The 267,408-nt window shown below is 42.4% G+C and overlaps 2 protein-coding genes and 2 long non-coding RNA genes across 11 annotated transcripts; 3 read left to right on the top strand and 1 right to left on the bottom strand.

The window, feature by feature from the left end:
* Positions 1-15,250: 15,250 nt before the first annotated feature.
* Positions 15,251-39,085, top strand: SLC39A8 (solute carrier family 39 member 8). The gene is made up of 8 exons (XM_068136827.1): positions 15,251-15,479; positions 21,716-21,884; positions 26,325-26,494; positions 27,084-27,206; positions 28,396-28,563; positions 34,802-35,009; positions 35,496-35,680; positions 38,354-39,085. Exons 1-8 carry the CDS (start codon positions 15,312-15,314, stop codon positions 38,498-38,500), a joined length of 1,338 nt encoding a protein of 445 aa, XP_067992928.1. The 5' UTR covers positions 15,251-15,311; the 3' UTR covers positions 38,501-39,085.
* Positions 39,086-86,502: 47,417 nt separating this feature from the next.
* LOC137440576 (uncharacterized) lies at positions 86,503-89,835 on the top strand. Its single transcript, XR_010987186.1, has 3 exons — positions 86,503-86,687; positions 88,448-88,599; positions 89,702-89,835. It is a non-coding gene; the product is annotated as an uncharacterized lncRNA (long non-coding RNA).
* On the bottom strand, positions 88,546-266,432 carry BANK1 (B cell scaffold protein with ankyrin repeats 1). 5 transcript variants are annotated; one of them, XR_010987181.1, is made up of 18 exons: positions 266,355-266,432; positions 243,801-244,199; positions 213,565-213,713; positions 212,297-212,435; positions 210,073-210,215; positions 202,488-202,608; positions 185,418-185,614; positions 137,696-137,779; positions 117,556-117,652; positions 115,770-116,063; positions 112,702-112,944; positions 101,550-101,618; positions 100,165-100,331; positions 97,629-97,692; positions 96,044-96,114; positions 93,143-93,180; positions 90,269-90,320; positions 89,819-89,853 (listed from the first exon to the last, which is right to left on the bottom strand). XR_010987181.1 is itself a non-coding variant. In XM_068136825.1 (16 exons), the coding sequence occupies exons 1-15, from the start codon at positions 266,365-266,367 to the stop codon at positions 96,077-96,079; spliced, it is 2,217 nt and encodes a 738-aa protein (XP_067992926.1). In that variant the 5' UTR covers positions 266,368-266,432; the 3' UTR covers positions 90,269-90,320; positions 96,044-96,076. The 5 variants fall into 5 exon arrangements, 4 of the variants coding, with proteins under 4 accessions (XP_067992923.1, XP_067992925.1, XP_067992927.1 ...); XM_068136825.1 differs by lacking the exons at positions 89,819-89,853; positions 93,143-93,180; XM_068136822.1 differs by lacking the exons at positions 93,143-93,180; positions 96,044-96,114; positions 97,629-97,692 and having other exon boundaries at positions 88,546-89,853.
* LOC137440575 (uncharacterized) lies at positions 90,037-104,651 on the top strand. 4 transcript variants are annotated; one of them, XR_010987183.1, is made up of 6 exons: positions 90,037-90,391; positions 90,483-90,860; positions 91,619-91,822; positions 92,310-92,413; positions 93,905-94,268; positions 104,354-104,651. It is a non-coding gene; the product is annotated as an uncharacterized lncRNA (long non-coding RNA). The 4 variants fall into 4 exon arrangements; XR_010987184.1 differs by having other exon boundaries at positions 90,037-90,860; positions 93,940-94,268; XR_010987182.1 differs by having other exon boundaries at positions 90,037-90,860.
* Positions 266,433-267,408: the final 976 nt, after the last annotated feature.

Below are 267,408 nucleotides of genomic sequence, written 5' to 3'. Positions count from 1 at the left end.
CTTTTAGATGTAATAATTTATTGAAAATGGTTTTGTGAGGAGGACCTGAACTATTCCACTTTCAGAAAGAAGAAGAAATTAAAGACCCATGGTTGGTTAGATTTCCTTATACTGTGCTTCCAAAGTTCCCATAAGCAGTACCAGAAATAGCATTGCTGATAGCAAAGATATTTTCAGAGTATATTGCATGGACTTGGATTTGCTCCAAATTGTTTGTAAACATTGACAAAAGTTCACAGATCGCTAAACAGAAGTGTGCTGATGCCTCTTCAGAGCAAAGCTACTACACTCCAGTGGCTCTTATCAAATGCATGTTTTATTATGCTGAAATGACAAACACATCCAAATAATCTTATGAATTAACCAATTGCATTTACTAATTACTGATGTTGTGCATCCACTCATAGTCCTTTATTAGGTTCAAGGTAATCAAGGAAGTCTTGCAAGTCGGTGAACAACAGAGACCTTTGCTTGCCAAGAACTGTCTCCCCACTCTACATATCAGAAAACTTTTATTGTATGTCCTGTTGAAGGCTGGCAACTACTACAGTCCTTGAACAGGCTCACATTTGAACAGGCTGAGGAGTTATAGTGGAGGAAGTTGTTTCTCTGACATCTTTCTTGACAAACCTTCTCTCCCGAGCAGTATAAATTAGTGCTACTTGAACCTTTGGAGGCATTCCAGAAGAAAAAGGGAATGCCAAGGCACTGGGGCACTCAGATCTATGTCTAGGTGAAAACAGTATGATGCTGTAACACAAAATCTTTCCCCATGACTTCATGTGTTCTTGTCTTTGCCAATTGATTGAGTAGGGAGGGCTGACTGTTCTTAAGGGTTGTGTCCTAAACCTGTTCTTAATGTTTGTCTGTCAATTAATGAATGCTGAATACTTAGGGATTCTCAGTCTCAACTTCCTTACCTAATTGCTATCTGACTGTATTTCCCACTCAGAACATACAAAGGGTTAATCCCATTTCCTTGAGAAAAGACTTTGCTGTTCACTACTCAGGCTGTTAGACTAGGTGAACCATCTCCATGCCTTGCAGGAGTTTGGGTGGCTTAGTCGTATTTTCTGTTTATTTCCAAACTCAGATCAGGTTAGATGTATCTGAAATGTGAAGAAGTAAAAGGATTGAAGGAGAGTATTGATGGTAGCAGAATAAGAGAAAAATAAAGACATCTCTCCCTTCTGTTGCTACTTCAGTGATGCTGCCTTTGAGGTTTAAGTAAGTGCATCTCTCTCCTTCCCCAGGGTGAAGGCAGTATGAAACTGGAAAGCTGTCTGGTAATGGAGACTCGAAGTAAACCATTAAAATAGTTTGGAAAGTCCCTTCCCAGAAATTGCAGCTGTTCTGTTGACTGCACAAATGAACTGGTTCATTCTGTCTGTCCCTTTAAGTTCTTTACTGCTATCTACCAGTTAATCTGATAACTTTCATTTTCAAATAGCCATTCTTTAGTTAAGGACAATATTGTTTGCAATATTTATATAGGGAAAGGGGGGAACAATGAGTTTTATTGTGTTTGCAAACAAGTCCATTGTGACCCTGTAGTATAAAATCAGGAGCACAACTTGACCTTTCAGTGTAGGAAGATAGTGCTGAGTTATCACAGTATCACAGTATCACCAAGGTTGGAAGAGACCTCAAAGATCATCAAGTCCAACCTGTCACTACAGACCTCATGACTTGACCATGGCACCAAGTGCCACATCCAATCCCCTCTTGAACACCTCCAGGGATGGTGACTCCACCACCTCCCTGGGCAGCCCATTCCAATGACAAATGACTCTCTCAGTGAAGAACTTTCTCCTCACCTCCAGCCTAAACTTCCCCTGGTGCAGCTTGAGACTGTGTCCTCTTGTTCTGGTACTGGTTGCTAGAGAGAAGGGACCAACCCCTTCCTAGCTACAACCACCTTTCAGGTAGTTGTAGAGAGAAATGTTTTATGAAGTGTTTGCAGTTCTCTCTCCTGCTGTCAGTGTAGAGAAAAAGAAAGCTCTAAAATCCAACTAGCTCATTTAGTCCCCGCTGCTTACTTTCCCATGTGTTTTGTAGTTGTCTGCTTTGCCAACAATATAACATACAGAAAAGTTCTGTTTCCTGGAGGCAGTATATCTAACATATAAATCTAGAATTATCATCATCACTTACATAAAACCTTGAAAACCCCTCAAAATGGTACCACTCTGAAGTGAAATTTTCACCAAGGCTTAGTCTGAGAGCAGTTTTACTGACAGAATGGCTGATGGGAGCATAAGTATGAACTGCTGCAGTATTAATTAAGCTAAGGAAGCTGTGTACCACTGTATCTCTGCTTGAAAATCCAGAAGCAAAATGTCAGGTTCATTTAGCTTATCCTGGGAGGAATGCTTTCTGAATGTAGGCATCTATAAAATGTGTCTGAAAGTTATGCTTATGCAAGCTGTAAAGTATGTCCCAATGGCTGAGACATAACTGTGGCACAGGAGAGGCAGTCATGGCTTGGAGTCCACATGCACAAGTCCTGGCATGCCTTTACTGGCATAGCTTAAGGACACCTGAGAAACTATAGACTGAGTTAGCCTGGGTTGTCAGTTTTGTTTCAGTGACCAAGTTGGAGCTGGAGGACTGAAACAGCAGCGAAGAGAGGAGTTAGTGACGGTGTGAGGTAGAAAACCCTGTTTGGGTAGGGAAAGGATATGAAAGAAGAGTTTGAAAGGGAAAGGAGGTGGGGCTGAAGAAAAGGGCTGGACCAGAGGAAGCACAGCACACTGTCTAATTTGTCAGGTAAATCTTCTCAACAAAACCAAAGTGCTGAATTCATAGTGTAAAAATACATTTTTTTCCTCTCTCAGAGTTGCTGTGTTTGTGTAGAGAAGGCCACAACTGAGACAGCCAAGTTTTCAGTTGTCCAAACAAATCAGAAAGTTTCAAATTGTCCTTTTAACAGCATGTTTCTTACAAAACATCCAGCACGGTCAGATTGCATCACTAAACCCAAATATACAGTCGGGCATAAAGCCAGAAGATTAGTTACAGTTCTGGTTTATCAAGAACAACAATACTTGTGTCAGAGCAGAGGGAGCTGAAATGCTCTAGTGCTCGGATACATGGCAATTAATGGCTCCTTAATAATTAGCTGGTGAAAGGCTGCTGTACTGGGTGTTCCCAGAGAGTGCCTGAAAGCTACTTTGTTGGTGTGGCAGAAACTCAGATCTGGGTTCCTAACTGAATTCATTAGGTCCTTAGTTCCTTAGCAGATGTAGTTGCCTCTGTACCTGTAATGGCAGTACTTGGGTGCATTCTTAACCATGTCTAATATGGGGACAAAATAGTAATGCAAAAGCCTTGTCTACCCTATCTGCCCCTCTGAATTTGTTTTACAAGTTATAACTTGTTAGTTGTGTGCTGTAGGTGTGCTTTTAGAGCCTAGACTGGGATTAACTTCTTAAAGTCAGCCTTATAAGCTACACTAAAAATAAACCAATGCTCTGGTCATGTTTGGAGGCCTTCAGATCCTGAATTCTGATCTAACTTTACTTTAACTCTCTAAATTAAGTCTAGACTAGAAACTGTGCTGTGTCTAACCCCTATGTAAATAAGGTATGTTAGCTCTGTGCCCAGCAACTGTTAAAGAACTGTTTAAGTGTATTAAACAACCCAAACAGATGAACTAGCATTTGGTGTCTGTACTGTAAAAAAGAACAGCTTTGCCAGGTTGCACTTTATCTTTTCACTGTAATGACAGACTTTCTTCATTTACTTCCAGGAGAAATTTTACATGTTATGAATGAGCCCATAAATAGCATGAAGCAGGGGAAGGTGATGGGCTAAATGCAGACAAAAAAAAAAAAGGGTTGGCCGAGAAGACATGAAGTAACTTCTCACAGCCCCTTTCCCTGATTGCAGTAACCACACTTTGAGAATCATTGCCTATGTGTAATCAAGAGCATTAGCTGAGATACAAAGTGAGTTAAACTGTTAACTATCCTTTCTTATGAAGGATAGGAAGTTCCATGTGAACATGAGAAAGACGTTGTCCACTGTGAGGGTGGCAGAACACTGGAACAGGTTACCCAGGGTGGGTGGTGGAGTCTCCCTCTCTGGAGATATTCATGACCCATCTGGATGCATTCTTGTGTGATCTGGTATTGGTGATCCTCCTCTGGCAGGGGGGTTGGACTGGATATATTTCAAGATCCCTTCCAGCCCCTAACATTCTGTAATTCTGTGATTCCTTAAGTTTAGCCCAAACTCACTGATTGAGAACTGCTCTTGTGCTAACGTTCTGGAAATGTCTGAGCATGGAGAGGGAAGGAGAAGTAACTTGCTCTTCTGCTCTGAGTGCTGCTTACTTGTAGAATTCTCAGCATTTAAATATTATGAATTGAAAGGAATCTCTCTTGCAGATGGGTTTCTTTAGTGTAGCTAGCAGCTTCAAGGCAGTCCTGCCTGTTGGTGTAACACTAAAGGGTCACAGTTGTTAAACAATGGAAGCAAAACAGCCCTTGCAATTCCAGAAGAAAGTGGAGGGCTGGTGTTTGGCTAGCTCAAATAATTCAGTGTGTATGAGCTGGGAGATGATGAAGAGCTAAGGAATATCCTCTGGGTTTTCTGGTAAACATTTGGCCATGCTTAGTTGGAGATGCACAGCTTCTGTGCAGCTGCTGGCAGCCAGCATAGTTTACAGCAGCGTTTGGCTGTTCCAGGACTGAAAGGATTTAACACCTTTGCATCCTCTGGATCATCCCATGCTATCCATGAACTTGGCTTTCTGACTTGCAGCCAAGTCTTCATATCTCTGTAACTGTCTGCTTACTGGGAATGCTGCCAAATGCCAGCACCTGTCAGAGCAAAACAAACTGCACAGACACAACCCTTGCTGTTGATCAGCAGAGTGCTGGGATTCAAGGGCGGGGGCAGGCCAAGAGGGCAGCCATGAATCTCCTTGTCTTGACAGGAGCTGTGCCATGTACTCTCTGATACTGTGGGGTTGCTGTAAAAGGACTGAAAAATAATGCCTTACTTAATGCAATATAGTCATGAGCCATTGCTGCATGAAATGCTTTTGATTTTGTACAATTTGGAAGGGAGCAAGTGAGAACTCTCTCTCAAGTAACACCACGTTGACTTTCTCAGGATGATTCCAGTTCCCTGCTCAGCAGCACACTTGTTTATCAGATCTTCGTTCATGAACAGCCCCTCCCCCTCTTTCTGTTCTAACAGACATTTGTGACTTCTCTGCTGTCTGTATCCACCTCAGTCTGCTGCCTGTGCATCTACTAGAAATGACAAAACTTATTTAGGCCTCACACTGCAGCTCTATTGCTTTGTTGTCTAAACAATTTTATTTATGCTTACAAATTTAAGAGGAGACAGAAAGCAAGCATGTCATCCTTGTCCAGTCCCTTCCCTATAAATAAGCTACAACATTCTGTCTCTTCTTAAGATGGGAGGAGTTTTCCTTTGTTTCTAGTGAGGCAAAACCTAAATCTATGCAGTGTTGAACACAACAGTAGTTAAGTTATATTAAATTGAAATAATATCAAATCTGAAGTTTCAACTCAAGAATGTGAAAGGGCTTTAAAACCAGAGCAATTGCTCATTTTTAAGAGCTAAGATGAAACCATGTTCATGGTAGCTTTCTGATGGAAGTTTATTTTGGACAAATCATTTGGAAGTGTTTCAGTAGTTTAGCACAATTTTTCATGAGTGTTGACAGCTGCATTCACATACTGGAATACAGAAATAAATTCACAGTTAATGCTCTTCATTCCTTGAATCTTGTAGTGGGAGATCAAGATTCTCTCCTTCAATTCAGCATTGTGATCAAGCCCCATCTGCTTCCAGTTTGTATATGAGGACCATATTCTTAACAGATATTTTATAAGCAAGGAGTCAAATCCTATTGCTACATTAAAAAGACTGGAAGGGAAGTTGTGTATACGTGCAGCCTTTGCCTAGCAACTTTAAAGTCACCATTGCATGTGAGGTGAGTAGTGGTAAGGCAGGTGCATTTTTCATCATGAGGTTAATGCCTCCTTCACAGTATCACAGGACATTGGAGGTTGGAACAGACATAGGCATCAGAATGTAATAGCCATCAAAATGTCTCAGAGAAGTGTAATGATACTTTAAAAAGACACCAACAATGAAATAACTTTCAATTTTTAGTCCACTCAACAGAAAACTCTATAACAAAGTATGGAGAAGGAGCTGGAGACAAGTGACCTAGCAATAGTTGCCCTTGAGTGGCCTTGCTAGTGCTCTGCCCTTCCTACTTTGCCAAAGGGGTTGGCGTAAGGCAGTAAGAACAAACTCCTGCTCCAGCTGCATCTTCCTCCGCCCCTCGTACTCTCAGGATGAGGAGGTTTTGTTTGAATTTCAAATACTCTCGTATTACTTACTTGCAAGTCAAGTGAAGGACAGAGAAGGGAAAGGTTTGTTTTATAAACAGTACAGAAAGTAGTGTGTCTGAGAAGATGGAAGCATTGAGATGCAAGTATTTCAGTACATACACACAGTATGTGTTAGCTGACACTGTGACAGGACCTCCTCTGTGAACAAAGGTATGTATACTCATCACTAAATTATCTGCCTCTGTTTTTTTCTACTTTCAATCACCTAGAGAGGGATAAGCAAATCTATTTTGAATGTGTGTTGTACATTTAATAACTGAACTATAGTTCAAGCGCTGTTTTTCATCACAGCAAAAAAGTTAAACATCTCTCAGATCCCAAAAGCCTAGGATGCTGAAATGCCAGTAAAATACTCTCACAGAGGGAAGCACGTGTGATGTTGCATGGCACTTTAAACATTTAGGCCTTGGAAATTCCTAAGATGTCACAGAACTGGCAATTTTATAATGCAAAACTTGGGTGTGTGGTTTGGTCTCCAGTGATGTAGTGAGGAATACTTTAGCAATATGGTTCTAGTTCTCTAAAAATTGAAAGCATCAGAATGCTAGAATATATACTAATACAAATAAATTGATCTGTTCTGTTCTTAATAGTGTTCTTTTACATCTGATCAGAGTATGGTAATACATACTGCTGAGCTTACCAGCCTTGAGCTGATATCTATAATGGGCATTGCAGGAATGAGCTGCCTGCTTTTTCTTTCTTAAACATGTCTGTTTCTGACAGCTGCTGGTGTTACCAGGCTGTGAGAGATTCTTGCACATTTCTCAACCACCATCTGAGTGGTTAAGTCAGGACTTGGTATCATTATGTTTATTATTGTGATAAGTATTTTGGAAATGACAAAATCATGAACAAATTTAAATGCAGGACCAGATTTGAGATCTGTTACTTAATTTTGGATTCATCTGGCGATATAGTTACAAATTCCTGCTCCCCAAATAGTTATTTGATGGTTTTCAAATCCTTCCCTTCCTATTCCTTCGATGTTGTGAAATCCAAAGTTTATGTGTTAATGCTCTGCTTCAGCTGAACTTTGGAAGAAAACTCATCAGGCCTCTTGGCAGTTGCCACTTGATGTAGCAGCTTTGCCACAAATGAAGTCCCTTGCCTGTTGTTTGTCTCACAGATGTTAGAAATGGATGCTTTCCCTACAAAAGAGATAAGCTGAAAATCTGGAACAGTTAGGGAGGGTCATCTCTTACCACAGTTAAGTAATGTGTTGCTAGAAGTAGGAGATTACTAATGTATCTCCCATATTATTAATGTTTAACTTTGCTTCCTCTCTTCTAAGCAACAAAGTAACAGCAGGCCCTTAAATAATGGCATTTTCTATGTCCTGAGAGGAATTTATAGAAAAAAAAACCACAAAACAACCCCACAAACAACAACAAAAACCCAACCAACCAACAAAAAAAACCACCCAACAACCAAAACCAACCAACCACCTCCTCCTCCCAAAACCAAACAGAATCAAACAAAAAGTGCTTAACATCTCTCTCAAATTTTGAGCTCACGCCTTCTGCTTCTCTTGTTTAGGAATTTAATCCTCTACACAGCCTTGCCCTTGTTGAAGAGTGTTTGTACAAGACTTGCTCTGTGGAGCATCAGAGGGTGGTGTGCAGGAGTTAAAAAAGTGGATTCCATGCACTCATTTTCATTTAAATCATTGAACTTTACTATTTGTAAGTTTCTCAGTCTGTAAAAACTAGTGTAGCACTTCCTTCACCCACTGGTCTTGGAAAGATGATCTAGTTATACTCAGTGCTCTTTTCTTGCCATTCTCAGATGAAGGTCACACTTGAGGTGCCTATTGCTATTAAGCTATTGCTTCAGTTGCCCTTTAGTGAGGACTGGAATAGTGTTTTCTCACAGGGATGGGATGGTGAATCTTTGTTTCATAAAGAAGCATAAATAACTGGCAGCAACTCTGATGGAAATCTTAACAACTATTTTAAGCAGTAAACTGAGAGTTGTTTATATACCTGAGCTGACATCATATGACATGGAATGCCCCTTTGGTCAGTTTGGGTCAGCTGGCCTGGCTGTCTCCCCTTCCAAGATCTTGCCCACTCCTCAGCCTACTGTTGCAGGGGAAAATGCTGGAAAAGCACAGTCTTGGTGCTTGGCTCAGTAATGGCCACAACACTGGTGTGTTATGAAGACCCAGGTACATCATTGCCAAAACACATCACTGGGGGAAATTAACTCCAGTTCGGCCAAACCCAGTACAGAGGTTTTAAATGAAAAATAGGTGAATTTGAAAAGACTCTGCTGTTACTTTTGAATGGTTTTCCTGTCTTAGGAATAGATTCCTCAGAGAACTTTAAAAAATACTGCAAATTCTATTTACAATAACTCTGAACACAGTATTTTCCTCTTTCTTTACTAGGTGCTTCAGACACTAGGTTTCAAGCACTGGGCATAGCCTATGGGTGTCCTTGAATCTCTGTATCTCTGGCTGCATGTTCAAAGATTTCCCTGTATGTTATTTAGTGGTAGAATATTCTAAAAACCAGTCTTGTTTCTGTTTATGCACAGTCATATTTTGTGAAATAAGCATGGAAATGGATTCCACTGTTGTGTGAACCAAGTCCATAAGAGTTCATACATGCAATACTTCAGATTTGAATAACAAAGGATGAAATAGGAAATGCCTTGGGCTGATCTTCTGTGTGCTCCTTCTGTGTATGATATTAGAAGCTTCGCCTTGGTGTGTATGAAATCCAGACTTGGTGAGCTTGCCAGTAGGCAACCTCTTACCTAACCATTATACTACGTATAAGAGTTCATGCCCTTTTCTCTATCATCTTATAAAGTCCTGTCTGATGTACTTGAGTGTTTTGATTATCAATATGAATGTTCAGTCCTGTTTCAGTTCTGTTTAGTTCTTACCTAGCCTCAAAGGCATCCTGTGGCTGTATTCTGCAGTATAATTATGAGCTGGCAGTTTTAGAAAACCTATTTTCAGATGCTTTCCAGCAGAACAAAACCTGTTTTCACGTCATCCAGAGTGTGAATATTAATCTAGGCTACAGATATTTGGAACAAGTTTGTGAAGCACAAAGAGTTCAAAAGCTGTCCTGAACTGTGAGCAGTTCTGGTGTTCCATTGTGATAATGCTGTTAGTCTGCAGTAGCATGATAAAAAATATCTTTGAAATTGTTAGCATTCTTTGTGACTTGCAGATATCTGCAGTTAGGTGCAAAAGCGCGCTCAGGATGGAGTTAAAACCGAGATGTTTTTACATTCAAGTGATGTCCTCTGAGTGACTAAACTAATATTGGACTGGAAACCATACCTCAAATTTAAAACCTGCCATTTGGGAGCTATTATTTTAATAGGTCAAAGCACCACAGTTTTAAGCATATCCTGATTTTACACTTGGCATGGGCACAGTACTTAAGAACTCATGTTGGCTTAGAGTGCTCTCTGCTAATTGGAACTTTTAAAATTTCAGTGTTAATTAAGTGTGTAGAAGAGAAGTGAGTGAAGGGCCTGATTCTGTGTGATAACCCACTGCATCCCAAACTAGGACAGTTAGCAGCAACTGTGGTTTTCTATCTGTGGTCTTCTATCTTGCAGCACCTTGTCTCCCCTCCCATGTGTCACAGTTTTAGGCTGATGCCTAGGAAAATTCCAGAGAAAAACTGTAAAATGTAAATAAAATTACCATTGGATGTAAAAGGAAAATAATGATAAGGTCTAAATAATTCCATTGGATGGCAGTTGCATAAACTATTCTGTCATCTTTCCTGCTTCTGCACTTCTACTGGTTGGTGTCTTTGCTGACCTTGGCTGCATTCGTTCTTGTGGCTAAGTACTAGCAAACTATACAAGCTGCTTTCTCCTCTTCTTCTTTTTTCCCTTGTACAGGGCCTGGGGCAGAGGGAGAGAGGGGATGGAGAGTGGGGAGGCTGTTTGGTTGCCCACTGGCTTTGTCCAGAGCAGGTTTTGTGTCGTTTATAAATTGTAAATATATGTATTTATTTAGTTATATATTTACATATTTACACACACATATATATAAAACATATTCATTGCCTTTCATATTTCTTGATTTTAGTTTGCTTGTAAACATAGCTTCATTTGCTTCCAAAACTTTCTGAGCTAGTCTGGTGGTTTATTATGGGGGTAATTCTCCAAATTCATGTTGGGGGTGATTCCTAAACCCACCACACCATGGTAGTGATTGTTGAAAAATGAAGCACGTTTGCCAATCCCAGGGGCCTCTACAGCACCTGTTTTGGAGATGTGTTAAGCACGCTGACATGGTTTGCAAGCTCAGTGCTGAGCTGTCTTGTTTTCAGAAAGAATTTGCTTCTTAAGCACATTTAGCAGTTGTGTTTCCAACAAGCAAAGGAACAGACTTGATGTATTGAGGGCCACTGATCTAGAAAAGTGTCCAGAACAATTGTTTTCTTCCAGATCCTGTAATGGGAGCTGTCCTGGTCCCTCCTCAGAAGTGCTACTTATTTTTTCACGCTGTTGGATAATAAGGACAAACCTAATGACTCCTGCAGTTGGTTTAGCGTTGCAGTCTCACAAGAGTTCATGATTCCTGCAGAATCCAGGCTGTATGCTGTGTGTCAGACATCCTGCTGATACTACTCTGCTTATCTAATCATACTAAATATTGACATATGACTGCTTCTCCTTTATTCTGTGGTAACCCTTGCTCTTTAGATACATACAATTCAGTGCAGAGATGTCAATATAATACAGGTTTGTAGCTTTCAGCTATGTACTGACCCTTCCCTGGGATCCTCTGGTGGATTGAAAGGTCATCACCAGGTAAGAGTTCACTACTAGGCATGTTCCTATGAAACATGAATTCTTTCATCAATGATTTTGAGACCTTAAGGCTAGTTGCATCCCATTTTAAAGCAATATAAAACTCAGATGTCAAAGCGTGTTTGCAAGACTCAAGGGGAACCACTGTAGCGTTTCACTTGGAATTTGTAAATGCAAAATTTCTCTTTTATAATGCTGTAGTTCAAAATAATGCTGCCTTGAAAAAAACGAATTCCAAACTGCCTTTTTTTCTTGCAAAATGAAGTTTGACTGATAAGAACGGGTAGCGTAGTTTCCCAGAGAGTGTTGATGAGCTGGCTAGTAAAGGGTTGTAGAACAAGTAATACCTCTTGCTGGGTGAAATCTGTTGCGTAATGTTAACCTTTCATGGGAGCCAAGCTTCTCAGGCAAGTGAACAATACACAAATGGTACCAATAGTGCAGCCCCAGAAAATAAGCAAGTTCTGATTGATTTAGCATAGCACTGCCATTATACCTCCTGTACTCTGAAGTCCATATCATGCCCTTAGCACTTGTAATTCACTATTAAGCCATTCAAATTACCAACTCTTCTGTAAAACTTGTGATCCCATTTTTCCATTTGACTGGTTTACTGTACAGGTACGAGGTGTTCTAGCCAATGTGCCTTAAAAGAAAAATTTCTTTTAATTCTGTGATTTCAGTAGCTATTTTACTATGATGTATAAGGATATATTTCTAGTGCTATTCTATGAAACTTCAGGAAAAAAACCAAGAGGAGTCAGGATCTGCAGATTGATGAGATTCAGGCTTTTTTTTAATCTCAAGATCTCTGATACAAACAGTATGGTTTTTATTTGGCTACTGTGGTTTTGAGTTTTCATAGTACTCTTTGTCTGTGTTCCTAGAGCTGTAATCTCTGAATTCCCCTTCAGTATTTGCAGGAGCACAGAACTGAGGAGAACGGCGAGATCCCTGAGCTGGCAGTATTGAAAACTGAGTATTTATCTAAGCATGCCGTTAATCTGTGATGTATTGGACTGTGAGGCTCTGGAAGTCAGAATATGCTGGCTATGAGTGCTTGGTTAAAAATGAACAAATAGAACTGATGGGAATTCACCAAAGGGAAAAAACTTTATTAGGGAAAATCCATGAAAAAAAGGTGTCAGTCCACTATTTCTTCATCTCTACTTAGATACTTCCTCTAGAAGTATCTATTGCTATGTGTTATTTTATTCAAAGGTGTTTAGTTACAGGATGAATTTTGTAATCTTATTAAATCAGTTAATCCAACTAAGAGTTGAAAGGTAAAAGGTGACAATGTTGATACAAGGTATGGGTTTGCCTCTTTTACCTGCCAAATGACAGAATCCTATGATTGGCATTTTCAAATAGATTTATTTCATTTGGGTTGGATGACAATAAACAGAGAGGGTTCTTCTAACTTTGAGATAAGGAAACAACATATATGATTACAAATCGTGCTAGCTTTGATGTAATTAGCTTGAGCTTCACTGAATTTTCTAAGAGAAACCCGCTTCAGGGAAGACTTAGTCCTTAAGATTATAGAAACTGATTATTTGTGGTCTTGCCCGCTGTCAGTCATGCTCTGGTGCACTGGCATCTTGTGGTGGTTTAAATGTGACAGTGACATCACACAGGTGTAAGAAAGGCAGGAAATAAAACAATAGTGAATCAAGACCATGAAGTACTGTTGGGAAATACTTGGTTTACAGTGTACAGATTGTTCTTTCAGTTTGAGAAAGAGAATTTGGCTCCATTAGTATTTGGCTAAGCTTTATCAGAATTGCTAAGAACAAAGATCATCACAAGAATATACCCAAAATCTGAGGTAGTCCTTCAAGTGCTATCTCTGGTGTTACTGTTAGCATGCTCTTCTAGCTCTTGTGGTCTTTTCTGGTACATCTTGTTTAGAAAGGTTTTCTTTTTTTCCCCCTTTTAAAGCAGTATGAATGCATCACTCCCTGAGAAAAAAAATTGGCTCTCAGAGCAGGATTTTCATTCTGCAGAAGATTGGCAACAGAGAATAATTCTTAATGGAATTACCCAGTAATTACCCAGTAATTCCTTGAACTTTTCAGCATTATGCAAATACAGGCCTAAGAACTAATGCAAATATGAGTCTGTTTAATTACACTAATTTAAATAATCCTTTGTGTTTCTGTTACTGATAAAAAGGAAGTCTTAGAATAATCAATTTTGAGATAAACCTTTTGGCCCTGCACAACAGGACACTGACAAATCTTTTTGATGCAATCAGCAACCTGTTTTGATTTACTTGTTTTAACCAGTTGGCAATTCTTTCCAATTTCTCTACTGGTCATAAGGCACTTTTCAAATATGGACTTCAGAAAATTTCAGAGTGCTTTCAATAATCAACTGCTACTGTAGCTGTGTTTAGAAATAGACATACTGCAGTAGAAAGTATAGGAAGTGCCAGTTCTGGTACTGACACAGCTGCTGCCTCAATAATATTGTGATTTCCTTAGCAGCAAAGGAAATCTTATATTGATTTCTCTGTAAGAAACCCAAAATGCATACATAAATGGAGAGAGGTGGGTAGGGTGGAGCATCTTCAGCCACAGCTGGTGGTACAACCAGTACAGATGGGGACTGTCACGTGGAAGAACCTGCTGCTGAATTATGCTGGGGCTGTTTTAGCTGCCACCAACCAAGTATGAGGGAAGCGTGAAAATATATTAGCTCTTCAAGCTCTAATTCAGAATGAGTAACAGGTTTTCCAGTAGTAGAATTTACATGGTTGTAGTGCTCTCTATAATTATTTTTTCTTCCCCTGGTAGTGGGTTATGCTGCTGGCATTTTTTTTTCTGCTGGATGCTTTGTGCATTGTGGTACAGAGATTATTTATGGAGAATTTATCCACATGACTTTTGCTGCTTGTGAGGTATCTTTATCTATGTCTCCTTCACAGTCCTGTTACCCAGACTGCTTGACACACACAGTACAAAATTCTGGTTTCAGAAGACTTGAAATCAAGGACAGTGTCTCAGCTCATGTAATTCATCACAGTTCCACAGAGGTCTAAATGCGAATCTGTTTAAAAATTATAAAAATTTTCTTTACAAATATGGTGTCTGCCCACAACAGGGGTATGTGAGAAAAATTTTAACAGGCACTTGCAGAATAGCTTGTTAATAGTATATATTTCTCCTGAGCCAAAGCTGCTACTACATGGCTTCAGTCCTGACACAGGAGAATTTTTATCTAACCCCTGAGTGACAGGCCCCAGGAATAGACCTGTGACCAGTCACAATTTTCTCTGCTTGTTAAAAGGCATGCATGCAATAAGATGCTTTCTTGGTGCATTAAACCTTCCTAAGAATGCAGATTAGACACAAACCCCTGTCTCAGCCTGCGGGAGGGAGTGGGCCCGAGAGAAGCAAATTGCCTAACTGGCTGCCAACCCATCAGCTCATTCCAAGGTCCAGGTGCCTCGGCTGCAGAGGTGTGTACAGTGGAGCAGTACCTGCCCATGCACCTGGCCTGGGCCTGGACCTTGGCCTCCACTGTCCCATCTGGCGTCTCCTGGGACGTGGCAGGTGTTGCGGGTCTGTCTGTGGGGCCCAGGTAGGATTGAGGGGAAGATCGAGGCGGACTGAGATCAGCAGGTGTGCACCCAGAAATAGCGCCAGAACACTTAAGGAAAGACTCTGCGTTTCCAAGGATGAGTTTGTGACCCTTGGCCCCGGGGCCAGGGCTGGCGGCAGCAGAGAACTTTGCATCCTCCCCTTCTGCCCGCACGTGAGGCCGTTCCCAGGCGGCCCCGTGCCACCCTCCTGTCGTGACAGGGGGCTGCCCTTCGCCCGCGGCACTAGGTTTGATGCTCCGTCTGCAGCCCGCCCCCGCTATGGGGACCCAAAGGCGGGACGGCCCCCTGCCGCGGACTCCTGCCGAAGCAGAGGGATTGCAGCAGGGGAGCGGCGCCCGCCCCGTCTCCCCACTACGCCCCCCGGGGAGGGGCCGGGCCGGGTCGGGCCGGGCGGGCTCCGCTCCCGCCCAGCAGAGGCGCGGGCGCGTGGGCAGAGACGGCGTGAGGGCGGTGCGGAGGGGCAGTGCTGAGGCAAGCGACACTCGCCACGTCCCGTCGGGTTGGAGATGCTCGAAGGCGCCCCGGCCGCGACGGCCTTCACCGACGATGTGCTGCGCGTCTTCGGGGCCAACCAGAGCCTATCGGCCGGGCAGCTCTCCTCCCTGCTACAGCAGCTGGGTGCCGCGCCGGCCCTGGGTGCCGTGCTGCCCCTGGCCCACCTGCACCACAACCAGGTACCGCGGGGAGGGCGGGAGCCGGCTTGTGCGGGCTCCGCGGCGGCGCTGGTAGTGAGGGCCGGGCTGCAAACGCACGTCCAGGAGCGAGGGCGCCGAGCCGGGTGGGCAGCTCCGTAGTTAAGTTTCGTCGCCGTCGTGGTTCCCCATGTCAAGCGGGGAGGGAGAGAGCAAAGGTCTGATGAGGCCCTGGGTCCGGGTTTTGGGCAAGGGTACCGGTACGCTGGTGAGAGCAGCTTGGGCAGGGGAGAACCTGCCGACCCTCGGGGAGCTGCTGCAGTGCGGGGCGGCCCCTCTCTCCGTTGCTCAGCAATGGAACTGGCACTTATCCTGGGTAAATAGCATCTAGAGAACGGCAAAACCCGTTTGAAAATCAGCTAGTATTTCCTTCCTGGAGCTGTACAAATAAATCTCCTGGACTTGTTAAAATACAGTTGTGTGATAGCACAGACCTGATTACAGACAGGTCTACTCGTGTGAAGAAAGGTAGTGAGAAACTGTCACATCTTTCAACTAAATTGAGGGCTAAATGAACACCCATCTATTAAAAGCTGTTTGAAATCATGTTTAATTTATTTCTGAAATATTACTGGAATATTATCTTTCATGAAGATATTTTACTTTATTTAGTGTCTCCATATAAAACTCAGACCTCATTGCTACTTTTAAAGTCTCTGTAATTTTACATCTCTGTAGTGTTGTAGCCTAATATTTTTTCCTTGAAGGGAAATCTTGGAGATCGTGGAGATTTCCTTATGCTCAGGAAGAAAGGACACAAAGTCAGTCACAAAAATGAAAGGAAAGCAGGAATGAGTATTTATTTACTCTGGCTGGTTCCACTCCCTGGGAAACCAAAGAGCCATGGCTTTAAGGACCTTGGGGTAGTTGCTTTTTTTGCTTGTTCTGTGAAGGAGATGAACCTTGGATTAGCACCTTTTGGTTTAGAAAGGGTGCAATTCTGATGCCCTTAGCAGAGGTTTAATTGGGAGTTAATGCCACTGCAGTGAATGCAGTATTCAGTGCGAGCATGGCAATACTCACCAGTCACAGCTTTCAAATTTCACAGACTGCATGCTGTTCCAACACAGTGTATTAAAAGCATAAACATTCCCAGCCACCCTTGCTAAATACAAGTTTGCAGTGTTGCATGTGGCTATGAAAAGGAGCTTTCTTTAAAAGGGCATAGAAATAAGTAAATTCTTCGGTGCTTCAGGTTTTGCCTCCTCAAAAGCACGTAGCCCTCGTACACAGGCTTGGCACAAGCTACAGAGGGAAAGAAAAGTAATGCTTTTTCTTCTGACTGAGAATGTGTATTCCTCCTAAGTCATTTGAACTTTAACAATTTCCATTTTTTTTCCCAAGGTCTTTCTAGTTGTGTCTGTTTTGAGTAATACCTTCCTGAAAAGTATGTAGGTTTTTTTCTGTGTGACTTGTATTCTTAGCGAAGATTTGCCTTACAGCTGCTTCATCAGCTGGTACATTTTAAGCCAGTGCATTCTCCTTCCTGGCTTTTGATCCCTTGTAGGTAGATAGATGTTGGGTGTATCAGTGACTGTGGGCAGTTGGTGCATGCAAATCTGTACTCGTACCAATTAAATCACACGTGACTCTTTGTGCTTACAAGTTATAATTTAGAGTATCTACTGGTTATGACAGAAGACATAAAGTGGCCTTAATCTAACTGTGTATTGGAACACACCTGAGGCCTAAGCTCTACTGATTCTCTATGGAGGAAAATAAATACCTCTGGAGGGTAATTTGGCTCTTCCTCAGGTAGGCTGAATCTATTAAGGCTGCAAAAATACCTGATTATAGTGGGAAACAAGGTTTATCTCAGGCTTTCAATTTTTAACTTCATTGTCCAGACCCAGTGGGATGACTCCCAGGTCTTACTGCTGATCCCTTCTCCATCAAAGAATCCAAGCTTGAAGTACTTTTTTTTTACTGGAGAGCTCATCTGTAAGGGACAGGTGGTACAGCATTTCAAAAAGTGGAAGGAAGGAACAGTCTCTGTTAGTTTTATCCCAATATTGGGGTTTAGTTTAAATGTTTCATTCATAGCAATTTTGGTAAGCCTAGTAGTCTCACAAGGGAAGAGCTACCAGAAATGGATCCTTTTTCTTAAAGATTGAATGAGGCTAGATGTGTAAGGCAGAAGAAGGTGGATGCTTGCTTTCTGTGATCCTTTGATACCAAGTTGACTTGAAAAGACAATGGAGAATTAAAGAAATTACCGAATTTGGTGATGATAATGTTTGTATGTATACTTGTGTAGGCATTTATAATAGTATGTCCTAATTACAACTTGAGCTTTTTGGAAGAAGAAGGAATGGTCTGACAGTGTAGTTTTTTGTCTTGATCCAACACCATGATCTGACATTCCCTGTACAGTGAGAAGATAGAGGGTGGAACAACTAAGCCTATTGAAGTGTCTTATTCCTAGAAGATCTGCAGCAAATTTCAGCATTCATGGCTAGTTTTCAGCTCCCAACATGAACATGTTCATCTTGCAGCTGCCTTGAACATGTCAGGGTGTGTGTGCAATCCCTAAGGCATGCAAGTGCATTCAATCAGCTTCATCTGGTTTGACTCTTTCTCATGGAGTGCTGCTTACTGAAGGCATGATTGTCTCCTAGCATCCAGTTCTTCTTACCTGTGCTGAGTGGCAAAAAGGTGTCACCGCATAAGCACAATGCTTTGATTTGTTACCAAGTTGAGGAAGGCATAGTTGTATGTCAGTATTTTGCCTTATCCAAGCTCAAACTAAGTGAAAAGTGTTAAACCAAAAAAAAAAAAAAAAGCTGGTCCAGGGGGGGATTAATATTTTTTCCTTTGCTGTTGCTACAGTGTGACCTACTGCTCAGCCCTGGTGTGGACTAGGCTAGTATCTAATCTGGCAGGACCTAGAAACTGTAGTCCAGGTTGCTTTAGGGTATCTTAGTACTTCATGTGTGGAATGAATGCCAGAGATAAAACAAAGGCAGGACAAAGATAAGGGCATGCAGAAGATCAGAAAAGGGCCTCAAGCATTTACAAGGTGGTTGGTACTGTAGCATTTTTTGTTGATTTTCATTTAGAAAGTTACTTCTGCGTTTTTGCAAAGTTACCTGTGTTATTTTTGTGTGAGAAGTTATCCTGTCCTTTCTTTCAAAGGATGTGTTAGACTGGCATCTGCTTTTCATTGATAAGGGCACTGGTGTAAAGAGATTCTAGACAGATTGTCATCACTTTAGCTCATTTACCACCTTAAAAAATAATTCCATATTGGTCAATCATTTTTGAGAGAGGCTTACTAAGAGAAAACTAAACATCTGTTTAGCCCAGTTGATACTTTATTATTATTTTCTTTTAAATCTGAATACTTTGTTGATTTGATGAGAGCATTTATTAAATCATATTTTTAACAGTTCAGGGACATGAGTAGTTGTATCTTTTCTGCAGTGTTTGTAAAGCACTGGGTGACAGTCTCCTCACTCTGACAAGGCTTAACAGCAGGGGACAGATGTGATAGTAGCTTTGGTGAGCCAGGATGTCAGCCTCAGTCCCCTCTACCATGCAGCTAAATTTCAGTTCTGCTGAGATCACCCATGAGTCTTACAAAATAAATAGCTTATGTTTTTTACAGCAACGTGGCTGTCTTGGTGTATTTATCTTCCAATGATAAATGCAGAATTTTACAGTGTGCAAACATGAGTTGCTCCAATCCAAGGCTTCAGATTTAATCTTTTAATTAATCCTTTAATTGTTGCAGTGAACTCATGCAAGCTTGTTTTTTAGCTCTTGGATGTATGTAGGAGTTTATAGAGAGGATGAGGTGAGTTGCAACAATGAGTCATTTATAAGAATCATTATCCTCTGGGTTTGTCCCTGATCAAAATAATAATAGTAATTAAATAAAATGCTCTTTCTCATCTTCACATAAAAGACCTCTTGTCCAATGGTATTTTTCACTTATTTGCTTGTTTGTAACCAAAGTTACAGGTCTCAAGTTTTTTTATTCTCTCTCTGTAATCTGTTTTTTGATCTGCAATGTGGCTTGGATTTTTTTGAACTAATGTTAATACAAATATACTAGTGTTTTAAAATACTAGTAAGCCATTCAGTAACACAGTTAACAATGATTTTTTTTTTCATTGAGGTAATTATGTTATGTATTCTCAGCTCCTACTGGCCTGTTTTTCAAATGGCTTTTCAATGTACACTTCCAGAAATGCCTTTATGAGCTAGTGATACATGAAGCACCATATATGAACTATTCTTATAGATTGTGACTATCTGCTCTTTATTTCACACTGGACACACTAACCATGGATTTTGCATCATTCCATAATTTTACATTTCTGTAATGCAAAATTCATGGTAAAATGATTAGATGTATAGCTACTTTAGAACCAGAGGTTCATGTGTTGGGTTGTTAAAGACTGTATCTTCAGTCATCATTTCTCTGTGCATAACTTTCATTGAGATTAAGGAAGAAACATACTTAAAAACAAAACAAAACAAAAATCACCATGGGAGGCTGTGGATGCTTTCTCCCTGGGGGTGTTCAATGCCAGGTTGAATGAGGCCTTGAGCAGCTGAGTCTAGCTGAGAAGTGTCCCTGTCCATGGTGGGGAGGTTGGAGTAGATGACCTCTAAGTTCCCTTCTATGATTCTATGATTTTTCTGTAATCTATATATATATATATATTATATGTGATACTTTGACATTAGCAGTGACATTGCAAGGTGAAAGACTATGCACATTGCTGTTTTATATTTGAGTCTTTAAGGTCTCCTGGCCCTAAAAAAAGCATTTCTCAGTTCAGGCATGTACTTGAGTGCTCTGCTAAACGGGGTTGTTGAAGAGAAAGAACAGAAACATCCTCCATGTAAGTTTAACTGAAATCACTTGAATTGGCTTGCATGTTCCTCTCCTCCAAGCTAAATCAGCAATACTCACATTCAGATGGTGTGTGCAGGCCTTTCACCTTTTGCACAGTATTATAAAAATGTTTATTTATGGAAACAGAAGCAGATCTGCTGAAGTAAATGTCTTGCAGTTGCTTTGGCTTATCTCTAGATGGAATTTACTTTATAAATACTCATTTGAATTATTGGAGAAGTGGTGTGGAATCTGAAGGCTAGCACAACTGAAGAGATCAGGGAGTGACTGCTTGTTTTTATTTTGCTAAGGCTTCCAGTGCTGCCCTTTTGCAACCACGCTGAGATTTGCTGCAGGGAGAGTTATGCTCAAGTTCGATGCCTCTCACAGAAAGAAAATGTTTGACTTGGTTTTCATCTTGACATTCAGCCTTCATGTGTGTTTGTTGCATAGGAATAAGCCAAAGTGCTTCTTTAAACCTAAAAGAGAACATTTCTTCCTTCTTGATCATTGTGGGAAATAATGAACATGAGTAAACAGAAAATGTCAGATGAAAGACTTCAGCAATATAGAACATTTCATATAAAAGTACTTAATTTTTCTGCAGATGTGTGCTTTAAGGCATTCCATGGTTTATCTTTATATTTTTTTATTATTTTTTTTGATGGACAATGATGACCAGAGCAACCAGCCCTGCCCCCAGCTTGGTTTAGCACTGTTAAGTGTATTTATCCTTGACTTGTTAGATACGGTTATGTTCTGAGCTGAAGGCAAAATGAAGATCCTGAGTAAGAGTTTATCTCCTAGGAGTATGGGATGGTTTTACAGAAACAGTGATTTCGATGGTAGCAGTTATTGCTATAAAATGAAAGAAAACTGTTGAGTGCTGCCAGCCTTTAGATAATGTCTAAGCTGCTGATTTGGGGAGATAAATAAAAAGCATTCTTGTAAAGTAGAAGTGGTCACTTACATGAATAAGCAGTCACTGAATTACCAGTACATTTCTGATGTATTCTGTGATTTTTAACTCTTACCTAGTCTGCTCCTAAATGAGATCTTAATTATTGTGAAGCTATTTTTCCAAATAATGTATTGTGAGGTTTAACTGTCCTGTGTCCTGGGGTGTAAGATTTGCAAATGTGCTATTTAAAAGAGATTCCACTGATCTGTGATTTACTTAAAATGCTTTCAATCACTTCTGCTTCACAGGAAGCACTTCCAGTGTCTTCATGCACAGCCTACAAACACTGTGTGCACTTCCTTGAGAATGTGTTGTGGTATTTTCATGTTGTCGTTGTTGGGTGTCTCTGTGTGACTTACTTTATTTGCTTTCATTAATATATTAAGTTGTCAAAATCTCTTTCTGTTCCAGTGCTTGACTGGTGAGGAAATTTTTTATTTACATGGAATACCAAACAACAGCCATGTATCAAATTCAAGCTTCTCTACAATATGTCCTGCTGTTTTGCAGCAGCTAATTTTTCACCCATGTGATCGTCATGAAGACTTTGTGAATACATCTAAACCACATCCTTTAGAAGGTTAGTTAATATTAATTGCATTAATATTGTGACTGGAGTGGGAAAATTAATTTTCCCTATTTCACAGGGAAATAGTAAGCATTTGTCATGTATAACAGGGATATCTTGTTTAGGAGGAATAGTTGTAAAGTGGGAACATAAAATGCTATTTCAGGTGAGTGGACTATCTAAACAACCTATCATTTAAATAGGTAGTACATAAAAAAGCTTGACCTGTAGCTAACCTAAGCTGTTTAGACCATCCCTCTTGTTTTTCTTTTATCCTGTCAGCTCAGAAGGAACATCCAGTAGCCAGATAAGCAAGGCAGCCTCCTCGCTGTTCCTCTCTTAGCTGCAGTAGAAGAAACCTGCAAGGTCTATGGCTAGGGTATTTTAAACCCATAAGTGTATGAGGCTGTGACACAGTGGTACCTATTTTGAAGGGAGTTTCACAGAAAGGCACAGTGCCAAATACAGATGTGGATTTATGCATACTCCCATCCCATCACAAAGTTAATTTGTATTGTGGCAGCCTTGAAACCAGCTCATTTCAATTGTTTCCCATGAAGTGAACCCTCTGTGTGTATTTCCAGCTGTGCTTATGTGAATTTTCTGCCCAGGAATTCCCACACACTCAACAATATTCTGTCTCTTAAAAGACAGAAGACATAGAGAAGAAACCAGTACAGTAAGTTTTACAGAAGAATTTCTTGCAATAAAAAGAAGTGCTGCTGGATCGGAGTAGAAGCTAAAGGGCAGTATGTAGCAAGTCCTTTTCCTCAGGGTTTGTGTAACTCATATCTAACTGATATTTGGAGCAAACTTATGTCCTTCCCTTTCTTGCTTCTTTGAAAAGTAATAGGGAGGTGTATAAAGCTGCATGAAATAGCTGTCAATGCTAAGTGTCATTCTTTCTGTCCAAAGCAGACAGGTTCTGTGCTCTCTGCTTGGCTTCTTCAGAAAGGTATTCATACCCTTACTTCCTCTTCTTCTCAGGACATCGCTAAGGAAGAGCCTAAACCTCTCAGGAAGGTCCAGGGCAGTCATCCCCACTTCTTATATAGAACAATGCTGAGCAGTAGTGTCCTAAGGAAGCATCATAGGATCATAGGGTGTTAGGGATTGGAGGGGACCTTCAAAGATCATCAAGTCCAGCCTGCCTGCCAGAGCAGGACCATAGAATCTAGCACAGGTTGCACAGGAACACATCCAGATGGGTCTTGAAAGTCTCCAGAGGAAGGGTCTCCACAACCTCTCTGGGCAGCCTGTTCCAGTGCTCTGTGACCCTTACAGTGAAGAAGTTCCTCCTCATGTTGAGGTGGAACCTTCTGTGCTGTAGTTTATATCCATTGCCCCTTGTCCTATCACAGAGTGCAATAAAGAAAAGCCTGTCTCCTCCCTCTTGACACCCAGCTCTCAGATATTTATATACATTTATTAAATCCTCTCTCAGTCTTCTCTTCTCCAGGGTAAACAGTCCCAGGTCTCTCAGCCTCTCCTCATAGGGCAATGCTTCAGTCCCTCAATCATCCTGGTAGCTCTCTGTTGGACTCTCTTGAGCAGATCCTTGTCCTTCTTGAGCTGGGGAGCCCAAAACTGGATGCAATATTCCAGGACACCCTACTTGCACTCTTGCCATTTAATTTTTTTCATTTCTTGTGGCTTCAGGTATCTTGGTGGTCTTTTTAGGACTACAGTTCTAGAGAGAAAGAAGCTGAAGCTGATTGTACCACTACCAGGAGAGCAGGGTGTGTGTCTAAGCAGAATGTTCTGTTCTGGTAAATAAAGTCAGAGTAGCCAGCTTTCTGAGATTCATGGAGTCTTTAAAGCTTAATGTGAATGGAGTCCTAGTGAATAAACCCAATGCTGAGACAGCAGTGCACGCATGCTATTGTGAAATACAGTTTGTAGTGCAGGAACATTGGCAACTTTGAAATGTTACCACTTCTTCCCCCACCCCCCAACTTGTGCTATTCTTGAGCTGCTGGTTCCTGTAATTGTGTAATTATGAAGCAATCTTAATTCTTTTTCTTTCCAGTTAGACTGAACTCAAAAGCTTGTTGCAAAGCCCCAGGACCACCTCTTCCTGGAGAACACATAAGAAAGATTTTAGATTTATTTTATTCCTTTTAAAAGTTCATTAAAGTAGTCCCTGAACTGTTGAGACTGACTGCAGGATCTGTGGAATGTGTAATGTAGAAAATAATTACTTTATCTTTGATTGTCTGAGGTTATTTAATAGCTTAGTTTAATTCTGCACTTTGTGAGTAGATCAGAAACACAATATGAATATGTTAAATCCCATAATTGTTTGGGACATTCTGGTGTAGGACAGAATTTTAGAAGTAAAACCACCTCTGTCTTCTGGCATCCCTAATACTTAATTTTTTTCTCTTTTGTGACAAAAGTAGATGCTACAGACCAGTGGATTAGAATATGTCCCTACTTTCCCTTGCATTAAGTATAGCAAATTGTGCTAGATGATTGATTAATAACCTGCACTCAAAGTTAAGTGTCTTGGTATGTCATGCTGTTCTGAACAAAGAGTACCAGCATGAAAGTTACAGCACTTCTTGCTGAAGTGTATAGTGCCTTGAGAACTTCTTTCCCAGTTCATCAATGACCTGTGTTTCTGTGCTTGGCTTTAAGCTCCATCCTCCTGTCATTTTTGTCATCCACCTATCGACACAGTTTGCAAATGTATCCCCCTTTTCTTCTTCTAAAAAGTAATTAGTAATTTTTTTTTTAACTTGTGTTTTTGAAACTTGCTCTGATGTCCTGTGTCAGAAGTAATTTGGGCAAGTACACTAAATGCTTCATATCTGGTAAACGAGGCTGTGATATTGTTAACTCAGTTTAAAATGTCCATTTTGCACAGAACAATGAGTTGGAGGTGTCCAGGTATTGAGCTGAAAGATTTACAGTAATCCCAAACTGCAAACAGTAGTTTGTGACTCATGATGGCATTGAAAGCCCATTACATTTGTTTGTTACAAATTTGATTTCAACAGTAAATTTGCAAGCTTAATTGCAATTTATTTTATTGGGTATTCAGCTCCCATGTAGCTTAGTGACTCTATCCATATCTAGTTGTGTGGTTTTCCCTCTCTTGGTTGCTCTCAAAATGGCAAATGAATGTTCTAACTGGCATGGATTTGCCTTCTGCAAATACTTAAAATGTTTCTGGTGCATTCTGTTCTTACCGTAATACAAAATTCATTACATGTAGAAGTTGTGGCACTGTGCAAACAAAGTAGAGCTGTTCAGTTGCAGTGAGGAATCCAGCTTAGCATGTTTGCTGATTGTATTGCAGGAAAGTCAGGCTGCAGATCATAATCTGATCTGTTAGTTTCTGCTGTGCAGAAAGGAATTTGTGGTAACCTCTACATATTGTAAGTTTATAATGAAACAACTTTCTGGATTGTACCATGCTGTCCTGATATAGCCATGTGGCCAACATTGTGTTTGCTTTGATTATTTGATAATTTGATAATTTTGATAGACAAACCCACTGACTGTGTATAACTTTCTGGGTCTGTGGCATCACCTGAGGCAGTGTAGACCTCTTCAGTGCAACCTTGAAAGCTTTCTTCTGTGCTCACAGGGACTTAAGATTTCAATGAGTAAAACATCAGAGGCAGAAGTTTCTGATGGTTGTGAACAACAGCATCCCATAGTTCAGACTCCGGAACAGGTAAAATATGGCTTTGTCCTGGGGTCTGAACTCTAAACAGCTGAGATTGTTCTTAGGGTGAGGGAAGCCAAGTAATAGTGAACCCTGCTGGATTTACCTCTTCTTAGGAAAGGTTTTCTCCATTGTGTACCCAAGGCACATTTTGAACTCTGAACCTCCTTTTTATTATGTGATTCCATTTCTGTATTACAATAATCTGTACTATCAACTAGCTGCCACCTCATCTGTTTGTTGAGCGCTACTTTGAATTAGAGGAAGAGGAGGAGTGTATAGAACAGAAAATTGCCTCCTGAGGATGATTTGAAGGACTCATGCTTTATCAGGAAAGATTTTTGAATCTAGTACAGCAGGGAGAGCAGACTTTCTTTCTTAGACTTCCTTAGGAGTAAATGACAATTGCATCTAATTCCTGGTTTAGTAAGAAGCTTTGTCTTATGTCTTATAGCTCCTTTGACTGTTGGCCTAAGCCTTATTTTTTACCTTTCACTAACTGTAGAGAGACCTGATTTAGACAAGCAGCAGATAGGCTGCCCTAGATCTTATACTTGCACAGTTTCTATTTTTAATATGTTAGTCCCAGACAATGCTTCTGTGGGTATGCATCTTAAGTATCTATGCATTTAAGATTTTTGTATTTTCCAAGTAGAGCTTCAACCAGGGAACCTCTGTTTTCCCCAATTCCATGCCAGTGTAGTTAGAAAAATCACAATCAGCTTGAAAAGGGTATTGTACTAAACTATTTTCAATTTCTGCTTGTTTATTCACAGTTTGGGGATTTGGGTTCCTGGCTGTGACTATCATTAACTTGGCATCACTTCTGGGAATGATCTTAACTCCTCTCTTAAAGAAGTCATACTTCCCCAAGGTTTTAACCTACTTTGTGGGCTTGGCCATTGGTACTCTCTTTTCTAATGCAATTTTTCAGCTCATTCCAGAGGTAAGCAAGGGGAATCATTATTTGGTTTGCATAACAGATTCTAAAGTACATGAATTTTAGAAGCAAGTTGCAGTGGGGGCTCTGTGGGTTGCGGTCTCCAAAGAGTTGTGGGTGTGTTTCAGTGCCATTAGCTACCATCACTTTTTGGCTGGTTGAGCAGAGCCATCAGGAACCATGTCTACTTGTGCCATGGGAGGGACCAAGGGCTATTTGGCCTCTAGACAAAAAGAAATGCATTGGATAAAATTCTAGTGAACTTCAGTGGGCTACAGGTTAGCTTTCCTCCTCTTGCATTTTACTGCTACATTCTACATGTGAAATTCTACTGAGTTAAAACACTGTGGACATTTAATTCAAGTTTTAAAAAAAAACTCCAAAAAACATAAGGGTCTTTCATAATTCCAGCCTCATGGAAACTCATGGATGGTAGAGAGACAGTCTGTATTTTAGAGGACTATCTGTGTACATGGGGCCTTTGTTTGCTTTTTTTTGCCTTTTTTTTCCTTCTTCTTTTTTTATTTTCTTTTTTCCCTGGGAAATGTACTAACATTACAGACTAATTTGCATTGCTTTTTTTCTTCACTGTTAGGCATTTGGGTTTGACCCCAAAGTAGATAACTACATTGAGAAAGCAGTCGCTGTGTTTGGTGGATTCTATATTCTCTTCTTTGTGGAAAGGATTCTTAAAGTGATACTGAAGATCTATGACCAGGTAATGAAACATCTCACTAACTGAATGAGCCTTGCCTTAAAGTACCTGTTATTTTTTATGAGATACTCAATAGTTTAATAAAATGTGGGGATTTTTTTTTCATTTTTATCTGAGGAATTTAGTCTTATCAAGCATTCTGATACATATATATATATATATGTGTTTAAAATCTCTATGGACAGGGAACTCCTTTTTTGAAGGAATTGCAAACAGACCTAGGAATAGTATCCAGATGTAAATGTGGTCTCCTGTCACTGGTGTGTGCTCTTGTCACTCTCAGAGGCTAACTCATTGCTGTGCTAACTAAACAAAACAGAAAAAAGTGGAAATGCTGGAGAGAATGAAGTCTGCCCGTGGAGCTTAACTTTGGGCAGGAGAAATCAATGTGGTATGATTATCTTCTTAGTCATCTGTCAAGTGTAGTTGTGCTGACAGTGCCTGAATCTCACCCTCAGTAACTGCAGCTCTGTTTCCCCATGCTCTGGTACACACCCTGCTTTAGTGACACTGCAGTTACCCACACTGTGCAGGGCTCTGCTCTCTACCCATATGTCAGACTACTTGTTCTCTCTGTACTCAAATGAACAATGCTGAATTTATCTCAGAGAAGGACCTCTCAACATTTTTACTCCTCTCTTGTTAAGCAAACTGACTTGTCTTGTGAAATAAACTGACCTGTAGTAGGAACTACTCTTTTCTCACTTAAAATTCCCCGTCCCAAATTGTTGCTGATATTGGTTATGAAAATGGATCAGCTGGTCCTCATTTGTAATAATGGCATCAAAGAAAAGGAAAAAAAAGGAAAAACTTAGTTTGTTCCTCTTTATTTTTGGGAACAATTGACAAAGGCTAATAATCTCTATGTGACAAGCTAAATAAGTAGCAAATGTTGATCACACGTCGTCTGGTGTTTGGCTCAGGAAGTTGTGTATAAAGGTATCAAAATGAAATATCCCCACATATATTCTGATTAACTGAAAGTGAGAGATCAGTTAGGAATTTAGAGATGTATGGAGTTCATTTAAACTTGTACTTGCTGTTCAAAGCAAGGCAGCACTTGATGATCTCTGAGGTCTTTTCCAACCTGGCTCATTCTGTGATTCTGTGACGATGCCTCCACCTTTTCCTTCTAGGTCTCTGTTTTCTTAGGTTTGCTATTTTGCTACCTGCTTTTTTATTTGTCACCTAGACTGGCCATACTTACTGTGAAAATGGTGGACAGAATCGTTCTCAGGATAAGACTAACTCACCCAAACCACTCTCAGCCAGCAACGGGGGGACATGTTATGCAAATTCAGCCGTGATAGAGAGCAATGGAAATCTTGGGTTTGACAGCATCAGTGTGGTCTCGGCACAGGTATGAAAATGGTGTCTATTTGTTTATTTTATCCCTGCCAATTCTATAAATAACCATATCCAAGGGGAGAGTTGACACAAATGTTTGTTACTTTTGTCGGATTGTTGTAAACTTTAAAGCTTACAACTTCCTTGAAATCTACAAAAAAATGTGGGGTTTTGGGTCAAGCTTACAAAAACTGATACGTCCAGTTTGCAGCAAACAAAAAGAGCTAACTGATAGACTTGTTTGGATGGGTAGGACAGAGACATTTAATTAGATAATTCAGTTAATTTTGATGTTATTGTTTTGCTGAAAGAGTGATAGTGTGTCTTAGTGTTATGTGATCTGTATTGTCTTCCTGATTACATAAAGCCGTAAGTATGAGAACCTGATTCCTCTGCATCAATGATTAACGAGGAAAACTAACACAGTGACTTTCATGCCGTATATTGTGAGCACTACTTGTCTTAGGTTCATGGCTGATGTTTGGACTCGATGATCTTAGAGGTCTCTTTCAACTGAAACAATTCTGTAATTCTCTATTTGAATAGTATGGGAATTATGGAGGTAATGTTGATGAGAAAAAACCATTCCTAATGGTTGAAGTATTATACTATTTCAGATTTGTTCTCTATATTTCTCAAATATATTCATAGATTCATAGAATGGTTTAGGCTGGAAGGGACCTTAAAGGTCATCTGGTTCCAAACCCTCTGCCATGGACAGGGACACCCTACACCAGACCAGGTCACTCCAGGCCTCATTCAACCTGGCCTTGAACACCTTCAGGGAGACAACATTCACCACCTTCCTGTGCAATCTGTTACAGTGTCTCACCACCCTCACTGTAAATAATTTCTTCCTAATACCCAGTCTAAATCAACCCTCTTCAATCTTCAATCCATTCCCTTTTGTCCTGTCACTACAAGCCACTGCAAAAAGTCCCCTCCCAGCTTTATTGTAGGCCCCCTTCAGGTACAGGAAAGCTGGTCTCCCTGGAGCCTTCTCTTCTCCAGGCTGAACAGCCCCAACTCTCACAGCCTGTCCCCATAGGGGAGGTTCTCCAGCCCTCTGATCATTTTCGTGGTGCTCTTCCAGCAGTTTGATGTCCCTATGTATAAGTGCAACTGTGTTCTGTCTGAGAGGAAAATGGAAGTGGAAGGAGAAAGTTCTGTGCTTCTTTACTCTTTTTCAGGTCCAGGAGAGTGCAGTACTCACCTTTACTAAAAGAAACACAAACCTAAAACTCACAACAACAAAAAAATACCCCAAAAACCCCAACCCACAGGCTAAGGCAGATTTTATCATAGTAAAGAATTCTGTTTTACCACCTATGTTCTTTAACTGGTAATTTGTTTGTGGGGAGCAGTGAGGAGCAGCAAAGAAAGCCAAGCAAAGAAAGAGGCAAGCCCTGACAGCCAGGTGAAAACCTGAGCGCTCTGCATTGGCCCTGCAAGCTCATAGTGTGTTTGACTCTGCACATGGCTTATAGTACCAAAATGGTACCTGTCCTCACTGTAGAAATGTCATGAAGTGTGATAGATGCAGGGCATTTTAAAATCTAGGAGAAACAAATGTACTAATTGAAATTGCATGGGCACCAAGAGGGAATTAGTACTGCAAGTGGTCCCTAAACTGTATTTTGTAGATTTATAAAACAAACAAAAGAACCTTCCATGCTCTGCAGGGACAGTTATCTCCACTGGTATGTTGGTTTTCTGCCCAGTTTACCAGAAATTTTATCTGGACCTATTACACTTTGGCTACCCATCTGCTTATACATAACGCAAGAATAACAAACTCATTCACTAGGGGAGGTTCAGACTGGATATTAGGAATTATTTCTTCACTGAAATGGTTCTCAAACACTGGAATAGTCCGCCCAGGGCAGTGGTAGAGTCACCATCCTGGAGGTGTATAAGCAGCATGTGGACCTACCAGCTCAGGGACATGGTTTAGTGTTGACCCTGCAGTTCTGGGTCAGTTTGGACTGGATAATCTTGAAGGTCTCTTCTAACCAAAAAATATTCTGTAATTCTGTGTGATTCTTTATTTTGTAATAATAAATTTTAACTCCATAGCATTTGTTTATAGTAAGTAGCTTAGATTCAGGGCTTGTGATCATAAAGTATTGTCAGTCATCCTTTTACATCCATTCTTGATTTTGAGAGCTTAAAATTTCATAAAGATTCTTCTCTCCTTATTTTGTTCTCTGAGAAGAATGAGTTCCATTCTTTCTTCCTCTCCACATCTGCAAAGAGAATATGTTGTATTGAAACCTCGTGAAAGTGACAGGGTAAAATCCCAATAGCAGATAGCCTGCTCGTAGTATTTGAGGCAGCAACGGAAAAGTCTTCTCCTTCTCCAGGCGGGTTCAAAGGGGCCAAGAAGCCTTCAAATTCAAAATCATTAGAGGGCAGGGGAGGTCCAGTGTGGCTGAGGAGTTGGGATGGGGGGAGGGGGCATGTGGGTAGGTATGCATTCAGCTTCACAGACATTCAGTATTTCTGAGGGAACTCTTTGGTTTAAGCAAACACAGACCTAATAGAATTTTAATGTGTCCATGTGATCTAAAGCTTATTAGAGAGAACAAACACAGTGTAGCCAGAAAATGTCATGGAGGCTTTAAGGAGGGAGTTTGAAGTCTGATTCTGCTGAAGTGTGGTAGCTGTTTTCAGCCATGGGGATCCAGCCATATTCTCACTTTTAATGCCAGAAGAGACTTGCTGCCAGAATAAATTTAAATGTTTAATTAGTCACATGCTTTCAGATTTCACTTGCAGCAGTAATTGCAACCTTGGAAATCTCTTTCATGCTTACTCAAAATTTGTATCTATCATGCATTAAAATTACATGGCTTGACAACAGGAACTTGGAAGAAAAGTTGTTCCAGAGACAAATTGCTGAATTCTGTACCCCCGAGTGCACAATGTTTGGTAGCAGAACTTTACAGTGACTTTATGTATGCCCTGGAGACAGTGTCAGGATTCCTTCTTGATCTGTGGGTACTTCCAGAGGACGCAAAAGGACATGTCTGAGGCAGTCAGAGATGCATTAGAAATAGCAGTAGTAATCTGATGAGATATCTCAGGATAAAATAAGAGAATTTCTCAAGTTTGGAAACAAAGCAAAGGCCATTATTAAAAACCAAAATAAATCAGAAGAGCAAAAATACCAAGGGTGTGTTTTGGTTTGCCATAAACAGTGGAGATATAAATAATACAAAACTCCACTAATAGTTAATAAAAGTCAGGCCTGATAGTCCAGATGAGTGTTGCAGAGCTTCTTAGTTAACATCTCTTCTTTCATGTCTGCTAAACTACCGTGACAAAGTGGGAACAGTCCAGCAGACATTGTTCATTTTTGCCTTGGAATCCTGTGTGTTTGTAGGGTAAGTTTGTCAGTAGTCTGCCTTATCTGAAGCATTAAGAATATGTATTAGTTGTTCATCCTCTTCCATCAGACACACAATCTGGTGGAGTTCAGAATGGAAACCCAGACAAGCAATGCCATTGTATTTTATGTAACTTACAGAAGTCAAGACATTATCTACAATAGACTACAGGCAGGAATTATGATACTTCGGAGCTCCATGCTAAGTAGCAGCTCGCTGTATATGTGTTACAGAAGCCTCTCAGAATAAATGTGCAGTTTTTAAACTACAGTTCTGTCTGCATTTTGAAAAAATGGATCAAGCAAGTGATTTTTAGAAGTCAATACTGTTCTGCTAAGCTAATTGCAGTTACTTAAAGTACATAGATAAAACAACCCAGATCTCAGCACATTCTTAGTGTCAGTTCCATTCTTGAATTCAACAGCTAATTCCTAATAGCGTTTTCATACTCAGTGTTCATTTTCTTCATACATGGATAGAAGGTTCAGTACACAGGTTTGTAAACTATTTATTTGAACAAAAAAGCCTTTCAGACCATATTTTCATGTTTGTCATACATGTACAGTGGTTTGGACTGCCACTGGCATTCTCAGCTTTGCAGCTGATACCCCAAAATAAGTCCTTTACTTAGTTCTATGACTAAGTCAGTTATGCCCCTACAGCCCTCAGAAAACTGTAGGCACACACATGGTTCCCAAACAAAACCAAGTATACTTTGATAAGAACAACCATAAATATCCACAAGTGACATTTGTGCATGTTTATGGTTTTTGTTTGTTTCCATTGCTCCTTTAGGCATAGGGTTGCGATCAATAGCTCAATGTCCATTTGGAGACCAGTGACAAGTGGAGTTCCTCAGGGATCTGTACTGGGTCCAGTGGTGTTCAACGTCTTTGTCAGTGACATGGAGAGTGGCATCAAGTGCACCTTTAGCAAGTTTGCTGATGATACCAAGCTGTGTGGTGTGCTGGACTCACTTGAGTGCAGGGGTGGCATCCAGAAGGATCTTGACAGGCTTGAGAAGTGGGACAGTGACAGCTGCATGAGTTCTTAGGCAGCCTGAAGGATGGTCACCAGGGGACAGAATACAACGCAGGGGAACAGAGCTATAGCCCAGGGAGCTGGATGAATAGGTGGAAGAGCTTTGCTAATTATATTTGGATCTTCTTATATTCATGTTTCTTTTTACTTCCAGTTATCTAATATATATTTATTTTATGTGGCTTGCTTTGTAATATTTCTTTCTTAAATTGAAATTTGAGTTGCCTCTGTGGATTGAGAGAGAAGTCTATTACTCATAAGTGTTCCTATCTCAAGCAGAATTAGTACAAGTACAAATTAATCATCCCAAAAATATGGTTGACAGTCCCTGTGTGTTTAGATGAAAGACTGAGAGGAAACCTCCAAAAACTGAAGGAAAGCTTTTAGTACAAGTTTAAAACCTGTGTGTTTGAGTCAGCAGGAACAGTTTCAGTTGTTGGATACCATCACTCATTTTCACATCATAAAAGTATAATGTTGGGACTTCCTGTGCACTGAATGGGAACTGTAAGTGTCCTTCATGGTGCTTGTGGCACTGCTTAACCAAGGCCTTATTAGCTCCCAGTGTCAAGTAGTGCAATAGGGCATCTGTCTCACAAATTCCTGCACTGGACTTCTGTCCTATCCCAAGGCAACTCCTACATGTAAGGATGTAGTATGTCAGGTGAAATTCCGTTGAGCAAATGATGAGACAGACTATAGTGCTTGATCATTAAAGGATTTATGAGAGTTTCTTAATCATTATATTTCCATGAAGGTCAAAATTCAGTTGCCTGGCAGTGTTTGCTATGGCAAAATTAAAACAACTTGTGGTGTTCTTTTTAATGCCCAAAGAAAATGTCTTGGAATAATCTCTGACCTTTTCTTAAGAAGGAAGAGGTGGTTTTCTACACTCTTCTCCTACAGGAGAGGTATATAAATTTGTCTATGGGCACACAGATATATATTTTACTACTTGTGTATTCCAGTAAGTAAGCACTAATTAATGCTGTATATGCAGACCCTTTTGTTTTTTAGAGGAGAAATACTATACTGCTTGCAATTATTATGTAACTGCAGTGCCTGTGTGTGCAGAAATTTATCACAGTGGATCATCAGGAAGTTTTTAGGGGAGACTAGTTTGCTTCCAGCTAAAGTGGCAGTTTCTTTTGTCTGCTTCAGGTTTTCATTATTTCATGGCACTGCATGGCACTCCCACTTCTGGGAGGAATTAGTAATCTCTGGTGTGTCTGTGCATTGCAGTTTCATATTAGCTTGTTTTTGTGCTTGGAGACATCAGCTCACACTGTCAGAATTACCCACTGCTTTTTTTCATTAAACATGCACTTAGTAAAAACTAGAATACCTGGACATGACTACTATTGCCTAAAGTCAGTAATAAGGTTTATGGTGTAAGTGGAAGTGTGCAGCTGGCTGTTAGTGCAGCAAGTAAAGTGTGTCTCTTGGGAGTGTGATGTACTGGCAGAATGTAACTAGTCCAGATATGGTTTACGTAGGAAATGCAGGTGCTGATCAGATCCTTTGGACTGTCCATGCTTAGGCTCCAGAGAGACATTCCACCCACTATGATCTGATTTATCTCTCAGCAGAAGGGCATTCAGGTAAAGATTTGTATTCAGAAGGCTGATTGGGCTTTGTATGTTGAAACAGAGGTAGCAGCAGCAAAAATTTTCTGTTGCTTATTGGACCAAGCATTTTGGTCTCCAGATTCAGTAGTGCTTTATTTTATATATGGTGTTCATTTAAAGACCAAAGTGTGATTCATTGGCTACTTTGTTCAGGGCTTTATGTAACTTTTATTATGTTTGGGTTTTTTTCCAGGAAGAAGTCACTCAAAGCAACTTGTGCAAGTGTCTTAAGGGGCGTCCACTCTCAAAGATTGGGACTATTGCTTGGATGGTGACACTGAGTGATGCTGTACATAATTTCATAGATGGTTTGGCTATTGGTGCTTCTTTCACTTTGTCCCTGCTTCAAGGGCTTAGTACCTCCATAGCCATCTTGTGTGAAGAGTTTCCTCATGAACTGGGTAAGGAATTTCATTCACTATGTTGTTTACTGTGGAAATCACTGTTGTAGGAGGTTGTGCTGGCCCAGATTGAAAGAAAGTTTAGATGAATTAATGGAAGAAATAGTCATCCAAAACTTCCCAAACACCAAAATGCACATCAAGCACAGGAGTTCCCCAAGTATAGGTGGATGGAAACTGGGATTGGGATTGGATACTAGACAAGTATTATTTGCTCTGTTCATCCTTGCTGGATACATTGGTGTGTTTTTGTCTTAATTTGTTTTTAAACCATTATAGGAAATTTTTGTTCCTGTGACATCACCTACTACTCTAGAATGTTTCACCTACCTCAAGTGTTGAAGGCAAAACCTCATAATTTACTTGAATGATGAAAACAGCAAGGGCTTATAATTTGTACACAAATCATCTCTTCAGACTTCCTATTGAAACCAGAAAACAACCACAGCATCATTTTCTGAAGATGATTTTATCTGTTTCTTTCAGGGGATTTTGTCATCTTGCTTAATGCAGGAATGAGTACTCGGCAGGCTCTGTTTTTCAACTTTATGTCTGCGTGTTCCTGTTACGTTGGGATGGCTTTTGGAATATTAGTAGGCAACAACTTTGCTCCGAACATCATCTTTGCTGTAGCTGGTGGAATGTTTCTGTACATCTCTCTGGCAGATATGGTGAGATAGAATTTTACTTTTCATTTATTTGTTTGCAAGAAAACAAAGAGTGTATTTAATTCTACGCACTAAAATTTAGTAGTTGGTGCTTCTCATGGCAGTGTCATCTACTTCTTAGTAGATTTTAAATCATAATGATGCCATTAATGGAGGTGCACAAATAGTTATGCTTATTCATGAAGCATGAAGGGCTTTCAACTTCACATGTAGGGCTGATCAGTTTATTGTTGAAAAGGAGCTTTAGGGAGAGACAAGCTTTTCATGAATTTCAGCTGGTTTCATCAGTGAGTAAGAAGTGTGTAAATACTTGGGTTTAGCATTTTACATTGGCAAAGTATTTCTCTTTATTATTTTTTAAAGGTTCAATTGTCTATTTAAACCATATCTTGAAAGAAAAGAAAAAAAAAAGGAAAAATTAAATGAAGTATTTATTTTTGAGTGGAATGGTGCAACCATACAATTAGGGATAATTTTAGGGTCATTTAAGTGAAAGCCCTAACATAAATTCTAGTCTGGTTTAAATTAAACAATGTTAACCCCAGTTCCTTGGTTCAGACTGTTTGCTGAGCTATTCTAAACAGTCTGTCTTGCAGTTATTTTTTAAGTGTACTAGAAGACAGAAGCCAAAGACATTGTGCTAAGTGCCATATCAGATTTAGGCTTAGGAAATAAAAACTAGATTCACAGGCATTCAGTAATATTCCCTAATTTACTCTCATGTTGATGTTTAATCTGCAAATGAGAGGGATCTTTCAAGAATTTTAAGTTTTATTATGTATCAGTGTTCTAAGAGCAAGTGCATCTGCAAGGGTGTTTACACCTGCCACATGAGAATACATGGGAGTGAGGCCTGGCTTTGAAAAGTTTTGAGACCCCAGTTTGGTTCTACATGCATTTAAAAAGTGTTTGTTCATAGTCATGAATGTGTGACCATTTCATTCAATCCTATTACAGTTTAGGTAGTAAAATGGGATTTAATAAGTAATAATGTTAATGAACCTATACATGAATGATATAAACACTTTATTTCACAATTTTGCAGCACCTCAATTGCAAATGCTGTAGTAGCACTCTCATGTAATGAATAGTTGTGTACTCCATGCTGTTGTGTAAAACTTGTGGTATAAATTTGGAGTGTTTCAAATTAAATCAGTTACTAAATCCATCAGAGTAGGCAACTATCTTTCCTTTGTATCTATTGTTCTATTCTGTGTCTCTCTCTGTCTCTGCTCCCCTGCTCCTGAATCTGTCTCTCTCTTTATAGGTTTTTGGATTTTATCAGTTACCTATCTGAACTTTCCTTCCCTCTGAAAAGTCTGAAATAGGGTATCCAAGTGCTCTCTGCAGGGATCTGGCTTTCTGCTTTCTGTTACAATTTTCACACATTTCTGTCCAGAAACAGGTAGGATTATCTAAAATGTAATTTCTTCCTTTTTCTGCTCTTGCTGTTCTTTATTCCTCTAGTATTGGCATAGTCCAGCCTCTGCCAGTAAGATCACTGTGTGGTAAGGCTGTGGACGCATGAGAATGTGTACATTGAGGTGTGTGCACAAATGAGCCTTGTTGTATGGCATGAAGATGATCTGGTTTGTTGTCTTAGCCTCTTTTGCAAGAGGATGACGGAGCTCTGGAATGATTTCTGGGAAGGTTTGGCCACTTCCCACTAACATTAGTTTGTTCTTCAATGGTTGCATTAACTTCAATGGCTGTTTCTGCCTTGTGAGATCAAAGACAGATACTATAACTTATGAGTCACCCAGCTTGAAGGTGTCTAAACACACACTGAATTACAAACTCTTCATTGCATTCTGGCTTACTTCTCTCAGCACAATAGGAAAAGAGTTTAAAGAGTTTATTTGAGTATGTTTGTCAAAATCTATGTCAGTTGACTTTATCTGTAGTAAACACAAACCCAAATCCCCCCATACAGGGGACTTTATCACCAGTGCCCATCTGCCCTCATCTCCATTGGCTCTTGGAGGAAGTATCTTTGTTTTTGCAGTTAACAGCAAAGCCATCATTCGTAGCTCTGTATCAGGCATCTTAATAGCAGCAAAATAGCAAAGAATCCCTTCCTTCTGCTGTAACCTAATACTGCATGTGCTCACTCCAGCTGCTTCTTTCTTCCTTGCTTTTTCACTGCCTCATCAGCCCATCAGACCTGTTTGTAACAGGTTTATTATTTCTGAGAGGCTCTCTGCATTTTCAGCTTCACTTCATTTGCTTATAGATAAAGCAGAAGAATCCTACTCTTCCATTTCCTGAACAAGGATTTATCTGTTTATACTAACGAATGAAGAATCACAACATGTAGCAATATAAGGGCAAGACAGGGACCAACAACTGGACCCTAGGAGACTGATGGATTCAAAGCCAGGAAAATTGCATGAGGCACAACCAGGTGGAATCACAGTAGAGAGGAAAAACAAATAAAACCCAAACCCAAACAAACAAAAGAAAAGAAAAAAACAACAACCAACCACCACCAACCCAACATTTTGTTTCACCATCCTTGGTGAAGTGATTTTTCAGGCTAATCAGGGTGACTTGCTCCTGTGGCTGCCTCTACCCCGTGTTAGTTCGAAGCAGCAGTTACGGTTCCGTTCTTAATGCCTTAGGTTATGCACGCTGCCACAAGGTGGCAATGCTTACCTAAAAATTGCCTTTCTTCAGTTCCCAGAGATGAATGATATGCTGCGAGAGAAAGTGACAGGAAGAAAGATGGATCTCACATTCTTCCTGATTCAGAATGCTGGCTTACTGACGGGATTTACGGCTATCCTGATGATTACCTTGTATGCAGGAAGTATTGAGCTGTGAAAACGAGAGCAAAGACCGAGTCATGACTGAGGACATCAAGTCAATTACAAATGGAAGACACTTCATCCATAAAGGGCTGTTCATCTAATCTACTTTGTTTTTGAAACAGTGACAAGTCCCATCCCCCTTGCTCCCCATACAGGAAATTCTTCTTTAAGACTTGTGGTAAATCCAAATAGTAGGAGCTGGCAACTTTTGTACTGTGCCAAAGAACCAATTTAGTATTTTTTATTTCTACTTCAAATTATCTGAACTGTCATAGAGAGAGGATGTTACTGGCCAATAGGATTATGCAGTATATGCAACTACATGCAACCTAAGACCAAATGCAAGCTAAGCTCTTCAAGGAAGACGCCTCATTAAAAGCAAATCATAGAATCTCATATCCTTTTGTAACTGTGATGAAGGCAAGCAGCAGGTTCAAAACTGCTTCATTTTCATGACTTCTGTTGCAGGATTTGTCTGTGTATCATTCCCTTCCCCCACCAAAAAAAAACCCCAAACAAACAAACAACCAACTATTTCAGAGTAGGTACTAATGAAGCTAAGATTTGTAATTACTAATAAACACTGGAATGAAAGACACCAGTTAGTACTTTTGATCTTTTCTCTTTATAAAGTGCACTAGGGAACTGTTGTTTTATTTTTGAGAACCACTTTCTGAAGTTAGAGGGAATCTGTGTTGACTTTACCAATGCCATAATAGTTCTAGAAACATTCAGGATTTAAAAAAACAAGAAAAGTTTAAGCCTTTTGTATTTTCTGAAAAGAAGAATGTTTTATACTCGAGTTCCACAAATACCCCTTAAAAAAAAAAAAAAGAGTATTTTGCCTTAATTTTTCTTTAATTCATTGTTAGTTTTGCAAAATGGAATTGAGAAGAAAAAAATTGTTACAATCAATGTTCCAGTAAGGCTTTTTTTTTTTTTTTTTTTTTTGGTAATTTGAATAATTGTCTTGTGTGCAGCTGGGTTAAAGTAAGTGATGCTGAAATATGTAAACTCTTATCCCAATCTGTTACATGTGCTTCTATGTATGAGTTCTGAAATAAACGACTCAGCTACTCTGGTGTTGTAAGATGTGTACAAGAAGATTCACAGTATCACAGTATAACTAAGGTTGGAAGAGACCTCGAGGATCATTGAGTCCAACCTATCAACACAGACCTCATGACTAGACCATAGCACCAAGTGCCACGTCCAATCTCCTCTTGAGCACCTCCAGGGACGGTGACTCCACCACCTCCCTGGGCAGCACATTCCAATGACGAATGACTCGCTCGGTGAAGAACTTTCTCCGCACCTCGAGCCTAAACCTCCCCTGGCATAGCTTGAGACTGTGTCCTCTTGTTCTGGTGCTGGTTGCCTGGGAGAAGAGACCAACCCCCTCCTGGCTACAACCACCTTTCAGGTAGTTGTAGAGGGCAATGAGGTCACCCCTGAGCCTCCTCTTCTCCAGGCTAAACAATCCCAGCTCCCTCAGCCTCTCCTCATAGGGCTTGTGCTCAAGGCCTCTCACCAGCCTTGTTGCCCTTCTCTGGACACGTTCAAGTGTTTCAATGTCCTTCTTAAACTGAGGAGCCCAGAACTGGACACAGGACTCAAGGTGCAGCCTGACCAATTCATTAAAAAAAGTAGAATAGTATACATTCCATTTGAGTCACCGCTGACCTCTGAAGGAAGTGTTGTTCTTCTCTAGTAAGTGACTATTTTAAGTTGATTTTCAGGCAAGTTTTGCACCTTCAGAGAAGACTCTGTTTCTGGACATATTTCCCATCTGTAGGAAGGGCCAAATCCTTATTTTTAATGGACTGTTAAAAAATCTTTTTTATCAGGTAAAGGATTTATTTTTGTATCTTATTTGTATGTTATCTGTAATTGCACTAGAAAAAGTAACTTGTCTAGGTGTCTGGCAACAAGACTGGTAAAGAGACTGGAGGGAATGTCTTATGAGGAGAGGCTGAGGGAGCTGGGGTTGTTTAGCTTGGAGAAGAGGAGGCTCAGTGGGGACCTTATCACATTGTACAATTACCTGAAGGAAAGTTGTAGTAAGGTGGGGGTTGAGCTCTTCGCCCAGGCAACTTGTGACAGGACAAGAGGGCATGGCCTGAACCTGTGCCAGAGGAGGTTTAGGTTGGATGTTAGGAAGCGCTTCCTCACAGAAAGGGAAATTAGACCCTGGGATGGACTGCCCAGGGAGGTGGTGGAGTCGCCATCCCTGGAGGTGTTTCAGGAAACATTGGATGTGGTATGTAGTAGCATGGTCTGGTCGATGTGGTGGTGTTAGGTCATAGGCTGGACTTGATGATCTCAGAGGTCTATTCCAGCCTCAATAATTCTGTGATTCTATGATAAAAGCCTAAAGCAAGCTGCAGAGGAGTTGTATTGTTCTAAAATACACATTATAAATTTAAAAATGTAATTATATTCATTATGATATTTGCTGTATGGAAAAATCATTTATTAGTTCCTTTATGCAAAGAAGAATCCACTTCACATTCTTTCCTTTAATTCATTCTTTGGTTGATTATTTGGATATAAGCTGTTTGTAAATGCTACTCTTGTATATGACAAGAATGTATTTTAGTTAACTAAGGATGGTCTCTGACTTTTTAAAATCATTTGACCATTCCTAGTTCATCAAATTACTGTAGTAATGTGGCTTCATGGCACTTTCTGCCTTTAACGCCAAACTTTTGCAAGGGAGACTTGGTTTTTTATTTCTCCCTAAGGGGGAAAAACTGAAACAAACAAGTCACTGAAATAACCTACTTTTAGATCACAGAGCAGACTAAAGGTGGAACAAAGTCTGATTTACTCACAAACCAGCTTGCCTTTTCTGCTAGTGAAATACTTAGTCGGTAAGAAAGCGTTCTGGTTTCTGTATGAGCTGGCTTGTCTGCTGTTATGCTTGTCCAGTACATATAAAATACATCTATTCCAATTGAAGCACTGCTAGGATTTCCTAGATTTTCCTGATATGTCCAGGGACGAGGAAACATGAACAAACGCTCAAAAAAATGTTTTGTGACAAGTAAGACTGCAGTTAAGTTACTCGCTAGAAGTCTGGAACTTACTTCACAGAATCACAGAATTCTTGAGGCTGGAAAAGACCTCTGAGATCATCAAGTCCAGCCTATGACCTAACACCACCACATCAGCTAAACTATAGCCACCAAGCACCATATCGAAGCTTATCTGAAAGACCTCCAGTGATGGTGACTCCACCACCTCCCTGTGCAGTCCATCCCAGTGTCTAATTACCCTTTCCATTAGGAAGTGCTTCTTAATACTCAAATCTCCCCTGGTGCAGCTTCATACCATGCCCTCTTGTCCTGTCACAAATTGCCTGACTCCCACCTGACTACAACTTTCTTTTAAGTAGTTGTAGGGAGTGATAAGGTCCTCTCTAAGTCTCCCACTTGAGAGAAACATTTTCATATTCTTTTTCATATAAATGTCAGTGTCACACTTCATAATATATTCTACCATCTCTTTGGACTTCTTTTCAAAGGCTATCATGCAATTTCAGAGGACTCTTACTTGCTTTTGTACTACTTATTTCAAATTATCACACACTTAGCATTAGATATTCTCTAAGAAACAGATAGTCTCTAACAAACTTAGGAAGGTCCTTTGTGTTAGCAGTACTGTGTCATAAGTAGATCACAGTTGTAAAGTTTCCTCTTTTTTTGGGGTGTGATTCATGACCCAATACACAATTCAGTAAATTTCAATGGATGGGGGAAAAAAAGCCAACACCACAAAACCCCTACACCAATAAAAGATTCTAAAGAAGGAAGAATAATTATTTTAGAGTCAAAAGTACCTAAAGAGCAACAATGTGCTCAAAGGATAAACTCCAGAGTTCTTCAAATCCACTGGAGAAGAGATACATGGAAAAGTGAAATGGTCTATGGAAGAAACCAGTCAAAAAATGTGATATATAATTACTGTCCATGATCTGAGGAAAAACTAATTGAAAAATTAGATTTGTACTTAATGTGTAGGGTTATTACTTTGGACATTTCAGTAAGTTCTTTACTGAACATGGATTCAAAGCATCAAGCTAAAAATGTGGTCTCCGATACAACCAGTGTGAGCTCCATTCTAACAGGAGTCTGGAACTCATTGGTTTGTTCTGTATGTTGGCTTGTTGGACTTGTTGCTCCATTAAGTTTTGCAGCCTGCTTAAAGCTTTGAATTGCCTTAGTTACAAGAGCTAGAAAACCTGATCTACACAGTTTAAAGACATACATAAATTGCATTCAGTTACACAGTGATAGCAGTGGAAACGTGTGCAAGAAAGCAAAGACACTGCGAGGCCATTTCTAAAAGGATCAGAATGATACAAAATTCCTCAATGGAATTTTGACTAGTGTGGTGGGTTGAAAATTCCCCCCAACATAAAATTGCCAGACTAGCTCAGAGGGAAGTAAATGAAGCTGTATTTACAAGCAGAACTACAATCTAGAAATGCAATGCAATGAATATGTACAAAATACACAATATTTACACATACAATTTATAAATAGCAGAAGAACCTCCCTGGACAAACCAGGGGGATACTAATTGCTTCCCCTTCCCTGCTGCCTTCCCTACCCCCCTCTACATGGGATAAGAGGAAGAACAGAGAGTTGCTGTTAGTTACTTGACCACAAGAAGAATGCATTCAAGGTCAGCAAAGCCCGCAGAAGCCAGAAGTTAGTATCTGCAGAACGAGGAAGACGAAAGGAGAGAAAGTTAATTTATCCAAACCAACGTTGTTAGTAGTCTGTCCAATGGGATTATTTAGAATTTATCATTACTTTTTCTTTTTACATCCAATAGTAATTTATTTACATTCTACTACTTTCTGCTCAAGATCTGTGGAAATTTTTCAAGGTACAGCCTAAAACTACTACAACTGGAGATAAAGAAGACAGAGAAAAAATGTCTATAGAAATGCATGTTTTACTTCAGAAATACATTGGGAAAAGGCACTAACTTGGATCATCCTTCTACTCTGGTAGATGCCAGCAAACCATTTCACATACAGATGTGCACCAAATGCATGTTCTAGCTTTTTGTTTTTACTATAGTATCCCAAAGTTTCCAGGAATGCTGTAGCTGCCTTATCAGCTCTTAAAATACTTGATGCTCAAGTTATCACTCAAGATTCAAGAAGAAACTCCCCTCCCTGTCTTGCAGTTCAATTTGAAAGGTACAGGTGTGATAAGCTGACAAAGGTTGCTAAAATGAAGACCAGAGAGCAAGCCATGTCTGGTAGCAGTAGATGTGATGCACCTGACAAAAACATTGTCTCTTGGGGGCTTAATCCCTACTACATTTCTTTTGTAGCTGGTAGATTTTCTTCTGTAAAAATTGATGACAGTGATTTTGAAGAAGAGAATGTATTTACATGGGTTGTAGTGCCAGTTATGATCATCTTTGCATTTAAAGTTTGGGGCAAAAATAGCAGATAAGATACTGAATGGTATAGGAAGTGAACTGCAGGGAATTTGTGGAGATAATGAACTTACCCATAATGTAGCCACTAACTGCTATTCTGGGTGAAAGCATTAGGAAAGATTCATAGGATCCAAATTTTATTTCCTTTAGAGAGATAACTGTTCCTGACCCTTAAGAACAAACAACTTTTAAGTACAGATTGTTGTATTCTTCAGGATAGAAAGCTAAGTCAAACCCAAACCCAAAGCACAGGAAATTACAGTATCCAAAGAGGGATGTGGATATCTGCTCCATGCTCAAAAGAGCTGCTCCATCATGTGTCTGTCATCTGCAGTCTTTATATGTGACAAAACCTTTTGGAAACTCATTGATGGAGGTGAGTAATAGCATCTGCAATAGTGACATGAAGCACTCCACAATGCTCAGTGTTCTACCCGCTCTTTCCCCTTCCTGTAGAACTTAAGGCGTCTGGTGTGTCAGCATATTTCGGGAGGGGTTTTTTTTGAGTGTCTCTATTCTGTAGAAGCAAATAAATAGAATGTACCTAAAAACACATCAGGAATGCAGTGCAATGCTCCAATAGATAATTTTTCATACAGGTCACGTGCAAGGAGAGAATATAAAGCAGAAATAATTTGTTAGAATATGGGGGGTTTTATTTACCAAAACTGCTTAGTAAAACTCTTTGAGAACTGCTTCTTTAGACCAAACTCAGAAACATTTTCTCTGAACTTGTAATGCCTGGTTTGTTTCCCTGAAGCACAAACAAGATTTCTGTATCTGAAAGTAGATGAGCAAACCCTTGCAGTTATTTTACCCAGTTTAATTCTAGTCCAAGACTATTTCTTGTCTTGACTATCTCTATGGATAGTTGTTAATTGCTTACTGATTACTGACTAAGGGAGGTTGTAGCCAGGTGGGGGTTGGTCTCTTCTCCCAGTCAGCCAGCACCAGAACAAGAGGACACAGTCTCAAGCTGCACCAGAGGAAGTTTAGGCTGGATGTTAGGAAGAAATTCTTCACAGAAAGAGTGATTTGCCATCGGAATGGGCTGCCCAGGGAGGTGGTGGAGGTCACTGGATGTGTTTAGGAAGAGGCAGAATGGGGCACTTGGTGCCATGGATTAGTTGATTAGATGGTGTTGGGTGATAGGTTGGACTTGATGATCTTGAAGGTCTTTTCCAGCCTGGTTAATTCTATTCCTATTCCTATTCCTATTCCTATTCCTATTCCTATTCCTATTCCTATTCCTATTCCTATTCCTATTCTGTTCTGTTCCGTTCCGTTCCGTTCCATTCCATTCCATTCCATTCCATTCCATTCCATTCCATTCCATTCCATGGGTTAGTTGTTTAGGTGGGTTGGATTTGTTGATGGGTTGGATGCAATGATCTTGAAGGTCTCTTCCAACCTGGTCTATGCTATGCTATGCTATGCTATGCTATGCTGTGCTATGCTGTGCTATGCTATGCTATGCTAGCATCACTTACCCATAAAGGAAGTCAAGAGATATGATTAGGAGTAGAATGTGACCCTTCTTTCTGTATTTGTTGGCTATCCTTTAGGCCATTGGAGAAGACTGATAACATCCCAAAAACTAATATAATCAGAACCTCTCCTTGGTTGTTTATTGTCCTCTTTTAAAAAATACTAATTACAATCTGGCCATTGTATTCTATACCTTTTGTGTATGTACACTTGGTGATGACACTGGGAGCAGGGCACGCATGAATGCAGTTTAGTTGAAAGGAGATGATGATGCTGTTCTCTAGAAATAAAATCCAGACCTTGCATACATGGAAAAGTGGAACTTTGATGATTGGCTCTTGCCTGAGATCACAAGTATGCTGCTATTCAGAAACTGCAAAATCTGATTGCCTCAGTTTTGCCAGCTGCTTTATCATGGCTTTGCCTCACTTTTCACAGCAGGTATCTCCCTATGGCAGCTACATATTCCCATTCCAGGTGAATGCTTTGCCTTATTAGCAAGTGCTGAGGAGGAACCCATCATGACTTTATTTGCAAAGAAAATTTAATTGGACCTCTGAAGTTACTGAAATTGGCCACATGGGTGTTTTAGAATAGAATGGAATGGAATGGAATGGAATGGAATAGAATAGAATAGACCAGGTTGGAAGAGACCTTCAAGATCATTACGTCCAACCTATCATCCAACCCACCTAATCAACTAAACCATGCAACCAAGCACCCTATCAAGTCTTCTCCTGAACACCTCCAATGATGGTGACTCCACCACTTCCCCAGGCAGCCCATTGCAATGGGCAATCACTCTGTGTAGAACTTCCTCCTAACTTCCAGCCTAAACCTCCCCTGGTGCAGCTTGAGACTCTGTCTTCTTGTTCTGGTGCTGGTTGCCTGGGAGAAGAGCCCAACCCCCACCTGTCTACAACCTCCCTTCAGGTAGTTGTAGAGAGCAATAAGGTCTCTCCTGAGCCTCCTCTTCTCCAGGCTAAGCAAACCCAGCTCCCTCAGCCTCTCCTCACAGGGCTTGTGTTCCAAACCCCTCACCAACTTTGTTGCCCTTCTCTGGACACGTTCCAGCAATTTTTGTGCAGTTTTGTGCAGTTGGTCCTGGCAATACCTGACTTATTAATGCCTGGCAATGCCTGACTTATTAAAAAGAAAATAATGAGAGCTAGTAATCGTGTTCAATAAAAGCATTTAGTTATACCTGGGATTTTGTTATGTAGAACAGTAGTGGTACAGACAATGAAAGACAGAAAGAAAACATATTTATATCCAGCTAGCCTTAGTTAATTGGAGTGAAGGCAGCAGTGATCTGTTCATAGGCTATTTCTTGAGAAGAAACATGCACAGTGGCATTCCCCCTACTGCTAAAGACTGAGAAAACCAATCTAATTAGAAGAAACATGAAATGAGTCAGGCGTATTTAGTTAAAGAATGCCAAATGGCTTTGAAGTTATTGGCCTGAAGGTTACAGAAACTGCACTAAAATCCATTTTTTTCCAAGTGAAAGCTAATAGAGTTTTCATCTCACAGGAAATACACAACAAAATACTGTCTAGAGAATGGTAAATAATTTCCAAGTTGTTTCTTAAGGCAGCAAATTTTAATTGCTATGTCACTAATTTGTTTATTTTTGTCCTTGCAATGATTTGTACTCAGGTGACTTAATTGCCATGAAAACGTTTTCAGAATGCTTCTTTTGTCTTTGGGAGCATCACTCTTGTGTGCAACACCGAGTAGGCTGTGAAATCATTTCTCAGATTTTCATGTAGTGAAAATAATTAGATCTTGTGAAGTTTATCACAGAACTTCTAATGTCTCTCCTCCTCTCTAATTTTTAACCTACTTCCTATAGTCTAAAGGAAGCTCAACCATTTTAACAAGCTGTTAGTAAGATAATACAGATCCTCTTTAGGTTGTAAAAGCGTTGGTAGTGATTTGCAATAGGTGTGTGTTCATGAGAAGTAAGTTGTGGTGTGATTTCTTTGAAATCCCCTTTTACAAACAGCAGGCCCAAGTGCAAAACAACAAAAAAAATATTCTGCTGTGGTTAATGTTTTTGTATTTAAAAGCATGTTTCCTTGTGCCAACAGAGAAATTGTTCTCCACTCAATAGAGATGTAATTTTTCACCTCAGTGGTGTGCTAGTGAAATCAAAGCTCCAGCTTCTGCTGAATTGGTAAGTAATTAGACGAGGTATATAATGTTTCCTGATGCTTTTTTGTTGTTTAAAAAAATCAGTCTGTAAAAATTATGTCTCCCTTTTTGCCTTTTTATTGCTTTTCCAGTCATAGCTAAATTTATGGTTGCTTGTCTTACCCTAGTGACAAATCACTTAGCAGCTCAGATGAATGCCTTCCATTGATAACAACAAAGGGCCTTGTTCACTGAAGTAACAAATTTCTTCTGCACTTCAGGGAGAGCTTTGGGAGTGCAAGAGGCATAGAAATGATTTCTAGCTATGACCATACTCACCACATTTCATACTTGAAAATGTATGTCTTTGAAGATATCTTCTGCCAAGACTGTTTGGTGAACTTGGGAACAGATGTGCTACTGTTGGACTTACCCTGTGTATAACTTCTTGATTGACTTATTGAATGGGTATGCCTGTGCTGCACAATGAAGCGTTGTGTTGAGAGAGATCTATACCAGCCCAGATAAACAGAACAGTATGTGTTCATAAGTAGTATCTGCAGGAAGGAGGACAACCATATTGATAAAGCAGCCAACCCTAGTAAGAAGAGTGCACTATGTCATGAAATGACAGTATCTCTTTGTGACACTGATAGAGTACCTTCATGAAGCCACAGTATGATATACTTGCATTGTAAGTATTAGGCACAGGATTTTCTGTCTTAAATGTATACAGTACTGGAACTTACTGCACTACAAACTGATGTCATGGCTGCATTCTAACATATTTGGGATGAAAGCTGCCTATAGACCAATGTCCTCACTCGTCAGTTCAGTTTAGCATACTCATCTTTTTTTATTTTCAGAGTGGGATGTGTAGAAAGCAGCTACAAGTTCCCCAAAGCATTTAAAAAGGGTGACATGACAAACTCAGGTTTTTCACTGAGGGTAAAGCTCCTTGCTTTTGAAAGGCTGACAGTAGTCACAGCAAGCGGAACCTGCATTTTATACCTTATCTGAAAAATTATATTAGGAAGAAGTTCTTTACAGTGAGGGTGGTGAGACACTGGAGCAGGTTGCCCAGGAGGTTGTGGATGCCCCCTCCCTGGAGGTGTTCAAGGCCAGGCTGGATGAGGCCTTTAGCAGCTACCTGGTTTAGTGGAAAGTGTCACTGCCCATCGCAGCAGGGGGTTGGAACTCAATGATCTTGAAGGTCCTTTCCAACCCAAACCATTCTATGAATCGATGAATGGTACTCCCAGAGCCATAATGTAATTCTGATTCACCATACTTTCTACAATACCTTGTAAATAATCTGTTCTTCAAGACTTTTTAATTACTTGCTGGGTTGCAGCCTTACTTATCTAAAGCCCTGCTTCCTAGTCTACTTAGCCATACAGAGAGGTGTCAGTCTGTCTGTGAGGCAGATCTCATCACTGCAACTTGAAAAGCACTTCTTAGCTAATGACTGGATGGGTGTTCAGATACATCTTGATACCATATTGAGGTGAGACCTAGGTAAGTAACAACTTTCCTCCACCTTCATTATTTTCTGTGTCATTTCCACTAGAAGGAAAGCAGCTTGCAAGCAAGGGTAGATCTGGACCTTTGCTTTAGGCAACTGGTGTACTTGGGACTGTGGTTTACTCTCCAGAGCATGCTTGCCTTGTGATTTAGACACAAACATAGATACAGCATAAGTATTAGAGAAACAATTGGAGCTGTCACCACATTTGTGAGTATAAAATAGGTGCAAAGTTCCCAGCCAAGCAGATTCAGGGAATGTGCTGAAACCAGGACATTCAGAAACATTTTCCTTTTGTATCTTCAAAGTGAAACTGCATCTTAGTTTGCAGTTTATGAGAACCTTGAAAATACTGGTGTTTCTAGGCATTTTAATCAATAGCTATGTAGCAAAGGCACCCCATGATCCACGAATCCTGCTTTTTCCTCAGCTGTATCTATACTCTTTGTCTCCTGAACTAACAAGTTAAGTAAATCCATACTAACAGGTCAGAACAGGGTAGTTTGGTTAGATTGCTGGAAAGTGATTAAATGCTGTGTCTGAGGGAGGAACTTTCTTGTTTTTTCTTTCTCTCTGAGTGGGTGAAAAAAGTACACAAAGACATAGCTGATACCAGAAATGCAAGTCAGGGAGATCATGATTCAAGAGGGCACAATTAGTTATATAATTGCACCACAGTAGCAATAATTATTGTAATTACTTGTATTTATATCAATTTAATTCTGCACTAAATGCTGTAATTAATGTTATGGACACATTGTGATTTCTGGCTTGTGAAATGAAAGTTGGTTCAACTAGAGCTTTCCCTTTGCACAGTGAAGAGTGAATTCCTTTTTAAGGCCAAGAAATGTTGTAGTGTTATACTTTAAATAACAATTGGTCTCCTTAAGAAACTTAGCCAAGAATTGGGAGCATATGGAAGAGAGGTCTGCTCAACTAATCATCTGTAGTCTGACTGATCACGGTAAACACGAGTCATAATGTAGCACCTGGCAGTAACAGGCTCAAGCTAAAGTCTGAAAGGTGAAGTTTCCAGGAGTAGGTACAAGGATGGGAAGAAGATGAAATGTCAGTATGGGAAGGGAATAGCACAGCACCTAAATGATTCTGTTGTGGGGAGAATTAAGGAGGCCTTACAAGACTACTGAAAACTGCTAAAATGGTAGATCTCAGAGAAACTAGCGAAAAACTAAATAATGAAGAGAAGCAGGGACTTGGGGCTGGTAGTGGTGCTACTGAGGATGGGAGTACTTCTTAAGGAAGTCAGATGGAGGATTTGGGGACAGTTATACTGAGAAAGTAGGGTCAGGTGATGTGAGGGAGAAGAAAAGTAGGAAAATTGCTGATGTCTTATCTAGGCTAAATAAAGGGCAGGTGGCATAGGTGGGTGACAGCATATAGTCATGCACCTTCTGATTTCTGATCACATGGATTTGGAGCATCTACAATAAAGAATTGAAAGAAAGCATAAAAGATCTGCTGTAGCATTGGAGAAATACAGACTGGAGCATGAGAGAGACTTCTCAAGCTGGAATGCGTCAGTGAGGTGAGGCAATTAAGTGTATGTGTGCTGTAGAATATGTTGCAGGTGTGAGCAATAAGTTGACAAAAGAGGCTGCCATCGGTGTGGATGGGAAGCATATGGCGAGGGGGTGCTCCAGCCCAGGTGGTGATTGTGAAGCCATTAGCTGCAATAATTCACTTCCCTACTTCTCTCAGCTGGGGCTAGGCAGACCACAGGCTTGAGGGTAGCTTTTGCAAGGACTGGGAAACAACTTGCTTTAACATTTTTAAATCTGTAGAACTGATGCATATACACCAAAAATGGAGTGAAGAGTCACTCTTATGGGAGTTTAGAACATGATGGTTCATCCATGGCCTTTCTGGCATTTTACTTGGCTTGTACTTCTGCTGGAATTAAATGTGAGTCAAAGGCAGACTTTGCTACCTGGAGGCTTTTGAGGAAACAGAATGTCTCTGAGGAGAAAGTTCCTGGAGCCTGCATCACACTGGGAAACCTTAGAAAGGAGGCTGAACTGCTTTGGACTTCTGTGTAGATTTGAGCTGAGAAAGGAGGTAAGAGGGATGGTGGTGCTGGGGAGGGTGAGCAAGGGAGGCTGAGGAGCCTTCACCACTGTAGGTGGTATTCAGTATTCCTAAGGTTGGAAGAGACCTCAAAGATCATCGAGTCCAACCTGTCACCACAGACCTCATGACTAGAGTAGAGAGGACACTACTGCCCGCTGCAGGCTTGAACTCACGACCTTCCCATTAAGGATCTGATGCGTATGAAGCTCTGTGTGTTTTTCTGCTTTTCTGAACTGGTTCCGAAGTGAAGTGCTGAGTATACTGGAGCTGTGCTCCAAGGCCATGTGTGTAAAAACCAAGGGAAAGGCAGATTTCTCCATGAGCAAGTGTGCTGTAGTGATAGCTTCATCATGGAGTGCTTCTAAGGGAATTCTGTAACCAACTCTTTGTGCAGTGTTGTTCGGAACTATTGCAAAAAGGGCTGGTAGTGATATAATTGCTGTGGAGTATAATTTCTGGGCACCATAAAAAAATGATGGCGAGGGAAGTAGCTGCAGCTTACTTTTATTTGTCCAGATCTGTGTGTTGGCTGTATACCAATGTACAGCTGAATGCAAGGTGATCTTTGGCAGGCGAGTCCAAGCGTGTTGCCCTGCTTGCTACAGCTGTGCTTGGGTACCAGAGGGTGCTCAGCACAATGTGGACTGTGCTCATGTAACTCAAACTGCTTGCTGTGTGAGTGGCCTCAGGAATGGGATAAGTGAAATAGTAGGGCTGACATACTGCTCTGCCTGGGCTGTTGAAAAGCAATTTGTTCATAGCTATAATTTCCTATCTGTTGGATCTTGTTATTTTCCAGTGTGTGTGAACTGTGATTTCTGAGAACTGTTAATGATTGTTGGTTGCTTTCCTATGAACATACAAAGTTATATGAAGATTTAATTTTCTCTTTTGTGTGGTACTGTCCTGTTGGGTGGCCAGACTGTTGAGTATTTTTAAATTATTTTGGCTTATTGCTGTTGTAATTAGTATGGTAACCTTTGAGTTGCTGAGTGTTTTCTATTGGGAAAGAAGCCAGTGCAGGCTGTGAGCATTCAAAGATGCCTGCCAGCTTGTATGATTGGGTCCTTTTTAATGGTAGTGTATTTGCATACTTCTAATGGGTACCTTCTTGGAGAGAGAAGTTCAGGAAACAGCTTTTATAACTTCCTCTCTGCTTGCTGTTGGGTGGGAGAGAGCAGCAAATCACAGAAAACTAATTAACAAAGGGAATGAACAGTCAGGAAGATACTGTGGTGTACGTGGGAGAAGCAAGGACTGTTGAGAGCTCTGTGCTTGTGTTTTTGATCTGTAAGCTGAAAATGTTCCTGCCTGCCACAAGTGGTATAATCAAAACCCATAAATATGAACATATTGTAGTGACTGCTATGCAGGAAATCATATGGAATATTTAAATGTAATGACTTCAAATCCTTTCTGTTTCCTCCTCTGGAAAATAAGAGGTCAAGGAAGAGTAAGACCCTGTGACTTGCTGTTGTACGTTAAAGGAAATCAAGAGTTAATTGGTATAACCACCAAGAAAAATCCTCCAGAGGCTAGAGAGTCCCAGGGGGATGTGCAGTGGATCCCAAGATACTGTAATCTGTTATTCTAGTCTGTTTTCCTGTATTGCTCTATTTGAGAGAGTGTACTCTTTCTCTCTCTGGTTGGGATGCATGCAGTCACCTTATGGTTTGTGGGGGAGAACTTTGCTCTTGGCCTTGGCTGGCAGTGAATTTCCAGCTATGCCACAGGGCCTGTTGAAGCCTGCGGTAGGACTGGGTCTAGTGGGGGCAGCTTGGCTGCTCTTGGGCCTGCTGAGGCTGAGTGGGGTGGAGGTGTTTGGAAGGCTCTGGAAGGTTTTGGCCTGGTAGGCCCAGGTGTATTCCTTTTACCTGATTGTCTTCTGTATATTTATTTGTGAATAGAATTTCCATTTAAATTTCTAATCCGGTGGGGAGCATTTTTATTTAACTCCTTGACAAAGGGATAAAATATCTCTTCTATCCTCTTGCTGTGGGCAACTTATGGCTCAAAACCAGGACACTTGCTGACACTGCAGATAAAGAAACATTCAGGGTGGCTTGTAGTAATTCCTGAATGGAAGTATGGGAAATACAGTACAGGTATGCCTAAGTTCCTTTGGTCTGCACCAGCATGTGTCTATAACAGGGCAGACTGTATTTGTGTGCTAAAGCAGCCAGCTTCTGGGTAAATGGGGTGTGAGTTCATAAGAACTTGACTGTGCTGCTCCCCAAATCACACTGTTATGTGTGTCCATGTGATCATACTTGCATATTTGTTGATATTTAGGCAAAGAAAGCATGAGGTTTCCAAGTTGTTTCTGAGTTTAGCTGCCTCTGAGATTTTGTGTATTTCTCTGTTGCTACCTCCCTGAAATGGAAAAAATGGTTCATCTTGTTCAGAGCATTGCTAACTGCAAGCTCTTAATGGTTGTAAAACACTTACAAAATGAATATCCATCTAGGGTGAGATGAAATTGCCACTCCATTATTAGCACAGAAATAAAAGCCCATTAGTGCCAACTTCCTTCAGATCCACTTTTGATCCCAGGCCTGACAACAGTGAGGCCTGTGCCTGGGGATGCACTTTGTGACTCATACTGTGGCAGAAGAGCTGCTTGCTGTCTGACTTTTCAACAAAATGCACAAATCAAGGAAGAGTGTTTTGAACCTTTGAGGTAAACCATTGCTTTGCTTCTTTATTACTTCTTGGCAGGTAAGTGACAAGGAAGTTTCTCAGGATTTAAGAAAGAAGAAAAAAAAAGAAAAGAGAAAAGTTGAGCACTTTGTGAATAGACTTGGAATAGCAAAACAATACACTGGGTACTGACAGGGAGAAGTGTGGGGGTGGAAGTGGAAAAAAAGAAGTTCCTATACGGGGTACTGAGTACTACCATAATTCCATCTTTTGTAGTTCTGCTAGTGACTATCAAAGCCTCTCTGTTGAAATTCATACATTTGACTTCTTACAGCTTTCCCTAGCTGCCCTGGACAGGAAATTTCCTTCCACAGATGTGGCACAGACTTGCACATCAAAACCCAGTGTTTGCTACCTCAGTATCCTGGATCTTCCCACAGGAGTAGGATTTAGCACGGCCGACTGCTACTATTAACGTTGCTTTGTCTGATGAACTGACTAGGACTGCCTTTTCTAGTTCCAGACACTTCAGATCCAAAGTGACAAGGTGGAAACTATCTAGTCACCTAAGTAAAATGCTTAGATTAGGCTGAGTTTTTAAGCTCTCCATTCTTTGAAAGAAGGTAGAAGGAGCATAGAAACACTCTCAGCAGGAGTCCAGCTGGCTCTGCAAACTTGATCTAGATAGACTGCACATCCTTCCAATTTTTAAACTGATAATTTGGTCCATATCATGTTCAAGATAAATGAGCTAAGTGTGCCTTTGCAGCAAGGCCATATACTTTGTAGTTGAAGCTTAAAAATCTTCTGTCATCAAAGATACACAGACTTAAGTGGAAGGCTGGGATTTATGTATTTCTTGTGGGACTTGTAAGAATGTATCTGCTGTGTCTTCTACAACAATTTCTGTTGATTTCCTTCAACACCTTCAGTTCATAGAGTAGACCAGAACCTGGTTGTACTCTTTTTAGTAAAGGAAAATTGGTAGTCCAGTTGTCATGAGTGGTTGTTGATATCTGCGTACTGGGGTAATGGGCTAGACAGGCCCCCTGGCAGCAGAACCTACTTGTGTGGGCTGCAGGTCAGAAGACCTTTTAAGTACTGATCCAAGACAATACTAGAGGAAATGCAGCTGTGGGAAAAATGATTGCTGAGTCCCACAGCAGTGGATAAAGAAGGGATGACACTTTGTACAACTACCTGAAAGGAGCAAGGTGGGTGTTGGTTTCTTCACCTTAGTACCAGGTGATAGGATGAGAGGAAGTGGCCTCAATTTGCAGCAGGGGAGGTTTAGATTGGATATTAGAAGAAACTTCTTCACTGAAAGAGTTTTCAAACACTGGAATAGGCTCCCCAAAGAGGTGTTTGAATCCCCATCCATGGAGGTGTTTAAAAGATACAGATGGTGGTGCTAATGGATGGTTTAGCACCGGACTGGCTAGAGCTAGGTAACGATTTGACTTAATAATCTTAAATGTCTTTTCAAACTGAAATGATTCTATGATTTTTGAGCTATGGAATAAACCAGAAAGCTCAGTTATCCCAGTGCAGAGACCTTTGCTGAGATTCGTGATCTAGGACCTGAAAAGGCAGCCTGGGCTGAAATAGAGCAGACAGCATTAGACTGTAGTGCTCCCAGTTGAGAGCTCAAACTTGCTTCAGTAGAATAGAATAAACCTGGTTGGAAGAGACCTTCAAGATCATTGCGTCCAACCTATCAACCAATCCAGCCCACCTAATCAACTAAACCATGGCACAAAGCACCCTATTAAGTCTCCTCCTGAACACCTCCAATGATGGTGACTCCACCACCTCCCTGGGCAGCCCATTCCAATGGGCAATCACTCTCTCTGTGTAGAGCTTCTTCCTAACATCCAGCCTAAACCTCCCCTGGTGCAGCCTGAGACTGTGTCCTCTTGTTCTGGTGCTGGCTGCCTGGGAGAAGAGAGCAACCTCTGCCTGTCTACAACCCCCCTTCAGGTGAAGTCTGTAGCAAATCATTTTAGGGACAGCAGGTTTGGGGGAAACAGTTGGGAGTCTTGCAGATTCTAGGGGCTTAAAGCAGGGTAGATGTAATTGCTGCTTTGTTGATGGTTGCTTATGCTTTTTTCTGTGTAAGAAATGACAACTCTTCTTGCCTTAGCAACTGGGTGCATCTGCTTTCCTACAGAAGGGTCTGAACATACTACATCCTTTTTTTTTTTTTTAATTGAACCTGAAAAGAAATTATAAATTGCAACTTCCCTTTCTCTTCTCTATTAAAAAAGCTCCCAAAGCTACACTGAATGTTTGTAAAATAAATGGGAGCAGAAAATATAATAATGTAACGGGCACTCTCTCACTGAAGTTGTTTGCATGGTAACTTTACATTTGGGTTTCCTTTTGCTGCTAATATCTCTTGTCCCTTGGGTAAATTGTGGAAATTATTTGACCTCAACATTGGTGCAAAAAGATTTGAAGTCAACAGTGCCATGCTTGTCCTGTTTATTCTTAAAACTGACTCAAGTACTTTCTGCTTGAAATGAGCTTCACTGGAATATCTGAGTCAGCCAACAGTACCATGAGCTGTAACTTCATGGTCCCAGGTGAAGCTCTTGAATTTCTTGTTTATAGTGTGGCTGGGGGGAGGCAAAAGTTGTCTACAGAAGCTCAAGACCTAAGCTTAACTAACAGGACCTGCTGGAGCATCTTAGGAATTTCTACTATTCAATATGTCTTTCCCAAAGCCCTTCCTGCATAGGATCATTGACATGTTCTTTTCAACAATGAAGTTGTGTCTTTGAAGCAGATCCTGTGTTAGTGTTCCATTTGACACAGTAAAAACAAGGAATGAAACTAAACAAGTTTTGCCAGTTTAGGATGGCAGACTAAGAAATAGAACTCTTGATGTTCTCTTGATAAGCTTGGACTGATTCTGTTATGGTAAAGATTCCTTGCTCATCACAATATCACTTAGGTTGGAAAGGACCTCGAGGATCATCGAGTCCAACCTATCAACACAGACCCCATGACTAGACCATGGCACAAAGTGCCACGTCCAATCTCCTCTTGAATGCCTCCAGGGTCGATGACTCAACCACCTCCCTGGGCAACCCGTTCCAATGACGAGTGACTCGCTCGGTGAAGAACTTCCTCCTCACCTTGAGTCTAAACCTCCCCTGGCGCAGCTTGAGACTGTGTCCCCTTGTTCTGGTGCTGGTTGCCTGGGAGAAGAGGCCAACCCCTTCCCGGCTACAACCACCTTTCAGGTAGTTGTAGAGGGCAATGAGGTCACCCCTGAGCCTCCTCTTCTCCAGGCTAAACAATCCCAGCCTCATCTCATGAGACACTCTAGCTCAATAATACAGGAAATAAAAGTACAATATAGGAGATTTTTTCCCCTCCTCCGGCTTGTCAGTTGTGGTTTCTAAGGAATGTCAAGAGGAAAAGAGCTATTATCAACTGTGATTGAAGTCTTTCTGATCTTACTTGCTGATACAGCAGCCAGCAAAGCTAGCTTTGTAGCCTTGAGCTTCTCTTTCTTCACAGTTTTCTCATCTTTGCTACTAGCACAGGATAATGCTTGTCTGTGCTGCACATCAGCTGCTGCTTTTACCATTTTTCGTGGTGTTTTCATTGCCTTTAGTGCTGTTGGCGACTCCACTGATGATGCCATGGCAGAGTTACCACTGAAATGCTTGCTTCATGTCTGTAATGTCTGCCCATTTTGGATTTCCATATGAGATATTTTACAGAAAGCTAACACTGATGATGTAACTGTGCATAATATATGGGCTGAGGGGAGAGAGCTTGGCTGAAATCCTTGGTCTCAAAGTCGCTCTGCAGTTTCATGCAGTGCCCCTTCTATAAATACTGCCCATACTGGAGAAGAATAACACCATCCTCTCAACTGCATCACCTCGATTTTTAGTCACAGGTGTGTGTTTCATAAACAGTCTGAGGGATTTTTTTGTTTCAGGACTATACCAGTGATCTTTACCCCTCTTGTGGGACTGCTTTCTCTATGGGGGCTGTAACAAAGTCCACATTTATTCTTCCCTTGGCAGATTCTGTCTATACTCAGTCTCCCTCCCCTGCAAAGAAAATCATGTGCAGAAAAATAAATTCATTATTTTTGCATGTGTGAGGAGTTCCTGTTAATATCCTGGTGGAAAAATACCCTTTAGAAGTAACTGGGAATGGATTTGTTATCGTAATTTGCACCACTTTACAGAATGGTGAGGAGAGAATTTGCTAGCAGTTCCAACTGGCTGGATATGTCAGGGAAAATAGTTTTTTCATCTGGTAGACAGCAGATGTTTGGTTCATGCATACTGGCTGTTCCTTATGTTGGGAAACAATTTCCCCTCTATTGTGAGAGAAGCAACAACAATAGACAGACACCAGCTACAGAACTTGTAAGGTGCTGTAGGTTATGCTAAGGAAAAAACAAGTTCCTGAGATGTCAGATATTTATCAGTCATTAATCACACAATTTCCTGTCTCAGCATAGCTACACTGCTGTAATAAAGCTCTTGCTGCACAGAAGCTGTGATTATTTATATAGCTTGTGTGATTACACATTTGGCTTTAAATTGTGAAGCAGCAAACCAAATGCCAGTGACTTTCTTACCTGGGGAAAATATTCCACAGTCCAGAGCAGGTCTTTGAGACACTGAAATGAGTGAACTGTGCTAGGCCATGGTGGAAAAATGCTAATGAAATGTTAGGATGTGAAGAATCCACTTTGCTGTGGTCATCTGTGGCTTATGAAGGCAGTTGATACCTCTAAGCCTTCCCCCAAACCCATTGTGACATCTGTGTCCTGTTAGGATACAACATTTATTTTTGAATCCTTGGTTCTGGATTGCACTCAGCACCCACAGATGTGTGTCCATTTCCTACACATGTGAGTATGTTCCCATCACACTTAACTAAGGTCTTGCAGAGGAGATGTGTAGGTTGGTCTCCACTGGCAGCATTTCTTATTGCTGTGTTACAGCTTGCAAGCTTGATTCCCCGTGGCCTTGCTGAATACACCACTTGCTCTTACAACCCTAAATTATCTGAATTCCTTTGTGGCACATACCTGCTGTGTTCAGTGTTTGCCATGAAGGATTGGTTTTGGTGTTGCTCATGTGTATTCACTTGGAAATGACTCAGTGACATTTCCTTGGAGTGTGGCTTTAGAGCTTGACTGACTGATACAGGAAAAAGCGTCACAAAGGCCTTGCTGAAGAGCTCCCTTCGGATAAGCTGTTTGGATCCCTACCTGTCTATCTTAGTCATTTCCATACTTTCCAGATGACATAGGTGTGTCAGAGAGATCTCTATTGTAGGCACAAAAAGCTTGAAATCTCTTGAAAACCTGAAGCAGTTTTATTCCAATTATGTGAGAGGTGATCCCATTTTGAGGCTGAAATGAAGTCAAATCCCTTTGAAGTGCTGAATAAATACTTCCAATCTTCAGAAGGGTGAAAACTGACAATACCTGAATTTTACACATAAAATATATATTGTTAGCTTCTGGAGAATAGTTGGAGGTTGGGTGCTTTCTTTGTTTGGTTTTGTTGTTTGGGGTTGGGTTTTTGTGTGTGTATGTGTGTTTTTAAAAAATAATCCATTCTTGTTCTTACCCTTTCCTTCAGACTCTGTCCTGCCATGAACTGTAGGGGTTTTGTATGATAACAAGCATTTTTACTTACTTAATTTGGCACCAAATACCCAAATAATTCTGTGCAACCCTTAGAAACTTAGCAGAAACAGTGAGGTAGACTTTGATCATAAGTCTACCAATCTGTGAGAAAAAACCAAACCCTCAAGCAGAAGTATCTCTACCAATGACTCTCACTACTGTGAATAGTTTTAAGCTTTTGTGCAGCTGCATTTATTTTTCCCTTTCTAATCCCTGAAGCATCATGTAGAGCATATAAAACAGAGCCTTTTATACATGTATAAAACTGGATAATAAAGTATGGTCAAACCCAGCAACTAAGAAGAAAACCAAGCTTCTGTATGTATGTGTGGGCAAAGTTGATTTTTGCCTAAAGAATGTAACTTTATGTCTTTCAATTTGTGGTGCAAATACAGCAGATCTGCAATTAAGCTTTGTAGCAGGTCTGTAGGCCTGGTAATTGTTTTGTAATCCTTCCTTGGAACACAATAAATGCAAGCAGTAATCACAGGTTTGAGTGTAATCTGTCGTAAAATAACATTGCACATAGTGTTTTGTTAGGTGTCTTCTGGTTCATGCTCCAGCTATTAAAGGAGTGCTGCAATTGCTGAGTACCTACCGAGGCAGGAAGGAGAGAACAGGCTTCTAAATAAGTAAGCAGAATATATCTGAGTGATAAACAAGAAGGCTTATTGAGAATTCATTTTGCTCTGGTGGAGGTGAGTGGAAGCATCTTCTTGCAGGTGCACGCCCTACTGCTACACTAAGGCCTAGTTCATGTAGAACCTTTTTAAGGGATCACACTGAATATCCAACAAAATACCTAGAAAAGGTGGTGAACTTTAAGACTCAATATCTGGCTGAACTGCATCTCTGTAGAAATTCTTATCCATGTCTTTATTCTCTTATGTGCTGTAGTGTTGAATATGCAGGTTCTAGTTCTACACTGCCTTTCCTCCTTCTTGAAATACATCTTGGACCAATCTGAAACTAAAACTCTGTGATTCTTTTGTGGAATCTATTGACACCAAATAACACTGAAACAGTTTCAGACTGCAGTTTCTGGTCCAGTTACTGAAGGGCTCAAAACCAGCTCACTTGAAATTGGGACACCTTTTCATCCCAGGATTAATTTAAACCTGGCACTACCTGTGACTTCAGGCAGGTTTAGGTTACTCTAACTCTATTGCTTTCCTTTTCACCACCCTGAAATGTTAGAATTTTATGCTTGAAAAGCAGGGAGTTGAAAAGAGAGTGCAAATGTGATTGTCAGGGGATTCACACTTTCTGCTAGGATAAACACACAATCCATTTCTGTAGTCTCTTTTGTAGCATACAGAATAGTGTGCTGCAAGGGAAAGTATGTAGCAGCAAGACTAGGGAAAATGATTTTAAGCTGAGGGAGGGTAGGTTCAGACTGGATCTTAACAAGAAGCTCTACAGTACGAGGGTGGTGAGACTCTGGAATGGGTTGCTCAGGGAGGTTGCAGATACCTTCTCCCTGCGGATGTTCAAAGCCAGATTGTATGAGGCCTTGAGCAGCTTAGGCTAGTTGAGAGGCATCCCTGCCTATGTTGGGGAGGTTGGAGTAGATGATCTCTGGAGTTCCTTCCAACATAATCTATGATTCTATGCTCTTGCCATGGTAGAAAGTTGACTTTCTGTATAAACATGTTCTGCAGACCCAGTTGCTGTGCTTTTTCTGTGGGTGACTTGTGCTGCTGCCAGAGAGAAAATCAAAATCTGTGTGGCAGCTGTTGCAGGCAGACTCTTTGTCTTCCCTTTGGTTTGCACCTGTTAAATGCACTATGGAATCAGCTGAAGGAACTGACTATTCAAAAAGCTCACAGTAATTTCTCTTCAGCTGACTTGCAACACAGTGTTTCCAAGTGATTTGCCAGTCTGACATCAGTATTAAACAGAATATCACACCTCATGGACTAACCATCTGATTTAGTGTGACAATTTTATCCTCTGATGCTTGAAGTTATAATTAAGGGAGGAGCAGGTGGGAGAGAATAAAAATCAAGAAATAAAATAAGAAATTGGATAGCAAAGGCAGGGAAAGAACCTTGCAATTTATTATTCTAAGAGAAATATGGCAGCAGTACTAACTGCACAAATGATTGTGTTACCTGGTCAAAAAACCCCCAACCAACTAGAAAACAACAAAAACCCACCCAAACATTTTGATTAATTTTACTTCAACCTGGAGCATTTACGAAACTTTTTTCATATACTTAGAGTAATGCTCCTTATGATTTCAATGGATTAAAACCCCCAAAGCAAATGTGTTTGCACATGCACACCTGTGTTACACCAAGCTAGAATCACTGAAGAGTAGGGATTGCAACAGAGCTCTGGAGATCACCTAGTCCAACCACCCCTGCTACAGCAGGATCACCTACAATAAATCACACAGAAAGAGACCTGGGTGTACTGGTTGACAGCTGGCTGAACACGAGCCAGCAGTGTGCCAGGTGGCCAAGAAGGCCAATGGCATTCTGGCCTGCATCAAGAATAGTGTGGCCAGCAGGAGCAGGGAAGTCATTGTGACCCTGTACTCTGCATTGATTAGGCCACACCTTGAGTACTGTGTCCAGTTCTGGGCTCCTCAGTTTAAGAAGGACATGGAGACACTGGAACATGTCCAGAGAAGGGCAATGAGGCTGGGGAGAGGCCTTGAGCACAAGCCCTATGAGGAGAGGCTGAGGGAGCTGGGATTGTTTAGCCTGGAGAAGAGGAAGCTCAGGGGAGACCTTATTGCTGTCTACAACTACCTGAAGGGTGGTTGTAACCAGAAGGGGGTTGGTCTCTTCTCCCAGGCAACCACCACCAGAACAAGAGGACAGAGTCTCAAGCTGCATGATGGGAAGTTTAGGCTGGAGGTAAGGAGAAAGTTCTTCACTGAGAGAGTTGTTAGCCATTGGAATGTGCTGCCCAGGGAGGTGGTGGAGTCACTGTCCTGGAGGTGTTGAAGAGGGGATTGGTGCCATGGTCTAGTAGTCATGAGTTCTTGGCTGACAGGTTGGACTTCCAACCTTGTTGATTCTATGATTCTAACTCAGCCAGGCAGGTTTTGAATGTCTCCAGAGACTGAGACTCCACAACCTCTCTGGGCAGCCTGTTCCAGTGCTCTGCCACCCTCAAAGTCAAGAATTTTGTCTTTTAGTGGAACCTTCTGTGTTGCAGTTTGTATTCATTGTTCTTTGACCTGTTGCTGGGCACTACTGAGAAGAGTCTGGCTCCATCCTCCTGACACTTGCCCTTTAGATATTTTGAAAGGGCCAAGTGTACCAGCACTCTGCCCCTGTACGTGCTGTGCCCTGATCCGAATGTTCTCGTCTGAGTTGTCCTCAGAATGAATCTGAAAGTCGCATCTGCCACAAGTTGGCATATGTTTTGGTAGTCACAGAGCATTAGTCAGTGCTTGTTACAGACACAATTTTTTGGAACAACTTGGCTCACCAAAGAACAGTGTCAGTAGATTCACCTTCGTTAGACTAAAGGTTAATTTGTATTTTTAAGAGACAGTGGAGTTGTCAAAGACTTCAGTTCAACATTAGTTATGGCTTTACTTCATTTACAGCTCTCAAGACTGAAAAGTTGTTTTGCACAGTAAGTAGGCTGTGGAAGATTTAATGGGAGACTTCTGTCAGGCAATGATTTTCCATCCTTTACAGCTTTACACAAGGAACAATGTGCTGTTGAAAAAAACTAATCTGGCAGTTTGGCATCATATAGCAGTGACAGCCTGTGCATGGTGTTCCTGTCAGAGGTCTATATACCTTTTGACCACCACACCGCTACAGTTAGTAGCCACTTTTCTCTCCCTCCTGATCATGACTTTGACCCTGCTATGATGACATTCACTTCATAAATATGATTGAAAGTGCATGATATCTCTCTCTCCAAGCATTCTTCACATAATTTATGGAGTATGGCCCCTTTCTTGATAAGGTTTGGCAACCTCTGTCTCAGGTGAAATCCTTGTTAAACGCCAGTCATGACTTTGTGCATCCCATACTCATGTTCAGCTGTGTTAGACGGGCTGGGCTCAGTGTTACAGCAATGAAAAAAACCCTCTGAACGTATCTGACACGGCATGCTCTTGGGGAATCAGCTATTTAGCTATTTTCTCACAGTATTTGGGCCATTCCTCTTCATCCATGCAATTTTTTTCAAAGTACTGTCTAGTCATGAGGTCTGTGGTGACAGGTTGGACTCGATGATCCTTGAGGTCTGTTCCAACCTTAGTGATACTGTGATACTGTACTTTTGGAGAGGATGCTCAGTGATGTGGCTTATGTTGTGTAGATTGTTGTTGTAAGGTAAGGGAAATCAAGAATTAATTGGCATAACCACAAAGAAAAACCCTACAGAGGCTAGAGAGAGTTCCAGGGGGCTGGGCAGTGTGTCCCAGGATATTGTTATCTGTTATCCTATTCCATTTCCCTATTTAAGGGAGTGTAAAGCCACAAATCTCTTTCTGCTCTCCAGTCAGAATGCACACAGTTACCTTATGGTTTGTGGGGGAGAGCTTTGCTCTTGGCCTCGGCTGGCAGTGAATTTCCAGCTATGCCACAGGGCCTGTTGAAGCCTTCAGTAGGACTGGGTCTAGTGGGGGCAGCTTGGCTGCTCTTGGGCCTGCTGAGGCTGAGTGAGGTGGAGGTGTTTGGAAAGCTCTGGAAGGTTTTGGCCTGGTAGGCCCAGGTGTATTCCTTTTACCTGAATGCCTTTTGTATATATTTGCAAATAGAATTTCCATTTAAACTTCCAATCCAGTGTGGAGCAGCTTTAATTTTTACTCCTTAGGAAAAGGGTTAAAAGATCTTTTCTGTCCTTTTGCCCTGGGATAACTTGTGGAGAATGACAATTGTGGACTAAGGTTTATTCTTTGATCTCACCAGAGCTGGATGCCTTCATTTGTGAGCAAAGTTATGTGGATAATGGAGTCTTAGTCTGTAGTCTTGGGAGACAGTTCTGTTTTCAGTGGTCTTAGTGCAATGAGCTGACATAGAAGGGAAGGAGCTCAGAAAGAGGACTTGTGTGGGAGCTGTCTTTTCTTGTGGCACTCTCTTCTTGTGCCTACTGCTATTTCTGCAAGCCATTTTCTACCCTTTTCCAATGACTTCTATTATTATTAATGCAGACAAGCTTGGATACTGGAAGGAGAGAGGAACTCAGCATTTTTCTTATATACCTGGGAGCTACTAGAAGCAGTGGAATTTAATATGGTATAAGACTGTTAATTCCAGCTTGTCTTTCACTAGGGGTGCCTAGAAAGCCTGGGCTTTGAGACCTGCAATGGAACCATGATGCTGCCTCCTCTGGATCCAGGCTAGTCCAGATCTCTGAAACACAGCCAGCAAATCTCCTAGCTCTGAGAGGATGGCTGTGCAACAACTTTAGATTTACAGCACATTGGCTGTTGCTTGGTAATTATTCTGTGTGGTTTTTACTGCTTGGCAAATGAAAAATCACTTGGTCCTCAGCTACTGCTGGGTCAGAGCTGGCACACAGTAAGCATCATGGCTTTGGCTGAAAGGCTGTGAATCTGAGAGATGGCTTGTGCTCTGGGCTGCCTGCTGCAAGCCCAAACAGCTGAGACACATTAATACAATGCAGGCATTTTCCTGGTTTCCCAGACAGGGAATTTTATATTGGATAAACACTTGCTATCAGTTAACATTTCTGATGTGTAGAGTTGGACATTTCTCCTAATAGGACATTAGGTGTGCTTGACATTAAACCTGCTGAGATCTATACTCTTACTGTGAGGGGAAATTTAAAAAAGAAAGGAAATAAGGCAGCTAGTTGCAAAATTGAACACATGTGGAAAATGAACCTAAGCCTCTAACCAGTGGAACATGGAATGTATTGTGAGAGCTTGCATCTACCTTTGCAGAAACAATCTGTGTTTTGATTATTATGTATGTTATGTAAATAAATACAGTGTTCTCATGTTGCTTGCCTTGCTCCTGAAGGTAGCTTATGGCAATGCAGAACACATTTCTTTTCTGCCTTCTTCTGCTTCAGGCACAACCATGATCTGGAAGTGCAGCTCAGTGAATTCTGACCATGAGAGTAGCACTTCTGTAGTAGAAATGTCTATTTTTGTGTCAAATATGTAACTTATAGAATAATGCTGAGACTTCATTACTTGTTTAGGTAAAAAAGCAACCTCTCTTAGAGGCTTGAAAATAAGTCTGTCTCTTTGGCAGGTTATTCCAGAAGGTTAGGCCACACCTTGAGTCCTGTGTCCAGTTCTGGGCCCCTCAGTTTAAGAAGGACATTGAGACTCTTGAATGTGTCCAGAGAAGGGCAGCGAGGCTGGTGAGAGGCCTTGAGCACAAGCCCTACAAGGAGAGGCTGAGGGAGCTGCGATTGTTTAGCCTGGAGAAGAGGAGGCTCAGGGGAGACTTTGTTGCTCTCTACAACTACCTGAATGGAGGTTGTAGCCAGGAAGAGGTTAGTCTCTTCTCTCAAGCAACCAGCACCAGAACAAGAGGACACAGTCTCCAGCTGTGCCAGCAGAAGTTTAAGCTGGAGGTGAGGAGAAAGTTCTTCACCGAGAGAGTCATTCGTTATTGGAATGTGCTGCCCAGGGAGGTGGTGGAGTCACCATCCCTGGAGGTGTTCAAGAGGAGATTGGACATGGCACTTGGTGCCATGGTTTAGTGGTCATGAGGTCTGTGGTGACAGATTGGTCTTGATGATCTTTGAGGTCTCTTCCAACCTTGGTGACACTGTGATAATTTTCTGAGTCTTTAATTAACAGAGTTAATACTGACAAGTAGCAGAAGTGTTTTTGAACTGAAAAGACAGACTTGAGGTCTGGTCTGTTCCAGCAGTGCTGGCTTTGCTCTTGTTGGCTATTTCCTTTTTTAAAGTGAAGCTCAAGATCATATTTTTGCCTCCTTGGAGTAATGACAAGATATCTTGGGAAAAGCTTATTCAGTGATTTGCAGTGGAAAGCCCTGAAAAATACATATTTTTTTGAGTTTCTTCTATTAAATCTATAGAGTGAATGTAGGAATGAGATGGCTTATGCAGTTCTGTAGCAGTCTTCCTTTAGGAACACATCTCAGCTCTTTGTAAAATATGGACTGTAGCTTTTCTTGTGACTGGCATAAGTACCTTCTGTTATCCTTGGAAATTAAGTCTCTTGTCTAGAAAAGGCAATTCACTGAGACTGGGAGGAGAATGGAGGGAAGAAAATGTAAGAAAACAAGATGGTTTATCTCTCTGATCTGAACAGTGGCTGCAAAGGGTAGGACAGACTGGAACACCAGTGACAATCAGCCAACTCCCTGTACCACCACTATCATGTGTATAACTAAGCTTAATTTCCCCCCTATCTTCCTATGTCTCTAAATCATAGTAAATGTTTTCTTTATTCCATCCTATCATGTTATTTTCTCTTCTCAGGGTAAGTTAAGTCATTTTATTTCTCTGTAGGTAAGAACTTCTGGTAGCCGCAGTACAACTGCTGTCAGTGAAATTAGCTATGTCCTATTTCCTGAGGAACCTTGAGACAGAGTAACAGGATCTACCTGTGCTTTGAGTGGATGGCTGTTCTCCAATAGTGGATGACTAGTCTCCAGACAGACCTTAGTGGCATTAAACAGCATAGTGCATCCCGCTCCCACTTCCCACTCCCACTTCCCACTTTTTGTGCATGCACAATTACACCGTGTTTTGAATTGGGAAAGTGAATGAAGGGGAAGAAAATTTGGTGCAGAATTTCAGTATTGGACAGGAAGGCTGGGAAGGGAGTAGAAGAAACAGAGCCAGGATGTCATAATCTATCTGTAGGTGGTGAGACCATATTTTTTTTTCACTGTGAGGGTGACAGAACACTGGAACAGGCTGCCTAGGGGGATTGTGGAGTCTTCCTCCCTGGATATATTCAAAACCTGCCAGGATGTGTTCCTAGGTGATCCTGTTCTGCAGAGGGGGTTGAATTGGATGATCTTTTGCGGTCTCTTCCAGCCCCTGGCATTTTGTGATTCCCCACCAATTTAGCAGCAGTTAGGAATCATGAATCTGTTTAGGAGAAGCGCAGGAGTCACCTGCTGTGAGTTGCTTTTCCAGTGAGCTACTCTAGTTAGTGTAAAGTACCTCCTGGCAGTCCTTGAAACTCTTAAGAGTTTTCATGGTATCGAAGTTAAATGTTGCCCCTATGCTGAAATTCATAACTGAAATAAGGCAAGTGAAATGAGGACTACTCTCCCAAACAGTCATCATTTACAAAGAAGAAAAACCCAAACCACTGGCTCACTGTTCACATACAGCAGTACAATTAAAGATAAGCAGACTGCATAACTGCAATTGAATATCCAAAGTGTAAGATGGGGAGAATTAGTATTAAGGCTCCAGTTAGATGCTTTCATATATACACTAGCTAGTGCTTGACAGAGCTTCTTGTAAGGAAAGCATTCCTGCATTGTGCCTTCTGGGACTGTTGCTGTGTTTTCATAGCATACAAATAATAAATGTAACATCAGGGTGAATGGGGAAAAAAAACCCCAGAGATTGCAGCTATGCTGGGAGCAATCTAGTTGCAAAAGCCTGTTGGGAGGAACAAAACATGAAAAGTCTGGCAATGGGATAGTTAAATGTTTGCATGTGATAAAAACCAAATGCACATCTATACTTCACAGTGTGAAAAAAATCCTTTTCTCAACAGCTGCTAACATAAGTGTGAATTGCATCAGCTTTTACTTGAAACCACTTTGACACAAGCAGTGTAGACTTTTTTTGGTGTACAAACAATGAGATTCTGCTATAAAGAGGGCAAGATTTATTCATCTGTCTTAACTTCCTATCAAGGACTTTGCTGGCCTCTTGGCATAGCAGGTGTAATTTGTGGATGTAGAGTTAAACCAGTGGATGTCTTCAATATTTTCCCTTCTACAGTACATTGCATTAATGTGGTGGCTGTCCTACGTTTAATGGCTTATTTAGGTCAGTCAGCATCCTCTGTGTGTATGTATCTTTAACTGTGATCATTAAATACCCCAAATCCTGATAAAACTCTTAATAGCAGTTGAAAGGGAAGAAAACGACAATTTTGTCATAAAGAACAAATCATAGAATGGTCTGGGTTGGAAGGGACCTCCAAAGGTTATCTAGTCCACCCCCCTCTGCAGTCAGCAGGGGCATCCCCAACTAGATCTAGTTGCCCAGATCCCTGTTGAGCCTCACTCTGAATATTTCCAGGGATGGGGCCCCAACCACTTCCCTGGCCAACCTGTTCAGTGTTCCACTACCTTCATAGTAAAGAACCTATTCCTAACATCCAATCTAAATCTGCTCTTCTCCAGCTTAATGCCATTGCCCCTTGTCTTATCACTGCAGGCCTTTGTAAAACAGTCTCTTTCCATCCTTCCTGTAGCCCCCTCATGTACTGGAAAGCTGCTATTAGGTCTTCCTGGAGCTTTCTCTTCTCCAGGCTAAACACCCCCAACTCCCTCAGCCTGTCTTTGTAGCAGAGATGCTCTAACCCCCTGATCATTTTTGTGATCCTCTGGACCCACTCTATCAGGTCCATGTCCTTCCTATATTGAGGGCTCCAGAGCTGGACGCAGTACTCCAGGTGAGGTCTCGCCAGAGCAGAGTGGCAGAATCACCTCTCTGGATCTGCTGGCAACGCTGCTTTTGATGTAGCAGCCCAGGATGTGATTTGCCTTCTGGGCTGCAAGCACATGCTGCTTCCTCAGGTCCAGCTTCTCATCCATCAGTACCCCCAAGTCTTCTTCCACAGGGCTGCTTTCTATCACCTCATCCCCCAACCTGTGTTGATATCTGGAGTTGTCTTCCATCCTTGATGGGAAAGTAGTAAAATCTTTGTGTTTTAGCGGAGGGAGAGGGAGCTGCATGAAGTATGTCAAAGCAAACAGAACATGTCAACTACAATTACATTCTGACCCAGAGTAAATATTCCTTTTCCAAATTTGCTTAACTCTGAGGAGATGTGGCATGAGTATAGCTTCCTGAGGCCATATAGCACTGGAGAACAGGTAATTCCTGCATTCTTAGAATAGTTTGTGTTGGAAGGGACCTTAAAGATGATCTAGTTCCAACCCCCTGCCAAGGGCAGGGACACTTTCCACTAGACCAGGTTGCTCAAGGCCTCATCCAACCTGGCCTTGAATAAATGAGTATCACTTAACAGAAGCCTCTAGTTAGTCCAGAAGAAACAACCACCTCAGTATTTCATAGGTATTCATTGTAACTCCTCATTATTTTGCTTTGCTGCAGTAATTTGTCAGTTCTGTTTGCTTCTCGGCCATAACCCAGAAAATAGGTGGCAAAGAAATTGCAATGTAGACATCTTCTGACCAATGAACCATCCAGTATAATGTGCATGTAGCTTTGCAAACCTGCATTTGCTTTAAGTGGTGGCTGTGCCATTCTGCCAAGCTTCCTGCCAGTTGCTTTGGTTATTTTTGGGAGCTATGGTAGCCTTTGCATCATTTTCAAAGTACAGAGGTGGTCAGTGTGGAGCCCTCAGTGATGCAGTGCCTCCACAGTGCTTGTTTTCTGTGGTTTAGAAGGAGGAGATATTAAACTCAATCTGTTTTCAAAATGTCTCTTCCCAGCACTGATAGCTAAAGCCTTGTGTTACTTCTTACCTTCCAAGGGATTTAAAAGAGCATCTGAATGCTTGCATTTGTTACCAGGGCTTGTACTATTCTTCCTCTCGCTCTTTATTTATTTATTTTTAATTTTACTTTACTCTTCAAATGTTATTTCATTTACCTTTTTAGAAATGGGACTGAAAGCTCCAAGGAGCCCTTATTGTGGCCTTCCAGTATCTGAAAGGGGCTTACCAGAAAGTTGGTTGGGGACTTTTTAGGATGTCAGGTAGTGATAGGACTAGGGGGAATGGAGCAAAAATAGAAATGGGTAGATTCAGATTAGATGTTAGGAAGAAGTTCTTCCCCATGAGGGTGATGAGACACTGCAACAGGTTGCCCAGGGAGGTGGTAGGAACCCCATCCCTAGAGGTTTTTAAGGCCAGGCTGGATGTGGCCCTGAGCAAGACTGATGTAGTCTGAGGTGTCCATGCCTATGGTAAAAGGTTTGGGACTGGATGATCTTTGAGGTCCTTGTCAACCCTGACAATTCTGATTCTATTATGCACACCATAAACCTGTGCATGAATTCAAACAGGATTTGGAATTCCTTATATAGTTGGTTGGGTGTTAGTTTTATATATTTTTTTTTTTGGGGGGGGGGAGTATATATCTGGTTCCAGAACATAATGAGCAGGCTCTGTTAATGAGATAAGCAGTTTTTTTCCCCTCTGCCCTTAGCTGGGGATTGGCATGCTGTGAGGTGGGATGATAATCATTGCCTAATATCATGGTTGCTCTAAAAAATAGGCAGGAACATCAGAATTATGATGGGAAAAAAAGGCATAAAACATCCATTATAGATTATTCCCCCTCCAGTGGCTGAGTGATGTCCTGATGTATGCTTTATGAGAGTGTAAATCTTATTACATGTTCATGCCAAATGTTCTTTTAAATTAGTGAATTCCTGGTGTTGACTCTTTGTAACAGCATTTGCTGGGTCTAATTTATATCTATTTCCTTTCTGTTAAGCTTGCCTTTTGGGCAGATTCTTCTGTGTTCTGGAGGTACAATTAAACAGACACCAAGTGCATTCTCTCTGTATCTTTACACACATTTTACATTCTTGTGTTATCCTTTCTTGACTTTTTGATGTGAAGAGTAGCATACCTTTCTCAGTCTTTCACTGTTACCCATGCTGCAAATCACTTACAAATGAAAGCCATGGGAAAGAGCGAGAGAATTGGATACTGGATGTGTAGAGGTAGTTATCCAAGGAGGAAACAACTAGGTTTGGTTTATTTGGTTGGTCTGGGGGGTCTTGTTTGTTTTTATAAATAGCAATGTATTGTCAGCTTTAGCCTCTGTATTTTTCTTACTTCAGTATAAGATTTCTGTTGCTCTTTTGGCTACAACTGCAGATTCAGCAGAAGCTCTCATGCAACTACTCAAAGTGATTGCCAATCGGTTCTTCTAAACAACTCATCCGAGCTCTTGGAGAATGTCTGCTGTATCCAGACTGGAAAGGAAAATGGGCCTGACTTCAGTCTGGCATCTCTCGTGGCTTCAATCTTGAAGCTTGTCAGGGTCTTTGCTGAGAGACTTGGTTTATCACAACTCAGTGCTGGTCAGAAGTTAGCTGAGCTGGTTGGGGGCTCTGGAACCAGTAGTTATAGCCTGATTAGCTTTCCCCATGTTTAGTGTGTGTGGAGCGGTACGTTTAATGAATGTGTGTTAGCCACACTTGTCTGCAGATGGGACCGGGGGAGTCCGTACTTTGCATTCTAGGCAAATCTAGAGATGCCACTGAAGGAGCTCTCCATCCCAACACAAATGTGACAAGAAGCTGAAGCTCTGCTGTGCTGCCAGTTAAGCAGCTGGCTATTAACAAGAATGCTATTGATCAAAACCAATTTGCCAAAATTACAAAATGAATGCTGAGCAGATGAATTATCTGGATGAGTGCTAAGACTAACAAAGAATGCATCAGCTAAAAAGTGGACTATAAATTATATTTTCCTGTCCAGTGTCAGGGCTGACAAGTGCAGTGTTATCTGCTGAGCTGAGCCTTCTCCAGTTCTTTATAATGAAAGCATTTTCTGGGCTTTAGTTTCCAGACCTTAAGACTGCAAGGACTTCTTGCATTATTCATCCTGTTTTTTGTTGCCCCTGCTGGGTCACTGCACTCCCACTATTAGAATAGAATAAACCAGGTTGGAAGAGACCTTCAAGATCATCATGTCCAACCTGTCATCCAACACCACCCAACCAACTAAACCATGTAACCAAGCACCCTGTCAAGTCTCCTCCTGAACACCTCCAATGATGGTGACTCCACCACCTCCCTGGGCAGCCCATTCCAATGGGCAATCACTCTCCCTGTGTAGAACTTCTTCCTAACATCCAGCCTAAACCTCCCCTGGCATAGCCTGAGACTGTGTCCTCTTGTTCTGGTGCTGGCTGCCTGGGAGAAGAGACCAACCTCCGCCCGTCTACAACCTCCCTTCAGGTAGTTGTAGAGAGCAATAAGGTCACCCTGAGTCTCTTCTTCTCCAGGCTAAGTAACCCCATCTCCCTCAGCCTCTCCTCATAGGGCATTAGTACTTCATTAGCACTATACTATTTTAAATAACACAAGCCTCAAACTTCCCCCACCTGCATCTTGCATGTGTCTGAATTCTCCTCATACAATCATTAAAATGTCCTTCAGCAGCATAGCCTTCTCTGAGGCAAAGCCTCTGCCAGTTTTACTACAATGCAGCTGTGTCAGTGTAGGGGAGAGGAAGCAAAGGGTGTCTCTAGCAATATGAGGAATCGCAAACCAGTTTGCTAGCGCAGGTCCCGATGTTGCACTGTTGATAGACGTTTTGCAGTGAGCACAATGAGAAGCCGTTTCACCTAATGCAGGGTGCTCATTGAAAGCCTCCTTAGGCTGTGGATATCTGGGGGAAAAAACCCAACACCCATTTATGTTGGACCTCTAAAGATTATTGTATCCCTGAATAACTTCAGAAATTCCAGTTTAAAACTGATGAGTGGTGTAGGGTAATGTAACATTTCTTTGTCTACCCAGAGATTAACACAAGGCTGAGTTGTTAGAACACCTTAATCACTGGCAAGAGTGGTTTCAAAACAAATGCCCTTTGGGCCTCATTTATTTAAATATCTTAAAGCATCTGAAAAGGGCATTCACTTTTGTTTACTTCCACTGCTGGTGCTAAGGAATACTTTGTATTTGCCGGGTGCCCTCCACCGAGAAAAGTTAGACTCCAGGAGACTTGCAGGGGTTTTGGGTAGCATGAATTTGCCCATTCTTGTAATGCAGCCAAATTTTAACCCCTTAGCTCAAGCTCCCTGGTATTCTGTTCTGGCACATACTGTAATGCTCTGGAGCCTTAGCCTTACGAATACACGCTTGCTTTCTATTTCAGCTGCTTTTTAGAACTCAGTTGGAATCTTGTAATAGCTGAAGAAGGCCTGAGAAGACTGGACTTACAAATTATTGTAGACTGTGTAAGTCAACTTCTCAGCACTGAGCTTGGAGATACTGCATCCCTAATCCCTTAAAAATGGGGATTTGGACCTTCCTACAGTACACCCAGAGCCTGATGCTTGAGAGTGTGCCTGAGTTGCTGCTGTGTGGACAAAGCCCCCAGTTAGAGAACAGCCATGTTCTTTGGGCTCAAAGTGCATTGCTTAGATCTGGGATGAGCCTGAGCTTAACCTTCTCATCCCCTGTGAGAACACTAATTACAAGGACAACATCTCCCAGGGTGTTACGTGAATGTACCTGGTTCAGGGTGGTGGAAAAATGCAGTTGGGAGCTCAGAACCACAATATAGAATTAAGCAATGTAAACCAGCTACTATGCCCTGCTGCACAGGGCTCAGCTGGTACTTTAAAAGCATCAGCATCCTTCTCTTCCCTCATTACTTTAAAAATGAGAGTAAGTTTTGCAATATAGTCCTAGCAGGTAGTCACCACACTTAAAACTGGCATAATTATTTAATGGTCTGCGTAACTTAGAAGCTTGGTTTCATGTATTCAGGGTTGAAAGTCTTCCCTGGACCATTATTTTTCAGTGCTTTGCATATCGTGTTGCTGTGCAGGCTCGTGTGTTCAGCCGCTGGTTATCGAGCTGAGCTGTAATCCAGCTCCTCTGCTGCACTGAGGCACAGTGATTCACAGGGCAGCCGGATCTACAGAGAACCCCAAATAGATTTAAAGTGGCAGTTTCAGTCTGTAGCAGCAGTGGGGGTTGTTACAGTCTGGTAGCTGGAGAATTTACTGTAGTCTGTGTCACTGCAATCAGCTGAGTATATCAGCTGATAAGAGATATTTGGCTTCATCCTGAAGCGATGGTGCACTGTCAAATAATGAAGATAAAGTGAGGGAATTATGCCAGTCCTGCTATTATGCTCTGTGTCTGTGCCCCATTATGCCTTCCCTTCACTACTGTGTATATATCATGTTGTGCTGCAGTTCATGGAGTAGATTTCTGAGAGCTTGAAATACTGCTTGCAGTGCTGCTCGTGTAGCTCACTGCTTGGTCAGGCTGGAGCCTCTGTTATGTGAGGCAGAACTGTAGAGTCTTGAGACTTGCCTTGAACCCTGCAGGAAAAGAAAAACATACTGCTAGAAAAACATGAGGGTATAAAAGAGCGGGCCTGGATGATGTCCAGGTACCATAATTCTAGTGGTGTCTGTAGAAGATGGTGGCTTTGTCTCCTGAAATTCTGTTGCCTTGACTTTCTTTAGTAATGACGTTGTAGAGAGGCTGGTGCTGGTCTCTTCTCACAGGTGATTAGTGATAGAATAAGAGGAAATGGCCTCAAGGTATGATGGGGCAGGTTTAGACTGGACATTAGGGAGAACTTTTTCAGGGAAAGAGTGGTCAGGCATTGGAATGAGCTACCCAGAGGTGGTTGAGTCGCCAACCCTGGATGTTCCACTATCACAGTATCACCAAGGTTGGAAGAGACCTCAAAGATCATCAACCTATCACCCAAGACCTCATGACTAGACCATGGCACCAAGTGCCACATCCAATCCCCTCTTGAACACCTCCAGGGACGGCAACTCCACCACCTCCCTGGGCAGCACGTTCCAATAGCTTACAACTCTCTCAGTGAAGAACTTTCTCCTCACCTCCAGCCTAAACTTCCCCTGGTGCAGCTTGAGACTGTGTCCTCTTGTTCTGGTGCTGGTTGCTTGAGAGAAGAGACCAACCCCCTCCTGGCTACAACCTCCCTTCAGGTAGTTGTAGAGAGCATTTAAAGGTTGTTTGGATGTGGTGCTTGGGGATATGGTTTAGAGGTGAACCTTGTAGAGTAGGGCTCTGGGTTAGACTTAGTGATCCTGAGGGTCTTTTCCAGCCTGGATGTTTCTGTGATTCTGTGAGCTTTTATAATTAAGTCAAATATGTGGAGAGAGGGCACAGGCCTCCCTCTTAAGACAGAGGTTGTTTTTTAATTTCTTCTTGAAGGGGAAGAGGCAGACACATCTCTTCTGGGGGAGAGAAGGGCTGGACATCATGATGCAAGAAGCAATGTTTAACTTGCCTTCATCTCTTATTCCTGGCTCTTTCCAGGGCTGAAGGTGTCAGCTTTTTTGCTGGTGGCAGGCAAAAGCATGTCCAGGTTTAGCCTGTCACATGAATCAGGAGTCTTTTTCACTCTGTGTGGTAGTTCAGGCTGGGTGCCTTCTGCTGCTACCACACAAGATACACCTCTGGTGCCCCAGGTGTCCAGCCCAGTGGGTGGACACAGGAAACAGTGTGTTTCATTCCCATAATGTCCTGCTCCCTATAAATCCATCTTGCAAGGTCTCACACTTCCTCTTTCTTCCCTCACCGCTACCATGGGAGATGCTCCCTATCTGGTAATGGAGGGGGAGTTATCTCGAGGCCTCTTGGCCCTGGCTAGGCCTAATGCCAGGAGGAGAAGGGGGAAGTGCAATCTCAGGTCTGGCCAGCTGAGATTAGCCTAACAGTGGAAGCGGGGAAGAAAGAGCCCTGGGGGTTTTGGGTGTACCCTCAGGTGGGGAGCGGGGAGTGCTGGGAGGCTTCTGGGTATGCTTTGGGATCAATTTTGTCACTGTGCTTGTAGCTTCTGTGAAACACTCACTGCTTTCCCATTTAAATTTTCCATCACTTGCAATCTGTTTGTCTGAGTCTCATTAGTGTGGTTTTTTTCTGCCATGGTGGGAGGCAAGGGAGGATCTGCCTCAACCAACCACACTCTGGTGGTGGGATTTGGGCTATGGCAGAGAAAAATGTGCTCAAGAAGAAAAGGGGGTCAACTTATTCCTTTGCCTGCCCTTGCTGATGCGTTTGGGCTGGGCTGTAGCTGGCCTGTTGGGTAGCAAAGTGGCTGGAGCTGGGGTGGTGGCACTATGAGGGCATGTCTGCCCTTGCACAGCAAGCTGATCAGTGGGGGTCTCTGGGTGTGGCAGAAGGCTTTTGTGCTTTATGCAGTGGCTGGTGAGGCAGGGGCAGGGTTGGCCTGCAGCTGAACACACAGTCTGGCAGCTGCCTTTGCCTCTGGCAAGCTTGGTGTGGTTTGTCCCAGTATTCCTGCACAAAGGGTCTGCTGTGTGAGCAGGGATACCTCCAACCCAGAGACTGGAATGGTGTGCTGTTTTTCCCTTGGCTATTAAGACTGGGCTCTCCAAGCTCTTGAATTCCAGCTGCTTTCAGCTTCTTTAAAAACTGTTTGATGGTTACTGATGTTGCCTCTGGATCTAAAATTAGCATCTCCTTGCTCTTGCAAATAGCCCCTGGGAGCTGTTTCAGTGGCTCTGCATCAGTTAGCTTGAACTCTGGCACATTACACGTGTGGAGATGTAAACCTGTGCTGGTCCATCTTGTACAGCCTGTCAGAGCCTGCAGCTCATTCTCTCAGTACAAGAGCCACAGAAGCCATTGTTGTAAAGCTCAGTGCATGTGTGCAGCTGGGCTGTCAGCAAGGAGCCTATGTGGGCGAGTGGCTGAGGGAGCATGAATGAGTGATTGAGCAGAGGTACAAATAACAAAAGCTGTGGGTGGAAAGAGAAGGCTTGAAATTGGCTCACCCACCACGGTAATATGTTCTTTACAATGCTGTATACAAGTGAGAAGAGGATGGAGGGGTCTTTACTCCCCCAGATGTTTGAGTTCAATGTGATTTTTGTCTTAGGCACACTTTTGTTTCCACACTCTCTTTAGGAACAGGGAAAATGCCCTGGCTGCTGCTGTTCTTAAAAGTGTGCTTGAATTCCTGGATAAAAGAGCTGCAAGCTCCAGTGGTGAGGGCAGGGAGTCTTGCTTCACTTAATGCTTCATGGGAAGCTGCTAGATAAGGAAAGCTTAGCTGTGTGAGGCCGAGCAAACAACTGACTGTGGGATTTCCTAATGTCCTAAATCTCAGTGTGTTTGGTAAACAGATTAAGCCAGTGAAGCAAAACAGACAAGTGGAAGTTTGGTCTGTTCAATGTGATGCTATCTGTGACCTGTTCATGGTGGGGAGGGGGGGGGGGAACCCCCAAGAGTGTTTCCCACCACCAAACTGGTTTCTCTCTGGGCTGTCATGGTTTGGATGTAGACAACTTGCAGAAAGGTAAGGGAACATAGAAAAGAACTCAGTCTCTCTGTGGCTGCAATAAGGTGACCTGGCACGCTGTGGGGAAAGCCTGTATATGGCTTTCTGGGTAGGCAACCAAGCAGGAGTACTAAGTATATGTGGGTGGGATATTGGCTTCCTTCCTCAAGGCATGTACCAAGCTGAAGTGGGAGGGAATGGAGGGAGGAGGGGGAGCATGCTGGGCTGAGCTGTTCATACAGACGCAGTCAGCACTTGAGCGAGGTAGAGCAGGAGAGAAACAGACGATATTGTGTGGCTTCCTTTGAGCTGGGAGCCTTGCATGCTTTCCTGCAGTGCATCACTTACTGCAGCCTTATCTAATCTCACTTGCATTGATTTACATCTATGTTAATTTGCTGCTCTGTGGCAAAAGGTGCAGTGCCTCAAATGCCTTTTGGCAGCTGCCTGTGGAAAAAAAAGAAAAAAAAATCTTGCTTTGTAACTTTAGAGGTCTTCACCTGCTCAGTGAATTAAAACAGTCTTCTCCCATTGGCAAAGTGGTTTCTTTTCAGCCTGTTGTTGGTGCCATAGAATATGCAGGCATTCCTATAGCTGTAAGTCAACACCCTGCCCCATCAGGAACACCTTGCCATTTTGTTCTGATGTTTTACTGAAGGGCTGCTTAAATGAGCTTGGAGAATTGGAGCTTACTAGGACTATACAAAATGTGCTTGAACTTTAACTTCAGTTGGACAGCAAGCAGACTGGCTATGCAGGTCAGATTTCTGCCTTTTCTTTAGTAGTGCTCTAAACACATTAAACAATGAGCTGTTTACAGTCTTGACTGTTATTCTGACTTATTTGGTACAAGCCAGACCTCTTGCATTCAAAGTTGAATTAGAGAGTAGTCACCCTCTGAAATGAAGACTCCCAGGGTAATAATGAGCACTAAGGCTGGATAACTGACCAACAGTATTGTGGTTGTGGACCTGAGAATCAAATTTCACCTCTCAGGTAATGGCTGATCTGTGCTGAAATTGGGCAGCTGTGTTTTTCTTACCATTTAAACATCAGATACTTGTCACTGTATTTTAGCCATCATTCAGTTAACCTTGGTCCTAAGGCAGGCTGATGACAGCTCAGTCACTGCTCTGGGTGACTTGGAGATGGAAGACTTTGAAGGAATATCCCAGTGCAAGGGATATTTAATAGCCAGCTCCCATGCTGGGGTTAAGCTATCTTGTCTCTTGTGGGAGGAGGAAGGGAGCCTGCTTTGGATCCACAAACCTATTTCTTTACCTTGGTTTATCGAAGAATACTATACCTGCTGCCCTTACAAGGCAGAGTGGTTTGTGTTGCCAACACTGGTTTGTAGGAAGTGTTGCTGTTCCAGAATAGCTGATGCCTGGGTGGGGTGTAGGGATGGCAGGAGCAGAAGTGTGGCTTTCTCAAAGACTATTTTGGGAACCTAACCCATGCTGGAGAGAGCTCGTTTTGGTAAAGTCATGATCTCAGCTGCGTTGTGCAAACAGTGTATGTTTTTACTCTGAAATGCTTCCAGTGTGCAGTTTTGTTTATGTTGTGTGTTTGCAAGGCATTAGAGACAAATCTGACAGCCAGTATGTAAAACTGGCAAAAGAAGTAGGAACTGTATCCAGACCAACAGTCAGAAATAGAACACAAGGTGCTGCTACTGATGCTTGTGCAAAATGAAAGAAAAACCAGTGAGGTAACACTTCCTGTGTCTTGGGAAGTGAATTCAGGGTTTGTGCTCATTTACAGAGTCACAGAATACATCTGGTTGGAAGAGACCTCAAAGATCATCCAGTCCAGCCTTTGACCCGGCACCAAATGGTCAACGCTAACCCTTGTCCCCAAGCACCAGATCCACACACCACTTGGAACACCCCCAGGGATGGTGACTCCCCCACTGCCCTGGGCAGACCATTCCAATGCTTGAGAACCTTTCTAGTGAAGGAATATTTCCTAAAACCTAGCCTGAACCTCCCCTAGTGCAGCTTGAAATAATTTCCTCTAGTTCTGTCACTTGTCATCAAGGAGAAGAGGCAGACCCCCTCCTTGCTCCAACATCCCTTCTTGGGGAAGCACTAGCAGGAGGTGTCCAGAAAAGAAGTGATCCTGTCTAAGAAGTTTTATAATCTATCTTTCCTCCAAGAGTCCTTTTACAGCATGTTCACAACTCGTAAACTTCTCTTTCAAGTGGGCAGGAGAAAGTAAGCGATGATGTGACGGTGCTGAAATGGCAATGAAATAATCCAAGCAGAGCAGTGTTGCTGCCTCGTTCTTTCCCATCATTCTGCTGCTAGCCAGGTGTCTAATGCTGAGAGAGAAATAGTTCAGACATTTTTTTTCCCCACAGCAGGAGGATTGTTAGTGTGATTTTTAGCCTTGTCTTAACCTGAGTCAAGTCAGGTATGGTGTAAAGGCAATTTATGCTCATTAGATGGATCAAAGAGAGAAGGATCCTCTATAGAGCTGAGGCAGGAGCTGCTTACCTGTTCTGCTTCCATCACTTTTTGGTCAGCCTTGCTTAGCAGAGCACTCACAGCACCCTTGGGCCTGATACATTAAATAAGATTGGAACTGTGGAAGAGGAAGGTTGTGGAAGCTGTGCCAGATAAAATATGCATGGCTGTTTGGGGATTTCCCTGGAGTACCTGTGTGCCATTTCTGTATTGGTATCACTCCAAAAGGGTTTTTTATAGTGTGTTAGGGCTGGAAAATAATTGGGTTTAATGGTGCTCTTATTAATCAAGAGGCTTACTTGGCTTCAAATAGAGTTCATTGACCAGGAGAGACAGCATCAGGAACTTCATTTATTGTATCCTGTGGTTATAGATTGACTGAAGCCACCCTAAAATAAACTAATGGAGCTTTTGAAGACACACTTAAAGGAAGGCTTCCCTCTCACACTGATGGTTCTGTTTACTCCATGCCTAATCCTTTTCCTTCCTCAGAGCAGTAGGAGTGCCTTCATGCTGGCTTTGTGTGCTGGGAGCCCAAAGCTATCACCTGGGAGAATGATAGCCGATGCAGACTAGGCAACAGCTGGTGTTGGCTTGTCTGGTTAAAAGCAGGTGAAGATCTGTGAGGCTGAGCTGCAGCTTGCATTCATGGCATAACCACTGGTACTTGCATGGCTCTTGAGTTCTTGATTTGTAAAATATTTATTATTAGTTTATTTTGTTCTGCCTGTCATGCTTGAGTGCCCTGCCATCTCCACTGCACTGTTGTTGAACTGGTCTGGGATACAGCAGAATACAAAGGACTCAAGCATTGGAACAGGCTCCCCAGGGAGGTGGTGGAATCATCATTCCTGGGGGTGTTTAAAAAACACAGAAGTGGTGCTGAGGGACATTGTTTAGCACCAGACTTGGTAGAGTTAGATAATGGTCAGACAATTATGTTAAAGGTCTTTCCCAGCCAAAACAAGTAAACGATTCTGTGACACCCTAAAGCATCCCCTATGTGTGCTCTCTACAGCTACCTGAAGGGAAGTTTATAGAAGAAGGGAATTGTCTCAAGCTGTGCCAGGGGAAGTTTAGGCTCAAAGTGAGGAGAAAGTTCTTCACAGAAAGAGTAATTGGCCATTGGAATGTGCTGCCCAGGGAGGTGGTGGAGTCACCGTCCCTGAAAGTGTTCAAGAGGGGATTAGATGTGGCACTTGAAGGCATGGTTTAGTTACTCAGGAGGTGTTGGGTGACAGGTTGGACTTGATGATCTCTGAGGTCTTTTCCAACCTTATTAATTCTATGATTCTGAGTGACTTTGACACACAGATGCTGCATGCTGTAGGCCCAGCTGCCAGGTATTCACTTCCAGCAGTAGCATTCACAAGCTCGTTTGGGCATCTGCATCCTTCAGGTGTCTAGAGTTGAACAGCCATCACATTGGGGTGAAAAGGGTATTGAGCCCTACCTACATGGTAATCTGAGAAGGGTGGTGAATTCACAGATTATTAGGGGTTAGAAGGGACCTTGAGAGATTGAGTCCGACCCCCCTGCCAGAGCCAGATCACCTACACCAGATCACACACCAGAAACACATCCAGGAGTCTTATGTATATTTCCAGAGAGGGAGATTCCACAACCACCCTGGGCAGCCTGTTCCAGGGTTCTGTCAGCCTCACAGTGCAATAATTCTTCCTCCTGTTTCCATGGAACTTCCTATGCCTCAGCTTCCACCCACTGCCTCTTGTCCTGTCATTGGGCATCACCGAGCAGAGCCTGACTCCATCCTCTCGGCACTCACCCTTTTACATCTTTATGAACATGAATGAGGTCACCTCTCAGGCTCCTCCTCTCCAAGCTGAAGAGCCCCAGCTCCTTCAGGATCTCCTCATAAGGAAGATGTTCCATTCCCCTAATCACTTTTGTGATTCTGCACTGGACTCTTTCAAGCAGTTCCCTGAGGTCCTTCTGGGCCCCCCAGTTCAAGAACTGGATACAATATTCCAGATGTGGTCTCACCAGGGCAGAATAGAGTGGGAGGAGAAGCTCAACCTACTGACCACACCCCTTGTAATACACCCCAGGACACCATTGCTGCTCTTGGCCACAAGAGCACATTGCTGTTAGTTGTGGTGATGCTGTTTGATCTGCTGCCTTATGGTCTCTGATGCTTGTTCTCTGAGTGTGACTGAGGTCTAAGCTGTGGAGTGGGGCCTGTACACTATGCAGGTGGGTCCTCATCTCCACACTAAGGCATCTATGTTTTCCTCTAGTATAACAGCAGTGCTCTGTGCCAGCCTAGGCTCTGCAGGTAGAACTGGGTCTTGTAACTTCAAAGATAACAACTGAGTTTATCAAGTCTGCTTTGTGGTCCAGGATTAAGAAGGGAAAGGAAAATGTCAAAGGTGGTTGTGGTTGGTTTTTTTTTTTTTTTCCCCTTTCTCTAGCAATATTTTTGTATGAAAGACCTCTGATAGCAGCATTTAATCTGGCAGAGCAAGGTATTCCAGGACTCAGGGAAGGGGGGTGAGTTGAATAAATTTCTGCTAGAACAAGGCCTTTAGATAGTTGTTATTCCTGTGAGCATTGCCTTGAAACACACTGGATCCAAGGCTGCTTGCTGAAGAGCTGCTGTAAACCCACCAAGCTTCATAGGTTGATGCCTAGGGTGAAATGTTCTGGCCTGTCTTCTGCCAGGAGTGAAACCACAGGCTCATCATGAGACATCTTAGCATTACAATTGATGAACTTGAATACTGGCTGATTAAAAATGCTGTCTTTTGCAGATGTTTTTGGGTTTGTGGTTGGTTGGTTTGTTGATGGTGTGTGTTTGTTTTTCCCTTTCACCAGGCTGGGTGCATTCTTTATGCAAGGCACCAGTAAACTTTGCCAGCTGGTAGAAGTTCCACACAGAGTTTTATCTATATTTTAGAGAACATAGATATCTTAGCTGTCCCCTGCCAGCACGTCTCTTATGTCACTTGCATCTGCAAGCAATTGCAGCTAATACCTGGGGTTTTCACTTCTAAATCCTGCTTTGGCACTGTGTGCCACACCAGACAGGGACCAGCCATTGTGGGCAGGCTTCATGGATGCTTCACTGATGCTGAAGCCCTGCACATACAGAGTCTTTGCAGAGGAAAACTGAGACCTAAGTACTTCATTCCTAGGTTTTCTCTTCTATGAGAATATGTCCATCCAGGCTTTTGGAATAACTGGCAACAGTGTTGTTTAGGACCACTGAATTAGTACTGGGAGTGTGGCATAAGCTGGCTGCCCCTTCCCCAGGATGATTTTCTGTCTCCATTACGCTCCTCTCTGCTCTTGATGCAGTTCTGCCCCTCCACCTCTCTTGTTGATGCCTTGTCTTGGGGCCTCTTTTTGGAATGATTCACATCTCAGTAATGCTGGTCTGTCAGATGAATGTTGGGGCTGAGCAGCCAGTCTGCATAGTCCTACTTCCCCTTGGTTATTAACACCTCCTTGAGGAGGTTCTTCCTGCTCTTATCATAGGTTTCCTACAAAGAATTATCTCTTCAGCATCACTTATATAGCTTCAAGGAGCACAGCTTTAATAAAATGACAGCAGGACTTAAGCTTTGCTCTCACTGGTGTAGAAATGCTACAATATTTTTCATAGGGTGAACATCCAGCAAGGCCACATCAGACTCTCATGGGTGACCTCAGCCAAAGGTGGACCATCTTTGAGCACTGATGCCCTAGTGAAACCTCTCCTTTAGCAAGGCTTCTCCTGGCAGATCAGACAAGGCCATTCAGGACATCCCAAGATGAGTTTTAGCTTGCTGATAACTACAGTCCCTGAGAGTCTCTGTGTGGCATTTTCTTTCTTTTGGGTGACACCATGTTTAAAACATGACTTTTGAATGGATTATTGGTTAAAGTTTAATAGAACATCTGCTGGCAGCAGGAGGGGTAGAGTGGTGTCACTGCTGATTGGTCAGTTAGTGATTCTTTTCTCTTACCCTGAAGATAATGTTTTGGAGCATCTGCAACAGGGATCGTGTGTCAGCAAGGCTTTCAGGCTCTTGTGATTACTTAATCATTGGGTCAGCGAACCTTGAGGACTGTGTTGGAATGCCAGTTTATAAACATGTCTCAAGCTGAGTGGCACACCTTGGGGAGGTCCATGGAAACCCTGCAGCAGAAGCCAGAGCATCAGTACCAAACATCAGAGGGGTGGGGAACAGATGCTTTTATTTTGTAGAAGCATAATGATTTTACCTGTAGCTTGCACATCACAAACTACACTGACATTCGGAAATTCCCTTTGGAGGACAGCTTGGGGTGAAAAAGCATCCAACCCATTATTTCTTCTCTAGGGCCTTGGCTGGCTGCCTGAGAGGGTATGTGGGTGAGTGGGAATTCCTTGTGTGTGTGAACAAAAACCAGAGGAGCAAAAGGCCTGTTCTCAATGTGCAGCTCAGCCACTGTGGGATTTCGTACTACAGGCATTGCCTTGGATTAGGGACAGTTTGTTTAAGACTGCATGCTGACAGCAACTGATCTGAGATACTGAAAAGAGCTTGGTGGGTGAGATTTTTTTTCAGTTCTAGATTTAAATACCAGGAGTTAGAGGAGGTATTAAATGAATTGTGTTGAAGATCAGTGTGATAAAAGCAAGCAAACCTGTGGCATGGCAGAAGCATTTCTTCAGTAAAGTGACACTGCCATGTCTTCTCTGTGGAGTCCCTATGTCCTTTTGAGACTACTCTGCACTCTGTAGTTACACTTCTGTGTGGCTGTCCCAGCTGCAGGACCTGACAATACTATTGCTTTTTGTGCCACAAGGCTCAAGATCAAAGTTGTGCCAATGCTAGTTTTAAATATTTACTGTTGTTACACTTCTGCTGTGCAACAGTGAGATTGTGTCTGTGATGGGTTATGCCCATCCTGAAAGTGTGTGTGTGGGGAGGGTGGGCTTGTGAGAGCTTTTCCCCTCCCTGGAGGGGGTTTTCCCCCTAGGAAACTGAGCTAGTCTGTTCCACTCCCTCTCCCTGTCCAGCAAGCCTATAAAAAAGGAAGGCACTGCAGCCCTTTGCTCTCTTTTGCTCCTGCTTTGCCTGGACCAGAGGACTGAGGCACTGCTGGCTTCCTGCTTCTCTACCATGTGGTCAGGCGTGATCCTCCTCCCTGCTACATCCACCCTTCTTCACAGGACTGGTTTTGTGTGTGTATATATATTTTCCCTATCTATCCTTATTCCTTACCCTTGTGAACCCTTCCTATTACTGTTATACACACACACATATATTGTTTGAAGAAGCTTTCTTTTACCTCTCTACTTCCAAACTGACTCCAAATTATTTCTTAGTGGATTTGCCTCCTTCCCTTTTTTTTCCTCTCTGTCGGGAAAGAGGAGGGGGGAGCAGGGGAGGGATTCTCTGTCTTGTCCCCATCTGAGCTCTTAAATCCCAGTTAAGGCTCAAACCACCACACTGTCAAATGCTAGGTGCACTTGCTGCCTGGAAGAACAACAGAGCCTTCAAAAATTGTGGGGAGATTGAAATGGGGGTGCGGGGGGAACCCAACCAGCCATATGGGCTGGGCAGGTTAATCTGAAATATCAGTGTCTTCAGTGGCTGAAGTGGCTTCAGTTGCTGTTGGAAATTCCCTACTAAACAGATGCTTCACTGAAAGACATGAGAGGTGCCCCTGCCTAGTCTCTCCTCCCATTTCTGCTCAGGGATTACTGAAGCTTTTTACCTTTTAAATCTCATTAATGTTGCTGGGGTTTGAATTTGGTGTTTGAAAGTCTAAAAGCCTCTTTGCTGCCGTTACCCTGTTTGTTTGGTGGTTTAACTTCCTTCAAATGGGGATTCCCTGGTTGCATTCCTAGCTGGAACTGGTGCTGTGCTTGGCTGCTGCTGAAGCCTGTTCCCCTCCTGCTGTCCTTGCTGTGCCTGGAGCCATGCTTGAGTGAAGCAGCAGAAGCAGAGCACAGGAGCTGCTTTTTTGTGGGTAATCCCTGGTCTGGAAGTTGTGGATTATCACACAGTGTGTTCCAGAGGCAAATACTTGTACAGATAGAACCAGAGCACACCTTGTCTTGTTTCCTGAGGGGAACTACAGCCTGTGTTCGGCACTGGTGCTGTTGTTCACAGGATGTTAGGGGTTGGAAGGGACCTCTGGAGATCATTGAGTCCAACACCCCTGCCAGAGCAGAACCTGAGATTCTAGCACAGGTCACGCAGGAACTCATCCAGACAGGGCTTGAAAGTCTCCAGAGAAGGGAACTCCACAATGTCTCTGGGGAGCCTGTTCCAGTGCTCTGTGACCCTTACAGTAAAGAAGCTCTTCCCATGTTGAGGTGGAACTTGTTGCTCTCTTTCTTCTCCCTAGGAAAGGCACAGCATTTCCTTGGTGTAACTTTCTGTGCTATCATTTTGCAAAGTTCCTTACCACTGACCTCTCTTCTGTGTTTCACAGGGGCAAAGGAGCCACGGGGCCACTGTCTTCCCTGGCAGCACGGAGAGCGCCTGGATCCTGTCTAGAAGATCTGTGAGGACAGACACCTGTGCCCAAGAAAGACCTCTTCACCTCCTCTGCTGCAGAAGCAAGCAACAAACACCACAGGTACCTGTGTCTTTTCTGAAGAAAATTCTCACATGCATTTCACTTTTCCATCTGTATGGCAGCTCCTCAGCAGTGCTTGTCAGGGCATATACTGACCAGATAAGTATAGAAATAAATGTTGGGGGTTTTAGGTCAGGGAGGGGGACTTCTTAAGGGAAAAAACCAGCTTGTGCACATTTAGATTTCCAAGTAACTCTTCACACTCCATTTCCATGCGGCCAGTTCACAGGATCACAGGCTGTTAGGGTTGGAAGGGACCTCAGGAGATCTACAAGTCCTGTGCTGTAGTTGACATCCATTGCCCCTTGTTCTGTCACAGGGCACAAATGAGCAGAGGCTGTCCCACCCAGCCCTCAGATATTTATTAGATCCCCCCTCAGTCTTCTCTCCAGACTAAACAACCCCAGATATCTCAGCCTCTCCTCATAAGGCAGTGCTCCAGTCCCTTCATCATCCTTGTTGCTCCCTGTTGGACACTCTCCAGTAGATCCCTGTCCCTCCTGGACTGGGGAGCCCAGAACTGGATGCAGTATTCTAGGTGAGGTCTCAAAGCATCACAGCTCTTCTCCTGTTAAGCCTGGCAATCTCATGTGCGTCAGTTCATGGACATGACTGTATTTCCAGATCTGAGGCATCATAGGTTTCATGGCTTTTGCTGTGGTTCATCATTGGTTCTACACATTGGCCACAGCAACCCCATGCAGTGCTACAGGCTGGGGTCAGAGTGGCTGGAGAGCAGCCAGGCAGAAAGGGACCTGGGGGTACTGGTTGACAGCTGGCTGAACATGAGCCAGCAGTGTGCCCAGGTGGCCAAGAAGGCCAATGGCATCCTGGCCTTTCAGGAACAGTGTGGCCAGCAGGAGGTCATTCTGCATCTGAACTCAGCACTGGTTAGGTCACACCCTGACTACTGTGTCCAGGTCTGGGCACAGTTTAGGAAAGATGTTGACTTCCTGGAATGTGTCCTGAGAAGGGCAAAAAAGCTGGGGAGGGGTTTGGAACACAAGCCTTATGAGGAGAAGCTGAGGGAGCTGGGGTTGCTTAGCCTGGAGAAGAGGAGGCTCAGGGGAGACCTTCTTGCTGTTTACAACTACCTGAAGGGAGGTTGTAGCCAGGTTGGGGTTGGTCTCTTCTCCCAGGCAACCAGAACAAGAGGATGCAGTCTCAAGCTGCACCAAGGGAGGTTTAGGCTGGATGGTAGGAATTCATTCCTCACTGAAAGAGTGAGTTCCATTGGAATGGGTTGCCCAGGGAGGTGGTGGAGTCACTGTCACTGGAGGTGTTTAAGATGGGGTGCTTGGTGCCATGGTTTAGTTGATTAGATGGTGTTGGATGATAGGTTGGACTCAATGATATCAAAGGTCTTTTCCAACCTGGTTAATTCTGTTCTATTCAAATAGCTCAGGAGGAGAAGCCTTTGTACAGAATACTAAGCTCTGCTACCACATTAATACAGCAGTCACTGAATGTCTAGGGCTTCAGAGCAGTATCTGTGGGAGTGTCCCTAACAGAAATGGGTGTTTCCTCTAGAGAGCAGATAATCTGAAAATGTTTAATCAGCCCATTTAAAACTGAAGGTTATTAGCTGGAAGCTGTGTGTGAGAGACAAACTTGCAAGAGGCTGTCCTTGTTGGAAAAACCCCAACCTTGGTTTTTTGGCTTATTTTCATTTGTAACAGTTCATATTGGAAAAATGGTAGGAGCCTCAAGGCTCCTAAGCCTGAATATCAAATCCACTCTTCCATCCTTCCCTTCCCAAGGCGAGTGTCAGATGAACACGCAGTGAAGGAGCATGGTTCACCTCTACTCTGTTTCTGCTGACCGAAGTTTAAATGCAAACATCTCATGGCGTACTGCAGAGCAGAGATTCATCAGTTCTGAGGGCCATGAACAATTCAGGTTCCTCAAAGAGGTTAGTAAAGGTTGAGATCTCTGTGGAGGTTGTTCTGACTTGCAGCTTGTTTACCTACTTTTTAAGGACTGTGTAAAGCTGTAAGAACCAGGGTGGGGAAAGCTTGCTTACAGTCTGACTTATCTGAACGTTACAGCATTCTCTGAAACCCTCAGCAGGTTGCACAAGAGATTTGTTCTTTTTCTTTTTTAATTTTTTTGCATATGAACAGGGTGAGGCTTTTGGCATCCTCCTGCATCCCCACCTGCTCAATGAAATCCTGGAGGCTGTGACGGTGGCAGTGCAGACCGTTCTACCTATCGACCACATTAATTTATTTTCAGGGTGTCAGGTAGTGAGAGGACTAGAGGGAATGGAGCAAAACTAGGAGGGGGTAGATTCAGACTGGATATTAGGAAGAAGTTCTTCCCCATGAGGGTGGTGAGACACTGGAACAAGTTGCCCAGGGAGGTGGTAGAAGCCTCATCCCTGGAGGTTTTTAAGGCCAGGCTGGATGTGGCTCTGAACAACCTGCTGTAGTGAGAGGTGTCCCTGCCCATGGCAGCAGGGTTGGAACTAGATGATCCCTGAGGTCCCTTCCAGCCCTGACAATTGATTTCTTCACTTTGCTGTGTAAATGCAGTAGTGATTCTCTTGGTTTTGGTGTGGGTATCACTTACCTTAGGCAACTTAAGTAAAACACAAAGTCCTTGTAAACCAAATTCTTGGAATGACTTTAATGCATTAGTAGATAATTGGTACTGATTGATTGGTACAGTTTGACTTTAGAAAGAAAGTAGTGATGGAGTACAATTGTTATCCTTAGGAAAGACAAATTTATATATGAAGTTTATACAGAAATGTCTTTTAGCAAGCAGCAGAAAGTAAATTTCATGCATTACAGCTTCATCATCTTCCTCTCTTGCTCATTCAAACAACTATCAAGCATTACAGAAAAACAGAAATGATTTAAAAAAGCAGTAAGTTGTTAGAAAATAATTAACCAGATCAGCCCATGTATCTTTGTGAAAATCCTAAGCTGTCATCTTGAAAAACACAAGGGCAATGAAAAAAAATGAAATTCAATGCTGATTTTATAAGGAGTGTTGTTAATTTGCTTTAGTGATACTGGACGACTTCTGGAGCTGGCCCCACAGAGAGATTCCACCACCCCAGAAGTGCAACGATGACCACGCAGCGCCGGAAGGATGCAGTCTGGAGGAGTGAGGGATGCCAAGCAGAAGAAGCTGATGTACAGCTGGCAGAAGAATTGCACTGTAAGAAATAATGGGAAATGCCTGTTAGTGGATAGACTGCTTATGTTTGTTTAGAATCAGATCAAACACTGAATTTGTGGAAATGAGTAGGAGAGAATCCAAAACACAGTCTGCTCCTTCAGCTTCACCAGCTGGATCTCAGCTCACTTACTCTCCTCCTCCCCACTTGCATAAGGGAAGTGTGATCAGCTAGGGGTAGGCATGAGCAAGAGTTAGGAACTATGCACTGCAGTTGGAGCTCAGTGTATGGAGAGTCAGAGTATTAGCAATAGAAATGTAGGGTTTTTTATCTGCTAGTTTTGGTAATAATCAAACCACTCAGAAGTTTCCTTGCAACTAGTCATTTAAAAAAAATAGATGTTTCTCTTTAGAGATACTGGTTTCAGGCTGTGGATTATTTTCTTTTTACTTACAGGAAAGGTCTTGTCCTCCTGAGTGGTATAGACAGTATGGTTGGGCACAGCACTGAAAGTAAAAAAAACAAAAGAACTTCATTATTTGGGCTCCTGCCCAAAGCATACACTTCAGACACGCAGGTAGTTTCTCAGAGGATCTTACAATTTCCCCTTCAATGCATGCTTTCCAGGACATGCCAGTAAATGAACATTTCCTTTCCAACTCTCACAGGAAAATAATATCATCTTTTTGAAGTTGGTGTGAAAGAGAAGGACAAACCCAACCCCTCCAAATGACCAACCTTCCCCCAATCAGTCTTGCCAAGGCCATTCTGCTGTAGTACAGCTACAGCGGATTCAAAGCATGGTTTGGATTGGAAGGGAGCTTAAAGCTCATCCAGTTCCAACCCTCCTGCCATGGGCAGGGACACCTCCCACTATTCCAGACTGCTCAAGGCCCCTCCAACCTAGCCTTGAACACCTCCAGGGAAGGGGCATCCACAACTTCCCTGTGCAACCTGTTCCAGTGTTTCACCATCCTCACTGTGAAGAATGTCTTCCTCATCTCCATCTTAAACCTGCCCTCCTCAAGAATGGTTTGTGTCTCTAGGTAAGTGCTCTGTTTTTAAACACTGGGATGTTTGGTGCTGTGGTATTATAAAGGCCTCTGAACCAACCTGGAGACAGAACAGAAAGCAAGCTGTGGAGAGGCCTTACTTTGCAGAAGAGGAAAGCCCTGGAGTCTGGTGATGGATAATTGACAAACAGAATTGAATGAGCTGTACTCAGCACTGGTTAGGCCACACCTGGAGTCCTGTGTCCAGTTCTGGGCCCCTCAGTTTTATTAAAGATATTGAGATGCTTGAATGTGTCCTGAGAAGGGCAAGAATGCTGGTGAGGGGTTTGGAGCTCAGGCCCTGTGAGGAGAGGTTGAGGGAGCTGGGACTGTTTAGCCTGGAGAAGAGGAGGCTCAGGGGAGACCTTATTGCTCTCTCTAACTACCTGAAGGGAAGTTGTAGGCAGGTGGGTGTTGGTCTTTCTCCCAGGTAACCAGCACCAGAACAAGAGGACACAGTCTCAAGCTGCACCAGGGGAGGTTTAGGCTGGAGGTTAGGAAGAAATTCCTCACTAAAAGAGTGAGTGGCCATTGGAATGGACTGCCCAGGGAGGTGGTGGAGTCACTGTTCCTGGAAATCTTTAAAATAAGACTGGGTGAGGCACTTGTTGCCATGATTTAGTTGATTAGATGGTGTTGGGTGATAAGTTGGACTTGATCTCAAAGGTCTTTTCCCACCTGGTTAACTCTGTGAGCTGGATAAATTGTTTTGCAGGTTCTCCCACATCTAATTTGCCTTCGCTCTCCCACAGAACAATTGACAGAGATCACCTGTTCTGATCTCAGGGGCAATCTCCCCCCACCCCTACATGATTCATCTTACTTCAGCAATCTGCAATGCAGCTTCAGAGCTTTCAGCATTCAGAGCTCTTTCACCCCTCACTGTAGGTGACTTCTCAGCTCCACTCAAGGGAACAGCTCTGTTAGGAGTCGAGCAGCCTCTTGAAGGAGAAATTGTAAGTTTTCATTTTCAGATCATGCCATAAAACTATTTTTTTGGGTCTTATGTGAACTTTGGGAGAGGAGATAGATCTGAACAAATGATTTAGAGAATAAGCAGCAACAGAAGAGGTACCTACTCTTCTGTGGTGTGTGCATTCTGCTTCAGTAAGCAGGGCAGCTGGCTCCAGAAATGAGGCATGGAAACAGTTCTCATGAGCAACTGCTCTCTCCTTTACATGAGAGGAGGGTGGCAGAAAAAGCCTCAATGAAGATCAATTTTCAGTGCCACAAGAGCAATGCTTCCCTAATGTAATTTGTCATTCCTCCCCCTTGGGAAAGGCAAAGTAACTTAGGTAACATAGCCTTTGAAATTACATTTGTCTTCAGGAAGAAACGGTATCATCTTGTTACTGTGAACAAACATTTAATCCCTTATATAACACAAACCCACAAACACTACCTCCTGTCTAAAATGGTAAACTTGAATTTTGGATTTTTCAGGTCCTAAACTCATCTGAAGGAAAGGGAACCAAGGGAAATCTAGCTCTGATTTCTGAAGCTGTTTGCCACAACCTATCACTGCAGAGATCAATGAACTGAAGAAGGTCAGTGCCTAAGAGAGGAACCAAGGGTTGGGGAACTTGTTAAAGACCTCAGGGAAATCTGAGCTCAGTTCCTGGCAAGTTTGTTCTCAACACAGGTTGAACTGAACTGATTAAAAACTTCACAAAAGACAACCACCCAACGTGGAAGCAACACAGGTAGCCAATAGTAATTAAAACCTCCAACTATTAAAGATCTCATTAGATGCCCAAACCCAAGACACTCACAATCACTAACACAAACGTGAGACAATTCTGCAGTGGAGATGGTGTCCTCACCAGCAAGCTCTCCAGCACTGCAGTGGCCATTGGTCTCTTTGTTAGGCATCACTTCTGGATGCATCCTTGCACCTCTCTGTTGCTAGTCACTGTGTGTGCAGTCAGTATTTAGGCCTGCACTCCAACACAGCCTTTAGCTGCACAAGCTCAATTAGTTGCAGCAACTAATGGGAATGCTCTTCAGCTGAACCCACAAGTCAGCTGAGTGTCTAACTGCTTGCAGATCTGCCCTGCAGAAGCAAGAACAGAATCAAAAAAGAACAGAATCAAAAAAGAAGTTCTGGTATAGACCAGAATGTGTGCTGACTGTGGTTTATCTTGTGAAATCAGACCTCTGAGATGCACTTCTATTCTACTGTTACACAAGTGCACTCTGATGGAAAGTGCTTCCACAAGCCGTAGTTTCCATGGCAAATAATGTTTCTCTGTGTGTGTTCATATCCATGCTCTTACCTCTGTTAATTAGGCATCTGTTCCTTGTCTGTTGGGTTCTTAGTTGGAGCATAAAAAGAAGTAAATGCAATTAATAAACAGTGATGTTTATCAATGATAAATTAGGCTAGTGCAGAGAACAGCTTTCAAAGTTGAATAATTGCCAAAATGCATACCTGGGATGAGTCACTTTTTACATCTTTTACTTCAGATATGAATACCACACAAGTCCCTGGGAGCAGAGGAGCAAGAGATGCCCACAGAGATAGGCAGGTGTGGGGGAGAATGGCATGAGGTGTACAAATCTTACTCCCACTAGCATAGCTGATCTGAACTGGTGACAAGGTTGGGGGGTACATGGACGTTCACTTGTCTTTGAACTACTCAGTCACCATGAACACCCAACATGGTGACACTTGGGTAAGAAACTGATTTTTGGTTTTTTTTCTTTCTTGATTTTAAATGTGCACATCACGTGAGGCTACAATACTTAGGACAGTGGAGGCCAGACTCTAGATGTAGCTTCCAATGGACACTATTGTAAACTACCACCAAGTGAATATTTGCAAGACCAGAGATCCTGATTGCAATGCATACTGTTGGTAGTAGTAAGGAGAGAGTCTTTTCTGTGTCTTCCTCTCTGCACACATACTAAGGCTTGTGTGTGCTTATTGCAACTTTGCTAAGTGGGTTGAGTAAAGGTGTTTGTGTCCTCATGGATCCTAATGTCAATATTAGAGTTTGTTCATCTTCCTATTAACCAATTTCCATTGTCTCTGACAGGTCAATGTGCTCAAAATCAAGTGCTGATGTTTTAGTTTTCAGGGAGCTCAGATGCTACCTGCACTCTGGAGTCGCATCAACTGATGAATAAGCAATTGATGAGCAATTGGACTGAAAACAAGATGCTGAGGAAGGCAGGCAAGACATTTGGGAAAGTGAACATAGTCAATAAGCTGCCAGTGTGTGAAAGGTGCTGAGGAAGAGATTTGGTCTTTGGCAGCTGGTTGTGCAAACTTAATTAAACCAGACCTGCTGTACTGTCAGAGGCATCTACAAATCTGGAAATCAGAATTTGGAAGATGATGTGGAGGATGCTGCTGTAGCAGTGGATGACCTGGCTGCTTAGAGGGCCTTACAGTAGCAGGTCAGTACAAAACAGTCTAGAGCAGCTGATAGTAAAGCTGTCCTCCCTGGATATGAAGGCCCCTTTACTGACATAAACAGCCAAGCAATAAATGGTTTCAGTTGAGCTCCCTGTGGAAAAAGCTTTTCACCTTTCCACAATGTTCCTCTTACCTTGCCAAGGTTCCCAAGAGTGGAACAGATGCAAAGACTGAATTGCTTATTTCCCCTACAGGTGCATTTGCCACTGGAAGAGCACTAAGCATCTGATATGTCTCTCAAGACTTACCTTCATTTAAAATTGTTACATTAGTTGCTGGCATTGAAATAATAATAACAATAATAGTACAAAGCTGAACTTAACATTTGCTTAATGCTTTACTGGTCTTCTGAAGTCCATCTGAGTTACTGCTTGTCTTCTGAAGCCTCTATCTTGCTGCCTAGGCAACAATGAAGCAGTGACACTACTCACTGCTGCTACTACTACTCTGTTCTTGCTATACTATGCCAAGAGTGGAAACAGAGTATCAGTCATTCCTGGTTTTGATGAGGCTGTATCCCTAAAAACTAAGTTCAAGGGCATACAGAGATTAGCTATGAGGGGATAACTGCAAGCAATTCAAACCATCTAATGTGGTTTCTGCACTCTTTCACTTAGCTCTGATGCTGGATGACTAAGCCTGTGGGATGTGGCACAGAAGGTGCTGTAAGGCAAATGCATTAGAAGGCAGATGTTTAAATGCCAGTTTCAGGAACAGCCAAATGAGATTTACACAGGTAGCTCACATGTCCAAAGATGTAGACAGGCATCATATAGGCTATCCAGCATGCATCTACCTCACCATGGGTGCAATCTGGCTGTCCCAGTTTGGTAATGTCTCCCAGGGGACATTGCTCACTGAGGACTTTTAATGCCAAGACATACCTCATGAGATCAGCTGTTTCAATTCTGTCATTCCCTCTCTGTCTTCCTTGCCTCCTGCTCTAGTACTGCATCATTGGCAAGGTGGCTCTCCAAAATGTGGATGAGCCTGGCTTACAGATGAAATATTCTGTAGCCAGTAGGCTACTTCTCTATCACTAGGTGCCCAGGAAAGCCTCAAATACCTTAAAAAAAAATTGGGGCCACTCACATTTCAAATTGGAGCTTCTTGTCCCCAAATCATTTATGCATTTCCATTAAATTTTATTGAAGGTATTTTTTTTTTTTTGTTCTGATGGCTTGGAAAGAAGATAGTATCACTGTTGATGAGCAAGACCACATACTTACTGCAGAGTAATGAGAGAAACCATTCTCTCTGCCTGTACTTCCTGCAAATGGACATTATACCTGCTGCTTAAAATAGTTTTCCAGACCTATTTCGCTCCAAGAGTGACAAAGTTTTGCTTTGCAGTTGTTTGTTTGTTTTTTTCCAGTTCTATATTAAACTGTTGCAAAATGAGATGTGAACTTTCAGATAGCATCAAATGTTATAATGGAAGACTGAAGCAAGTACCACTCTCATTAATAATCTTAATTACGGTGGAAGCAAGATCAAATTATCAAGAAAGGAAAAATTAGACTCCATACTAATTTATAGGAGATATTTTCTTTTCTCATTAAAATAAAATCACATTCCTTTTCTAAGAGGCTTCTGAGCTGACCTCTCTAAATCCTTAATCAAGTCTTCCAAAATTGCCTGTGAAAATGACTAGCCAAAGCCTGCTTTCAAACAGGGAGGCCCATGTTTGCAAAGGTCCAGGGGGAGAGCCCCTATACAAATGTCCAAACTGGGACTCCTGACAATCCATACTTACAGCTTTATGAAAGGGCATGTGGAACAGAAAGTCTCAAAAAGGAATGCTCTCTGCTCTGCTTTCCACAGGAGCTGCAGAAGAGAACAGAACGTGACTGTTACTGTTCTTTCAGGCACTTCATTTATGTCTGGACTTAGCTACTGGTCTTCTGAGATCCTTCTTGCCTCTTGCTTACCAATATGCCTCCAGCTGTAGCAGGAGTTCCACCTTTTAGAAATTCCTATTTCCAAGAATTTAAACCTCTGATAATAAAGGGCACTGCTGGGCAAGATGGGGGCCTCCATAATGGTTCTTCCCACTGCAGTGCATAGCTGCTGCTTTCTATGTATCACAGGATAGCATGCAGAGAGGTTAAGATCAGAAGGGAATACAGCAATTGGTATTCAAGCTCCTGGGCAATCTCACAACATACACAGTTCTGCTGCTGATAAAACATTTCTGCTGCTATGAGTCAATAACTGAGCTCTGGAGGGAGAGAAGACAGGACTGATGTGGCCTTATATGAAAACCCTATGGACAAATACTTCCCAAGAATCAGCCTCAGATCATCTTGAGCTGTCACTTGCCTTATAGAAAACAGACTGCAGGAACAAATACTTGGTTCCCTGCTCAGTGCTGCACCCCTGCCAACCATGCAGGATATTTCATCTGAAATAGAGAGGGTCTAGACAGCAGCTCTGCCATTGGGCCAGCAAGATTTCCCCTCCATACCCGATCTCACAAGTCCAGGTGGACACAATTGTCTAACAGAATAATGAAAGCAGTACTGGAGATTGATTCGGCCAGGCTCTGACCAACCTGATCTAGTTAAAGAGGTACCTGCTCACCACAGGGGGGCACTGGACTAGATGACCTTTACAAGTCCCTCCCAACCAAAAGCATTCTAGGAATTTATAATTCTGTGATTATTTCTCTTTCATTTACTAGCACCTGATGCACTCAGGTGCTGATTTTTAAATAGCAATAAACAAATTAGAGTAAGTTTCCCTTCCACAAACACAGCCTGGAGTTTACAGAAATCACAGGCCTGAAGTCAATAGCATCTAACAATAACAACAGGAGAGAATAATTTGCAGGAAATGCAGGTGAGTTACACTGCTGCAGATGCCATTCACTCACAAAGGGGAAAAAAAGCATCTTAAATGACCAGTAGTACAGCTTTCATTAATGATTCTCACCACTGAACTGCTGTAGCAGTGGCAAGTTCATTGAGAATTGGTAAGTGCAAATTGATAGCTGATTTACAAATAAAGTATGGACATCATCACCTAAGTTGTTCTACAGAAATATCTACCCTAATTGTGATGAAGCAGTAGGAAACAGGCTACAGAAAACCTGAGCCACGAGGATTTGAGGAATTTTCTGCCCCATTAACTCTCTGTGAGCTCACCTTTGGGATGAAAGCTTGACCCTGCTGAAGGCTTGGTTACACTAAAATAACTTAAATGTGGTCAGATAGAGGAAAATGCTCATTACAAATTCAGTGCCTGAGCCAAAAGTCTGCTTATGCTTCAGAGCAGACCTCTGCAGTGTGCTTAGACTTCAAGGCTTTGGTGTTCTGAAAGGCAGAGCAAGTGCAACTCACCATTTAGATTCTCCTTTTCTAGTCTGTTTCCAGCAGAGGTGTCTCTAAGGTGGTGCACTTTTCCCTTTAAATAAAACACAAGCATAAAGCCAGCAGCAGCAATCAGCAAAGGAGCTTTACTGTAGAAATAATGAGGCAGCATAAAAACTGGATTCTTTAGCATTCTGAACACTGAGCTTCTCTCCAGGAAAATAATTAAAAACCTGAAAATTGTCTGGGATACACTCTAAGTAGGTGCTGATATGATCATTTATACCTTTGAGTCTTAGGCAGTTTCTTCCCATCAGTAAGTTACACTGATTAGAGTACAGAGGCTTGGGGGTTATTTTTGCCTATGGACAAGTGATTTTTTTCCCTTCACCAATCCCAGTGAAGACCAGACAGCTGCAGCGATAGCTTGTAAATTCATGCAGTCACAGGATGGTTTGGGTTGGGAGGCACCTTGAAGGTCATCTGGTTCCAATCCCCCTGGCATTCACAGGGACACCCTCAAGGCCTCATCCAACCTGGCCTTGAACACTTCCAGGGAGGGGTTGCCCACAATCTCCCTGGGTGCCTCCTAAGGAATTACATTGGTGACTGGTCACGAGCTTGATGTGACCCCACTTACTGTAGCGCTTTGAGCCTAGCCTGTCAGCCAGTGAATTGCTCACTTGTCTAGCAGTGTGCTGGCCCATGGCAGGGGGGTTGGAACCAGATGATCCTTGTGGTCCCTTCCAACCCTGACTGATACTATGATACTATGCTTTCTCCAGAAGGGCACTGAGAGAGACAGCATCAAAAGCTTTGCTAAAATCCCAAACCACCAGATCTACTGGCTTCCCTTCATCAGCCAGATGGTTGTCCTTGTCACAAAAGGAAATGAAGTTGGTCAAGAAGGACTTTCCCTTCATCATGTTCATACTGTGGGACAAAAATCAAAGGAAAGTCACACATGCAATGCAGCCCTCACTATTTCTTCAGTAAGTGAAAACACAAAGAACATTTAGTATCTCCTCACTGGCAGCATCTGCTAGCTCTCCCGCTCTGCAGAGCAGCACACTGCCTTTGGCTTCCCCCTCTCTGCTAACTGCACGTAAAGGACAGTAAGAAAATATTGTTGTTAATGCACAACCTCTGTAAAATTAGGGGATAAGCTCTTCCTCCAGCTGCCCAAAGTAATTAAAGAACCTCTCTGTGCCTTGCTCCTTAGATACTAGCTTTCATGCAGTTCTTTCAGTGACTCACTGTGTGGCCTCTGTAAATCCTGGGTTTGTGCACCTCAATTTACTGCATATACTGACTCTAAAGGAGCTGAAGACTGCTGCTATAATTGCAAGTTTCACTAAGTAGATTCAGCACTTTCAGCCAGGCACAAAGCCTGCTGCAAGTCAATACATATTAACAATGTAGGCTTGATAGAGTTAGTTTGTTAGCTGATGCTGTTCAATAGTGCATTCAGCTAGAGAAGGTTTGTGGTTTCATAAAAGATGCATAGACCTAAGCATCCCCTCACAGTTTAGAACAAAAGCCTTAAAAGATCATAGAATGGTCCAGGCCAGAAGGGTCAGCAGGGGCAGCCTCAGCTAGATCAGATTGCCCAGGGCCTTGTCAAGCCTCACCTTAAATACCTCCAGGGAAGAGGCCTCAACCACCTCCCTGGGCAACCTGTTCCACTAGCCTCACAGTAAAGAGTTTGTTCCTAACATGCAATCTAAATCTGCCCTTCTGTAGTTTGAAGCCATTGCCCCTTGTCCTGTCACTGCAGGCCTTTGTAAACAGTCTCTCCCCATCCTTCTTGTATGCCCCCTTTCAGGTACTGGAAGGCTGCTGTTAGATCTCCCTGGAGCCTCCTGTTCTCTGGGCTGGACAACCCCAGCTCCCTCAACCTGTTCTCATAGCAGAGGTGCTCCAAGCCCTGATCATTCTCATGGCCCTCCTCTGGACCCACTCCATCTGGTCCATGTCCTTCCTACACTGAGGGCTCCAGACCTGTACACAGTACTCCAGGTGAGGTCTCCCCAGATCAGAGCAAAGTGGAAGAATCACCCTGCTGGACCTGCTGGGCACACTTCATCGGATGCAGCCCAGGATGTGATTTGCCTTCTGGGCTGCAAGCTCACACTGTCTGCTCATGTCCAGCTTCTCATCCATCAGCACGCCCAAGTCCTTTTCCTCGGGGCTGCTTTCTATCACCTTATCCCCCAGCCTGTATTGACAGTGAGGATTGATCCAGCCCAGGTGCAGAAGCCTGTACTTGCTCTTACTGAACCTCATGAGGTTCACCAGATATTTAGCTCGTTTTTTCTAACCAACTGCAACAGCACCTGAAGTTAGGCAAAACAAATTGAAGAAACCTCTCGAGTAATCAAACAACAGTGCAAAGTGATATCGAGAAGATTCAGAACCATAAGCAGCAAGTTCCTGGGGAGCTGACAGGCATATAAATCATGACTCTTACTTCTTGAGCTCACACATAGAGCATAAAATACAAGAGTTTGTTTTTGGAGCCTCTGATCAAGGTTCCCATCAAGAAACATAAATTTCAGACTCGTACCTGTTGAGTGGTCTGTAGTCTCTGGTTTTCATTCTGCTGCTGTTTAAATCTGTCAAGGGCTTCATCCACAGGTATGTACCCCCTCTTCACCTGCTCAGCAGGCAGGCTGTGTTTCACAGTGCTATCAGTTACTGTGTCAGCATGGCCTCTCTGTGCTGCTGTAAAACCTAGACACAGAAAGGTAGAAACCCCATGATTAACCCATTTCATTCCTTTTTCTCTAGGATGCAAATGCTTTTTCCAACCAAGGCACCTAAGTGATTTTTACCAGCTGACATCAGTAAAAACACAACATCTTTAAGGATGGCTTCTCCCCTCTCTACTTTCTGGTTTGGGGTTTTGTTTCTTTTTTAGTGAGAAAAATGCAGCAAAGCAATGAGGACTCTCCCAGTACTTCTTGGCAGCAAAGCAGCATCTTGAAAATGTCCTTCCTTACTGGTGCTAACAGTAATATCCCTGTTACAAAGTCCTCCTCTGCAGGGCTGCCCTCAATCCATTAATTATGCAGCATTGGAAGGGACCTCAAGGACCATCTAGTTCCAATCCCCTTGCCATGGGAAGGGACACTTTCCACTAGATCAGGTTGCCCAGAACCTCATCCAGCCTGGCCTTTAAAAACTCCAGGGATGGGGCTTCCACCACCTCTTCACCACCCTTATGGTGAAGAACTTCTTTCTAACATCTAATCTAAATCTCCCCTCCTCTAGCTTGGATGCATTACCCCTAAAACTATCACTACCTGACATCCTAAAAAGTCCCTCACCAGCTTTCTTGTAGGCCTCTTTCAGATACTGGAAGGCCACAACAAGGTCTCCTCAGAGCCTTCTCTTCTCCAAGCTGAAAAACCCCAGCTCTCTCAGCCTGTCCTCATGGCAGGGGAGCTCCAGCCCTATGATCATTCTTGTAGCCCTTCTCTGGACATATTCCAGCAAGTCCAGATTCTTCCTGTAACAAGGGCTCCAGACATGGGCACAGTATTCCAGGTGGGGTCTCATGAGAGTGATGCAGAGGGGGAGAATCACCTCCCTCAACCTGCTGGCCACACTTCTCTTAATGCAGCCCAGGGTCTGGTTGGCTTTCTGGGCTGCAAGTGTACCTTGCACTTGGTCTCATTGAACCTCATGAGGTTCACACAGGCCCCTTCTCCATTTTAATCACAACAGAGAAAGGAAACCAAAAAGCCTAAAGTAATTCTGACTCCACAAACTCTCCCACAAGACTGTAACTTTAATTCTTCTTTCTTGAATCTGATCTCTTACATCATTAAGGCCATAAATCATCATGTGGGAAAACAGATGCTGAATCAGTCAAAATCGAGTCCCAGCGAATCTTTACGAGTTCTGAAAAGCATCAAGGCAGTTAAAGAGACAAATTGAATTCTGTACCTGGCTTCCTGGCACGGCAGTACATCCTGCTGTTGTCACTGGGCACTCCAGTGGCCTTTTGCTGAAACACTAAAACAGAATTAAGAATATAAGGAAGTTAGTGAAAAATGGCAGCAAAGCCCGTCACACATTCTGCATGAGGGAAGGAGGTTCATGAAAGGAAGCTGGAGAAAATGTCTTGTTCTAAGCCTAGGAGTGCTTCTCAACCCACTTTTCAGTCTAGTGTTAATTACTTGATAAATGGTTCTGCTGCCCAGAAGGGCAGGATTGCTGGTAGTACAGATATCATGACAAGAAGCTTTAGAGAAAATACAATAGGCTTAGCACAGTAACATGTTACTTGTCGAGGAAAAACCCGATAGATCTCTGTTCTTCACGTATCACAGGCACCTGCTGCAACCTGTTTCTCATTTTCTGGGGAAACCTAAAGCAGAAAAAACCCAGTAAGATTGGGTGAGAATAATGACACTGTTCAAGAAAGAGCAGATGTGTGTTTTTTCTGCTTTGTTCAAGCTCTAGGAACAGCAAAGCATGGTCGCTTACTCCACTAGCACAGCCACCTGTACAGCCAGCCTGGATACACCCTGAAATGCTGCAGTCCAGCTTTTGCTGGCAGCATACGTGCAACCCCCAGAGGGTGGGAAGTGCTTGGTGTCTGCCTTAGCTACTGCCATACAGGCTCTTCTTTAGTCTCAGTTCTGATTTTAGCCAAGCAAACTGATAATCCAGAAGAACTCCTTCCCATTAAGGAATCTTTCTGACATCACTGCAAGGCAGCAAACACACCGATGCAAAGGTGCAAATACTTGCTTGGAACCCAAGGCCCAATACAAGCAGCACAGATGGCACACTCTGCCTGGTAACCCTCAAGTCCTGGCAACCTACTCTTGCTGCCAGGGGAACCCAGTGAACCTTGCTTTGCTCCTTGTCTGCCTGCCTTGTATGATGCAACCACTTCTCTCAGGGAAACATGTCAAATGGATGCTGAAGATCGCTGTGATGCCTCAATGCGGCATGCACTACGCAGAGAGGTGAGGAAGGAGCAATTCCGAAGGGTGCATCCTCTACACTGCACAATAAGGTCTTCATGCTGCCACCTCAGCAGGCTTGTATGGAAGGCCGTGATGAGTGAAAACAGCTCAGGCCTTCATGTTCCTCAAATGCTCTCAGGCTATATGGGGAGAATAAAGTAATGCATTAGCACAATCACCTGAGGTTTTGCCCCTGGTTTCAGCCTAAGCCTGAGAGGTTTTACCTTCTGGAATACTCTTCTCTGTAATTCTTAAAGAATCCTGCTAAATATGGTTGCAGTATTTTCTTCTCTATGTGAAACAGCACTCTCTTTTTAAAGAGGAAATTAACCAGAGTCACAGAAACATTCAGGTTGGAAAAGACCCTCAGGATCACCAAGTCCAACCCAGAACCCTGCTCTACAAGGTTCATCCCTAAACCATATCCCCAAGCACCACATCCAAACCACCTTTAAAGACATCCAGGGTTAGTGACTCAACCACCTCCTTGGGCAGCACATTCCAATTCCGGGCCACTCTTTCTGGGGAAAATTGTTCCTGATGTCCAGCCTAAACCTACCCAGTCACAGCTTGAAGCCATTGCCTCTTGTTCTGTCACTGATTACCTGTGAGAAGTGACCACCACCAACCTTTCTACGGGACCCTTTCAGGCAGTTGTAAGGAGCCATGAGGTCTCCCCTCAGCCTCCTCGTTTTCAAACTAGACTAAACTAAACAGAACACAGAGGTAATGTGGGCAGCCTGAGCTTCCCTGCATAAGGATGAGAAGAGATATACTAAACAGTGTCCCTGATTGGAAAGCACTTTAATTGATAGGCTTTGAGATTTCTGCTGAGTTTTGCAGTGCTGGAGCAATCAGAAATGGAATTGCTCCTCCAGTTCAATTTAAAATTGTTAGAGCCACTTTGCATGCCACATCTTGCTGGAGTGATTTTAGCTGGCAGCAAATACTCAGTGTGGCTGAAGCCAATGAAAACAAATCCCTGTTTCTGGAATGCCTGGAAAGATGTCTGCATGCACCACTGTACCACTGCCATCACTTTAGGGAAGACTCCAGCAATTTGCTCCTTCATTCCTGCATTCAAATTTCCTATAAGCTGCTCTAACACAGCAGCGGAATGAAAGAAGCAGGTAATCTTGCACAGGGATATATTCCATTATTACTTATGGAAGAGAAAGTGAATGTTCCTTCAGTATTCACACAACAGGGTTTTTAAAACGTCAGAATCACAGAATCAATAAGGTTGGAAGAGACCTGAGAGATCATCAAGTCCAACCTATCACCCAACACCTCATGACAACTAAACCATGGCTTCAAGTGCCACGTCCAAGCCTTTTTGAACACTTCCAGGGATGGTGACTCCACCACCTCCCTGGGCAGCACATTCCAATGGCCAATAACTCTTTCTGTGAAGAACTTTCTCCTCACCTCGAGCCGAGAAAAGCCACAGTGCTTCAGCTGAGGAAGGTCCCAGAGCCTCTCTGACAGAGATAATCCTATTCAAAAGTTGCAGTACTTCCATGATGCTTTTTTACTGCATGTGCTCCCTTCAGTACCATCTGTATGATCAGGAAGAGAGTCCTTTGGAATTTTTAATCACATTGTGAGTTTCTGAAGTGCCTGTAGATGCTTGTAGGAGAAAATCTACAAATTATATGTCCCAACTTGATACATGCTGTATAATTTTTGCCCATGACATATCTCTTCTCAGTTTCTCAGAATTAAAGGAGGCTGTATGAACTAATAAATAACTCCATTCTTTCCTCCCTTCAGTTGCAACAGGACACAGAATCACAGAATTAACCAGGTTGGAAAAGACCTCAGAGATCATCAAGTCCAACCTATCACCCAACACCATCTAATCAGCTAAACCATGGCACCAAGTGCTTCATCCAGTCTGTTTTTAAACACTTCCAGTGACTCCATCAGCTCCCTGGGCAGCACATCCCAATGGCCAATCTCTCTGTGAAGAATTTCTTCCTAACATCCAGCCTGAAGCTCCCCTGGTGCAGCTTGACACTGTGTCCTCTTGTTCTGTTGCTGGTTGCCTGGGAGAAGGGATCAACCCCCACCTGCCTACCACCTCCTTTCAGGTAGTTGTAGAGAGCAATAAGGTCTCCCCTGAGCCTCCTCTTCTCCAGGCTAAGCAACCCCAGCTCCCTTGGCCTCTCCTCATAGGGCTTGTGCGCGAGACCCCTCCCCAGCTTTGTTGCCCTTCTCTGGAGACATTTGAATATCTCAACATCTTTCTTAAGAAGTTCTTTCCATGTCTGGAATAAATTTTTATGTCTTAGATGGCAAGATCAATTTTTAGGAGTGCAATGTAACCGCATTATTTCTCCAGAAAATCAATTTCAGAGTAAGAAGCTACTGCAGCTTTTTCCAGCAGGACATGAAACTGGAAAGTGTGACAAAACACAAATTTTGTGGCAAATAGACAGAACTGGGAAAATCCCTAACAGAAGGCTTGGCAAGTGAGTGGGATCCAAAGAGCTCTGAATTGCCTTTTTTATCTTGCTCAGACTTAGCTACAGATGTCAGGTTCAGGCTGTCTGCACATGCAGGTAAATAATGTTATGAGGCTTGAAATGGTGGTTAATATTTTCATGGTTATGGCCACAAATAGAAGGACAAGAAACGGTTGAAATCTAGGTCCCTCCTGTATCATTCTGTACCAAAGAGAGCATGGTACAGTTCCACACTGTGCCAGGAGCTGTGAGGAGCACAAAGGGCCTAGAAGGAGAGACTGGATTACTTTGTATCATAGCTGCAGGGTGACAAAACGAATGGGGATTTTATTTTCAGGATTAATTGAGGTTCTAGCACAGAGCCATAATGGCACAGAGGGTGACTGCTCAGAAATGGCTTAGTGATAGGCCAGGGAGAAGTGATATCATTAGGAACACAGGCAATCAAAATGGGGCAAGAGCCACATTACAGGAGAGGACAACTCATCTGGGTTAAGAGGCCATGATCAGCCAAGACAGAGCTTTCAATTTACAATCCAGACTGTGAGGGAGGTTGCCTAATCTGTGTATTAGCAACATTGCCTCTAAAAATCAACAGTTAGCCACTATACCTTAGTGAGTCAAATGAAGCTCAACTGTTGCACCTGCCCTCTGAAAGAATACATGAGCTCATCATGCCTGATAATTACTTACTTAACACTTTCTGCAGAACAAACAAAGGAGAGAAACAAAAGACAGGGGGGGGAAATAATCAAGACATTATTTTAAATGTAATAAATTAATTTGAATTCAGTCTGCTTAGGGGTATTCAAGATGCATTTATTCATCAGCTCCACTTGAACCGATGCTCCAAACAAAATTACCTGTTGCCATGGCTGTTTTATTTAGGAAACATTCAGGATTGAAGTCCAGGGGAACACATTTTTTATAGGAACACAAGGCTAAGTGATAATGCAAATTAATTAATACTCTGGGGTTGCACTTATTAACACATCTCAACTCAGCTGAAAATCACAGTGAGTTTGCAAGCTTCCTCCTTGTTCTTAGTAGGGTGTTGCTTCATTCATTTCAGAATTGTCACACAATTAACTCATGATTAATGAAGAAAGGAGAAGGAGGGCTAAATTGCTAGTTGGGATAAGTTGCAAGAAGAGAATCCTCTATTTGCCCACTCCTCCCTTCCTTTCTTCCTTTCTCTTTCTCTCTTTCTTTCTCTCTCTCTCTCTTTCTCTTTCTCTCTCTTCCTCTTTCTTTCTCTCTCTCTTTCTCTCATTCTTTCTCTCTCTTTCTCCTTTCTCTCTTTCTCTCTCTTTCTTTCTCTCTTTCTCTTTCTTTCTTTTTCTTTCTCTATCTTTTTTCTCTTTCTTTATCTTCTTTCTCTCTTGCTCTATTTCTCTCTTTCTGTCTTTCTCTCTTTCTTTCTCTTTCTCTCTTTCTTTCTTTCTGTCTTTCTCTCTTTCTCTCTCTCTTTATTTCTCTCTTTCTCTATTTATTCCTCTTTCTTTCTCTCTTTCTTTCTCTCTTTCTTTCTCTCTTTCCCTCACCACTTAACCATTTTGAGATTTAAACTGCGTGTGCATAGCACCTAGGCAACTAAAACTTGCAAGTTCTTTTTCTGGTAGGGATTATACTGCAAATTAGATGTAGCACAGCAAGGGATGACAAATACACAGAGTAATAAGGAATGAATGTAGTAGAATGATGCTTATTATTCAGGAGATGAGAACTCTGCAGATGTCTGTGGGGATCTTTTTAGATCTCATTTTTCTTTTGTCTCTTTTGTTTGCTAACATGCCAAGCATCGCTCAGCGAGAGGACTAGGCAGAGGTCATCAACAAAAGGACCAGTCCTGAAATGTATACAAAACATTTCACACATTTAAAACAAGCAATTCTAGTCATTCATAACATGGCATCAACTAAGGGATACTGTAAACAGCTTGGTCTTCTTGATTTCTCTGAGGCATCACAGCTGAGCACAGAACAAAAGCACATGGAGGGTAGCCCTGAGGAGAGAGACTTGGGGGTGCTGGTGGACAAAAAGCTCAACATGAGCTCTCAGTGTGCACTTGCAGCCCGCAAAGCCAATCAGATCCTGGGCTGCATCAGGAGAAGTGTGGCTAGCAGGTCGAGGGAGGTGATCCTCCCCCTCTACTCAGCCCTGGTGAGACCCCACCTGGAGTACTGTGTCCAGTTCTGGAGCCCCTATTACAAGAGGGATGTGGAGGTGCTGGAATGTGTCCAGAGAAGGGCCACAAGGATGATCAGAGGGCTGGAGCACCTCTCCTATGAGGACAGACTGAGGGAGTTGGGGCTGTACAGTCTGCAGAAGAGAAGGCTCCGAGGAGACCTAATTGTCGCCTTCCAGTATCTGAAGGGGGCCTACAGGAAGGCTGGGGAAGGACTTCTCAGGATATCAGGTAGTGATAGGACTAGGGGGAATGGAATGAAGCTGGAGGTGGGGAGATTCAGGCTAGATGTGAGGAGGAGGTTCTTCACCATGAGAGTGGTGAAACCCTGGAATGGGTTGTCCAGGGAGGTGGTCGAGGCCCCGTCCCTGGGGGTGTTTAAGAGCAGGCTGGATGAGGCTCTGTCCAGCCTGATCTAGTGTAGGGTGTCCCTGCCCATGGCAGGGGGGTTGGAACTAGCTGATCCTTGTGGTCCCTTCCAACCCTGAATGAAACTATGAAACATCCACATGCCTCATGACTGCTCCAGCTAGGTGCAAGCACTGTGGAGAAGGGATGGCTGTGCAGTGCAGGGTAACAAAGGCTCAAGCCCCAGAAGCTGTCCCATCATGGTAGCAGAGATGTCTGAATGCACTTACACTGTCAGAAGGCAAGGGGAAAACCCTGGACAGTTGTAGCAGCCCTGGTGTAAGAAAACCAATGACCACATCTAAACTGATAGAGAAGCTCTGATCTAACTGTGCTGCCTGACACTCAAGACACTTATGACACCACATAACAGGCATCAGAATAAATGGATGATGTCAAATACACTGTGGAAATACCAAGCTGCCATGTCACTGTTACTGCAGTGGCCCAACATATGCTGCTTGACTTTTTCAGATACAGCATCACATCCACTCGTCACAACTTACACAGGCAGTTGTCAGCCCCTACCTTTCACAGGCACAGTAATTAGTCAGTTGAGATTGAAAACCCCCAGTTTTCTCAGATCAAAAGTACAATGACTTTAGAACAAATCAAAGTAGAATGACAAGGTGAAAACATTAATCCAAAAATAAACACATGCTCACCAGCAATCCTCTCCCCAGTTTGCAGTGAGGATCTGAGCCTGTCAAATATCAGCTCAGATCTGTTAGAATCCCAGCAGCCTTGGTCAGTAAAGGGTCTCCAGAGACCACAGAGAGATGACTCCTCTGCACTGAGGTTAGGTAACAAAAGTTTCTTCCATAGTGCAAAGCAAAATGGGAAAACTTTCAATCAGGTTTTACCAGAAATACGCTAGTTCAAACACTTTGCTTCTTGACCAGCCAGCAGCCTATAAACGTTTCCCCCCAGTGCACCTTATTCAGTACACATTTCAATCTACCAAAGTGAAATGGCAAAACTAACTGAATGAACACAGTAGATGAAGCCAGTATGCCACTTCCCAACCAGGTCTGTAAAGCCACTCTAAATGCTCTAAGACAGCTGCACAGTGGTTCCTAGTATTTTATTCATGGAAAACCAGCCTTATGTTCAGGATGCATAACGAAATTCATCTGCACTGCAGCACTTTATACTCACAGTAGGAAAGTACTAAAAAATCCCTCTGTGGGACATAAGTGCTTTGCAGTTTGCATGGGCTCTGAGGCTGCACTTTGGAAACCCCTGCTTCAGAGCATGTAAACAATCTGTGTAGTAAGAATTACAAACTCAGGATCTGATCTCTATAGTTCCCAGTAAATCAGCCTGACAAGTTTCCAGAACTCTAATAGTTCTGTTCTGGATTTTGGCTTTCCATTTCATTTGTGTTTATGTTGTCTATTCTGTACATGAGATTTTCTGCCTCCCTAAAAACATCCACTGGCTGCTACTTTTTCTGCATACCCTGTGATTTTGATGAGCAATGAGACTGCTGTTCTCTCTGGGACAGTAACTGGGAAACAGCTTTTAACCCTAGTGTGAAGTCCCATAGACAGCTGTCTTTAAACAGCAAAATATTTAGAATCATAGAATGGTTCAGGCTGGAAGGGATCTCCAGAGGTCCCCTCTGAGAGTCTGACCTCCCCACAGTCAGCAGGGACATCCTCAACTAGACCTGATTGCCCAGGGCCTCATTGAGCCTCACCTCCAGGGAAGAGGCCTCAACCACCTCCCTGGGCAACCCGTTCCACTAGCCTCACAGTAAAGAGTTTGTTCCTAACATGCAATCTAAATCTGCCCTTCTGTAGTTTGAAGCCATTGCCCCTTGTCCTGTCACTGCAGGCCTTTGTAAACAGTCTCTCCCCATCCTTCTTGTATGCCCCCTTTCAGGTACTGGAAGGCTGCTGTTAGATCTCCTTGGAGCCTCCTCTTCTCTAGGCTGGACAACCCCAGCTCCCTCAACCTGTTCTCATAGCAGAGGTGCTCCAAGCCCTGATCATTCTCATGGCCCTCCTCTGGACCCACTCCATCTGGTCCATGTCTTTCCTATATTGAGGGCTCCAGACCTGTACACAGTACTCCAGGTGGCCTTGTACACAGAAAGGAAATGCATTCATCCTTCAGGAGCTTGTGAGAGGTTTGTGAGAGTAATGTAATCCTCAAGCCCTGAAGCAGGTCACACATCAGAAATGGCAGGGAGGCATTACAGAATTTCATGCACCTGTCCTAAGATCACACTGGTGACTTCAGTTTTTGGCTCAATCCAACCTGCTACATTAAAATGGCACTGGAAACTGAAACCACACCACCTTCATACATTTAGTTAACAGTTGTTTTGGCAGCACACAACTGAAAAAACACCAAAATCACCTACAAAGGAATACAAAGCACTTGAGGACTGGAAAGGGAGCACACAAGCAGTGCACACCATCTGGACCACAAGCTATCTGGCACCAATTTGCACCTGCACTGGTTGATGAACCTTTCACACAGGAGGCTGAATTCTTGCAGTGGTCTCAATGAAAGAACAAATGCACTCTCTATTAAAGATGCAGTACTTTCAGCAGTGCTCAATACAGGCAGTTTGCACCTTCATTAAAATTTGAAAAGGCAATAAATGGAACTGACTAACAGTAATTAAAACATTTTATGCTTTAAATATTTCAACTTACTTGTGTTTCTCAGAATTTGTCATCAAATTCAGATCAGATGCTCACCCTCGCCCACAAACTGTGGTAGTTTGGTTATGACAGGTTGCCATCACCGAGTGTCTACTGCCTGTGTTTCAAAGTGCAGACCCTGCTGTGTGTGTGTACCTCTGTGGGTACAGAAAGGGCAAAAAGAAATCCTCCTCTCACACCTCTGGATGATACTAGCACAACAGCTTCTACAAACTTTTTTTCCATTTGCATATGTTGCATATAGAATAAACCAGGTTGGAAGAGACCTTCAAGATCATCGCGTCCAACCCATCAACCAATCCAACCCACCCAAACAGCTAACCCATGGCACCAAGCACCCCATCAAGTCTCCTCCTGAACACCTCCAGTGATGGTGACTCCACCACCTCCCCGGGCAGCCCATTCCAATGGGCAATCACTCTCTCTGTATAGAACTTCTTCCTAACACCCAACCTAAACCTCCCCTGAAGCTTGTTCTTTCCATAAGCTCTCAAAGTATATTGGGATCCAGTTGTGGGTCACTGCAGCCTTAACACAGCCCTCCTCTGTGCATCATACTCCACTCTAATCCTGTTCTTCCCACAGGAACTGTATCTTACTGAACACCAGAAGAGAATGATCTTGAAGATCAACCAGAACAGTGTGGTGAAGACAATCTGTTTCTCACTGAAGTATTATTTAGTTTATTTTAGAAGTTGAAAGATATCCAATGAGAGGAGGGATGGATGCCTCAGTTAAGTAACTAGAAGTTGCTCTGCAGAACAGGACTTCTGTCTCCAACACAGCCCCAGCATAGTCCCAGATGACTCATTTAAGTCAGTGTTCAAGCTCGTGAATCCCTCTTGTGAGGGTGCTGACTAGAGACAGTAATGATTTAATTAGAAGTTCTGAACACTTGCAGTGGCCACTGAAAGCAATGGGATCTCTGCTCTGAATGAGTGAGTGTTATGTAATGTTGTTATCCTCATGAAGGACACCTTGCTTACTTCATAGTGGGCATCCAAAACTTAAATGGATCCAGAACCAATTGAAGTGTGTACCACAGGAGGGTCTGAGGCAACACACGGGACCTGGGGCACATCTGAATTCTGTTTTAAACACAAAAGGGAATGAAAACCACTGGAGAGTGTTGGATCCCAGGCTCACCCACTTTAAACACTAGATGAAATAAAATGCCTGTGACAAAGAGTGACACACAGCTATATACTTAAGGATTGGATGGTAATGTTTGTGGTACCGAGAAAGAAGTAAACCAACAAAACTACTTGAATTCTGAATTTTTGACTGCTTGACTTTGCAGCTTCTGCAACACTCTTTATAACATAAGAAAAAAACCCCAAAATCCAACCCCCAAACTATTGTCAGTTTATTTGCGGGATGAAAAACGTGTGCATGCTGGCAGGCTTCTGTAAAGGAGGCTGGAGAAGCAGGGAGCGTGGGTTTGTGGGCTTACAATCTACAGGAGGTCCACAGAAATTCCTTTTGTTATTTTGGTATTTGGCTGCTGTCTGAATTAGACTACGAGACACCTCAAATCTCTTCCAGACCCAAAAGGGGTCCCCCAGTTCTCACAAAAGTGGTCAAAGGATGCAATCCTTAGGTGGGCATTTCATAGAATCATCCAGGCCAGAAAGGACCTCCAAGATCATCAGGTCCAGCCATTTCATGCCCTCCACCAAGTCTGTCACTACACCGTGTCCCCAAGCACCAGATCTATACGGCTTTTCAACATGTCCAGGGATGGTGATTCAACCACCTCCCTGGGCAGCCCATTCCAGTGCCTGACAACTCCTTCTGTGAATTTTTTTTTCCTGATGTCCAGCCTAAACCTCCCCTGGCCCAGCTTGAGGCCATTCCCTCTGATTCTACCATTAGTCATTTGTGAGGAGAGACCAGTGCCTACCTGTAGATTTCTAGCCTCTTGCATTGGAGAATGGGTATTTGAGAGCGGGGTTCTCACACAAGCACTCCCCCCTGTTGTTCTCATCAGAAACAAACAGAAAGGCTGAAAAGCTCTCTCTTGGAGTTAAACAGAAACATTTGGATACAGAAACTGAAAGACAAGGCAATTCCAAGAACACATTCTGTACTGCACCATCAAAACACACCCACTCACAACTAGCCCAATGATCCTTACATTTTCCAACAGGTCATCATTTTAGTAAAAGCAGACCAAAAAGTGATGCTAGCTGAGATGCAAACTGAAAAATCAGCTTTAGCCAAGGATGTTACCGGCTGACTTGACAGATGAGAATAGCTTGACCAAATCAACCAATCTGTTGATTGGAAACTAACCCAACAAGGGTCTTAGTTCTTCATCAGACAGAAAAGCTGTGTCTGTATTCTAACAGCAAATATTCACACAGCAGCAGCACTGACCTTGTACTATATAAGGAGTGATCTCCTCTCTGACTGGTGAACATGTGGGACGAGGGGCAGGGGCTGGTGGCCTGTTCAGGATGAAAGATCTGCACTCTTTCCTTTTCTTCTCCTGCTGCTCCTCCTCCTCCTCCGCCAGTATGAAATCATACAGAGATTCCTCCAGTTCTGCAGAAGTGTATGGGTCTTCCTCCTCCTCATCCCCCTCACACGTCTCTTGGTCTGTTATGAGCCCATTCCTCTCTGAAAAACCAAAGAATTGTGTGTCATGTCTGGGGTGAAGAAAGGTGAATAGGACTTACAGCTTTAGAGTTTGCTAAAGTAACTCAGAGACCTATTTTCACTTCTAAAACACAAACTAAATAAAAGAACAACTTGTGATTTTCAGAGTCTTCTGATCATTTAAGTCAACAGAGAGGATGTACCAAAAGAATAATTCCAGGTTTAAGCCCCTCTCCTCATGATTTCACATCAGGTTATCAAAAACAGATGTTTAGCCATTACGCCCCAAACTGAAAGGGCTTATAGGAAAGAAATACTGAGTGTCCAAGCTGCTGTCCCAGAAGCCACACAACCATTCTTTAATGGTGAAGCCAAGTAAGTGGTACCTGTGGCACTTAGTATTTTGGAAAATCAGGCTATTTGTTAACTGTTGCAACAATGACTTCAGAATTGCAACTCCTAAGTATTGGGATTTGTCTGTCTTACAGCATCAGCATCCCACTCCGTTTTGAGGGCTTTACTAAAATGTACTGTGGGACAAGGTGAAAAACATTTTAAAAGCCCCTTACAGCACAGATGAAATTTATGACTCCTTACCATCTATGCCAAGGCTATCCAGCACCTCCCAGCTCCCCTGACTCTGTTCTGCCTGTGTTTCACAGCACAGCTACTCAGAACTTGCTTCCCTATGGCTTTCACATCATACGCTGTTAAAAGGAATGGAAGAGTTTCCTGGTACCTGGGTTTGTTTTGCTTTGTCCTTAAAAACTCAAGCAAGCTGCTAAGAATCATAGGCTGCTACTGAGGCTGGTGTTCCCATAAATGTTTGTAACTTCCATCAGTCCTGCAAATCCAGCAGACCTGCCTGGAATTCTTGTACTGAGTCATGTTTCCTTGTGTCTGTACGTGTATCTGCTTAACCAGGCTGCAGTCACTGCTGGTGTTTTCAGCCCTTTGCTGCTATTCAAAGAATTGTTTCATCTGTTCATGGCTTCAGAGGAGCTAAACAGTGGGATACACTTCTAAATGGAATGTGTCATTTATAAGTGAGATGTATTATTAATACATCCTATCAACGTGCATTCTAGCTAAGATATAACAATGTTTTAAACCGAGTGGGATTAATGCACATGCCATATTTAATGGGAAAAATATTTTGTTTCCATGTCACTGTAGAAGTTGTGGTTTATTATTTCTCTGTTGGATATTCTTCCTTTTAACTCCCACAGAGGGCACTCTAATGCCATTGCCAAAACAAAGACTTCAGAAAAAGGGAACTTGTCTTTTAGGTATTCCACAGCAACACCTAAAGCAAGTGGCTGACTGAAAATACACAGCAATGACTTGTTGGAGCGCCTCTTTGAAAGCAAGCAACATCCTCATTTAGATGATCCCATTCCCCAATGATGGAATCAAGGCTGACACCTCAGGAAAATTCACAGCATGTTTTAAATGAACTTCACAAAGGAGGTTTTTAGAGAAGCTCTGCCTTACCAGCATGGGGGTCAGCACAGGACACTGAAGTTGAAAAACTTTCCTTCCCTGCTGGTACCACATACAACCAGCACTGGCAGAAAAGGCAACAACACTACTGCATGGTACAGCCACATGAGAGCTAGTACAAGACAGGTGTTTATATCAAACCTACACTGTATGGCCAAACTTGCTCCCTTGCTTATGCAAACAAAGAGCTGCAGCTGAGTGTTTTGTGGGAAGCAGTATGCATCTTTACCCATACTTCTGCAATGCCTCTCTTTCTCTTAGAGGCCACCTATGACTTCCTGCATACAGTCAGCTTTTTCTTCCATAGCAGAAAACAGGACAAAACCCTACCTATAACATGCTATAAGGCTAGAAGTCTATTTCTATCTGCTAATGTGCACTTGAAAGTGCTTGGATACGGTAATTTAAGATTCTAATATGTTGTACCACATTTGAAAACAGAGCTAACATTAGGTTGGACTTGATGATCTCAAAGGTCTTTTCAACCTGGTTCGGTTCGGTTCTATTCTATTCTATTCTATTCTATTCTATTCTATTCTATTCTATTCACAAGCAGTAGAGAAACTGAGAAGCAATTTGTGAGCTCATCAGTAGTGCCCATGACAAGTAAGAAGGCTGGGTTTTATTTCCCCCTTATGTTACTATTTAAGACTGGTATTTAAGCTTGAATTCTTTTGCATCCTTATTTTTCCCAGTGAGAAGAAATGATACTCATCCCTTCTGAAACAGATGCAAATAGTATTTTGAGCTCATTACTTGAATAAAACTACGACACTAAATTTTAGGTTTTTACTCTGGGGCAGAAATATAGGGGAAAAAAATAAGGCAAGACAAAACAAAAAAGCAAAGCATTTCATTGAAGGTCACAATTTCTCCCTGTCTTTTCAATCTGCAACACAAATGGCTACAGTGGAATCAAAACATTGTTAACTGCTCTTTGCACAGTCACTTTCTGATAATTCTACCAGCGAAATCCCAAGCTGTAATAAACCAGGAGAACACTTAATATTTTAGTATTTTTTTAATATTTTAGCATTTTAATATTTTTTAAATGGCAAATACTTGACAAGAGCATCAGCTCAATCTTTTGTTTCAAGCCTCTCTTGTAAATCCAGCCCCTCATGTATTATTTGGCAGCTCTCTGGGATGGGCAGAGTGAGGACAAGCTGGCAGCGCAGTGGAGCGGCCCACTGGCAGCAAAGCTCACGGGCACCTCGTGTGCTGTGCAGAACAAGGGCCACACTGCCTACCCACTGCTGCCAGGGGAAGTGACTGCACAATCTCTACCTAGCCTGTACTTGCACATGTTTGTATCTCGGGCTGTTTTCCTCCCCAGACCATACCTTGTGATAAACGGTGCAGATTGTCCTGTCTTAGGATGCCAGGCAGATTTTGAGGAGGAGGAGGAGGGGGTGGCCTCTTAAAGGAAAAACAGGCTCTTCTGTTCTCTTGGAGATTATCAAGTATGCTGGCATACAAACTGTCAGGGCTGTTGTAAAAGCTGTACGAATCCTCCTCTTCTTCATATTCTGTCTCCTCTCTGCTGTCTTCTACATCATCTTGCTTTTCCTCATCCACCTCAGCTTCTTGCTGGCACCTTGATCCGATTCCGTATTGATCTCCTAGGTTCTGCCTGGCTTTTAATGCAAAACAACACATTATTTCATTCAAAATTTGTCATCTGGAAACATCTCCTGTTTGAAGGATTCCCACAGAAGCAACACAATGGCTAATAAAACTTTCATGAACTGATCCAGTAGGAAGGCTGTCAAATACATACTGCCACTGAACAGCTTTTAAAATATTTACCAAATCAACAGTGGAAGTTTTTATGGTATCATGTTACTCTGATGCACACCATCTTGGTGCAGGCAATGTTCAACTGCTCTACAGTTGCTGTCAAAGTGAAATGGCCCACATTTACCTTGCCTCTGTAATTTGTACTGCCTGGCTTTTGATGCAGCACAGCACTTAGTAAAATAAAGCTGTAGCTCACACTGCTGCATAGATTGTTTGTTATACAGTAGAGTTTGGATGTTTACTTAAATCTCTCTAAAATGAAACACAATATTTCCCCTGGGAGACATGACTGTACTCCTGTGGAAATGGAGCTCTTTTGTCTCCAGTGGTCCATGGACCACAGGACAAGAATTTAGTGGAGAGATGTGGAAGTGTACATTTTAATCACTACCTACAGAATCAGGATTTGGGTAGTCAGCCTCAGCAACACAGCAGAGTCCATCAGCAGACTTACAGACAATGCCTAGCAGGTAGTACTGAGATCTTGAGGTAGGTTTCCATTCTGAGTTATCCTTTGGTGATGCCTTCCCCTCACCTTGGATTCAATGGGGAGATTAGGGCATTTAAATGGCCAGCTGTTACAGTCCATGTTATTTTTTCCTGTGTCCACCCAAAGAAGCTCCCAGGTGACACTGAAAATATACCAGGGCTGACCAGGTTTCTAGCTCACATCTTCACAGTGTCCGTCATCTACCTAGATGTGCTAAAGCAACTGGTTTAAAAGTAACAAATAAGAAACATCCTTTTCATACCCAGTATGAGAGAGTTGGAAAGATAAAATTGTCAACAACCAGGTGAGACAGAAACAGGATAAAGTTTAGCATTATGGATCCACGGTGCTGTAAAACGTATGCCAAATATCAGCAAATGCACACAAGCCACTTTGCTTGCAGCTTTCAGGGGAAATGCATATGGCCACACAGTTTATCAACCAGCCTCTCATCAAGCTATGCTGACATGTATGCAAAATGTCTACTCTCTGAGCCTTTGTGCAGTAGTTGGCTACACCTGTAGGCAGTGCCTCCCCTTACATGAAGGCTGTGCTTTCAGAATCTGGGAGAATTCAGACGTTTTCTAGACTCAAAGCATGAATCCCAAGTTTCCATGATTTCCCAGGAGGGGTTGCTGCACTGAGGTCTGTCTCAAACCAACGAAGGACAGAATTCCTCATCTGCTTTCCCCTTTCTCCTCCAAGGTCTGACCTCCCTGGCAGTTGCAGTAACATGTGGAAATGGATAGTGTTATAACAATTTGTCCCCCCTGTCCATATCCCCACTCAATGCAGCACATGCTTTGTGACTGATGAAGCTGTCTAACAGCATGACATACCCATGGCTGCTCGAGTTTCAGAGCCTGACATAAGCACGTAAGTGTCATTGTCTTCAGCTTCCTCCTCCCAACTGGTGAAATTATCAGCTTGATGCATCTAGGAAGAAAAAGAAAGGAAAACATTGTTTTGGTGACATCATCTTCTACTTTCACACTCTGCTATAGATATTCAGCATTCTAAGGGAAAAATGGAGACAGAAATATCATGCACTTGTGCAGCGGTGCACATACTAAAGGCGAAGTCACAGAAACATCCAGGTTGGAAAACATCCTCAGAATCACCCAGTCCAACCCAGAACCCTACTCTACAAGGGTCACCCCTAAACCATATCCTCAAGCACCACATCCAAACCACCTTTAAACACATCCAGGGTTGGTGACTCAGCCAGCTCCCTGGGCAGCACATTCCAATGCCCAACCACTCTTTCCATGAAAAAATGTTTCCTAATGCCCAGTCTAAAATGATTGTGTAGGGACACAAGGATCTTCAGTGAACTGATGTCCAGGTTTGCACAGTGAGGAGGAATGAAACTAGTTGATATTTCCTCAGCACAGTGTTGAGCTGCTCAGGCAGTTCCCAGCTCTGCTCCATGATGTGAAGCATTTGTAGGTAATGAGAAAGATCAGTAACAGATAATCAGAAAGTCTATATGGCTCAAGGATGCAGAGTTCAAGAAGTCTCTGCAGAGCTCATTACAAACAGTTCTCATACCCTAGTGGTCTGTACTAAATGCCACATGTGCACTGACAAACCAGACAGGGGACTGCAAAGCAGGTGAGCAGTTCCACTGCAGTGCCCCAGAGTGGCAGAGCATTGTTTCTTGTTCCTCTAGAAAGCTAGTGTGTTCACATAGCACTATTCAAACTAGCCTCAGGAGGGTCAGGACAACAGGTTCTCTAAAACCTTAGTGATGTATTTCTTTAAGCAGAAGAGGTACAAACTTCTGCTCACCTATAACCTCTAAGAGCAAACTTGGAACATGGCTACAGGCAGTCCTGTTGTCTTAAAATATACAACACTCCCTTGTTAACTGCTGATTTTCAGAAACAAGTGGTATTTCAAGAGGTGACAGGGCTTTTTTTCCCAAGGAACCCAGCAGGACCTTGATTCCCATGTGAGTGTAATATGAGAATATCCTGCACAAGCAGGGCAGAGCCCTGAGTAAGCAAAACAGAGCCCTCAATAATTATTCAGGAATTTTGACTCTCAAAATGTTAACTCTGGGGGTTTGAATACCAAAGCAGGTAGGGACACAGCATGCTCCATGCATCATCCAGTCTACAAGATGAATTACAAGCAGAGTAGTGGACAGTGAAATCAAGAGAAAGAACTGATGAGAGGTTATATCCTTCTGTGTGGCACAGAAACTGATTCCCATGAGCTCATAGCAGCCTCTCAAGAAGAGTCTTCCTAGTATCCTGCTGCCTCCTGGCACTCACAGTGTCTCACTGTACAAAAGGGGAAAACCCTTGCAGAAACAGTGTTCTTTTTCTGGGGAGCTGAGGTCGTCCTCCTCCTTGCTGCTCCTGTACACAGGCATCTCATGAACAGCAGCCTTCAGACAGAGCAGACACCATGCTGTGCTCCAGGTGCCTCCCCAGCCTGCTTTGCTTTGCTGCTCTAACAATACACCTGGATCTCCACAGAGCTATGCCTGTCTCTAGCAACACAGTATTAATCGCTGCCTTCTGCGCCCACAACGTGTGCGTCAGTGAGAGAAGCCTCGGCTTTGCTTGAGCTTCCTCACCATTTATCTGGTTCCTCTCCACAGACACAGGACACCTCTTAAAAGCAGTGAAATTAGAGCATTTCAGAGTGCTTATTTTTAAAATATTTAGGACTGCATGTGCTAAATATAACTAAATGCAACCAAATAATAATTCAGCTAAATACAACTCAATAGTAACTCAACCTGGAGAAGAGAAGGCTCTGAGGAGACCTTATTGTGGCCTTCTAGTATCTGAAGAGGACCTTCAAGAAAGCTAGTGAGGAACTTTTTAGGGTGTCAGGTAGTGATAGGGGTTAGGGGAAATGGAGCAAAACTAGGAGTGGGTAGATTCAGTTGGATGTTAGGAAGAAGTTCTTCCCCATGAGGGTGATGAGACACTGGAACAGGTTGCCCAGGGAGGTAATGGAAGCCTCATCTCTGGAAGTTTTTAAGGCCAGGCTGGATGTGGCTCTGAGCAATCTGATGTAGCATGAGGCATTCCTGCCCATGGCAGGGGGGTTGGAACTGGATGATCACAGAATCTCAGAATGTCAGGGGTTGGAAGGGACCTCCAAAGATCATCAAGTCCAACCACCCTGTCAAAGCAGGGCAAGCTACACAGGAAAGTATACAGGCAGGTCTTGAAAGTCTCCAGAGAAGGAGATTCCACAGCCTCTCTGGGCACCCAATTCTAGTGCTCTGTCACCCTCACAGTAAAGAAGTTTCTCCTCATGTTGAGGTGGAACTACCTGTGTTCTATCTTGTACCTGTTGTACCATGTCCTATCACTGGGCACCACTGAAAAGAGACTGGCACCTTCATCTCGTCATCCACACCTCAGATATTTATAGACGCTGATAAGATCCCCTCTCAGCCTTCTCAAAACTCAACAGCCCCAGTTCTCTCAGTCCTTCTTCACAGGAGAGATCAGCACAGAACTGCTCACAACAGACTACTGAAGAGAGCTCTGAAGGTCTGAAACTCCAGTTTGTGAGATAGGAATAGCATTTCCTTACCTCCAAGCGCAACAGGAATGTTGGAATGAAACGAAAGTCCTCTGAGAAAGTGATGATGTTTCAAGTTCTAAGACTGAATACCACCTCTCAACATCCAAAGGTAGACAACTCAGTTTCTTTCAGTTTGCATTTTCACTGTCTTGATTAAGCTACATGGCAAACCAAACACTTTCAAAAGGGCCAAGATTTTTAATAGCCTCAAAGCTGTTCCTCTTATACAAAGCCCAAATTGATTTATCTCAGTTATTTACTCAGGAATGCCATTAGCCAAATTATTATAAGCATCTTGTCAGCATTTTTTGCAATGCTATTCTGAAAAGTCATCCTTTCTCTCTTATTATACAAGGGCCGTTCCAGCAGTGGGTCTGCACTCCATCTCTGCAGGTCTCTTCCAACCCCTACAATTCTATGATTCTACTATTTCTCTTCAGTGAATATGTTCTGAGAGGGAATCCTCCCCCCTTATAAGGGCCCACACCATTGAAATTTGGTGTGTTGTACCTTCTTGTACAGTGAAAGGAGGAAACAAAGAATTCAGAGGAATCTACCCCAACAGTGATATTATAGCAAGTAAGAAGCACCTGGACATCAGCACTTCACTTAAAAACAGTAACTCACAGGTAAATATATCAACTGCAACTTGTATTGGCTTTTATATATTTAAGGTATAAATGTGTGTATACATATAAAAATCTCTCTCCAAACCAAAGTAACAGAGAGCTCCTTACATTGCTCAAGAGCTTTCAAAACCAGACCCCTTCATGCTTAAATTAAGCTTGGGGCAGTTTTAATGGTAACAGTTCATTAATTCCTGTGATTCTTGTATGCTTGATTCCATTGTTTTGCACTTGTTTCCTTATTAGTTGGCCTTTTAAATAAGTTGGCTTTTAATAAGTTGAATTTCACAGAATCACCAAGGTTGGAAGAGACCTCAAAGATCAATAAGCCCAACCTGTCACCACAGGCCTCATGACTAAACCATGGCACCAAGTGCCACATCCAATCCCCTCTTGAACACCTCCAGGGACAGTGACTCCACCAGCTCCCTGGGCAGCACACTCCAATGGCTAACAACTCTCTCTGTGAAGAACTTTCTCCTCACCTCCAACCTAAACTTCCCCTGGCACAGCTTGAGACTGTGTCCTCTTGTTCTGGTGCTGGTTGCCTGGGAGAAGAGACCAACCCCCTCCTGGCTGCAACCACCCTTCAGGTAGCTGTAGAGAACAATGAGGTCTCCCCTGAGCCTCCTCTTCTCCAGGCTAAACAATCCCAACTCCCTCAGCCTCTCCTCATAGTGCTTGTGCTTGAGGCCTATCCCCATCCTTGCTGCCCTTCTCTGGACATGTTCCAGTGTCTCCATGCCCTTCTTAAATTGAGGGGCCCAGAACTGGACACAGTACTCAAGGTGTGGCCTAGCCAGTACTGAGTACAGGGGCACAATGACTTCCCTGCTCTATCTGTATCTTTTTATATTGAATAATTGTATCTCCTCTAATTCATACTCACGTCTCTGTTTCAACTTATTGTATCTCTGAACAACAAAATTAAATGTATGGAACAGAAGCTTCCATGTTCGTGCTGCAATTGGGGAAGTCCTGCTTTCTTCTAGGTCCTCAGCTTGACTGCATTGAAGGAATTTGGAAGACTGCAGGAAAAAATCCTTACCATTACTTGTAAGATTGTCATTGATCCTTTTGACAAAACACTCTCTTTAGGTAGATCTGAATTAAAACAAGGTTTTTTAGTCCATGGAAGAAGGTAGCTCCCTGACATGATATAGGGAAGCTCACAGAAGCACACTGGGAGACTTCAATTATTGCATGGACTAAAGAAGAGTTGCTTGTTGAGGCTTAAGTATCAAGTACAGCATTAAAATGCTGACACAGACTCAACAGCTTTGTGTCTCTGTTGACAAAACTCTTATCCCTTCTGTTGATTAACCCTTCCCTTTCTTGCAGACTTTGTCTTCTCAAGTCACAGCTCTGTGCTGTCCAAGGTTTAGAGCCATTGTATCTGACAGCTCACATGGTGCCTTGGCCAACTTCTCGAATTTGACCAGGCACATTACTACAGAGGCAGTTACAATGCTTAACTAAATGTTTATTCTGTGAGGTTCTGCCATGAATCTTTCAATTAAACACTGGAACGTGGACTGTTTTCCTCCTTGCATCTCAGACTCTGCCAGGCCTACCAGGGTATATTTTGCCACATTCTCCCCACCTATGCCCTGCTTCAGGAGGGAACTGGTTTTTGCATCCTGTGTTAAAGATGCCTGAAGGACATCATGTATTCCTTCCTTCAGACAAGATTTTCTTTGCTGGAAAAATCAGTGCATTGCTGGCTGAGCTAGGCAATCCCCTTCTCCTGTTCAGTACAAATTACCTTTCCTGTAGCCAGTATATTGAGTAGGAGAGCAGAAAAAAGGCAGCTCCCTGCAGCCAGTCTCACAAAGTTCATTATTTATAACATGACCTTGGGCTACATGTAAATTTTAATTCTAATCTTAATTCTAATTCAATTTTCATACCTCAGTCAGTCCATCTGCCCACCAGTTCTCTTCATTAAGCCATTTTCTGGGAGAAGCAAGACTACAGATACTAGATTAGAATGAAAGTGCTGCCTTTAATTTATCCATAGATTCATAGAATGGTTTAGGTTGATTTGGTTTAGACCTTAAAGATAATCTAGTTCTGACCCTCCTGCTATGGGCAGAGTCACCTTCCACTAGACTATGTTGCTCAAGGCCTCATCCAATCTGGCCTTGAACACCTGCATGAAGAGAACATTCACCACCTCTCCCTTGGCAACCTGTTCCAGTGCCTCCCCACCCTCACAGTAAAGAATTTCTTCCTCATATCCAGACTAAATCTGCCTTCCTCAAGCTTCAGTCCATTCCCTCTTGTCCTACCACTGCAAGCCTGTGTAAAAAGTCCCTTTCAGGTACTGGAAAGCTGCTATAAAGGTCTCCCCGGCACCTTCTTTTCTCCAGGCTGAACAGCCCCAACTGCCTCAGCCTGTCCCTGTAGCAAGGGTGCTCTTTGTTTAGGACAAAGACTATCTGATCTTCTTTTGGACTCCAGGGCATTTCCAGCTGCCGTTTGGATAGCATTTGGACTTCCTGTCAAACATCTCAAAACTGTTATCCAGTCACACTAATGCCTATTCTTTCAGAGCTGAGACAGAGCTGGTTGCTTGTTTATAACACATCACCATAACATTACTTCTTGTCCCACTCCCAACATTCAGAGTCTGCAGCTCTGCCAGAAGGAGCATTGCTCATTCATCTGTCTCCCATAGATGAGAGGACAACCTTGGTATGATTGCCCTACTTTCGGCATCTTCTTCTGACTATTAAGCAACAAAATAATGCTGGTCACCTGGAGTTGAAGGTGTGTCCAACACCAAAAAAGAAACAATTGGTACTATGTGGCTTCCTTAAGATGCACCAGCCTGAAAGACTCCACAGCTGTCCTCTGCTGATTTGGAACCCTGATTCTCCCGGGACTGTGAGAAGTTGCCAAATGCTGGTTAAAGCTACCAGAGTCTACATGGGTTTGCTAGGAAAGCTATGAAGGCACATAGAGCCCAGATGGAAGTACAAAATTACCTGATGCCAACTAAGCAGATGCATGGGTGCCTATATCTTTGGGGTTAGTGCACCCTAAAGAAACAATCACTATTTTCTCTAAGTATCACTACAAGAGAAAACCAAGTGGACACAGACTCATTTGCATTTCTACTGTCAGTGTTTTGTCTCTTTCCTCTTCAGTGTCGACCTCAATACAGCACACAGTCCTTCCTTAAAAGTAAAATCAACAGCTTTGGAGACATGGAAGTAGATGTGAACGGGGAACATTTTGAAACGTCAAATAACTGGGTAAGAGTGTGCTCACCCATAAATCACTAGACTGGTTCATGGAGTTGGAAGAAATGTGAAAAATCTTTCTATTATCTAAATTGCTAATAGGGTACTGAATAGTACAGGAGCTGAGACTGCTTTAATCAATAAGCCTTTCCATTTTGACAGGGAATAGCTGAAAACTAGCCTTATAAAAACATTTCTTATTACCTCTGATTTGTTCGCTGTATTTCATTTTGTGCTTTGGTCCTCCTCATCATGTCCTGAAGTGCCTCTGCTATGCTTCTGTCTTTGACCTTAGTAACCTGATTGAGTTTCTACTTGCTATAGACTTCATTCTCTTGTTTAGGGTCACTCTCTCTCTGTGCTTTCAATCTTTGCAATGAGGTGAGTTTGCACTTCGATGTGCTTTCTGTGAAATCTGCTGCTGTGATGTTTTTATTTCTCAATCCCAGCATAGGAACTGCATATAACTTGTGAAAAAACAAAACCCCAAAAGACCCCCACCCAAACACACACTCTCCCACCAAGTTCCCATACCCTCTCTAGTGCAAAGTGGAAAGTTTCTTTCAAGGAATTTAAAAAGAAAACTACAAAGCTGGATTTCCTAAGTGATGTAACTTTTCAGCCATTTCACAGCCTTTTCCATGTGACTTTCTGACCTAATTGAGTCTTTATCTCTTCACAAACTGCACAACTGAAAACTGGGATTGCCTTTAATAATATTAAAAAACCCCAACACAACACAAACCAACAAACCTCTTAGAACAATCTCAGCTGGTCATCCCACAACAACTACTTCCACATAAAGATGTAGAAAGAGATTAAATAAAATTCAAAGTATCACCGCACTCCACATCCCACGCCCTACGCTGGCATTTCTGATCTCAGGAGCAGAAAAATATTTCCTCAAATAATTCCATCAGTTCCTGTTTCATTGCTGAGTCAGCTGTTGGTTTTGACCCTAACATGCTCATTTGGAAACACAGCTCTCTTCCTTACCTAGCATTACAGCATCAACATTGTACATTTCTTACCCCTACATTGATTCCGAATGCCTTGTACACAGCCAACTTCATCTGCATTTTAATGTCAGCTGGTTTTGGATGGGTGACACAGCCACATTTCATTTAGAAAGGACTATAAATTCTGCAAATGCTGGACTAGATTCCAACTCTAAGTCCTATCAGAATAACTATTTTAAGGCTATCTTTATAGACTACTTCAGGGTAGTTTCTGAAGGACAAGGATGGCCACTTCAGTGACAATCAAGACAGCCTTGCCTTCCAGTCGGAACTGATGTGGTAAGTGTCAAGAGCCCTTCCCAAAAGAAAGGGCTGGCCTTCTGAGTTAGCCTCCTCTATGCCATCTCCTCCCACAAGGCAGTAGTGAAAATAACCCAGCACTTTCTTCTGTTACTAGATAGCAAGTGGCATACTTGGCAGGCTATTTATTTCCATGGGTTGTGAATGATGCTGGCACAACAAAAGCTCTGTCCTCTAGCCCAAGAAGAGTGTTGGGTGCCCCCAGGGGAAGGAGTCCTCTCCTGTGCTCTGAAGGCTTTATTAACCAGAGGGCTTCAACACATTCTGGCTTATGGGGATACAGACCTTAGCAGGCAGGGATTACAGAGGTGGGAAACATGCACTGCTTAGCAGACCCCAACCATAGTTATAACATCTCACTGGGAGTGGACATCAGCACAGAAAAAAACAGGATAGACATAAGATAAGTCATCTCAGAACCTTCAGACAGAAGAAACTGTTTTCCTTAGCAAGATATTTCCTCCATTGCACTGTCAAGTAGACCAGTACTGCTTTCTGAAGTATTTGTTCTTGCTTTCAGAGAAACCGTATTGAAACAAATAGTTGGACATTTTGTTCACGCCTCATACCTGCGATCACTGTCTGCTTAGACCCTAGATGCAGCAACCAAAGAATAAGGGACATCAAATATGCTGCCATTTGGCATCCATCCTCATGGTTATCACTTGCCATAGCCTATGCTATATCAGTTGTCACTGGGCCTGGCAGAGTGTTCCAGAACACATAGGTGAGAACCAGATACATTCTAGGCAGTATTTCCCATTTGCACTCTCAGTAGTCCATGAAATGCAAGCAGACCATTTGGCAAACACTGTCTTTCATTTATTCTACCCATATCCCTTAGCTACAGCCTATGACCAGCCACTCTGCTTATAAAAATGTTTCTGACTCTCAAGCCTGCATTAACATTACTAATATTCACATATTCCACAATGTAAAATATTCATCAAAGTATTGCAAGTGTTTAAGTATTTATTACTCATTTTTCCCAGGGCCCTGTATGAGCACCTGGAGAAATGACTGAAGAAGTCAGCTTCATGAAATTGATTGCATGCAGGAGGACAGATCCAGCATTGCTGTTCATTAGCTTCATTAATGTTAAGCACTTTTACTACACTATTGCCTTGCTTAATAACTCATGCTTGCAAAAAAACCAAACCACAGATGAGAAAACAGATTCCTCTGAAGTAGAGCACAGTCAAACATTCAATCCAGTGACAAAACCACCATGTAGGAAATGAAACTTGGTTTTAAAGCTGGGCAAGCAGGAAGAAAGGGGTGGAAAGAAGTTTTGCTGCAAAATGTTCTGCCATGAAATCATAGACTCAATAAGGTTGGAAGAGACCTCAAAGATCATCAAGTCCAACCTGTCACCCAACACCTCATGACCAGACCATGGCACCAAGTGCCACGTCTAATCCCCTCTTGAACACCTCCAGGGAGCAGGGAAGTCATTCTACCCCTGTACTCAGCACTGGTTAGGCCACACACCTTGAGTCCTGTGTCCAGTTCTGGGCCCCTCAGTTTAAGAAGGACATTGAGAGACTTGAATGTGTCCAGAGAAGGGCAACAAGGCTGGGGAGAGGCCTTGAGCACAAGCCCTATGAGGAGAGGCTGAGGGAGCTGGGATTGTTTAGCCTGGAGAAGAGGAGGCTCAGGGGAGACCTCATTGCTCTCTACAACTACCTGAGGGGTGGTTGCAGCCAGGAGGGGGTTGGTCTCTTCTCCCAGGCAACCAGCACCAGAACAAGAAGACACAGTCTCAAGCTGTGCCAGGGGAAGTTTAGGTTGTAGGTGAGGAGAAAGTTCTTCACAGAGAGAGTTGTTAGCCATTGGAGTGTGCTGCCCAGGGAGCTGGTGGAGTCACTGTCCCTGGAGGTGTTCAAGAGGGGATGCTGAAACAGAGGGCAATTTTAAAGCAGAGTGGGCTGGACAGCCACTTGAAAGTGGCCTCCTGGCCTAGGCAAGCCTTGTCTGTATCCAAGAACAGCATAATTACCCTGCCAGCCAAAGCTGCTGCCTTCTTCCACTCACCATTTGTCAGAGCAAGCTGTGTGACTTGCAATGCTCTCTACCTTCTCAAAGAGCATGGCTAAACCAACCCCAATATACTCCATGCTGCTGTATACGGTGGGCCTCAGATCCTTTCTTGTCTGCTTCACAATGGATGAGGGAGCATGTGTACCCCCCGCCGTCCCGGCCTCAGCTCTACACACCTCCTTTGACTCACACATGTCAGACTCTGTCCAGCAGCTGCACATATAGCATTGTTGAGCTAGAGAGATCATAGAAAGGCTTGAGTTGGAAGGGGCCTTAAAGGTCATCTAGTTCCAACCCTGTTGCCATGGGCAGGGACACCTTCTATTAGACCAGATTTTTCAAAGCCTCATCCAGCCTGGACTTAAACACTTTCAGGGACAGGGCATCAACAGCTTCTCTGGGCAACCTTTTCCAGTGTCTCACCACTCTTAATAGTAAGAAAGTTCTTCCTAGTGTTTAATCTAACCTGCTATAGTTTAAATCCATTGCCCCTTGTCCTATCATAACAAGCCCTTACAAACAGTCCCTCACTAGCTTTTCTGTAGGTCCCCTTTAGGTGCAGGAAGTTTGCTTCAGGTCACCCTGAAGCCTTCTCCTCTCCAGGCTGAACAGACCAAACTTCCTCATAGGAGAGGTGCTCCAGCCCTCTGATCATGGATCAGCACATCCAGCACCCAGAAATAAGTTAGAAAAACCTTCTCTATTGGCTCACAGGTATAGAAAATTCCAGGTGTTTTTCCTCACTGATGCTGGCCAGTGCTATGTTTGCTATGATCTCCTTTCAGTGTTCCACACCTTATTAAGGCCTTATGATATCAATACAAGACAACAGCATCCACAGTTCCATTAACATTCATTAGTCAGGTGAGCAAGAAGCAACTGACCCAAACCTGTGTGTGCCACAGAAATCAGACTGCAAAAAGAATGAGTATTTGAGATCAGTAACTGAATGAAGCTGCTCATTCTATGAACAAAAAGTAACATTGCTCCACTGCTCAAAGTGACTTCTCAGAGCAGCATGAAACTTACTGCAAACTCCTCAAGCCTTTCTAGTCTCATATGCAGCTGCTTGCACCATATGGCTTTTTACCAGGTGTCTGCACTTACAGACAATGCAGTAGTGTTGTCACTTCTTCAACATATGACCCCTGCCCCATTATGCCTCAGTGTATATCCATTATGCATCTAACACGTGCAAGTATTCAGGGTCAGATTGGATGGGGCTTTGAGAAACATGATCTAATGGAAGATATCCCTGCCCATGGCAAGGAGGTGGGATCAGATGATCTTTAAAATTCCCTTCTGACCCAAACCATTCTCCGCAGTACACATGATTTTCCTTCAAAAGCACATTCCCCTTGTGTGAAATTGCAGCATCATCTTTCCCAGAGCATAGACTTCTCATTTTAGGTCATAAATCCATACAGATAAATCAAAGTGGTTTCAGTTTAATCAGCCAACTTCTGCTTTGTTCACACTAGTTCCAATCAGAAGCACCTCATGATCTAATGGACAAGCAGACTTATGTTCTGATTAAACCAATCCTAACAAATTAGAACTGAGCAAGGATACAAAATGACAGTAAAAGTAATATTGTGACATTCACAATAATTTCCATAATTCCTTCTGCATGTAAGTTTGCCAGAATTCCCAACAGCTACCATATTTTCTGCAGTACTACAAGATAACAAAGTGTTAGAATTGCCATGCCAGCGTGCTGAAAGTATGGGAATGCACACAACTACCAAGATAGATGACTACATAGAATAAAAGAAATGAGACATGAAATGCTCCACTGCCAAAACCTAATGATTCTGGAATCAGTCTGCAGTAAACGTATGACAGAAACAGATGATTTGCAGTATATTAAGAAAATAAACAAATGAAAATATCAATGAATACCCAGCTTGGGCTCAGATATTCTCATAAGTGTAAAAAGAACTGCTTCATTTGAAGTAATCTACTCTCATTTTAAAGAAATTGCCTCCTGAGTTCTCTTATTAAACCATTTCATTTGCATGTCTGCCTTGAACTTCATTACAAGCACATCTACTGCACTGCCTAGCAGCCAGCTAGCATCCCTGAACTGATTCCAATTTGCATCGTAACTCTAACTTCACACTTACTTTGTATGCCTGTCTATTAAATCACAGTAAACTTTCTGCAACACCATTTAAACTCCTCCTTGTAACTGAACTTCTGGGGAACAAGAAAAAACAACAAACAACAACTCCCCTTTTGTACAAATTCACCACCTCTGAGAAACAAAACAAACTAAGTAAAAGCTTGGTGTGTTAATAACCATAGATGTGTATGTGTTTTAAGTGTCCATTTCTTATCACACAGTCTGCATGACTACAGATTTGAGAGAAAGACTTTACTGCAGGAGAAAGAAAAAGGGACTGGCATATACATAAATGTTTCCTTAAAATCAGATCACTGCAAGCTCTAGTTGAAGAGCTTGCGTTCACTTTCTCTCTTCCAAGCATTTGTGCTGTTCTCTAACTACTGAGTATCAAGAGATTTTTCCTTCTGAGCATTCAACACCAAAATTCCTCCTCAGACTCATTTTAGCTCATTTCTCCTTTACCAACAATTCTTGTTGCTTCACTTTTCACACACCCACACGACTTTTTGAAAGACTTTATAGAGTACAGATTCTGCTGAATAAAATATCCACTGCTGTTTGACAGGCTGTGTAATCACTGCGAGCTCCACAAAAGCTCTTCCATCTCACCAAAAGGTTAATTTTTCAGTCTACTAGGATAAGATTTTTTCTTGCTTTTTTTTTTCCTGGCCAAAATCATTAGCATGCCCCCAAAAGCTTCTCTTTCAACTTGATGACAATTACAGTGCTTGAACTTTCAGTGCAGTTACTAAATTACTGCTCCCTCAGCAGACCAGCTAGAAGCAGAGAGAAGAGGTGGAAGATTCATTAAGCAACATGTCGGGCTTGTGCACGCTGTGAGATGAAGAACTCTTTCCATAAGGATTTCCCATGGGATTCTGAACAGGATTTATAAATATAGATGTACTGAGTCTTGTTGGAATGGAGCTAACTTTCCTTATAGCAGCCCCCGTGGTGCTGAGTTGTGGATTTGTCACTTAAACAGTGTTGATAACAGACCCATGTTTTGCTTACAGTTGAATAGTGTGTGTAGAGCCTCAAGGTCTTCTCTTTTTCCTCCTCTGTTCCCCTCCCAGCAAACAGGCTGAGGTGGGCAAGCTGGAAGGGGACACAACCCCCCACCTACTGGCATGCTCAGCAATAAAAAGAGATGAAGAAGAGGGTGAGCTTTTTGGCTTTCAAGGTGGTTGTTAGGAGACTGGCTGGGCATCAGTCTGCCTGCAGGAGGTGGTGAACAATTTCCTTTGCTTCTCTTGTTTGTTCCCCCTCTTTCCCTCACATACTAAACTGTATTTTTCTCAACCAATGAGTTTTCTTGCTTCAGCTCTTACTATTTGCACTGTCATCCCACTCAGGGTGTGCGTGAGTGAACAGTTGTGTGGGTGCTTAGCTGCTGGCTAACCACTCACCACATTAAATCAGTTTACCCCTGTAAAAAGGGACATCTGTGGCATAACATTGGTTTCTAAAGCTTTTCAAGCTGTGTCACCCTCAGCATCAGCCATCCCACAGTGAATGATTCCTCCCATCAGTTCATGACAATTCTCAAGAAGCTGCTGTCCAGCATAGCTTAATCTAATCCCCTAGCATCTCCAAAACTCACCCTGTAATAGAACAAAACTGCTTTACCTAGTATAGCGATTCTTCAGCTTAAGAGAAAGAGCATTTTCAGTGCCTGACTGGTAGACAGGCAATAAGACCAGTTAGAGCTACACTTGGGGAAAATTTAAGATTAGCACAACTCAACAGTTTATGCTTTAAAAAAGAAGAGTAAATAAGTAGCATTCAGCAGGGGTTTGGGCCACTGAAATAATAAACAATTCTACCTGGAAGGAAAAGAAGAGGATAGAGAGAAGGCATTGATTAAATGCATCAAACATGACTACAGACAGAGTCTTTGAAGCCCTTTCCAGTGTAAGAAGGGCAAACATGATCTGGCTGAGGGAACGAAGATGTAGTCTTTCAGTATGGGGTGTTTCAAAGCCCCAGGCTCCAGATTCTGTGGAAGTACATCATGGGCTCAAGTCAAAGATATTTGCATATATGCTACTGGCAGAACAACGATGATTTATCGTGGGCTCTAACTCTCCAGCATCAATCAATTGTTCCTCATTTTCCACCCCATATTCTATGTATACACTGCACACCGCTACTTTAATGTGTAAAGCTGATGCTGTATCTTGTACCAGAAGAACTCCATTTTAGGTGCTGCTCCTCACAGAAATTTTTAAGCTCTCTGGCAACTTGATCCTGCTGCATGCCCTGATTTTTTTATCCTTTCAGAGAAACCAGGGGAGTGGGATAAAGTGCCTAAATGTGCAGAGTTTCCAGATACGGGTTTTTATATTCATGTTCTTAAAAACATCTTAACAACAGCTAAGATACAGAATGAGAACAGTAGCTGAAATAGCAGTTATTATCTGTACTGCACTCAACTGTGTCAGTTCAAAAGCTGGTGTTCTCAGGCTGCACATATACACACGCCAGCAAAAAATTGTCTAGTGAAACATTCCTTCTGTGGTGAAAACATTGGTTACAGCATGTGGTAAAATTAGGCATATTCTGAGAAACAAAAGCAGGAAAACAGGTAAACCACAATTTTCCCTCTGAAACATGTATCATGTTCCTTACACCCCAAGTCAATCGGATAAATAAGCAGCCTCTGCAGAATTTTGTTCTCAAAGGCCAGCCAAGGTCCTTCTCTCATTTTGTTTAAGTCTGAACAAATCCAAACTTGGTGCATGCATTGGCTTTCAGATTGAACTCTTAGAAAACAGTTGCTGGGACTTTGGCCATTCTGCATTGCTGTTTTAGTTCCTGTACATCTTGATGTATAAACTGAAGGATGGTGACACTGTAGTCAACACAAGAAAAAGCAAACCACAAGACAGGCTCTGCTAAAGACTTCATCTTTTTTGTAAAGCGGAGATGCTATTGTATTTCATTCTGTATGCAAGTGTCAGGACCTGATAACAGGCTGCAAAGCTGCTCTGGATACCAGTTTAAGTGAACTTTCTTCTGTCTCTGAGAAAGATAACCTATGCATTTGATCAGTGACCTCTACACTACCGCCTTCAAATAATCTTCCTTTAAGATGCTTTGCTGCTTTCACATATTCTGGCACCACTAGGTTTTATCTGATGGCTATAAATTTACTGCTTTCAAACTACATTGCACTGCCTCAGAAACACATCCTTCATGTACAGAAAACAGCTAAAAGAGGGGAAAAACCCAAACCCCAACAGTCTAATTTGGGTCTATTTTGCATGCAGCATGCAAACAATAGGAAGTTCATCTTTATGGATTTTATGAGCCCTCTGACAATTCAGACTTGCAAACAGGAGAGAAGGTGGCAACAGAGAAAAAGAATACCAAAGCTACTTTAAAAACATAGTAACAAAAAAAAAAGAAAAGAAAAGAAAAAAATCAAACCAAGGCACTTGCAATGCAGCAAAACAAAACTATTTTCAATGATCTGTTATGCAACACAAAGTACCATTGTGTTTCACTGGAACATTGCTGCAGAGGGAAACTCCTAATGTTTCAGCAAAGAATCGTACAACATGGAATGTGAGTTCACAGAAGATGCCACTGAAAAAGAATAAGGGTTTATTTTTCCTAATTTTTATATTTCTCTCTAGCATGCTTCCCTATCTTAAGAAAAATACCTAGTCCTCTTACTTTTGTTCACTCTGTGAATAGCAACTAACAAGCAGTGAGAAGAAACCTGTCCTTTGAGAGTCTTTTTGAGAGCAGATCTATGTGATTTTAACCAGGGGCCATACGTACTTTGACTCTTGGTGACCTACTGTGAAACCTGCGGTGGTGTGTGGTTTCTGCCTCTAGCTGAAAGCATCCTTCTTGATTTAAGGCTTTGCATTTATTTATTTATTTTGTTTTTTACCACAGCCTACCATCAACTGTAGCTGCTTTCCACATAAACCCAATAAGCATCTAAATATGTTACCTGCGGCGCTGTATCTGCTCAGAATTCTGCAGGTTAAACAGCATAATGCACTGAGCTGTGTGCTATATACCATAATATGTGTCACACCTCAGGAAAGGTTAAACAAATATAAGCATTTTGCATAAATCTGAAAGAAATGTGTTCCCTGACTGATGACTGAAACACAATTAGCTGCTACCTGCAGGAAGCCAACAGGAGGCGTTCAAGAGGGGATTGGACGTGGCACTTGGTGCCATGGTCTAGTCATGGGGTCTGTGTTGATAGGTTGGAGTCGATGATCCTCGAGGTCTCTTCCAACCTTAGTTATACTGTGATACTGAGGTACCTGCTAAAACTGATGAAAATTACTTTTGATCACATAATGTGCTGAGGTCTGCTTCAGGAGGGCAAGTGAGACATAAAGACAAATTATAACTTTAAGACACCAATTTATGTAATTTCTGATAAAAACATCTGCAGTATTTTTAGTTCTCAGTTGCAGGGGGAGAACCAATCAGACTCTGGAAATCAGCCTTCTTTTATGCTACTGACATCACTATTAGAAAATGCTTAGCCAGCACAGCTCACTAAAAATGCATTTGACAGTCATTTTAAAAGCAGCTGTTATCAGATTAGAACTTGATATGAATATAGATCTCAAATACTACTTTTCCAGGGAGCACTTTCAGTTCTCAAGACCAGAAAGGAACAATAAACAAGAGGCAAGGCACAAAGGGACTATAAAGTGAGAGAGAAAAAAGGGGAAGTGACTCAGTATCTGAGGGGGGCCTACAAGAAAGCTGGTGAAGGACTTTTTAGGGTGTTAGGTAGTGGTAGGACCAGGGGGAATGGATCCAAGCTAGAGGAGGGGAGATTCAGATTAGATGTCAGAAAAGTTTTTCACCATAAGGGTGGTGAGACACTGGAACAGGTTGCCCAGGGAGGTGGTGGAAGCTGCATCCCTGGAAGATTTTAAGGCCAGGCTGGATGTGGCTCTGAGCAACCTGCTGTAGTGTGAGGTGACCCTGCCCATGGCAGGGGGGTTGGAACTAGATGATCCCTAGGTCCCTTCCACCCCTGACAGTTCTGTGACTTCACCGAACAGTCAGCATATGGTTTCCTAGAGTATCACATTCTTTAATAACCATAATGTCTGTCTCCTGTTATTACCTTTGCTGTCCCTACAGTTCTCTAATTCACAGTCAGGATGCAGAGGCTTTGTTACTCAGCTTTATGATTCAGAGCAATGGGCCAGGTTTTGCATTTGGCAGACAAATCTGCTGCATTAGAGTAAAACAAGATGCTAACGAACCTGGGATGTAATACATTAGTGCATTGCTTTTTTCTTCCTGCTGCCATCCTGCTCTCAGACACCTTGTAGCCACTACTATCAATAACACAACACTGTGTAACAGAAAAGCAATATAAGCAAGCAGAGATGCTAGAATTACTAAGCAATCGGATTCTACCTTCTAACTTTAGGGTTTTTAAGAGAGTTTTTGTTTATCCCTAACATTACGTACAGCAAATTCTAACTAACTCATTTGCCTCCTCCTCTCCCCCAGCAGCACACAGAACATAGCTATTAAGTGCAAAGTCTGGGTGACTTTAAAAGAGCTCAGGAGCTGGAAAGATCCCAGCAGCATATGGGAAGAACAGTAGCAGGTAGTTATAAAAGGAGTCCCGTTTTATTCCCCCCCCCGGGAATTCTACCATTTGTGTTGCATACACTCTGCTGCAATGTGTGCATGCAGGATAACACTCTTGGGGCAGATTTTCACGTGTAGTAAAATGTATGCCAACCTCAAAGGGACTATCATACTTCACACAAACCTCTAAAGCCTATTTTTCATCCAAATATGTGTAGCAGCGTAGGAAGAATGTCTGAATCTAAAGATCTGTAACATGGACCTATAAAAACACATCTATGGAGGAAGGAAAGGGTTTCAAATGCATGGACTGCTGCTACCAACTACCACTTCAAACTCACTTGTGATGGCTGACCTCTTATTACATGTGGTTATCCTAAGAGGCAGGAATAAAAAGAGAAAGATATGGCACTAACCTGCTGCCCATAGCACTCTGGTATTGTTTTTCAACAGACTGCAGAGTGTCCTTCCCTGTCTCTTTGTTTCTCTGTTACAGTGTCCATTCCTTTTGTGGCAATCTAACAACGTATAAACTCTGACACTCAGTTCCTCTGATGGGCAAATCTTTGATATTCATGTTTCACTGAAAAAAGCCCTCAGTACATTTAAAAAGCCCTCATAGCAATGTACAAGGCTGTGGAAGTTTAGAAATCTTGTTGAGGTTTATCAGGGAGGGTGGAAACCACTTTTAAGTGACGTCTAATGCTGAAGAGAGATTATTTATTGTCACAGCAGGCAGTGGTGAAGCATTGAGAGATTTAACTTTGCTGAAGAGGAATGGGCAAATAAGAAACCTAAAAATTCAAATTATTTATTTTTTAATTAAAAAAGACACCTTGCAGAAAAGACAATGCTATTGCAAGGGAATTACAGTTTAAAGGACAGGAAAACCAGCACAGTCCAAGTGTATTTCGTAGTGGTGTTTCCCTTCCCGCTAAAAACGCTTGAAGGGTTAATTTGCCCATGAGCTTTGGCTGATTTGGTGCATCGCTGAGCACTGAGCAACCCAAGAACAACAGCAACAACAAAATAAATTAACAGCATACTTAAGTGCCATCAGGCACAAGACCAAACACATCACTTTAACAAACCATTCCTGAAAAATAGGCCATCACATGACAGATTATCGTGAAACCTGCAATTTGCTCAATCTTATGATGGGTTGAGGCAGACCCCCTCCCCACCACAGGCAAAAAATGAGACTCAAACAGATTGCAAAGGTAGTGGAAAGTTTAAATGGAAAGCGGTAAATGTTAACAGAGAGCCAGAAGCGCAGTGACAAGAGAGATCCTAAAGCACACCCAGAAATATCCCATCCCCACCTGAGGGTATACCCAAGCCTGCCAGGGCTCCTTCTTCCCCCCCACCTTCCACTGCTAGGCTAATCTCAACTGGCCAGATCTGAGACTGCACATTCCCCCGGCCTTGGGCCTAACCAGGCCCAAGGCTGGGAGACATCTCTCCCCAGTTACCATGTGGCAGTGAGGGAAGAAAAGAGGAAGTGCCTGGACCCCTGCTAGGATCTTACAGGGGAGCAGGGTATTATGGGATGAAATACCTGGCTTCCTGTGTCCACCCACTGGGCTGGACTCTTTTTGGGACATAGGAGGCATCCCTCATACGAACGCAGCAGGGGGCACCCAGCCCAAACTGCTACAAATCTCTAGCCTGCCTTTCCCTGAGCTGCTAAGTAGGCAGGACAGACTGAAAGAAGAGAAAGCTAGAAACTAAGAGGAATAAGGACCTCGGGTTCAAATCATGAACTCATTGGCTTACTACACTGTGGAACACCAAGTTTTAGCCAACTCATGCTGAAATAGCAAGCAGCAAAAAACATACAGCAAAAATACCATGCATGGCAAAAAAAATCCAAACAAACCATCAAGACAAGATATGTGGCTGTGACACTTGGTCATGCCTGCAGCTGAGTGTTCCATGAGCGACTTGCCAATGTTTCAAACTTTGGGGTGCTTGCAGACTACTTCTCTTATGTTTATTCTAGTTTAGATGAGGCCAGGTTTAGTAAATGAAAACCAGCTCATGAGTACTAGGCAGAACCCAGCTGACTCCACTACTTCTTCACTAGCAATTCAAATAGGATGCTGCTCTTTCAGCACAGCAAAATCTGGAGTCATGCAAGTGCTTTGTACAAAGGATGTAATAGAAATACCAAGAGAACACAAACATTACCTATGTTTGCCAGCTGAAAGGTAAGACAAGTTAAATGTTGACACTTCACTAAAAATAATTTCGGGAACAATGATGATGCTTTGGCATATCTAGAAGGAAAATAACTGCAATACAAGCACATTCTCTTCCTTGGGATTATCATGGGTTGAGCTGAATCTGTGGATGTGTATTCAGTATCATGCTGACATCATGAGAGCTTCAAAATGGAAGTGCTGGCTGGGACAAAGTATTATGGGGCTTGAAGTTCTTGAAGTTCAGATTGTAACATGAGAGGCTACCTGTTCTGGTTGGTGCTTCCAGTTTCCATGTTTGGGGTGGTGGTCTTCACTGGTCTCCACTGTGCTGGCTGCTGCATGCTTGGGCTGCAGGGGGGAAACAATTTATTGCTGGCTTCTGCTGCTGCTATTGCTTTTGCTATGCTAAGGTAATTGTTAACAGTATCATCTAATTAAGCTCCTTATCTCAACCCAGGTTTTTTAAAGTTACTTTCCTTCCCATCTGCGTGTGTGCTTTACTTGGAAGGCGGATTGTGAAACCAGGACACCTCTGCTTCCAATCTGTGTGTGGGGCTTGCTGGTTAGAGCAGACTGGTAACCCAGGACAAGGATCTTCTTCCCCAAATCTTTACGAGTCAACTCCCCAAGATACTTTCAAAACGCAAATCATGGAACCATACTCCATAGGCCAAAGGGCACACCTCAAATCATTTTCCCTTCCCAGAAGGCAAAGTATGAAAACCCAGAAATAAAAGTCATCCCTCTCTCCTATGCAGTTCAGGCTGCACAGTTTTGGAACCCACAGGGTTGTCTGTGTCCTACATATGTCTTTGAAGTGAACAAGAAAAAAAGGCAATAAAATACTTCAGAGAAGGATGAGATAAAAGATGAACACACATACCACCACCCCCCCCCCCCAACTCACTGTCTAATAAGAAATTATTAAACACAGGAGACAGAACTGAGGTTTTATACTTCAGCAGTCCTCCAGTACAGAAGCTCAGGAAGGTTATTTATTGAGTCAATTAAAATCTTAGCGGATGAATGACAACCTTCCTTCTGTAATGAGCCATTGGTGTTTCTAGGGAGAAGTTCTAGTACTTAAAGTAATACTACTTCTACATTGTAGTAGACAAACAATTGCCAAAGTAAGCACAAAAGATTCGTATTTCAGGGACAGAAATGTTATCTGAAGAGATCATTTCACAAAAATATTATGGTGGTGTTCATCACAACCCTTCTCCACATACTGAAATGGTGACTATGACTTCATTCTAATTTACTGAAATAGGCAATTTTCAAGCTTTAGGGACAGCCTTCTTTTACATTTTCATATTTCACTTTGTTTTGCTCCCTCTGTTTGGTTGTTTAATCAGTCAAGATATTTAGATTTCCCTTTTTTTCCCCCACCAGTTTAACATTTGGATTGTTTTACATAAAGCATTACCAATGGTTAAGATGAAAATGCCCCGCTTAGAAAAAATAGGCAACATCCAAATTGCTTTTGTTACTATAAGAAAAACAAACAAACTCATGGAAACTAGAGCTCTGCAGAACTCCAAAGTATTAGAAGAGAAAGGGCTCATGGAGAGGCTCCTGTGCCTCCATGAAGAATTTGTCCTCACAGTTCTCAGTGAAGGATTGTGTATCCCAAATTTCCCACCCAAACTATACACCCATTGTGTTAAAAAGCAAGCAAGTAACTAAGGAGAAACCTATTGAAACCAACACAGAGAGATTTTTAGGGAATAAGCTCTCTCTTCTTTCATGTTTTATACCTTAAAGGTCTCTTATCTAATCAAAACAGCAGAATATCATTCACCAGCCCAGTAGATTTTCAGGCAATCTTCTACATATTCAGAGGGAAAAAAAACCTGGTCAGAGAAATTATTTTGGTAAACCTTTTGTTTCACAAACTATCTACAAAGGGTGCCAATCTCTGTAATACAATTATGCTTTTCCTTGCAGCTTTCTGACAAATTAGTCCATGTGAGTATAGATATCACAACTTAAAATACCATGTATCCTCAGACACAGAATCACAGAATCACCAAGGTTGGAAGAGATCTCAAAGATCATCCAGTCTACTCTTTGACCCACTTTAGGGTCAATCTGAACCCATGTCTTTAAGTGCCAGGTCCACATGCTGCTTAAACACTTCCAGGGACTGTGACTCCACCACTGCCCTGGGCAGACCATTCCAATGTCTGAGAACCCTCTTTGTGAGGAAATATTTCCTTGCATCTAGCCTGAACCTTCCCTGCTGCAGCTTGAAACCGTGTCCTCTGGTCCTGTCACCTGCCACCAAGGAGAAGAGGCTGCCCCCTCCTCGCTCCAGCCTCCCTTCAGGCAGACCCCTCAGCTTTCTCTTCTCCAGACTGAACAACCTCAGCTGCCTCAGACACTCCTCATAAGCCAGGTGCTCCAGGCCCTTCATCAGCCTTGCTGCCCTGAACATGCTCCAGCACCTCAATGTCCTTCCTATAGTGAGTGGCCCAGAACTGAATACAGTACTCGAGGTGTGGCCTCACCAGTGCCGAGTACAGGGGGATGATCACCTCCTGATATTTCTAATAGAAGCCAGGATGCCACTGGCTTTCTTGGCCACCTGGGCTAACTCATTTAATCAACTGTCAACCAATACTCCCAGGTTCCTCTCCGAGTTGCAGCTTTCACAGTATCACAGTATCGCTAAGGTTGGAAGAGACCTCAAGGATCGTTCCAACCACAAATCCTCAATTCTGTAGCTTACCATTGTGGTGTTGTTGCCCAACCCCCCCAAAATTAGCACTGGACAATTTCTACAGTGAAGAAAAGTAGGTTATCTTCTACTCAGACTCACAGCATAGAGAATATCTTGTGGCGGTTTTATTCTAGCAGACTTGTAGGAAAAGATTCTGGCAAATACAGACATCAAATGTTGTTTTTTTTTTTCACTCCTCTTGTATTCTGAGGTAAGAATAATTAGAAAAAAAAACCCTAACACCACAACAAAAAAACCCAAACACAACCCAAAAAACCCCACACCAAAATCCTGAAGCTGAAATGTGTGGTATTAATCAACAACCAACCAATGAGAGATCCTTTTCTGAAACCTGGAGTTCTTACCTATCTACACCTATCTGACCTTGATTATATCCTGCCTGATGGACAGCCACATCTATGTGCTTTGGGGCCTCTGGTATAATTTTTGTCTGCAAAAACTCCAGTTCCTATCTCCAGTGTTCTTGCTGGATAGAAACTGCTTACCTATAACCTTGCCAGGGGTGCAGTATGAAGCCCCAGGAACAGCGCTGGCTTCTGAGGGCCCATAATTCCTTAGGCATTAATTTAGCAAGAGCTTCAATCTTATGCATAAGGGAACAAGTTAAAGCTCAGAGAGTGTCTAAATTTTTCAGGGAGTCAGACTTTTTACCTAAAGCAGTAGCATGAAAGATACAGATACCCATGAAATGACAGCTGCTCACGTGACTTACTACCCCTTCCATATTTCAGCACTCTTTGGGACTAGGTGAGAGGTTCAAGACAACTTTTCTTGATGAAAGGGAACCAGTTTCCCCATTTTAAAGTTAGGTTTTCTTTCCAAACCTCCCTGCTGCAAGCACTTTTGTTTTATAATCACCATCCTCTTCACCTGGGGACTCTTCCATCAGCCTCCTTAGGTGATCCAAGTCCCACCAGCTAATCTGTTGCTTAGTTACTACTCCTCTGTATTTCAGATTCCAAAATGATCTGTCTGGGGCAATGGCCAACTTTCTGTAAGGTATTGCTCTATTTAGATACATGTTCATTGTGGTTCAAATGACCTGTTACTTTTGCTTTCTGGCACTGCAGATATGCTCCTTCTTCTCCCGATACATTTTAGAACAATACAGAAACAGAGGCTGCCAATAAAGAAGCCAAGCTCCATGTTCAAAGTGGGGTTTGCAGCTTGATGCAGGCTCTGTTCCCAGCACTGAGGAGGTACTCCATGCTGACACACACCCCACCCCCCCAATATCTGAACATGACAAACCTGGAGAATATGCTCCAAGTATGTTGTTTTGTTTTACATGGAGCTAATTGTGCCAGATGTATTTTGCTGTAGTAAAGTACAGAAATCCACCTGCAACGTGCTAGCACTCTGTGGTGCTAGGCAATGCACCAATGTGTTTTGCTGTTTCCATCAGAACTCAAATCCATTGCAATCTGACCTTCTTACGCAGCATCTTTCCCATCTCCCCAGATCCTACCTCTTTTTCCCTTCAACCTGCAGTTACAGGCCTGATTCTTATTTCCCAGTTGGCAGTTTTAAACCACACTAATTCCTCCTGCCTTAGATGAATTATTCTACATTTCCTAAGCATCTATGAGCAGAGACTCAAGAAAGTGAGAGAAAAGAGCATAGCACTAAACTTGTGTTGCAGTCTGGGGAGGCTGTTAGTCATTCCAGACTGCAACAAAACATTTCACCAACTTCTCCCTATGTCCAGTCACAAAGTTCACAAGTTCCACTCAAAAGGCTATTTTGCTTTGGGTTTGGAATCCTCAGCTTTTTTTGTTGTTTTTTATAGCTCAAAGTAGTAAAAACAGTGTTGGCCATTAGCATACTGCCAGTTTACTTTCATAGTATCATAGTATCATTCAGGGTTGGAAGGGACCACAAGGATCATCTAGTTCCAAACCCCCTGCCATGGGCAGGGACACCCCACACTAGATCAGGCTGGACAGAGCCTCATCCAGCCTGGGCTTAAACACCCCCAGGGACGGGGCCTCAACCACCTCCCTGGACAACCCATTCCAGGGCTTCACCACTCTCAGGGTGAAGAACCTCCTCCTCACATCTAGCCTGAATCTCCCCACCTCCAGCTTCATTCCATTCCCCCTAGTCCTGTCACTACCTGAGATCCTGAGAAGTCCTTCCCCAGCCTTCCTGTAGGCCCCCTTCAGATACTGGAAGGCCACAATTAGGTCACCTGGGAGCCTTCTCTTCTGCAGACTGAACAGCCCCAACTCCTTCAGTCTGTCCTCACAGGAGAGGTGCTCCAGCCCTCTGATCATCCTTGTGGCCCTTTTCTGGACACATTCCAGCACCTCCACATCCCTCTTGTAATAGGGGCTCCAGAACTGGACACAGTACTCCAGGTGGGGTCTCACCAGGGCTGAGTAGAGGGGGAGGATCACCTCCCTCGACCTGCTGGCCACACTTCTCCTGATGCAGCCCAGGATCTGATTGGCTTTGCGGGCTGCAAGTGCACACTGAGAGCTCATGTTGAGCTTTTTGTCCACCAGCACCCCCAAGTCTCTCTCCTCAGGGCTACTTTCCAGCCAGTCACTGCCCAGCCTGTATTTGTGCCTGGGATTGCCTCGACCCAGATGCAGGACCCTGAACTTGCTCTTACTGAACCTCATGAGCTTGGCTTGTGCCCACCTCTCCAGCCTGTCAAGGTCCCTCTGGATGGCCTCCCTTCCCTCCAGCATGTCTGCTGCACCACACAGCTTGGTGTCATCAGCAAACTTTACTTTGCAGTTACACCACCCAACACACATTCCTCACAAAGTCAGTACCTTCTTGTCTCCAGCTAAACACGTGGAACAACTTATGAGACAAAGATGGGAGGCTACTTGTGGGAGATACGCTGATAAAGATCGATGTCAAAATCTCCCTTCTGCCCTCATCCACCAAATAAATTTATAGGACCATATCCACTGTCTTCAGCAGGAATTTGATGTCACTCCTACAGCACAAGGAGCTGAATTTAGGAGAAAACAACAACATCAGGACATTAAATAAAAATGATAATGGAAACTACAGAAAAAGAAAATTAATTGAACAGTCAGGCCACAATATTAGTGACAGGTTCAAAAATGAGTGGGTTTTCTGTAGGAACTATCTCCATCAGCCTTCTTTTCACTGGATAGCACTATATTCCTGTATTTTACAGTGCAAATGCCTGCAAGATAAAGGATCAGTGACAGTGAATAAAAGCAGGAAACCTCTGCCTTCTACCCTTTTAAAAATAATCCAGCTGATAAAGATACACAAAAGCAACTCAAAATACTTTAAAAGCTGGAAGCACACAGAATAAGATTACACAGGAAATTGTTTCAAGATTGGTGTTCCAGAGGCCATTTTCCTTCTGGAAAGAGTTATCATCTGTCTAGACCACTCTCAGTGATCACAGAGGGGACCCACCAGTAGGCACAATTGCTCCTTCTCACATGCACTTCTACATTTCCCTCCAAGAGGCTTTCCAGAGACCCTTACTGGAAATCCAGATTGAGGGACACCTTGCAGAGTATCTGCCCTGTAATGTAAATACAGCCTCTACAGATTATTTGGATGCTGTCATTAAAGCCTTATTCTGGAGGCCATGAATTTGCCACTGATGTCTTCACAGAGGAAGAGAATGAGACCTGCAGGTGGATTGGAAAACCACTGATTGTCTAGAGCTGTGTTTTGTGCACCAGGCACCCCTAGCATTAACTCTGTGCCAGGTGGGAATCCAGGACAAGGCTGGGATGTGTTTCCCTCTAAGCGTTAAGATTCATGGAGATCATAATGAAGGATATTAAAAAGGGTAGCAGGGCACAATAAAGTATGAAATTCAGCTTCATAAAAAAACACCTTTTCTTCTCTTCCAAAACCAACCAAATTTTCTGTCCTTCTTTTTGTCTTTATAGTGAAGTATTGAGCATCTTCACATTATGTCTCTGTGGTATCCATACCTTCCACCCCTGAAAAATCCAACCTCACTTAGCAGTGTCAAACAATAATGAAACTGTAGTAAAATATCTTCAAAACAAAAACACCTGCAAAAAAACCCCAACAAACACCAACTCCCAAACCAAACCACCTCCAAAACCCAACAAAAAACTGTGAAGATTTTAATAGAAGAAAGGTAAAGAAAGATTGCACAAGGTGCCTTACTATTGCTATCAGTTCTTATACAGAAAGCTGGAAGATAATTTGGTAAGGAGTGACAATGTATACACCTAAAAGAGAAAACTCTAAGCAACAATTATAGCTTAAAGACATTGAATATTTGTGACTGAGCACACAATCCTTCAATGTAGTCTATCCTGTGGGGCAGATCCTCAGACAGCCATTTGGAGTCCTCTAATCAATTTATGTAAGCAGAGGAGCTGCCTCATGAGAGTCTGAAGCTTATATTAAGCTGAGAATACTGATGCACTTGTTCACTTCTGCACCTCTTGACTTGAGGGCAAATTAATATTCAATGGATTTAATGGACTATATTAATGACTACTGATAATGTTTGGTGTGCTATTTTAACTGTTTTTATACTGTAATGCATAACGCAGCTTCTACAAGCAAAGCAGCTACATAACTCACTGTCCCAGTGTATTATTGTTTTCCTGACTGGTTACATTAATTCCACTGATACAAACTCAGACTGCTAATTTTGACACGGTGCAGTAACATTCACATGGCTATGAAGATGTTTCTGTTCCCTGAGAAAAATGCACTTTCATTCTCAATTGCTTATCATATTAGGGAAAACAAGGATAAGTAACTGCAACATACCCATGAAAGACTGGTGTGTGCATCTGACAGTCTCAGAGCTGCAGTCAAACACCTTTTGTGTTTAGTTCCTACAGGTTTTGACCAACGAAAATCACTTCAAAGCTCTGTACACATTATTTTCTGCTCTCAGATTTTCCATGCATTCAGTCTATGTATTAAGCTGTTTCAGACACTCAGCATGTCCTCTTAAAATATTAACTCAGCATAGTGGGAGGAAAAGTGGCACCCTGATTAAAGTAAGAGACTAGCAAGAATCTCTTATTTTCTCACCAAAGAAACTGCTTAATCCTGACACAAAGCAGCTGCTACCTATGCTCTTGCTTTGTCTACAATTAAGGCTCCTTAGGACTTCAAAAATCAATGTGAAGCAACCACAGATATGCATGGGAGCATTGCTTCTGCACAGAAACATCTAAATAAGTTCACTGAAGGCCTATATGCAGCACAGTCCAAAACACAGGGCCAATGTGCTTTACTTATCCAGCTGGTGACCAGAAGTGGAAGACTAACACAGCATTCCCAAAGCCATGCAAATGCAGGATAAGGTTTGCCTCATTTCCTCAAAATGGAACTGCCTCATTTCCCTAAAAACATTACAGTCTAAAGAGTAAAATCTAGATAAGGGTAGGCAGACATCAAAGACTGGAGCCTACAGGGAAGAATTTGGGGACTGTTAAAGGAAGTAGAGGGAATTAAAAGCCATTCTCCTGTTTTGAGGTTAAGAGAGATGAAATTGTAGCTCCCAGGGTGCCTTTCTGCAGAATACTCCAGCTGCCTCTGTGCCCACTTTGATGTGCAGTGGAAGCTGCGTTTTCCACTTCCCTCATGGACTGAGGCAATTTCTGTTCGACACACCACAGTCCAATTCAGCTTTGCTAAAGCAAACAGTAAGGCTTAAGAGACGCATGTGTGAGACAAACATGCACATACACAGGTACCCCATTGTGCAGCGACAGAAAGCACAGACTTGTCCTGCACTACTTTACCACCAGTTTCTTAACAAAATACTCTATGCTCTGAACAATGTCCCTTTGTTAAGCAACAATCCCACAGTCACAGGGGCCCTGTTAAGTGCTTTCTCCATTAAAATGCAAATCTCTGCCTTGACACAGCAAGACCCAAAATGGAATTCTGTATACCAATGGTGCACAAACACAGAGCTTGTGTCATCTACTGATAATGAAGACTTCTACAATTGCTTTAATTCCTTTCAGGTTTATAACTTTACGCACACATTTCCTTCAGGAGGGAAGAAAGGAGAGGATGTCTTTTAACAAGAAAGAGATATATTACAAGATGCAAGCTGAAATTAAGTTTTCTGATCTCAAACAATAAAGTCCATGATAAATTAACAGATTAACAGAAACAATACAAGTAGCAAAAGAATATTAATAGGAGGATTCTAGCCAAAACAGGGTTTTCATAGAATTGTCAGGGCTGGAAGGGACCTCAAGGATTATCTAGTTCCAATCCCCTGCCATGGGCAGAACCACCTCACACTAGATTGGGTTTCTCAGAGCCACATCCAGCCTGGCCTTCAAAACTTCCAGGGATGAGACTTCTATCACCTCCCTGGGCAACTTGTCCAGTGTCTCACCACCCTCATGGTGAAGGGCTTCTTCCTAACATCCAATCTGAATCTACCCACTTCTACTTTTGCTCTCTTCCCCCTAGTCGTATCAATACCTGACACCCTAAAAAGTCCCTTGCCACCACTTGTAGGCCCCCTTCAGATACTGGAAGGCCACAATAAGGCCTCCTCAAAGCCTTCTCCTCTCTTTTCTAATTTGAGGGTCTCTTAATTTCATGAAAAATTGCCATTATTTATTCTTGTCTGCTAAGCTATAGTCACAATAATAGTAGTGCATAACAAACCATGTCTTTTGAGAAATAATGCTGTAAGTAGAACTTTGCACCAAAATTTCTTGAGTCAAGAACTGACTGCCTAAAAAGTTGTATTTCTCTTCTTGGTCTGGTACATACACAAATGAGAAAAGCCACAAATCTCAAAATATGCAGCAAAATGTCCCAGTTACAGAATTTACATAGCCATGTGAACACAACAGGAAGAGCCTTTAACCATGGGAGACTATAAACTTAGCAGTTTATGAAAATCCACAACTAGTGTTCAGCTCTGGATGACTGAAATGATACATTACACAAGGAGCCATAAATCTGTTCTTCTCTTTGAGGTTTAAATGCTGTTAAGTATCGTTGCTTCTTTTTAGTTTGAGTGTGAGGTAATCACCTTTATGAAGGCAAAACTAGACAGGCAAGGTCTGCCTGCACATGAAACAAAGAATGTTAGCAAGTCTGAACAAGCTTTCCTTTTCCACCCAACTAATCAGTCAAGGGCCAATGTTAGAAAGGGTTTGATATGAGCCTCAGCTGCATGCCCTTTCAATAGCATCCTGATGCGGCCCCCATTCCCTTTTCTATTAGAAAGTATTAGCACATTAGCCACTATTACCTACTTAACCAGCTGTCCTGGTTTCACCAGGACAGAATCCTAGGCCAGCCATGGGCTGCATGCTGTTAGCAGTTCCAAGTCATCCAAGGCAGCTGACCTGAGCTGGCTCAAGGGTGCATTCCAGACCATAAATCTCACACCTCTTATAAAAGGCAAAGTTTGCTGAGGAAGGGGCCTCTTGCTTGTGTGCCTGCTCCTAAGGCCTGCTTTCCTATTTATTGTGACCACTGCATTTGCTGGGCTGAGTATAGCTTTGTGTACTTTGTATTGGCATTGCTATTAGCTTGGCTGTTTCATTAAAACTTCCTTTGTTTTAACTCATGAGTCTTCTTTTCCCAACTGCCCTTCTCTGCTGGGGATCAGCAGGTCATACAGGAATTGCTGTAGTTTGGCCCAGGATATAGGATAAACACAGACACCAACTCATCTGGAATCCCAAGACAAACAAACTACCTTAACAACACTTAATTCCATTAGAAAATAAAAGTTAACAAACTAGGTCAAGGCAGTCAAAACAGAAGACACAGGGAAAAAGGACCTTTGATGCTCTCCCTATTAACTGTTTGCAACTCAAGAGATTTATTGAGTCAAATAAACCTTTATTAGAATAAACCAAACCAGGTTGGAAGAGACCTTCAAGATCATCGTGTCCAACCCATCAACCAATCTAACCCACCCAAACAGCTAACCCATGGCACCAAGTACCCCATCAAGTCTCCTCCTGAACACCTTCAATGACGGCGGCTCCACCACCTCCTCCTACATTTTAACCTACTATGATTTTCTCCTCCAAGTACTACCCCAAGCTTCCCTTGATCCAAGGCACACACTTCTAAACTCTGAGCACCCACAGCACACTGTGGCAATGATGTCGAGGAGTATATTGCCTGCTCTGTGAGAATGTCTTGAATTGAGTTCTTACCAGTGTCACTCACTACTCCCTAGGCTCGCTCACCAGAAGAGTTGCTACCTCCCTACTCCCTGGCCCCTCAAGATGCCTCTATCCCTCCCTATCCACTGATGCATTATTTACTTATGTAAAGCGAGTTCTTCCATAAGCATATACTCTGATAGAGTTGCATCAGTCTTGGCCCAAGACTGATAAATAAAACCCAATTTTATGTATACTCTGTTTTTACTGTGATTAAATAATAATTAGAAGACCTGGCTCAGTGCTCATGTAATAGCATCTCTTTTTCCAAAATAAACTCTCAGCTCTTCAGCTGACATAAATACCCTGCCCTGAGAGGTGCTCATTTCCTAAGTCAATTGCACCAAGCAACTCAAAGATCTGTAAAAATACTACTACTGCTAAAACCTCTTCATGACAGAGTTGTGAGGCTCTTGACAGAATTTCATCATTCTGAACCTCAAATAAAAAAAAAAGGCATAAAAATAATTCTAGTTGTTTCCAAATCATTAAATCTTTGGAACGAGAAATTTTAACCTGGAGAGAGCTGAAGAATATTTTGTATTTTATAAAATATTTTCCTGGGACTGGGACTATAAAGCACCTTTTTTTTCCCACCCCAACAGCCACAAACTCATGGAATAAGTTTTGTCATCATGACAGCCTTTGCTCACCAAAATTTAACCTAACAAAATGTTTACGTTACACACAGCATTAAATCCATCATGTTACGCCACGCGCTCCTTAGAAGAGCCTACTCATTAATTGAATGTGGTGATGTGGGATAACGCAAACTAAACAGAATTATCTTGGTTGCTTTGCCTTCTCAGTCCCTGCTTGGAAACTGTATTTCATTCTACAACTACCTGAAGGGGGGGTGTAGACAGGCAGAGGTTGGTCTCTTCTCCCAGGCAGCCAGTACCAGAACAAGAGGACACAGTCTCAGGCTGCGCCAGGGGAGGTCCAGGCTGTATGTCAGGAGGAAGTTTTACACACAGAGAGTGATTGCCCATTGGAATGGGCTGCCCGGGGAGGTGGCGGAGTCACCATCACTGGAGGTGTTCAGGAGGAGACTTGATAGGGTGCTTGGTTGCATGGTTTAGTTGATTAGGTGGTGTTGGATGATAGGTTGGACGTGATGATCTTGAAGGTCTCTTCCAACCTGGTCTGGTCTAGTCTAGTCTAGTCTACTCTATTATTTCCCTGTCAGTAGAGAAACTCGGGGTTCAAAAAAGAAAAGCCTTAGTAAAGCTCCTGGTGTTACTCATAGGGCTCAGCTCATCATTTCAGTGTTTCTCTACAAATACTGTGTTAGGCTGCCCCTGCTTACACTATTGAACAAAACCTGTGGCTTCACCTTGTCTTTGTGCTTCCAGCCTAATTCTCATCTGATTTATAGATGTTATGTCAGGAACAATTCTGCTGCAGACCGAGGAGTTAAAATGAAATCAACACTAGTGCCTAACAATTCACATCACTGAGCTGTCATGCTGTATCAGTTTCTGCTTCACCTTCTGGAAAATGTAGCAAACTCCCTAGACCTGATTTCCCCCCAGAATTAAAGTTACATAAGTAAATAAAGAACTATTGTCAAGAACCAACACGTGACAGTTTAGGCTGTGCCTTTAAGAAAAGGCAGCTGCAGAATTCTCTAGCTGAATGTTTAGGTGTAAAAAGGAAAACAAAGATTAATTCTAAATGAATGTCACTGGTCAGATATGAGATATACCATAGAAAATATCTCTTACATTGTTTTCTCTCACTCACTCCAGCATCAGTCTGACTTTTTCGTTTCCTGGCCACAGAGCATGCAGCTGACCCTGGAATGAAACTGATAAGAGAAACTAACTTTCTTAACAACTGCTTTGAGCTAGCAAATTTCCCTTAATATCCTTTTCTTTCTCCCTTTTCACCTAATTAACTACTAGGGGAAAGGGAAGGAAGGGAAGAGAGGTTTGGGGGGAACCTGAGGTGGGATCCTCCTCGGGAGGATTGGTGTTTGTGTTCTTTCCTGTAAATTCGTATACAATATTGTAAATATTGTGTATTTATATATATATACATTGCATTTCATTAGTTCATGTAAAATACAGCTTTCCATTAGCTTCTCCAACTGGGTTAGCTGTGCTTTATTGTTTCTGTGGGTGGATTAAACCATCTAAACCACTACACACCATAACTGCCATTGCTGTGTGCAAGAATCAATGGACGTCTCTAAACTCTAAACTGATAATACAGGAGTTACTCTTAAGGCAAAACACCCAATTAATTTTGATTTTATGGCAGTCTACCAATTAAAAATAACATGAAGGTTACAATGAGCTCTAGTGATGAAACCAGGGAAAGCTTTCTGTCTATTTTGGACTATAATCCAAAGGACTTAGATCACAGTATAGCAAAGGTTAAAGAGACCTTGAGGATCATGGAGTCCAACCTGTCACCACAGACCCATGACTAGACCATGGCACTAAGTGCCATGTCCAATCTCCTCTTGAACACCTCTAGGGATGGTGACTCCACCACATCCCTGGGCAGCACATACCAATGACTAATTACTCTGTCGGTGAAGAACTTTCTCCTCACCTCGAGCCTAAACGTCCCCTGGCACAGCTTGAGACTGTGTCCTCTTGTTCTGGTGCTGGTTGCCTGGGAGAAGAGACCAACCCCCACCTGGCTACAACCACCCTTCAGGTAGTTGTAGAGGGCAATGAGGTCACCCCGAGCCTCCTCTTCTCCAGGGTAAACAATCCCAGCTCCCTCAGCCTCTCCTCATAGGGCTTGTGTTCCAAACCCCTCACCAACTTTGTTGCTCTCCATCCAAACAGCATATAATTTTTAGATTCATAGATACTTTTGCAAATCCACTGCACTCAGCTAGACATGAGTTTATGAATTTTGCATGCTTTGTGTTCAATTCCAGCAGTCAGTGCTGCAGAGAACTCAAGACAGAGACCCTTTGTTGAACTAGAGCTCATCATTTTGCGGTAACAAATACTTTTAGAGCTGCCAGGAATGAAGGTACCATAACTTCTTTAAATGGACAAAATTTATCTTGTTCTAAAGAGCTGTGAAACTTTAAGGTGCCCAACCACTTCCTGCATCAAATCAAGGTTTTCAGACTAGGCATTAAAACACACCTGACAGGCAAAAGGCTGTAAATGAGCTCATTGAAAGATGGCAATTATGTTTTCATTTTCTCATAGCACTGTCCACACTTTCTGATATCAGCCTCATCAAGCACCTGCCACAGTGAGGCTTGCTGTGACCCTTTAACACTGCCAGTGAGCTCCACTGCTAAAAGCCACTGTGAGCAATGCAGCTCTGTTTTGGTGCTAGTGAGTTGCCAGTTCATTTTTTGCCTAACTACACAAAACCATATTAAGTATCATTCCACTCAGATAGAGCACTGCATTAATTTAGCATTTGGTTGCAAAATCACACTCAGTGAGAGTACCACATTTTGGCCCAGGAGGGCAGACCAATCAACAAATGGACTTCATGGCTAGAATCTGCCTGAATCCAGAAAAACAGAAGCCAAAGTCTTTGCCATCCTTCAATGAAGTGAAGCACAGTGATATACAAGGAGCTCAGAAATCAACATAAGGTGGCAAACAAAGACACATATTGTGAGGAGTGGGAAGAGTTAATAGGCTTTCAGAGTCAGTCCCCATTTAAAAACAGAAATAACGTTGGTAGCTTTGATCTTTCACAACTACCTTTGCTCTGGCAACTAAAAGAATAAGTGTATGGCATTCCACCAGTTAGACCACACTGCATTTTCAGCAAAAGGGTGGAATGAATAACTTTATGGCATGAAAATGGTGATTCTGAATGTTAAATGGCATGAAAATGGTGATTCTGAATGTTAAATTCCAGATTAAGACCCATTATGGTCTATTAGCCTTTTGCATTGCACTATTTCCCAGGATACCAAATCCATAAAATAACTGTGTGAGAATTGGGAGGGGAGTATTCAAAGCTTTCCAGTAGTTCCACAATTTTCTGATAGACTTCTAAGGGCAGAAATACCATTTCAGGCTGACAACATATGCAGTCAGTGTGATCACACCACCTGACAGATTTTGCCATCTGAATTAATCTTTGGCCTGAAAACGTCAGTATTTGACTCTTCTCTATTTTTTCAGTCACCTGGGTCACACAGGACATACCTTCAGAAGCATTTTTGATAGCAAACTTCTTCTGACATCAACTTAGCTTTCAATAGCAAATTTGCAACGTGAGTTCCCCCAGCAATGGCCACCCCTAACAGGAAACTGAGAAAGCCAGAGGAGTAAACTTGTCTGTTATCCAGTATGCTCAAACTCCAAGCGAAGCCTTTTCCTCATTAGCATGCAATAACTCGTGAGGGTGCTGATTAACAGGGCAGGAGTTCACATGGGCTGCTTCCCTCCCCGCAGCACAGTTCCAAGGGTCTCTCTACACCTGTCACCTCTTTTTACAAAACGGGCAGAAAGGAAACATCTCTCAAAGGTACACGGTAGCTAAATTCCTTTCCACCAAATACTAGACCTTTCATCACAGTGAACTGGAAATGAACAGATAAATCTAAGCCAAATCATGGTGAAATTCATATGGAAATAAAACGTGCTTTTGCATTTACTGAGCGTTACCAAAGCTTCTATGTTAACCACTGCAAATGATCAGAACAGACTTGGTACTGAACATCCTGAAGACCCTTATGAAATCTATGTACAATACAAGCAGCTTTGATCCATTACATGTTTCCAGCTGAACACAGTAAGATGCCTGAAGTACCGATTCCTTGGTACTACATTACAACACCCTGTGTGAATGTTTGCACTGTGTGGTTACCATGCCGCACTGGCAAATACCTGAGCTAACGTATAGCTCAGTTATTTTGAATTTCTTTCCTTTAATGGATGTCTTAAATGTGATGGCATTAGGCCATAACAATGTGAGATACAAATCTTCTCTGTGCATGTAAAACTTGGTTTAGTGTCAGGTCATTTCCCATGTTTCTTCAGCTTTGCATTTTCTGAAAGCAGAAACACCTTCCCACGCTAAGGCGGCAAATAACGCATGCTACGTTAGCTTTTCTCTGTCACAAAAGGTTAGGTGTGCTGCAGCGCTCTTCCAAATAGCTACACACACAGATGTCAAAACAGACTACTCCTTCAGGCCTGGGTTTCAGGACCTGCTTTGACATTGAATGCTGTTACTTGATAGACTGTGGAAGAAACCAATGCATAGAGATACCTCTTCAGGTATGTTAAAACAGAAGATGCAACTCCAACTTTTTGGATAAGTCAGCATCGTTTTCCTAATGTACAGCTTCACTAAACAAGTCCTAAAGATGGTCTGCTATTTTAAACTTGTGGTGCCAATTCAACATGCTTTTCTCCTAAGTACTGTAAAATGGAAGTGCTTGCATAATTTAGTTAAAAAGTCTGGTTTTTAAGACTATGTAACACCAGAGAAGCATTACATCTCTTTACATAATAAATCACAAGAAGCAGATCTGAGAAAATCCATTTGTAGATACTATTTTCCTTGTGATCCACAAGCTTGCTACTCCTGTACAATATATACTTTTTGGAACAATTGCCATTTCTGACAATTTTTTAAACCTCCCCACATTTTATTCTTCCATCTTTCAGACTTCAAGTAAGCCATACTGCTAAAACCTATACACACCTAACAAGGGAGACTAGTTCCACAGGAAAGCAAGCGAGGATAGAGAGTTGGAGCTGTTTGGTCTGTAGAGGAGAAGGCTTTGAGAAGACCATATTGTGGCTTTCCAGTATCTAAAGGGGGCCTACAGAAAAGCTGGGGAGGGACTCTCTAGGATGTCGGGTAGTGATAGGACTAAGGGGAATGGAGCAAAACTGGAAATGGATAGATTCAGAGTGGAAGTTAGGAAGAAATTCTTCCCCATGAGGGTGGTGAGACACTGGAACAGGCTGCCCAGGGAGGTGGTAGAAGCCTCATCCTTGTAGGTTTTTAAAGCCAGACTGGATGGAGCTCTGAGCAACCTGCTGTAGCGTGAGGTGGCCCTGCCCATGGCAGGGGGATTAGAACTAGATGGTCCTTGAAATCACTTCCAGCCCTGACAATTCTATGATTCTGCATTTAAGGGAAATAAATATTTATCTCACATACTCTTCTGCCGTACGAGAAACTCTGCTATTACCAATGCACCCAACTCTCCAAAATGTCTATTATTTTTACTTTTTCTTCTTTCCTCGTTTATGTTTGAGATATCAGTAAATTACCAGTATTGAGAACCACTGGGATTGCTAGACAGTTGTTTACACTGGTAACTTCATAGTTTTACTGTTAGGAGTTTGCCAGCTCAGCTGGTGTAAACAATACAGACTAGAGACAGGAGAGAAAACTGAAAAAAATAAATCCATGTAAACAAATTCTAACCTGGAGAAAGAACTACTACAGAAAGTATGGTGGTCAGGGATCAAGAACAACGGGAAAAGTCAGTTTCTATCAGCCAGGTTACTGTTCAGTGCTTGTGCATTAAAAAAACAAACCATAAAACCCACGATGCTGAAATGCTTTCCAAATATATGGAAGAGAAAATGAAAAACAAGCCTGACATTTAAATCCCAAAGGTACCCAAGTGAAATGTATCATCCTGAAATCTGACTCACACCCTTCTGATTTGAAGAACAATTCTTTCAATATGTTACAGCACGCTAGTATAACTAATACAAGGTTTGCCAGACAGCAGAATGTTGGAATCATGATATCACTGTCGTTTTGTCAAGCAGCAGTAACTTTGGGGTATTCTGGAGGAGAAAAATATAAACTGCATTCACCTCCATGGCCCAAAGCAACAATTTTTAAATAAACTGTGGTCTCAAAGTTTGTTCCTTCACCTCTTTTGTCAACTGATGTTTTAAATCCTCCCAAGTCTGTTTGTCTTTAAGAGACTGCAGTTCAATGTTCTTTTTTCTTAATCTAGTAGATGGAGGCGATGCAAGCATCTTCATTCCGTTGTCTTACAGCACCAAGGAAACTCTGAGTAACAGCTACAACAATCTCAATTGGAACTAGTTTATCTAATTGTGGTGGTGAGAGAAGGTTCAGTTCTCCCTCCCCCACAAAGAAAGAAACCATGGCTGACTCAGTCAGAGAAGCAAAGGATATGCTATATTTACAAGCAGGATGAAATGCAGTTAATAGATACACAATATACAATATCTACAATATATACAGAAATACACAGCAAAGAAAGTAATACAGAACAAAACTCCCCCCTCCTCCAGAGGAAGGTTCCCCCCCTGTACCCCCTCTCTCCCCCTACCTCCCCTTTTTCCCAAAAAGGGGTTAGAGAGAGAGAAAAGGTAATTATTAAGGAGGAAATTCTTGTTAGGCTCCAAGCGCATGCAAGGATTAGTTTTCTTATCTCAAGGTTAACAGGTCCCGCCGCTGTTGCCCAGAAGCAGACAGGCTGAAGAGACAGAACAGACTGGAACTGAGACAGATTCCAACTGAACTAAAACTTAAAGTTGCATTCTACCAATCTACCAATGAAACTCATTTAGACCTATCTTTGTTTTCAAAATATTCAGCCAGTGTGTTCCAGCAACTGTCCCTTTCTTAAAGGCACAGCCTAAAATGGTCACACTAATCATCTCCATCTAGAGATTAATGTGAACAGACAAGCACCCAAGTGCCTTCTGTATCCAGTTGCTTCACTCAGCACCCACAGAGTTCTTCAGGGAAGGACCCTTCCAATGCAGTCTTGCGTTGAGTCCTTATTGGAACTATTCGTAAGGACTATCTGCCCAAACAATATCATATTCTGTATTGTAGTCATCTACTTATGGTTTTCAAGGAGTAGCACACTCCTCTAAGCATGGTACTCAGTTCATGTTTTAATGTAATTCACTTCTCCTCTTACATCGCTGGCTGATTACCAATAATGCTGTGTTTGGATGTTATCAGTCTCTCTCTTTCAGAATTTCTTTGTAATAATGTTAAGTATCAGAATTCCTTTCCTGTTGCTTCCTCCCCTGCCCAGGAGCTGCATTAAACTTTTGCTTTCAGGTTTTGTTTAGCAAACATAAACTCATCTGAGGATAAATTCTATGCATTTGTAGTTATTACTACTTCTTTAATATACTCCTAAAACACATATAAACAGAAGCAAATGAGCAACTGTGAACCATCTTTACATAAATAAAGGCTCCAAACTAATATAGAGATTTCCAGTTAAGAAAATCAAAACAGGAGGAAAGTTCTTTTATGCCACACACCAGGGACCAGACAGTAAGAACACTCATAAAAAAACCAAACTGTTAACATATATTACTGCAAAGCCCTCAGAATCGACAAGAACATGTTGTTGCAGACTAAAAATACTTCCCTGCTCTTGAATCCATGAGTCCATTCAGGCCACTTGTTCATCTCAGTGCTGCTTCTTGTCCTTCCCTACAGTCCTGCAGTATGACTGCATTTTTTTCTTTCAGTCAAGCTATTAGGCAATTAACATTCTGAAAATCTGCTCTATACATTCTTATGGTAATATAATGATTGATTGCAGCTTTCCAAAGTAGATTTGCATGTAATCTATTCAAGTATTCTGATGGTTTCTCAACAAAAGAGATGTAGATTTTATTCTTTCTACATTAAAAAAAACCCAAAACCACCCAGCGCATTTCTCAAAGATGCTGAATTGTCAGTTGAAGGCTGATTTATTTCTTTGTTTGTTTAGCTAGGAGAGAAACTGTACAGATTTCCCACCCTGCTCTGCCTATAAACTCTGGCTCATTAGTCCATCCTCCAAGAGGATGTGCTTTGCTCTTCCCTCTGAGTCACTGAGCAATGATATCAGGTAACTGCAGTGGTAACAGTACTCTGCAAAAGCCAAAGAGCAAGAGCTAAATTAAATGTTACCTGCCACCTTTCCATTTCTACTGACATGGGCTAGATCTGAATGGCTAATCTAAACAGATGGCAATGCAGATACAAATCATCTAGTTTGCATACAAGAAAAAAGAATTTCTACACAAATCTACTTTATATGAAGTAAATCACTGATGAATTTAGTGTTTGTACAACAGCACCCACTTTCCTCCTAGTTTAATTAGGCAAGGAAATTAAACACCTTCCAATGCAGATATTATTCTCTCTTGAACACAAAACAGCTTAACTCCTTGGGCAATGCACAGCCAATCTCAAAAAGCAGGAATAGCTCCCACACTTGATGGACTACATCCCTCCTGGTGATACACATGCTGTTCTAATAATCATTTGTCCACCCCCATCTCCACTGCTGTCAACACTGATGAGTGCCCAGCACTGTGTTGTGTGGCTTTACTAGTACAGAGAATTGAGCTGCTGCTGTCCATCATCTGTTCCTTTCCCACCTACAAACTCAGAAGTGAAAGAGAGAGAAATTTCCTGCCAGTATCCATTTTCAGACTTCAGAGAAATGAAGTCTGAAAATATCCAAAGCAGTTCTAATGTTTCTTCCTGCATGATTCTTTGACTTCTCTATCTTCTGATTTTATAGGACTTCCTTTCTCCCACAGCTGGGACCTGCTCAGTCCTCCAGGAGGACTCAGGAGAAAGGGGGAACAAACACATAGTTTCATAAAGCCTTGTGAGACAGCTGGACATACTCCTTAATCAAAGACGCATTTGTTTGGTACAGGCTCTAAGGAAGGTAAATACCTGAGGTATAGCTAGGTCAACAACTCTTTTACATTCAATCTGTTTTCTGGAAACCCATAAAAGAGCAGAGTGACAAAGTGAGCATCAATGCATGCCAGCTTGGAACACCAACCACCAGCCACAAGCGGCTTTTCCAAGACTTACTTACCAATGAGCAAAGAAAGTTGTGGGTACAAGGAGGCTTACGCATCCTTTCACATCACATGTAATTGCACTACGAGCCAATCACTTTATCCCACCAATATGACAGTCTAAGAAGGACATCTCTGAGCTCCACCTGCCAGACTGCAACCCCTGAGCTGGGGTGCCTCTCAAAGTTGCTCTACAAAACAGAGATATCATTCACCAGTGCCAGATCTTTGGTAAGCAACTGGTATCACACCTAACATCATAGCATGGCAATTTGATTTATGCCTTGGCTACTTGAATTTTGTCTTGGTAAATCTTATTTCTGCTTCAGTAGTTTTGAATCATTATTTAAATAACTGTGCTGCACAGTAGTGGAGTGAACCTTGCCATCAAATGCTGTTAAGTTGCACTTTTACAACATATTAAAACCATCTTTTGTTAATAGCTTTGACAGCAATCCTCTCGGTGATCTGAATCACTCATTTGTGACAAACTGGCATAGTCAGCAAGACAGCAAATAATATCACTGATTCCTTAGGGAAGCATGGAATAAATCCTAAATTCTCAGAAGAAAGAGATTGCAGATAGGGAGTCATCAGGAACAAATAAAAGTATCATGAGGGAATACTGAAGATGGTGAAATGGGGGGGGCGGGGGGGAGTCAGAGAGTATCTGAGAGAAGAAATAAAGGCAAGAAGGCCATTGAGTTATTACTGTCCCTGCAAACTGAACAGCTACAGAAGCAGGTACATGAAAGAAAGAAGGAAAAACTACAGTTGGAAAAAAGATGGAGGTTATGCTCAAGCAGGCCCCATACTTGCCTAACCCCATGCAAATTTAGAAATGAGCAGTGTCCCCAGAGTATTGGGATGGTGATATTTGGCATGATCCTGATAAATATGATCAGAGGCATGATGACCCCTTGCTCCTCTCAGATTCCTCTGGATGAGGCTAGACTCATCATTAAAGCAGAATACATTCTGATTCCAGTTGGTCCTTGACAACCACTGGTAAATCATAGAATCAACCAGGTTGGAAAAGACCTGAGAGATCATCAAGTCCAACCTAATACCTAACACCTCATGGCAACTAAACCACAGCTTCAAGTACCACGTACAATCCTTTTTTGGAACACCTCCAGGGACGGTGACTCCACCACATCCCTGGGCAGCCCATTCCAATGGTAACAACTCTCTCTGTGAAGAACTTTCTCCTCACCTTGAGCCTAAACTCCCCTGGCACAGCTTGAGACTGTGTCCTCTTGTTCTGGTGCTGGTTGCCCTGGGGGAAGAGACCAACCCCCTCGTGGCTACAACCTCCTTTCAGGTATTTGTAGAAAGCAATAAGGTCTCCCCTGAGCCTCCTCTTCTCAGGCTAAGCAACCCCTGCACCCTCACCCTGTCCTCACAGGGCTTGTGCTCCAGGCCTCTCCCCAGCTTCATAAGCCCTTCTCTGGACACATTCAAGTATCTCAATGTTTTTCTTAAATTGAGGAGCCAAGAACTGGACACAGGACTCAAAGTGTGGCCTAACCAATGCAGAATACAGGGGCACAATGACTTCCTTGCTCCTGCTGGTCACACTATTTCTGATGCAGGCCAGGATGCCATCAGCCCTCTTGGCCACCTGGGCACACTGCTGACTCACATTCAGCCAGCTGTCAACCACTACCCCCAGGTCCCTTTCCGCCTGGCTGTTCTCCAACAGGATAGATCCAGGAGCACAAAGTTTGATATCAACAGAGCAGGATGCCAAGAAGCTGCGCGCGTGACCCAGAGTTCAGAGAGTTCAAGTCACTGCAGTAAATATCAAGCGTTATTCATCAAACCACAACAGCTAATTTAGGGCTCCCAAGCAAGAAGTCTATGTTGTCCTACTTGCTTTGTGATTAAAAACACAATGAAAATATTTTGGGGTTTGGTGTTTTTATGGGATTAAACTGGTGTTTGCCAGATTGCAGCTTGAAAGCGAGAGGCTCAGTGCCTGTACTCTGCACTGTCCCTGTATTCCTGGGCTCAAAAACTACCCATGTACTGCAGTATCTGATTTCTGCTGAGGAGCAAAATGGAACTGCTGTTGCAAAAACAGATTTGGATAAAAATGGCTTATTATTTCCAGGACCCACTTCTCACACAATTCACCTCTTTGGCCAGTCCAAAAGGCAGATGAGAGATAGCACTTAATTTATTATCTGCACCTAAATGCCAATCCAGCTGCAGTATCATAGTATCATTCAGGGTTGGAAGGGACCACAAGGACCATCTAGTTCCAACCCCCCTGCCATGGGCAGGGACACCCCACACTACATCAGCCTGGCCACAGCCTCGTCCAGCCTGCTCTTAAACACCTCCAGGGACGGGGCCTCAACCACCTCCCTGGACAACCCATTCCAGGGCTTCACCACTCTCATGGTGAAGAACTTCCTCCTCGCATCCAGCCTGAATCTCCCCACCTCCAGCTTCATTCCATTCCCCCTAGTCCTATCACTAACTGAGATCCTGTAGAGTCCCTCCCCAGCCTTCTTGTAGGCCCCCTTCAGATACTGGAAGGCCACAATTAGGTCACCTTGGAGCCTTCTCTTCTCCAGACCGAACAGCCCCAACTCTTTCAGTCTGTCCTCATAGGAGAGGTGCTCCAGCCCTCTGATCATCCTCATGGCCCTTCTCTGGACACCTTCCAGCATAGCTGCATTATGAGCAGCTGTGCATTCACAAATGGCAGTGCTAGATGTCAAAGATACATTCACTATGGTCCCTTTGCAGGATAAAGAGAAATTTGCTTTTCTTGGTAAAGTATACAAAACACCACTAACAGACTTCTAGAGTGCTATAAATATGCATCCTCTTGCACTTGCTGAACTTTCACACAGTCTAACTTCCTCATGAAGTGAAACTACACCAATATATAGGTGATAGTCTAATGAGAAGGGCCTCCTCTGATGAAGTGGGAGAATCAGCAGAGGCGTGGCAGGCACTACATAAAGCAGAAGTCGAAGTTCCACATAAAAAAAGGCAGGGACCAAGTAGGGAAGTGACATTTTTAGGTGCTTGTTGGATTGCGGTAGTGCAGCAATTCTACCAGACACCTTAAGTAAAATAGAACAACTACAGATGCCTGAGTCTAGAAAATAATTACAACTTTGGGTATTTCAGGATACTGGAGGAAACAGGTACCTGGATATTCTACCATCACTGGCCCATTATACTCACTCTTCATGAAAGAGAAAATGGAAGCCAGAACATGAACAAGCAGTTAATACTCCAATACAGGAATTAAAACCATAGCAGTCCCTATAGCATTATTATAGCAGAAGGGGGTTTTGCAGAACATGGTACTTACTGCAATCTATTCCAGACCATGCCAAGAGGGACAAAAAAGGCCTGATATCATCCAAAGGAATAATAGCTTGCACTTCTCATGTATGGAAATGCAAGAATGCACAAAACAAGAAGAAAATCAACAGGTATTCCACACACCATATTATTCTCAATCAAATGAGATGGTAGAAAGAGTTAATAGCTTATTGAAAAAAAGCTTTAAGCCACACAAGCCCCAGTGGGATACTCAACTTTTCAAAGTACTTCATCAAGTGAATAATTGGTACGGGCCCATTGGGAGCCCTGTGAGCCTAGCATTCCTTGCAAAACTGAGCTTGACACTCCACCTTCTGATGAAAGAAAATATCCAATAGCATTACAGCCAGGACAGCTTGTCAGGGTGACTTTACCACAGGCTGGAACTGTACTGATTACTCTAAAATTCATGGCCCATCTACCTGGGAAGCTTCTGATAACACTGGTGCAAAACACAGAACTGCTGCACAGTGGACTTCTACCTCCTTTCAATGGGGTGATCTGTTCAGAATCTGTCAGTATCCTGCAAGATAGCAAATGGACACACTGTGTTCACGTTATTACTCTGAGTCTTAACAATGCTTCTTTTAACATGATTAGAGAACCCTAGAGTGGCCATGGTCTCAAGCTCATGCTAAGTATACCAGGACTACGGGAACACTCCTTAAGAGGGGAATTTTATATCTTTCCACAATGATCATGTGCAGAACTAATTTATACTTGGAAAAAGAATGGAGCTGGGATAAAAATGAAACTAGTGTTAATGAAGTTCCCCAGCTTTGGTAAACCACTTCATTCCACAAACATGACAGTCTAAGTGAGACTTGAGTTCTCCCTGCCAGCAACAACCCTTGAGCTGGGATGTCTCCCAAGGCTACTCCTTAAGGCAGAGACATCTTTTACCAAGAGCAGATCTTTGGTAAGCAACCAGTTATCATTCATAACCTTGTAGTATGGCAACACTGACTTGAGCCTTGGTCAGTTGAATCATTGTTCAAATGATTGTGCCAAACAGTAATAGAGCGAACCTTGCCTTTAAACTTTGTTAAGTTGCACTTTTACGACATCATGTCAAACCAACTTTTGCTAACACCTGCCAGTGATCCTTTCAGTCATTCAGGACACCTTGCTCTTTCCCTTCTAGCCACAAGCTCTATGGGAAGCACGGTCTCAGCACAAATGTTTTTGTAAAATACAATTGAATCTGGTGAAAGTATATTGCCTTAAACCCTGCGGGCTGTACCAGCTCCAGAGCTGAAAGGTCAGCGCAGTAGCACTAATGCAAGATACAGGCTACTTATATAATGAACTCTGTTTCTTGTGACCTTCAAATGTGAGCTCAGGCTGTACCGTCATACCAATAAAACCTTCCACAACATTAACCATGAGGTTACTGCCATAACTGGATTTTGCCTTGAACTTGTATCCACTGGGGGAAACCACAAGCCTCCTTGCCTGTAGTACTGTGCCTATGGTTCCTTGAGGGTTACATCAACGTTTCCCAGAAAGTATCAGCATCTGTAAGACAGAAGATCATCTGCACACTCCTGCACCTCAATACATGAACTAGACTGAACAGCCCATGGCCAGAGGGCACATCTAAACCTCTGCCTTCGTGTCTCCACGAAAGCTCAAGAAAACTGTGCTGTAGCCCAACAGATGCATGGCTCTGAACCTAAATAGTATCTGATTCCAAACACTGGAGGGTAAGCTTTCTTCCCTACAGTCTCTACAGAGCTCCTAGTCCTGGGTCTAATGCCACCAAACCAAACCTTTTTTTGTTAAATCAGGAATCAGACTTTCTGGTCTTATCTTTTGGTATTCTTGCAGCAGGAAGCCGTTGTAAAGGGGTGTATAACCTGAATCGCTCCAACGGTATGCACTGCTATACACGTGCAGAGCAAGCACGGCACAAAAAACTCCTTCCACAAAATGTTTATGGTAAATGCATAGATAGATGCATGTGAACAGGACCCATTTTAATGAGATGAGACATGAAGAAAGAGGGTAAGATTCTATCTGCAATTCAATATTGTGCTATATTGTGGCAGCTGCTGTTCTGCAAACAAGAGCTTCTAAGATGCATGCAGAACGCATGGGACTGCAAAATATTCCCTAGCTGACCAATTACAAACCATGAAGGACAAAACCAAAACTTTCTCTGTGTGCCAAGAACAACATCCTGCATGAGTTGGAGCTTCAAACATGCTGGAATCTATATAGGGCAATATTTTTAGCTGGTGTACGGGGCTGGATTGTATTGGTTAAATGGGTCAATGTGAAAGACAAGAAAGTATATACAAATCAGCTACTTTGGGCAATAGGGAACTGGGGGTTGGGGATTCTGTTAGGGACATACTCAGGACTTCTGACTCTCTGGGATTCAGTTTGGGATTCTGTTAGGGAATACTACTTCTTCTGGTAAGGGCTTCTGGGACTACTTCTGTTAAGGACACTGAGATTCTGTTATAGATACTCTGTGATGCTGGGGATTCTGCAATGCTGTAATAAAGGACTTCTGAGATTCCCTACTCTGCATTTCTGTTATAGGCCAATAACAGAGTTCATGCATCCAGTCATAACTCAATGACTCCCTGAAGGGGGGGTTTCCAACTCTATATATCTGATAGAATTACAGAAGATTTTTTTTTTCACACTGCAACTTCTGCAAAGGTTAAGAGGAAATGATCTTATTATTCAGATAACTTCAGACCCAGATCAGCAACTTCCTCATCTCCAAATAATAAAAAAGTGTCTTTTGCTAATGTTGAAAGTTTCTATGCAACCCCTTTACTTCTAAAAATAGGAGAAGTGTAGTAGCTGCATTGCTTTAGAAGAAAATTATTAAAAAAAAAATGCAGAAAATTGTAATCTTTTAGCCTGGCTGATGGGATGAAAAGAATTGCATTACAAGCATTACTTTTACAAATTAGGATAAAGTTAATCAATGCTTGAGCTGCAAAAAGGACACAATCATTTCCAAGAAGTGATCAAAATAGAACAATTTCTAAAAAATTCTTAAAATTGAATTTCTGTTAAGTCAGCACTACAGCATTTTCTTCTCAGAAAGAAAAACCAACCCAAGACATTTCCCCCATTTTTCTATTATTTAAAAGGTATAGAAGTAGGGGGAAGTGATAAAAACAACAGGTGACACATGTCTTCTGCCACATGTCAGGTAAAATTAAATCTATGCTCTAAACTATACTTCAGCCATGAACACTGATGGTTCAATAGTGACCTACTGACACATGCCACTCGAGAACAATCGTGCTTGAGACATCATGTCAAGACTACTTCCCACGTAGCTATGCCATCTGAAAATATTTGCACCAGTTCAGACTGTGTTAGAATAGAACAGAACAGAATTAATCAGGTTGGAAAAGACCTTTGAGATCATAGAGTCCAACCTATCATCCAACACCATCTAATCAACTAAACCATGGCACCAAGTGCTCCATCCAGTCTCTTCCTAAATACTTCCATTGATGGTTACTTCACTACCTCCTTGCACAGCACATTCCAATGGCCAATCACTCTTTCTATGAAGAACTTCTTCCTAATATCCAGCCCCTGGTGCAGCTTGAGACTGTGTCCTCTTGTTCTGGTGCTGGTTGCCTGGGAGATGAGACCAACCCCCATCTGGCTACAACCTCCCTTCAAGTAGTTGTAGACAGCAATAAAGTCTGCCCTGAGCCTCCTCTTCTCCAGGCTAAGCAACCCCAGCTCCCTCAGCCTCTCCTCATAGGGTTTGTGCTCCAAAGCCCTCCCCAGCTTTGTTGCTCTTCTCTGGACATGTTCCAGCAACTCAACATCTTTCCTAATCTGAGGGGCCCAGAACTAAGATTAATAGTATTATAAAACAACTGGAAACATCTGCGTGGAAAACATCAAGTCCCGTGAAATCAGATACTGTTCCTCAGCACAGGATCACAGGATGTTAGGGGTTGGAAGGGACCTCAACAGATCATTGAGTCCAACCCCCTGCCAGAGCAGGACCATAGAATCTAGCACAGGTCGCAGAGGAAGACATTCAGACAGGTCTCCAGAGGAGACTCCACAGCCTGTTCCAGTGCTCTGTGACCCTCACAGTGAAGATGTTCCTCCTCACATTGGGGTGGAATCTCCTGTGCTGTAGTTTATATCCATTGCCCATTGCCCTATCACAGGGTGTAACTGAGCAGAAACTGTCCCTTCCCTCTTGACACCCAGAACTGAGATACTTATAAATATTTATTAAACCCACTTCTCAGCCTTCTCTTCTTCAGACTAGTATTTTGACAGTCAGCATCAACCATTTTTAGCTGAAGCCCTCTTCAAGAATCACAGCCAATACAGCACTTGAGGCATGTATAAAGCATGCCCAGAAGTGCAAAGAAGAAACTATGCTCTCATCATTAAGAGTTTAAAAAGAGCGGTTTTTTTAAACTGTCTAACACTCAAGTTAAAGAAAATAAAGGAGAAAAGAGAGAACACTTTGTAAAGAACTGTTGCTGTAGGGTCAGGGTGTCGAGCAGAGCAACGAAGATAAAATGCAAGTAGAGTATAGAGAGAGCCCAAAGACTCCCCTTGAGCAGCTCATATTTGTATCTCTCTTGTTAGTGTGGCTGCATGGGATTGGTTAATGCGGCTACATGGCACTGGTTAACAAACTTAAGACTCTTACTGGCTACTGATACTCATTAAGCTACTACAGGTGGCTCCTATCTCATCTCTCAGTTTCTCACCCTTAAGCATTTGGCCCAGGGGCTTTCCAGATTCTCATGGCAACACAGATTCATCACAAAGAACCACAGACAACTGTTTTATGAGTACTAATTTCAGGGGTTTATGTTTTAAAAAAACAACACCAACTATCTGTAGCAAGGTTGTATGTCTACTACTTCTGCTCTTGGAGGCTTCTATACTAATACATAGGCCTTACTCCAAGAGCAGAAAGTAATTCTTTGCTACTGAGAAATCTGTACAAATTGCTATAAGGTGTGCAGATCTCCTGCATTCAATGAGCTAAAGACAGACTAGGTCCAGAAGCAAGGCAAATGAAATTAAAAGAAATATCCAAAGGATTAATTTGATGAATAATACATCAGAAGGATAATACATTATCACCAATTTAGAGCTTATTAGCAATGACTGGGCATAAATGGGGCTATAGTAGTGAAAATGTTTGTGGGTTAAGAACTAAAACTCTGTAAATCTTACCATTAGCCTAAATAAAAGCCCCACACTAAATAATGGTTTGCATTTAAAAATCACTTTTGTCAAGGTTTTCCTTTTCTTTCAGTCTCTTCAATTCTGAACTATTAAGTGCTGCAGCTTTTTCCCCCAGCAATTGAATTAGAGACAACTAATATAAATGCTTCTCATCATATGACTGCAGAACTTCCCCTGTGATTTAGTTCCACTTTCAGTTCCAAAAACGTCTTAACACAACAGGAGTATGACTCATGTTTGTTTGTGGAATGGATAACTCAGAAAAGCCTGGGGAATCCCAAGCCCCAAAAATGGGTTAGCAAATATCAGATTACCCAACTCAGACAGGCATTGACCTCTAAATTGGGTTAAAAATACCATAGTGGCATGCAAAAATGGGGTCAGAAAGCACCTTCTGCACGAACCTCAGCAATTCTGATATCAGCACATTCCACGTTGTTATTCTGAAATCCTCAGTAAGAGCTGCGTGTCAATCTGAGCTTTTTCCAGATTGTTGCCGAGCAAAATCACAATTTGAGTCTTGCAATCTATCAGTTTCAAAAGGGTGGTAAAAGTCCCACTGCTGTGCCTGCAGGCACCCTTAAATTTCTCTCAATGTTTCTACGTTAGTCTTTTCTCACGATCCCCAAACAAGAATGAGATTCCAACTGCGCACTGCAACATAAGGGACTCTGGGTAGGACAACTGTGCAGAGATCAACGACAAACCCTCACTCAAACAGGGAACTCCTCCCTCAACTGCTGCATTGGTAGGAGACATGGCAGATCCACTATATCAGAACCCGAGAACAAAAACATTCCTTAAAGTCAACAGGCTTTCCTTATCTGACAATTCCACCCAAGAAACAGGGCTCCTGCATAAGCCACAAATCTTGAGCTCTGACTGCCTTAGTCTCTGCCAAACTTAATTTGTCTGTTTTGTATGAAATTTATAAATTATACAGTAACAGTTACTGGAACAGCTGTGAATGAATCATCAGATACAGTAAACACCATTTAGAAAGCCTTGATCAAAACATCTTGGTAATACTGAACGCTTTAGGAACTGTAAACACAAAAACGGACTAGCCCTAGAATTGCACAATCTGCTCTCTGGATCCTTCAAGATTGTCCAGAAAAAAAAGAAAAAAGGAGGGGCAAAACATTAAGCAGCAGGGAAAGCAGCTCCTTGCCTTTGCCTTCACTTTCCCTTGTATACAACTGTTTTATAAAAGCATGGTGACTGGAGGAAAACAACAGATATGCTAAATCTCCTCCTCAGGCTTTTCACACACAGTCTGGTTTCTCAAAAAACCTTGCCATCTTGCTGCATACATAGTGGAACATGCTGGCTACTTCCCCCAGCTTTTTGAAGAACAGTCACCAGCAGTTCCTTATGAAAACGAGAAGCAAGATTCACATGCACATTTTGAACATGACTCAGAAGACAAAACAAAGGGCAAACCTTTTGCTACCTTTTTAACTGACTACATTTCATTGGTCACGGCCAGCCAAAACCCAAGCAAGAGCCTAATTACTCTCTTTCCACTGGATGTCAAATACAGCTGCCAGGACTAATTTTGTTCTGAGGAGTTTCCTTCTAGTATTTTGTCCTGCTTTCCTCCCCCCCACTTTTTATATTGTTTGTTTGTTTTTATTTTAATAGATTGCTGCTGTTTCCCATCACCTAAATGTAACTGCTCTTTGCTGTTAGATAAAGATTTGCCAAAGTACAGAATCTGTGATTAATATTCTAAATGTAAACAAACTGAACATCTCAGCTGTCACTGGAGTTACTGTTCTCTTAATGTGGCTGCACACTACAAAATATTTTCAAACTACCACTGTAATGTGTAGTAGCATCTCATCTAAGCTTTTCTATACATGGGTACAACTGGGATCTCCACAAAATAATAAATATAATTCTGAGTAAGCTCATAGAGGCCCCTCCAAGAACTTAAAGCTTTTTCATGAATAAAATTCAGACCTCTCCTGTCTCATACTAACCAAACTTACTCCATCATGTACAGCCTGAACGAGGGAAAGAGGATGCACCATCACAATAGATGCACATCACCAACACGATTTTGAGTATTGCTGGTGTAGTTCTTTGGGTAGAATAAGTTCCTTATTTATAAGCCATAATCCTAATCACAAAAGGATAAACCTGTCCTGAAACTAAACCTAATCCCTCATCAGCACCCTGTACAAAACTGTGATTATAATCAGAAATAGATCAAAATCACAAACGGACTGTGACTTTTATTGGCTCAGGGGTGTTCCACCCAACATGGTTCCAGCCTGTTTTAGAGTAACAGAAATCCAGAAGTTTGCAAGTAACAGAAAGGCTGAGATTCTATCAGCCCATTTCTTACAAATAAATGGCTTTACAGGCAATGCTTTGCAATTCACTCCTCTCGGTAGCTGCAGACATGTAAAATGGGGAATGGTTTGGGTTGGAAGGGACCTTAAAGATCATCCAGTGCCACTCCCCCTGCCAGGGGCAGGGACACCTCTCAACTAGATTCTGCTGCTCAAGGCCTCATCCAGCCTGGCCTTGAACACCTCCAGGGAGGAGGCATCCACAGCCTCCCTAAGCAACCTGTTCCAGTGTCCCCCCACCCACACTGTACAGAATTTCTTCCTAATACCCAGTTTAAATCTCTCCTCCCCAAGCTTCAGTCCATTCCCTCTCATCCTATCCCTACAAGCTCTTGTAAAAAGTCCCCTCCCAGCTTTCTCATAGCCCCCTTCAGATACTGGAAGGCTGCTCTAAGATCTCCCTAGATCATCAAGTCCCACCACTAACCCTGCTCTACCAAGTCCACCACTAAACCATATCCCCAAGGACCACACCTACAAGGCTTTGAAACACACCCAGGGCTGGTGACTCAACCATCTCCAACAGGAGCACTACAGGGAATCCAACTAGTGGACAGTGTGCACAAAGATTTGTGTTTCCTTCCTGATGAGTAAGCAGCTCTTGTTGCAGCAACACAGGCAAGAAGAGTTGATCTGCTGTTCAAATTATATTTACTAAGCAGATATTGATCTGAACAGAAGCCACAGGTTGCTGGGCTGACTAAATAAATGACACAGGTGACATTTGTGACTCAAAATAGAATAGAATTAATCAGGTTGGAAGAGACCTTTGAGATCATCGAGTCCAACCTATCATCCAACACCATCTCACCAACTAAACCACGGAACCAATCACCCCATCAAGTCTCTTCCTAAACACCTCCAGTGATGGTGACTCCACCACCTCCATGGGCAGCCCATTCCAATGGCCAATCACTCTTTCTGTGAAGAACATCTTCCTAACATCCAGCCTAAACCTACCCTGGCACAGCTTGAGACTGTGTCCTCTTGTTCTGGTGCTGGGTGCCTGAACAAAGAGACTAACCCCCTCCTGGCTACAACCTTCCTTCAGGTAGTTGTAGAGAGCAAGAAGGTCTCCCCTGAGCCTCCTGTTCTCCAGGCTAATCAACCCCAGCTCCCTCAGCCTCTCCTCATAGGGCTGTGCTCCAAACCCCTCACCAGCTTTGTTGCCCTTCTCCAGACACGTTCCAGCAACTCAACATCTAATTTGCCTTGATCCCTCTTTTAAAACGACAGGAGCTTTTTCAGATCATTCTTTGTGACAGAAGAGAGGGTATCTAATATGTGTATTTACCACATGAACTTCAAGCTTTGATTCTTAACAAAAGTTAGGGTGCTCTGAGCGTTGGACGTTTAAAAGGTGGAAGCTTGGACAAAAAATTAGGCTACTGCTTGCTAATTAAACACTGATACACAGGATGACAAATACTGGCAGGTTTTTGTAACATGAGATAATTCTATTTGCTATTCACAACATCCTATTTTAATGCATGAGGTTTGGAGTGTCTGAGCTTTAAGAAAGATCACCGTGTACTTTCACATCCAAGCTACAGTGACAGGTGAATAATAATACACCTAAAGCAACACCTGAAGAATATAGCCAAGGACAACTTCAAAATTACAAAACGTTTCACTAACCCCACAAAATTGCAAACATTATGGGCCAAAGCTAGAATAATTCTGTTAAATTGCATTACTGACACTCATTTGGAGACAGGGATGTTCAGATGTATTTCCCCTCAATGCTGGGACCAAAAAAACTGAAGAATTCAGTAACCATGGAAGCATTTACTCCCCAAATCCCTCAGGAACAATTGTTACCCACATTTCTCTCCTATATGTCAGTACATTATATGAGCTTGGCGTAGTACCAATAGAATCAGTAACAGTTATAAGGCCATTATAACAACTTTTGTACCAATCTAAGACAGAACTTCCTCCAATCAGAAAAATCTGCACATTAATTGAGAGCTATTAGCTAAACAAACTCACAGCATTAAATTAACATTTGACTGCTTACTGAATTAGAATGAACACAATAAAATTTCCCAACTATTAAGTATTAGAAATTGAAATAGCTGTAACTAGAGAAATCCAAAGGAAAGGTCAAATTACAATTCTGAATATCAAAAATGACTCACAAACTTATGATGAATTCAAGCCTCACAGAATGTCAGGGGAAGTGTTTGAAATGAGCATAATGAAGGCAGGATTCTCAGCAATTAACATTCTCAAAATCAATTTATTAACAAACTGGCAGCATTCAAATACTTCACATGGTTCTGTGTAAACGTGGGTACATTTGCAAGTCTTCTATAATATGTTGCTTCAACATTGTTGCTGTCAGGTGGCAACAATCAATTTCCTTCTTCTGGATGGGTTAGTTCTGGTGTCTCAGCTTTTTATGGTAATCTCTTATTAGTCTACAAAATAAGTCCACTATTTTTTGGGGGGTGAAAACACTGGAATCTACAAAAACCAGGACTACTCTAAATGCAATCTTATGTAGAGAGCTGGTAGATCAGAAATTCATGCTGAGTTCTGACAGCTCTCTGTTGTTGTGGGCTTTCACATGCACAGCAAACATTCTCTGCTACCAAGAGTACCTTCCTGCTTACAAAAGACAACAATCCATGCCAACTTACAGAACTTAATACAGATCCAAGTACAATTCTGCAGCCTGTTAGCATGCAGCTAGTTTTTAATACCATTTTTCACTAGCCTTCTAAGTACAAAAATTATGAATGTCAGCACTCAACTTTTAAGCCTGTATCTAATTGCAGAGCCTTTCACTGTTGCCAGCATAAATATGATCAATTTTCATACATTAGGTGAAGTATAGTGTTAGCCAGCAATACCTGAAGTTGATACATTCAATTAGTAGTTTTTCTACATTTGCTGTGAGAGCTACTCAGAGATCTTTTGAAGTTCTCAGAAAAAAAAAAGAATAAAAATACAGCATGCATGATTCTCCCTGCCCCCAGCAATATATAAACAAACCTGAGTCTAGTTTTCTTTACAGAGCCAAGTCTTCACAAATGATCAGCAACTAATCTTTTCACTTGCCCTGGCCTATATTTTTGACACACATGGAAAGTCTTAGCTGTATCTCCATCCACATGATTCATTGAATACAAGCATAAAATACCTCAGCCTTCTCTGCCACATATTTTCCCCTCAGTTTAAGAAAGATGTTGAGATGCTCAAATGTCTCCAGAGAAGGGCAACAAGGCTGGTGAGGGGTCTCGAGCACAAGCCCTAAGAGGAGAGGTTGAGGGATCTGGGGTTGTTTAGCCCGGAGAAGAGGAGGCTCAGGGGAGACCTCATTGCTCTCTACAACTACTTGAAGAGAGGTTGTAGTCAGGTGGGGTTTGGTCTTTTCTCCCAGGCAACCAGTGACAGAACAAGAGGACACAGTCTCAAGCTGCACCAGGAGAGATTCAGGCTGGATGTTAGGAAGAAATTCTTCACAGAAAGAGTGACTGGCTATGGGAGTGGGCTGCCCAGGGAGGTGGTGGAGTCACTATCCCTGGGAGTGTTTAAAAAAAGACTGGATGGGGTGCTTGGTGCCATGATATAGTTGATTAGATGGTGTTGGGTGATAGGTTAGACTCAATGATCTTGAAGTTCTTTTCCAACTTGGCTAATGCTGTGATTTCCCTGTTTCTAAAGGTATTTGTATTCTTTCACATTCTTTACAACATATTGGCCCAAAACAGCTTAACATTTTATCCTGTTAAAGAAGTAATAATTTGGAACAAGTAACCTTTGTTGCTTTGTACTATTACCATTATTACTAGCCACAAATCCCCCACAGACCTTTTTGCACCGATCACAGAGTTCACTTGCTCCAAATCCAATGTATAGTTTTCAATTTTTGCTTTATAAGACAACTGTTATGTACCATGTTCAGACCTCAAATGCACAGCTAGCCTTCCTGAGAGCCCTTACTGACTTCTTCGGCCACAGCAACAAAGATATTTGTGATCCATTTCACTTAACACAAGCTTTTCAAAGGACTATTAACATTTTTAAATTGTGGTAATCCTCCTTCTTTGTTTGGTATAATGGCATTTACTTTTGCCACTGGCTCTATCACATAAGCCACAAATTGTGAGCATAGGCCTGTAAGCATAGGCCTGTAAGCATATGGCATCACAGAATGTAGCTTAGTTTCATGCTCACAGTCACAATATCTCAGAACTCCAGACACTTCCCTCATCATTTTTAGTTCCTCCAGCTGAAATAAGCATACCTCATCCAATGTATATTTTCACCCAGGTGCTGTTCAGGTGCTGGTGGAAAAAGTCAGATTAGAAATAATTCCCTAGGAACAAATTCTCAGTTCCAAGTAAGCGCAAATCCCTTTATCTTCTTCAGCTCTAAATCTCTTTACTTTTTTTCACCTCTGCTGTGGTAGACAGTTAAAACTTTGGTTCTGATGGAGATGTGTTTTTGCTCATTTATGCCTTGAGCATGTTATTTCTGCTTGTGGAATGGTTGTATTTTTTTTCCAAGGAGGCTTAAAGCCTCTGCTCATGCACTTCTATCATCTACTCTTTTTTTCCTGGCATCTGCTGCTTGCAGATAGAGAGTGCATCATGTTAAAACTCCACACAATTTTCCTGGAGATTTTCAAGTCCAGTCAAGTCTTCTAACTACTCCTAGTTAAGTGATTTCCTGACCACTGTGAACATTCTGCTACTGGCACTGCACACTATCTGTTCTTCAGGAGTGATTCATGGTGGCAATGTCAGCGACGAGCAGTGTGAGCAATCTGGCAGTGCAGGCCCAGATCCTGACATGGTGGTAGGCCATGCTCAGCATAAATGCAGAGCCAGCTAGCAGTGTAGCAAAACAGTGCTGTGCCTGCAGCATGTAACTAAAGCAAGGCACTGGTAGCTATAAACATGGAAAGTTATCTTGGGACAACAGGACATGCACCTGCATCAACAACCTCGTTGTGTCATTAGTAGTTAAACCAATAATCTATAATAGTGCAATGTGTGGTCACTCCTAGGGAACCAATGGAGCCATGCCAACAAGGCACTCCAAGTTTATATAAGTTGTAGAAGTTCCCTTGCTATGCACTTCTGCCTTTCCTGTCTCCTCTTCTTCTACACTTTACTGTGCTATACTCGCACTACAGGCCTGCACCACAGGCCTGCAACACTGGAACAATAAAGGAACAATACTCGATCATATTGGTCAGCCGTATTGATTCCAATCTCCGTTGCCCATAATTCACAGTCAAGGGCATGACAGAAACCTCTTTCATTGTGTGTCCAAGCTCTGTCTAAACGAGATACACCACACTGCAGTCCCAGTGCACTGTATATGCACACTTGCTTCTTTGTCATTTTACTTACATAACTAGTGAAAAATACCATCTTTCTTTTTGCATTGCATAAGGGCATTTCATACATGTTAAGAAATTAAAAATAGCCTATTCTTTAATTAATAACTTGGAAGAAAGGAAGCCAACACTGCTCACTAACAATCTTAACCATGACTGCTTTCAAAATCCTGAAATTATCTACTTTGGATTTTCAAGAAGGTTCTTATTTCTTGTTCTGTACGAGCATGATTAGCTCAGGCCTGCATCAAGGTCTGTCTTGTTTAACTTTTCTGAAAAGAACAACGAAATCTGTAAAAATCATTAGCTTTTACAGTTACAACTTCACTGATTATGTTCTCACTGATGACAGATGTCCCTAGGACAAGTTGGCCACAGACCTATACGTAAGCACTAGATTTTGTCACCTTTAACCTCTTTTCCTTGGAAAAGTGGCTCTGGAAAGCACCTTGGACCAATATAAAATCTCCACAGAAACTTTTGTTCAGTCCTTTGGCCTATTGATGTAAGACAGCACATGCTATCAACTGGCAGCAATTAAAAAAAAATCTCATTTGAAAAGATCTTTAAAAATTTAAGTGATCCAATTTGTAATCACACTTATTACATTACTTGCATGCCGGGTACAGAACTGATTTAGGTGTTTTCCTACATAGCCTGCAGGGAACTTGCTAGTGTCTTCCCCATGGCAGGGGATTTTCCTGTCTCCTTTCATTTTTGTGGCTCTCAGAAAGGCATATTTATTAACAGGTGATTAACTCTGCTGGAATTCAGGTGGTCACAGGTGGCCAACTGCAGGTCTTAAGCAGTTCTCTAATCTTTAAAGAGTGGCTCCCAGGTCACTTTGAGACTATACAGGAGCAGCAAAGCAAGCTGAAGTCTCAGGAGCAAGTAAAACCAAGCCAATGTGTCTCACAAGATTGGCATCATCAGAAATCATTATGATCATAGAATGGTTAGGGTTAGAAGTCCAACCCCCTTGCAGCAAGCAGGGGCATCCTCCACTAGATGACGTTGCCCAGAGCCTTGCAGAGACTGACACTGAATATCTCCAGGAATTATGCCTCAACTATCTCCCTAGGCAACCTGTTCCAGTGTTCCACCACCCTCACAGTAAAGAGCTGGTCCTGACATCTGATATAAATCTACTTTTCTGTGATTTAAAGCCATTGCTTCTCATCATATTACTACAGGCCTTTGTAAATAGTCTTTCTCCAGCCCTCTTGCAGGCTCCCTGCAAGTGTTAGAAGGTGTTATAAGGTCTCCCCAGAGTCTTCTCTTCTCCAGGCTGAACCACCCCAGCTCCCTGAGCCTGTACTCATAAGAGAGATGTTACAGTCTCCTGCTCAGCTTCATGGCACTTCCCTGGACCAGCTCCATCAGGTCCATTTCTTTCCTGTTTTGAGTGCTCCAGAGCTGGATGCCATACTCCAGGTGATGACTAAGCTATGTATCTCACACTCAGAGTAAGAGCTGTAGAGAACTATTAACAACTTCTGCCTGAGAACAACTCCCAAGCCTCTGCCTTACATACACAGCTGCTGCCATCCACATGAAAATTCTGACATGTAGCTCATGGGGCTAAGCAAGGGTGCCCATGTCTGTTACAGAGCAAGCATACAATTTCAATTATAGCCATTGCAATGGTTACTAGATGTGTATTATAAAGCCATCTATCAACATATTGGCTTTCTTCATGAAAGTGAACATATGTACGCTAACTGCTGCACGCTCTTCTCAGTTTGGCAGAGTGTGATAGAGAGTTCACATCAAATACAGAAATAGCCAATTATTGTTACTAGACAACCTATAGTCCCAGGAATGGAGTGTTGAATCATTTATTGTAAAACAATACATGGAAGTGGAAAGAACAGAAGGTAAAATAAAGAGCGTGCCCTCTGTGCAAAGTCCTCACACAGAATTATAAATTAAGAGTGTGCCTGGGTGTATTAAACAGAATTAACACTATGCAGGGCAGAAATGGATTTTCTTAAGCAGTTTCTATATAGTGGGCTTGGTAGCTTTGAGAAATGTCTTTCCCTAATGGTCATTCTATTGATGTAGAGCCCAAAGAGACTTTTTCTAATTAAGCAATAAATTACAGCTGTAGGAAAGTCTGGCAAATCACTATTAGATCTGTGCAGAGTTCTGAATCTTCAGATTGCTATGGACACAGCGAGCCTTTTACCTGACTTTATTCATTAATTCTTGCTTCTCCACCTAGTTTTTTCTTAGGCCTCACAAAGTCATTCAAAAGGAAGGTGTTGTTTTTGCTCACAGATCATATTTACCACAATAGCAGCTCCTTTCCCCTCCTAATTTGTCCTTGTTTCCTCTTGTGAATCTAAAACCTCTTATTACAGTTTTGCTCTGTGATTTTGTTTGGGTGTTTGTTTTTTACTCTTCTAAGGGGCTGAAGAAAAGTGTTGTTGATATGCTATCTTCCCTTGTGCTCAACAACTTGTATGATATGAGAGGTGCTTGATTCCTTCCAGATCACTGGTCAGGCACTGAAACAGGCTGCTCAAAGAAGTGATGGAGTCACCATCCTTGGAGGAATCAGAAAAATGTGTAAATGTGGCACCTCAGAACATGGTTTAGTGGGCATGGTGGTGTTGGGCTGACAGTTGGACTTTATGATCTTACAGGTCTTTTCCAGCCTTAATGATTCCATGATTAAAATATTATGGTAAGGATAAAGTCCCAGCAGGCTTCACTGAGGAGTCACTAGTGGATTAGCATGGATTTCAGAAACCAGACTAATCCTCTTCTCTTTCACATACTCTTCCAGCTATTTGAAAGTAATGAGCTATGGGCCAGTGCAATGCTACAGTAGCACTTAAAGTAATTAAACAAATATTGATAGCAATCAGATTAATTTAATTTAAGATTATTTAATATATATCCACTTCATCTTTCTCCATGTGGTCTTCTCCAGCAGAAAATTAATATCTCAGCAAGATACAGCAACCAGATTAAAAAAAAACAACCCTAAGATCCATGCTGAGGAGCTCTGCCATATCATGTAGCCCTTGACAGAAACACAAAGTTAAACATAAATGTAAGAATTCCTGATAAGCTTATAGAACTCTCTAGCAAATCATGAGAACCCTCACTGAATGGACTCCTGCTGTCTAAAGATTTAATTTGGAGGTAGCAGCTACCAAGCCCGGTAAGATTCTTTTGATATAAAACAACTGAGGAACAAAGAACCCTCAATTTCCACAATAGGCTCTTGGAGATTCTTTTTCATTTCATCAAGTTGAAGATACTTCAAAAAAATTCTGTACTCTGGCTCAACCATTCACTTCAAAGTAAGACAGAGATGAGAGGGGAGAGGTGTGCAGTGATGGATTAGCTCCTAACCTACATGCCTGCCCATCCTTTAAGACTGAGACATACACAATTTGGCATTTCAGAACCAAAGATTTCTTCCCCCTCCCCCAACTTATCTACAAATATTTCTTCCATAAGACAGGCTCCAACTGAAAATTGCGACCACCTATATGATTATGCTTCTCTCTGCTACTGAGGGAACTGCTAACAATAGTGAACTCAGTAGCTCTGGATCTAGGTTTTGCAGGATGTACTTCAACAGAGATAGAAAGGAACTGATGTAACCCTCCTGCAAAAAACCCCAAACTCCCTGTGAAAAGCCTGTCCAGGGCACTCACTCTGTCTATGCAATTCTAAAGCAGCTTCACCAGTACAAACCAAATTAAATACATGTTGTATTTGAAATAGCTGCATAAGCGATGCCCGAAGCAGGTAGCCAGGACATTGTATTGAAAAACAAAACCAGGCAGAGTTTCTCCCCGCTCTACTCAGCTCTGGTGAGACCCCACCTGGAGTACTGCCTCCAGTTCTGGAGCCCCTATTACAAGACGGATATGGAGGTGCTGGAACGTGTCCAGAGAAGGGCCACGAGGATGATCAGAGGGCTGGAGCACCTCTCCTGTGAGGACAGACTGAAGGAGTTGGGGCTGTTCAGTCTGGAGAAGAGAAGGCTCTGAGGTGACCTAATTGTGGCCTTCCAGTATCTGAAGGGGGCCTACAGGAAGGCTGGGGAAGCACTTCTCAGGATCTCAGGTAGTGATAGGACTAGGGGGAATGGAATGAAGCTGGAGGTGGGGAGATTCAGGCTGGATGTGAGGAGGAAGTTCTTCACCATTAAAGTGATGAAGCCCTGGAATGGGTTGTCCAGGGAGGTGGTTGAGGCCCCATCCCTGGAGGTGTTTAAGGCCAGGCTGGATGAGGCTCTGGCCGTCTTGATCTAGTGTGGGGTGTCCCTGCCCATGGCAGGGGGGTTGGAACTAGATGATCCTTGTGGTCCCTTCCAACCCTGACCGATTCTATGATTCCTGGTGGCAGAGAAAGAAGATTCTTCCATCAGTCCACTGCTTTGTCATGGGTTGTCACAAGCCTGGCTTGGGCAGGTCAAAGAAAGCTCAATCAACTTGTGTTTTCTGCCTTAGATTCCAGAGGAGCAATTCTGAAATGTTAGAAGGTATTTTAAATATAAAGATGAATTTGTGCTCTCTTGATTGGGGTGACAACACCCAAGGACCTTCTCAATTATTGTATTTTAATAGCATCAGTGTCTCCCCAGGAATCTGCTTTAAAAGGCAAAGCTAACAATCAGAAGTTACTTGCATTAACCAACAAAACACTTCATGGATTTTACTTTTTGTAGAAATGGTGACGAGTGCTACAAGTGGTACACAATAATCTCCTGACTACAACACCACATTCACCAACATAATTCTTAGTAAAAGAATGGAGAAATGAGCAGCCTGAAACGCTGGAACACAGAACCATGCCCATACCAAAGCATCAATGTCTAAACTGATCATCAGTGTGACCTCGTCAGTCACCTAATGCTTAGAACTTTTCTCTTTTTGAAGTCTTCCTTTGTGTGCTAGATTAGAGCTTAAGTGATTTCTCTATTTTGTGAAGACAGAACTTTAAAATAGGCTTCGCAGATCATGGCTGGCAATAAGAAAAACCAGTGACAACGTAGCTTTCAGGGACAGAACATGCGTGAAAGACAAACACCTACAATATCTGAGCACACAACTGCAGCTTACCAAGGTACTACCTATTATAGGAACTGTAGCTCAACACAGATGCATTTCCAGCCTGTAGCTAATGAAAGCAAAGCCCTTCTTACCGGCATTCAAACCATCAGCTGGATCAGCTGAGCTTGAAAGGCTCGTTTCACGGAATGCCAGGTTGGAAGGGACTCCAGGGATCATCGGGTCCAACCTTTCCTCTGTTCAGCACAAAGGAGACAGTTCCAAGGACTGCTTGAAATGCAGGCTGACAGAGAAGGCTGATAATATCACTTGGGGAAGCACACATTTATGCAGGTTCTTACAGGGTATGATATTCTAATATTTAACAACCCTTCCTATAACACCAATGCCAAAAGGGGAAAAATCTCTTCCCCTCCATTCATACAGCTGTATCAACAGAAGCATGCCACATGTTACCTGATCTTTCCCTTGTGCTTTGTTTGGACACCAGTCAGGAGATCAGCTCCCATTATGTGCCACCAGACACCCTGGATCCATTTTCTGCGGTTGTATCACTTGCACGTCAGCGCTGGTGGTGTCCAGTTATGGACAAGAGGCTTTCCCTTTAAACAAGGGAGGGAACTTGTGCCATGCACATGACACAGTTTGCAAGTCAGCAAATAGCACCTAGACTGCTGAGCACCTTGCCAGTAAGCCTCTAGGCGTGGAACCTGAAGGGCCTCAGCAGTGAAGATGCCTTCAGCACAGAACTGCTTACCAGCAACCAAAAAAGGACTGCACAGCAAAGTCTTGGGCTGGAAAGTGCAAACAGTAGCTGTGATGTTGCCACTTATTTTGCTGCTTTCAATCTCTCTAACTATCTCAGGGAATTCTTACTCCCTTAAGGGCTCTCCAGCACAAAGGCAAATGAAAGACTTCCCAGGATTTGGAACAAACTTTATGCATGTTTTAATGCACTCATTTTTCTGGAACCCAATTGCTCTTAAAGGAGAGAAGTGATGAATTACTGTACATATTTTGGGGCTATTCCTTAAAGGAATGGCAAAACACAGGTAACAAATTTTAAAACTGTGTGAGGTATGCCAAGTACAAAAGTACTTCTGTTGTAGTAACAAGCAATTTCAATACCCCAGCTGCAACAGGAAGTTCCTGGAATGTGATTAAACTGAATTTTGCTTGGCTCAGAGCCATGCAAATATCTTTTCCACACTCCCATCAAGTATAGAAGTACAGTAAATGGTTTTGTTCTTAAGTGCACTATTAGAGGGGACACAAATAAGCCATTTTTCTTCCAGTGGTTGGGGCTAACATTTCTAGAATACCATATTACACATTTGGCAGACTTGAAGCATGCTCCAATTTTGACTTGTGTTGCAGTAGTAAGTCAAGCCATTTGAATCAACTCAAAATGAGAGGTACAGTGGCATATCCTAACCAGACTACACACAGTTACAAAGGCAAGAGAGTTGCTCTTACTTCACTGCTAATACAAGCATTCACATTTGGGACAGCAGCCATCAGGAGCAGAGAACAACCACTGTTAACTGTTTACATGCAAACAGCAGCAGATACATAGCAAGAAAGAAGAGTTTTAATGAAAAATTACACGGTATAAAGTCTGAGTTACCATTATATATCCATGTTTTAGATTAACAAACCCTAGGTGTGCACATGAAATATGTGCTTTTTGAAGTTTTTTTCTTTTAATGCTTTTTATTACCCTCACAATCACTGCTACTACAACCACTTGGCTTCTCATGTCTATTGGGAGTGTGGGAAGGTAAATGGAGAAAGAGGAGGCAGAGGGCACCCCTCCCCCACTTCCTACAGACCCCTGTCCAAACACAAAGAAATACACAGGAAGATTTCCTGGGGAACAATGCCTGGACACTTACCTAAGGATGATTTCCTGGGTGACAATACTTGAACACATACCTAAGGACTAAAACCTGTATCAAAAGACCTGAGCAACTACTGGCTTGGGAGAACCACAAGCACGGGAGAAGGAAAAGCCCGGGGCAGTGCTGCTCTGAAGAAAAATGGAGAGAATACCAGGAGAGGAAAAACGACAGAGAGATCACCATGTAGCCTGGAAGAAGCAGAGCAAGAAGAACCCCCTCTCCGTGACCCAAGTTCTGCCTGCTGCAACTCATGGAGCTGAAGAGGCTGCCCAGAGGACCACATCTCTTCTACAGCCAAAGCTTCAGCACCCTTCTTCTACAGACCCTACATCTCCTACAGCAACTTTCCTCCACAGACTCAAACTGTCTTGGGGGGGGGAGGGATGTGGTATGTAATTCCTTTCCTCTTCTCTCTCCCTCTCTATTTTCTCTCTCTCCCCTTCTGATCCATCTATTTAATTTGTGTAATAAATAGTCTAGCTGTTGGTATTTTGGCCTTGTGCCTCTAATTTCATAACACAGGAATATTGAAAAGAACTGAGTCTCTTTCCCTCTCCAGACCGAGACGCATCTGCGCTCATGTCTCCTCTTACAGAAGTCCCAAACTACAGCAGGAGGTTGAATATGAGCGTGTTTCTAAGGACTGGCCTTCTTCAACATCTTTGTTGGCAACATGGACAATGGCATTGAGTGCACCCTCAGCAAGTTTGCTGACACTACCAAGCTGTGTGGTACAGCTGACATGCTGGAAGGAAGGGATCCATCCAGTAGGACCTTGAAAGGCTGGAGAGGTGGGCATAAGCCAACCTCATGGAGTTCAACAAGACCAAGTGCAAGGTACTACGTCTGCATTGGGGCAACTGCCCAGATATAGGCTGGGTAACGACTGGCTTGAGAGAAGGCCTGAAGAAAAGGACTTGGAGGTACTGGTGAATGAGAAGGTCAACATGAGCCACCACAGTGCACTTGCAGCCCAGAAAGCCAACAAGATCCTGGGCTGCATTCAAGGGAAGTGTGGCCAGCAGGTAAGGGAGGTAATCATCCCTCTCTACTCCACTCTAGTGAGATCCCCACCTTGAGTTCTGGAGTCCCTGTTACAGGCAGGATATGGACGTGGTGGCCTGTGTCCAGAGAAGGGCCATGAGGATAATCATAGTATCAGTCAGGGTTGGAAGGGACCACAAGGATCATCTAGTTCCAACCCCCCCTACCATGGGCAGGGACAGCCCACACTAGATCAGGCTGGCCACAGCCTCATCCAGCCTGCTCTTAAACACCTCCAGGGACAGGGCCTCAACCACCTCCCTGGACAACCCATTCCAGGGCTTCACCACTCTCATGGGGAAGAACTTCCTCCTCAGGTCCAGCCTGAATCTCCCCACCTCCAGCTTCATTCCATTCCCCCTAGTCCTATCACTACCTGAGATCCTGAGAAGTCCCTCCCCAGCCTTCCTGTAGGCCCCCTTCAGATACTGGAAGGCCACAATTAGGTCACCTTGGAGCCTTCTCTTCTCCAGACTGAACAGCCCCAACTCTTTCAGGCTGTCCTCATAGAAGAGGTGCTCCAATCAGAGGGCTGGAACACCTCTAACTATGGAGACAGATTGAGAGTTGGAGTTATTCAGTATAGAGAAGAAAAGACTCTGAGGAGACCTTATTGTGGCCTTCCAGTATCTTAAAACAGAGGCCTACAAGAAAGCTGGGGAGGAATTTTTTAGGATGTCAGGGGAATGGAGCAAAAATAGGAGGGGGTAGATTCAGATTGGATGCTAGGAAGACATTAGTCACTATGAGGGTGGTGAGACACAGGAACAGGTGGCCTAGGGAGGTGGTAGAAGCCACACCCCTGGAAGATTTTAAGGGCAGGCTGGATGGGGCTCTGGGCAACTGGATGTAGTGCAAAGTGTCCCTGCCCATGGCAGGGGAACTTGGAACTACATGATTATTGAGGTCCCTTCCAACCCCGGGGCTCCTTTGTGTGATAAAAAATAAAATTACTCATTTCTGAAGTCTTCAATCCAATGTGGAATGCACAAGACAGACAGGGGTTTGAGTTTCGACAACATTAATGTGAAAAATGTCCTATGAAATTAATCATCACCATTAAGCATGAGAAATTAGGTATGAAAACTACAGCTTTAACAATATTAGAAAAGGAGAAATAGCTGCTTACCAGATATTCTCCCACTCTCAGTATTTTCAGAACCTGCATCAATAATTGTTCAACAACAAAAAGGAAACAGCAGATTCTTATTCAGCATCTTGACTATTGCCAAAGTGCCTTAGTTTCAGGCTCTAAAGTATGCCATTTTCTTCCCCTTGAATACACGGAAAAATAAATCTGTTCATAAAACTCTGCTAAAGCCACAGAATCACCAAGGTCGGAAGAGACCTCAAAGATCACTGAGTCCAACCTGTCACCACAGACCTCATGACTAAACCATGGCACCAAGTGCCACGTCCAATCCCCTCTTGAACACCTCCAGGGACGGTGACTCCACCACCTCCCTAGGCAGCACATTCCAATGACAAATGACTCGCTTGGTGAAGAACTTTCTCACCTTGAGCCTAAACCTCTCCTGGCACAGCTTGAGACTGTGTCCCCTTGTGCTCGTTGCTAGAAAGAAGTGACCAACTCCTTCCTGACTACAACCTCCCTTCAGGTAGTTGTAGACAGCAATGAGGTCTCCCCTGAGCCTCCTCTTCTCCAGGCTAAACCACCCCAGCTCCCTCAGCCTCTCTTCATAAGGCTTGTGCTCCAGGCCTCTCACCATGCTTCACAGTGCCACACTCACTTGCCTTCATTTTCCCTGTGCCTCTCTGCAACCGTGACATTAGACACCAACTGTATCACACAAAAAACTTGACCAATCCTATGTCCTTGCTCTAGAATTTAAATAACTAACCCCAGTCTGCCAGTGTTTCCATTCCTTATAGCATCTCTCTTTACATTAAACTACTCCTAGGTTTGTTTTCCTCCTCAGTCATGAAGAACATTCTCCCTTACATAATCTATGCAGCTAAGATCTGATATTTCTTCAAATGCCACCTTTGGTCTTATGTCTATCCACACCTGCATCAAGATAATTGGTAAACAGAGAAGTGAAACTTGTGGTGCTCACACTCCTCATGTTTTCTTCTCTTACACATCTGTTCTTCCCATCTGCCTGTGAACACAGAGTCTGACATCACACACACACACCACACCCCAATAAAATAATCACACCATCAGCAGAGCTGCACCAGGTCTTCACAACAAAGGCTTACTTATGCCAATATTCAGATTTTGTCTCTCTTATAATACATGATTCTCCTCATTTGTTCTCTAGGCTTCAAAACTTAGGGGACACAGAAAATCATCTCTGCTTGTATTATAGTTAGCACAATAAAGATTTAAAATCAGTTGAAGCTCTCATATTACTACAGTATATTGATTTTTATAGTGCCAATTCTGGTAGATTTTATTAGCAGTAGCTTGCATGCTAGAACTATGCACAGACCTTCATTATCTTTTGTGTGGAAAGGGAACTATCACCTCCAACCCCTCCTGCACACCCAGCTGCAAAAATATTTACTCCATCTATCAAAGGATTGTAAAAGTTAGCCTTCCTTCACAGGGGAGTGGACATTCAAGGCAGGGCAACCACTCCTTGAAAGCTGAGGAGTGGCAATACTAAGAGAGTTCAGAATAATTTTTAAAGTGACTTTTAAAGAAGCCTTTACCTCCTACTCTAGCCAGTTGGCCTATGCTACTCACAATATAACCATTGTTTGGACACGGAAAGCACCAACCTAGCTAGGCCACAGGAGGTGTTATGATTTGATGTTCTCCTTTCATCACTTGCTTAAAATTCAAGCAGCACAAAACCTCTGATCTCCATGATGACAGTGCACAAAGACAATGGCTGTGTAGCCCATTTTGACCTCACTTTCTGCAGCAGAAGTAGAATATTTTGAGACAGAACAACTGTGGCATCCTAGGCTTTACAAGAAATGATACTGTGTGATCTCAGTAGCACAATGTCATAGTTCACTGCTTATAGATGATGTTTAGAAAAGCATATAGACTTACTGATGACTCTTCAATTAACTTTCTCAGTTCTCTGTGCCCATGCTTCTCAGCAATACTTGCTGGATCATCTCCGTATTTGTTGGTTATTTTGCAAGCCCACGTGGCCTCAGGACAATGGAGCAGAAATGTTGCAAGGTTCTTCAACCCAAATCTGGCTGCACAGTGAAGGAGAGTAGGAAATTCTTCCAAATGGCTGCCTGTATACGGAGACAAAGGTTTCATGAAGAACAATTTTGCTTTATTAAACACTTTCCACCCTCTTTTACAAAGGTCCTTAGAATACTACTGCTACAGAAACTATCACCAAACTCCCAATACAGAATTGGCATTCAAAGAACAATTCTGACTAACAGGCTTTCAATTCACATACATAATGTTAATAAAAGAGCCTTTAGAGTAACTTAGAAACATACCTTATTTCTTTCCCTTATAGAAGGATTTTAAAGTGTTAAAGCTTTACTGAGAAACAAGTTTACTTCCAAGGGGAAGAAAATTCTACAAGTCAGGACATGCTTTTACTTAGATGTATATTATTTAATGCTTTAGAATTAACGGTTTAAGGATTTTACAGCTTTATTCTTAATTTGAGATACTTGAATGGGACATTTTTATAGGTTTATGGTGCTGGTTTCAATTTAAAGACATTTCTGAAAATTCACATGACTACCATAGGCTTGCAAAGATTTGCTTATCCCTGAAATGAAAAATCTGAGAATTTAATGATTATATTGGTAAGAACTGGCTGGAGGGCCGAGCCCAGAGAGTGGTGGTGAATGGTGCCACATCCAGCTGGTGGCCAGTCACTAGTGGTGTGCCCCAAGGATCAGTGCTGGGCCCCATGCTCTTTAAATCCACTACTGATGATCTGGATGAGGGCATTGAGTCCATCATCAGTAAATTTGCTGATGATACCAAGCTGGGGGCAGGAGTTGATCTGCGGGAGGATAGAGAGACTCTGCAGAGGGACCTCGACAGGCTGGACAGATGGGCAGAATCCAACGGCATGAGATTTAACACATCCAAGTGCCGGGTTCTGCACATTGGCCACAACAACCTCATGCAGTGCTACAGGCTGGGGTCAGAGTGGCTGGAGAGCAGCCAGGCAGAGAGGGACCTGCGGGTACTGGTTGATGGCAGGCTGAACATGAGCCTGCAGTGTGCCCAGGCAGCCAAGAGGGCCAATGGCATCCTGGCCTGCATCAGGAACAGTGTGGCCAGCAGGAGCAGGGAGGTCATTCTGCCCCTGTACACTGCACTAGTTAGGCCACACCTCAAGTACTGTGTCCAGTTCTGGGCCCCTCAGTTTAGGAAGGAGGTTGACTTGCTGGAATGAGTCCAGAGAAGGGCAACAAAGTTGGTGAGGGGTTTGGAACACAAGCCCTATGAGGAGAGGCTGAGGGAGCTGGGGTTGATTAGCTTGGAGAGGAGGAGACTCAGGGGCGACCTTCTTGCTCTCTACAACTACCTGAAGGGAGGTTGTAGACAGGTGGGGGTTGGTCTCTTCTCCCAGGCAGCCAGCACCAGAACATGAGGACACAGTCTCAGGCTGCGCCAGGGGAGGTTTAGGTTGGATGTTAGGAAGAAGTTCTATACAGAGAGAGTGATTGCCCATTGGAATGGGCTGCCTGGGGAGGCAGTGGAGTCACCATCATTGGAAGTTTTCAGGAGGAGACTGGATGGGGTGCTTGGTGCCATGGGTTAGTTGTTTAGGTGGGTTGGATTGGTTGATGGGTTGGACACGATGATCTTGAAGGTCTCTTCCACCCTGGTTTATTATTATTATAACACAATATTAATTTTTATTAGTGTTTATTTTTCACCTTGGAGGACTGGGACAAAGTTAAACTGAAGTCAGTTTATCATTTCAGCACAGTCCTGTAATTCTAACCGTGTGACTGGCCACAAGTTCCATACAATAACAACGACAAAAAGAAACGAAGCATAAACAGTACTTCCTTCTGCCTTCGTACTCCACTTTCTAGCACTTGCGGTCTGTGGTGTATTGATTTGTCTATATATCAGCATGCAGTGCACCTCTTTTCCAAGTGTGCAGCCAGCCTGCCTTAGGCACCATCAATTTCTTGCACCCTCAGGGTCTCGTGGCTGTGTCTTTATCAGCCACTGTACAAAGAACCGTTTCCTCCAGTTTGTTTTGGAGCAGGTTACTCCTAGGTTCAATTCATAGTCAGACTCCATCCCTGTTTGACCTCTCTGCTCTTCTAGTAGTTCACTCATTCCCAGTTTTCTTGTAGCCTACTTAATTGGGCCTTAGAGAGAGAATCAACTCCATCATCCCCACCACTCTTTTCTGAACCTTTTCCAGACAGATTTAACTGTTTTGAGATGACAGGAGAAGAGCTGCACATGATACTCAACTTGTGGGTGAGACATGCAATTTATGCATTGTCAAAATTATGTCCTGTTTTGTTCTCTACTCCTTTTCAAGTAATTTCTAGTATTTAATTTGATTTTTGATCTGCTTCCTAGCAACAAATTGATGTTATCATGGAACTGAGTGGTCTTATTCCTCAGTGCTAAGAGCCTGCTCAAAGCCTCTCATTTTGTATGACAACATGGGACTGCTTTTTCCACTTCGGTTTTACCTACAATGAATATTATCTGACATTTTACTGCATAGTCACTATACCTCATAAGACCTTTCTCCCATGTTTTCCTTCCCCAGTTTGCCCCTCACCTTAGTACCCTGAATACTTTGTATCACTAGCATAAGGTTTTTTCCAACTCTCTCCCTCCTGGTTTGGGCCATCCATGCTCCATCAATTACTGACTTGATCATGTTTGCTGACTTATAAAAACTACAAGAAACCTGTAAAGCAAGACTTCCCATTACAGATAATACACTTCATTACAACTCCCATTAATTTGTCTGGTAGAGACAACATGCTAACCTCCCCTCCTAGTTCTCAAGCTCCTCAATTTGGTGTTGGCATCACAGTTCCACCTTCTAGTACTACAGTGCAGTTTTAGGCCGGATGTTAGGAAGAAGTTCTATACAGAAAGAGTGATTGCCCATTGGTAATGGGCTGCCTGGGGAGGAGTCACCATCATTGGAGGTGTTCAGGAAGAGACTTGATGGAGTGCTTGGTGCCATGGGTTAGTTGTTTAGGTGGGTTGGATTGGTTGATGGGTTGGACACGATGATCTTGAAGGTCTCTTCCAACCTAGTTTATTCTATTCTAAAACTGCACATTACTACTAGAAATTCAATTGTTTCATTTTTACATTTCCTCAGAGCTGTTACTAAATACCAGTTAGTCCAAGCAATGTCTTTCGGCACGTTGAGCACATTTTTGCTATAACTTCATGATTCCTTCAACTGGAGACAGTCTCTTTCCATGTGTCTCCCAAACAGGCCTACAGCTTAAGAATCTACACAGTATATTCTTATTTTCTTGCATTCTCTTTTATATCCCAGTCATGAATTGTCCTGCAGGCTAGGCAGCACCTTCTCAGCACTTGGCAGGGCAGAAGACAGACTTAATAGTAGCTGTGACTTCATTTGCCACCCCACCCCATTCCTCCTGCAGAATACTACCATGGCAGAGCATAAAACCTCACCCCATCAATGGGCAGAAGGATTTGAGAAACAAGAAGAACAGGTCCTTGAATAAGCACAGATAAGTATTGATCGATCAAAAAAGTTCTTAGAATTTTTGACTGTGTTTTGGATGATGAACATTCCACTGCTATCCTGCTTCAATGCTGTTTTGACACAAGGTATTTGACTGGGCTACATTTTAGTCAACAGTCACATTAAGAACCCCAAATTGATTTTTCAATTGCCCAATTTTCACTTCCATCAGGCAAACAAAAATCCATCCAAGAAACTGTAAATACACATCACCTGTGTAAATCAAGTGACTCAGCAAGCTGAGTTTCAACAAGGGCACATGTTTTAAATTCTATTGTAAGTAGCGTGCTTTAAAGTGCTTTGAGTCACAAGAGGCAAACTTCAAGTTGTATAGCAGCTAAAGGTTTTGACAAAAGTAGATGCCACACAACTTTACTCCCTATTGCTCAGCTTTAACTGAAGTTCCATAAATAGTACTTAATTCTGTAAGTAGCAAAATTATAAGTGTTACCCTAGAGTACAGCCATTTTAATTCTTATTTCTGTCTATACTTTGCTGACCTAAGGAAAAAAGTAACACCTCCCCCTAGACCAAAGCAAAGATATACCAACTAAAGGAGCTGTCACAAGAGCAGTGAAAATGTATGCAAGCAATTTCAAGGCTAGGGCAACAGGATCAAAACCAAGCATACTTTTGTATATTACACTGGATTCTCTTACACCTGAAGAGCCCAAGGTGGCATTTGAAAACCCATCCACAAATCATTGTCATATTGCTAAGTGAGTATAACACATACAAAAAGACAGAAACATGAACAAGAGCAATGAAATCTGTTGAGCAGTCAATTTAAAAAAGAACAACATATATGAACTCTAATATAGTCTGCATCCTGTTAGCAGGCTCTAGAAGGTCAAATATACTCAGCAGAAAGAGCCTTAACAAAGTACTACACACTCTAAAAGAGTTTCAGGTTTCATCAGCATGAGTGGAAACAATTGCTTACAAATCCCAGAGGGGAGTCAAGTCTATCCTACCAACAGACTGGGTGCTATGATTTCTTCATCAGTATACAAAGAGTCAGCGGCACTCACAGTATCACTTAGGTTGGAAAGGACCTCGAGGATCATCGAGTCCAACCTATCAACACAGACCCCATGACCCCACTCATAAGCCTGTTCTAGGCTTGTAGCTGAGTTTTCAAAGACTTACAAAACAAAGCCATCCCAGAACTAACATCAAGATCCCCTTCACAGCTGAGCTGGTTTCCCCCCACCCCTGCCCCCCTCCCCTCCCCTCTGGTCACCATTCAACTTCTCCCTAGCTAGGTTTGATATTCAAGGAGGCCTGCTATACTTTTGTACTTTGAACATTGCAGGTGACTACACTATTAGCAAGCTAAGTACCTCAGCCAGCCAGGGAGGATTGCAAAAATCAATGAATTGATTTCTTAAACCAAACTTTTTTTTTTTTTCTCCCCTCAAGATTACTCCTTGCAGTAAGGAAAAAAAGGCTGTCTTCAGGTATGAAAACTCACAGTAGCACTGGTAGTGAGATCCTTTACGCAATACTGACAAAAAGACATACGTGAAACTAATGTTTTTAGCTCCACATAAACAATATTAATGTACCTTCACCAAGAATAGAAGACAGGAATATTTGCTTTGTGAAGGGTTAAACTAGGAAAGCAAAGCTCTAAGCACCATCAGGCTGAAAGGAGGAGACACATTAGCCTTGCTGGGTCGTAAACCATGGGAACACAATGCAGCAGTGTAGTTGAAAGAACACAGGTACCTGATTACAAATGGTCATTATGACCTGAAGTGCAAGAATTCGCAAATATCATAGATTGTTGTAATGGAGTCCCTGATCTTCTCATTTTTCTCGGTGCTTGTAAAACGTTGATAAGATACAGGTATTAGTGTGAAACATTTTCTGTAGCCAATCCTAAGTTTACAACTGTTGCTCAAACGAGTCTAATAACCAATCACAAACTGCTGCTTTGTTGTGTTAGCCTTTATAAAGAAAAGATTTGGTACAATACAGTGACACTCAGCCTGAATCAGGCTGCATCCCACCTCTTAATCGCGGCAGCTTTGGTTTCTCGTTTTGATAATGAGTATCCAGATAAACCTCACCTGTACACCTTCACAATTACTTTGACTACATGAGCTTTGTTGTAAAAAACAATCAGCCTCAAAACGTTGGTTCTAGTTGCAACTACAGGTGAAGGAGCCATTGAGAATAGGGCTATTGTCACATACCATGTGATCACTGAGCAACCCTGTGCAGCAATGCAACAAAATTCCCTATGTACATGCAGATACCAGAGCAGGACTGATTTTATCCAGTAGCAGAGGGATTTTCTTTTTGTACAAGATCCAAGAAGATCATCCATTGAAAGGCAATTTCCATAAAGGTTAAATTTTAAGCATGCATTGATGCTAGCGAGCATCACTGTTACATCTCTGAGCCAAGAAGCTACAAGGGAATGTGTTAAATCTGAAGACTGAACTTAACTATTGACATGTTAATTCCAGCATACAAATCTATCTTGATATGAGTCTAGTGACAGGCACTATAAATAAGTTCTTCTTTCCTGTCTTTTCACAGCACCTACTTCAAAACTGAGCATAAAAAGGAGAAAGTTCAGTTCACAAAGTTGTTCAAACTGCTTTCATTTCCACCCCATGCTTAGAACAGACAACAATGTCATCCAAAGAGCCCAATTTCAGAGAAGACAAATAACACAAACTGCATTAGGAAAACAAGGTTATTATAACCTATCTCCTAATTTCACTCAAGAGTTCTCTCTGTAACATTTGTTTCTACAGATAAGTTACAATACTGCAGTGAAATCCTTTTCTGAAATAAAGATGGCTTTATTATCTATAAATGAATGACTAACTGACCCTTGAATTGAAAGTCTTTCAGTAGTACCAAAAAATAAAATACAAATAAAATAATTAAGGGATAATTGTAGTTTTAGCAGGAATTGAATGCTCTGGGAGAGGAAAAAAAACCCCACTCAAAACATGTTTACACCATTATTGTTGTACTGTTATATAAGCAACAGAGAGTAAAGCTGCCTGGCTGAAATACAGTGTGTTGCTAATTACGTACTTTGCACTTTCTATGATCAGATTTCAGCCATGAGCCTTCCATGAAGTTAAACATAGTTTCTTTTTAGTAACCTAACTATATGAACATAGTCTTCTTCCCAGTAATGATTTAGCAAAATATAATATTGAAAAAACACTGGATTTTTGCCAGGCCACACAGCATAGTATTCCTGTTAGCTCATGGACGTGATCACAGACCACAAAATATAGCCACAAGCAACTTAAGTCCTTCCCTTCAGACATTACTGAATTACTTGGTGCTTCTACTCTGCTCAAATTGAGCAGAACCCAAAGACTTTTTTGCTGACTTATGCAGGCCTCACACAGTATGGTGGTCACATGGACACCTCCTAGGAAAAAAAACCACATATCAGATGAGCCCAGATTTGGCTTCTGGGGCTTCCTCTTGTGCAGACACATTAAGGTGCTGTCTGAGAATGGTGGACTCCTGCCACACAAGTCCTACCACCCTAAGCTGGTGATCCTGGCTAACAAAAGTTGCCATTGCGCTTTCCTCATCCCAACTCCCAAATGAACCATCAGAAACTCTTCTCTGTTGATGAGAAATACAAACTTCTAACTCAAGAGACCACCTGCGGTGTGGTGGGTTAATGCCCATCCTGAAAAAAAAACAGGGTGGAGGACGTGCCAGTGCTTTGCCCTCCCTGCAGGGTGTTTTGTCCTTGGGAAACTGAGTCTGTTCCATTCCCCTCTCCCTATATATATATAGTTTAAAGAAAACTCTTTACCTCTCTACTTCCAAGCTGACTCCAAATTGTTTGGTGAATTTGCTCCTTTCCTTTTTTTTTTTTATCCCCACTCTGTTGGGAGGGAGGAGGGGGGAGCATGGAAGAGATTATCAGCCTTGCCCCCATCTGAGCTCTTAACTCCCAGTTAAGGCTTAAACCACCACATGGGGACACTTCCTTTAAGTAATTCAAACATTGATGAAATACACCACCAGTAACTTACCTTATATTCCCAGTACCTTACTTTGAACTTCAGCTGCTCACCTTTGGGCATGATATTCCATCTCCAGCCTAGGCTGGGTACTAGCAAAATTGGGATTAGAAGTGGAGAAAGCTCTGTTCAGACCTCAAGGAACTAATGGCAGGCATGGGACTGACCTAGTTGCCTCTGCAGAGTTAGAGATTCAGCAGTGACCAATGTAGGAGGATAAAGCTCACAGCTGCTGCATTGGTCAGCTATGAACAGTTTCAGACATCAGACTGTACCAGCTACTCTCACAGATACTTCATACACACCACATGGTATGGATGAAGTGAGCCAAACACACACCAGAACCCTGTAAGGAAAGCAACTATGCAGCTTCATCTATTAGACCTTGGATCTGAGATTCCACTTCATTTAATTATCACAAAGCTTTTGTACCCTAAGAGTGCCTTCGGCTTCAAGAGAGACAGGTTTGCACTGGTTTTCCTTCAGTTGTATACAGGGAGGACCTCCACATTTTATTTCAGTGCTGTGCAGGATTAGTCAGAGCAGATGCATGAAATGATGTTGAGTGGTCCATGTGAATGGATTTAACTTCTTCTGTCCATGAAGCTGAAGACTGGTGCCTTCAAATTGTAACAATGCAAAAAGTTATCGTGAAGACTATCAGATGACCACACTGAGCTTCATCAACTTAAGACAGATTTTAACTTGAGACTCTGACTCACAAAGCCTTTTCAGCAGCACCCCACATTTATGTGATTTTCAAAGGCCAAACTTTCTAAGTCTTGCTGACAGAAAATTCTGAACTGTTAACTACTTCAGGCCACCCTGGTACAATTACTCTCTTGGGAAATGCTACACAAATAGTTGAGATGGTTGCTGTGTTTGCTGTTCCTTCAACAATCTAAGTAACACTTCAGTGCCTATTTCTCTATGCAGCTGTGGGTGTAGTCAATCTCTGAGTTGTATAAGCCAATGGGAAAATAATGCTGCTGGACTTCACATCTCATAAATTTATCCTGTGAATAGATTATATCCAAAGAGATGACTGAAGCCTACTGGGCTTTCTTCATGCCCTCATTCTGAAGAGAGGCACTTCTTACTCTAAATCCATCCTGGCAAAAGGTGAAGAAGTTATCTCTTTCCTCCAGGTTCTACAGCAAAAGTGAAAGACTACTGAGGGTACTATTGTCACAATAATCAAACAGGAATAATAATCTAGTGCAGGATCTACAAGATCTGTGTGTTTTGTTGGCTTATACAATATTGTACCTGTTCACTTCATTGCCACAAAATTCAGTGAGCTCTTAAAACAGATTAGATGTTCTGCTGTAAGGGAATTTTCACCATACTGTGTTTAACTGCTTCAAGTGAAATTTTGTATCACACAGAGTAGGAAGAGGCTGTAATTATTTAAAAGCACACATGCTTCAGGCAGAAAATGCCATTCTTGAACTTGCAAGTTTGTTGCACTGAAATGGGAAAAGGGCTGGAACTTTTACCGGCTGTGAAACTGGAACAACTGATACATTTCAGCTAAATATGTAGAAGCCAATGAAAGTAGTAATTATTAGGCTAACCAGAAGGGAACAGCTTTTACTCAGTAGCAGTCCTTTAATGGGGAATTTCAACAGAGAAAAGACACCACTTTTTGGCACCTACACTAAGAACTGGTTAGCTGGGGATCATAAGTGGGAGGAAATGTTAAAGTTCCCAAGCTGTACATTTTTAAGGGCACTATGATGGCTTCAACCTTCAACTAACTTTGAGGCCAGAGCGTGCTTTTAATTGAAGTTTTAGTTCACATACATAAGGTTAAGAGGTAATTGCCATCTTGTGTGTTTTGTCCTATCATAATTCCTTCTCTGATTTTCTTTGCAGAGCATTCTGGAATACTTCAGGTATACAGCAGAGCATAAAATCTAATATTACTATATTGTAGCACTGTCTTAGCCTGTGGGAGTTCTCAGAAAATTGCAGTAAGTAACCAGAAGAGCCTACAGTGATATTTCTGCAGGGTTTGGAAGGCATCCTTCTTTTGTCTCCCAAATTATTAATACAGGACATTTGGAGCTTTTTTAGCAATTTAAATATTCACTTTAAACTATTTGCACAGTGTCTGTATCAATTAAACCAAAGAAATGCTTAAATCTTCATCTGTTCCACCCCTACGCCCCCTTCTATCTTTCCCCCCATTGTTTCACTAGCAGCTGCAAGCCCAGACTATTTCTTCTTTTGGGATAGGTGCTTCAACTTGAAAGAATCACAAAAGTCAGGAGAGGACTTATGTTGCTAGCAGTGGTATGTGACAGAAATCAAGGTATTTCACAAAGAGTAAATGAAGAACATCCCATAGGCCCCAATGCTTGTGTTTAATCATAGAAATAGTACCAGAAAACTCGGGGGGGGGGGGGGGGGGAAGGAGAGGAGAACATAAAAAAAGAGAAAAGAGGAGAAGAATCCATTAACAGGGTAAAAAGAAGCAGGCTTTCCTCAAGTAAACTGCCATCTCTTGGGCAGGAATCTAGGCACCAAGAATTCACAAATCTGGGGATTCAAGAGCAGAATCAGAACTGCTCAAGAACAATTTTGAATGATGAGCTTGGATTTGTTTGTATCATTTGATTGGAGTCTATTACCAGAGTATAAAGGAATAATATACGTACGAGGTACTCTGAAATCAGTTTGGTACGGAATGTATGACCTGAACAATCCACGAGTCTGTTGACATTCAGGACAGTGCTTCCGGCTTTAGTTACATGCATCTACAGAGGATGGAGGACATAGTGCCAAGATCTGTCAGGATTTTAGTGTCTTTCAGTTAATGCTGTTAAACACAGTGTGGGATTTTTTTCCCCAGTGGCTTCTACACAATCCGTTCTTAGTTTTCTCTTCTGATTTTGTTTCCAGTGTACCCCTTCAGAAGGGAATACTCTCTAAATATCACTCATTACTGAAACATTGTTGCCCTTGATGAGCTGAATGAAAGTTTTACCTCAACTCTTCTACACTGATAGCAGGTAATAGCCAAACATAATTCTAAATGTATTTTGACAACATTCAGATAGTTTTGTCTTCTTTAGAACTACATAAAATCGATCAAACAGAATCAAAACAAAGGAAACCCCTGCATAGTTCAGGTCTGAAGTGTGCACTTCATTTCTGACAAGCTTTGCCATATACACTGGTTCTAGTAATTTTTTTTCCTGGTACAGACTTCAAATTTACTTTGTTACAGCAATAATTATTACAATTGGATTCTTTATCAAAAGCAAGCAACTGAAATTCATCTTCTGCATGAAAAATACATTCCAGTGGTTAGCACTGAAAACTAAAAAAAATAAAGGCACAAACCTCTATTTTTACCATTGCCAATTGTTGCCTTTTATAAATCAATTCCTTTTGAATACTAATAAAAAACTTAACAGATCTGTTAGAAGGTAGGAGAGCTCAGCAGAGGGACCTTGACAGGCTGGGCAGAGTCTAACAGCATGAGATTTAATACATCCAACTGTCGGGTTCTACACACTGGCCACAACAGCCCCATGTAGTGCTACAGGCTGGGGTCAGAGTGGCTGGAGAGAGGCCAGACAGAAAGGGACCTAGGGGTCCTGGTTGATAGTAGGCTGAACATGAGCCTGCAGTGTGCCCAGGTGGCCAAGAAGGCCAATGGCATCCTGGCCTCTATCAGAAATAGTGTGGCCAGCAGGAGCAGGGAGGTCATTCTGCCCCTGTACTCAGCGCTGGCTAGGTCATAGCTCGAGTCCTGTGTCCAGTTCTGGGCCCCTCAGTTTGGCAAAGATGTTGACTTGCTGGAATGTGTCCAGAGAAGGGCAGCAAAGCTGGGGAAGGGTTTGGAACACAAGCCCTATGAGGAGAGGCTGAGGGAGCTGGGGTTGCTTAGCCTGGAGAAGAGGAGGCTCAGGGGAGACCTTATTGCTGTCTACTACTACCTGAAGGGAGGTTGTAGCCAGATGGAGACTGGTCTCTTCTCCCAGGCAACCAGCAGCAGAACAAGAGGACACAGTCTCAAGCTGCACCATGGGAGGTTTAGGCTGGATGTTAAGAAGTTCTTCATAGAGTGATTGGCCATTGGAATGTGCTGCCCAGGGAGGTGGTGGAGTCACCATCACTGGAGGTGTTTATGAGGAGACTGGATGGGGTGCTTGGTGCCATTGTTTAGTTGATTAGATAGTGTTGATGATAAGTGGGACTTGGTGGTCTCAAAGGTCTCATCCAACCTAGTTAATTCTATTCCATCAAATAAGAAGATACAGCATCATCATGGCCTCCATTTAGGCAGAGATTTAATTTCCTTCCTGCATTTTGTCCAAAAACTGAGATGCTACAGAGAAAGAATATTGCATATATGTTGAAGTTCTTGCAGAGCTATAACCCCTAGGTTTTCCTTTTGCAAGGAATTTCTCTAAATCTGATGTGCTGCTCAAACAATTCTCCTTGTTTAGATGGCAAGAGAGTCAAATCAAGAGAATTCTGAAAAACTTCCTCTATCAGAAATCATGATGTGCAGTGCTACAAACATCCTAAACAGGTAGGGTTGTTCTGTTAAATATTACAGGAATAAAATAAGCTTACCAGGACATCTTGGGGTTTTATTATTCTTTATTAGCATTAAAATATATATATATATATATATAAGGAATGCTGAAAATATTTTAGTTGAGCCTACCACTGGGGAATAACCTAAGCACATCTTATTTAAAAGCATATATTAGTAGAGAGACATATGTTCATGAGACCTGGTTATATTGATATAATAGACTGGGTATAACAGAACAGTTATTCAGAAAAGATACTAAACAAGAAGCTACAGATAAGGCCTGTCATCAAGTGCTCAAAGTTTCCTACTTCACTTGAATAAATGGAAACTGAAAGACAAGTAAACAGCCTCAGGGTTTGCAAGAATACTACTATAAATATGACCATGTGTATACATGATAGGAAACACAGTGAGAGCTACAGCAATAGCATGCACATAGCTCTGCTCTTATCTAGGATGATGAAGCTATTTCTGGTGGAAAATCTGACTACAAAATAAAGATGGCCAAATATTAGACAATCTGAAATTAGGTATTGAAGAGTGAATCAAACAAATACTAGATGAGGGGATTATTCAGATGGATGTGTTGAAAATAAGATGGTACCAGAGCTGATCTTTCACACCTTTGCTGTCCCTCTTGGCTTTGCCAGCGTAGACACCTGTAGTGGGTTGAAATTAGCCCCAAAGTAATTTGAAGAACTACCCCTCAAAATTAAAAATCTCTAGACTAGCTCAGTTTGGGATGGAAGCAAATGAAGCTCTATTTACAAGCAAACTAAAATCTAGAAATGTGAAATGCAACAAATATGTACAAAATATACAGTAGATGTACTCTCTCTCTATATATATATATATATTTACAATTTATAAGCAACAGAAACTCCTCAGGCCCCCTGGATGCATCCAGTGGGGACCGTTCACTTCTTCCCTCCTTACCATTACCTCACAGAGTAGTCAAAACAGAGATACCCCTGGCAAGGGCATGGAAGAGAGAGAGGAAAGGTGCAAGCAGAAGCAACAGAAGAAAAGAGAAAGAACTGTTTATGCCTCTTCCCAATATCCCATTAGTAAGCCAATGAATTACATTGGCCTTATATAGACCTTATCATTATTTTTCTTTTACATCCAATGGTATTTTATTTTACTTTCAGTCTTTGCAGTCAGGGACTAAGCTAAAGTTCCCCCTTCAAACTGTAACAACACCAACCCCCCCCAAGTACACGCAAAAAAAATTTGTTAAACAGTCATTCTGGGGAAGGGAGAGACTCTTATAAACCTATGGAAGCATCATGGATGCAGTGATGTCTCAATCTAAACCACAGTGAATAGAGGCAAGCATCACATAGCATTTATCTCTGTATCACATGCATTTTTTTCCCCTATTAAATTTTGTTTTATGCTCCTGAGTTTTTAATCACACACACACTTTGTGAGAAGTCAGACCATGCAATTTGTTAGTTATCCAACAAAATTAGAGGTCTTCATTATTTGCTCATTTGGAGTTAATATTGAGAGCTCTCAAGTACAGCAGTTCATTAGCTGTATGCCAGCATACTTTAACTTTTTAATTAGCATCAGCATAAAAACACATCAAGAAAGGTTTCCTATCTATACCTCAAGCTGCAAGAGTGACCTCTTGTAGTCATGCCAATGACTGGAGTAATGACTCCAAAGGATAAGGTTTAAAAAGATTTAAACTTCTTTTAGTGTTTAGGTTGAAAGTAGCACATCTTCACTTGGGAAAATTCCAGCTTCTGGGAAAAGCATCCATGGTTGGGTAGAGGTATTATAATAAAGCTGAAGCTGTTGCACACAGCCTAGAAACCCAGGAGATTAACTACAGTCCATTAGATGCTAAATGCACAAAAAACCCACTCCAGCTTTTGGAGGAAAATTACATATTCAAAGCACTATGAACTAAGCATTTCACAGTACCACAGTATATTAGAGGTTGGAAGGGACCTCTAGAGATCATTGAGTCCAACTCCCCTGCCAAAGCAGGATCACCCAGGGTAGTCTGCACAGGAGTGCATCCAGGTGGGTTTGGAGTCTCCAGAGAAGACAACTCCACAACCTCTTTGCGCAGCCTGTTCCAGTGCTCTGTCACCTTCACAGTAAAGAAGTTTCTCCTCATGTTGAGGTAAAATCTTATATGTTCAAGTTTGAACCTGTTGTTCCTTGTCTTATTACTGTGCACCAACAAAAAGAGCTTGCCCTATCCACTTGACACCCATACCTCAGATATTTCTAGACATTGATGAGATCCCCTCAGTCTTCTCTTCAAGATTAAATAGCCCCAGGGATCTCAGTCTCTCTTCACAGGGGAAAAGCTCAAGTCCCTGAATCACCTTCATGGCTCTCCATTGAATTCTTTCCAGCAGTTCTTTGTCTTTCTTGAGCTGGGGAGCCCAAAACTGGACACAGTATTCCATTCCAGGTGTGGTCTCACCAGGGCAGAGTACAGAGGGAGAAGAACTTCCCTAAATCTGCTGGACAGCCTTCTTGATGCATCCTAGGATACCATTTGCTTTCTTGGCCACCAGGGCACATTGCTGTCCCATGTAGAACTTGCTGTTCGCTAGCACTCCAAGGTCTTTCTCTGTGGAGCTGCTTTCCAGCAAGGCAGCCCCTGACCTGTACTGGTATATGTTGTTATTCCTTCACAGATGCAGGACCCTGCACTTGTCTTTATAGAACTTCATGGGGTTTGCCTGCACCCAGCTCTCCAGCCTGTCTGGATCTCGTTGGATGGCTGCACAGCCTGACAGGTGTCAGCCAACCCCCACCCCATCCCCCCCAGTTTTGTATCATCAGTGAACTTGCTGAGGGTACTCTCAATCTCCTCATCCAGGTAGTTGATAAAGATACTGAACAAAACTGGACCCAATACCAGTCCCTGGGGAACACCACTGGCCACAGGCCTTCAAGTATTTGATACAAGGTCAGACCACAGGCTTTATTAAGTTTGATGGGCACTGAAGGTTTTAGAAGCAAAGTTTGGAAGTAGGCAGGAATCCCACACAATCACATACAGGTAGTCACTGCTAAGTTAAAAAGTTTCTTTACTATAACTTACCAACCTGCCTTTATTTCAACCATGTCTGTCTCAATGCAAAGCATCTGGAAACAGACAGCTGGATTTTTGGCATAAATTAGACTATTTTGACCACTAAGGAAAGGGAGCATACAGAGGAATTATGAAATTAAGGCTGCCTGATGTTCAGAGAGACAAGAATAACTGATCTCAGTGTTAAAAAGCCTTTCTTCTGATAGCTTCATTTCCTTCCCAACACTGTTTAACTAGTTTTCATTCTCATTTTTCAGTTTTTATTTCACATTTTCTCTGTGGAAGAAAAAAATGGTTCTTGGAATAAAATGCTATCAAAATGGCTGAACAAGGAATTGCAAATCTTCTATTAAACCTGATATATCTAACACCTGTTGGAGATGCTCTTATAGGGAGTCAAGGACATGGCTTCACATAACTTACTCTAAGTGCTCTGCAGTCATATCTTCCTTTCATGAAGGATCTAGGCATCTAACTTTGTACTTTCCTGTTGCATCACACCAAACCAGTTCATTTTAACAAGGTGGCTATTTGGCTCAAGCTTACAAGCTGTCAGCTTCCTTTTGAACTGCACAGGCCTTCTGGAGAGGTCCCACTTCACACTGGGAATGACTCTTAAATGTGTCTTATACACATCCTGCAGCTCCATACAAGAATACATCAAGTACAAGTGCCTCACTTAAAGCTCTACTTGCCTGCTTTCTCTAACAGACTCACATTTAAGCTCTGGTTTAGAATACAAATGGAATCTGTTTATCTAGTACAGAAGGGTGATCCCCACCATCCAAAAAAACTTACTGAAAAAGCAAGGAAACATGATAGTGATCACAGTAAAGCTACTTGCAAAACTTATTCTATTTAGTCATGACTAGTAAGTGTTATACTGTACTTGATCGTAACAAGCTTATTTTCTTTCAAAACCATAGCCTGGGTACACAAAACAGGAGTCAGGAAAACAACTCAAATGCATCTTTAAGTATTTTAAATGGAAACACATTGTCTTGCCTTTTGTTTTTCCCCAAAAGTCGCTTAGAAAAGCTGGTCTAACACACGCCTGGAAGAGCATTACAATGATGTTTTCAAAACACAAGCTAAATAATCACGCTCTTGGTTTAGCGTGAACCAATTTGAATACCTAATATGGGGTTAATGATGTCAGTCAAGACCTTCCATTTGGTACTGAGCAGTTGCTTCTGTGGATACACTACTAAATTGTGCATATAGTATGTTTACATCACAGACAAGTTCTAGTTAAAGTTACTGGGATGCCTTTAAAAAAAAAAAAATGTCTTTTGGCTAGAAGTAATGAAAATAAAGTGCACAGAACTGAATGGAGAAGTTCAGTGCAGTTCCAAGTAGTTATCCATTCCCTTCAGATAGAGAAATCTTTCCAGTTCTCTTATGCCATCAAACTTTGAGAAAATGAAGTTTTAATTGTATGACAGGAGAGCTATTAATAAAAAAAAATACACAACATACAGGCATCCCTTAGTGTCTCTTACTACCAGTTTTCTTCACAGGTATAAGTTTGCTCAGCTGTGAAGTTGTCAATCTGCAGTTAGCCCAAAGCTGACCAAACATCCACACAAGTATAAATATGTAGTACTGAGTCACAAAGGAATGATTTACAGAATTCTTTTTCCCATTTGTCCTGCTTATGTTTTCTTCATTGTGGATGCCTCCATCTCCCTAGTGGCTTAACAATTATCTCATTAACATTTATAAGTAATAACCATAGCAACAGTTAAAAAAAAGCATACTAGAAGTGACTCACTAGCTTGTTGATGCTGCTTTTCTTCACTTTGGAATGGGCTGAATTCATAAGCAGGTATTTTGCTTTTCAATAGCAAAGTCATAACATTGTCCAGCTTCTCTACAGAAGAGAATTTGAAAGCCTGTTAAAAAACCCCAAATAAACAATATTAAAAAAAGAGTGCATTTGTTGCATGTGTATTTTTAACTTTCCCCTGAGAGTGCTGGTGAATCAAATTACTGGAAACAGTACTATTGCAAACTCAGAGCAACACAGTTTTTGAAGGCTACAGAATAGATATTCTAATATAAAAGGATCCTAACAAAATCCAGTTGAAGGAAAACAAGTATTATAAGTTAGTCAGCTCAACCATAAGTAAGAAATTCTGGTTGAATGGCAAGGACAAGATTCGTGTTTATCAACTCCCAATCTTGATAAAACAATTCAGTGTAATAACCAGGAACTGTTCTAACAGATTAAAGTACCAATATATCCCAAGTCTTACAGCAGGGAAGTGCTCAGAAGGTGCTGATTTCATCTGCTCACATCTTAAGAGCCCTGCATTACAGTTTGCCCTCCCACAGGTGAAGTGCTTCTGGTCAAGGCAATTCTGGGATCACTAGCAGAGAGTATCTGCAGACACACTTAGCACAGAGACTTTGAAGTGTACTCTGTGTCTGGCATGCTGAGAGGCAAAAAGGACAGAGGGATAAGGTGTTGAAACATGGAGTTTAATTCCCAGGGTTGTTAGAAGTGAGTAAGAAAGTAAATGTGATGTAATCAGAAAAAGTTGAGTACACACCAGGATGTAAGTTTCATCTGAGTCCTACCCAGAATAAGAAGACAGGTTTGTGCAGATAGTGAGTTACCAATAATAAAATATGATTGTTTCTTCTTCCTGTAATACTGGCTCATCCAGTACTGATGATGACATATAATATTTAGTACCTTGTGAGCCACTTCTTTCCATAGTTCACCCTTTTTGTACTGTCACATTATATTCTTTGTATTTGTTAGTAATTATGAATACATAACTTAGTTCTCAATAGCTGGAACAATAACCATTACAACACAATTCACCTAGGAAAAAATAAAACTCTTTAAGGCTTGTTTCAAAATAAAGATCTAACCTGACGACAAGGCTTAGACTGTGAATTGAGGCAGGACATGCTAAACCTACCAAATTCCCTCACTGACAGGAATTACCACATTAGATTTAAAAATTACGTGAATAATATTAAAACTCAGGTAGTGAACCAGTTAGAATTGGTATCATGATTGATACTACCTTCATAGAGCTCAAACCTGAGGAGGACAACACAGTAACAAAGAACTAGCTTACAACTGTAAGTAATCACAGAGGAACTAGCTCAGGTGAGTGTTTAGGCAGATTCTGCAGCACAAAGAAAGAGGCTTAAAACCACCAGTATTTGCTGAAGAAACCATGTAGCAGAAATTCCACTATACAGAGAATAAAGATATAGGTGGGTTTCCAGACTAACTTCTTGAAACAGTATTTTTAATATCCATTTGAAATGGCAGGGACACCCCTTACACAGTTTGCTACCGATCTATCCCTCTCTGTTCAAAAGAGGATGAACAAAGACCACCCCAACACCACCTGCCTCTTATCATCTGCCCTGCAGATGGCCTAGAGCAATTTCAGACAGAATACATTTCAGGCTGCCTTGTATATCAAAGCCAAATAAACACCCCACAGTCTCTTCACAGCAAGCACTCAGAGTAATCTTGCTTACAAAGCTCCTCTGCTTTCTAATGTGAGGTGAGGCAAGAATCCTTTCTTCTGCCTTTTATTCAGGCAAAAATCAGGAGGAGTACCATAAGAGTTAATAACTCCTACTTGAGACTCAGTAACCAAATTCAACATGGCATAAAACAGCTTTCACAGGCTGAGATGGAACAAGTCCTTGATCCAAGAAAAGCATACAGATTCAGGAACTTGCAACAAAATTTTCAAGGCCACAAACAGTTTTAACACTTGAGCACATCAGGTTCAGTTCTTACAGGCTGCTGAGACACAATCTGGATTGTCTAACCTCAAGCTAAATGCCTCAGGCTTTAACAGGCCTGCCTCACGGTGGTCAGCCTCTCCTTTTCTAAGGTTTCCAAGTCAGGCACAACACATATCTTATGTGGAGTTACCAGTGCAACTCTCTTAAAGTTTTCCCACCTCAAAATTTTCCTTTCCTTTGAAATAATTCAGTATAAAGGCTTTCACTTGACTGCCCATTCCTCCTCCAGAGCACTTCACAGATGGTGCATTTCCATATTCTGATGCACCCTACACAGCCCTCTATAGGCCCATGAAATCTTCCCAAGAAATTCCACCAACACTTACCTAAAGATCATGCTGAAGCAGCCAGAAGCAGATCTGTATTTAAAGTTAAACACACTGCACAGAACACTGAGCCAGTCAGGAGTTTGAGAAAGCCCACATTTCATCTGAACAAAGACTTAACACACAACAGAAAAGAAACAAACCCACTATTTTCTCCCTGTACCTTTCCAAGTAAGTTCTTTCCAGGAGCCACTCAGACTTGAGTGAGTGAGTTTCTAGACAATTCTTCCCATGCTCTCTGAAGCACGGCCAGGTGCTCTCTATTTCACCCTGCAATCTTGGTCCTTCTGCAAGTGCTACCACCTGTGTCAGAGCTCATCAGCACCTCCCCAGGTGTAAGCACTATCGCTATTTTCTCTCCCCCTTTTCAGAGCAACAGAATGCACATGCAAACAGCCTTGAGCATTGTGCTTAGTTCTAGGCCAGTCACTACAAGAAGGGCATTGAGGTGCTGGAGCATGGTCAGAGAAAGCCAATGAGGCTGGTGAAGGGGCTGGAGCACATGGCCTACGAGGAGCACCTGAGGGAGCTGGGGGTGTTCAGCTTGGAGAAGAGGAGGCTGAGAGGAGACATCCTCACTTTCAACTGCCTGAAGGCAGGTTGGAGTAAGGAGGGGGTAGCCTCTTCTCCTTGGTGGCAGGCACCAGGAGCAGAGGAAATGGTTTCAAGCTGCACTAGGGAAGGTTCAGGCCAGATGCTAGGAAATATTTCTTCACAGAGTGGGTTCTCAAACATTGGAACCCACTGCCCAGGGCAGTGATGGAGTTACTATCCCTGGAGGTGTTTAAGCAGTGTGTGGACAGTGGTTTAGCATTGACCCTTCAGTGCTGGGTCAAAGCTTGATCTGGATGATCTTTGAAGTCTCTTTCAGCAACATCCTCGATAAAAGGAGAAGATCAAGCACATGCTTCGCTACTTTTGTGAATGAGAGAATCTATGCTCCTTAAAAACTGCTAAAAAATCCTTGAAAATGCTTACCACTGACACACAGCACACCCAGCCAGTAAATTAACATATTCCTCCCTGGCTTTAGCACTGCTAACGAGGTTACATTTACATAAAATGAACTTCTTCAGCTGTTCTTACATATCAGACAGTACTTTCTATGCGTTTCAACATCCTGATCGCTTCTGCCAAAGAGAATGGGCGAGGTTTAAAAATCACTTAGGTGTTTCTGACAATTTTAGCCACTGATAGAATATGCAGAGATTTCACACTTAGAGAAAAAGAAACATTTTTAAATGACAGCTGCTGACGTGTCTTAGAAGATTGAAATAGTAAAAACAGTTTCAGAGGAAGTATCTCTGGGGATCAGGTAAAGACACGTACTTAATAGCACCTTGTAAGTCCTATAGCTATTTCTTGCAAGTTTTCATAGAAAAGGCTGCAGTTTGTTTTCATTCTTCTTTATTAATATACACTTAACTGAAATCCTGTTTGCTAGATGTGATAAAAGCATCCTTTAACATACTATGTCCCTCAGAATCATAGTTGCTCAAAAAGAATTACTGAATCTAGATATTCTAAGTCACTCCACCTACCAATTTCAGTGAAGACATGACCTTCTTTTGTTTGTTTGTTTTTGGGGTAAACCTAAGGAATCTGTACTCAACACTAAAAAAATTGAATGAATAGAATAGAATTAACCAGGTTGGAAAAGACCTTCGAGATCATCAAGTCCAACCTATCACCCAACACCATCTAATCATCTAAACCATGGCACCAAGTCCAAGCCAGGGCTGACAGCTTGGCCAGGAGTTTGCTGTGGGGGACAGTGTCAAAGGCCTTGCTGAGGTCCAAGTAGACTATATCCACAGGCCTCCCCACATCCACCAGGTGGTCACCTGGGCATAGAAGGAGATCAGGTTCATGAGGCAGGACCTGCCCTTCCTAAATCCATGCTGGCTGGGCCTGATCCCTTGGCCATCCTGTAAGTGCTGTGTGATTGCACTCAACATGACCTGTTCCATAATCCTGCCTGGCACTGAGGTCAGGCTGAGAGGCCTATAATTCCCTGGCTTGTCCAACTTGCCCTTCTTGTGGATGGGCACCACGATGGCCAGCTTCCAGTCCTCTGGGACATCTCCAGTGAGCCAGGACTGCTGAAAAATGATGGAGAGTGGCTTGGCCAGCTCATCTGCCAGCTCTCTCAGCACCCTAGGATGGATCTCATCTGGTCCCATGGACTTGTGGGGGATCCAAGTGGCTAGGCAGGTGTCTCTAACTACTTCCTCTTGAATTACAGGGGAACTATACTGCTCCCTGACTCCACCTGCCAGATCAGGAGGCCAGCTGTCAGGAAGACAACCTATCCTGCTATTCAAAATTGAGGTAAAGAATGTGTTAAGTACCTCTGCCTTTTCCTCATCTTTAGTTACAATATTCCCCTCCATGTCCACTAAGGAGTGGAGGCTGTCCTTGCCCCTCCTCTTGCCGTTAATACATTTGTCAAAGGATTTTTTGTTGGAAGTCTGAGAGAAAAATCAATACAGAATGTAAACCTAGCAGAATGTTGAAACAAGGCATTGATGAAAAGTAAAAAAATGATATATGAAAAATTCCAATTTTGAATTATAAGAACCTGCAAATCAGTCTGTACACTGGGTTACTCTAACAACACAAAGTCCCCAAGAGAGTTTCTTTAATGCAGAAATTATGTGAAAGCAAAAGAACCAAAAAAAGTATGGCTTTTATGTATGACACTCACCTCCTGTGTTCCAGTATCAAGTTAATTCTGCACTATGGTTCAATTCTTATGATCCCAAATCACTTTTAGAAATATTCCTTTCAAAAATTATGCAAAGAAACACTTGGGTTTTTACTTATTTACGATGACTCATTGGTGTTGGTAAATGCTTTCTAAATTCAGACAAATTTGGAACACTGAAAATTACCATCTATCAGATATGCCAAAGAATTTAACCCAAAATCATAATTTGTAAAAATCTTATAGAGTATGTTTAATCTAAAAGATGGCTAGTGTTCATCTTTAATTCCTCCCTAAAAAGGGGTACTGCACTTCGTTGGTCTCCCACTAAGATATAAGAACTGACCTGAGCAACAGGAATGGATGGCTGTAAGCCTGTTTATTGGGTTTTGTTCATGTCTTTGGCTTTACTGGGGGACAAAGGGGAGAAGGAAACAATAATCTCAACAACCACAGTATCTCATAGTAGCTGGAAAGGTTGGCAATGAAATTACAATGAAAGCAATTTACCAAAGCAATGTGTCTTTGGTATGCTTTAGTGTAGCAATTTGCTTTCATCACCGAATTTGAGTAAGGAGGCACTTCTCAGGATGCAAGCATTTGTGAAAATCTTGAACTCTTCTTTGAAGCAGAGAGTGATCTTCCTTTGAAAATAATTGCTGTAAGCCTTTCCATTTGATTTTAATATTGTTTTCCATTGTGTTTGACTGTTACTTTGCATTGATAAACTACTGTTGCCCCAGGATACTTTTGCAAATAAGCTGAGAGTCTCAAAGGTTTTAATGATCCTGGTTAAATAAAAGTTACTAGTACTTCTGCTACTTGATGGGAATTCTAATAAGTATCAAGTCTATGAACTATTTGTAAAGATCAAGTTCAACCATGCTCTGTAAATTGCATCTTTATGATGCACCCTGTTGCCATTAAATCAGGTTCACATGTGAGCTTCAAGTATTTAAAGCATTTGTGGAAATAGTTCAGCCACCTAGTCAGTCAGTGTACCTTACCTCACAGCCCAGCAGGTACCATTAAATATGATGATAAATCTTCCAACACCTATGTACACTTACAAAAGAATCACCACTACCATACATTCCCACAGAGCAGCTGTGGTATTGTGTGAATTGTAAAAACTTAACCAATTGTAATTTTTTTTCTTGGCATTAATTTTTCAGTTGATATAACAAGAAAATTAAGAGCAAGCAAGCAGCGTCTCCTCACATAAACCCTTGCTTGTTATCCAGAAAAGTGAGGAAATGGTTAAACATACCTGGTAGTCAGAACCCTACAGCTGATTTCCTGGTGCGCTCTACAGCGCTACACAGAATTATTTTTGTATTTGAATATCATTTGAATCACCTGTGTCTTACTAAATGTTAGTCATGCTGGTGAAATGAAGGGTCAGACTCCTGAATAACACAAATAATTCTCCAGTGGAAGTGCCAGGTGTGTTGTAGGTATCTAGGTTACCATGTTAATTATCATTTTGTAATCATTATCTTGTGCATAAAATTTTAAATTGAACCTGTTGGAAGCTTACTTTCCTGTGCCTCAAAACACAGGCTAAAGAGTGATGGATAGATTTTAAGAACTCTCTTGCACTTAGAGTTGCACCATTTTTCTTGTGCAACAGCCTGGTTTCCTAGAGCAGAAGTGACTTATACTTGGAAGGAATCTACCCCCATCTTTAACAGAACACTAATAATGCAATACATCATTTTTTATTAATCCTTTTGTTATGAGTGCAATGCCTTAGGTGGTAGATAAGGTAGATTTGTCACAGGAAAATGAGACTGTCTGCACTGGAAACACAGACTATTATTTTTGTTCTGGTTTTGCAATTACAATATAGACATCATGACAAGTCTGCTTGGCCTAGCCACCACCCAAAAAACAGTACTTGTGATTCTGTCCTAATAGGTGCTTTCTTTTCTTCTTGTTTTGTATGTGCCATTGGCACTCCAACCTGCTGTGCTGATTTGAAATCCAGATAAACCCCTGGATTCTCCTAAATATATGCAAAGAGTCTGCATCACAACCAGAAAACCACATGAATGATAACTCGCCAGCTGTAAAGGGACTCTATATGAATAGCAACCTACTGTGTCACATATAAGCTATGCCAGAAAAATCCCATTTTCTGGTGAATGAATAATAATCTTGCAAATACAATGTGATTTAAGATTATTTGCTTCTATTGGTTTTAGATCACATTGGAAAGAACACTTTAAATGGAGAGGGACATCACTACTGCTGGTTATTATTTTCATCCTCTGTGATGCCAGATGTTGTTCAACAGGCATATACAGCACAAAAGATGTTTATATTGCTCTCTAAACAAAAAGAGAAGAGAGAGAAATTGTTCTCACTTGCTTGACTTGCTTGTAATTAGACATTTCAAAGACAGGCCTCAGTAACCCTGAGCCTGTTATTGAGCCATTACTCACTGCTGTGCAATCAAAAGATTGTATCCTAGCTCTTCGCCCATGTAGGCTCATATTATTTTTTTATTAGTATTATAAATGCAGAAGTCAACTTACCTGACAAGTGAAAGCTATTGGGTCAGCCACTTTCTTGAAAATGTGCTCAATCTCCTCTAGTGCAGTATAGTACTCAATCCGTGCTGTGGTCTTAATGACTCCTCCACAGTAGACATTTACATATACAGGGCCAGCAGGAAAATCTTATAAAACATAAATCAGTACAGTAGCTGAAAATATTTTGCATTCCTAGACCAGAGGAACTGGATCTGCATTTTAGAGATGATTCAGTGTAGTCAGTTTTTTAACCAGGTCTTTCAATCTAGCATTAAAAAGCTGAACAAAGAAAATACATATCTGTAAATCTGTATTAAACAAAGCTATTGTATGGTTTCATGTTAGAAAGGAGATGAGAACAGTATGCTTCAAATTTCCAACTTCCTTTTGACAGATTGATAGATTGATGGCCTATAATCAGCTCCCTTATGCCTACAAATTAAGGAAAAGATCATATATTACAAATATTCTCTGAAATAGTTTTTCTTCATTTCAGGCAAGGTTCTCAAAACTGGATTCAAACTAGGCTGCAGAAATTGCAGTGTAATTACTTCCATTCCAGTTGTTTACCTAGTAAAAGCAAAGGAAACAGGCATTTGTGCAGTCTGTTACTTAAGTAGGACTTGTTCTGTGTATGCAGCATGAGCCTTATTTATGAGCACATTTTATAATTCATTAGTATTCACTGTGCCAGGCATCCTGCTGTACCCATTTCTAAACATTCGAACTCTGCCCACAGACAACTAATAAAAATGAGCAACCCTGAAAAACACAGAAGAGCAATAGGGCCAAAGAAACTAAATTCATAGAACATCTCCTCAAATCATTTAAATGGAAGCTCCTTAAAGACTTTTAAAAAAGACAACTAAACAACCAACAAACCAAAGTAAAAAAACCCAAAAAACCCAAACCCAAACCAAAACCCAATCCCAAAAACCAAATAAACAAACAAAACCCCAAACAAAACAGGCACAAAAAAAACTATTAACAAAAAAAACACCCTTCAAACAACCCAACTTTTTTTTTTTCTTATAACATCAGAGCAACTGGACACTTATTAAAAAAGGGTACTGGTACTCACAAACTTCCAACTTTTGAATTTGGAAAGATAAATCAATCAAATTTTGAAACAAAAAATTACCTATGGAGAGAAGCCCTAAATACAAATTATATAAGAAAACAAACTAAACTTCACCTGCAGCCCTCTGGCAAATTTTCATACCGTTCAATTTACTGCTCCTAATTTATTTCTTCAGCCACTCTAGAAGCCTTCCCGTGATCAACAACGTTCTCAAAGAGTAATTCTGGTAGAACCTTTTAAAATCTGCAAATCAGGATTGCAGCTTTCCTTCTCCAAATCCAGTTACAGATTTGTTTCTTGTTGCTCATATACTTTCCAGTCAGTTCTCCAAGAACACTTCTGCACCATCACTGTGATAAAGAATTCTCAGGCCACATGTGGTCATTTTCTCAGGACAGGGTTCGGAATGAAAATCAGGGCAAGAGTTACCCAAGTAGCTCCAATGAGCCACTATTGAACACTACATCCTATCTGTATTTATAATTCTTCTTATCTAATGTTGTACTGCAATGGTTTGAGAATAAACTTATATTAAGTTCCTTTTGGAATTTACAAAATGCAGCCCCTCTGAATATTCAGTTGAAAAAAAAATATTAACTCCCACTAGGTGAGTGAGGCATAGGAGTGGCCCTCAAATATGCACAGATATCCTACAAAACTATTGGCAACTAGTTAAGGATGGAGCAGTTAAAAACAACCACCAGAGGTGAGCTCTACAGTGAAACGGTACGGATGTCAACAAAGAAAAGAAAGGATTTCCTGGGTTGGTAAGAATTGCAGAGAGGAAGTATCACCAAATTTACTGCATTAAATATAAAATGAAACATTTTGTTAAAAGAGTAATGGGAAAAGAGTATTAGCTTTGCATTTTATGGCAGCAATGTTGAAGACTCTTAATTTGTGACTAATCAATGACATTTTAAGACTGCCACCTGCCACTTAATCACACAAACCCAAACTAATAGAAGGCAGGTTTCCATAAATCACAAAGGCCTTGTTTCTCAGCATTATTAATAAACGTTCTGTGTGCAAAACCTGTGTACAGGAAACACCTAAGAAATAGGGGGAAGTGAAAATACTTATCAGAAAAAGAGCAGGGAGTCCAACATTTTCTGTTTATTCAGAGGCAGAGAATGTTTTCCTTACCTAAGGCTTTCACGTACTTGACCCTCTTATTCCAAGAGGCTGGCTGTAGCCTAGTTTGTTGATTATCTGCTATGAATTCAATTTCTAGGGTTTCGTCATCTATTTCATTTCTCAACAAAATGAATATTTCACCAGGGTTCTATAAAATTAAAATATGTTCCCATTAGTCCTTGAGAAACTTATGCTGAAAGCATAAAATGCAAATGAAAACACAAGTTGGAAGAAAAGTTCCTTTACCAACAGCTTCATGTGAAAAATCACAGTATCAAAACATGACACTGTCTCACTGTTATCCTTTAGCGTTTTATTGACATAAATAACACAATTAATGTAGCATTTTTTCATGTTAGCTAAGAGTATTTTTAAACAGTGTTTCAAAAGCATATGTTGGTAAATTGTTTAATTTTAAGTGCATTTTACTAGACATTCAGCCTAATAAGAACCTCAGATTCTTGAGATTCACTTGAACTCTTACAGTGAACTGACAGTCAAGACAGGAGCAGCAGGTAATGTGAGACAATACCCCTCTACTGCCTCCTGAACCAGAGGGAATATCACTCCCTTAGATCTGTACTGATCCAAATAATGAGATGATGTGTAAAGTTATCTCTGAATGACAGATAGCAAGCAAAATCCATGGCATTCCATGTGCACCACAACCTCCATATCTGACTGTGGCCATCACATAAAGGAACGCAGTGCTGGATATTGTACTTTCTCTGTTTACATTCTCATTTATTTTCTCAGAGTAGCTCTGTCTGAAAACAAACAGATATGAATGTTTGTGTCCATCAGATATGAGTGCAGATATGCATGTAAAAATATTTCTCACCTAGCTAAAACCCAAAGTATATGCTCATACAAGCATTTGTTATGTAACTCATGGCATGGGCACCTATGCATGTACTCATCACGGATTCTTACCAACAGACAACCCATACGTCTCAAGCAGTGCCTGACTACATGCTCCCTCTAAACTACAAGGCCCACATAACTGCAATATATCTACCCAACCTGTCCAATAACTCTAACAGAGTTAAAATCCCTCAAAGGCTGTCTCAAAACCATTTTATTTGCAAATAATTTAGCTGCAGTGTGGATGTGACACAAAGGCAAAATAAATCCCACTGCAGTCTCGATGCACTGTCACTTTAGCCCCTTAGCTCCTATTTGTTTTCAAAACTGTTACATCATTAATGAGACTGCAGTAGGAAGAGGAGAACACCACCAAATGTTATCCCAGAGATTTCAGCACTCAAAAGCCTTACCTCACACGGTATTCTTCCTGGCAGCACCAATATTGACTGCTTGTTAGTTTCCAACGTTTCAGAAAATACCTCTGTTTTGAAACTGAGGTCTGTTTTTTCTGATGCTCCCCTGACATCTGGTAAGTTAACATCTGAGCTAGGCTTGTGATCTGAAATAAATAATGCAGAATAAAGACATTGTTAATAATCCCAGGTCAACAAAACATGGTGATGTGGTCTCCAACATAGTACTCATATGGCATTTGGAGTCACATTAAGGACACTGCATGAAAGCCTGGCAACATTCCTGTTCATGTGGTAGCTTTCCCCTTTGATAAAGGGCTTGTCTCTGAAGTTCTGATCCTGCAGGCTCTGCTCATAGGGTACATCTTACTAAAGCCAAAAGGGACACTGGGTCTCAGAAGAACAAACTCTCATACACTGGGATAAAAGGGGATTGTTACCACTTTTGCTTTCCCTATATGTAAGCAAGGATATGCTTATGTGTTTGCAACATCAGTTCATCTGTCTACAGGATTTATATGAGGACAGTGATACCTGTGACCAGCTAACTATGACAGTAGACTGATTTCTCTGACACTGTCCTGGTTTGGGTCATCACAGAACCAACTGTATTTAATGATTTTACTCTTCAGCTGAGTCTCCTCTGAGTAACCACACTTCCTGAAATTAATGGCATGATTTCACAGACAGTATCTGCTTCCTGCAGTAGTAAAGCTCCATGCTTCTAGTTTGCACCAAGGATTGGTGTTCAGGCCAAGGTGACTGCTAAGTCTTGTGTACCACACAGTGGGTGCAGTGTAAAAGGCTGCACCTGCAGGGAGGAGCAGACAGGACAGGCGTCCCTAAAGTGACCAATGAGGTATCCATTCCATACACATCATATTCAGTATAAAGCTGAGGGATCATGAGGCTCTTTTTCTTCTTCAATGGCCAGTGTCCAAGGAGGACTCTCTCCATTGTGCCTCCAAACCTGATCCATGAGTTCCAGGATCCATCTGCTGAGTCCAGCTCCCACCTGCCACTGGGTCCAGTCTGGAACTTCTGCCACAGCATCAGTGGTGATGGAGACTAATTGTCACAGGGCCAGTTGTCAGAGGAGTTGAGTTCAATATTGGTTTCCTACATATTTTATTATAATTATTTTCATTAAATTCATTTTAGTCCTCTTTTCCAATCCATTAGTCTCGTCCTTATTCCCTTTCTTTTGTCCTTTGGGAGGGGAGAGGGGTTCACAGAGAGCATCTCTCACTAGTTTAGTGGTCAGCCCAGCCCTAACCCTTGACAGATGCAGACTCCATAGTCTTTGCTTTCCTTCATGGACAAACAATGGACTGAAGGCATACTTTTTTTTGTATAGGATACTCTGGGTTTGGAAACGCTACATCAGTCACACAGATAGCTTGCAAGCAGGTTCTTTTCTCTGTTGCTGTACTGGTAAAGGCCCAAGAGCCATAACAAATCCTTCACCAAATAAAAGAATTCTAATGAGGAAATAGAAAAGAACTGACAACTGCATCTGCAGAGCTCTGACCAAGCCTGTGTTTTAGAAAAGCTATTCTTCACACTTCTCAGCTGGATCATTACGACTCCTTCCCAGACACTCTATTACCTTGTACAAAATGCTCTTGCCACCCATCTCAAAGGACTGCAGCAGCTCTTCATCACACAGAATTACCCAGCATATTGCAGTCACCTAGTTAGATTAATGGTATCATTCCAAGCAGCTCAGAGTTAAAAAGTCTTGACTGGCTGGTGAGAAAATATTCTGAGAGACATCAACAGTATCTTGTACTACTGTAAATTATGGAACACTCATAGTCAATTACATTCAAGGACACAAATAACTTTTCAGGCACATCTTTTCCTCTTAAATGGACATAGAATATTAATATAAATTAGTGTTGGGCAGAATACAGCACACCAGCACTTTGGCTTTGCTCAGGCAAGTACCACAGCCATCTGGAGATTTTTCCAACAGTTCCCAAGTGACTGAGGTATAGAAACCACACAGCGCTCCTATGTGGCACAGAACTCTTTCCATCCAGCATCAGTACCGGTAATTTACAATTACTTTTCTCACTTCTTGCTTGCCTCTATTTCCCCAATATGTACCACTTTGTCTGGTACAGCATGGTCCCTTTCCTTACCAACCTTGTGTCCTGGGTTAACCCCCATTCTGAAAACAAAGCAGGGGGGGCTTGTGGGTGCTTTGCCCTCCCTGCAGGGCATTTTTCCCCTGCGAAGCTGAGTCTGTTCCACTCCCCCCCTCCCTGCCCAGCTAGGGTATAAAAAGCAGGACATTGCAGCTATTAGCTCTCATTTTGGCTCCTGCCTCTCCTGGATGAGAGCTACTGTGGCTGCCCACCTGCTCCTCTGCCACATGGTCGGGCCTGATCCTTCTCCCTGCTGCCTCTGCGCCTCCTCAGAGACAGACTGGTTTTGTATTCTTCTTCTTTGTCCCACTCCCATCCATCCTTGTTCCTTGCCCTTGTGAACCTTACCTGCTATTGTTATATATATATTGTTTAAAGAAAACTCATTACCTCTCTACTTCCAAGCTGACTCCAAATTATTGTTTGGTGGATTTCCTGCTTCCTTTTTTTTCCCTCTCTGTTGGGAGGGAGGAGGGGGGAGTGGGGGAGAGATTCTCAGCCTTGCTCCCATCTGAGCTCTTAACTTCCAGTTAAGGCTTAAACCACCACACCTTGCCTTGCTTAAGAAGGCAGAGATCTACATAATTCTTCCCTCCCATCCCCTGGAATGTGCTCTTATTGTGAGAGATCTGAGAAAATGAAAAAAACAAGAGACAAAAAAAACCCCAAAACCACAGCCACAACAAATCCACAGTCACCCCAAACAAACAAAATAAAACAACCCCAAGGTCATCAAGTCCAGTTGTTAACCCAGCACTGTCAAATCACCAGTAAATCATGTTCTTCAGCAGCAAACTACAGATGTTTTAGGTACCTCCAAGGATGGTGACTCCACCACTTCCATGGGCAGCCTGTTCCAGTTCTTTACAATCCTTTTAGTCAAGAGATTTTTCATAAGATCCAACCTCAACTTCCCCTGGGGCTTATATTTAAGTACACAGAATTTGCTTCAGAATTCAACTCATATGAAGTGTATGTTGCTTCTGATTTATTTTTTTTCTGCCACTCTAGGCAAAGGAGTCTTGCAAAGACAAAAAACATTTCATTATCAGACTGACAAAATGAAGGATCAGATAACAAATCTGGTAGGTACTGGTTTCTCAGCTGTCAGCTTTCTGTCAGTGATCATTCCTTAAGGATCTTGTGGGTGCATTCTCAGCTATGTGAAGTTCATGACAGCTTCACTTCTACAGTCTATACTTATCAAAGATGACAGTAGTTACTTTCACCTTTTAATGTTCACAATAATTCATCTGCTGAGAAGGTCAATTCTAGTGCTAACAAGCTGGTTTAAACTAGGATTTTTCCTCTCACATTAATTGTATTTTAATTGTTTTCTACAATTACAAGACTTCAACCAGTCAGTACAGCCCTAGATTTTAGACAAATAACTAAGAAATGTGGTTCTCACACCAAATACTTGGATATTTAAGAGAATGAGGGATTCCCCTGCTGACTTGAAAGTGGTTAGCTAAAAATCCATCATGCGAGACCTCTTTCAGGTCTACCTGACAATCAATGGAAGCCATGAACAGCAGCCCAGGAATAGTAGAGTCCTATATTGTCACTGCTGTATATTTAATAACCAAACTCCTGAACCACTCCAAAGCCAGCACACAGATACCTACCAGCAGCTGCACAGCATCTTTCCTAGAATGTGGAAAGCAAAGCAAGAAGTGTTATTTGTGAATGCTGAACAACCAATATAGCAGAGATTAGGGAAGCCTTGCCTTGGTGGCATTAACTAAAACAATGTAGCTCATACACAGTTTTCATACTACGGCAATGTGATTCTAGTTGCTCAAAAGGAGCAACGTAAATGCTGGGTAGAAGGTGTTGCCTGATGTACAGGCCTTTTGAACACTTACATTTTAGACACCTTCACTGCGAATCCTCTTTGTAGTCTTTGCTTTTAACCTGAAAGCAATGGCTAGGGAGCTCACCTAATTGCCAAGGCTTTCAGAAAAATGAGCATTTAACAAGATTTTAAAACTGTAGGTGAAGATCAGCATAAAAGAAACATAAAGGGAACATCATTATAATGCTGGAATATCTAAGAGAGAGAGGATTTATTAAAGGTTATTTGTTGCTTGGTGAATGTGTTAACATTTTATATAATGGTGACCTATCCATGAGGTTCTTCAAACGCAGTAGTAACCATTAAACTAATGGGTGAGCAAAACCAGACCCTTTCTTGTAGGATCGAAGTGTAAGAAATTATTAACTGTATCTAATGATGCTTAGACAGCACTAGGAGCCAGAAGCTAAAAAGAAAGGAAAATCTATGACAATCTTCCCTTGAGTATTCAGGGCAGTCCTATTGGGAATTAATGTCTGTTACAGAGGGTAATGCTCCATTTCCCATCAGGTTATTTTTGTTGGCTTACTTTTGACAAATAACTGCTGCTGATGGGCACGTTAAAATGACTGATCTTAAACTTAAGTTCATATTTAAATAATAAAGTTACACACATTTACTATAACAGTTATTCATTAACTGGGCACAGTGCTGATGTTGTTAATCCCACTTCAGTGTTCTCTTTTAATTCATTTCACTTCAAAACATCAATTTAGTATATTTTACACAAAGCCTTTTGGAATGCATTATTACTTTCAATTTAACATTTCAAACTGAATTAATGAAATTACTTTGAAACTGCATTCCTTCACATACACGGAGAAATTTTAATGAGGCTCCTCTAGTTTCTTGTGGATTCAACAATTAATTCCTCACTATGGCTTCCGAACAGCATTCAGGCCACATCCACCCCCCCTCCCTGTCCCCACAGTCTCCCTTTTCCAAATATTCTTTAGCTATCCCTATTGCAGTCTACAGGAGGATCATAAATTGTCTCTGTCTTTGATTACTTGGTACTTGCTACATGTTTTGAGTCAACAACGTATGTGACAGATTTGGGGTAGTAAAAATAGCAGAAAATACAAACTTATGAAAGATTGATGTGTTTTCTAAGGCTACCCATGGAATGAATCTCACAGCCAAAATTTAATTGGTTTTACAAAACGACAATACCTGCTACGTTAACAAATTTGAGTTCTTCCTCAATTCTTGATAAAGCAACGCTAGCTGAAGAGCTGAAATTGCATCACAAAAAAGGGCCTCATTTATCCCTAGATGAGACAATGTATATGAGGATGAGAAATATCAGGATAGGTAGCTGACAAGAAGGGAAAAGTAATCAAGAACGTGGTCAATTTGCCACAGGAAAGACAACACTGAGTGTTCCAGTGCCAAAGATTAAAATAAAGAGGATTAAGGGAAGAGGCTATACTCAGCAGATCATTTAAGTGCAGGAGTCATCCCATGTAATATGGTAGGACCAGTCCCCAACACAATGTAAGGTAAAGGAGAATCACAGAATCACCAAGGTTGGAAAAGACCTCAAAGATCATCAAGTCCAACCTGTCATCACAGACCTCATGACTAAACCATGGCACCAAGTGCCATGTCCAATCCCCTCTTGAACACCTCCAGGGATGGTGACTCCACCACATCCCTGGGCAGCACATTCCCAGGGCAAACAACTCATCTCAGTGAAGAGCTTTCTCCTCGCCTTGAGCCTAAAGTTCCCCTGGTGCAGCTTGAGACTGTGTCCTCTTGTTCTGGTGCTGATTGCTTGAGAGAAGAGACCAACCCCCTCCTGGCTACAACCTCCCTTCCGGTAGTTGTAGACAGCAATAAGGTCTCCCCTGAGCCTCCCCTTCTCCAGGCTAAACAACCCCAGCTCCCTCAGCCTCTCCTCACAGGGCTGTGCTCAAGGCCTCTCCCCAGCCTCGCTGCCCTTCTCTGGACACATTCAAGTGTCTCGATGTCCTTCTTAAACTGAGGGGCCCAGAACTGGACACAGTATTCAAGGTGTGGCCTAACCAGTGCAGACTACAGGAGCACAATGATTTCCCTGCTCCTGCTAGCCACACTATTCTTGATGCAGGCCAGGATGCCATTGGGCACACTGCTGGCTCATGTTTAGGTGGCTGTCAATCAGCACCCCCAGGTCCCTTTCTGTTCAGGAGCTCTCCAGCCACTCCGACCCCAGCCTGTAGCTCTGCATGGGGTTGTTGTGGCCAAAGTGCAGCACCCAGCACGTGGATTTGTTGAATGCCATCCTGTTGGACTCTGCCCATCTGTCCAGTTGGTCTCACTGGATTCTGTGAGGTCTAACTGAAAAGGTGCTTGTGTATAAGTGACTTTGGAATTCAAAAGCTTTAAAAAGTCATACATATGAGAGTGCTCTGCAGAAATATGGGTGAAAGTAGAACCATACAAAAACAAAGCAAACCAAAACCCAAACAAGGAAACAAAAACTATCCCCCCCCAAAATAAACTCTCACACATAAAAATCAACAAACCAAACCCCCCTAAAAAAACCAAAACCCAACAAACCAAAGAAGCCACAACTCAAATTAATCTTCTGTTATATGGAAAAATCAGGAAATAAAACTTATGTACATCATATTGTCCCTGAAATCCACCCTAAGTTTATCACAGATGCTTATGGAAGTAAATCCTCTTGAAGTACGGTATCTGTAAATGCTGCATGAACTCAGCAAAAAGTTGGATGGAAAGGCAGCCTCTTAGTGCATAAATTGCTCTATAAATGACTTGAGAAAGGCTGTGAGAAAAATGGAGGCAGCAAACCTCCACCACACTGGGCTTCATTCAGCAACCCTGTTCTCCTTACCATGAACATGGGATTTATTCATTTTTACCATCAGCCCTTTCTAAGATGTGTTTTCAAAGCAAATCTCCTTTTCTGCTCTGTTGAAAAAAGGTTTTCTTTTACTGATGATAAGAGAGGGCCTAGGAATGAAACTGTTTCTAAGTCATATGAAATTATTAAATATATACTCAAACTTATAAACATCCAACTTAATTCTGAATTCCCTTCATTTGTTTTCTATCATGTATAAATTCCAGACCAAAGTAAACATATTCATTATTGAACAAGCTTTAAATAATGTTTCTCTCTATGCTGAATCATCTCTTTTGCAAATACACTGAGAGTTAACTTTGCTTTTCTCAAAAGCATTCTCAGTCCCAGTTTGTCCTGCATGGTTGAGCTCCCCTGTCAAAACCAGCAGCCTTCTGCAAGTTGGCCTATTTTGCCCGCATCCCAGGAATGTTTCTATTACTTTATCTATGGTGAACAATTTTTCTTGCAAATAAGCATCAAACTGACAGTTCCTTTAAACGCCCTGAGGAACAGTTTTTGCATTTTTGAATATTTGGAGCTGGTGTTTATGTCATCTTAGCATAAGATGGTGCTGCAATTTTCATTCAGGTCCTTTTCTCTCCCCGAACTGAGCAATTCCTGGAACTCTCCCACACCTATTGTTTTATGCATTACTGCATGTGTGTAGGCATAAACAGAGTTGATCATGAAGGTGCATATCCACCTGTTCCTGTATTGTCACAACAATTTACCACTCTGATATAATTGTAGCCTAATGGAATCATCATAAAAGCATCTAAACATGATAAAAGTCTTCTATGGGTAGCCATATTGGATCTGACAGCAAACCCAAAAAATCCTGCCTTCAGGTAAACCCAGCAAAAAGCAATTTACCATGAATTTATCAATAATCTTTAAGCAATAATTTGCATGAAACTGTAGCATTTCTTTGTATATCTACTTTCATATGATTTTAACCATATATTCAGATGCAGTCTAAGGCTATGACAACTAACTTGTTCCTCTAACTGGTCTTTGGCTTGGAAGAAATACTTCACTTAAGCTCAGCAATCAATGCTTTGGTTAGGATGCATTTAGGCTGAGGCTTTTTGGGATCAAGTTTGTCTTTTACTATATATTACTTCACATTATTATTATTATTTTTACTGCAGTCAAATCTATGATTTTCAGCTGCAGCAGTCACACTAATAATGTGACCACTCTGTTCAGCTTTAGGCACATAGTAATACTGTCCCAAAGAGTTGCTAAACTATTAGGCAGACTGATTAGTCTGGAAATAATAACCACCTGCCTGAGGTCATTTAGGTGGCAGGCAGAACAGCTGATGGAGCCCAAGCCTGTTATTTCCAGTTTCTACAATCTGCATTCTTCATCCTGCCTCTTCTCCTGGGAAAAGCAAACTGAAGTCTGGCCCTGTGTGTGTACCAGCAGCCTAATGTCTCATTTAGGAGTCCATCTATCCTATCCAGAGTTACTGGAGTTTTATCACAGTAAGAACACTTTGGGATTTTTGCTCCATTTCTCTGTGGTGTCAGCACACACATATCTCACCTGAATTTCAGTGAAGGATTACACAGCACTAAAAATTGCCCAAAATCTGAGATGTGATTTACAACAACAGAGGCAGGTTACCCTCCTGCTATTGACTCAAACTACCACTGAAGACAAAAGCACTGAGAGCAGTGGCATCCAGGGTTGTGAGCAGACCTCCAAAACTTGTTTGCCTGATAGAGCCCTAAGGAGCCCTAATGAGCCTATAGAGCCCTACGGAGTCTATATTACTCTGTGGAGCCTGTAGGGCCTTATAGAGCCCTATGGAGCCTATAAAGCACTATGGAGTCCTATGAAGCCTATGGACCCTATAAAGCCCATAGAGTCATATGGAGCCCTATGGAGCCTATAGAGTCTATGAAGTCCTATGGAACCTATAGAGCCCTCTGAAGCCTACAGAGCCGTCTGGAGCCCTATAGAGCCCTAGGGAGCTTGAAGAGCCCTACAGAGCCTACAGAGCCCTACGGATCCCTATGGAGCCAATAGAGCCCTTTGGAGCCTATAGAGCCCCATGGATCCTGATGGAGTCAACAGAGCTCTATGGAGCCTATAGCAACTTCCTTACTGTTCCAAAGGGGCTAGCTGTAGCTGTCTAGTAGCGCTGTTATCTCTAAATTACAATGTAAGCCTCTTGTACCTGGCATGGCAGAAGCTGCACACTGTGCTTGGACACAGAAGTGGCATGTGGCTACTTTTTGAATGAAATACATACAAAAAAAAAACAGCTAGAGAGGAGTAGTTTAGAATCAAGTCATACCTCAGGGAAACACACCTAGTAGACAGGCCCAAATCTCAGATTTCAGGATGAATAGAGGCTTACATTTTTGCAGCTATCAACCTTAAGGAACTCCTTGTGAGTAGACAAACTGAAAAGTGCTTTAACAACTGTATTAGGAGAGGCTGGGGAAGAGACACTGAGAACCTTTGCCCTGCTCCAAGTACAGGATCCATATCATTAATTGTATCCAAAAGTTTACTGACACAAGACAATATACTCCACCTTACAGCAACCTTAAACTCAGTCTGGTAATTGAGTTATCTTGGACTTCAGCAGCTCATTTACCAAATGTCCAAGTCCAAGTATGACAGTGGAGCTCCAGTGCCTAACCAAGTCTCTCATCAATGCCTGGATGAAATTTGATGTTGCTCTTGATCTGTAAAGCTCCAAATTCCATGAGACTTGCTCATCAAAGAGACCACGTCTCCCTATGCCATGCTGCCACAGATGCTGTCAGCAGAAAGACTCATGCCAGGCATATTGGGTATTAAAGAAGGAAAAGAAAGGAGTGAGTTGTCAGCAAGACTGATGCACTAGGGGACAGGCTGCTTTGCAGTTTACTTTCACCTTTAGTTTGAAACAGTGAAAATCTATTGATCCTTAAAGCAGGCTACAAGGTACACTGCTTTCTCAGGAACACAATCAAGAGTGGTATTTTTAGACACATATGAAAACCATGCTTGCTTTCTAACTCCTGATTATTTGCCTTTTGTTAGACTTATGAATAGGAGAGTAATCTGAGGTCTTTATCTTCTAAGACACTGTCCTTTAATCTAAAGCCTAGACCCCAGAATAGACACATTTTACCAAAATAGGATTGCAGATAGCATTATAGGAAAGAATAGCAGAGCAGAGGAACTCTGATAGCTATTCTTTATCTGCAGAAGGGATGCCATTTATTTTGCTACAAAGTTCTGGCCTTTCTCCAGTTTTGTTTGATACAGGACACATGTAGCACAGTATGGACAGACATGTTAGTTTGATGAGACCTCTGAGCAGGACCACAAGATGTCTGCTGCTGAACTTAGTAAGCGGATGGCTATTAGACTTCAGAATCCTCTTTTTGTGCTCTGCTTGCCCATCCCTAATAGATTCAGCTAATTAGTATTAGGATGCCATGTCATGGTAAATGTTAAAAAAAGACAAAGTTGTTTCACAGAATGGGAACTGCTTTTTCTGAAGCTGAATGTGACCTAAAGGGTAGTATCTAAAGCTGAGGTTGGCTGTTTTGCAGGGGAAATAATGAATGTAATTCCACAATAAGGCATTTACAGTTTATCTCTGTGGTTACAAGGCTGTATACCCAGATCCTAATAAGATTGCCTCACTTCTCCACCCTTACTACAAATTATAAATAACGATTCTTAGAGGAGCAGAACATTTCCTTCGGAATCACAAGGGAGTTCCTCGAAATACAGCTTTCTAGTAATAAAAATAAGTCTATGTTTCTTATAAAGAAATGGGAAATAAAGTAAACACATAACACTTATAAAGAGCAGAAGACCTGATTTGCTCACTTTTCATCTCCAGGAAATTAGTCCTCATATGTTTACATCAAGGTGATTAGCATTCTGCAACTGGATCTTTTCCATCACTCACTAGCAAATCAATTGTTATCACATCTGCTTGTAGCTCATATTTCCCCAAAGGATCTCATTGATCACATTGTTTTTCCATTTTCCAATGTACTCTCTGACCTTTTCCCGCAAGGCCTTGTGCAATTCACTTTAGTCAATCACTTCTTATTGTTAGCTCCTGCTTATCTTTGTTTCGTTGGATATAATTTGCTTTGCTTTGTTTTGACTCTATGTCCTGTAACTCACTCACTGCTCCTTCCAGCTCTGTGGGGTTTGTGTGACAGGATTTTAGTAGCAGAGGGCTAGAGAATCGCAGAAGCATCCTGGTTGGAAAAGACCCTCAGGATCACCAAGTCCAACCCTGAATCCCACTCTACAAAATTCACCTCTGAACCACATCCTCAAGCACCACATCCAAACCACTTTTAAACACACCCAGGCTTGGCAACTCAACCACCTCCCTGGGCAACACATTCCAATGTCTGACCACTCTTTCCCTGAAATTTTTTTTCCTAATGTCCAGTCTAAACCTACCCAGTTGCAGCTTGAGGCTGTTCCTTTGTGTTCTATCACTAATTAACATTTTGTTCTACCAGTAATTATGGTGGTGACTCCTGTGAGAAGCTGCTAGAAGCTTTCCTGGCTCCATCAGTGGCTATGGCTGGGTAGAGCAGCAACAGTGATGGTGTCTCTGCAATAATATATCTAAGAAAGGGAAAAAACCAGAATCTGTGAGAAAGCCTGCAGCAGAGATGGGGTGTGAAAGAAGCAACTATGTGGACACCATGTGAGAAAGAGGAGGGGAGGTGTGTTGGAGCAGAGACTTGCCAGCAGCTTATGGCAAGACAGCAAGCTGAGCCTCTGCAGCCTCTGGAGGTTAATGATGGAGCAGATGCCCACTTTCATCCCATGGAGGACCCCACACCTGAGCAGGTGACTGCACCTGAAGAAGGCCATGATTCCACACTGGAAGAGACTTCTGTCAGGACCTGTGGGGCCATGGACAGAAAGAAGCCCCTGGTAGGTCAGGCTTGATGACATCACTTGGGACCGTGTTGGGGACCCACACTGGAGCAGTCTGCTCCTGCAGGACTACAGTCTATGAAGGGCACCCACACTAGAGCAATTTGTGAAGCTACTCATCAGAAAAGGTTTCACAGAAATGGAGTAAGGGTTTAAAGCAGCAATAGTTTGGAAGAACATCTCCCCAGTCCTTTCTTTTTCTTGGATTCTCTGTTTTCCCTGACCATTCCCTCTCTTACTGTCTCACTTTTTAGACATCACAATCATGAATGAAAGAAACTATGATGCTGGCTTACTGAGCAACTGCATGATGAGCCAGTAATGACAAAAAGCCTTCTTTGTAAGAACAAACTTTGTCATTGCACAGACCCATAGCACATTCATCACAAGGCCAAAAGAGACATCCCTCAAAACCTTGACAATAGGTTGTAAGAAGAAGAGAGCAGAGCTTTACAGCAACTTTCTGCTTGAGAATACTGCGTTACACCCAAGCTGGCAAGGGACTCACAAACAGTCCCCATCAGAAAAGAGGAAGGGCTAATAGGAGAAAATTTAGGAGAGAGAAAGGGTTGGCACTAAATACTCCCACAGTGTACACACTTCAAAGGGGCGTATTTCCAACTAGTTCTGGTCTAGACCTGTAAAACACGTTTGAAGTGCAGTTCCCTGAGTGCACCTTCCCTTTTAGTTTGATCTCAAAAGAATCCAACCCAGATGCTCCAAGATTGTTTCTGCATTGGTAAGTAAGAATGACTGAGTATTTCAAAGCACACAGGTTGATGCTCACATCTTGAAATTAACTGGAGAAGCTAAAATTCTGAACTCCACACATCACAGACACACAATGAGTTTATGTCAGTAAGGAATAGCCAGTGAACTTGCAGCATCCTCCTGCCATTACACTTCATCTGCAAAACAGACCCAAAGGATGAGAAACCTCAGAGTCCAGCAGCATAGGTCTGCTACACTGGGAATTCCAAAATAACTTACTCATCTTTTCCCATTTGTCAGCACGCTGGTGCTGGTAAGCTGAGGACTTCACAACAGTGGCAATCCAGAAATAAAGTTAAATAAGAACAGGGGATAGGAAACACGTTATGTAGCTTCTTACTCTTAGCAAGTGGAGATTTTTCCAGTCTGTTTTCCCTATGAAAAGCCTTTACGGGCTTTCACAAACATAAATAAACCAGAATGGCAAATGTCAACAGGCTCTAAAGTCCAACCACTCCCAACCTCTGTCAGCCAGTGAATGATGCTGTAAATGTAATGACACAAATCAGCTCTCTCTTCACTATAAGCAAAACTCCTCATGCTGGGAACAGAAAAGGAAAGCTCTCCAGGCCTTCCTTTTTCTCTACTCTGAAACTGAAGGAAAAAAAAGGAAATGTCCTCCTCTTTTCACACTTCTCACAAGAATGTGTTTATAGATGTGTGGGTGGATGCCTGAGAATAAGGCAAGCTCCTCTAAACAACTGTATGCTGTGGGTTCATCTACTGCCTTTCATGTCCAACATGATGTATGAAAGCCAATTTAGCTTTCTGGAGTATATGCTTTATTTGAGTACATGCAAGGAGGAATTCAGCTTGTTGTCTGCAAGAATTGCTTCATAGATGCAAGACAAAGAGTCTCCAGGATTTTCATTATGTGGCTTACCTAGGGAAAAAGGATAATTGTTGAGTGGTATCTACTTGGAAATAGCATTCACTGATCATCAACTCTGATGACAGAGGTCATTGCTATCTCATAGAATGTTTAGATTGCTCTAAGGAAGATCTTAGCATCAGAAATCAAGCTGGGACACACACACACAAATTAAATAGAATTGGCAAAATAGAACAGAGTTAAGAAAACAAATGGATAAACAACCTAAAATCAAACATAAGGAGATATCATTATGCCAATTTCCACTTCTTTGTCTTAGATTTAACTCTGTAGGTTATTTTAAATGCAAAATAAAGCTGTTGTAAGCTTTAAGTTTTGCAGATTAAAAAACAAAACAAAACAAAACAACAGCAAAGCACATAAAGCACAGTTATAATCCAAGGACTGGTGGAAGGAACAAGCCTAGAGAGATCTTTAGATGAAATTGTAAATATTCCTTTTTAGTAGGCATCCCTGTGACTGATATTTTCAATTGAGTATTGCAGGTAAGAAATGTGGGCTTGAAGAAGAGAAGTTTCCCTAGAAGTGACCTAGGGGTAGTGGTTGACAGCTGGCTGAACATGAGCCTCCAGTGTGCCTAGGCGGCCAAGAAGGCAAATGGCATCCTGGCCTGGATCAGGAACAGTGTGGCCAGCAGGAGCAGGGAGGTCATTCTGCCCCTGTACACTGCACTGGTTAGGCCACACATTGAATACTCTGTCAAGTTCTGGGCCCCTCAGTTTAGGAAAGATGTTGACTTGCTGGAACGTGTCCAGAGAAGGGCAACAAAGCTGGGCAGGAGTTTGGAGCACAAGCCCTATGAGGAGAGGCTGGAGGTGTTTAGGAAGAGACTTGATGATGTGCTTGGTGCCATGGTTTAGTTGATTGGATGGTGTTGGATGACAGGTTGGACATGATGATCTTGAAGGTCTCTTCCAACCTGGTCCTATTCCATTCCATTCCATTCCATTCCATTCCATACAATGGGAGAGAAGTTGAATGAAAGGAAAGAGAAGAGAATCATGTGCAGGAAAGTGATAAATCAAAAATGGATGCAAGCTTGGAATAGAAAACACCTGGGCAGTGCTGCTAGAGTAGGGGATCAAAAAAAAAATCAATGGCCACATTTCTGATCAAATGCCAAAAAACTCTGTTGGTTCAGACTTGTTGAAATGCTTTTGATGGCTTAATTACCAGGAGACTTTCTGTGATATTATGCAATACCTGCCTATGCCACTCTTGCACTGTGCAGGATCACATTGTCCCCTGTTTTTTCCACACCTGACATAACATTAACATAAGAGGTAAAAGAGAATTTAGGCAATTTCAGATTCCCATTCTGAAGTTTTGAGAGGGAAAAAAAAAACAGAAGTTTTTTCAAACATGCTTTTCAAAGTGTACATTAGTGCTTTCTGTGAAGGATCTTATAGCTGACTTGCAGTCATCTGAGCATGACAAATGCACGAAATTAAAGGGAGTTTGAACCCCTCTACTCGACTCTGGTGAGACCCCATCTGGAGTACTGTGTTCAGTTCTAGAGCCCCTATTACAGGAAGAATCTGGACATGCTGAATCACATCCAGAGAAGGGCCACAAGGGCTGAAGCACCTCTCCTGTGAAGACAGACTGAGAGAGTTGGGGCTGTTCGCCCTGGAGAAGCGAAGGCAAACATTATTTTGGCCTTCCAGTATCTTTAGGGAGCTTACAAGAAAAATAGTGAGGGACTTTTTGGGGTGTCAGGTAATGATAGGACTAGGGGAAATGGAGCAAAACTAGAAGTGAGTAAATTCAGATTGGATGTTAGGAAGAAGTTCTTCCCCATGAGGGTGGTGAGACACTGGAACAGGTTGCCCAGGGAGGTGGTAGAAGCCATATCCCTGGAGGTTTTTAAGGCCAGGCTGGATGTGGCTCTGAGCAACCTGCCATAGTGTGAGGTGTCCCTGCCTATGGCAGGGGTGTTGGAACTAGAGGATCCTTGAGGTTCCTTCCAACCCTAACAATTCTATGATTCTATGAATATGAATGTAAAAATTACTGTATACTGGTAAGTGTCATGGAAGGCAAAGCATTAATTAAAGTGGTATCAGAAGTGGAACAAACACTTCACCCTAAATACTGTAAAATGATGATAAAACACCATTTGGACAGCACTCAAGGCAAAAAGGAGTTCTACAGGAAAGGACATTAGGATTTGATTGGCATTGAATACGTAGATAATGCAACCTCAAACTCAAGCACAAAACAAAGTATCAAATAACTTCTAATTAACTAAGCACTAATTATCCTGTGCACTAAATCAGGGGAGATTCTTGGCAGGGCTGAGGGACAGGAAGAATGTACTTATATAACTAAGTGCACAGCTGACTTGCTGTTGCATGGCTTTAGCAGCTGCAGGCTTCAGCTGTTGCAGACCCAGTAGTTACAGGCTACATTGCACCTGTAATTTTTGACTGTTCAACACCTAACTTTATAACTGTAATAACATTTTCTGGACTAAGTTCTATCCTCATAGGCCTGTAAGTAGTGAGAAACCCTACCAAGAAGAAAATCTGATCCTATTAAAAGAAAAACAAACCCAAACTATCCTAATATTGATTTGACTCCCTTTTCTTCAGTATGAATTTAAATAGGTGCTATCCTTAATTTTTTTCCAGAATAGGTGTTACACCATTTTTTTTTTTCATCTGGAAAACAACAAGTTCCTTATTTTATCCTAATTCTAAGCTGACAATACCTTAACAGAAATACACCATGATGAAATTACAAATAGCAATTTTGTTCTAACAATGCTTGTGTGCCCAAAAATACACCAAAAAAATGCGTTTCCAGAGGTCTGCTCGAGATGCCTTCCAATGACAGCTTTCAGGAATGGTCTTTGGTAGCCACAGTGCAAAACCCCACAATTCAATAATGCATTATATGAAGGGCATGTAAGGCCAGACACTCACACAACCATTTTACAATTCTAGCTGAAAAAATAACTGCTGGAAATCTTAAACTTATTATTTGTAAGCTTTAGAAATTACCTCAGAACTGCACCTAAATACAGACTGATGACTGTTGTGACATAAGCAAGACATAAATTTGGATGGCATCCACTTCCCACCTTGAAAGAGCAGACTAGTGATGCTAAAAATCCTTAATTTGTTTTAAAAATAAAAAGCCATAACCTAAATAAACAACAGTAAAATCACAGTACATTTACTAGTCCAAGCTGTTGCAGTAATGCTCATGTTCTAGTCATTTTCATTTATACATAGAATAAACCAGGCTGGAAGAGACCTTCAAGACCATCGCGTCCAACCCATCAACCAATCCAACCCACCTAAACAACTAAACCATGGCACCAAGCACCCCATCAAGTCTCCTCCTGAACACCTCCAGTGATGGTGACTCTACCACCTCCCTGGGCAGCCCATTCCAAGGGGCAATCAATCTCTCTGTATAGAACTTCTTCCTAACGTCCAACCTAAACTTCCCCTGGCACAGCTTGAGACTGTGTCCTCTTGTTCTGTCACAGGTTGCCTGGGAGAAGAGACCAACATCCACCTGTCTACAACCTCCCTTCAGGTAGTTGTAGAGAGCAAGAAGGTCACCCCTGAGTCTCCTCTTCTCCAGGCTAAGCAATCCCAGCTCCCTCAGCCTCTCCTCATAGGGCTTGTGTTCCAAACCCCTTACCAACTTCGTTGTCCTTCTCTGGACAGGTTCCAGCAAGTCAACCTCCTTCCTAAACTGAGGGGCCCAGAACTGGACACCGGACTCGAGGTGCGGCCTAACCAGTGCAGTGTACAGGTATTAATAAAACTTTTTAGGACCTTATCCCAAATGCTGGTTAAAAACATTCACTTTAAGATGTCAGCAGATTAATTTTAAAATCACAGAATGGGTCAGGTCGTAAAGGACCTTAGAGATCATCTACTTCAACCTCCTGGCATGGGCAAGGATGCCTCTCAACTAGACTCAGCTGCTCAAAGCCTCATCCAATACAGCCCTGAACACTCCCAGGGAGGAGGCATCCACAGCCTATCTGGGCAACCTACTAGAGCGTCTGACCACCTTCATACTGAAGAATTGTGCCTAAGATCCAGCATTTTTCATCCAATTACTGTCAAAAATAAGAGTAAAAAAGTTATATACAGGATGCAGAGCTCAGAATCCAAGGGTACAGGTCACTATGACTGGTTAGACAGAACAAACCATAAGCTCCTAGGAACCTTATTATATAATGCATAAAGTCTTCTTTGGATTTTGCAGAACTAAGAGATGAAAGAACAAAGAATTCAAACAGTTTAAGCAGCAGGGGATGGCAGTCTCAACATCCTAGCTATGGTTGCCACCTCCAGACTGCCACTTCAGTTTCTCTTCTTGTTTGAAATAGTGAGAATTACATACCAGATGAAGTCAGTCAGCCATATCAATCATTTCTTTGTTGACAGTCATTCCTGTTAACAAATCCCCATTGCTGCACCAGCATCCCAGCAACCATTTTGTGTGGAGGTGGAGAAACACAACATCTGAGGCAAAGCCATTAATCTGGTGATCTTAGCAGCAGTCCCTGCAGAACAGTTCAAAGACTTACTGGCAGGGCAAAATGGAAACAAGGACTATACCACAGGACACTTCAGCTAACAAAACACCCCAACTGCTCTTCTGCTTAAAATAAATTCAGACAGATTGTTTTAACAATAAATTTAACTTACATTTGAGATGCTGCTCAACAAGCAGATGACCTCCCTGACTTGAAGCACTAGCAAAGGTATGTGCTGCCTGAATGCAAACACATTGGAGAAGGAGAAAAGTGAGGCACAACTGTGTTCTCATCTGCTGCAACCTCCCCTGGCAGTGAAAGAGGCCAGAACCAACTACTTTCTATTTACTCCATCTCATGTGTCCATGTGAGAAATCTTTACAATCAAAACTTTAGTTTGCATGCACACACCCCCCAACACTGCATTCAGTATTCACAAACCCTAAAATTCTGGTGATTCTTTCTTGTTAGCACTTCAGCTTTGTTTCTTACACTCCAAGTCAGTGTCAAAACCCAGGTGAAACACCTGCCCACTGAAGACAATGGTGAAGTTCCCATTTAAGGGGTTGAGCTCATCAACACAAGTCTTGCTGACAGCCTAAGAAAACCCATTGCCATTGCTTGCTCATATTTATTGTTTACTTATACCAACATAAAGAGGATTTTCCAGCAGAACAAGCAAACAGTGGATTCAAAATGTGAAGTAGTATTTCAGCATTCCATATTTTATAGCCAAAGTCCTGGTGCAATTCCAATAAAATCAATGCTTCTGTACTAGAAATTAAACTGGAGATAGCTACCATAAAAGGTTATGGAGGAGGGCTTACACCCTGAATCTCCAGGCAGCACAACCAGTTGTAGATCTAGTTCAGTCAGTTGAACTTGTCTAACTCCAGCTACAATTCCAGTCTATTCATCCCTGACTTCATTAGGAAGGAGACTGCTATGTGTAGGGTATTTTGGCACCATAGTGTTAGGATACTCATTAGCGATCTATCACACTAAGATTGAGGCCTTCAGTAACTACTGATGAATTCATAGAATTGTTAGGGTAGGAAGGGACCTCAAGTACCATCTAGTTCCAACACCCCTGCCAGGCAAGGACACCTCACACTACATCAGGTTGCCCAGGGCCACATTCAGCCTGGCCTTAAAAACCTCCAGGGATGAGGCTTCTACCACCTCCCTGGGCAACCTGGTCAAGTGTCTCACCACTCTCATGGGGAAGAACTTCTTCCTAACATCCAATCTGAATTTACTCACTTCTAGTTTTGCTCCATTCCCCCTAGTCCTATCACTACCTGACACCCTAAAAAATCCCTCACCAGCTTTCTTGTAGGCTCCCTTAAGATACTGGAAAGCCATAATTAGGTTTCCTTGGAGCCTTCTCTTCTCCAGACTAAACAGCCCCAACTCCCTCACTGTGTCCTCATAGGAGAGGTGCTCCAGTTCTCTAATCATCCTCGTGGCCCTTCTCTGGACATGCACCAACACCTCCAGGTCCTTTCAGAGTCTCCAGAACTGGACAGGTGGGAGTCTTACCAGAGCAGAGTAGTGGGGGAGAATCCCCTCCCTCAACCTGCTGGCTATGCTTTTCTTGATGCAGCCCAGAATGTGATTTGCTTTCTGGCCTGCAAGTGCACATTGAGAGCTCATGTTGAGCTTCTCATCCACCAGCACCCCCAGGTCCTTTTCTTCAGGGCTGCTCTCAAGCCGGTCACTGCCCAGCCTATATCAGTGCTTGGGATTGCCACAACCCAGACGCAGGTCCTTGCGCTTGTTCTTGTTGAACCTCATGGGCTTGGCTTGTGCCCACCTCTCCAGCCTGTCAAGGTCCCTCTGGATGCCATCCCTTCCCTCCAGCGTGTCTGCTGCACCACACAGCTTGGTGTCATCAGCAAACTTGCTGAGGGTGCACTCAATGCCACTGTCCATGTCACCAACAAAGATGTTGAACAAGACTGGTCCCAGGACTGATCCCTGAGGGACTCCACTTGGACATGGACCTATTGACAGCCACCCTTTGGGTGTGGCCCTCAAGCCAGTTCTTTATCCACAGAATGGTCCATCCATGGAACCCATACTGCACCAGCTTGGAGACCAGGATGTGGTGCGGGACAGTGTCGAAGGCATTGCTCACATCCCGGTAAAAGATGTCAGTTGCTTGGCCTTCATCTATTAATGTTGTGACCTTGTCATAGGAGGCCACCAGGTTTGTCAGGCAGGATTTGCCCTTGGTGAAACCATGCTGATTGTGCCCAGTCACCTCTTCATTATTCTGCCTCAGCAGTGCCTCCAGGAGGATCTGCTCCATGATCTTACTAGGCACAGAGGTGAGACTGACTGGCCTATAGTTCCCTGGGTCATCCCTCTTTCCCTTCTTGAAAATGGGAGTTATGTTTCCCCTTTTCCAGTCAGTGGGGACTTCCCCAGACTGCCAGGACTTTTGGAATATGATGGAGAGCAGCCTAGCAGCCTCATCTGCCAGTTCCCTCAGCACCTGTGGGTGTATCCCATCGGGTCCCATGGACTTGAACACTTTCAAGTTCTTCAGATGCTCACGAACCTGATCTTCACTCACAATGGGCAGTTCCTTCTTCCAGTCCCTGCCATTATCTTCCACTGTTCTGGAAGTGTGGCTGGAGCCCTTGCCAGTGAAGTCTGAGGTAAAGAAGTCATTGAGAACCTCAGCCTTCTCCGTGTCACTCGTCACCAGCTCACCTGTTTCCTTTCTGAGGGGGCCCACACCTTCCCTAGTCTTCTTTTTACCATTAATATACCTATAGAAATTTTTACTGTTCCCCTTGATCTCCCTGGCTAGATTTAATTCTAACTGAGCTTTACCTTTTCTAACCAGGTCTCTTGCTGTTCAGGCAGCTTCCTTATATGCCCCCCATTCCAGCTGTCCTTTCTTCCACTCCTTGTAGAGTTTCTTTTTGTGTGCCAGTGTGTCCAGGAGCTCCTTGCTCATCCAGGCAGGTCTCCTAGCATTCTTTCCTGCTTTCCTCTTTGTGGGTATACTTTGCTCCTGGGCATGGAGAAGATGATCCTTGAATACTGGCCAGCTGTCATGGGCCCCTCTTCCCTCAAGGGCTTTGTCCCACAATGCTTTGGCCAGCAGATCCCTGAAGTGATCAAAGTCTGCATGCCTAAAATCCAGAGTTGCAAGCTTGGGATATGCACTCCTAGTTGCCCCGAGGATCTTAAATTCTATTGCTTCGTGGTCACTGCAGCCAAGGTTATCCCTGAGCTTCACATTGGTGACCAGCCCTTCTGCTATTGGTGAGCACAAGGTCCAGCATAGCACCTTTCCTGTTGGTTCCTCTACCATTTGGAGGAGGAAGTTCTCATCTATGCATTCCAGGAACATTCTTGAATGCTGGTACCTAGCAGTGTCCTCCCTCCAGCAGATGTCAGGGTCGTTGAAATCCCACCCAAGGACCAGGGCCTGTGAATGTGAAGCCACTTCTATTTGACTGTGGAGTGCCTCATCTGCTTAGTTCTTCTGGTCAGGTGGCCTGTAGCAGACCCCTACAGTAACATCACCTTCCCCTGTCTTCCCTTTAATCTTCACCCATATGGTCTCAACCAGCTCATCATCCTTGCCCAGGTGGAGCTCCACTGATTCCAGCTGGTCACTGATATAGAGAGCAAAACCTCCTCCCCTCCTTCCCTGCCGGTCCTTCCTGAAGAGCTTGTACCCATCTATCCCCACAGTCCAGTTGTGGGACTTAGCCCACCACATCTCAGTAATAGCCACTATGTTATAGCATTCCAGCAGCACAGTGGCCCTTAATTCATCCAGTCAGTTGCCCAAGCTGTGTGCATTTGCATAAAGGCACTTCAGCTGGGCTGGCTGTGCCACCCTCTTAGGTGAATTCCCCTTGATTCCCTTGGGGTGCCCCAGTGCTTCCTCCTTGTCTTGCCTCAGGGCAACAAGTAGAGAGCCCTTGCTAGAATCCACCTCTGCCTCTGGTGAGCTGCCCCAGTGTTTGTCACAGGCAAACATGAAATTAACAGCCCCTTGCCCCTTCAAATCTAGTTTAAAGCCCTATCAATGAGCCCTGCCAACTTCTGCCCTAGAACCCTTTTGCCCCTCTGGGACAGGTGCTTTCCATTGGTTGCCTGCAGCTCTGGTGCCTTGTAAACTGAGCTGTGATCATAAAATCCAAAGCCCTGTTGATGACACCAGTCCCAGAGCCATGAGCTGACCTGTTGGCTCTTCCTAAATATTTCCTCATCCATCACTGATGTCAGAGGGATGGAGGAGAACACAACTAGAGCTCCTGATCCCTTTAGCAGTTGTCCCAAGGTCCTGAAGTCTCTTTTAATTGATTGTGAATCTCTCACTGCTGCATCATCACTACCTACCTGAAAAACCAGCAGTGGGTAGTAGTCTGAAGGACTCACAAGGGTGGGAAGTTTACCTACTACATCCTTTATCCCGGGCACCAGAGAGACAGCAGAGCTCTCTATGAAGTGGGTCCGGTCTGTATATTGGGCCCTCCGCTCCCCTCAGCAGGGAGTCACCTACAACAGTGACCTTTCGATTTTTCTTCTCAGGGTCAGTTTTTATGGCTGGCCTGAGGTGGGCTGGCCTTGATGGTACCTCTGGCCTTTGTAGCACTTTTGGCCTTCCTGAGTCCCCGTTCTTGCTCGCAACCAGTTCCTCCTTCAGTGCCTCATACCTGTTCTGCAGGGGCACTGTGGGTGGTGTGCTTCTTAAAGGAGCATGTTTGCTCCATTTGTATTGTTTGTTTCGTCAGGTAGCTACCTGTTCCCATTCACCCTGCACCTATGAGATACTGCAGGAAGTCTGGGGGGCTACCTGATGGATATCAAATCCTCTGCACCACTAAGAGTTGACTTATGTATTTGCAAAGATCAGTTTGTGAAAGCTATCAATTTCCTTCTCACTCTTCCTTATGCTTCTTAACCTACTCACCTCTTCCCTGAGCTCCATCCCTTCATCCCTGAGCTGTGCCAACCAGCTAAGCAGGTCAAAATCCTCACACACCCATAGTTAGTGTTGCCCCCTGTTGCCTGTAAAAAGCTGTGACATTCCTCACAGCCTGTGGCTTAGATGCCAATCACCATTTTGGTAGGTGCAGAGAGCAGAGTCTTCCTCCCCCGAGTTAGCCACCATTCTGCCTTCAGTAAGACTGAAGCACCTCGTGTCCTGCCCACACACCCTGCTTGTGCCAGTTACTGAGTTAATTCAAATGGAACCCCTGGGATACCTCAGAACCCACTCGCTGGGTTCCAACTGAGCTAAGTCTAAAGGAGCCCCTGGGGCACACTCAGTCACTGTTTGCACTCCCTCTGCCTGTTAGCCTGCCTGCACCAACGAGCTGGTGCTCCCAGCTGTCTGACCACGTCCCTCCCTCTCGCACCCCACTCACTGGGTTGCAACTAGCGAGAAGGCTGCTGCCTGCAGCTCGCAGTCTGAGAGCCTGTGCCGGCGTTGCCGGGGTGTAAATTTCCCGCGGCTGCTCCGGGAACGCCCCCAGAGTCAGCTTTGTACTCATCACTGAATTTACTGATATCGACCATTGCCAAAGAAAAGATCATTTGAGCACCCATTAGTCACTTGACATTACAATGCAAGTAAATCCCCAGGACAGCTGCAATAAATATTTTTGTGAATGCACAAATTTAAGAACTATCATCTGTCTTCTGGGCCTACAAGAAGGATGGAGAGAGGCTGTTCATAAAACCCTGCAGTGACAGGATGAGGGGCAATGGCTTCAAACTAGAGAAGAAAAGATTTGGACTGGATAATAGGAACAAGTTCTTTACTATGAGGGTGGAGGAACACTGGAACAGATTGCCCAGGGCAGTGGTTGAGGTCTCATCCCTGGAGATACTCCAAGTGAGGCTTGACAGGGCTCTGGGTAGCCTGATACACTTGAGGATGCCCTTGCTTACTGCAGAGGGGGTTGGACTAGATGACCTTCAGAGGTCCCTTTCAACCCAGCCCTTTCTATGATAAACTGTTTATCTTTGCAGAAAAGTGCCATTTCCTGTGCATGAGTCACCTGACTGTCTCTGGGCGCAGTTCCTTCCTATATATCCACACTCACACATAGTATAGATCCACTGTTTTCATTCTCCTAAAAACCTGCCAAGGAACTTCAAACTGAAGCTACATAACAGACACAGTCAGAAATTGCAAACATTACCTCCTGAAGCTGAACCACACAACTCTAATTAGCCCCAAAACAGGCATTCAGAAGAAGATACACTGAGAAAAAGGTTAATGAATACTGAAGAGCAAGAAAAGCCAGAATAGGAGTTGGCTGGGAAGGAGGAGTTTCAAAAGCACTCATGTGATATAGCTAGACTATGTGCAGACACACTGGCAGCAGGTTTGAAAGCTTTTTAGTATATTTAAGATTATCTGCTCAAGCACAAGGCAGCAGGTCACTCTCTCAGCTGGGGTCTCCCTACCCTTGTGTTCAAAAGAGTACTCTTGGCTGTTCACATGCATCCACAGTCAGGTTCATTTCTGAGCAAAAATCCTGAACTGCAGGATGTCTTTCTCTCTCACAAGCTCCCAAGCCACTAAAATGGCACCTTGCAGGTAACAAAGACAGAAACACAATGCCCTGTTTAGCAGACAAAATCCTGACAAAATATCAAGAGCTGAGAGGAGGTAGGAAGCCTAGAGACTACAAAGAAGCAGGAGTAAACCTGCTTTCAAAGCCATCTACTTGAAACCTGTGTACAACTTGTATCACCAAAGTGGCCCAAAACAAAGTTATTTTCTGGTTTAATTTGTGCACCCTGGCAAAGCTAAACTCTGGGTTAAACTAAATCATGTGCACAGATTTTGCCATTCTGAGGTGTATATGAAGGGCTGTAGTTAGTAGGGCAAGAGAGGTTCTCCTTCCTCTTTACTCTGCCCTGGTGAGGCCACATCTGGAACATTGTGTCCTGTTCTGATCAAGAAGTACCTCTGGAAACTGCATGAAAGAGTCCAGTGCAGAGTAACAAAAATAATTAAAGAAGTGGAACATCTGTCTTACAAGGAGAGCCTGAGGGAGGTGGGGATCTTTAGCTTGGAGAGGAGGAGACTGAGGGTGCTCTCCTTCATGTTTATAAAGATGCAAAGGGTGAGTGGGAGTTGAGGCATAGGAAATTTCATGGAAACATGAGGAATTTTTTTTTCCTGTGAGGGTGACAGAATATTGGAACAGGCTGCCCAGGGGGTTGTGGAGTCTCCCTCTCTGGAGATACTGTTGATCTGTCAGAGGGTAGGAGAGCTCTGCAGAAGGACCTTGACAGGCTGGACAGATGGGCAGAGTCCAGCGGCATGAGATTTAAGACATCTAAGTGCCGGGTTCTGCACATTGGCCACAACAACCCCAAGCAGAGCTACAGGCTGGGGTCAGAGAGGCACCTGGGGGTGCTGGTTGGTAATAGGCTGAACATGAGCCAGCAGTGTGGCCAAGTGGCCAAGAAGGCCAATGGCATCCTGGCCTGCATTAGGAATAGTGTGGCCAGCAGGAGCAGGGAGGTCATTCTGCCCTTGTACTCAGCAATGGTTAGGCCACACCTTGAGTCCTGTGTCCAGTTCTGGGCTTCTCAGTTTAAGAAAAATGTTGATATGTTAGACTGTGTCCAGAGAAGGGTAACAAAGCTGGTGAGGGGTCTGGAGCACAGCCTTATGAGGAGAGGCTGAGGGAGCTGGGATTGCTTAGCCTGGAGAAAAGAAGGCTCAGGGGAGACCTTATTGCTGTCTACAACTACCTGAAGGGAGGTTGTAGCCAGGTGGGGGTTGGTCTCTTCTCCCAGGCAACCTGTGACAGAACAAGAGGGCACAGTCTCAAGCTGCACCAGGGGAGATTTAGGCTGGAGGTTAGGAAGAAATTCTTCCCAGAGATTGGCCATTGGAATGTGCTGCCCAGGGAGGCGGTGGAGTCACCATCACTGGAGGGGTTTAAGAGGAGACTGGATGAGGCACTTGGTGCCATGGTGTAGTTGATTAGATGGTGTTGGGTGATAGGTGGGACTTGATGATCTCTGAGGTCTTTTCCAACCTGGTTTATTCTATTCTATATTCAAAACCTGCCTGGATGTGTTCCTGTGTGATCTGGTATAGGTGATCCTGCTCTGGCAGCGGGGTTTGGACTGGATGATCATTTGAGTTCCTTTCTGGCCCCTAACATTCTGTGATTTCACTGTCTCACCCTCAGGAGAGTTTTCCTTACATTCCAGAAGTGCTAATTTTTATATTAATTCTTCTTTGTAGTTTCCATGGATGTGCAAACACATACCAACTGGATAGCTTCTGTCCTTCTAGTACAGATGTATTTGTTGGATTGGTAAAAGTGGAGAGAACTTCTGTGCTTACATCTTTGTGTGTCGCACAGGAAATTATCCTATCCATGAAGCTGGGTTGTGGCCGGTTGACGTTGCCCCCTTAAGAAAGGGAATATGGTGGACGGAAGTTGGTAAACGGAAGGAATAGTCTAAACTATTTCATTGGTAAAGTGGGAGGAAGCACCTTCTGAACTGGGAGTGAAGTGGACATTTGCACGACTTTTCTGTCAGTCTTGCTTCCGCCTTTTCTTCGTGCAGCAGCTCTGCCTGTGCTGGGCTTTCTGCCAAGGCCTCGGCCTTGAAGACCAGATAACAGCCGGTATTAACTCCTTTCCAATTAACACGAACTGCTTATAACTTTTTTCCTTTCTTTTCTTTCTCTTTCTATCCCATTCTGGGGAAAGGGGGGGAAGAGAGGGGAGAGCGGAGGTGGGGGACCCCTCTGCCGAGGGGGGGCCACTCTCATTTCTGTGTTGCTCTGTTGTATATCTTTGTATATATTGTAGATATTGTAAATTTGTAAATATTCCCCCTGCAAATCCTACATTGCTTTGTAAATATAGCTCCACTGCTTTGCTAATTCAGCTTGCGAGTTTTTTTTCTTTTCCCTTCAATTTTTTTTTCCCTTTTACTTTACAAGGGGGAAGGGAGGAGGCTTCTTGGCCTTACCCTTCCACCCACCACATTTTTTTTTCAATGGCGCCCAACGTGGGGCTCGATAATTAGTTCAATTTATTATTTGATTGATTTAGTGTTTTCTAGCTGAATTAGCAAACATGAAGGTGTTGTGGTTTGTGGAGCGATTGTTCTTTTCAATTTTTGAGGCTCTGGTTTACAGGTATTGTTTGGGTTTGATTTTGGATTACCTGGGTAAATATTTGGTGCGGACAATTTATATGTGGGTTATGTATAGAGTTAAATTATGGTATGGAAAATGTATTAATTTCCTATGGCCAGTGAGATACAGGAATGTTACCTCCTCCCTTCCCCCACACAGTCATGGATGACTTGTGTGATAGCATCCATGGAAATGTCTATGGATCTGTCACGAGCCCATTGGTATGTTGCATCTCTGCCTTGATGTCCTGACGAATCGTGAGCCCACCGAGCTAAGAATATCTCACCTCGGTGTTTCCAGTCGAGATCAAGATTAGAGTCCATGTCTACTTGAGAAACTCTGGCAGCTAGATCTGCCTGATGGTTGTGTTGCTGTTCCTCAGTAGCTTTGCTCTTAGGAATGTGAGCATCGATGTGTCTCACTTTCACTGGAATTCTCTCGATTCGATCAGCAATGTCCTGCCATAGGTTGGCTGCCCAAATGGGTTTTCCTTTTCTCTGCCAACCACTCTTTTTCCAGTTCTTTAGCCAACCCCATAGAGCATTGGCTACCATCCATGAGTCGGTGTAGAGATAAAGCTTTGGCCATCTCTCACGTTCAGCTACGTCGAGAGCTAGCTGGACAGCTTTTACCTCTGCGAACTGACTGGATTCTCCTTCTCCATCTTTCGCTTCTGCAACTCGGCGTGTTGGACTCCACACTGCAGACTTCCACCTTTGCTTGTTTCCAACAAGACGACAGGAACCGTCTGTGAACAAAGCGTATTTCTTTTCATCATCAGAGAGGTCATTGTAAGGAGGAGCTTCCTCAGCACAAGTTACTTTCTCCTCTGGAGGTTTAGCACAGTTGATACCTTCAGGCCAACTTGAGATCACCTCCACTAGACCAGGTCTTTCGAGATTTCCCATTTGAGCTCTCTGTGTTATCAGAGCCATCCACTTAGACCATGTTGAGTCTGTGGCATGATGTGGTGTGGTACCTTTGCCTTTGAACATCCAATTCAAAACTGGTAATCTGGGAGCTAGGAGAAGTTGTGATTCAGTTCCAATCACTTCAGAAGATGCTTTCACTCCTTCATAGGCAGCTAAAATTTCTTTCTCTGTTGGAGTATAATTAGCCTCTGAACCTCTGTAACCTCGACTCCAGAAACCAAGAGGTCGTCCACGTGTCTCACCTGGAGCTTTTTGCCACAAGCACCAGGTTGGACCATTGTCACTTGCAGCCGTGTACAAAATGTTCTTAATGTCTGGACCATCTCGGACAGGTCCCAGACCCATTGCTTGAACTACCTCTTGCTTTATCTGGTCAAAGGCTGCTTGTTGTTCAGGTCCCCAGTGGAAATGGTTTCTCTTTCGAGTCACATCATACAGAGGTTTCACAATCTGACTGTATCCAGGAATGTGCAGTCTCCAAAATCCCACTATCCCTAAGAAACGTAGGGTCTCTTGCTTGTTTGTGGGACTTGCCATGGTAGAGACTCTATTTACCACATCCACTGGAATGTGTCGGCGTCCATCCTGCCACTTCACTCCCAGAAATTGAATCTCTGTGGTAGGTCCTTTCACCTTGTCTCGTTTGATGGCAAAACCTGCATTCAGAAGAATGTCAATGATTTTGTTACCTTTCTTGAAGACTTCCTCAGCAGTTTTGCCCCAGACGATGATGTCATCAATGAACTGGATGTGTTCTGGAGCACCGCCTTTCTCCAGAGCATCATGGATCACTGCATGACAGATGCTTGAGCTGTGGATCCAGCCCATTGGCAATCTGTTGAAAGTGTACTGGATTCCTCTCCAGGTGAAAGCAAACTGAGGCCTGCATTCCTCTGCTATGGGAATAGAGAAAAATGCATTAGCAATGTCTATGGTAGCATACCATTTGGCCTCTTTGGATTCCAGCTCATACTGTAGCTCCATCATGTCTGGCACTGCTGCACTCATAGGTGGTGTCACTTCATTTAGGGCTCGGTAGTCTACCGTCAGACGCCAGTCTCCATTCTGCTTCCGCACAGGCCACACTGGACTGTTGAAAGGTGAATGAGTTTTGCTGACGACTTTCTGACTTTCCAACTGACGAATCAGATTCTGAATGGGCAACAAAGAGTCATGGTTGGTTCTGTATTGTCTGTGATGCACAGTCTGAGAAGCAACCGGCAATTTAATGTCCTGTATCTTATGTTGTCCCACAACTGCAGATTCATCAGAAAGTTCAGGTCTGGCAGACAGCTTCAATTTTTGTCCATCAATTTCTATTGAAGCTACTCCAAAAGCCCATTTGTAACCTCCAGGGTCTTTGAAACGCCCTTCTCTCAGAAAATCAATTCCCAAAATACAAGGTGCATCAGGTCCGGTCACAACTGTATGCTTCCTCCATTGTTTACCAGTTAAACTTATATTAACCTCTACCTTACTTAACTCTTGAGATCCACCAGTGACTCCCAGAATAGTTATAGACTCTGATCCCTGATAATTTGATGGTATTATGGTGCACTGAGCTCCTGTGTCAACCAAGGCCCTGTACTTCCGAAATTGTGAAGTGCCAGGCCACTGGATGTACACATCCCAATAGATTCTGTTATCTCTGTTATCCCTCTCCTCCCCCTGGCGGGAGGCAGGGCACCCCTAGTTATGGGGAACATGCGCAATATGTGCAATGCACACTGGGTCTAACTCAGGAATTGCTTTTTGTTCTGTCAAATTTATCTGAGGAGTTGTACCTGCTGTCACATTAAGGCACTTTGCAAAAGATGAAACATAACCCCCTAGTTTTGTACAGTTTCTGAGATCTGTAAAATAAGGAAACAGAAATAAGTGTATGTCATCTCTTCTGTCTTACCATGAGATAGTGACAGTAGGGCCACAGATGCCAGCAGCAGCTTTTAGACCTTCCAAGACTGTTTCTCTGCAAAAATGGAGCTGGACTAGGAGTACAATAGTTTCATCACACTTCAGTGACAAATGCATCATCAAACTAAAACTGCCAGACCAAGCTGAAAAGGAATAATTTCACCAGAAAGCTCTGATTTTTTTTTCTCTTTTCCAAATGATATTATCACAGCTAAGAAAACTCTTTTAATGATCATACAAAGTTTTCATTTTCAGATTACCTGTTTGAATAATCCCTGAAACAACAGAGAGGTATTCCTCAGGTTCCTGGTCAGTGGAAATCTCTTGACTGCCTCCATCTAAGGTCAGTAGGTCATAAAGAAGCTCTGAATTCTCCACCCCACAAAGCAGAAGCACCACTTGATTTGCAGGCTTTAGAACATGTTCCAAAAAAGAACTTCTCTTTGGATTTAGGCAGTTCAGAAGGCCACGTGACAGTATCAGGACTTTACATTTATAACTGGGTAAATAGTCTAGTTCCTGGTGCTTGAAAGATGAAGTCTCTAGATTGTAGAGTAATATTCCTCCTTCATTCACTATGTGTCCAAAAAGAGATTTTAAATACAGAGCCCACTCTTCTGCTTCTTGCTCATATATCACGAGAATGTCCTCGGTATTTTCTAGAGAGAAGAAAACATCAAGCAAAAAGAAAATACATTATTTCAAATGCATTTTGAATCCATTATAAGTACCAGAAGACAGCTCATTAATTTTCCCCCCTCCCAAAATCTGAAGATACTGAAGAACCAACACAGGTCTTTACCATGAAATGAAAACTCTCAGCTTCTTCAGAGACCCAGGCAGAAGGATTGTCCATGGAAATGCTGGTAAAATGACTCAGAATATTTTATGTGCAAAGTAGCTTCAAGTACTATTTCAGACCAAATACTGGAAGTGCAGTACAGAAAGCAGGGCACATTCACACATCCTTGCTCACTCCTAGATTCTTGAAAAATAGGTGATATTGTTAAAAATGCAACAGTTAGCTTAAAGTGGCTGAAGTAAAGAACACTTGAACACTTGACATGATCTGACTTCATTAGGAATGGGACTGGTATGTTTAGGGGGAGAAGAGGAGGCTCAGGGCAAGACCTTACTGCCTTCTACAACTTCCTGAAAGGAGGCTGTAGATAGGTGGGGGTTGGTCTCTTCTCCCAGGCAACCAGCACCAGAACAAGAGAACACAGTCTCAAGCTGCAGCAGGGGAAGTTTAGGCTCAAGGTGAGGAGAAAATTCTTCACAGAAAGAGTAATTGGCTATTGGAATGTGCTGCCCAGGGAGGTGGTGGAGTCCCCATCCCTGGAGGTGTTCAGAAATGCTTGGATGTGGCACTTGAAGCCATGGTTTAGTTGTCATGAGATGTTAGTTATTAGGTAACAGGTTGGACTTGATGATCTCTGAGGTATTTTGCAACCTGGTTGATTCCATTTTTCTATGATTTTGGCAGCATGTCATCAGCATAGTCATTAGTGACCTAATTCCAACAAAAACACTTATGAACCTTTTTTTTTTTCTTTCAGTTCTGCTTTCCCTTTAAGATGTAAAACATGATGCTAGTAAGAAGACTAATACACTTGCACTGTGTTTCTAGGATGACAGTACAGAACAGAGGCAACTGGCACAAGCTGGAACACAGGAGGCTTTCCACTTTTAGCACTGGCACAGGCAGCCCAGGAAGGCTGTGGAATCTCCCTCCTCGGAGCTACTCAAAAGGTGCCTGGGCATGGTCCTGTGTCTAGGTGGCCCTGCTTGAGCAGGGTGGTTGTACAAAGACAGCTTCCAGATGTACCTTCCAATTTCAACCATTCTGCAATTCTGTGAAACCATAAAAACCTGTGATTTGATGACCCATAAAATATGCCAGGGTGGTTTGATGCCCCTTAAGCAGTTCAAAATCACAGCCCTGTGGAGCAACAGTAAGGGGCTCAGGAATAGATACAGCTGCTGCACTTGACCTCCATTGAACTTTCTGCATCTCCGAGGCTGCTGACAGCTCTGGGAACCTGACTGACACTTGTTTGCAGTATCAAAGCTGCTTCTTTGTGACTATCAAGAGATATGGGAATGATGGGTATTACACAGTTTAAATATTTCTTGGGCAGGGAGCTGGATAGTGGGATGCACTGTGGTAACTACCTAGTGCAGATGGAGCTAAAGAGAATAAAAAACAATCTGTCAAAGATCCCATGTAAGTTTTTGTACAGTAGAAGAAACCAAACCTAGACCTCCAGTCCAGGATTACTGCTTTAATTATTTGCCTTCTTTTAAGAAGGAATTATTTCTAAATTTTGTTCATTTGTTCTTTATTCATGAGGTATTTCAAAGTTTACCCATCTGAAGGCTGCCTGGAACTTGCAGAATAGGGACACTATAGCTTAGACTCTTGAGATCATTTTTAAGTCTATAAACTGCTTGAAAGACAGCTGACATTTCTGAATACTCATATTTTCAACAAGTTTTCTGTCAGGCAATTAAATAGGGACATGCTCAATATGTGGGTGATTTCCATTTGATTTGCCATAGCTCACACACACACACAAAGTAGAAACAGAAAGCTATGAAGCTTGCTGTACAGTTTCAAAAGAAGAAATTGTATTAACAGAGCTTTGAGGTTAAAAGCTCCTTCAGTCTGACCACACTGAATCATATCATAGGAAAGGGAATCACCAAGAACCTTCTAGTTTAATTCTCCATTTAATAAATCCACTGTGGCAGTCTCTTAAAAGTATAGATTTAAAAGAACATTTAATTCTCAAATAACATCTTGGAATTCATTCTTTACACTTTACCTGAATTTGCTTAGTTTCAACTTCTGGGCACAGAACTTGATTTTGTCTATTTCTGCAAGCTAAAAGAATCAGTTCTCAGAAATATGCTCCCTAACCTCAGGCTCTCATGAGGTGCCTCTTCGCCTTGTGTTTGCTGCAGTTTGTATAGTGGGATTATTACTCTTCCCACTGCAACAGAGGCTTTGCACAACTCCTGCCATTCTTCCTGTGCTTTTGTGAACTCTCCCACCTTTTCAAAACACTTATTAAGGAACTTAAAACTTTACCCAGGGCAGGAGTTCCATAATACAGTGTATGGGGAGAATAAAATAATCTCACTTGAGATTACCTGAGATATGCATGGAAAGTTCACATTAAGGCTTTAAGAGAAAAGGTTTCATTTTAAGTTCATGCTCAGCTGTGTTCCCTTCCATTATGATGGACTTCAATAAGTACAGAGCTAAGTGGAATTGTAAGGAGGAATAAAAAGCATGTTTAAAGTGAACGGTAAACAAAATAAAAGTTTTTTGGTAGTTTCACGGAATCTTTGTGTCCTGGTGGTGCAGAATAGAGATCTGCTGGTGTAGGGAATAGGGCTCGTCCACAGTATCCACCTGGCCAAGAGCCTAAGTTTCTTCTCCATGTAGAAGGAGAGACACAATTACACTTCATCACTGTGCAGACTGGAAGCACAAAGAAGCTATTCCCATATCCCAGAGCAGAAAAGAACTGCTGGACCCAAGCATTCAGGCACAGTTGAAGAGGTCCCTGTCTGCTGGGCTTGAAGTTGCAAGTTCATTGGTAGAAGTATTCTTAAGAAGCTGACATTATAGAATAATCATAATAAATATATATATAAGGTTAAAGATCCCTGTGCAAATGCACAGTACAAACCTTGGGTACTTAGAAAATTCTCAAGAAAAACAGTGAGGGAGTTGCATTAAAATGATAAAAGAAGGTGAAGTCATTCTATTTCTGTACAGTATATCTGCACCTAAGTCTAGAGCTTTAATCTTAGCTAAGTGTGAATACGAAAGGGTTTTAAGATGTTTATTGAAAGCTTTACTCCTTTTTAACTATATTGATTTTTATATGTGAGAAAGAAAGCTTTATTTGTGTAAGAAGAGGGAATGAAATATATCTACCACCACACTTGATGAAAGAGAGGCTCTGCAACATATATATCATCAAACTTTAATTCATTGTGGCTGCTATATTTAATTTGTCTTTTCTATCTCTACACAGAGGGAAGAGTGATACTGTTGAGACACAAAGTGAGGTATTCCATGCTGCAGTTAGGTGCAATGTTTATTGGTTTGAAGAAAGCAGATAGTGCTATCAGGTTACCAGTGGGAAATCAACTGTGGGGTTGTTTTGAATTATATGCTTGTATTTTTTTCCCTGCCATTGATCTGCCTACGAGATTGAGGGTGAACATTGATATAAAGCAGGAATGCAGGACCTACACTTCCCAGAACTGCATTAAAAGGTGAAATATCACAATTTTGATAGGCTTGCCTGACTTCAAATGTCAAGTTAAAGTTTACCCTTGGACTATTTATGAAGTTCTCTACTAGAGTCTACTCCATGTGTCTGGTTTTCCCCAATTACATAAAGGTTTTTGCCTTCAGAATGTAGCTTACTTGAAAATTAAAGCCCACTTAAAATTTGCCCTCCAAAACAGTATCATTTTAACCTGAAACAACAAAAGCTGAAGTCCAACTTTAATTAAGTACACAGTGACAATGTTTAACTTTTTAACTAGAGGTTTCCCCCCTCATTATTCTCATATCTCACTGAATATTTCTTTGTGGTTACTGCACTTGGAATATTACGTGAGATGAATGTTGTTCCCTTGAAAGTTAATGCATTATAAACTACAATATCCTGACAAAATTCAGCCATGCTTCAACTACTTCTGCTTGGAAACAAACTCAAAAGTAGAAACAAAATATATTAGTTCAGCAATAAAAAAACAGTGAGAGAATTTATGCAGTCATCCATAACCTGAAAAGGTTCTTCTGACAAACAAAACTATTCTGTAATTACTGCTCTGTGGTTGCCCCAAAGCACCACATCTCATGCATAATGCCATCTGAAGCCTTCTTTGAAAAGACCTGCCAAATATTATGAGAACCAAATGAGAAAAGAACATCTTTGCAGACTAGTGTGACCAAGCAGGAACGAAGAACTTGCATAACGTAAGGCAACAGAACATCTCTTTTTTTAAGGCAACAGTTAATGTATGAAGGAAACACAAAACAAAAAAACCAAAACCAACAACAATCAGACAAAGGAAAAAGGCAAAGGAAAAAAAAAAAAAAGAAACCAGCCAGAGAAGTGTGGCCAGCAGGTCAAGAGAGGTGATTCTCCCCCTCTACTCAGCTCTGGTGAGACCCCACCTGGAGTACTGCGGCCAGTTCTGGAGCCCCTATTACAAGAGGGATATGGATGTACTGGAACATGTCCAGAGAAGGGCCACAAGGATGATCAGAGGGCTGGAGCACCTCTCCTATGAGGACAGACTGAAGGAGTTGGGGCTGTTCAGTCTGGAGAAGAGAAGGCTCCCAGGTGACCTAATTGTAGCCTTCCAGTATCTGAAGGGGGCCTACAGGAAGGCTGGGGAGGGACTTCTCAGGATCTCAGGTAGTGATAGGACTAGGGGGAACGGAATGAAGCTGGAGGTGGGGAGATTCAGGCTGGATGTGAGGAGGAAGTTCTTCCCCATGAGAGTGGTGAAGCCCTGGAATGGGTTGTCCAGGGAGGTGGTTGAGGCCCCATCCCTGGAGGTGTTTAAGACCAGGCTGGATGAGGTTCTGGGCAGCCTGATGTAGTGTGGGGTGTCCCTGCCCATGGCAGGGGGGTTGGAACTAGATGATCCTTGTGGTCCCTTCCAACCCTGACTGACACTATGATACTAAGTATATTAGGAAGTGAAAGGAAATCTCAAGAACTCTGTAATGCAAAAAAGACATCAGGGAGGCAGAGGAAACAAATCAAACATTGGGGCCTGGCAGCCGCTCTTAAAAAGAGTGCCTCAGTTTATGAATCTTGTAATCTTGTGAAAGAGATTCTGTGTGTTTAGAAGTGAACAAGAAGCACCTGGTAAAACTAATTTTTGATAACGAAACTGCCAAATTCAGAGAAGGAAAGTCCTCCGCAAGATGTCAGCTTATTCCCTGCCTCTTAAAGGTTTAACGTTTGTAGATGATGTGCTTTACTTCTAGATTCCTGCATTTCAGTGCAACCGTTTCCACAGAATGAGCATTAACATGCTCTGACTTTTGAATAAGGTTGAATATCAGTGAGGTTAGGGTTTAAAGACTGGCCATACAGTCCAGCTGCCTCAGGGTGTTTTGGTTAAAACAAAAAGACACTTGAACACTAATGTTTACCCAAGTTTGAACCAAAAGATGGATCACCATAGTTCCTGGAGTCATCCACAACCTTCTCCAGTTAGGGTACAGGAGCACAACACCACCATTCCCTGTTGCTCACTAAGATGATGAGGAATTCCTATGACCACACAACAAGCTTGCCATGGTTATCACTAATGAAAAAGTAATCCAAGTTTGTTTGTATATACTTGCCTCACTCACATTAGCTTTTGATACCTACATGAAGAAAACTCCCTTTCAAATTGGTCTCAAACAGTATGAGAAAAGAGAGAATCAACATCTAGAGAACAAAGAAAATTCACCTCCTGCATTTCTTCTTGTCACAGATGTCCTCAATTGGGGAAGCTGTTTGCTTTCCTTGTAAATGGCAGCCTTAAAAGGAAAGACAAGGCATGAACTCTGCCAGTATATAAGGAACTACTGATCTTAAAGAAAAATGTGTTAAATACGTACAGTTGCTCAATACCTCAAAGGAGAAGTGGAAGAGCATAGAATAGAGGTTCTTGCTCACTCTCTCATAATATACTGATGAGAAACTGGGGCAACAGATGGCAGTATGGAATGACATCCATTGCATCTTTAATTTCTTTTGTGAATAACAAAATACACTCAGCAGGACTACTATGAGTATCTCCTTATACAATAATGTTACACAAAATGCAGTAGCTTTTTCCAGCTGAAGGGAGCCAGGGTAGGGAAATTCATAGAATCATAGAATTGTCAGGGTTAGAAGTGACCTCAAGGATCATCCAGTTACAACCCCCCCTGCCATGGGCAGGGACACCTCCCACTACATCAGGTTGCTCAGAGCCACATCCAGCCTTAGAAACCTCCAAGGATGGGGCTTCCACCACCTCCCTGGTCAACCTGTTCCAGTGTCTCACAACCCTCATGGGGAAGAACTTTCTCCTAACACCCAATCTGAATCTACCCCCTTCTAGTTTTGCTCCGTTCCCCCTAGTCCTACCACTACCTGATGCTCTAAAAAGTCCCTCACCAGCTTTCTAGTAGGCTCCCAGACTGCACTCATCTGGTTAGACAAAAGCCTAATGTGTCTTCAAATTCTAGTTTCATTGTTCAGCTCAAATGCCATCCAACATGAACGTGTAACATTAGCCCATGAGTTCCCATGCCACAGAAATGCCTTTCATCTGTAATCCATGGGTTTTAAAACTTCCAGGGTTTGAAAAATCTCCTCTGCTCTCCCCTTCCCCCACATTCCTTTCACCCTGTAGGATGAAAATATGGGTATAGTCATGACACAATGACAAAAAATGGAGCATGAGAAATGCAAGGAAGTGTAAGAGACTTGCAAAATCTTTCTTCTAATCTCAAGAAGGCTCATCCCGTTCAGGCTGTATGTAGGATGAGTATAGCAAGCACATATACTAGTTCAAATGAAAATCTAGAAGCAGAGGGCCTTTAGTTTCTTGTCCCCTTTACAATCTCTACAAAGATTCAGCCATTGCTTTCTCCCTATTGCTTCCCCTGATCACCTAAAACAAGGAACTATAGAAAAAGTTTCATTAGCACTCCAAACAACCCCTGCAATTTAACATTTAGAAACAGAATGAGAACATTTAATTCAGCACTAATCAGAGGCCTCAGCATAATGAACTGCCCCTCACCCATCCAGAAGGCATTGATTTTCCCAGTCAGTGCACCTGACACATCCAGTAAACGTGCCTCAAAATGCATCTCTAGCTCTTGGTTGCTGGAATTCTGCAAGGCAAATCCCCTGAAGCAAGCCAAAATGGATTCTTCACGGGGGAAGGACAGCAGAAAGCACTTTAGAACTACTTGCAGATAATGGAAAATGTTTTCAACTCAGTCATGGTGCTTCTCAGAGATGTTCCACTAATGGAAATTAAAATTATAAAAGCCTGCTTGTAAACTTCAGAGTGAGATGACAAAGTAGCTAAATTGCTGCAGCGCTGAGGCACACCTGTTTCAATTAGAGCAATTATCCTAAAGCATGGGACATTCCTGCCATCACTGCAGCAGCCAGCAGAGCTGCTGCACTGCTATTCTCAAATGCCTATTTAACGAGCACGTAAGAAGAACATTTTCATTGTTTATGTACCTTGTGTTGCTAATTGCCAAGCTGTGTGTGATAGCTAATACTTGCTCTAGCTGTACAAAATCACCCCTCATATCTTCGTTATTCTTTTCACCAAGATTAGGGAGGTCTGGAGCACCCAAAACTTGGTCCTACAGAGAGGAACAATTTTCCTGCCTGTGGGGCTAGGCTTGATCCTGTGGGCTTTCTCGGTACAGAAATCCCTCTAATGACAATGGTAATACAAAGACAAATAAGCTTGTGGGGTACCTTTCCACAGTGTGGATCTTACCCAGGTAGATGAAAAAGATATCTATCTTATGATCAAACCTGACAAAGCTACCATTATGCCTAAAAAGATGTTTCTCCTCAGTTTAGGCCTCTCTCTGATCTGTTAATACATAGAAACACAGAACTGTTTTGGATGGAAAAATCCTCTAAGATCACTGAGTCCAGCTGCTGACCTAACACCACTATAACCATTAAACCACTTCCTGAAGTGTCAAAAAGCTGGAGGTTTTTGAGCACCTCCAGGGAGGGGGACTTCTTCCTGGACAGCCTGTTTCAATGCCTGACCACTCTTTCACTAAAGAAATTTTTCCTTAATATTCAGTTTAAGGCTCCCCTGGTGCAACTTGATGCCATTTCCTCTCGTTCTATTACTTGATGCTAGGGAGAAGAGAGCAACTCACACCTCACTCCAGCCTCTTCATTCATGTAATAGTAAAGAGCCCTCCTCAGTCTCCTCCAGACTAAACAGTCTTACTCCCTCAGCCATTCCTCGTATGACTTGTTTTCCATATCTTTACTTGTAGAGGTCTCATCCACCTGTTTGCAAGAGCAAATATGAACACAGAATATAGAGGTCAGAACTCAGTTATGTGTTTCAAGGTATGTCTCCTCCTTTATCTCCATCACAGTCACTTCTTTGAGAGCAAATAGCACCTTTTGTAGATTTTAGTAGAATAAAATCAGATAATTCAGAAGTGCTTTAGGCTGGAACAAACCATGAAGAGAAAAGTGTAACATAATGACAGACTGCTGTGAAACAAGTCTTTGAGGGTGACATAAAAACCTGACCAAGCTGTATCAAGTTTGTCTTAACTGATGCTATTACTGCTGGAAACAACCACCGCCCAAAACTTTCCCTTACACTCTCACTACAACTAGTTCTATAGTTCTATAAATATCAAACAATTAAAAAGAAATAATCAACATTTTACTGCTAAGATAGACCCAAGTGTCCTTTTATTCATTCATTTATGTATTTAATTGCCTGCATTTCTCTTATCAGAGTCTCTAGATGTGCCTCTCCTGACTTACACCAGGGATCTTTGGTTTTAGGATAACATTTACAGTATACAGAATTAACCAGGTTGGAAACAAACTTTGAGATCATCAAGTCCAACCTATCACCCAACACCATTTAATCAACTAAAACATGGTACTAAGTGCCTCATCCAGTCTCTTTTTAAACACTTCCAGTGACGGTGACTCCACCACCTCCCTAGGCAGCACATTCCAATGGCCAATCACTCTTTCTGCAAATAATTTCTTCCTAACATCCAGCGTAAACTCTCCCTGTTCAAATTCAACTTCTTTGAAATAAGAAAAAGAGAGCAGAAAACACACTCTGAAGGCATTAATTACTGCTAGAGCAAACAATCTCACCAAATCCAGTGCATTTACCTCTGTCACAAGAGAACACACACCTCAGGAAATTGTGTGTATACAGCAAGACAGAAAGCACTCATCTCATAAGCAGTAACACTTTGGGTAAGTAGCTGTAGTTCCAGCTGCTGTGATCTGGGGCAGTCACACGTGGAGGATGTCCTACACATTAAGTAGTGTAATTTGTACACCAGGGCATGGCAGACACTGATCATCAGACCATTACTGTTATATGCCAATGTACTGCAAAAAGAATCACCACTTTCTGCAATTTCTGCCCAGAGATTTCTGTGGTCCCTGCATTTCTAATGTGGTTAAACACACTGAAATAACCATAGATGACATCCCAACAGTTCCTAAATTACAGATTATCATTGACAGAAGGATCCTTCAATGGTTAAGGAATTGGCTGGATGGTCACATCCAGAGGTTGGTGCTCAATGGCTCGAAGTCCAGATGGAGAGCAGTGACAAGTGGTGTCCCTTAGGAGTCTGTACTGGAACCTGTACTGTTTAATATTCTTATCAATGCTATAGACAGTGGGATCGAGTGCACCATCAGCAAGCTTGCAGGTGACACCAAGCTGAGTGGTACTGTCAATACACCAGAAGGACAGGATGTTATTCAGAGGGACCTGGACAAGCTGGAGAGGTGGGCCCAGGTGAACCTCTTGAGGTTCAGCAAGAGCAAGTGCAGGGTTCTGCACATGGGCTGGAACAATCCTCACTATCAATACAGGCTGGGGCATGAGGTGATAGAGAGCAGCGCTGTGGAAAAGGACTTGGAGGTGCTGATGGATGAGAAGCTGGACATGAACAGGCAGTGTGAGCTTGCATCCCAGAAGGCAGATGGCATCCTGGGCTGCATTGCCAGCAGATCCAGAGTGCTTCTGCCACTTTCTGCTCTGGTGAGACCACACCTGGAGTACTGCAGCCAGGTCTGGAGCCCTCAATACAGGAAGGACATGGACCTGATGGAATGGGTTCAAAGGAGAGCCATGAAAATGATCAGGGGGTTGGAGCACCTCTGTTATAAGGACAGGGTGAGGGAGCTGGGGCTGTTCAGCCTGGAGAAGAGAAGGCTCCAGTGAGACCTAATAGCAACCTTCCAGTACCTGAAGGGGGCTACAAGAAGGACGGAGAGGGACTGTTTACAAGGGCCTGCAGTGACAGAATAAGGGGCAATGGCTTCAAACTAAAGAAGAGCAGATTTAGATTGGATGTTAAGAACAAATTCGTTACTGTGAGGGTGATGGAACACTGGAACAGGTTGCCCAGGGAGGTCGTTGTGGCCCCATCCCTGGAGATACTCAGTGTGAGGCTCAATAAAGCTTTTAGCAACCTGATCTAGTTGTGGATCCCCCTGCTGACTGCAGAGGAGTTGACTATGACCTTTGGAGGTCCTTTCCAATGCAGACCATTCTATGATTCTTTGATTCTATGAACCTGTAGTAAAATTCTCTTGAGCAGTCACAGAATGGTTTTGGTTGAAATGACCTTTAAAGATCAGCTATTGCAACCCCCTGCCATGGGCAGGGACACCTTTCACTAAATCAGGTTGCTCAAAGTTCCCATCCAATCTGACTTAGAACACTTGCAGTGATGGAAATTACACAACTTCTCTGGACAACTTGCTGCAGTGTTTCACCTATACTTCTTCAGGTTTCTAAAAACTGTTTTCTTTGACACAAGTCATCAGAATATCCAGGCAGGTTGTCTGACACCCCTTAAGTCAAATGGTTTGATCTTCTCCTGCTTTTTCAGACTGGTTTTAACCCCCTTTTTTCATTGAGCATTCATCCAGAAATTGAAGAAAGTGTAAGAAGCAGTTTGTATTTGATGTGTGTCTAAGCTACAATGCTGTAATGAAGTGTCCTCTGGTTTCAGTTCACATCTTTTTGTCCCTTTCCCACAAACACATGACAGTCACCAAAAAATCCTCAAACAATAATAACAACAACAAAAAAACCCAAGACCAATCTCTAATCAGCATTGGACAAAGACTTATTTTTGTTGTGACCTTTTAAACAGTTTTCATGCTAATGATGAACACAGAAGGAAGCAAATGAGGCAGAAATCATGACATAGGTGTAGTTTCATAAAGAGCAATGAGGATCAACAGTTACAAATCAAGCTAAATAAAACATTCAGCAACAGCCTCAGCAGAAATTTGACTTCTCTGTATTAAACTCACAACAGCTTCCTCTCTACTGCCTTAAGACAAAGACTTTAGACAGCAGCTATATAACAAATGTCTATTTCTGCCCATCAGACAGAAAGAAATTGAGTTAGTCACTAGCGCAAGCCTGCCTTTGTGCAATTCACCCACAGGACTGCAAAAGCAGCTGCATTGCCCAAATACTGTGACAGCTCACAGAAGAGTCAAAAGGCATTTTTCCAGCAAGAAATATCTCATTGTAAGTTTAATATACACAATTATCTTTCCCCCTTGCAAATTATAGATTTTTAAACTCTTGTCAGTTCTTAAATAGGTTCAAATTGGGGGGTATGAGTTTTGGGTCCTCCTCTGGTAGACAGCAGTCGCAAAAAAGTTTACTCTAACTATTACTGACTTAGTCCAAATGAGTTGCTGACTGGAAATGAGTCAGTTGGATGCTCTGCATGCTCAGGTTGTTGGAAACAGATTTGCCATGCATACATGCCTACCACACTTTACCATTGCTGCCATATGCTCTCACTGTTAGATAGAAACAGGAAAACTATGTCTACATAATTATGTAAACTGGAAGGAAAGTATCTGGTACTTTCAGCTTTTCAAGCATACCATCTTCCATTTCTGGTACAGAACAGAAAGTGAGAAGGAATGGTTCTTGAACCATTTCTGAGAACAAATGCAGTCAGATGGCCTGAGTAGTTCAAATAGAGTAAAACTCAGAAGCTTGAGGTAGACAGGACCAGACCAAGAAATTATGAAGCATCCTGCTTTTTACACCATCAAGCCCTTCATTGGTTGACCAACTCTATATAACACATTTTTACTTTCCTCTTGAATCACAGAATCACAGAAAACATCCGCTTGCAACAGACATCAAAGGTCATCCAGACCAATCCTCTACCCAGCACTGATGGGTCAACACTAAACCACATCCCTAAGTGCCAGATCCACCTGCTGCTGAAACACCTCCAGGGATGGTGACTCCTTCACTGCCCTGGGGAGACCATTCCAATGTTTGGTAATTCCCTCTGTGAAGCAATTATTTCCTAATATCCAGACTGAACCTCCCCTGGCACAGCTTGACGTCATTTGCGTGATACGAAGAAGAAGTTGCCCCCTCCTCACTCCAACCTCCCTTCAGATAGGTGTACAGAGCAAGTCCAGAAAATGTGGCACAGATATGCCATCATAAGGAAACAGAAAATGGCGCTGACTGCGTGGCGCTGTGCCGCGTTGGTTGCTGCTTCTCCCAGAGTACAAGGGTCCAGGAGCCTCCCAGGGGAAACTCCAGAGGTTTTTGCAACTTGGTCCACTAAGTGCATTGCCTGGCAAGGGTTCCCCATTCTAGGGGCTGTACCAGTTCAGGACCGGTGGTGCACACAGGCTACCACGGTTTCCTCCTGTGGCTATAGGTCATGCAGCGGTTGACCCTGTCTGTGGGGCATAGGGTATGGTCCACGGGGTTGGCGGCACTGCTCGTAGCCAAGCGATGGTGGTAATGTGCAGCAAGGCCTTCTGGAAAAGAACTTTGAGATCATCAAGTCCAACCTATCACCCAGCACCATCTAATCAATTTAACCATGGCACTAAGTGCCTCACCCCATCTTTTTTTAAATACTTCCAGAGATGGTGACTCCACCACTCTCCCCAGGCAGCCCATTCCAATGGCCAGTCACTCTTTCTGTGAAGAATTTCTTCCTAACATCCTGCCTGAACGTCTCCTGGTGCAGCTTGAGACTGCGTCCTCTCCTTCGAACAGAGCTGGTTTTAAATTCTCATAGAAAACCAACTGACAATAACTTGCAAAGAGCACGACAAGAAAATTAAGCAGTCTTGAACGTGCCCTGTAAGCAGAAAATACTTCTGTTTGCAGACTGATAAATACAGGATCTGCCTTAAACTTCCACAGAAAATACCTTCTCTCCAATTAACTCATTTACAATCCATTTTGTTGAAGGCTGGCCTCCTCTAAGATGGTTAATCTTGAACAGAGAATGGAATTGATAAAAGACAAGACAGAAATCTGGAAGTTTTGATTATAAGACTATGGTGTTACAAAACCAGAATGCAAGCATGAAAACTTTAAGGAGTTTTGATTAAAAAGAGTGGTAAAGTTTCCACTGACAGTGTGCAGCGACAAGGCTTCATCGATTACACAGAACTCTTCTGGCACATGCTAGCTGGGGAATTTGCCTTACACTTTTACAGGGAGGAAGTCTACAGCACCTAGAGGTGCAGTGAAATGCTCTAGCAGCAGATATCTTGGTGGCTGGAGGAAAAGAAGGTGAATTGAGTTTTCTGCATTTTTATTGGATTTTATAGACAATATTGAATAGACAATATTGAACATCCTTTGCAAGTGAGACTTTTTCTATTCTTTGCCTCAGTCTTTATTACATTTTCTTGTCATGTAGCCCAGATTCAGATAAATTTGAAACGTAAATTATCTTTAGATAATAATAAAAGCAAAGATTAAGCTGCTAGAAATTTCTGGCCACAGCTAAACACATTCAGACACTCATGAAGAAGTTGTCTATCTAGCTTACTTAAAGGACTAAATGACTCGCTTTGAAGTAAATGGGAACTGAGACACAAATCAGGTGGATTGTTTACCTCAGCTGCCTTGAACAAACACAAGCCAGCTGAGAAATAATGATGATCAATTTGTCATTTTTCAGAGAAGTCTTTTTCTTGGGTTTGGGGGTGTTTGCTTGTTTGTTTTTTCTTCTTTTTTTTTTTTTTTTTCTTTTCTTTCCCCAGTCAGCTCTAACGTTGTAAACATGTTAGATCTGATCGAGCCAGCTTCTCTTTAAATGCTCAGCTAAACTGAGCTTATAAAGGGAAGAAGCTGTGCTGGGTAGACACAGTCTGCTTGTACACCGTTATGAAGCTAATAAAGTCAGAATCTCTGTTTTGCTCTCTGTATGGTTTTGTTAATTTAAAAAAAAAAAAAGAAATAAATCAGTTTCTGTCAGTCATGCACATTATAGTTTCACAAAGAGTAAGTGCCCAAGTCTCTTCAATCACCTAAATCCTAATAAACCTGGGGAACACCACACTTGTGACTTTTGATAAAAGTACTGCTTGTTTTCATTTAGCGCTCACTGTCACATTAGCCTTTAACTGCTTTGAAGTCTATTCTGCATTTAGTCCTTCATTTGTACAGAAGACACTATCATTACTTAAGATGGGCACTTTTCAGTTCTCAAATGGCTCTAAATTGTCCCTGTTCAATTCATTCCAGGCATAATATATTTCTTCCTTCCAGCTATTTAAACTGTACGAGTTTCATGAATACATGAAAATGATGAATTATAGAAGGCTGCACTATATGGAAATATGTTTAACAATATCTGTTACTCAATTCTTTAAAATTCCATGCCACTCCATCTGTTTTTCTATTTTTTTCCAAAGCTTCTAGAATTTTGTGTTTTCCATCAGAAAATAAGTCTCACCTCTGACATTTCAAAAAAACACCCAACAAAACCCCATAAAACACCACCACTTTTTACCGACTACAGTAAACAACCTTGAATTATTTATTCTTTGTAACTTAACATTCTCTCTGTGCCACAGGGAACAACTAAAAAAATGTAATATTTGTGGGTCTTTTTTTTTTATTATTTGGAAGAAAATATAATGATAAATTGCAAGTGAAAATATCATTACTTCATTACATTTTGACAGCAAAATAGCTTGCTTTGTTCGAGAAACAGAACGCATGCACATTCCCCAACACAGAGGGTAATGTGCATTAAGGCAATAACTGAACTGTATCTGTATTCCCACACAAGGATTTGAAGGAGTTAGGGAGCCTTTGACAGGATCTCAGTCAGGTTTGCATGGGTAGTGCTTGTGATTTTTTAGTCTGATACCCTTATTTCACAGAATCACAGGATGTTGGGGGCTAGAAGAAACCTCAAAAGATCATCCAGTCCAACCTTCCTGCCAGAGCAGGATCACCTACACCAGATCACATAGGAACGCATCCAGGTGGGTTTTGAAAATCTCTAGAGAGGGAGACTCCACAACCCTCCTGGGCAGCCTGTTCCAGTGTTCTGTCACCCTCACAGGGAAAACATTTTTCCTCATGTTCAGTGGAACTTCCTATGCCTCAATTTCCTCCCATTGCCCCTTGTTCTGTCATTGGGCATTACCAAACAGAGCCTGGCTCCATCCTCTTGGCACTTACCCTTAACCCATCTTTATAAACACAAAGGATGTCACCTCTCAGTCTCCTCCTCTCCAAGCTGAAGAGCCCAGGCTTCCTCAGGCTCTTCTCATAAGGAAGATGTTCCACTCCTTCAATTATTTCTGTGGCTCTGTGCTGGACTCTTTCAAGCAGTCCCAAGTCCTTCCTGAACTGAGGGGCCCAGAACTGGACCAGGACAGAATAGAAGGGTGGAGAACTTCGCTTGACCTACTATCCACGCCCCTTCTAATACTCTCCAGAATGGCACTGGCCTTCTCGGCCACAAGAGCACATTGCTGGCTCATGGTCATTGCTGCCATCTACTAGGACCCCCAGGTCCTTTTCCCCTTCACTGCTCTCCCTTTCTTGTAAGAAGATTCTTTTATCTGGTTAATACAGTATTTCTAGAGGAGGGGACCTGTGATCAGGTATTAGGTCCCAGATAAAGCTGCACTATTCAACTGCATTTTAACTTGGTGCAAAACTTGGGCATGCCTGAATACATCTACTCCTTAGCACTTCTGATGGCTTCTAGAGAAAGCAAATCCAAGAATGTGAGCTGACCAGAAGCTGCAGTACACTTCATTAGAAAGACCAGACACATCCATAATAGTCACTTTTTTTGATGAGATGCATGTTTTCCTTGTGGTTTTAAGAGGTTTTGCTAAATAGGAAGAGTAAAATAGAGAACCTCCTGCCTCCTTCCAAATTCTTTACCCCAAACTCGTGCAGCACCAGCAAGCTGCTAGGGCATGTTTCACAAGGGCAAAGATAAACCAAACAAAATAAAAGGTGTGTAGGACCTATGGACTTCAGAGGGAGGAATAAACATTTTCTTATAGGATGAAGGAATTAAGAAATAAAGACATCTACTAACACATTCTAGTGGAAAAGAGAGAAGATATTTGTATTTGTTTTTTATTTCTGCTGGAAACCTGCAAAATTCAGCAGCTTGAAGTAAGTTTGCCAGGAGGTACAAACAGGGAACTTGACACAGGTATTGCATTTCATCGTCATAGTCTAACATCATTTGTTTCGAGGTCTTAAACAGAAGCAGCAGCAGTTCTGAAAACCCCCATTCCCTTTTTCTTAAGAAGGGTAAACACATACAAATGCTCTTTCACTCTAACACATGCATATCACCTTTACCACATGTAAAGGAAATACCTTAAATGCCAACAAATGACCAATGAAGTTTTAACCATTTTCCACCTCTTTCCCCCCGCCAATTTTACTGTTGTACTCATTAATCATAACAAAGAAATATTGCAGCATGAATCTGTGCATAGATTTCAGCTGTAGAAGTAAAACTATTGGGTTGTACAAGACAGCTGGATATGCTAGAGGCAGCATTTCCAAGCAAAGCCCGCTACTCTGAAGAACTCACTACTGCACTGACCACTGAGAAGGTGGAATGTATGCTTCTAAACCCACCTCCTTTCTCATTTCAGCATCCTCTAAGCTTATTTGGACAAGAAAGCTAAGCCCTGCAAAGCACACTGCAAACCACCGCTGTCCAAATTCTACACACATGCTCAGAAAGACTGCAAAAAGTTGAATAGGCATTGAAATTATTACTTTCTTCCAGTTAAAAGGAAACTATGCTATTTTGCTGTTACTACTACTATTATATCTGTTTGGGGTTTTGGGTTTGTAGCATTTAAGACACTAATACCTCCAGTGTAATTCCTAGTTTTCTATGTCATTCTTGGACAAGCAGTTTAATATCAGACTTCTTATTACCTTTCTCCTTTTTCAAAAATAGGACCATAGGCTTTAAGTGAGTCATTTGACACCAAGATAACATAACAAATGTCAATGAATTACCACAAATACTGAAAAGAATGATGTCCTTCCATACATCATCTCACCCAAAGGAATTCTTATTGCCACGACTGTCATATTCTTTTTCCAGATTTAGTTTGGGGTCTGCCTGCACAGCAAAGAATTGCTGTATGAAGACTTACCCTTTGTGGTTTTTTCACACATAGCACCCTGAACATTTGGTCTTTTCCTGTCACCATGAGAATTACATTTCATTCGCTTAAAACGGTATAATTAACTATAATTAAGTGTATTCACAAATTTTGCTCTGATGGAAGACATCAATGTGTCTTATACATGTGCCAGAATATTAACAACATTTGTACATAAAATGCTGGAAAGCTAATAAAGATACCATCCTAACAATCATGTTCAAGTCAGTTTTATAAACATGCAGCAGAAATCAGTCACAATACAAAAAATAAACAGATGAATTTTTATCCCTTTAATGTTTTGTTTCCCACAAGTTGAAAGGTTTCACCCTGAAAGTTGTCATGCAGCTGACCAGCTAACATGTAGGTTTACTGCATACCTGCAGATATTTTCAATATCTGTATTATCCATGCAAGATCTGGCCTCAAAAAGACTGAGTCCTCACAAATCCACCTGTGGCAAAGCGTGACAGCGTTTCTCTTCAGATTGCTTAGGAACGGCTAAGTATTCCAAGGAAAGTAAACAAACAAGCTCTTAAAAGCCATGCAGACATTTCAGAAAATCTCTGTGTGAACTGTCGGTGCCAAGTTTTCAAAAAGGTACTACATGCATTTGAAAAATCTTGGCATCTTTTTTAATGACATCTGTCCTTATATTTTTAAGCACGCTGATACTCTATCTGCATGATCAAAAAAAGGAAGGAAGAAGGAAGTTTACTTTCCATTTATAGTCACACCATACATTGCTGTGTACCTAAGAGTTTGCTCTGAGTCAACACTCAGATGGTGTACTAGTAAAACATTCTTCTCTAGTGACAGAAGTAACCCAGTAGCACTGAATGCTGCTATTCCAAGTGGGCTATACTCAGGCAGTAACTGTATTTCCTATAGATACGTTGTGAGCTCACTTATCATAAAAATTATTTCAAGCCACTGCAAAAACAAATTTTAATTCCTGTTGTAAATTTGTATGCAACAGTATATAGTATCTGGGAATAATGTGAATCATTAGCTGGCAACTGGTCATATAATAAAAGTGACTGCTCATCACCCCTAAGCTTACAAGGAGCAATGAACCATAGCCACAAGCTGTAACTATTTATAAACATGCCTCTATCTAGTTTCAAGTAATTTACAGCTGTTAAGCATGTAATGACAGCAGCTTTTACAGTACTGATGTCTTTGATACTCAAATTACTTATATATTGTTAGTACTAAGATTAATTATTCATATTATGATGTTATTGTCAAATCTACTTCAAGACTCCACCACTAGATCCCTTAGATTTTGAATCAAATCATTATCTGACACTTCTTTTGTCCCTAAAGTGAAGAAATGTACAAAAGTTTAAGGCTACGAAAAATTCAAGCCATCTCTAATTCTTGAGAAGAACAAAAATCATGTGTATTTGTGTCTGTTCACTGGGTAGATTACCTCACAGAATATGTGTCATATAAACACTACCCCAGAAACAGCTGGAGGCACAGAAATGTATATTGTGGAAATAAAGAGCACACAACAGAAGATCTAGGTGGTTAAGTTCAGCTGTGTGGAGAGAAATAATAACTCAAACATGGTATAGCTATTAAAAAGATGTCCTGTCAGTGCCTCCTATCTCAAGTGAAGGCAGATGTCATCAAGGATCAAGCATCTGAGATGTTTTACCTGCGCTAGCTAGAGCACGGTCAATAGAATTTGCACAAAGAAGTTCACCTAGGCTAAGACTTCCTACAGAGCACTGACAAGTCTGCCTCTCCCAACAGGAATCCCAGTTTTCAGATTTGAGCTAGACTAGCCCTTGGGCAATTCACCCAAAGCAACCTCAACACCTCACAGCTTGTGTTCCATCAGGAGAAAACAGATCACTCTTCGCTGTGGAAAGAAATGTTTGGTGCTGTTGTAGAGAGAAGGGTCTATGCATGAAGGTCCCAGGAGGGTGAGGTTTGTGCAGAGCAATGCATGAAAGAAAAAAAGTCAGGAACAAATGCCAGAGCATATTCACTGTTGCATGGACCTACAGTTACTTGTCTCCTTGCCAGTGCCAATGTGTGGAACTGGCTGCAAGCTGCTGGCAAAGCAGCCAACCCTCTTTGGGATTTGCTCAGCAATTACTTCAGCAATTTCACATGCATACTCAGGATTTGACTGCTTCTATTCACCAAAAGGCAGACTTTAAAGTGGATGTCCCCAGGTCATGCACAATTGTATAATGTCATTTACATAATATGATCACTAGGCAAAAGTCTGTGATTATGAGAATAAAACTGACTGTTCGCATCTAGAAATGTTTGCCTGACAACTGGGAGAGTACCAATGTATTTAGAAGTGCTATCAAACATGTGGTTTTGCTTATGAATGCTACTTTGAAATGCAGCTTGAAAAACTGCAAGTCAAGTCTAGATAGAAAAACCTACCTACCAAAGGCTAAATACTAGAAAAATAACTCTATCCATTTTACATCTAGCTTTGGGTAAAAAGCAAAACAGTCCTGAGTTTGGATAGTGTATCTACAAATAAACTTATTAGACAACATCGGGGAAAGTCACTTTGCCTTTCTCCTCTAGTGTTTTCATCTATACAGTGAGTAGTAGGTAGAGATGGCTTGCAAAACTGTCATTAGAATGCTGCATTTGATAATTAGTATCTAATATGGTTATTCTGATGTTAGAAAATGATAAAAATATTAGGTACTCTGAAAAAATAATAATCCCCAAACATCTTAACATCTGAAACACTGATTTAAAATTATGAACCAAAGCAGTAAACCAAAGCACTGAGTCACCTTTTCGGTCAGGCCTTCAGATCAGTCTTTTTTGATTCCTCATTCACAAAATGAGGATAAAATACTGACCTGATCAACAGAAGAGCCACAAAGACAAAGCTGAGCTCTGCACTGCAAGCAACTTAAGCCTTGGGCATCTGGCTGCACATCTTTAATTTATTTCCCATTTATAGAGTGCCCAGCTTCACAACCACTGGTTTGAGCATTTCCGAGCCTTGCAAATGCACATGCAGAACACAAAACCATTAAATACACAGTATTTATGTGAATAAAGTAACATGGCTGGGAGGAAAGAACACAAGGACAAAGAGCCAGGTGTTCCTGATTCAGATTCAGAATTGCCTCCAATTTCCATGTGACTTTTGTAGGTCATTTTAACTTTTCACTGATTTTTTCCAGCAGTGGACAAGGGCATAACAAAAAACGCACTCACAGTTCCAAGGCACACATAATGCAGCAAACACCAAAGGAAACATAACTCAGGCAGTTAATATTTCTGTGTGAAGTCTAGCAAGGTTTTACCGTTTAGTGCAAAATAAAAGATAGATCCTATACTCAACACTGAGAGACTGAAGGACGATCAACTGTTAATTAATACCACAGCACGTGATTAACTAATTAAGACTATTCCAGAGCGCATATATGTGTAAGAAAGAACTAACACTGCTCACAAAATTTTTATTCTTTCATTGGGGTCTTCCAGTATCTGAAGGGGGGCTACAAGAAAGCTGGGGAGGGACTTTTTAGGGTGTCAGGTAGTGATAGGACTATAAGGGAATAGAGCAAAACTAGAAATGGGTGGATTCAGATTGGATGTTAGGATGAAGTTCTTCTGCATGAGGGTGGTGAGACACTGGCACAGGTTGCCCAGGGAGGTGGTAGAAGCCTCATCCCTGGCGGTTTTTAAGGCCAGGCTGGATGTGGCTCTGAGCAACCTGATCCAGTGTGAGGTGTCCCTGCCCATGGCAGGGGGGTTGGAACTGGATGATTCATGAGGTCCCTTCCAACCCTGAAAATCCTATGATTTCCTAACTTTTTGGTGCCAGACTTACCACACTTCAGAAAAGTTATGTGGTGTACTACCAAATAATAACAGATGCACTTGCAATTGAGGACTGTTTCCAATGAAAAGTTATCTAAAACTGCCTTGAGGTACTAGGAATAGACACCTCAGTAAAGACTCTAGCATAATTAATCATGAAAACGTGTAAACAGGTAACACGAGTAGAAATATCACAAAACAAACTAGTATTTTTGGGACAAGCAATGCAACAGGGTCTGCACCCAAGAAGCACCCAGAGCAATGCAACAGGGTCTGCACCCAAGAAGCACCCAGCTTTATCAAGAAAAAGCAGAGAATAGCTCCTGCAGGTTTCTCCACTCTCCAACACACAGTCGCACAGCCTGCAGGAGCTAAGGTACTTCCTGGGGACCAGCGCATCCCATTTCTCCACAGGAACCTCACCATGCACCACTGCCTACGCCCTTCCCGCCAAGCTCCCTCGGGCAGCCCTGGAGAAAACCACCAGATCCCTTCTGGCTGCCAAACCCTCCTTCACACCGAGCTCTCTAGAACCCTCTCCGCGAAGCCTGGACGCGAAAAGCTCTAACACGACTCCAACCTCATTCCTCCACTCGCTATCCGGCCACGAAATGACAGCCAACAGCTGATTTCGACGGACTGACGGACGGACGGCTGCCCACCCTCACACCTCCGCCCGCCGCGCCGGGCACCGCGCCGCCCCTCACAGACCTGCCGCGCGCATGGCGCCGCCGCCGCTCGACTGTTCACTCCGTCGCTCACTCGCTCTCCCCCAGCCCAGAAGGCGCTGCCCCAAGCGATTGAGGTTGCTGCAGCCGGGCCGGAAGCGTGGGGCCGTCCCCGGCTCCTCCCGGCCGCGAGGCTCCGCAGCCCGCCCTCCGTATACCCACGGCGGGAAGTGTGGGTATGCGGCTATGAGGCGGGAGTGAGGAAGCTCCCGCTCAACCCCTACTTCCTTCCCCCGTTAGACGCGGTAAGAGCCCTCGACCGTCGATGCTGGTTGATTGTGCGAGAAGATGAGGAGGGAGCTGAGCCTTCAAAGTTCTGCAGAGTGTTGGTTTTAGTGCGAAGCTGCAAGAGGATCCTAGGTCATCCCAGGGAACTGCTGCGTTGAGTGGAAAGCCCACCGAGAACTAAAGGGGTCTGGGAGATAGGCCTCTGAGATACCAGCCACAGCATCACAGGGTCGGTGCCTTGCCAGGAAGGGGTTCTGGTACGGTGTGTTTTAACATTTCTGAGATACTAAGCCACGTATTTGGTTTTTGATGTGGCACAGGGAAAGGCCAAAACCTAAAAAGGTGAGACTGCAAGCACCAGATCACTGCTGTGCTGACTGTCAGATCTAGTCAGGAGCCACTGATCAAGGTAGCATCTTCCAAGCCACAAGGAGCTGGAGTTGTCCCTTAGAAACAGGATTACAGGGAAACTGAAAGTATCCTATGGAAGAAAACTGTCCAGTTAGTCTCCAAAGGAAGCAAAGCTTGTCCGTCACCTGTAGGTCTGTGCTTCTAGTCCATATGAATTGTGTTCTTCCCTATCAGAACTTTTATGCCTGGTGACTGATTTTAGTGAAATTTGTCAAAGATTTTTGAGATCTCAAAGGTGAGTTTGCTGACTATCAATTTCAGGAATGTGGGTGTCTAAAACAGAGAAGATGGGCTCAGCTCTGCATGAGCTGAAGGAAAGGTATCAGTGAATTCATCAGTATTAGAGAAAGGGAGATCCGCATAGAAGCATTCTTTATAGATACTCTGGTGTGAGAAAA

This window comes from Melanerpes formicivorus, unplaced genomic scaffold, assembly GCF_026170545.1.
Source record: "Melanerpes formicivorus ecotype bairdi unplaced genomic scaffold, bMelFor1.0.p_v2 SCAF_4, whole genome shotgun sequence".
Taxonomy (NCBI): Eukaryota; Metazoa; Chordata; class Aves; order Piciformes; family Picidae; genus Melanerpes; species Melanerpes formicivorus.
This window is presented reverse-complemented; position numbering and strand designations above follow the sequence as displayed.

Coding starts and splice junctions, on each gene's coding strand:
- BANK1 (XM_068136822.1), bottom strand. Junction 212,436..213,564: donor CAGGAAGAATACCGTGTGAG/GTAAGGCTTTTG, acceptor TTAATTTTATAG/AACCCTGGTGAAATATTCAT. Junction 185,615..202,487: donor AAAGCAGCATCAACAAGCTA/GTGAGTCACTTC, acceptor CTCCGTATACAG/GCAGCCATTTGGAAGAATTT.
- SLC39A8 (XM_068136827.1), top strand. CDS start 15,312: ATGCTCGAAGGCGCCCCGGCCGCGACGGCCTTCACCGACGATGTGCTG. Junction 15,480..21,715: donor CCCACCTGCACCACAACCAG/GTACCGCGGGGA, acceptor TTTCTGTTCCAG/TGCTTGACTGGTGAGGAAAT. Junction 27,207..28,395: donor TACTGAAGATCTATGACCAG/GTAATGAAACAT, acceptor TTTGTCACCTAG/ACTGGCCATACTTACTGTGA.